The sequence below is a fragment of the Homo sapiens genome, chromosome 3 (genome assembly GCF_000001405.40).
Source record: "Homo sapiens chromosome 3, GRCh38.p14 Primary Assembly".
NCBI classification, from domain to species: Eukaryota; Metazoa; Chordata; class Mammalia; order Primates; family Hominidae; genus Homo; species Homo sapiens.
Genome location: NC_000003.12, coordinates 98,372,964 through 98,614,715, shown reverse-complemented (window position 1 = coordinate 98,614,715; position 241,752 = coordinate 98,372,964). Strand labels below are relative to the sequence as shown.

The 241,752-nt window shown below is 37.5% G+C and overlaps 6 protein-coding genes, 1 long non-coding RNA gene and 2 pseudogenes across 17 annotated transcripts, besides 19 other annotated features; 3 read left to right on the top strand and 6 right to left on the bottom strand.

Annotated features, from left to right (window-relative positions):
- Positions 1,137–1,286: an enhancer, noted in NCBI's record as "active region_20144". NCBI's record gives its function as "activates an Ori minimal core promoter by ATAC-STARR-seq in GM12878 lymphoblastoid cells {active_cell/tissue: GM12878}" and the evidence as "EXISTENCE:reporter gene assay evidence [ECO:0000049][PMID:35858748]".
- Positions 1,597–1,666: an enhancer, noted in NCBI's record as "active region_20143". NCBI's record gives its function as "activates an Ori minimal core promoter by ATAC-STARR-seq in GM12878 lymphoblastoid cells {active_cell/tissue: GM12878}" and the evidence as "EXISTENCE:reporter gene assay evidence [ECO:0000049][PMID:35858748]".
- Positions 20,567–20,616: an enhancer, noted in NCBI's record as "active region_20142". NCBI's record gives its function as "activates an Ori minimal core promoter by ATAC-STARR-seq in GM12878 lymphoblastoid cells {active_cell/tissue: GM12878}" and the evidence as "EXISTENCE:reporter gene assay evidence [ECO:0000049][PMID:35858748]".
- On the top strand, positions 21,105–44,228 carry CPOX (coproporphyrinogen oxidase). 6 transcript variants are annotated; one of them, XR_001740025.3, is made up of 7 exons: positions 21,105–21,767; positions 23,561–23,704; positions 23,974–24,084; positions 25,862–26,003; positions 29,057–29,275; positions 36,446–36,649; positions 41,146–44,228. XR_001740025.3 is itself a non-coding variant. In NM_000097.7 (7 exons), the coding sequence occupies exons 1-7, from the start codon at positions 21,212–21,214 to the stop codon at positions 34,031–34,033; spliced, it is 1,365 nt and encodes a 454-aa protein (NP_000088.3). In that variant the 5' UTR covers positions 21,105–21,211; the 3' UTR covers positions 34,034–35,270. The 6 variants fall into 6 exon arrangements, 5 of the variants coding, with proteins under 5 accessions (NP_000088.3, XP_005247182.1, XP_047303429.1 ...); NM_000097.7 differs by lacking the exons at positions 36,446–36,649; positions 41,146–44,228 and adding exons at positions 33,205–33,309; positions 33,946–35,270; XM_005247125.5 differs by lacking the exon at positions 41,146–44,228 and having other exon boundaries at positions 36,446–38,544.
- Positions 21,117–21,566: a silencer, noted in NCBI's record as "silent region_14560". NCBI's record gives its function as "represses an Ori minimal core promoter by ATAC-STARR-seq in GM12878 lymphoblastoid cells {active_cell/tissue: GM12878}" and the evidence as "EXISTENCE:reporter gene assay evidence [ECO:0000049][PMID:35858748]".
- Positions 51,281–51,340: a silencer, noted in NCBI's record as "silent region_14559". NCBI's record gives its function as "represses an Ori minimal core promoter by ATAC-STARR-seq in GM12878 lymphoblastoid cells {active_cell/tissue: GM12878}" and the evidence as "EXISTENCE:reporter gene assay evidence [ECO:0000049][PMID:35858748]".
- Positions 52,395–52,444: an enhancer, noted in NCBI's record as "active region_20141". NCBI's record gives its function as "activates an Ori minimal core promoter by ATAC-STARR-seq in GM12878 lymphoblastoid cells {active_cell/tissue: GM12878}" and the evidence as "EXISTENCE:reporter gene assay evidence [ECO:0000049][PMID:35858748]".
- Positions 57,734–58,933: an enhancer, noted in NCBI's record as "P300/CBP strongly-dependent group 1 enhancer chr3:98274627-98275826 (GRCh37/hg19 assembly coordinates)". NCBI's record gives its function as "activates an origin of replication core promoter dependent on BRD2, BRD4, P300/CBP, MED14 and CDK7 cofactors, with strong dependence on P300/CBP, by STARR-seq in HCT116 cells {active_cell/tissue: HCT116}" and the evidence as "EXISTENCE:reporter gene assay evidence [ECO:0000049][PMID:35650434]".
- Positions 58,153–58,232: an enhancer, noted in NCBI's record as "active region_20140". NCBI's record gives its function as "activates an Ori minimal core promoter by ATAC-STARR-seq in GM12878 lymphoblastoid cells {active_cell/tissue: GM12878}" and the evidence as "EXISTENCE:reporter gene assay evidence [ECO:0000049][PMID:35858748]".
- Positions 58,363–58,682: an enhancer, noted in NCBI's record as "active region_20139". NCBI's record gives its function as "activates an Ori minimal core promoter by ATAC-STARR-seq in GM12878 lymphoblastoid cells {active_cell/tissue: GM12878}" and the evidence as "EXISTENCE:reporter gene assay evidence [ECO:0000049][PMID:35858748]".
- Positions 62,561–62,610: an enhancer, noted in NCBI's record as "active region_20138". NCBI's record gives its function as "activates an Ori minimal core promoter by ATAC-STARR-seq in GM12878 lymphoblastoid cells {active_cell/tissue: GM12878}" and the evidence as "EXISTENCE:reporter gene assay evidence [ECO:0000049][PMID:35858748]".
- Positions 68,493–68,542: a silencer, noted in NCBI's record as "silent region_14558". NCBI's record gives its function as "represses an Ori minimal core promoter by ATAC-STARR-seq in GM12878 lymphoblastoid cells {active_cell/tissue: GM12878}" and the evidence as "EXISTENCE:reporter gene assay evidence [ECO:0000049][PMID:35858748]".
- Positions 80,035–82,738, bottom strand: GPR15 (G protein-coupled receptor 15). The gene has a single exon (NM_005290.4). The coding sequence runs from the start codon at positions 82,680–82,682 to the stop codon at positions 81,600–81,602; it is 1,083 nt and encodes a 360-aa protein (NP_005281.1). The 5' UTR covers positions 82,683–82,738; the 3' UTR covers positions 80,035–81,599.
- Positions 82,718–82,877: a silencer, noted in NCBI's record as "silent region_14557". NCBI's record gives its function as "represses an Ori minimal core promoter by ATAC-STARR-seq in GM12878 lymphoblastoid cells {active_cell/tissue: GM12878}" and the evidence as "EXISTENCE:reporter gene assay evidence [ECO:0000049][PMID:35858748]".
- Positions 85,808–86,351: an enhancer, noted in NCBI's record as "NANOG hESC enhancer chr3:98247209-98247752 (GRCh37/hg19 assembly coordinates)". NCBI's record gives its function as "activates a minimal SCP1, AML or CMV promoter by ChIP-STARR-seq in naive H9 embryonic stem cells {active_cell/tissue: H9 hESC(naive)}" and the evidence as "EXISTENCE:reporter gene assay evidence [ECO:0000049][PMID:30033119]".
- Positions 88,829–92,146, bottom strand: CLDND1-AS1 (CLDND1 antisense RNA 1). The gene is made up of 2 exons (NR_198998.1): positions 91,883–92,146; positions 88,829–89,505 (listed from the first exon to the last, which is right to left on the bottom strand). It is a non-coding gene; the product is annotated as a CLDND1 antisense RNA 1 (long non-coding RNA).
- On the top strand, positions 89,368–89,688 carry RPL38P4 (RPL38 pseudogene 4; annotated as a pseudogene).
- Positions 90,236–90,365: an enhancer, noted in NCBI's record as "active region_20137". NCBI's record gives its function as "activates an Ori minimal core promoter by ATAC-STARR-seq in GM12878 lymphoblastoid cells {active_cell/tissue: GM12878}" and the evidence as "EXISTENCE:reporter gene assay evidence [ECO:0000049][PMID:35858748]".
- Positions 91,568–92,207: a silencer, noted in NCBI's record as "silent region_14556". NCBI's record gives its function as "represses an Ori minimal core promoter by ATAC-STARR-seq in GM12878 lymphoblastoid cells {active_cell/tissue: GM12878}" and the evidence as "EXISTENCE:reporter gene assay evidence [ECO:0000049][PMID:35858748]".
- Positions 91,814–99,233, top strand: CLDND1 (claudin domain containing 1). 6 transcript variants are annotated; one of them, NM_001040182.2, is made up of 6 exons: positions 91,814–91,867; positions 93,020–93,063; positions 93,274–93,583; positions 95,721–95,831; positions 97,527–97,664; positions 97,837–99,233. In NM_001040182.2, the coding sequence occupies exons 1-6, from the start codon at positions 91,861–91,863 to the stop codon at positions 98,055–98,057; spliced, it is 831 nt and encodes a 276-aa protein (NP_001035272.1). In that variant the 5' UTR covers positions 91,814–91,860; the 3' UTR covers positions 98,058–99,233. The 6 variants fall into 6 exon arrangements, with proteins under 6 accessions (NP_001035272.1, NP_063948.1, NP_001035273.1 ...); NM_019895.3 differs by having other exon boundaries at positions 93,013–93,063; NM_001040183.2 differs by lacking the exon at positions 93,020–93,063 and having other exon boundaries at positions 93,279–93,583.
- Positions 92,258–92,367: a silencer, noted in NCBI's record as "silent region_14555". NCBI's record gives its function as "represses an Ori minimal core promoter by ATAC-STARR-seq in GM12878 lymphoblastoid cells {active_cell/tissue: GM12878}" and the evidence as "EXISTENCE:reporter gene assay evidence [ECO:0000049][PMID:35858748]".
- A 16,851-nt stretch (positions 99,234–116,084) lies between the features above and the next one.
- On the bottom strand, positions 116,085–117,035 carry OR5K2 (olfactory receptor family 5 subfamily K member 2). The gene has a single exon (NM_001004737.1). It carries the CDS (start codon positions 117,033–117,035, stop codon positions 116,085–116,087), a length of 951 nt encoding a protein of 316 aa, NP_001004737.1.
- A 24,756-nt stretch (positions 117,036–141,791) lies between these two features.
- On the bottom strand, positions 141,792–151,515 carry OR5K1 (olfactory receptor family 5 subfamily K member 1). Its single transcript, NM_001004736.4, has 2 exons — positions 151,409–151,515; positions 141,792–145,150 (listed from the first exon to the last, which is right to left on the bottom strand). Exon 2 carries the CDS (start codon positions 145,137–145,139, stop codon positions 144,213–144,215), a length of 927 nt encoding a protein of 308 aa, NP_001004736.2. The 5' UTR covers positions 145,140–145,150; positions 151,409–151,515; the 3' UTR covers positions 141,792–144,212.
- Positions 168,076–169,275: an enhancer, noted in NCBI's record as "P300/CBP strongly-dependent group 1 enhancer chr3:98164285-98165484 (GRCh37/hg19 assembly coordinates)". NCBI's record gives its function as "activates an origin of replication core promoter dependent on BRD2, BRD4, P300/CBP, MED14 and CDK7 cofactors, with strong dependence on P300/CBP, by STARR-seq in HCT116 cells {active_cell/tissue: HCT116}" and the evidence as "EXISTENCE:reporter gene assay evidence [ECO:0000049][PMID:35650434]".
- Positions 168,658–168,797: an enhancer, noted in NCBI's record as "active region_20136". NCBI's record gives its function as "activates an Ori minimal core promoter by ATAC-STARR-seq in GM12878 lymphoblastoid cells {active_cell/tissue: GM12878}" and the evidence as "EXISTENCE:reporter gene assay evidence [ECO:0000049][PMID:35858748]".
- On the bottom strand, positions 179,672–180,743 carry UBFD1P1 (ubiquitin family domain containing 1 pseudogene 1; annotated as a pseudogene).
- Positions 217,592–218,194: an enhancer, noted in NCBI's record as "OCT4-NANOG-H3K27ac hESC enhancer chr3:98115366-98115968 (GRCh37/hg19 assembly coordinates)". NCBI's record gives its function as "activates a minimal SCP1, AML or CMV promoter by ChIP-STARR-seq in naive H9 embryonic stem cells {active_cell/tissue: H9 hESC(naive)}" and the evidence as "EXISTENCE:reporter gene assay evidence [ECO:0000049][PMID:30033119]".
- OR5K3 (olfactory receptor family 5 subfamily K member 3) lies at positions 223,085–224,050 on the bottom strand. Its single transcript, NM_001005516.1, has one exon. It carries the CDS (start codon positions 224,048–224,050, stop codon positions 223,085–223,087), a length of 966 nt encoding a protein of 321 aa, NP_001005516.1.
- Between the last annotated feature and the right edge of the window lie 17,702 nt (positions 224,051–241,752).

Below are 241,752 nucleotides of genomic sequence, written 5' to 3'. Positions count from 1 at the left end.
TATTTGCTTTGTACACACACATACAAATGTATTTATAACAAAAATGAGCAAATATGACAATTATAGTTCTGATTTTGGTAACTGGTCATGTGGTCATAGCTGGTATTTGTAACTACCTACCTTCTTCCACTCTACCTCCAATATTCCCTTTGCCTCAGCAAGTCCCTCAGTTGGCTGTGGTTCTTTACCTGGTGAGGTGACATGAACCTTTGAAGGATTTAATGTTATTTGATTAGATTGAAAATGACATATTCAAATTTTTTTCTAGCATATAGAATTTATTTTTATGTATTGACTCTGCATCCAATATCTTAGCAAATGCATCTATTAATTAAAAAATTATCTCTCCTTTTTTTGGAAGTTTTACATGTATAGCCATGTTATCTGTGAATACTGACAGTTTTAATTCTTCTTTTCCTGATCTTATAATTTTTATGTCATTATCTTGCTTTATTGCACTAGCTAGAACTTCTAATAGAGTGCTGGATAAAAGTGGTGAGAACAGGTACTTGTCTTGTTCATGATATTGAAGAAAAACTTTTAATATTTTCACATGAAGTATAATGTTTGTTGTATGTATTTAGAACTATTTTTTTAAATCAAATTTGGAAGTTCTAACCTATCCCTACTTTGCTAGGAGTTTTTTAAATTGTATTTTATTTTAACATAATTGTGATTAACATGTAGTTGTAAGAAATAATGCAGAGAAATCCTATGTTTTCTTTACCAGTTCCTTTCAATTATAATATATTTAAAAATGATGGTACCAAAAAAATGGCAGATAGGAGGCAGGACTAACTTGCAGTTCCCACTTGGATGGACAGAGCAGCATGTGGAGACTCACACTGCGAACTTTTGCTCTAAGAACTACCACAGGAATGTATCAGGAGTGCCGAGAGAATCCACAGACTCTGTAAAGGAAGTGGATTGGCGCTGCAGGTTCCGTGAGACAGCTGAAAAACTGTGAGTGCCCAAAGTGTGAAAGTGTGAAAGGGGGATCATCTGCTCTGCCCCCAAACACACATCCTCACTGGGGAACCTGAAGGCCCAAATCATGGGAGAAGTATTTGACCTTACCTGGAGCTGAGACAAATTTAGAGAGCCAGTGAAATACAGGGGTCTCTACTTCTAAGCAACAGGAAGAGCACTGTGGGCACTCTCGGTCCCCAGGAAAGCCATTTCTGACTTTGCTCACAGGGGTCCTTAGGGAGGGCTGCCTGTGAAATTGGGGAAAGACCACAGGGAGAAGGAAACTTTCAGCTGAGCTTTGTAACAATTTCAACCCAATGTGAAGTTTTTGGGACGGAACCCGGAGAAAGGGAGGAACTGAGAGTGCGGACTCAGCACAGAAGCTGTGGCAGGCGGGGAGGCATGAAACCTGAAAGCCCTGCTTTCGTTCTCAGTGGAGGGGCTTGCAGCCTGGGACAAGTTCTCAGCCCTGCTCACTGGCCGCCTGGCTATAAACTTGGTGCTGTTGTGGGGGCAGGGTGGGAGTGAGACTGGCCTTTCTGGCTGTGTGGGAACTTGGTAAGGCCTGTAACCACTAGCTTTCCCCCACTTCCCTGGTGAACTGCATGACACAGCACAGACAGCCATAATTGCCCTGGGAACATAACTCCATTGGACTGAGAACCACACCCTCATCCCCTACAGCAGCTGCAGCAAGCCCTGCCCAAGGAGAGTCTGAGCTCAGACACCCCTAACCCTGCCCCAACCTGATGGTCTTTCTCAACCCACCCTGGTAGCCAGAGATAAAGAACATAATCTGTCCGGAGCTCTACGGCCCCACCCACCACCTGAGAAACCCAAATTCTTATCCAGGTGTCACTAGGGAAAGCCTGTATCCTCCTTCCCTATACTACCTACAGCTGATGCTCTCTTGTAAGCGCCACCTCCTGGCTGGAGGCCAACCAACACAAAACTTATCCAGACAACCCTAGGGCAAACTTGTATCCTCCCTATACTATTGCTGTTGAAAGACCTGAAGACAGATCACATCACAGCACCCTTTGCCAACACTCCCTAGTACCAGCCCAGAACTCGGAAGCTCCACTAGGTGGCCAGACCCAGAAGAGAAATAACAATCACTGCCGTTAAGCTCTCAGGAAGCCCCATCCCTAGGGGAAGGGGGAACAGCACCACATCAAGGGAACACCCTGTGGGACAAAAGAATCTTAAAGCAGCCCTTGAGCCCCAGATCTACCCTCTGACATAGTCTACCCAAATAAGAAAGAACCAGAAAAACAATTCTGGTAACATGACAAAACAAGGTTTTTTTTTTTTTTTTTTTTTTTTTTTTTTTTAAATCACCCCCAGAAGATCATACCAGCTCACCAGCAATGGATCCAAACCAAGAAGAAATCTCTGAATTGCCAGGAAAAGAATTCAGAAGGTCGATTTATTTTATTATTTTATTTTATTTTATTGAGACAGTGTCTCACTGTGTCCCCCAGGATGGAGTGCAGTGGTGCAATCTTGGTTCACTTCAACCTTTGCCTCCCGGCTTCAAGTGATTATCCTGCCTCAGCCTCCTGAGTAGCTGGGACTACAGGCACACGCAACAACACCCGGCTAATTATTGTATTTTTATTAGAGATAGGGTTTTGCCATGTTGGCCAGGCTGGTCTCAAACTCCTGACCTCAGATGATCTGCCCGCCTTGGCCTCCCAAAGTGCTGGGATTACAGGCATGAGCAACCATGCCTGGCCCAGAAGGTCGATTATTAAGCTACTTAAGGAGGCACCAGAGAAAGGTGAATATCAACTTAAAGAAATCTTAAAAATGTTACAGGACATGGATGGAAAAATTTCCAGAGAAGTAGATGGCATAAATAAAAAAAATCTCAACTTCTGGAAATGAAGAACACACTTAGAAAAATGCAAAATACACTGGAAATTCTCAGCAATAAAATTGAACAAGTAGAAGAAAACAGTTCAGAGCTGGAAGACAAGGCTCTTGAATCAACCCACTCCAACAAAGACAAAGAAAAAATAATTTAAAAAATGAACAAAGCATCCAAGAAGTTTGAGATTATGTTAAATGAACAAACCTGAGAATAATTGGTGTTCCCAAAAAAGGAGAGATATCTAAAAGTTTGGAAAACTTATTTTAGGGAATATTTGAGGAAAACTTCCCTGGCCTTGCTAGAGATCTAGACATCCAAATACAAGAAGCTCAAAGAACACCTGGGAAATTCATTGCAAAAAGATCATCACCTAGGCACATAGTCATCAGGTTATCTAAAATCAAGACAAAGAAAATAATCTTAAGAGCTGTCAGGCAAAACCAGTAGGTAGCCTATAAAGGAAAACCTGTCAGCTTAATGGCTAATTTCTTTGCAGAAACCCTACAAATTAGAAGGGATTGGGGTCCTATTTTTAGCCTCCTTAAACAAAACAATTATCAGCCAAGAATTTTGTATCCAGAAAAACTAATCTTTATAAATGAATAAACAAATGCTGAGAGAATTCATCACTACCAAGCCAGCACTACAAGAACTGCTAAAAGGAGCTCTAAATCTTGAAACAAATCCTTGAAATACACCAAAATAGAACCTCCTTAAAGCATAAATCTTACAGGACCTATAAAACAAAAACACAATAAAACAACAACAGCAGCAACAAGTTATTCAGGCAACAGATAACACAATGAATAGAATAGTACCTCACATCTCATTACTAACGTTGAACGTATTAATAAATGGCCTAAATGCTCCACTTGAAAGATACAGAATGGCAGAATGGGTAAGAATTCACCAACCAAGTATCTGCCATCTTCAAGAGGCTTATCTAACACATAAGGACTCACATAAACTTAAGGTAAAGGGATGGAAAAAGACATTCCATGCAAATGGACACCAAAAGCAAGCAGGAGTAGCCATTCTTACATCAGACAAAACAAACTTTTAAGCAACAGCAGTCAAAAAAGACAAAGAAGGACATTATATAATGATAAAAGGACTAGTCCAACAGGAAAATATCACAATCCTAAATATATATGCACCAAACACTGGAGCTCCCAAATTTATAAAACAATTACTACTAGACCTAAGAAATGAGATAGCAACACAATAATAGTGGGGGGCTCCAATACTCCATTGACAGCACCAGACAGGTCATCAAGACAGAAAGTCAACAAAGAAACGATGGACTTAAACTATACCATAAAACAAATGGACTTAACAGATATTTAGATATTTTAAATGGGTGAATTGTGTAGTACGTGAATTACATCTTCATAAAATTATTAATAAATCTGTTATGTGTAAAAATCAAAAGTAACTTATAAACTGCATTAATTGTAAGTACAAAAGGAGTTCAAAGAAAGTGAGACTTGTAGTGTCAAAAAAAAAGCAAACATTCATGCTGTTTTTAGTAATCCCTTTCTTCTTTTGATGAAAATGAGTTGTTTTTCATATTTGCATCTATCCTTTTTGTGTTTTTAGAGAAAAGCATAACATTTAGATGATTTCATATTTTGAACATTGAGTCATATGATTATAAGGTTTTAAAAATCAGACTCTCAAGAGCAAATTAAATTTCAAGGAAAATTATTTGCTTTATTTTTTTAAATGGAATTAGAAAATGACTTCTTGATACTCCTCTGATCAGAAGCCTGATAATGAACATTGATAGAGTTATTGGCTGCTTCTGTGGCAGAATTTTTGAAAAATGTAATGGAACTAGACACTGAGTAAAAGGATATTTGAGTGTGAGTGAAACGAATACTAATTTTCTGGTTTTAGTTCTGGGTATTCTGATTTTCTCACATTGTATAACATTTGGTTATGACTTTAGAGTTAGTTTTTCATCTTAGTAAGCTTTAAGGAGGATCAATTCATTCTAAAAATTTCTATGTAGTCAATAGCAAATTCATTTCTTTTGATTTTTAAAATATGGCATGAAAATTAAGGGACTAAAAAAGAACTTCTACTGATAAAACATTCAATAGATCTATACCTAGGTTATCGAGGCTACAAATAAAAACATTACTTTTTCCAAAGTGTTTATTTACAAACTACTTCTCTAGGGAGCACTTGCTAGAACAATCAATAATAATAATAGAGTGAGTTCACTTACTCTTGGACCAAAATTAGCAAGTTTTATCTCATCATCTGAAGAATCATTATGGACACTAAAATACTGATAAACTTTTGAATAAGACTGTTTCTAGGAACTTCCATGCTAATTCAAGTAAATACTATTATCCTAAGTATAATCATCTGTTTCCTGATTCCCAGATTTGAACACATGTCTGACAACTAAGCACATACTTATAGGATTTGTTCTGGAATTTTGGTCACAGTAAACATTAGCATCATCACACCTGAAATTGAGATCATCATATACACCAGTCATGCTGTCACTTCCCACTCCCATACAATACCCATGGCTGACATTAAAGCAACTATGTCTAATTGGAATTGGCCCTCATCAATAAGAAACCTCTTTGCTATCTGATTTAGATGTAGCTTATGGTGACCTCTTGATCAGTTGGGACTATGTGGAAATGATTAGATCAATGAATGGGTCAGGAGGCAAAAAAATTATTTGAAATATGACAAGAAATTGTAAAATTGCTTGAACCTACTCTTGGCTACTTATGGTTTTTTATCCAAATAGGAGCAAACAAGACTTCTAGAAGACCCTTAAATTGAATTGCTAGTGAATTTGAAGGTCTGCATAGTTTTCATCTCTTCTTCTATTTTACCACAGTACTAATCCTCGAGGAACTTTAGTAGGAGGAAAAAAATAATAAACAAATACTTATCATGCAAGGTATAATGTAAAAAAAATTTGTGAGAATGATAAGGGATTCAGAAAAGGGAGTGTTCCATTCTACTATTTGAAATGATTGAGAAGGGTCATCTTGCTATTTGATTTCTGTTTCTTCCATGTCTTTACTCCTCTATTCCTTCTTTTGAATTAATCAAATTGTTTTTGGTATTCTATCTTCATTTATCTACTATGTATTTAGCCGTTTGTTTTCTAAAGTGATTGTTCTAGTGATTACAGTATTAATCCTTAAATTATCATAATCTACTTAGAATTAGTATTGTGTTACATTATATACAGTTATATACTGTATATACAGTTATATACCATATATACTGTACATACTATATACTTTATATATACTGTATATATAAAGTATATACAGTATATATAGTATATATAAAGTATAGATACTGTATCGATACAGTATCGATACAGTATCAATACTGTATCCAGATACAGTATCGATACTGTATCGATACAGTATCGATACAGTATCGATACAGTATCGATACTGTATCGATACAGTATCGATACAGTATCTATACTGTATCTATACAGTATACATACAGTATGTATACAGTATACATAAAGTATAGATACTGTATATATAGGATACAGTATATAATATAGGATAATAGTATTTACTTGAATACAAAGTATATACCAGGTATATGCTGTATATACTGTATATACCTTGTATATATACCAGGTATATGCTGTATATACTGTATATAACTTGTATATATACCAGGTATATACTGTATATACTTTGTACATACTGTATATATACAGTATATGCTGTATATACTGTATATACTTTGTATATACAGTATATACTTTGTATTCAAGTAAATACTATTATCCTAAGTATAATCATCTGTTATATATACAGTATATACTGTATATATACAGTATATATACAGTATATACTGTATATATACAGTTACTTTATATACAGTTAAGAACTTTACAACAGAATAATCCAGTATGCCTCCTCCCTCATCCTTTGTGCTATTGTTGTCATTATATATATGTATATATATATATACATACACACATATGTTATGAAATCAGTCACACATTTTTGTTGTTTTAGCTTTAATCATTTGGTTGTTTTTTCAAAAATATTATGAAAAAAAGTCATTTTTTATAGTCTGAAAGTGACTAATTCCTTCCACTTTTTTAAATCTGAAAAAAAGTCTTCATTTTACCCTAATTTTTGAGGAATATTTTCACTGGATATAGAATTCTGGGTTGATTGATTTGTTTTTCTCTTAGGACTCTGGGTGTGTCATTCCATTGTCTTCTGGCCTCCATCAGAAGTCAACCATTGTTCATCTTATTTTTCTTTTTGTATGAATGTGTCCTTCATGTTTGGTTGCTTCCAAGCTTTTCTCTTTATCTTTGGTGGTCATGAGGTTGACTATAATATTCCAAAGTGTGATTTTCTTTGTATTTATACTTCTTGGTGTTTGTTGAGCTTCTTATATTTGTAAACTGATGTTTTCCACCAAATTTGGAGGGATTAGAGCCATCATGTCTTCAAATATTTTCTCTGCCCCATTTCCCCATTTCTGTCTCTCTCTCTGTGACTACAAGGATATATAGATCTCTTGATATTGTCCCACACGTCATTGAGGCTCTGTCCATTCTTATCTCAATCTTTTTTTCTTCTCTATTATATTGATTAGATAATTTCTATTGATTTGTCCTCAATCTCAAGAACCTCAATCTCCAGACTTCTGAAATCTTGAATCTGTTGTTAAGTGCGTCTTCAAACTTTTCATTTCAGATATTGAATTTTTCAGTTCTAGAATTTCCACTTGAATAACATGGGTAAAGTTTTGCTCATCTGAATTGACCATAAGTTTATCTTCAGAGATACTTACCCTTGGTCAAAGCTATAGAATTTATTAACTAAAGATAAAAGATGTTTTCTAACCACCTAAAGATGAAAGAAGCATTAGAAATGTGAATGTTGGCTGGGCACGATGCTCACACCTGTAATCCCAGCACTTTGGGAGGCCGAGCCTGGCAAACTCCTAAGGTTAGGAGTTCAAGACCACCCTGGTCAACATGGAGAAACACCATCTCTACTAAAACTACAAAATTAGCTGGGTGTGGTGGTGGGCACCTATAATGCCACTTACTCAGGAGGCTGAGGCAGAAGAATCAATTGAACCTGGGAGGCGGAGGTTGCAGTAAGCCAAGATTGCACCACTGCACTCCAGCCTGTGCAACAGAGTAACACCCTGTCCCCCCCCCCCAAAAAAAAAAAAAAGAAAAGAAAAGAAAAAGAAAAAGAAATGTGAATGTTTTAGGAAAAGAAATTCTAAAAGCTTTGTAACTAAAGATAAACTACAGTGTTGAATATGGGTATCAACTTTAGTCTCCACTTTCTTTATATCATCAGTTAACATTGTTGTTATTATTCCAGAATAAAAGAAAAAAGGGAGGAATGGATGAAACAAAAAGTAACAGGGCCTAGAAATTAGAGTGGATTCTAAAAGAAAAGATGGGAAGATAAAGAGAAATTTGATCTTTTTGTAATTCTTTGCAGATCCATAGTTTAGACAGACAGCAACATGGCGATTTTCTGACGACTCATGGGAGGAACATTAGCCAGTTCCAGACTTTTTCTGTTTCCCCTCTGTGTTGAAAATTAAACTCAAAACTTAACAGGTCAGGAAATGTCTACCCACCTGATTCCACTTGCTGCTGTAGCAACTTTTATTCTTAATTTACTTTGCTGAACCTCTGTTATGCACCGGTAAGATAGGAATAATAAGAAAATTTATTATTTTGATAGAATATTTGACTGAGTCAGCCAGGCGCGGTGGCTTACGCCTGTAATTCCAGCACTGTGAGAGGCCGAGGCAGGCGTATCACAAGGTCAAGAAATCAAGACCATCCTGGCCAACATGGTGAAACTCCGTATCTACTAAAAATACAAAAATTAGCTGGGTGTGGTGGCACATGCCTGTAGTCCCAGCTACTCGGGAGGCTGAGGCAGGAGAATCTCTTGAACCTGGGAGGCAGAGGTTGCAGTGAGCCAAGATTGCGCCACTGCACTCCAGCCTGGGCGACAGAGCGAGACGCTGTCAAAAAAAAAAAAAAATTGACTGAGTCAAATTAATAAGTCATCAGTGATTCACATCAGAGGAGAAACTAAAAGTTTTTAGATAATTGCTAAGTGTCAGGCACTGTGCTAAACAGCTAAGATAGGTTGTTTCGTTTTTTTCATACAAAAACAGTGAGAAATTTTCTTATTGCTATCTTATGGGTGAGGAACAGAGGTTCAACAAAGTAAATTAAGAATAAAAGTTGCTACAATGGCAAGCAGAGTCACGTGGGTAGACATTTCCTGAACCAAGTGAGTTTTGAGTTTAATTTTCAACACAGAGTGGAAAGAGAAAAAGTTTGGAACTGGGTAATATTCCTCCCATAAGTCATCAGAAAATCACCATGTTGTTGTCTGTCTAAACTATGGATCTGCAAAAACTGTGTCCAGAAAGAAAAGCGCCTTTGTGTCTAACTTGTAAAGACCTTTAATGGATGTTTGATAATGCCAAAGATGATGGTGACTAACAGCTGTTTGATAGTCTCCACCTGAATATAAGGCTGTAATTAAAACTAGTTTTCATTCTCTCTAGACAGATATGCAGCTTTGCTACATTGAACAGATTCCAGGTCAGTGATTTCCAAGTTGCAAAGTTTTGTATCCATTTCTATTGGAAATCCTTCTCTAGATCTAAATTAAACCTTCTTCTTGGCCAGGCGTGGTGGCTCATGCCTGTAATCCCAGCACTGTGGGAGGCCGAGGTGGGTGGATCACCTGGGGTCAGGGGTTTGAGACCAGCCTAACCAACATGGAGAAAACCCATCTCTACTAAAAATACAAAATTAGCCGTGCTTGGTGGTGCATGCCTATAATCCCAGCTACTCAGGAGGCTGTGGCAGGAGAATCGCTTGAACCTGGGAGGTGGAGGATACGGTGAGCCTAGATCCTAAATATCTCTAATCTCTATTCTCTACCATTAATTTGAACCAGTGACCTTCAGCTTATTTCTATGCACCCTCCCTAAGGGTCTCTCACTCTACTTCACTCTACTAAATTAATTGTTAACCCTCTGGGACTCATTTTTGTCCTTTGTAAAATGGAGGAATTCATTTAATCATGACTTTCAGACTTAGCTCTTCTTGGTCCTAGAGGTTCAAAGAAGTGATTCAGATAATCCTGTGTTAGAGGCTGACAAACAGGAGAGTCATTGCCCAGCCAGAACACTCCTGCAACAAAAGCAGCTCTGCTTTCTGTTCACATAGGAATTGGACTTCTTCATAAGATTTTATTTAAAGAGATCTCATACTAAATCAAGTCTGAGAACCACTGGAGTAGGTTCCTTTTAGCTCTAAACAGTCTAAGACAATATCCCATGATTCTGCAATCTCAAAAACTCTAACAGAAGGAAGAGCTGTTTCACTGTTTACATTTTGTATGTTTTCAGCTGAAAGATTAGAAATGTGGGTGATACCCGTGGAATACTATGCAGCCATAAAAAATGATGAGTTCATGTCCTTTGTAGGGACATGGATGAAATTGGAAATCATCATTCTCAGCAAACTATCACAAGAACAAAAAACCAAACACCGCATATTCTCACTCATAGGTGGGAATTGAACAATGGGAACACATGGACACAGGAGGGGGAACATCACACTCTGGGGACTGTTGTGGGGTGGGGGGAGGGGGGAGGGATAGCATTGGGAGATATACCTAATGCTAGATGACGAGTTAGTGGGTGCAGCGCACCAGCATGTCACATGTATACATATGTAATTAACCTGCACGTTGTGCACATGTACCCTAAAACTTAAAGTATAAAAAAAAAAAAAAAGAAATGCGGGTGATACATAAAACTTGGCTGAGTACATAAGTAGGAACTGCTCCTGGCAGAGGGACCCCCAGGAATGAATTCCTTTCTTATGCAATCATTCATACTCACTCCTCAGGTACTAGAGAAAATACTCATATTGTTATTTTCCCTGGTGCTGATAATTTAATGGTATCAGAATGGCATCAGAATTCTAGGCAGAGTCAAGGAGAGCAGAACCCTAGATAAGAACCCTAGATCACCTCTCCTCCTCTGGCCTCTCCCACCCCTGTGGCAGCTCCTCCCATTCTAGCCACTGGCATGATAAGCAGAACTGAAGTTTATTTCAGTATTTCTTAGGTCAAACACTTCAAAGCTGCCACAGTTCCTGAAAATCTACCCCAACATCTACAGGATCACCAGGTGAGATGCTGGATGTACCCCCTTCTCAGCTTCTGGTGCTACAGAGAACAGTCCAGTTTTTCTCTGGTGACTGCATAGTTCACAGGAGTTCTCCTTGCAGGATCTGCTGCTCAAAACCTAGGGAGGATGCCTGCCAGGTACTCTATCCTATATGTTTGTATAAAACAGCGGGGTGTGGTTGAGGCAGAGTACTTTATTACAAGCTTGAGCTCTGGTTTGAACTCCAAAGAAGGAAGGATTTATAATGTTCAAATTATTGTGAGTCACTGTTGTGGATAATCCTAAAGTTTTCTGGAAACCCTTTCTTGGTTGGAAAAGGAGCAGCATTACATCTACCTGACCTCCCCGATATACTGCCTCCACTCTCTTCCCTTGCCTCCCACCCCCCCATTTCACTTCCAGAATAATCTATCTCAGATATAAACCTCATTAAGCCATCTTCTGCTTTAATGCCTTTTGATGGATTTCTATGGACTTATGAATAATGTACAAGTTCTTTAACAGAGCATAAAAAGACCAGCCTCATTTCGCTCCATTTTCTATTCTGCAATTTTTGTTGCTGCCATTCCATTATCACTGTAGCTAAGAGTCGGAACATGAGGTCTTTGCCTGACTGGGTACTCACTATTAAGAGGATCCTTCTTTATTGATTGATTGATTGATTGAGTCAGAGTCTCTGTCACTCAGGCTGGAGTGCAGTGGAGCAATCATAGCTCAATGCAGCCTTGAACTCCTGGACACGAGCGATCCTCCTGCTTCAGCCTCCTGAAGCTGGGACTACAGGCGTACACCACCACATCTGACTACTTTATTTATTTAATTTTTAGTAGAGTTGAGGTCTTTCTACGTTGCTCACAGGGTTCTCGAACTCTAGGCCTCAAGCAAAACTCCTACCTTGGCCTCCCAAAGTGCTAGGAATACAGGGTGAGCCACTGTGCCTGGCCCCTTTTTAAATTTTTAAAATAGTTCTGTATTTCTCAAGAGTGACTCTAAGGTCCCCTGCTATACAATCAATAAATATGATTATTAAAAATAATACTTATAATAATAGAGCTAATATATATTGCTAGGCACTAGGTTGTGTTCTAAGTTAACTTATCTAATCATCACAACTACCCTAAGAGGGAAATGTTATTTCTAACTTCATCCAGTGGATGAGGAAATCCAGGCACAGGGAGGTTACCTAATTGCCTAAGTTCACAAATGGCAAAGCCAGTTTTCAAACCCTGGCCATCAGACTCCATGAGCCATTCCCTTAACTATGCTCTTAGAGAGTATCCCATTAAAAAGCAGGTTCACAGGCTCCTCTACAGCCTCGAAACATACACTTTTAACAAGATCCCAAGCTCTAGATGCTGGTTTGCAAATTAGTAGGTGAGTGCCCTCTAGTGTACACACGAGTGTCACACATTTGTTGATGTATCATGTTTTCTAATGTGCTCTGTAAAAAAGAGCCAAATTTCATTATGCACGTATTTCAGTGGTTGTAGTTGGATAAATTATATTCATGTCGATGACTAAACTGGTTTGTACCACCTTAAATTTATTTTTGACACAAATTCTATAAACACAGTATTGCCATAAACGCTGTCTCTCTGGTTAGACCCCAGCAGCTCCTAGAAATTCAATTTAAATATTGGAGGCCCCCCTTCCCAATACAGCTTGTTGTTAAGAATGGAGGTTCATAGCCTTAGTGCACAACAAATGCTAAGTGGAAAACATCACATCCACTCTGCAAGAGTCAGGTTTTATCCATCCTCTCTATGTTGGTTGCACTAGACCATTAATTGTCTTCAGTAGGCCGCGCTCAGCTTATTCCCTCATAAGGGGATGCCATTACATTTGAGGCCCTCAGTCTTTCTTCCTGTCATCTTTAAGTGAAAGTTAGAATAGAGATAATCCATCCACTATTTAGTGTGATGTGCATAAACTCCCTATGTTACTACGTTAGGCTACTGGTTATTCTCAGAAAGGATTCCATTCACGTATTTATTAGGTTATAATTTAGTGTTTATAACAAAAGACCCCAAAATTCAGTGGCTAAAACAAAAGTGAAGTTCATTCTGTCTGATTGAACTTTCCAGAGTCATAGTCCAAAATGCATAGTGTTGCTCTGTCATCCTCACTCAACACACAGATTTTATTTCTGGGTTCAAAGTGGCTGTTCCACTTCATGCCTTCACAGCTGTATCCTAGCCAGTAGCGAAAAGGCCAGAGGAAGCACATTTATTCCTTTTAAGAATAAACTCAGAAGTGACACACAATAGTTTTATTCACATCCTACTGGCCAGGATTTGATCATAAGCTTCAAGAGGGGATATGAGTGTAGTGGAAGCATTCTGCTCTACTATAGCTGCTAGCTGAAGCTGCTATATGCTCCACGAAACCTGGAGAATGATTATTAAAGTAAGAAGAGAAAAATGGATTTTTGTTGGACAACTAGTTGTCTCTGCCACAAACCATTTCTTCTGTTTGTATATTTTTATGTGATTCTACAAGTGTCAATTATTCACTGAAAATAGGCAGAAAAATAAGTCTCCATTATTTTAAGAATTCAAGTTAAGAAAATACTAGAATTTTTATGGAGACGCTGCTGATTCTGTTGAGAACCTTGTTTTCTTTGGTACATGGTCCTTCATGGTAGGTAGAGACTTCTTTATTATGAACCTAGGCCATCAGTTCAAAAGTAAATATAGGCAGTCATGGCATTGCATGATTCCAAGAGGCACAAATTACATTTCGTTATCATGATTTGGTTAAATATCACCAGCTCCCCAATGGAGTTCAAATTTCAGTTACCACATTAGATAACTGTGGGTAATTGTGTAAAGTTGTGTAAAGTACAAATCTGGTGCTAGCTCTTCAGTCCACAAATCACTACATAAATAACATAAATGCATCATGTTCACGACCAATCATGCTACTTTTTTTCAAAGTCTGTTGGTGATTGGTCAGTGCCCATCTGTTATTCAGTTTATGCACAATTTATGCAAAGTGTGTAGCTATGTTGTTTCTTTGTTGCCCCATGATAAACGCATGTGACATTTTACAAAAATGGATCATTGAAAGAAGGAATTGGTCAACAAAGATGAAAGTGCAGCAAAGAAACAGAAAGCAACAAAACTGGAAGTGAAATTCTAGTTGAACCTAAATGGAATTACTGAATAAATAGCTAACCAGGGCAATGTTAACATTGTTGCCTTTTGAGGCACTTAGATATGCACCCAGAAGAACGGGATTAGTCAAGGTTCTCCAGAGAAACAGAACCAACAGAATGTATATGTGTTTACATATATGGAGACAGAGAGGAATTAGTTGATTGATTTTAAGGATTATGGAGGCTGGAAAGTCCAAAATCTGCAGGGTGGGCCAGAATAAATCCAGGGAGTAACTGATGTAGCAGTTCAGGTCCGAAGGCCAACTGGCGACAGAATTTGCAAAATTCCTTCTTGCTCAGGGGAAGTCAGTCTATTGTTGTATTCAGACCTTCAACTGATTGGATGAGGCCCACTTACATTTTGGAGGACAATCTGCTTCACTTCAAGTCTACTAACCTAAATGTTAATTTCCTCACAAAAACATCTGGAATAGTGTTTGACCAAATATCTGGGCACTATAGCCCAGTACATTTGACCCATAAAATTAACCATCACAGGAACTTAGTGAAGGCAAACTTACTGACATATGTGAAGAAAGTGTTTGTGTTGGATGAAGATATTTCAGAGGAAGTGATGCTGGAAAAAAAAAAAAAAGAAAAAACCCATTTCACGTTAAAGAAACTATTAGAATATTTCGCAACACTGAAGGCACAAAGGATCAAATGTTGAAAGCTGATCCAGACTTAGAAAGTCTGACAGTTCACTGAGGCATAGAAAAGATACTTGTTTCATATCTTCAGTTATACAATAAGAAAAAGAAGGGAGGCACTGTTCAAACTACTTTATAGAAGTGTGAAAAAATAAAACACATTAATTCTCAATGTTTCTAATGTTTTAAATTACAATGCACCAACAAAAGTAGTTTTACTGTTTTTCATCTACAACCTACAGTAACTGAGTTTTTAATGTTTCTATTAAAAATTAAATTAAAGATCACGGCTGGGTGTGGTGGCTTATGCCTGTAATCCTAGCACTTTGGGAGGCTGAGGCAGGTGGATTGCCTGAATTCAGGAGTTCGAGACCAGCCTGGGCAACACGGTGAAACCCCGTCTCTACTAAAATACAAAAATTAGCCAGGCTTGACAGCGTGTGCCTGTAATCCCAGCTACTTGGGAAGCTGAGACAGGAGAATTGCTTGAACCTGGGAGCAGAAGTTGCAGTGAGCTGAGATCGTGCCACTGCACTCCATCCTGGGCAACAGAGCGAGACTCCGTCTCAAAAAGTATGTATATATTAAAGATCACATAACAATCCTAATTTCTTCCTATTGATTATTAAGAATGATATGTCTGGCTTCTGCTTGCAAGGTCACTGTCATGGTCCCACAACTATTACAAATGCCTATGTAATAGTTCATTTGAAGAGATTATTTGGTGGCTCAAATGGAATCCTTTTTTCCTAGGAGGATGGGAAAGGCTGGCAGCTCCTCTGTGTGTCCTGAAGTTCCTAGTAAGGTGCAGGTGTTTAGTAAATGTTATTGACATTGTATTAGCACACAATGACTCTGGGTCAGATGAAGAGCAATGTTGTAACATTAATAGAGCCTTAGAGACAAGGTCTAGACTTGGTCTATCACTAAACCCATCTAAGCCTCAGTTTTCTAATCTATCATGTGAGTAGTGACAATAGTGGTCCTGTCTACCTTATGGGGTTGATTGGAACCTAACACATAGAAGGTGCTAAGTAAATGTCTATAGAAAGAATAAACGATTCAGGACTCAGTTTGACCAACAAAGTTGGTCAGTTACCCTACAAAGTTCTCATAACCCTTCAGTTATAGTTGAGTTCCTGTTTTACACAGGAAGGCTGCCTGAGTGCTGGTTAGAATGAAGGTGAGGACAAATATTTGGAGAAAGCAAGCCAGATCCGTTGAAGGTACATATATTAGAACCCCAAATGGCTATTCCTTTGCTCAATCCTCTTTCTCATTCCCCTTGACCTTTATACTCCTTGAATGCAGCCTGAATGGTGCAATTTGGGAAGAGAAGAAAGTAAAACAAACCTTGAGCCTGACCATGAGGTCTCTGAGTGGCACATATTCTTGTATTTTTAGTTCTCTCTGCTGCCTCACTTCCTTAAGCAAAAACAAACAGAACCATGCTCTAGTCTTCCACTCCAAATAAAAGATCAACATCACAACTTCCCACCCTGAGCTACTGTTGTTCTATATGTTCTTTCATTTCAGCTGCCACCCCAACAGGTTTTCCGAAACTCTTGTTTCAAAGGCAGCCAATGACTTCATTATTTCCCATAGCCTCTACTCGGTACTTCTGTTCTCTGGATGATCAGAGAGTAAAGCTTTCTGCCTGCTGACCCCACTCTCCTCTTTGGTGCTGTCTCCCTCCATGTTTCTGTGACATCACACTCAAGGCCCCAAGACTTCTTGCTTTTTGTCCCTAATGTGACTGTTGTCCCATGTTCTGACATCAAGCCCTTTATCTTTTAGTTGTAAGAGTTCTTCTGAATGAGCTCATCATCCCAGCACTATGGGTATCTCAAAAATCTCTCTCTCCAGCCCTCATCCCTTTCTGGCCTCATGTTTCCATTTATATAGCTACTAATGTCTCAAGTTCAACATGTCTGCAGTAAGTCTGCAGTAAGAGAATATTTCAAATGTGCTTTTCCCTCCTCCTGCATTCATTCAACCTCATTAATTCTAGAAATAGGTCCTGGCCCAGGCTAAAGAGTTAGACATGGGGGAAAAGATCACTCTAGATAGATGCAGAGAACAAAGGGAATTGATTTTTGACTCCTAAGTTTACATGGATATTGATATGGGTCTAAAGTAAAAGGTCTTAAATGTGTATTTTTCAAGAGAGTATTCCAGTCCACCAGAGGAGATGAACTCTCAATGACATGAATGGAAGTAGCTTTATGTTTCTTGAGCAAGTACTACTGGTTGCAAGTGCCCTGAAAGCATCATGGAGGCAGGTACAGGAACAATATTAAATATCTTTCTTATTGCTGCCTGATGAGGACCATTAAACATGTACCCAATACCCATTGTTCTTTGATTGCCTCACAGGAGGAACACCTATATATATCCCAACACTTTGTCATCAGCATCTTCTCAAATGACCCACCTTTTTGGTTGGCCCATAACATTTTTAAGACTCTGAGAATGGATGGTAAGAGCATTTTATACTGAAGGGATGGAGTGGCCAGGAAGCTCCTGTATCTGGGCAAATGGAACAGCCAGAGAGCTTTAGCTAAACTGGTGGGAATACTTCTATTAAGAATTGTCTCTATCAAACTGATTATCTCCTGTCCTCCCTATAAACTCCTGCTCTGTACCTGCTAGTTCTTCTTTCTAAGTTCCCTATTTTTGTTAATCTTAGATATGTAGGCTCAAAACCCTAGAATCATATTCAAAAATTTCTCCCTCTGGTGGGCATTTATGGTACTTTCTGCTCATCACATTTCCCTTTGTCTAGAAATGATACCCCACATGATATCTCCAACTTCCCTACCCCAAAACACTAACGGGAGAGTCCATGTTCTTACATGATCCCATTTTTTCACTCATGGCTATTTTTTATTGGTTGGTCCCATGGTAGGTATTTGAACCAAGGTGGGAAACAGTCTATATCAGAAAGGCTTAAGCTGCAACAAAACACCTGGCAGACAGTTCTTTAAATTATTTTTTCTCATATAACAAGAAGTTCAAAGGTTAGTGGCCCAGTGCTGGTGCATTTGCTCATGGATGTCATCAGGACCAAGGTTCCTTCTTTCTGACTGCTCTGCAAACTTTTACATGGGACTTTCAGAGTCTTAGTCACAAAATGGTTGCTGCAACTCCAGACATTACATCAATATTACTATAGGGAAGAATTAGGGAGAAGCCACAGGGACTGAAAGGATAGGTACCATGAGTTAGTCCCTTTCATAAAACCTCCCTGAAATGGTATCTATACCTTTGTGAAAAAATAATTTCAAAATTACACCAGTTAAAGAAAAAGCAAGTTGACAACACTAAATTGCATTGGATATTTAGACTATAAATATAAACAGCTTTAAGAACCAATTATTTTAATAATCTATGTAAGCATTTGCTACTATAGACCTAAAAGTTTAAAATACAAATTCTAGGAGAAAAAAATGAATTAACATTTTAAAAATTCTACTTCCTTGGTAATCCTACCACCCCCCTCCCATCACCCCACCAAAATTTCTGATGAGTTGGGCAGAAGGATGCCAAGGCAAACACAGATTTTCAGCAATATTTTGTTACTAATTAGCCTGAGTTTCTGTATCTATCTGAAAGCAACAGAACTGAGTGAATTTGGTAATACATTTCTTAACTTTGGCTTTCAGAATTTTATAATTGTTGAAAATAGTATAGTTTAGTAAAAATAGTGAGAATTCTAGGTGTGTGTGTGTGTGTGTGTGTGTGTGTTGTTAGAAGGCAGTAAAGCTACCAGAGGGATAAACATTAGAACTCTCTCTAACATGCACCAGCAGGCCTAAAATAAGTTATGTTCAACAGGGCTTTAGGAAAAAGTTCGTAAGGATTCTGAGAAGCATGTGGAGTTTGAAAAATGATGTTTATGTACTAATACCTATAAGGCTAGGCAGAATCATCTTTGCAATAGGGTCACATAAAAAATAGTTGGAAAGCAATGCAAGAAACTAAGCTAAAAAACAGACAAGAACTTCTACTTTACACTTTACTTTCTACAACTTATTAGAAACTTTTTATTTGTCCCAACTAGTTTTCTGATGTAAGAAATTACTTAGATAGGTGATGTCTTTTTTTCTTCCCCCATACCGACAAATACAACTTAAATATAAGTATCCCACTTGGGAACAATTTGAACCTCCAGAAAGGTGATTTAAACTCACACTAACAAAGTTATTGAAGCCTTTCTTAAGCATTGAATAACAGTTTGCCAGTAGGGAGGGTGCTAGGAACCAGAGGAAGAAAGGAGTGAGGCCCTTCGTATAGAGAGGCTAAGGATGAGAGGGATGGAAACCTGGAATCTAGTATGCAATTTGCTCAGGATCAGCCTTTGTGACCGGGCAAATGTTCAAAACAGTCTGTTCTTACTTAGCTTTAACTAACTTTATGGGCTTTACTAACTTTATGGGTATTTTTAGCAGAATTAGAGCAATAATGAGGGGGTTTCTTACAAATAAACGTACCAGGGAGGTTCCTTTTCATTTGATGAGGTTCATTTATCATCACCAGGCCCAGCCCAACCCCATCACAGGCATCCAGTAGAGGCCATCAACCCTTCCTACAATGACAATTCTTATTTCCCTTCCTCCACTTCTAACTTGGCCTCCTGGCAGGTTGCACTATGACCAAAAGCTAATTGTTTTTCTTCCCTAAAAGTCGCTTAGTCACTTCTCAATCCAAGCCTTTACTTTTCACAGATTCTCAGTGGTGAGGCTTCGGCAAGCACACCCACCTTGCTAACATCATGTCCCAGTGAGAGCTGCCAGGTACAGTTGTGTGTGGACAAGATGCCAATTGATCTGACTCAAAAGCCATTGAAGTTCCATCAGTGCATCCTGCCACAAAGAAAACACTTGTGGGAAAAGCTACCAGTGGCTTAAATTATTATCTACTACTAGAAATTAAAATCATCCCGGAGACTTATGGGACAAATTAGCCCATGACAATAGTTCTCACACTTTTACGTCCAGGAACCATGGAGCTGTGGTATGGTTACAGGGGAGACAAAGACCTGCCTGTCAAATCTATTAGCTTCTTTCCTCATTTCTTTAAAGGGTGGGGGAAGGGAGACAGAGTAGGAGGAAGTGTGGATATTTGCCTTGCCTAGTTTGTAGCAGTTGTTGTAAGTATTAAACGTGAGCAATATTTGGGAGCACCCTACAGTAGTAGAATAACTATTTTTTAAATTCTTATTTGTTAATCACCAAAACACACCAAGTCAGGAATTTTCTACTGGTTAACCAAAACAGTCACGTTGCTTTTCCTTTTTCTAAAATAATCAAGTAGGCACTATAGAAGCAAGGCCTGGGGAAACCTTTTTTTTTTTTTTTTTTTTCTGAGACAGAGTCTCACTCTGTCACCCAGGCTGGAGTGCAGTGGTGCGATCTCGGCTCACTACAACCTCTGCCTCCCGGGTTCAAGCGATTCTCCTGCCTCAGCCTCCCGAGTAGCTGAGCCTACAGGTGCACGCCGCCACGCCCGGCTATTTTTTTGTAGTTTTAGTAGAGACAGGGTTTCACCATGTTGGCTGGTCTCGAACTCCTGACCTCATGTGATCCAACCGCCTCGGCTTTCCAAAATGCTAGCATTACAGGCTTGAGCCACCGCGCCCGGCCCCAGCCTGGGGAAATCTTAAGGACAGAACTGTGATGTGGACTCGATCACAGAAAGTCTTCTCCTCGACTCTCTTCCGAGTCCATTACTAGCTTCTCCCACTCTCTTTAGAAAACCATCCTTCAGCAAAGAGTTTCCCAGCCTGCCCATCCCCTCTAAAAACTCTAGAGGACCAGGACCCAGGGCGAAGGGCGGGTCTATACAGATCCTGAGCCAGGCTCTGTATTCGCAAATCCTGTTTGAAAATGTAAGCGGGACTGGGATCTCTGCCACATTTCCGCCCCAGTCCGCCCTCAGCCTCCCAGCCCTACTCTATCTTCTCTCCTTGGCTGAGTAAACAGCCGACCCGAGGTTGTACGTGACAAGAAAGCCTCTTTTATCTCTCCCGTCCCTTCCACAGCACCGTCCCCGCCCCACTCTCTTCCCTTCGGACCAGCCCTTCTGGGCGCGTCGGATTCTTATCTCCCGCCCCGCGCAGGGACGCCGCAGGCGGCGATAGGATCCGGACTACAGCTCCCAGCGCGCCCCAGTTCCCGCCCCCGCCTCCGGAGCCCGACGCTGCAGCGGCTCTTCTCGAAAGGTTCTTTCCGCCTGTGCAGCTCGCCGGCTCAATACTCCGGGGGTCTGGGTGGGGGGCTCAAACGCAGGGCTCTGGGACGCAGGCACTGCTCCAGGTGATAGTGCGGGAACATGGCCTTGCAGCTGGGCAGGCTGAGCTCGGGCCCCTGCTGGCTCGTGGCGCGGGGCGGCTGCGGAGGGCCCCGCGCCTGGTCCCAGTGCGGCGGCGGAGGGCTCCGAGCCTGGTCCCAGCGCAGCGCAGCCGGACGCGTCTGCCGGCCCCCTGGCCCGGCTGGCACGGAGCAGAGCCGCGGGCTGGGGCACGGCTCGACGTCGAGAGGCGGCCCCTGGGTGGGGACAGGGCTGGCCGCGGCGCTGGCGGGGTTGGTGGGGCTGGCCACCGCCGCCTTCGGGCATGTGCAGCGGGCGGAGATGTTGCCTAAGACCTCGGGGACGCGGGCCACTTCGCTGGGGAGGCCGGAGGAGGAGGAGGATGAGCTGGCCCACCGCTGCAGCAGCTTCATGGCCCCGCCTGTGACCGACCTGGGCGAGCTGCGAAGGAGGCCGGGCGACATGAAGACCAAGATGGAGCTGCTGATTCTGGAGACCCAGGCCCAGGTGTGCCAGGCTCTGGCACAGGTAGACGGGGGCGCCAACTTTTCTGTGGACCGGTGGGAGAGGAAGGAAGGTAAGGAGGCCGGCCCCTGGCGGGAGTTGGAGACAGGGAAAAAGGGTCAGGTTCCAGGTTGCAGACAGAAAATATAATAGTTCACAATATGGGATGGGGTAGGTAGGGGGTACCCACAGAGAGGCCGCTTGGTTAGAGGCCGCTGATAAAAAGATGGACACGAAAGGGTCACTAGCCCTCTGCTTGCAGGTATGGACCCGGATCAGCTGTCACTGTAGTACTGCATTTCAAAATCTTTGCAATTCCGTAGCAGCATTTTTTTGTAGAACTCTTAAGGGGTATTTGCAGCTAACAAGCTTAGATGTCCAAAGTTCGTTACTGAACATAAATTTCAATAGATTATGGAACACATTTTCTCTCCTTCTCTGGGTGAATTTGCCCTTTTTCCTCTTTAGGAGATGGAAAGAACTCATCTCCTGTGCGCTAAGTGTCGGCTAAACTCCTCCAGCCAGGATGTCATTGTGTCAGAATCTTCCCACTTCTTTTTACTGTTACACAAGATATATTTGATTCGTTTCTCAGTAGCACTACCAAATGCACGCATCAGATTTCCTGCTAGGAAAATCTTCTCTTCCAATATCAAAATACTTGAGCATCAAAACCCAGTTCTCGTAGAGGCGTACATTCATGACCATGTTGTTGCCCATACAGTGAAACCCCACATCTTGAGTGGAAACTTGAAAGATTCCTGACTTTTCCTAGCTGGAAATACAACAGCAGCTTCTCACCGGCAGATTTTGAGCTGTGATACTGACACATCTATATTAAATGAAGTTCAGTCTAGTTTTCCATCTTATGTTTTCAAGCAAAGACCACTGAACCAGGACACAACCTCAAGTACTAGACCAGCTGTGTGATCCTCAGAAGTTACTTTTTTATGGCTGTTTTCCCATCTATGAAATATATATGTATTTCATCTCTTTTAATCCTCATACTACATATATATATATATATATCCATATACATATATATATATATATATGGATGGAATATATGTGAAGTGCTTAGAATATTGTCTGAAGCATAGACAGCATTTAGACAAATTGTTGCAGCCACTTGTCAGCAGTTTGATCTTGGATAAGATGTTTTGCCCCTCTGGTCCTCAGTTTTCTCATTTGGAATATATGAGGGTTGTACTGGATCATCTTATGTCCCATCCAGCTCTAAATGTTCTTAGAAATAAAACAAGCCAAACATGAACTTTCATGAAACATTGCCCTTGCAGTGACCCTAATACCTTAAGAAAAAAAATTAGTAAGGCTGATACACGTGAATACTAATGTGCGTCTCACTCACTCTAAGGTTCTGAATCCCTTCAGAATTTGATTACCTACTGTTTCTTAATTGCTTGTAAATTAAAAGGCAAGCAGCCCACTGAGAAAGAAATTTTTGAAACAATATAGATCTCTTAAATTCAGTAATAATAGAACACCCTTCAAGTCTACCCATTCCTATTTTTAACCTTAGCTTTCTCTCATATATCATAACTGATAGATGCCATTCTGAACAGTAGAATCTGAAGGGAGAATATTCCAGTGATTTATTTTAGATGATGGCAGGAGAATGTTGAAGAAATATTCAGTTTAGTGATATGAGAAGGTCTAGTATTTGCCCAATATTAATAGCATATGTCATAAAGCTAAGCTAGTTATCTAATTGTATTGTACATAAAATGATAAATACACTGATATAAAAGATTTGGGAAACGGGAAAATAACCATCTTCATGCAAGTGTTGCTTTCAGTTTTGCACATACTCTTACATTCTCTCCTTTTTTACATTTCTATACACAGGAGGTGGCGGCATCAGCTGTGTACTTCAAGATGGGTGTGTTTTCGAAAAGGCTGGGGTGAGCATTTCTGTTGTTCATGGAAATCTTTCAGAGGAAGCTGCAAAACAAATGAGAAGCAGAGGAAAAGTTCTGAAGACTAAAGATGGTAAATCAGACAGTCTTGATAGTCTCTAATAGTCCCTGCAAACCTTATTTTGCCCACAAGTTTTATTTATAAAATAAATATTGCTTCTGAAAAAAGCCATTCGGGTTCATATGCCGCACGTTGACAAATACTTTTTTAAAATTATGTTTTTAAGTGACAAATTAAAAAGCAGCTTTTGAAAATTGACTTGGAAATCATATTAGAGTGAAATTGTATCAAGGCATTCAAGGTAACTGAATATAGCTCATGACTCATATTTTACTTTCCAGGTAAATTGCCATTTTGTGCTATGGGCGTGAGCTCTGTTATCCACCCCAAGAATCCTCATGCTCCTACTATCCATTTCAACTACAGATACTTTGAAGTAGAAGAAGCTGATGGTAAGGGTCTCAGGAGCTACGGAAAGTACTGTCGTGCAAAATGTGCATTTTAAAACAGATAAGAGGGCATAACATCTAAAAGCGAGAAAGAATAGTCTTAATTAGGTCTTTCAGGAGGCAATGTAAAGGCAATTTCTTGGCAAGTGCAATGGATTATGCCTGAGACATGACAAGTAAGAATGGGGCCAGGCTTGGTGGCTCATACCTGTAATCCCAGCACTTTGGGAGGCTGAGGTGGGCAGATCACCTGAGGTTAGGAGTTTGAGACCAGCCTGGCCAACATGGTGAAATCTCCTCTCTACTAAAAATACAAAAACTTAGCTGGGCGTGCTGGCACGCACCTGTAGTCCCAGCTATTCGGGCAGCTGAGGTGGAAGAATCACTTGAACCTGGGAGGCGGAGGTTGCAGTGAGCGGAGATTGTGCCACTGCACTCCAGCCTGGGTGACAGAGCGAGACTCCGTCTCAAAAAAACAAAACAAAACAAAACAAAAAGAATGGTATTGACTGACTCTAACCTTCCCATATTTCCTCCAACATAGAAGGAATGAACCTGAACTTTAGTGTGCACCCAGAGTTCTTTGCAAACATAAATTCATTACATCTGAAGGAATACCTTATGTACGAGGTTAAATTGAAATTGAGAACTTGCTTTTGGAAAATATTTTACATATGCATAGCTTTGCTAGTCACCAGGGCATTAGCAGTGGGTTTAAAATGGGATGCAGTTGATCATGCCTCCTGTGCACATAGTTCCAGCCTGTCTTTTATCTGATACTAGATGTCAGAGTACATGTGCAGTGCCACACCTATTCTTATTGGTGTCTCTGTAGGTGATGGCATTTAAAGTCACTGCTTTAACTTTTCATTTTGAAGCCATTCAGCTTGGTTCAACCTTTTATGTTTAAAGTTGGTAACTGGTATTGACAACTCATGGACCTGTGAGCACATGAAACAGTTATTCTCAAGTGGTAAGTTACCTCAGCAAGTGTTTTTACTCTTTCTAGGAAAGGGGAGGGGTTGGCAATGGTTCTTAATACAAGGAGTGTCAGAATCTCCTGGGGAGTTTTATAAACTACAGATTCCTGGGCCAGAGATGTGTGTGTGTGTGTGTGTGTTTATTGTGATCTAGAAGAGCTATTTTAAGCTCGTCATGTGATTCTTATATACAGCCAGAGTTGCAATCCACTTCCTGATCCACCAGTGTACTGTTTTATCATTCACTGCCCTGCATATCATTCCTTGCAAGTTCCACTGTCTTTCTTTCTTTCTTCTTTTTTCTTGTTGTTTTGTTTTGTTTTATTTTGTTTTTTGAGATGGAGTCTCACTCTTGTTGCCCAGGCTGGAGTGCAGTGGCGCTATCTCAGCTCACTGCAACCTCCACCTCCTGGGTTCAAGTGATTCTCCTGCCTCAGCCTCCCGAGTAGCTGGGATTATAGGTGACCACCACACCCGGCTATGTTTTGTATTTTTAGTAGCAACGAGGTTTCACCATATATTGGCCAGGCTGGTCTCGAACTCCTGACCTCAGGCGATCTGCCTGCCTGGGCCTCCCAAAGTGCTGGGATTACAGGCATGAGCCACCTCGCCTGGCCGCTTTTACCTCTTTTTTTCTGCCTAGGCCTTACTGGTCTTCAGAGCTAAAATCAGTTAAAATTTTTTTTATTGTCATCCATTTTATGCTGAAAAAATTAAGCTGCTAAATTAAGTGTCCTAATATAGCCAGTAATGCTGAATCTCAAAAGTCCACATTAGAATCCCATGTCTTGATTTGGTAGGCAACAAGCAGTGGTGGTTTGGTGGTGGATGTGACCTCACTCCAACATACTTGAATCAAGAAGACGCTGTCCATTTTCACAGAACTCTGAAGGAGGCTTGTGACCAGCATGGTCCAGATCTCTACCCCAAATTTAAAAAATGGTAGGTAAAGTTACTGAACTTTCATGACCCCAAAATTACATTCTGTTCCTTCTGAAGGCAACTATTATGTCACTAAATACCCTCTTCTGCTTATGAAAATGGAACTAGTTTTCTTACTTTGCTCATCAGAAGAATTAGAATACTGGTTTTAAGTGGTTGTATTAAATTATTTACTTAGAAATATTTAATATAAATTGAGTAGTAATATCTTTTTATTCCAAATGATTTAGAATGGTAGACTATAAACTATAAGGTCATCTATGCTTGAGAATGAGAGGCTTTTTAATCTGGAGTGGGTTGTTAAATTCTTATTCCAGATGAGAATTATTATTCCTGATGTTGACTTGGGAATGTCTAAGGGCATTGGAAGGGTTGGAGAACCACTAGAGGGAGATGCCAACATACCAGAGATTTTGGCCAAGGGGAAAGAAGAATTGGAGAATTTGTTAAAGAAATTCTAATGATAAAATAAGAAAACAAACAAAAGTTGGGAGAAGACCCAGAATATTTGTTATCATCAAATGGAATCTTGGCACAAATTGTTTGGAATATGAGTAAAGTACTCAATTCTGCTTAGAGCCAATTGGCATTCTTGAAAAAGGAAGGACAAAGAATTTTTGTCTTTTTGCTTTGTTTTTAGAGCTAATAGTTGTGGAATGTTAATATTTATGCAAGAGTATGGAGTTCAGCTTTAAAATCGTCAGGAAAGATGAAACATTTGAATATTCTCTTGATTTAATATTACTACTGAAAACTACACAGCCATGGATGCATGCAGATACTGGTTTTTTGTTTGTTTTTTCCTCTCTCTCAGAACTTAGCATCCTTCCAGGAGGACTAATAGAGTAGACAGTTCTCTTTTTTGGTTCCTTTTTCTAGCTATTACTGAGATGACTTTAAGCAGTGTTAGGTAATAAAATATCTAGGATGGTAGCTAGTTAAAAAGAAGTTTTTAGTATAAATGCTTTGGTTTGAATATTTGTTCCCTCCAAAACTCATGTCGAAATTTAACCCCCAATCTGGCAGTATTAAGAGCTGGGGCCTTTAAGAGGTGATTGGGCAGAGCCCTGATGGATGGATTAATCCATTCATGCATTAATGGGTTAAATTCATGGGAGTGGGACTGGTGGCTTTATAAGAAGAGACCTAAGCTAGCACGTTCAGCCCCCCACCATGTGATGTTGTGCACTGCCTCAGGACTCTGCAGAGACCCCACCGGCAAGAACACTCATACTAGATGAAGCCCCTCAACCTTGGACTTCTCAGCTTCCATAACTTAAGAAATAAGTTCCTTTTATTTATAAATTATGCAGTTTCAGCTATTCTGTTGTAAGCAGCAGAACACTGACTAGGAAATAAGTAGATCACTTAATTTTGTAATGTTTTAAAGAGAGATTTTGAAATAGTATGATTTGGGTTAAAAACTGACTTTACAACTTTACTCAGGATATACTTTTTTAGACTATGTTAATAAAATGTGCATATAAAGAAGGCCAACAAGTCACGATTAAGGTGAATTCTACCTATGCGTCAGTTCTAGGGATTTGCATCTGTTGTTTTTTGTTGTTGTTGTTTAAGCAATTGAAGCTGTATTTAAGGTAACCTTTTAAATAGCTTTTAGTTTTTGTTTGAGCATGTTTTTCTATTTAAGGACCCTTATGCAGAGATTATCAAAAGAACTACTTTTAGGATATAAACTATTTTACAAGTTTAACAGTTAGGAAATGGCTTCTTTTTTGTTTGTTTGTTTGTTTGTTTGTTTGTTTTTTGAGATGGAGTCTCACTCTGTCGCCCAGGCTGGAGTGCAGTGGTGCGATCTCGGCTCACTGCAAGCTCTGCCTTCCGGGTTCACGCCATTCTCCTGCCTCAGCCTCCCGAGTAGCTGGGACTACAGGTGCCCACCACCACGCCTGGCTAATTTTTTGTATTTTTAGTGGAGACGGGGTTTCACCGTGTTAGCCAGGATGGTCTCGATCTCCTGACCTCGTGATCCGCCTGCCTCGGCCTCCCAAAGTGCTGGGATTACAGGCGTCAGCCACCGCGTCCGGCCCAGGAAATGGCTTCTTAGGAAACCTGTTCTAGTAGTCATAGAGGGGAAAAGACTCAAGAACAGATTAATAGTTTTATGTGCTGCCTCACAGGGTAAACTTTCATATGTCTGATATGACATATGAAATAATAAAAGATATCATCTGAACCTTTTTTTCCACCAACTTTTCCCTGTCTTTCATGCTATAGAACCATCAAATTTTATTTCTGAAAGAGACCTGAGAGATTGTTTATAGTACCTTCCTTTGGTGAATAAAGAACTCACTCAAGAGAGCTTGGATTTGCACCATGGTTGGTGTCATTGTTAGTGGAAGATTCCTGTCCTCCTGCCTCCTACAAAAGCAGCAGTGCTTCCGAAGGCAGCAGCTTATTCCAAGAAATACACTATCGATATTGGACTGTTTCTCTTTTCACTAAAGTTCTTAGAGTTTCACATCCTTTACAGAGACTTGTGTGAAATTGCCTGTTCGCCTTGAAAATAAGAGGATAAGCAGCCAGGCATGGTGGCTCACGCCTGTAATCCCAGCACTTTGGGAGGCCGAGGCAGGCAGATCACGAGGTCAGGAGATCGAGACCACCCTGGTTAACACAGTGAAACCCCGTCTCTACTATAAATACAAAAAATTAGCCAGGTATGGTGGTGGGCACCTGTAGTCCCAGCTACTTGGGACGCTGAGGCAGGAGAATGGCGTGAACCCGGGAGGCGGAGCTTGCAGTGATTCAAGATCGCACCACTGCACTCCAGCGTGGGGGACAGAGCAAGAGTCCGTCTCAAAAAAAAAAAGAAAAGAAAAGAAAAAGAGGATAAGCATTTTCTACCTTGGTGATATCTGCAAAAAATCTATCTGTCTAAAGTCCTCATTTCATTTTCATAGTTGGACAGCAAGTAAGGACACCATCCTGACATTAGTTGAGGATAGTGCTGTAACCTGAAAGGCTCACATTGATTTTCATGTCTGTTTTTTTCCATTTGATCCCTGGTTTGGCGCCGCTGTGTTTTCCAGGTGTGATGATTACTTCTTTATAGCCCATCGTGGAGAACGGCGGGGCATTGGTGGTATCTTTTTTGATGATCTTGACTCTCCGTCCAAGGAGGAGGTGTTTCGCTTTGTACAGAGCTGTGCCAGGGCTGTAGTTCCTTCTTACATTCCCCTTGTGAAAAAGCACTGTGATGACTCATTCACCCCCCAGGAGAAGCTGTGGCAGCAGCTCAGAAGAGGACGGTAAGTGACTGGAAAACGAATTCTTTCATGGCTAAGTGGGGGAGGTGGAGCAGCTCTTAATAATAGCGGGTGTTGTGTTGTCAGATACTTTGTAATAGTTGTGTTAATTTCTTTTCATAGATGAATATTAAGTGAATTAAAAGACATTGTGTAAAGTAATATTATAATTATAGCAAAGTTTATTTAATTCATCTATACATTAGAGACTCATAGTAGGCATGTAGTAAGTACTTCCTGAATTTAATTCTGCTGATTTCTCTTAGTCTTCTTGTAATACCCTCCAGCCTTATGTCAAGATGTAGACTTCATTTAATGTCTTTGCTGCTTTGTAAATTTGGAATCACACCTTTTTTCATTCATCTTAAAGATTTCACGGAAGTTATTTTAATGGAAATAATTTCAGAAATTTTGCTGGCCTCTACATTAGGCATTTTGTATCTGATGTTTTTCAACAAACCTGTAAGATAGGTGTAATCATCTTTTTTCAGAAAGTTAAGTCTGTTGCCCAAGAGACACAGCTGGTAAATTTAAGATCTCAGATGTGGAACTGGGTCAAAATGACCTCAAAACTTATAGTCTGTGTAGTGCCTAAAGTTAAGCAGCTGAAGCAGGTTTGTGCTTCTTACCATGATACTCACTTTAACCACCCTGTTCTGTGCAGTGAGCCTGGTGAGCTCAGTGGGGTGTCCAGTCTGAGGCTGTCTCCAGCCACGGTGTACTTGTAAATCCACTCCAAGTTATACAGCCTGCTGGCCCCAATCAGTTTCTCATTGCCACCTTAAATGCCTGTATACTACTGAAACATGGCTATAAAATGGATTTTCTCATTGACGTTAATTCTGTGTTAGGCAAAAGAAGCTTTGGGTACTAAAGAGGTAAAGCTTTTGCCTTAAAGAGGTCAACTTAAATAATGTTTCCAGTCTAAAGATAAACATTTGTGTATATCCTTTCTTATGACTGCCTGTGCTATCTGGTTCCCATTTATTAACTTGAAAAACATGAGAGTAAATTTTTAGAAATTTCTTAAAGAATGCATGTATTTTGGAACATGTTTTTTGTTTGCTTCCATAATTTCTTAAATATACCTTTACCACTCTTTCCTCCTTTCACTTGATACTTATTTTGGGGCCCCTGTGATGAGGCACTATCTTGGCTACCCGGTGGCTGTAACATGGACCTGCCAAAAAGAACCTCATAGTTTAGTGGGGAAGACATACCCAAGAGGACAATTTAGAACTCTGTGCAAAGTAAAGTATTCTAGTTTTGCACAAGATTTCGAAGGCAAAACTTGGCAGATTTTGTCAATACTAATTAGGTGAATCCTTTAAAACTTCATAGACAGGAGTAATGGTTTGTTTTGCGGTTTTGTTTTGTTTTTTATACATCGTTTGATGGCAGATCATTCTGAAAGTCGTTGTTGTGTATCATTGCATGTCTGGTGTCATGAGATAGGCAGAACTGTGGGGTAGTAGATTAATTTTCTATGGTATGGTGTGTGACTGTTCTTCAAAGACAGCTTCTTTCTGCCTCCCTTATCTCTGGTCCTTAAGATGGCAATAAACTCTGGGGCCTAAGATAACTCCAGTTCTTCTCTGGGGCTATCAACACTGTCTTTGGTTTCTAATACTGCAGTCATGACCAGTTTTCTGTATCCTTTTCACTTACTGTTACCCACTTTGCCTCGTCTTCACCCTGTCCAAACACCGGTCTCCCTTTCAGCAGTCAGTCTCATTCCCTTTTGACTTTACAGTCTCTTATTTGGCAATCTCATCCAGTTTCTTGCCCACAGTTACTGCTATCCTCCCCCAGACCTTGAACATCAGTCTTACAGTTATCCTTTTCATAGGAAAACAGAAATTAAAGACTTTTAACTTACTTGTTCGTTGTATTCTGGGAAAGGGAAACAGGATAAAATTTAGGCATTAGTTAAATTGAAGGGATTGGTTAAAGTCCCTAACTTATAGGCACCCCAGAGAGGACAGATGTATGGAAAGGATCAGAAAAGATTAAATAATATTATTTAAAAACAAATATGAAAATGCTGCAACTCAACACTACTTTTATTATGATTGCTGTTAATCTGCAGAGAGACTGAATTATATGACTGCTTATTAATGCAATTAACTACTTTAAGAAAGAAGAATATATAGAATATCAGATCTATACCAGGAATAGGAGATGGAAATTTTTTATTAAAAAAGAAAAATCAGATCTAAGTGCAACTTGGTGGGAGGTAGAGAGGCCAATGTAGAGAAAGGGGCATCCTTCACGCAATAAAGGAAAGGATCCAACAGAAAATTCATTAAGGAATCTTTACAAGGGTCTCTGCGATAGGTCTTCAAATACATCAATATAAACTAGAGAACCATACCCATCCCCTAGAGAGATGTTTCAGAAAGATAATATCAGGTGAAAAAGGTAGCCAAAAGATGAAATTATTTTCCATGGTCTTAGAAAAGGATTCAGAAGATTCACTTAAATTATTTTTTGAAACAGACATAAGAAGGTATTAAATAGTTTTTTGTACGTAAAAGTCAATGATAAATGGTGAGAGTTAGAAAGGGAGCATAGATAAAATTCTTTACACTTTTGCAGGGCTTTTGACAAGTTCCACATACAAAAGGTGCTTTTAAAAAATTAAAGTATTGTGGGCCGGGCGTGGTGGCTCACGCCTGTAATCCTAGCACTTTGGGAGGCCGAGGCGGGCAGATCACGAGGTCAGGAGATCAAGACCATCCTGGCTAACACTATGAGACCTCGTCTCTACTAAAAATACAAAAAATTAGCCAGTCATGGTGGCGGGTGCCTATAGTCCCAGCTACTCGGGAGACTGAGGCAGGAAAATGGGTGAACCCCGGAGGCGGAGCTTGCAGTGAGCTGAGATTGCGCCACTGCACTCCAGCCTGGGCAACAGAGTAAGATTCCATCTCAAAAAAAAAAAAGAAAAGAAAAAAAAATTATTGTGGGAATCTAGAGGATATTTTGCTATAGATGGGCATCAAGACAGTAACCAATAGGTAAATAAGAATATGTGAGTGAAGTTTAGACCAAGGGAGTAATTTCTGAATAAGATAAGAAATGATCTGAAAGGGGCACTGTTTATTGAACTTTTCAGATTATGAATCAGTCTAAATTCTTTTGAGTAGTAGAAATTATCCTTTTGAAATGGGAGAGGGAGACCCGTTTACATCCTATGTTAAAGGCAGATGCAGGGTTTTAAACTGGAAGGAGTCCAGATCTGACTAGGGGAGTTAACATATTGAACCAAGTTTTAGTTGATGCTAAGGGTATTTAAAAAAAAAATGAAAACACTGCAACTCAACACTACCTTTTATTATGATTGCTATTAATCTGCAGAGAGACTGAATTATATGACTGCTTATTAATGCAATTAACTACTTTAGGAAAGAGGAATATATAGAATATCATAGTCCATTATTAATAGATTATTGTTAGCTGTAGTTGGCCTTTCAGGTCAGAAGTTTTACACCATCTTAGTAGTAGTAGTTGTGGGTTACAGGCAGTGAAATGAAATCTTTGAGTCCAAAACATTCCAGATTATGAGGAAGGCCAGAAAGAGCTGGGTTATCCTGAGAAGGGATGCATTTCTTTTTCTTAATTGTTGTTCTGCTTTAAACTTCTCAGCTTTGTGTCAATTCTGTTTACTTATGGGAAAACATAACCTTGTATTGTGACTGCTCTATGTTGGGGCAGAATCTATATTCTATTGTTTGGTGGGTAGAATACCCTTTTATTTCTGCCTGTCCAGATGGAGAGCTCTCAATGGGCTGTAGGCTGGTGTCCTCTGTGCCAGTTCCAGCTGATGGGAACTGGGGGGAAGAACCCACCCCTTTTTAAGTATTTGTTATGGGTTAGTCTTAAGATTTTATTGAGCTGGCCCTTAATGTTATTTGATGTATTTATGGCAGGTATGTAGAATTTAATCTGCTGTATGATCGGGGCACAAAGTTTGGCCTCTTCACTCCAGGATCCAGAATTGAAAGTATCTTGATGTCTTTACCTCTAACTGCCCGGTAAGGAGATAACTCATTTTAGTAGTTATCCCTACACTCCCAATTCCCAAACACCCACAAAATATGAAAGTTAACACTGCAGATGTTGTGCCTAGGTCTTTGTTAGTTTTGACTTTGCTGATTTTATAAGAAAATCACAGTCAAATAAGGCAAATCAAATTGGGTATTTTAAGCGGTGACATGGTGAATCCCACAGCTCTATGAGGGCAAGGAGAGACTAGAGGGAGAGAGAACACAGGCTGAGTCATGGTGGCTAGGAGGTGAGATGGACCTTCTCTGCCTATTTGTTTTTCTGAGAAGAGGTATGCATAAGTATTAAGCTAAAGAAGGTTTGCCCATGGATCACCTGAGTTTCTACACTATATGAAACCCTGGTTTATATTAAAGGTGTATTTTGGCTCTGGGATATTAATACTAGCCAAAGCATACCCAAGAGTTGTTAAGAAACTATTTGTTTGGCAAATAGTTTTTTTAAAGGTCAAGTTGGTACAAGGCACATCAGGCACAGTAGAGACAAAGAAGTATAAGGCTTTTTTTTTTTTTATTCTTAGGATTTTATTTTTCATTTATTTTAAGTAAAGAGGTATGTGTGTCATTTTTTATGACGTTTTTTGCTTTTGTTTTGGACATGCATAGATGGGAGTACATGCATTCACCCTCAGAGAATTCCAAAGAAGCTGAAATTCTGGAAGTTCTACGCCATCCAAGGGACTGGGTGCGTTGATGCAGGCAGAATGGCTGTGCAGGGGTTTGGAGGGCACACGATGTGTGCTCCCCATGCCACTGGTCGGCACTTTGCCACTGTGTGGCAGTTACCCGTGCCTTAGTCTTCTCCACTCTGCACCCTACCTCGTGGGCAGATGATAACATGTTTTGGATGCTGTCAGTGATGAATGGTGAGATGGCAGATTGTCAGAGTCAATTGATTAAACCTCATTTATACTTCTAGTGTCATTTTATATGACTAGTTTACAAAATAGGACATTGAGTTTCCAAGTATTGAGATAAGGGAATATAAATAGTATTATATGTATCAGGAAATCTCTCATCTTGTTTTTGTTTCATGTATTTTTTAAAGTTTTCATTTGTGCCACAAAAATCTGTCGTGGAATATATTTTATTTTCATTAATTCAGTGAAGTTGAGACTTCATAGTAATTTTAGAATGCAACTTGAAGGTAAAAATTTTACTTTGTCAATACTGAAGTCTCTGCTGTAATCCTTATATATCTTTCTCCAGAGAACATAATATTGTCAAATAGATACACATTTTTCTAATAGGTATTTAGAAGCACTTGAAATAATCTCTGCATGTGTTACAATTCAGTTATTTCTGTAGTTTGTAAACTCTAAAGTGACATTACTATTATTTTAGAGATGTCTAAGTTGTAATTTTGATTTTTGTGGAACCATTGTTTGTTAATGTTGGGATTCTCTGCACTTTTGAATGTGAAAGCTTATATCCCTGAATTCTGATACTTAAGAGTTTTCTATTTCAGACATCTCTGTGTGGAAGTTGAGACTAAGAATAATCCTAGGGATGTCATGAATTTAGGCAATGTTTCTCATTTGGAAAATGAAATGAGAAATAATTTCCTTCTTTAAAGCAAGTATATATAGTATGAGAAACTTGGAGGCATTTCATACACACGTTTCTTAGGAAAATGGACACATTGAAAATGTCCTCTTTTTTATATTAGAGATTCTGCAGCTCTTTGCTCTTAAGAGCAAATCACAACAGGATTCTTAATGTATGATTTCTTTGTTCATATATTATGAATGTATTATTTTATTTGCTTCGTAATAAAGTTTATAAGGAAGAGCATCTCATACATATCATTATCGTGGAACACGTTGAATGTTTGTGATTCTGTGTGGCCTTTTTGGGGCTGGAAAATGTATGAATTCTTCAACTGTCTTACAAGAGATCTGCTAATAAATTTTATTATTAAATAAGACTAAGAAATATTTATATTTTTTGTTGCCAGGATAATATAGGAAAACGCATATATTTCTTAGTACAGTTGATCCTTGAACAACATTAGGGCTAGGGGCCCCAACTCCTCCTTACTGCATGCAGTTTCAAATCCTTGTATAACTTTTGACTCTCCCAAAACTTAATCACTAATAGCCTCCTGTTGACTGGTAGCCTGACCAATAACATAGTCAATTCGCACATGTTTTATGTTATATGTATTATATACTCTTCTTACAAGCTAAAGAAATGAAAATGTTATTAAGGAAATCGTAAGAAAGAAGATATATTTGCTATTCATTAGGTGGAAGTGAATCATCGTAAAGGTCTTCATCCTCATTGTTTTCATGTTGGGTAGGCTTAGTGGGAGTAGTAAGAGGAAGAGTAGGTCTTGCTCTCTCAAGGGTGGCAGAGGTGGAAGAAAATCTGCGAAGAAGCAAAACTCTTCAAACCTGTGTTGTTCAAGGCTCAGCTATGCTAATGCCATAGTTCCTCATTCCTAGGTATTTTACTCAAGAAAAATACAAGTTTTGTACTCAATTTTCATAGCAGCTTTATTCAATAGTTGAAAATTAGAAACAACCCAAATGGCTAACAGCAGGTGAGCAGATAAACAACTTGTGATATATGCGTATATTAAAATACTAAGCAATGAAAAGGAATAACTATTGCTAATGACAGTAACATGGGTGAACATCAGAAACATTATGCCAAGTGAAAGCCACACATAAAAGTACTTACTATATGACTACATTATAGGAAAACCTAGAAAAAGCAAAGCTTTAATGACAGAAAGCAGATCAATGGATGGCAGGGGTTAGGGGATGCAGATTTGTGAAAGGGGACAAAAGAGTATTTTGAGGTGATTTAAATGTTTTACATCTTGATTGTGATGGTTACTAGACTGTATATACATTTATCAAAATTCACTGAACTTAAAATGGAATTTTATTGTATATGTGAATAATACTTCAATAAATCTAATACTAGGAAAAATATAGGCATATAGGAACAAATGTTCAGATCAACCTCAGTTTAGCTTTTAAAAAATAGAAAATCACTACATAGTGATGATATAATGCTAAAATGCTAGCCTATTTAGTTGTGTTTAAAGCTGTGGCGGGTAAATGAAGATAAAATTTTTCTGTGCATTTGTTTTCAGTTCTTCAATAACCACGTATTTCTACTATGGATTAGACTATGTCTGAAAAGAATTGCATAACTACTGGAAAACAGATTATCCTACTGTTATTCAAAGTGAATTTCTCTTTCAATTTCTTACTGGTGTTAATTCAGTCTACCTGAAGACCACAGTGCACCTCCAGATGGCCTGAACACCTAACTGTCTTATGCATGCAGGTTCATGGTAATAAAGGGTGTCTGGAGGGGAGAAATGTCAATTCTCTGGAGCAAATTTTTAACCACTATTTTCTGTTCATCACTGTACTCTGCTGACCCTCCTAGTCAGCAGAGTATTTGAGATAAGTGCTTCTGCACGCTAAGGAGTACAAGATTTGAAAAGCCAAATGTTTCTTTATGACTTATCCTTCCATGTGTCTTTTGCTGTTACAATATTTAGAGACAGGAATCTTCTGCAGGTTTTTGACTTGCATGTCTGTACATAGGTGAGGATGACTCAAAGGCTCAGCTCATCTTGGACTGCAGGCTGCATTGCCTATGGGTGGCTCAGAGCACGAATTCCATGGAAAAAGGCAAAGGCAGTATGGTGGTTTTCTGTTCTAACCACTGAGGTTATGTAGTGTCACTTTCTTCACATTCCACTGGACTCCTGACAAGTCTGTCATTAAGGACAGTTCCAGATTCGAGTGGTAGGGAATTAGATCCCAGTCATCTTCAAAACCTCCACACAGCCTTCCACACTCAAAACCACGAAATAGATTGGACTCAACCCTCCACATTGCCCTAATTAGTTCCTGTTGAGTCCCCCTTTGAAATGGCTCCTGGTTTCCTTCCTCTGCCCTTTGCCACCACCCTACTTTAGTCTCACATACTTTCTCATCTGAACTTTTGCAATGCTCTCCCTGCCTCTGGGCACTCTGACCTTTCCCTCTCTTCAGAATTATTTTCCTAGGTCCCATTATCACCACCCTGCTGAAATAGTCAAAGAATCTCCTCTCCAGACAGAATTCTAAAGTCAGTCTGACATTCAAGCAATCCACCATTTAACTCCTACCTCGTGTTTCAGGCTTATCTTCTACATTTCTCTGTGCACTTCAGTCTCAGACCATATACTCACCACTCACCACTTTTCCTGAACTTCCCCCAAATTATATCCCCTCTGGCCTTTTCTCAGGCTGCTGCTATCTCTGCTTGGAATGTCTTATGTGCCCGCTCATCCTTCCATGCCCATTTTAAATCTTCTTCAAGAAACCTTCCTTGGAGTCAATCTCTTCTACCCTTTCAACACATTTTACTTTTAGTATTGCTGTCAACATATTCCATTTACAGTCATTCAATCCACATCCCACTTATTACAAAATATTGAAGGTGGATCTTTCCTTATTTATAGTACCTGCTACCTAATGAATGATGTGTTAACCTTTGTTTTCCAACACTGTTTTGCAATATATCGTAGTATCAAGCTTAGTGTTGTTTAGTTGTCTGTATAACTGTCTTATTCCTAGTCTGTGAAAACAGAAGTTCCCAGTATCTCTAAAAGCCCATTTAGAAATTGTTTTCAAGGATGTATTGTATTATCCCTGCCACAAGTATGAATTATGTATTTGAAATCTCACATTTTAAAATTTCATCTTTCTTCCCAAAGAAACACATAACAATCCAATTTCATAATAAACCTAAATTAGCACATTTAAGTTAGTGACGCTTAGACATTTGTAAATGGCTTGACTAAATTCCCTTGTATTGTTACCTGAAATCAAGTCATAAGTTGTACAACATAAAACCTCACTGATATGGTTAGGGTTTGTGTCCCCACCCAAATCTCACCTGGAATTGTAATCCCCCAAATCCCCAGGTGTCAAGGGAGAGACCAGGTGGAGGTAATTGAGTCATGAGGGTAAACCATCCCCGTGCTGTTCTCGTGGTAGTGAGTGAGTTCTCACAGGATCTGATAATTTTATAAGGTGCTCTTCCCTTCTTTGCTCAGCACTTCTCCTTCCTGCTGCCTTGTGAAGAAGGTGCCTTGCTTCCCTTTTGCCTTCTGCCATGATTGTAAGTTTCCTGAGGCCTCCCAGCCATGCTGAACTATGAGTCAATTAAACCTCTTTCCTTTATAAATTATTCAGTCTCGGGCAGTTCTTTATAGCAGTATGAAAACAGAATAATGCACTCACAGACCTGTTTCTACAAGTTGCTTTTTTTTTTTTTTTTTTTTTTTTTGAGGCAGAGTTTCACTCTTGTTGCCCAGGCTGGAGTGCAATGGTGCGATCCTGGCTCACCACAACCTCTGCCTCCTGGGTTCAAGCCATTCTCTTGCCTCAGCCTCCCGAGTAGCTGGGATTACAGGCATGTGCCAGCACGCCCGGCTAATTTTTTTGTATTTATTTAGTAGAGACAAGGTTTCACCATGTTGGCCAGGCTGGTCTTGAAATCCTGACCTCAGGTGGTCCACCTGCCTCGGCCTCCCAAAGTGCTGGGATTACAGGCATGAGCCAGCACACCCGGCTAATTTTTTGTATTTTTTTAGTAGAGACAAGGTTTCACCATGTTGGCCAGGCTGGTCTTGAAATCCTGACCTCAGGTGATCCACCCACCTCAGCCTCCCAAAGTGCTGGGATTACAGGCATGAGCCAGCACACCCGGCTAATTTTTTGTATTTTTTTAGTAGAGACAAGGTTTCACTATGTTGGCCAGGCTGGTCTTGAAATCCTGCCTCAGGTAATCCACCTGCCTCGGCCTCCCAAAGTGCTGGGATTACAGGCATGAGCCACGGTGCCCGGCCTACAAGTGGTTTTATACTGGATATTCACTAACATATACCAGCAGAGCAAGGTAGTTGAACTGCATTTCCTCTTCCGATCAGTGTAGCCAGCTCTATTCTAGATCTTAAGCTCATTCAAACAGTATTTTCAATAATTCTTTTACTGTTAATCCCTTCATATTTCAAAATGCGTTTGAACATAAAACTTGTCATAATCCAAGCCATCATGGTTTCAATAGGTTGATGCAAATACAGCCACTTAGGAAAGTAAATTGACTTTGCAGTCATTTAGAGTTGCAACACTGACTCTGTCATGGATGTGTTTTCTTATGAGATGGTTGAGAGGTATCAAAGTTCACAAAGCTGTACTGGCTGAATGCCTCTTATGTAATAGCAAGTGAATAATGCTTTCATAAATAAAAGTCTTTATAGCAATTTATCTATGCTCAGATCGGTTCAAGATTGCTTCCATTTTCTGACTTGATGAGGGAGACAGGCTTTTAGAATCTGTTCCACACCTGCTGCTTGACATTCTTCTAACCATTAGTATAATATACAAATCCACAATTTCTTGTAGTTCAAACTGTAGTTTATTAAAAATAACTAGTTCAGATGTCCTCAAAGACCATTTAAATTAATACTACCTGAATACAGGCTGGGCACGGTGGTTCATGCCTCTAATCCCAGCACTTTGGGAGGCCGAGGTGGGTGGATCACCTGAGGTCAGCAGTTCAAGACCAGCCTGGCCAACATGGTGAAACCCCATCTCTACTAAAAATACAAAAATTAGCCAGGCGTGGTGATGGGCGCCTGTAATCCCAGCTCAGGAGGCTGAGGCAGGAGAATCGCTTGAACCTGGGAGGCAGGGGGTGCAGTGAGCCAAGATCGTGCCACTGCACTCCAGCCTGCGCGACGGCGCGAAACTCTGTCTCAAAAAAAACCAAAAACCAAAAAACTACCTTAATACAAATTCTGCTGAAAGTACTTTTTGTTTTTTAATGTGTACTTGATCTTATGTGCTATTCAACGTGAGTGTGGTGCTTAAAAATAATGTATTCCTAAGAAGCAAAAATAAGGACCTACTTTCATCTTTACCTCTCTGCCACCCACCCCGACTCTTCATCTTAGTAATGTGTGGGAGATATGGTATCTCCCCAAACAGCAAGAGGCAGTCTTCAGCTGACGTGCCCTCGTGTGTGGAACAAAGACAAGCCATCGTTGCTGTGCCCTATCAGAATCCCTGACTCACAGAATCTGTGAATGTGATAAAATGGTTGCTGTTTATATGTCATTAAGCTTGGAGTGGTTTGCTAAACAGTAATAGATAATTGAAGCAGATTAAATGTCATTAACAAAAACGAGAAGAGCAGTTTTGAGGTGCTTGAAATGCTTGCAAGCTACCTGTACCAGTATTTAGAGATGTGAACTCAGGAGAGCTCAGTCTAGAAACACAAGTCTACCAATTTTGTAAAAGTGATAATTGAAGAAGTGGAAGAAGGTAAGCCACCCAAGGAAGTGCATGCAGTGTAATAAAAGAGCATCACAGACCGAACTGGGGGCAGAGAAATGAACACGGGATGAGGTATCAGGAAAGACAGCTAGAAGCAGCTATCTGAACAAATAGAATAGGAGGAAGGAAATTTAAAGAGACAAGTGGGATGTGATTGTAATAAAGGCTCAAATATTACAATGGTTGTTTCCAAATAGAAGATGTTAACATGATCTATACTCTATGTTAATATGTTTAATAAATTGGGATTTAAGTTAACACTTAAAAATGATCCTAGTTTATACATTATCAAGGTCTTCTCAGATACTAAAATTTAGATGATAAAATTATCTCCATTAACATACCAGGTTGTGTCTTCAGTTTCTCAAGAATATGAAATTCTTGAAAGAACCAGTAGGTGGAGCAGAAAATCTAATCTGCAGGGGGTTTTTTGTTTGTTTTTTTTTGGCAGGGAGTGGAGGAGGAGAAAGTAAAGAAAAGCAAGGAAGGAGGGAGAATGAAAAAGTGCTGGGAGGAAGAAGGAGAAACGAGAGAGAAGAGGTGGAGAACAGGACAGAAAAAGAGGAGAGGCAAAGAAGGAGGGAAATGAGAAAATTATTTGAAATCTGACTCTTGTTGAACTATGCTGTTGTTGGACAGATTATCTAAAGGAGTTATTACATATTTAATCAAGCATGGCTAATTTGACTATGCTGTTTATGTCTTGTCAAATGTCTCCACTGTGTTTCATGTCTCACTTTATGATTGGGAGATTCTGAAGTTGGCAATGTCTACAATTCCAGTAATGTTGAATGTCTAAATGCTTAGCATCTGAGTTCCTTGGCCATCTCTGAACTGCGAGTTGCCTGAGAAAATGTGAACATTTTTGTCTGAGAATGAATAATGTTAATTTGACTCTCAGAGGAAACATAATTCTAAAAAGATTGAGGACTATTCATCTAAATGTGTGTATTCAATTTAGAGTTTATACCCCAGGGGGTGTGTGTGATTCAGTGAAGACAGGTAGGAAAACATTTTTATCATTTCAAAAGCTCTGTTTGTGTGTAATTTTATTATGTCTACAATACATTAATTTAATTATGTGGGTATTTCACAAATACACACATTTTGGGTGTAAAAAAATCAGCAGCTTGTAATTGAAAAATTGCTTATTCAAATAGTGTATACGTTTTTACAATTTGATGGACTAAAAATGAAAGTGGAGAAGAAAGCAGAATGTCTTGATAAACCAAAGAAAGAATATAATGACCATAAAGCTTGGCTTCTTACCTCTGGCCGGAGTTACAGGGCAGGAAGTGAAAGGATGCTAATTTCCCATTGGTTTTAGAGAAAACTAATGGACACTGTCTAAAGAAATGGAGAATGAAGATGTTAAATACAGTATAGTAAAGGTAATCAGTAGACTAGAAATATAAACCAAACTTAAGTGAGAGACTTTAAACTACAAATTTAGAAAATAACAAGAACCATATGATAAAGCTATAGCAAACATACCCATCCTATCAATCAATAAAAAATGGCATACATATCAATAAATAAAAGTTTCATAACATACTGTTAAAATATTTCAAGTGGGACCATAAAGAAATAGATGCTATAAAAAACAGATACCTTTAAGACAAAATACTTCAGAAAGTAAAAAATGATAGCTATACCAGGCAAGTACAAACTTAAAAAAATGAAGGAGTTATGATACTCATATCAGCCATTATGGAATTCACATCTAAAAGCATAACATAAGAAAAAGAAGAGTACTTAAAATGTGAATGTAAAACGCTATAAATATCAATGGACCAAAGTACATAACTATATTCACAAGGAGAAAAAAATCCAGGAGCTAGACTGATGCACACTTGTAGTTGTTGAATTATTTCACTCAGTCCCTGACAGAGCAAGTCAGGGGAAGCACATTAAAGATGTAGAAGATGTAAATTACATGAGTAACAAAGTGTCTCTAACTTATATATATTTTGAACTCTGAACCCTGAAAATAGAGACAACCCTTCCAAGTACCTAGGGACATTCATAAAAATTGACAAAATTCTTTTCTAAATTACAAACTCCATAAGAAATTTTAAAAAACAGAAACTATACTGACAATATTCTCTATAATACAACAAGACAAAAATGAACAAGCAAATAAAAAACTAAAAACTCCAACATCTTGTAAATTACAACAGCTTTTTTTCTTAGCCCAGTCTTGGATCAAAGAGGAAATATAAACCAAAATTACTCATATCTAGGAAATACTGATAATATAAACAATACCTACTACACCCTATGAGACATAACTAATACAGCGTTTTCTTTTTTTTCTTTTTTCTTTTTTTTTTTGAGACGGAGTCTCGCTCTGTCGCCCAGGCTGGAGTGCAGTGGCGGGATCTCGGCTCACTGCAAGCTCCGCCTCCCGGGTTCACGCCATTCTCCTGCCTCAGCCTCCCAAGTAGCTGGGACTACAGGCGCCCGCCACTACGCCCGGCTAATTTTTTGTATTTTTAGTAGAGACGGGGTTTCACCGTTTTAGCCGGGATGGTCTCGATCTCCTGACCTCGTGATCCGCCCGCCTCGGCCTCCCAAAGTGCTGGGATTACAGGCGTGAGCCACCGCGCCCGGCCACAGCGTTTTCTTAAAGCCTTAAATATTTATATTGATAAAGAAGGAAAAATGAAAATAAACTATTTCTCAATCAAGAAATTTTACAAGACAACCAAGCAAACTGAAGAAAAGGAAAAAGAGAAATTAGCAGGCAGAAACAAGATAAGGATCTTCAGTATCACTACTATTATTCAATATTGTATTAGAGATGCTAAGCTAATAAGTTTAGACAAGAGAAAGAATTAGAAATACAAAGATTAGAAAAGAAGAGGTAAAATTGTAATGATAAAATCTAGAAGCAACCCAAGTTTAATAAATGGAAGAATAGATAAATAAATTCTGGTATATTAATAAAATGAAATGCCCTAGACTCATGTTATGTGTATATAAATTATAGAACTGGGAAAATTAATATGGATGAATATCACAGACATTGAGTGAAGATAAAATAACCTGCAGAACAATACATGCAATGTGGTTCCATTTGTACAAAATTCAAAAGATGCAAAGCTAGGCCATAGGCTATTTAAAGATACACATAAGTGATAAAACTAATGAAAAGCTAATGACAAATACCAAATTCAGGTGAATGGAGAATGGAACTGAGGCAGGATTCACAGATGGCTTCAAAGTTCTTAGTAGTGTTCTACAGCTGGATTCTGATATACAAGTGGCCATTTCAACATTTCAATATATTAATAGGATATTTCTTAGTATCCTCATATTTTATAAATATTAATGTGTATATCAAGTATTTAATTAAAATCTTTTAAGCTATGATCAGAAAAACTCTTACTCTGATACTAACATTCACTTCTGTGGGTTTTCTTGTTGGCATCCTGATACATGTTTCTTTAAAAATCAAGTATTTTTCCCACGTATTTAAATTAGTGTGTATGCTTTGTGGAAATCTTGGAAAATAAACAATGGTATTAAGGATATAATTACATTTGATTCCACCACTCAGAAGTCACCATAAATACTCAAAATTTTGGTATATTTCTTTCTAGGTATTTTATGCATATTTTAATGTAGTTAAATCATATTGCATATATAATTTTGAATACTCACTGTTTTCTTTTTTATGCCTTAAGCATCTCCCCCTGTTATTTAAACCTTTCAAAGGCAGATAATCGACCGGGGCTGAAAATAAGGGGTTTCTTGAAAGTGAGCAAGTGAGCTACTGACTGAGGGCTCTAGCCCATCGGCTGCCCCGTTTCTTTATGGGAACTTGGTCTCCAGCTGGGCAGGAGATTCAAGGGCTTTTTTTTTTTTCCAAATAAATAATGAATAGTTCTAGAGAAAAAAAAAATACTGCTGTAGGCTTTGACATTTTCACTACAAAATGATTAACTCTTTTCTTTGCCCCTACTTTACAAAGTAGAATTTACAAAGAACTTAAAAAAATTTACAAGAAGAAAACAACCCCATCAAAAAGTGGGCAAAGGATATGAACAGACACTTCTCAAAAGAAGACACTTATGCAGCCAACAGACATATGAAAACATGCTCATCATCACTGGTCATCAGAGAATTGCAAATCAAAACCATAATGAGATACCATCTCACGCCAGTTAGAATGGCAATCATTAAAAAGTCAGGAAACAATAGATGCTGGAGAGGATGTGGAGAAATAGGAATGCTTTTACACTGTTGGTGGGAGTGTAAATTAGTTCAACCATTGTGGAAGACAGTGTGGCGATTCCTCAAGGATCTAGAACTAGAAATACCATTTGACCCAGCAATCTCATTACTGGGTATATACCCAAAGGATTATAAATCATGCTACTATAAAGACACATGCACATGTATGTTTATTGTGGCACTATTCACAATAGCAAAGACTTGGAACCAACCCAAATGTCCCTCAATGATAGAATGGATAAAGAAAATGTGGCACATACACACCATGGAATACTATGCAGCCATAAAAAAGAATGAGTTCATGTCCTTTACAGGGACATGGATGAAGCTGGAAACCATCATTCTCAGCAAAACATCACAAGGACAGAAAACCAAACACTGCATGTTCTCACTCATAGGTGGGAGTTGAACAATGAGAACACCTGGACACAGGGAGGGGAACGTCACGCACCGGGGCCTGTTGGGAGGTAGTGGGCTGGGGGAGGGATAGCATTAGGAGAAATACCTAATGTAAATTATAAGTTGATGGGTGCAGCAAAACCAACACGGCGCATGTATACCTATGTAATAAACCTGCACGTTGTGCACATGTACCCTAGAACTTATAATAAAAATAAGAGCAAACAAAATTACTTGAATCAATGAGAAAACATTAGAAAGAATAATAGATAGCCAGGGTCATCAGATATTTGAGGAAAATATAAGAGAAAGAGAAAAAATAAGTAAAGAGACCACAGATAGGCAGGCTTCTAATGAATATATAATAGAACAGATAAGAGATTAAACTTAGAAATACAGAGGTAAATAGACAGATCAAAAAGATTTAAAAGTTGTTGCTTTTGGGCAGCAGGGCTGAGGTGAATAGAAATGGAAAGGGAATTGCTGGGTTTTGTCATAACCTTTTACTACTATTTGATTGTTTAACTGATTTTATTTATTAGATTAATAAAAATATTAAAGAGTAAAGGCCATGGATTTTTAAGCCCTCAAAACATTTTAATTGTGCATATTTTTATCATATAGATGCTTCTTATTAGAAAAAACTTTCCATTCTGTTACATTAATTTTTATCATGTGTTGCCATTACATTACCGCTGTTCTTAAAGACCTCTTCCTGTTTTTGACCTCACTGTTGAGCTGAATTAAATACACGTTATCATCTAACTAGTTTTAACTTTAAGAAGTAAGATATGTTCTGAGAAAAGTATTCTTTAACAGGTTCCAATCGTTCTTAAAGATTCATAGAACTTTATACATGGTGCCCAAATGTCTTTTCTGTCTATGTTAATAATAAGTAAAACTATTGTTTATAAAATGCAAACTAAGTCACAGATTTTGTACACCTCAAGGTACAGGGGAAGGTATTTTATAAAGTGGGTGCTGGACAATGGTCCAGATGTGTGACCTTTTTCAAGTTTTTGCTTGAGAGTTTAGAAGTTACATTTAAATCAATGATCACTGTGTCTAGGGTTATGTTTTCTAAACACAGCAGCCCTCTGGCTCAATCATGAAGATATCTCGTGAGTTCCAGAGGAACTTGGGTATATTTCTGTTTGTATAGAAAGACACTAAAAGAAAAGCATATTCTGGTTTTTACAGGTCTACCTTATTTTCTTCAAATTATATTTTAGTGACAACTTGAAGGAAATGCTATCAATGCTTCAAAACTCCAACACAGTTTTTTTGTGCTGCCACCACAGCATCATCTCTTCATGGTCTGATTGGTGTAAATACCACAGGGATAAGCAAAAGCATGAGACTGAAGACACTTTCTGTTTAGGAAAAATGGGTAACAAGTTGAAGAATGCTTCTCCCTGAAAAATCTTTGGGCTTCCTCTCAATGTTGTTCCTATTGTGTGGGTAGCTCCACCCCAGATACCCACACAAGAACTTGGCCAGGGTAAAAATCAAACCCTGTGTCTCAGGCCACAACAGAGTTTGATTTTACCCTGGCCCGGTTCTTGTGTGGGTAGCTGGGGTGGAGTCCTCTCATTCTTACTCTGCTTTTGTGGTGTGAAAGTCTAAGTTAACTGCTGATTGTTCTTCAACTTATTAGTGCTTTGCTATAATCTTAGGTAAAGTCAGAAATCCCATCAACTCATCTTATTGACATAGGGCAAAAGTACACCTGAATTTTTATTAGTTCAGAATTTTTTTAGAGTAAGAAGTCTTACTCTATAGTCTTTGTATATACGTACAAAGAGAACACAGCATTATGTTTTCATGACCTCGTACATCTTCATTCTTGAACCTTTTAATTTTCTCCCATCAGAAAATATTTTAATTATATAATGTTCAAAAAATTTAGGTGGGCATACTAACACAAAATCCATTTTCTCTGATTTGTAAACCTTTTTTTTTTAAATGAAGAGTTTTTGCTGCTTGCTTATATCTCTGTGGTTTGATGTTTTAGCCTCTTGATTAATCTCAATACTTTCTATCCTATGACTAAACTACTTTCCCTTGCATACACCCTTGGATTTCTACTGCACATCTTTTAAATTTTATGTCATTTATCATCTATATCTCTTCATCATTTTTTCTTAGATTTGTGTAATTCATGTCTCTTCTTTATTTGTAGAGAATCTAAATCTAGTCTTACATAATTGCTCCAGATGATAATAATCTATTTATTTATACTTCTAATTTGTCCCAGAAAGGACTTAAGGTGACATATATAATAATGCATAAAATATAGTGAGATGAATTCAATTGAAAATAAGAAAAGTTGACAAAGGGAAACTAATGGTGGGAAATTAAGATGAGGCCAAGAGCAAGGTCAGTGTTCAAATGCCTGCCTAATAGAGCCGCAGTTTGGCTTCCTGCTATATCCCTGTTTTTTGTTCACCAGCTTCATATCCCTCCCTATGTAGCTTGATGACCACAGCCTGCTTGTGATAGTTAGGGTTTTCCAGAGAAACAGAACCAATAGGATGCATGTGTGTATGTCTGTATATAGCTTTATTTAAGGAATTGGTGAATATAGAGACTGGCAAGTCCCAAATCTGCAGTTCATGCCTGCTGCCAGAATTCTCTCTTGCTCAGGAAGGTCAGTCTTTTGTTCTATTTAGAACATCCACTGACTGGATGAGGCCCACCCACTTTATAAAGGGCAAACTGCTTTCCTCAAAGTCCACTTATTTAAATGTTAGTCTCACCCAAAACACTCTTACAGAAACATCCAGAATAACGTTTGACCACATATCTGGGCACTATGGCCCCACCATGTTGACATAAAATTAATCACCATGCCACTAAAACCTGCAACTTGCCTTTAACCTCCACCTTGTCTTTCTTTTCCTTCCTACATGCACCCTTTCCATTTTCTCTAATTCCTGAAGCTTCAGTTATACTTCACTTTACTCCTTTTTTCTCACGCCTTCCGCTAAAGACACAGGATTCCCAAGGGGTCGTTAGGCCACGGGTTCCTATTTCCTGGGTTGGGTGAAATTCTTCTCCCTTCTGGTTGTTAACTACCGCTTTCAAATAAGTTCCTGGTCCATCTTGAGTGTCCCGCTTACATCTCCCCTAATGGCCCTTCCCCACCCTCTCCCTGTGCCCTACCCCTGGCTCTTTGTAAAAACTCCTTACATTGTTACAGGCCCATCGTGAACCATTTCTGCTAAAGGACTTTACGGTAGGAATTACCTTTGCTACATTAGGCCACGTTTTCTGGGTGCTGATGCAGCTGTATACAGGGTTACGTGAGTGCTTGTTTGAGTGTGTGTTATTGTCGTGAGAGTGGAGCAATAAAGACAGTCCCTGGGAAAAGTTTCCCAGGACCCAGTGGTCCAGTGTGTCTCTGCTACTAGAGGAAGAATGTGGTCCGCCACTCTACTTCTTGTTCCCTGAAGCCCAGACCACAGAGAGGGGTTGTGGGAATCAGTCTCTGCCTGGCAGGTTTTTGAAGCTTGTGAGGGGAAATAACTCTCTAGCTTTCTTTCAGATAGAAGAAAAAAAAAAAAAACAAAAATGAAATAAAAGTAAGACAAGTGGCTGTAACACAAAAAAACTTTATAGACAGAGATTCAAATATAAATCTGAATTGTTCACCCTTTTACTTTATAACCAGGCACCAGAGGACCCGTGAATGCATAATGATCATTTCTGAAATCTTTGGTAGTATTCCCATACAACCTGAGCCCATATTTCAGACCGGTCATAGCTGTGTGATTTAGGGGACGTCACACAGACTCTACTCTTAACTCCTCTGTAAAAGAGAATGAGTAATGTGTACCTCCAAAAATTACTGTGGGAAGTCAATAAAATAACATATGGGAAAGAGTTTTACAAGCTTTTAAGTGTTATGTGGACATTAGGTATTCAGGAAATCAGTTAAAGCCGCACTGAAGACATTAAAACAAACAATCAGATATTTGATACATAGAAAGCTGGGCAAATGACTGTTCAGCACTTTAAAGGTAGGAAGAAGAGGAGACTAGATCAGTCAGAGAGAAAGAGTTTAGTCATTTTCATATCATGATTCTTCCCTTCCCAGTGGAAAGTATATATGAGCATGTATGTTTATGTAATATAGATAGATGTGGCAGTAAATTGCCTTTCACTTTCTCTAGTCAAAATCAAAAATAATAATTTTTAAGCTAGGAAAATTCAGTAATTTGATGAGGGAATTTGGCTGGAAAAGTGAAAAACAATTCAAGGATAGGTATTTATAAATATATCAGAATATTATACATGTATTTTTGTATGCACATGTGTTTTATTTAGGAAGGAAATAACATGTTAACTTTTGCGTATCTTAATTTTTTATTCAGCATTGACTTCCCACCTGTTGTTTAACTTTTTCATTCTTTGTTTTTTTTTTTTTTTTTCCGTTGTGGTCAAGTGCGTATCGAAGACCACCTTAGCTTAGCTGAGAACGTTGTACTTGTGAAGCATTTGAATGTGGGCCACATCAAAGGTGAACAAAATAATTCATTTCCTGGCCCTGCTCAAGTATCCTCACCCTGAGAGTCTGCCCCTGTGGGCCACAACACTGCCACCCATAACAGTCACACCTCTCTTTAAACCCAGGTATATTTGGTATCTGTAACTCTCACCTGACTCTCACATAACAGTCAAATTATTTATCTCTTTGTAAACTTAAATTTACATTTATATGCTCCATCTCTCTTCACACCAGCTAGTGCTAATACCCAACACTGAGGGTGCCAGACAGTGTTCTAACATTACTTAAGTTAACTTAGTCAATATCTGAAATAACCCCGAGGAAGTTATTCTCATTGCATGCCTGAGAAAATTGAGGTGTGGAGGGTTGAAGTTTTTGCTCACCCCCACAGAGCCAAGTGCTGAGCAAAAGGTAGTCTGGGCTGGGTGCCGTGGCTCACACCTGCAATCCCAACACTTTGGGAGGCCAAGGCAGGCAGATCACTTGCGACCAGGAGTTTGAGACCAGCCTGGCCAACATGGTGAAACCCTGTTTAGTCTCTGCTAAAAATACAAAAGTTAGCCAGGTGTGGTGGCATGTGCCTGTAATCCCAGCTACTTGGGAGGCTGAGGCACGAGAATCACTTGAGCCTGGGAGGTGGAGGTTGCAGTGAGCTGAGATCACACAACTGCACTCCAGCCCGGGCGACAGAGAGGGACCCTGCCACAAAAAAAAAAAAAAAAAAAAAAAAAAAATAGTCTGGCCTCTGACATCACTCTCACCCAGAATTATGAAAGCTCAATAGGAATCAATACCTTGTCTCACAGTTTAGGTGCCTCCAGCCCCTAACCATTATTTGCATTCAAGAAAGGAACTGTAAATGTCTTATGGTTGTTACTCTTTGAAAACAAATCCTATAGTTATGGAAACAAACAAATAAAAAATGCTAGAGAACTTGTATTCTCCTAATACCATCTTTGATTAAGCTTTTACTGAGTTCAGAATTAAGGAATGTTAATGATACGAAAGCTTTTATAGCACTGATTTTTTTCAAAGTACCAACCTGTGGTTTGGTGACACAACTATAGAAACATGGATAGAAACTCCCTATTATGCAACAAACCACTTCCTGCATCTGTTTATTCATTTATTTGCAGTGTTTTAGCTAAACTCTTATCCACTTGTAGGGTCATATACTTGCAACTGTATCACTATATGTAGCATAAATATCACAAACTGCTGAAGAACATGGACTTGGTAGCTAGATTTTGAGGTTAGAATTCAATGTAATTCTGTATAAATAATACATACCTCAATAGGACAGTAGAAAAGATGACCTATGTTAACAAATGTAAAGCAATTAAAACAGTGCCAAGCACATAGTAAGTGCTTTATACATGTTTACTATTACTATTAAAACTCCAAAATTTCAGGAAATATACTTAGTTCAGCCTTCTGTAATCAGAAGTTTTGACTCAATTTAACCTGAGAGATAACAAAGTGAATGCCAGGCACGGTGGCTCACACCTGTAATCCCAGCACTTTGGGAGGCCGAGGCAGATGGATCATCTGAGGTCAGGAGTTTGAGACCAGGCTGGCCAACATGGTGAAACCCCATCTCTGCTAAAAATACAAAAATTAGCTGCGCTTGGTGGCACATGCCTGTCCCAGCTACTCAGGAGGCTGAGGCAAGAGAATCACTTGAACCTGGGAGGCAGAAGTTGCAGTGAGCAAAGATTGTGCCACTGCACTCCAGCCTGGGCGACAGAGCGAGACTCCACCTCAAGAAAAAAAAAAAGAAAGAAAGAAAAGAAGGAGGGAAAGAAAGAAAGAAAAAGAAGGAAAGAAAGAAAGAAAAGTGAAGCCTCTTTTCAGAGAACATCAGATCTTAGTTTTGGAAGGAAATCCAATTGTATGCTGCTCACACTTCTAATATACCTAAGAGGTAATAATAGTGATTCTGCTTGAACATTTCCAGTGATGGAGAACTTAACTACCCCTCAGAAAATTTCATTTTATAATTGGATAATTTAGTTATGAATAAACTTATATTTTATATTGAACAGAAATCTACCTTTCCGTAAATTCCACCTACTGGTTCCAGTGGTTAAATAGCAAAGCAGTGGTTTTTAAATTGTCTTGTGCAGAAATGTTTCAGAAGTTCTTAAAATGTTTGATCAAAATTTCATTTTTTTAAAAAGACATTTTTGAATCATTTGTTAAAACTGAAAAATTTAAAGGATGTGTAATATCCTTGGGAAGATTGCCTAACTTCTCCAATTCTCATCTTTTTCATCTACAAAATGAGTATAATTAGTAGATGAAAAATAAGTCTTCAATAAATGTTAACTGCATCTGTATAATTCTTATATTATTTGCATTTTGATACCAGCTATTAGAAGGCTTCCTTTAAAGCTCTGTGACTCAGAGGTCTTGTGGTTTCTCGCTGCAGACAATTCTCAGCTATCCTTTTCCTCAACTCAGTGGAGGATTTCTTTTGAGGGTTCAAACCCCCAACTTGGCCTTGTAATCAACTGAGCACAGGCTGACCTGGGTCTCCATCACTTCAAGGTAATCCACCAAGAGTGCTCACTCAACTCCCAGCCGCTACAGTTCCTGAAAATCTTCTAAGACAGGTGTTCAGATGCCCTGGCCTTGCTGTAATAGTAGTGGATGCTTTGGAAATCCACTGGAGCTGAGTTTTGCTAACACCAAGGTGCTGAGAGGTTTTCCACTGTGGTGTGATCCTGTGTAACTGCTGCCGACTGCATACCCTGCCATCCCTGCAGATTCTCAGCTTCCTGATTCTCTGATGGACCCTATGGCTTCAGAATAGGGAGAAATATGCCACAATAGAATTCTACTTTTGGGATAATTACCATCTTGTTAATCCAGCTTTGCAAAGGCTGAAGACTAGAGATTGGGTAGCTCTCAGTTCTCTATTCAGAAAACCAACGTATGTTTCTCCTGCCTACATACTCAGCTCCTCTGAGCAGGAGATAGTCAGGGAGAAGTCTGTCTGAGCTTGGCTCAAATGATATTCCCCTTTGGCTATGTGTCCTGTAGAGCTCTGTGGAGCATAATTTTGCTAGTTTTAAATATTATAAATGTAATACATTTTCATTGTAAGTTTTTTTTCAAACATTACTAGTATAAGTATACGGCATAAAATAAAAAGTTACATATCCCTACCACTATCTCACCCCCAGGTTTCACCACCCACTGATAGATCCTTATACATCTTTGAGGAAATTTCTCACTCTTATGCATATAACTATGCATAAATGTCTATTTTTATAAAAATATTGAAGGAGTCTTATAATAAATATATAAATATGTGCTTTATATACTTTAGTGTATTTTGGGCATTTTTCCATAGCAACACATTTAGGCTGCTTCCTTCTTTTTAATAAACACCTTATAATTTTATATTACATATTAAATATATATTAAAAGCTCTATAACATTTAATTAATATATTAAATGCTCTATAACATTTAATTAAGTTTAAAAATTTATTTACCCAGTACTTTATCAATGGATATTAAGATACTTTTCCTTTCTTTGTTTTTTTCATCCTTCCAAACTGTGGCAGGCAGTCTCAAAAGATGGCCCCCAATGAGCATTATCTCCTTGTGTATTCCCTTCCCTCATTGAATTAGTCTGTCCTGTGTAACAAGAAGACATTGTGCGAATGGCAACATATGACTTCCACGACTAGGTTATAAAAAGCATAGTGGCTTCTGCCTTGTACTTTCTTGAATTACTCATTCTGGGAGATGCCAGTTAACTTATCATGAAGATCCTCCAACAGTTATATTGGGAGGCAAGGGGTGAGGAGCTTGGCCCTCTTGCAACTTGTCAGCCCACAGGTCAAATTGGAATTGGATCTTCCAGCCCCAGTCAGACTTTGAGATGACTGCAGTCTCTGTCAACACATTGACTACAACCCCATGAAACAGCCACTCAACTAAATTGCTCTCCAATAACTGAGACACAGAAACTCTATGAGATAATGATGTCTATTATGACTTTAAACTTTAAAGTTTTGGGGTAATTTTTAAGCACAGGAGTAGATAACTAATAGACAAACAATGTCACAATGATCATCCACGTCTACTTATTTTTGTGAGAATATAAAAAGTCTGTAAAACAAATTCTTAGGAATAGAATTGAAAATAGTTGAAAAGAGTGTGAATTTTAAATTTCACTTAATAATATGCAATTTAATTTAACAGTGTCCCACAGTGAATGAGTGGGCTTCTCCATACCTACCCTCAACATTGAAGCTCACACTATAATTTTGCCATTTTATAACTTTTAAAAAAGTTTTTTTTTTTCCAACTTGGACTTAGTTATGCAGGAGGTTGAGCATTTATAAAATATTCATTGACAATTTATATTTATATTTCTGTTAACTGCCAATTTATATCTTAACTCGCTTTATATTGAATTGATCTTTTTGCTATTAGAGCTTTTTGTATAATAAGAAAATTAGCCCTTTTTTATAAGTATGCATGTTTTTCCCCATTTTGAAATTTTTATTGTAACATAGTTTATACATCTTTTTAGGGCAGAAAATGTTTACTTTTTGTAGTAAAATGTATCTTTTATTTTTTCATCAATTTTTATTTTAAGTTCTGGGGTACATGTGCAGGATATACAGGTTTGTTACATAGGTAAATGCGTGCCATGGTGGTTTGCTGCACAGATCAACCTATCACCTAAGTGTTAAGCCCAACATCTATTAGTTATTATTCCTGATGCTCTCCCTCCCCCTGCTCCCATGACACACCCCAACATGTGTTGTTGCCCACCGTGTGTCCATGTGTCCTCATCATTTGGCTCCCACTTATAAGTGAGAACATGCAGTGCCTGGTTTTCTGTTCCTGCATTAGTTTGCTGAGGATAACAGCTTCCAGCTCCATCCATGTCCCTGCAAATGATATGATCTTGTTCCTTTTTATGGCTGCGTAGTATTCCATGGTGTATATGTATCACATTTTCTTTATCCAGTCTATCATTGATGGGCATTTGGGTTAATTCCATGTCTTTGCTATTGGGAATACTGCTGCAATAAACACATGCATGCATGTATCTTTAAAATAGAATGATTTATTTTCCTTTGGGTATATACCCAGTAGTGGGATTGCTGGGTCAAATGGTATTTCTGCTTCTAGATGTTTGAGGAATTGCCACACTGTCTTCCACATGGTTGAAATAATTTACATTCCCACTGACAGTGTAAAAGTGTTCCCTTTTCTCAGCAACCTCACCAGCATCTGTTGTTTCTTGATGTTGTAGTAATTGCTATTCTGACTTGCATGAAATTGTGTCTCATTATGGTTTTGATTTGCATTTCTCTAATATAGGTGATATTGAGCTTTTATTCATATGTTTGTTGGCTGCATGAATGTCTTCTTTTGAGAAGTGTCTATTCGTGTCCTTTGCCCACCTTTAAAAGGAGTTGTTTTTTTCTTATAAATTTGTTTAAGTTCCTTGTTGACTCTGGATATTAGACCTTTGCCCATCAGATAGATTGCAAAAATTTTCTCCCATTCTGTAGGTTGTCTGTTCACTCTAATGATAATTTCTTTTGCTGTGCAGAAGCTCTTTAGTTCAATTAGATCCCATTTGTCAATTTTTGCTTTTGTTGCAATTGCTTTTGGTGTTTTCATCATGAAATCTTTGCCTGTGCTTATGTCCTGAATGGTATTGCCTAGATTTTCTTCTAAGGTTTTTATTGTTTTGGGTTTTACATTTGAGTCTTTAATCCATCTTGAGTTTTAGTTTTGTAGAAGGTACAAGGAAGGGATCCAGTTTCAATTTTCTGCATATGGCTAGCCAGTTCTCCCAGCACCATTTATTAAATAGAGACCCTTTTCCCATTGCTTGTCTTTGTCAGGTTTGTCGACGATCAGATGGTTGTAGGTGTGCAGTCTTATTTCTGAGTTCTCTATTCTGTTCCATTGGTCTATGTGTTTGTGTAAAATGTATCTTTTAGAAAAAGATTTTAGGTTTTATAAAGCTTTCCCTACCACACTGGGAATTGTTCAAAGGAAAACTCCCATATTATCTTCTGAGTTAATAAGATACTAGTTTTTTCCTACCAGTAGCAATGACTACAAAATTGGCTCTCAAAACAACAACAAAAAGCTCTGAATTGTAGTATTTGCCAATTTCCAAAGTGTAAATACTCCCATCATGTCCAATTTCAAGCTGCCCATGTGACTTCGCTGAACACAGAGTTAGGAAAAGATGTGCACAGTTGGCTCTTGCCAGCTGATATATGCCAACTCTAGCACATCACTGCACCAGAAATGTATTTTGACATAAGGGTTGAGAGAGATCCAGCTTCTTATTTTGTTCTTTTTTTCCAAACAGCTGAAGTGAATGCTGAAGTACATATAGGACTATAAATCTGATTAAAATAGCTATGCTTTTATTCCAACACAAATTTATGTCAATTATGTTCTTACCTAATATGTGATGTATATATATGTAAGCTTTGACTTCAAGGTAGGGTTTTTGAACACATGTACACAAGGAGGGGAACAACACACACTGGGGCCTGTCAGAGTCGGGGGAGGGAGAGCATCAGGATAAATAACTAACGTAGGCTGGGCTTAATACCTAGGTGATGGGTTGATAGATGCAGCAAACCACTGTGGCACACGTTTACCTGTGTAACAAACCTGCACATCCTGCACGTGTATCCCAGAACTTAAAATAAAATAAAATTAAATTTAAAAAAATGTTTGCAAACCACTGAGCTGAGTCTTTATCAAGACGGGAGGATGGGTGGGGAAGAGAAAGATGTGTCTCTAATTCACTTACAAAGTTGCAGTTTCTCCTTAGATCTTCAATTCTCCCACCCACATAATCCCACATATTTTAAGTACTAAATGCCCTCATCTTCTGTATTTCTGTTTGTTCAAATTTTCTTTTTTTTTCCTACCGTTAAAAACTCATCTCAGAGTAAAAAAATGAGTGGTTGTGGGGAGTAGGGGGGATTAATAGGTGGCACACAAAGGATTTTTAGGGCAGTGAAACTACTCTGTATGATACTGTAATGGTGGATGTATGTCATTACGCATTTGTCCCAATCCATAGAATATACAACACCAGGAGTGAGCCCTAATGTAAACTAACAACTTTGGGTTATTACAATGTGTCACAAAAAAACCTCATCTCATATCCTTTGTCATATTAAGGTGCAAATAACTGATGAAAAATTCAAGTGCTACAAGGAAGCTGTGTAGCTGACAGGCTAAAGCTCCAGTTCAGCTTGCAAGTGGGTGTGAGAGTCTACGGCAGCTCACAACCTTCCCATGAATCATAAGAGGATGGGAGTGGAGATGAGAGGTGAGAGGCAAAACTGAAAGAGGAGAGGATTTGATTTGAAGGCACAAGATTTGGGTTCTGGTGGTGGCTCTATCACTTCCTGGATGAGTGATCTTGAGAATTCCCTGAAACTCGTTTTTCTCACCTGAGTAACAAGCTTAAGAATAGCACATTCTATCTGTGCTTTAATGAGGATAAATTGAGATAATATATGAGGACATGCTTCACTAATTGTAGTTATACAAAAATGCTGGTTATTGGTCACAAAAAAGGCAGATGTGCTTTTGAAACATTCAGACTACGGTTTGACAATGGGGCCAGTCTGCCTGTATTCCATCATTTTTACTCTCCTTTTCTATTAACTCCATGTGTCCACTTTCTCATCCTAAAATTGGAATAAAAATATTTACTCTCCTGGTTGCTTAAAGGATTGAAATAGAAATGCATGTAAAGTAGAAAAGTATCTGTCTCTCCCCGTCTCTACTCCAGTAAGTGATCAACCAAAGTTGTTGCAATTTCCTTCCAAAATCCACAGGCAATGACATTAATCTGTGTTATGCTCAATCAAAAGGCATGCCCCAGTGACCCAGAAAAGAAGAAACCTGTGACATTCCCATTATTTCCCACAGGGCACTGATCACTTTCTACTTCTCCTAGCTCACCGTGTCCATCACTCATTCCTCAACCCTTTGGGTGGGAATGAGGCATTTGCCCCTACCAGTCTATTAAAATTGCACCTAAATTTACCTTAGAGGAAGTAAATTATAAAGAGCTCTTTGGACTGTTAAAAGTGAAGTGATGTATTTAGAAAGCGAGAGAATTTAAAAATACAGAACCATGATCAATTCTGTTTTAACTTGCAGTATATAGTTGAGAGCATGGTGTACAGGTGGGAACTGGAAAAACTGATTATTTGTTACAGTTGTTATATTTCTGAAAAAGGTGTTTATTCTTGTTTTCTTCACATCTGTTTCCAGTTGCCACTTGTCTTCTTGGGTGGAAATAACTTCTTTTCTATGAACTGGCAGAGTTTCTCTGGGTGTGGGGAGGTTCTGAACTTTGCGTGAGAGTGCTCTCCTTAGTTCAGTAATGAGATCAGTCACCAAGTCACCCCTTTGCTCTCTGGTGATGGCTGCCACCTCTTGCTTTCATGAGAAATGATAAAGCAAATGAGTCAGTGCCTAGGACCCTTCAAGAATGGCACGCGATGCTCAGCTAACCTCAAACCTTAGCTCTAGCTAAGGAGGTTTCAAAAAAAAGCCTTTGAGAAACTCTCCTTCCAGAAATACAGGCATGCATCTGGCTTCCTTCTCTTTTTCTCTATTGGCCTTTTATTTGGCGTTCTGGATTTCATTTAACTTTTTAAAAACACTGAAGTATGATTTTTAGTTTGAATAAAAAAGCAGTGATGTAGTAACCTGTGATCTTCCCCTTTAAGGTAAGATTCTGCAAAATTTTATGAAAAGACAATGTAGTTTTGCATAGTAGATGAGGGCAGAAATGTTTACTTTCCTAATTACCAGTTACCTCCTGGTCAACAAGTACAATCTGAGATCTTTTTGCTTACGTAGCGCTGTCAATTTCCTTTTTTCACCTGAGATAATCTTTTGTTTCGATAACTGTTTTCATAACCCATGCCGTGTTTTTTCCTCTGTTGTTTTTCTTTTTCTTTTTCTTTCTTTTTTTTTTTTTCAGACGGAGTTTCGCTTTTGTTGCCCAGGCTGGAGTGCAATGGCGCCATCTCGGCTCACCGCAACCTCCGCCTCCTGGGTTCAAGCGATTCCCCTGCCTCAGCCTCCCGAGTAGCTGGGGTTACAGGCATGTGCCGCCATGCCCTGCTAATTTTGTATTTTTAGTAGAGACGGGGTTTCTCCATGTTTGTCAGGCTGATCTCAAACTCTCGACCTTAGGTGATCCGCCCGCTTCAGCCTCCCAAAGTGCTGGGATTACAGGCGTGAGTCACCACGCCTGGCCCCGTTTTTCTATTTTTTAAACTACAGTAATTCTCTTTGATTTAAATATTTGTAAAGATATGTACAATAAAACTATTCTTAAATCATAGGGGAAAACAAAATATGGAGCAATAGAGCAATTCTAAATGAAATGCAAGCCTAAACTACTTTTTTAACAAGCTTTGTAAATAATCACTTGTTTGCAAAGGAGGTGGTGATTCATGTGAGAGGAGTAGAAAGAAAGATTTTGGTCCCTTTGAAATTTTATTATTGTTCTTCTAAGTACATCGTCTAGAAAGAAAGCAAACCAATAGCGTTTTGGAATTGTTTAGTCACTAATTGTATTCCATGAGCATTCTTTCTGGTTCACTGGAATTCAGTGTATAAGTCTGGGGACAAAGTGAAGCTCTGAAGTTATGAGCTTTGGACAGCAGGATGGCGAATTAAGGTGGTGGAAAAGGAAACTTTGATGTTGGAGAAACTGGTGTAGCTCAGAACGTAGAACAGAAAAAGCCAACTATTTGGCCAAAGTATCCATCTTTTAAAGAGATACAGTTTTAATCAAGTGAACAGGTAGGACTTCAGTCTGGGTGTTTATTTTTGTCTATTTATACAAATTCTTTATCACTCAGATCAAAGAGTTTGCATTAGGTAGTATTATGTTTCTATATTTTCTTAAATCAATATACACAATGAATTGTTATTAGATCATAAGAAATGCCAAACTGGATCAGATTTACAATTCATCCACCCAAATCCTACCTGTTTTAGACCAATCCAGGGATATTATGTATGGCGACCTGGTGGTTACTCTCCAGACAATTTTTAAAGTCTAGGATGAGCCTATATACAATGCCTAAAACAGTATCTGGCAAGTGTTTGGCTTGGTAATGGTTGATGTTTGTTGAACAAATGAGTGAAAGATAAAAATCTACCATCATGCAATTATCTACATTCTCCTGAAGCTAATCTTTTGTGTTATGTATCGTGTATGACAAGTCTTTTGTTCTAAGTGTATTACATTGTCTTTTTTCCCTTTTTTCTTTCCTTTCGTTAAAGTGTATTTACATTGTCTTAAAAATTACTTATCTTAAGCATCAAGAGAGTTCTTTTCCAACTTTAGTGTTACAGAATTTGATTTGATTAGTCTTAAAGCATTAGACAAGGAGGGAATGATGTACCCCCTCATTTGATGTGCTCCCCACCCCAGTTGAACCCCAGTCTTACTTGGAAGTGGAAGGATTCTGGCTCAGGTTGTAAACAGTAAACCATAAGAAGACAAACTGTTTTGCAGAGTATTTTTAGTAAGTAGCCTGGCCTACCTAAAGGATAAATGTTAATTAGTTATGATTTCTACTTAACATATGGAATGTTACAAGATTAACAGGAGCAGATAAGAAAGAGAAGCATAATTGATTAGTAATGCTGGTAAAAGGTTAATTACAGGGAATGATCTATTTCTATGAGGTAATGATTTATTACATAGATCCTAACAAAGCTTTTATAGTATATATTAATAGCACTTTGAAAGGCCTGAAGGGACTAAAAGAGGAAGGACACAGAAGCTACTTCCTTTGGCCAACAGAGAATTTGTTGACAGAGAAACTCACTACCATATTTTACAATTTCCAGGAACTGGAAGCAGTTGATTAGCCACATCTGTTGTGAGTATGGGTGTGAAGTGAGGAAGTACTTTGCCATATATTCGCTAGTCCAGTACTTTGCCATATACATATATTTCCTAAACCTTGCAGGAATTTGGCTTATTCTTTTGGGTAAAAATGCAATTAAGAGAAAAGATCTAACTGAAGTTTTTAAATGAAGAAATATACTGGACAGCGCAGGACACACGAGAAGGTCCTCAGATGAAACAACTCTATGCTAAGGCTATGAAAGTTTGACTCCAGTGGCCTTCTGAAACAATGCTGGGAATTTAAGATAGGGCTCTAGAGCTTACTTCCTTCCAGTTTAAATCTAGGAATTTGGTCCATGAGTTAATTTTATTCACACTGAGTGTATCCAAAGAAAAATAAGTTTTTCCTGTATTTCATTAGAAAGAATAACAAGTAGCAAACTTTCAGAACGTTTTTTTCCCCAGTACCTTAATCTCAGGTAGAGGAGCATATTTAAGGAGTCATTTTAGATTAAGATTGTACTCACACCTAACCCACATCAGAAAGTCAGTGTTGTTTTGCATGTGCATTGCCGGAAGAATTTTCTGCCTCTGGCTTCTCCTCAGTGAGGATACACTTTCAACGAACTGTAAGCATTAAGAGAATTGCTTTGGAAAGTACTTCAACTAGCAAGAACTGGGATGACTTCAAAATGTCTTTTACTGGCTTCACGGGTACTTATTTTGGCACTTTCCCTGTGGGGCCGCTTCAAGTTGGAAGCCTTCTCTAGAGAAATGTGGAGAGGGCAGCACACTGTCTTCTTTCAGGGGCTTAGAACAGCTCTTTCTTCTTCTTTTTGGACATAGATAAAAGTTTTGTTGTTACAAACCCCAGGCTACCGCACTATGCCTTGTGATCCCCTTTGGAAAGCACCCTTTGATTAATTTTGGCAAGCTGTCTGTTTCCTCCTGGGATCCTGATACATCACCTAATACCACGAAAGAATATGAGGCACTTTTAGTGTAATCTAAGAGTTTTGTACAATTAGAGAGAGAGAGAGCGAGAGAGAGAGAGATTCCATTTCCATTAATGGATTACCTGACTTGAGATAGGCTTTGGACTCAAACTTGGTGAAACTCACCCAATAGTTTCATAGACAGTTATTTTGGATAAACAGAAATTGTCCCTTCTCTTCTTAAAGCTTGAAACTTACATTTGTTTTATCTGTGTTTCTTTCTGAGGATAGGACCCCTAGCCCTCTCAAAAAGTATGAAAGAACTGAAACTCACCAGATCATAGCATCCAGACACTGAGACTCAGGGCCCCTCATTCATCATGATTGCACCCTTATCCCTCCCAGGTTCCTGTTTTTCCGTACATAGTTACACTTCTTTCCTGCTATATAAAGTCCTAATTTTAGTCAGTCAGGGAGATGAATATGAGACTGACCTCCCATCTCCTAGGCTATAGCACTTGATTAAAATCTTCTTCCTTGGCAATAACCATTATCTCAGTGATTGACTTTCTGTGCTGTGAGCAGCAGGACCTAGACCAAACCCTTGGTGTTTCAGTAACACTGGCAGAGCATGGACTATGGAAAGTGGCCCAGGTACAGTGAGAGACGCCAAGGTCTCTGCTTGCCCAGTGAGATCCACTGCCTGGGAATGGCTTGGTCTGTTGTAGTTACAAATCTTACTTCTCTATTTCCAAGTAGGATCATTTAATTCTGCCACATTTTCCTTAGGAAGCTACCACGAAAACTTTCTACCTTCGTCAGTGTCACTCTCCTTTCAGTGAAGGTTCTTTTAATTCTTAGAATTAACCTAAGGTATAAGACTGTTGCAGCATCCATGTCCTACTCCCTGAAGAATTTAGAATCAAAGTCATCTGTTTTTCAGGTTGGAGGGGTCATTTGAAACTACGTAGTTCAACTTCCTCCTTTCACACCTAAGAAACTGAGGTCTTTGTAGCCGGATGAGGAAGCCTCTCACCTAAACTTCATAGTTAGAGGTTATTATAGGTCCCAGATCCCATGAAAGCCATACTCCTGTTTTACCCAGTCTAATCTTTCTATTCAGGGACCTTGGACTTGACACGTGGCACTACTTAGATAAGAAGCCTGAGGAGCAAAGGCCTCTGTGGAGGAGTTTTGTAGAATGAGATGGGAGATTAGAAGAATACAATAAAGGGAAATGTTTTTAACTCCTGCAGGAATTTTTTCAAGGTATGGTTTGAGGACTGTGGTTTCACCAGGAATCTTACAATAATCCAGTCCCCTAAAATTCCTGCCATTATTTTGTTATAGGGAGGATATTTTCGGCAAATAGGAGTAGAGGTCATGCATGAGACAGCCAGTCTAGGAAGGCAGTTCAGCTCTCCTTCAGGTTTGCTTTAGTCATGCTATATTAAAAGTTGTGAGAATTTTCCCAGAAAAGAAAGCTATATAACAGAATGTTAAAATTGAAATTTCAACAAGGCATAAAGATAAAATAAATGCAAAAATCTCAAGTAAGTTGTTGCTAAGTCACTATATGCAGATGGTACAAGCATAATATCTGGGAATGGATTCCAAACTCTTGGATCCCGTCAGAGAATAAAGAGAGGGTTTTTGTGAGCTTTCCTTAAAAGTGACTAGTAGCTGTGCTATGGGGCCTCAGCTTTTTCCACTTGGGAAAGTTACTGTCTCCTACACCAAGCCCAGCAAGCTGGGAGGGGCTTCCGTGGGACTACTCTTAAAGAGCTTAAGTGTGTTTGCAGTATGCCAGAGCACTCTAGACAAGTTGATTCTCTCCTGAAAAGTCTAAATACAAAAGTTGGTTCATTAGGACTTTGATGGTCAGGCCAGGAATTCGCTGTTGCGTGGGGACAAAGATGCTTTGGCAATGTTGCATGGGGGCAAAGATGATCAGGCCAGGAATCCACTTTGCATGGGGGCAAAGATGCTTCATTGTTGCCTGTGAACCAAGGGTTGGTGATGGGGGGTAGTAACTGGTGTATAGTCCCTCTGCTGGTGGACCAGAGGCTAAAGAGGGGTGGGCATCCTGGGGAATGAGGAGTATCACTTAAGTCTTGAGAGTTGATGTTGGAGATGTCTCCTATGATGGGATGTTCAAAGAACCCATAAAATTGGCTCAACTGCATAACCTTCGCTATCTGCCATGCCCAAAGAACAGGAAGTTGCTCAACAAACCAAATCCCCCTACCTTTCCTCTCTGCCTCACCTAAGGTTATCAGAAAGAATATAAGGCTCAGTTAGATTTGAATTTCAGATGGACAAATAATCTTTGGGACATACTTATACTAAAAAATCATTTACTATTCATTTAAATTCAAATTTAACTAGGCATCTTGTATTTCTATTGACTAAATCTGGTAACCTTACCCCCACTCCACCTTTCTTTGAGCAGCTGGTGAGTAGGTGAATAGTGAGAGGAAGGAAAGAACGAAATTGACACTGTGTTTTATGCTTCAAAGCTCTTCCCAAAGAGTAAGAAGAAAAGTCAATGGACCTGCCAAATTCTTCAGGCAAGGGCAGAAGAAGAGTGCCCTAATGAATAAATTTTAAAAGGTTAGAATGGGAATAATAAATAAAAATTATGTTTTGCGTATACCACAAATCTTTGTTAAATAATCCAGGTCTGTCTGTCTAACTCTGTTTATTGAGCTGTTCCTCTTCAGGACCATAATTATTAATTTCTCTTGGAATTAGTACTTTTCAGAACATATTTAGGGAAATTTTACCTTATCATATAACTAAAGGATTGTATTAGAGAATCTTGGCAAAGCTTTGGTGGGGAACTAGTTTATAAGGTAAGTCCTTTAGGATTTCAGGTAAAAGAAAATTCAACTCAAACAGGCTTAAATAACAAAAGAAGTGTACAGGTTCAGTTACTTGGAAGGCTCAGGTGTAGGCTGGTTAATCTAGAAGCTCAGTCATGCCAACAAGGACTCCATTTTTATGTTTTGTTTTGTTTCATTTTGCTTAGTTTTGACTTTGTCTTTTCTTTTTACAGTCAACCATGTAAACTTTATTCTAAGTCTGGCTCTCTTGTTTCATAGGGTGGCTTCAATAGGGCACAGAGAAAGAGAGAGCAATGCTGTCTTGGCATTCCAAACAGCCTGGTTGGTTGGTCACATGCCCACCTTATAGTGAAGTCTATCAAGGCTTTGCCAGGAGGCTAAGAGTGGGTTCAACTTTTACAAAAACACAAGAGCTGCATGAGAAAGACCAGATAGATGACTGCCTAGGCATAAGAGTCCTGAATTATTTTGAGAAAAATGAAAGCATGAGAATGGATGCTGGGTCAACTGTCAAGTTTCCACCACCGTTGATTATTTAAATTTCTGCCATTGACTGCATGCAGGGGAGATACCAAAAACTATTTATCTGTCTGCATGTTTATGCAATCAACCAATCTGAAAGGACCTGGCTTTCAGTGGAGAAGCCTGGCTCCCAAGGGTCTCTTGTTTGCAAGGTGTTAACTCCTTAGTTGCTATATTGAAGTGTCCAAAAGCTACTAGGGAAGGTGACAGAAGACCATGATAGAGTGGGGCACTCAGAGGACACAGGGCAGTGGCAATTTACCAACTGAAGCAGAAATATATCAATATATTTTAACAACCTTTATACTTGTACCCATGTGTGCCAGCTGAATTTTTTTTTAAAACCACAATGTGATTTTGCTTCTGAATAGACTCTCCATTTCTCTTAGTTTTCTCATTTTAAAAATGAGTGGATTGGATTAGATGATTTTAAGAATTCCTCTGAAAACAATGTTTGTGTTGTAGTCTATAACAATTTATATAAATGACCCTTTAATTCTATCATGTACATTGTGATATGTTTCAAATAGAATATCGTAAGCAGTTGTTACACATTTTAAAATGCAGAGAACCAAATTTCCATTTGAAATTTGGCACGTTAAATTTAACTGAATTTAAATTTAACTGGATCTGCATGCTGAAATTTTCAAATAGATTGTTTTTAAGACCATGAGGGATTTCTTGTTGTTTCTCATTTTCTGTGTTTTGCTTGTAAAATGTGAGAAAAAGACAACCAACTTAACACCTTAAAAACCACTAATGTTGTTTTGACCTTAACGAGAACTCAGGAGGCACAAAAACAGAATTGGCTAAAGGAAAATTAGAGTTAAGATGGAAGCCATTCATTCGCCTAAGGATGGTTCAGTGGCTGAAGTCATTCATTTCCGGCAGCTGCCGTTGGCCAGGTTACCCAAGGATGGAGAGAGAGGAAGGGAGTAGTAGACACAGGTCATTCCCACTTCCCCACCCCGACAGGTTCAAATGCCCTCACAGGTATGGGTTTTTCTCCAGGGTTTCACCTGCTACTATAACACTTCCTGAGAAGTCTACCCAATCTCTTAGGTTTTTACCTGGCTTGTCATCTTAGATACAAAAACCTCAGAGGACAAATTTTTTTACTAAAATAAATGGGAAATCAGCGACAATGATGATGCTGTTTCCTCCCTCCCTCCCCTTTCTTTGTCCTCCTTTACCCATCTCGCCCAAATCAGTTGATCGTCCCAGAGGGCAGGGTTGCAGGCACTAAAATTATAGGCAAGAGGAAAGAGTAATATAGATTATCTTTTTCTGCAGAGACGTGAGTGTTTGTAGTATTCTGAATTTTTGGTCTGTCCGATGGAGCATTTCAAGCATTTGCAGATCTAGACTTGTGGATTTTTCTGAACAAGTTGCCAGAGCTATCAAAATTAAGAAAAGCTCTTGACCTTTGAAGAGAGAACTTCTTGTCTAAAGCTAGCATTTTCTCCTATCTTCAGAGCAAAACCGGTGGCTAAGTAGATCCCTAAGTCCCCCTCCTTCTCTTTATATATAATTTTTGATATAGTTGTATGTATATACACATCTACATTAATCAACTCAGATGAAAAACTTTACTAAGAGAAACTTCTAAGGGAAAAGAGCCACAGGTATAGGGATGAATGATCTTATCTTTCTAAATGTGTTTTCTCTTATAGCACTGGATATAGATAAAATGCGTTCATAATGCTTTTTACAAAAATAGTTCTGAAATATAATTTATAAAGTTTGTTGCCCAGAGGCTAAAATAAATTTATTAGTCACAGATGAGTGCTGTGGTTCTAATAGGTCTGCATATGTGGGTAAGTATATATCATGCCTAATGTATGTTATATAGAGTTTATATACATTCCTCCAACAACAGCTTGATAAACATTGTCTCCGCAATTAAATTAAATTATCTTTAAATCAAAATTCATTTTTGAATATTTATAGATCTGTCTCAGTGCATACAGGGCCAAAAAAGAATATAAAATAAAAACAAACATTACTTGTAAGACCGACATAAGTCGCCTCACTTACTGAGTTTTCAATAACCCCAAGTTAAATAATGTTATTTTCATTTTACAGATAAGAAAACTGAAGGAGAAAAATGTTAATAACTTGTCGAAGGTCTCACAGACTTTGCTAGTGGTAGGCTGTTATGGTTTCAAACTCAGTTTTTCTAATTTTAAAGCCTTTATGTTTTCCACTCTATCACACTATCATATTGTATATTTTTTTACTTTACCCTCCTTTTTTTTTCTTAGTAAGGGGAACTAGCTATGTTGCCCAGGCTGATCTTGAACTCCTAGCTCATGCAATCCTCCTGCTTTCAGCCTCCCTAGTAACTGGGACTACAGACACGCCACTGTACCCAGCTCATTATTATTATTATTATCGTTATCATTATTATTATCGAGATGGAGTTTCACTCTTGTCGCCCAGGCTGCAATGCAATGGTGTGATCTTGGCTCACTGCAACCTCTGCCTCCCGGTTTCAAGCGATTCTCCTGCCTCAGCCTCCCTAGTAGCTGTGATTACAGGTGCCAGCCACCACACCTGGCTCATTTTTGTATTTTTTTTTTTTTTTATTAGAGACGGGGTTTCGCCATGTTGGCCAGGCTGGTCTCAAACTCCTGACCTCAGGTGATCCGCCTGCCTCAGCCTCCCAAAGTGCTGGGATTACAGGTGTGAGCCACCGTGGCCGGCCCCAGCTCATTATTTTTAAGGCATTCCTCATTGTAATTTTCCAGGGAAATAGGAAAAAAAGTTTGGAAATAGTGGAAAACTCAATAACTTTAAACTAGTGTTTATTTAAAAAATAAACACTAGTAATAGTAATGATATTAGTCATATTTATAGTATTAAAAATTACTACCTATACAGCCTAAGAAGTCATTGAGGATTATTTTATAAAGCCAGTTAACCAAGAGACACATTAGGGGCACATTTTTACAATTCTCTACTTTGCTTAATATATGACTTTAGTAGCATGAAAATGTAGAAAACACTTATCATTCCGTTGTATAGTATGCTATGTCTTTGCCATACTTGAAAGCATTTCTCAAAAAGATGTTTGAACCTTCAGAAAATTTATATTCTCTCAGAAAAAAAAATTGTTCTATATATGTTAGCTCAGGTTTGCACAGAAGACCCCAAAATGGGATTAGGCAAGAATTGGGGAAGGGAGCTAGAAGACATGGGAGAACCCTCAGACTGAGGTCTGATTTGCATGGGGAGAAAAAAGGAAAGGGAGGAGAACTGGGTACCCAGATTGTTTTTCACAAGTTGTTTTGTGAATTCAATTGAGATAATATATGTGAATGATTTAACAGTTCCCGGGTGCTAAATAAATACTCCATAAACATAGGTTTTGTTTTTAATTTCAATTTTTAGAAATCATTGCAATGAGAATTGTAGATACTCGGTGCAAGTCATCTGCCCTGTGCATTTTTCTTGTAACAAAGCTGTACCGTTATAATGGAAAATTGATGTCAGACTAGTGGTTCTCCTTCCTTGACTGCTTAGTGAGCAATCTTCAGACATCCTTGAAGCTAGAAAACTTTCTAGGTAAACCCGAGGGAAAGCGAAAGCACTCAGAGTCAACATTTTCTTCTTATGTCTGCTTAAATACAAATTTTATTCTAGAAATATTTTACTTTAAAAATCTTTGTAGTTTTATAAAATATCATGCTCTTTGCAAATATTTTAGAATAGAACATTTGGAAAAAACAGTAAAACTCAAAGTATTATTCTGTCCAACCAATTCTAATTTACACTTAATTTAAAAGTTGAAATATTTTAAAATAAAATAGAAGTTGTGTCTACATAAACAAATTAAATTGACCTTTGATTTAACAGACAAGTCAATTTAGTAAAAGTAAAATTGAAGCTTTGAATCAAAACAATGATTTGCTGTTTGATATGAGAACAAATATTATTTGATTGAGCTTTAATTTACATCATTTTTTCAGAACTTAAATTATATCAAAGTCATGGATGTTAAACTTAAAATTGGACATGACATTTAAAAATTCTTATTTTGACTTTGAAGGAAAAGGCAAAACTTGTACATATTATTGTAATATAATAAATATACAAAATAAATATTATATTTATATTTTATATAATAGATAAATATATAATAAAATAATATTTGTTTTATGTGATGCATGACATTTATTTCAGCATCCTTTATTTTAACATTTTAAAAAAGTACATACTCATTATAGAACATGTAAAATATTCAGAAAAATATGAAGAAAAACAAATTAAGGATAAAAATAAATTTGCCCTTGGTTCTACTACCTAGAACAGCCATTGTTAACATTTTAATATATTTCCTAAATAAAGTAAGCTGGGATAATTACTCCTTAATGTTAAAAATAAATGTTAGGATTAATACTCTGGTATCATGTTCTTTTATTCAAAATTATGTTTAATTTTTCTCTTTGGTTGTGGGTCAATGATTATTAACTCATTATTTTACCTCATAACATCCTTAACTTCTCTTAAAAGTGATACACAGAAAATGTTGTTTCTTACTTAAAGAAACTTTAAATCAAGTTTCTATGTTTGGGGCAGTTTATAATATACTACATAGAGAAACCCTTATCTCTTAAAACTACAATTGGGAGTTGCTATTAAAACGAGGAAATTATTAACACAAATGTGCCTTCCAAAAGTGTAAATGAAGTTCCCGAAAGACAAGGGCATTGTCTACCAAATTTCTTCTGCACGTGGCCCAAGGCAACTCATTGTCTTAACAAGTAACATTTAATAAAGAAGATGGTAAAAGTTTAAATTCCTAATGTCAGTTTAGGTTCCATATGTCACAGGCACAAAATCTAGAGCGTGAGATTTGGGATTACATTTACTTTTCTTTCTTTGTCGCCATAGATATATAAGAAATCTGTGACCAGAAAAATTTTAAGGGATAGAGAAAATGAGATAATAGAATTTAGTACATATCTACCATTTTTTTGGTTTTAATTTTTTTGAGACGGGCTGTTGCTCTGCTGCCCAGGCTGGAGTGCAGTGACACAATCTTGGCTAACTGCAGCCTTCGCCTCCCAGGTTCAAGCCATATCTACTCTTTCTAAAAAACATTTTCTGGTGAAGGACACTGTCATAGGTGTCATAGCATTTGTGCTTTAGTGTGGACTTGGGTGTTACATTGAGCAAAATAGATAACTGTCCATTTCCTATGTGCAACATACTTTTGAATCAATTACAGGCTTCAAGTGGCCATCAGTAGGATAGAAAATGCCATTTGTGATAGATCACAATTAAGAGATTATATAACAGAAAAGAAAACATGTTACAGTTTTTAGAAAAAGTTATATTTTTAATAAAATGGACTTCCTCTTCCCTCAAGAAACATCTTTTTTTAGTATTAATTGTGAATAGGCAAAGGATTTGTTTATTTGAGATATTTGCTTTGGAAAAAATAAGAAAAATAATTTGAGTGAAAATTATTGCAATTAGGCAAAGGTAGTGGGGAGAGAGAGAAAGAGAAAATCTGGGAATCAGGAAAGAATACAGTGAAGTGGAAAGGCCATGAGCTTTGCGATTACGTAGGTCTGAGCTTAACTGAAATTGGGGTTTCATTTCTGGTTCATTACATTAATAATTATGTGAAACGATTCCTCTGAGGGCTATTTTCTTCATCTATAAAATGGGAATGTTTCCTCAACTATCATTTATTAAACTCTTAGTATGTACCAGGTAATTTTCTGAATTCCTTACATTTTCATCTTAATTAATTAGAGGTACTACTGTTTTCTAAAGCAAGTATAATTGTTCCTATTTTATAGAGAGAAATCAGGCTCAGGAAAGTTATGAAACTTGCTCATCTTCCATAGCTAATAAATGGCAAATTCAGTTCTGTCAGTGTTCTTTAACCACAATGCTATCTTACCCTCCCAATGGTAACAGTTAAGTCATAACAAAAATTATAAATTGATGATTTAAACATTTTATATCATGATAGTTGAGATAACTCTGTTCTTTTTAGGAAGTGCCAGCAATGGAAAATTAGTCAGAATAGCATTTTGACATCTGTCTTATTTCATTTTCTGCTGCTATAACAGAATATCACAGATTAGGTAATTTATAAACCAAAGAAGTTTGTTTGGCTCATGGTTCTGGAAGCTGGGAAATCCAAGAGCATGGTGCTGGTATCTGCTGAGGGTCATCCCATGACTGAAGAGCAGAAGGTGGAAGGGCAAAAGAAAGGGAAACAGACAGCCAAAGTCCCATGATAACTAACCTATTCCCATAATAATGGCCTTAATTCATTCATAGGGTGGAGCCCCGACCCAATCACCTCCTAAAGGTCCCACCTCTCAACACTGTCACAGTGGCAATTAAATTTCAACATGAGTTTTGGCAGGGACACTTAAACCACAGCACTTCATCCCTGTTGCCCCAAAATTCATCTTATTCTTATGTGCAAAATACATTCATTCCATCTTGATAGCCCTCAAAGTCTTAACTCATTCTGGCATCAACTCAAAAGTCTCATCTAAATCAGACACTCAACCTACAATTTATCTTGAGGCTAATACTCTCCAGCTGTGAGCCTGTGAAATGAAAACAAGTAATCTACTTCCACGATACAATGGTGAGATCCGACACAATGGTGAGATAGGCATAGAATAGACATTTCCATTCCAAAAGAGAGAAGCAGGAAAGAAGGGGTAACTGGTCCCAAGCAAGTCCAAAACCCTTCAGGGAAAGCAACATTAAGTCTTAAATTTAGAGAATAGTCTCCTTTGGCTCCATGTCCTGCATCCGGGGCACACTGAGGTGGGAGTTGGGCTCCCAAGGCCTCTGACAGCCCTGTCCCTATGACTTTGCTGGGCTCAGTCCATGCTTTAGCTGTCCCAAGCTGGAGTTTCACACTGGTATCCTATAGTTCTGTAATCTTGGGGGTCACTACACTTCCACAGCTCCACCAGGCATTACACTTTGAAACCTAAATGGAGGCAGTCATGCCTCACAGCTCTTGCATTCTTCATGCTTACAGACTAAATACCACACGGGCATTGCCAAAGCTTATGGCGTGTACCTTCTGGAGCAGTGGGGCTGAGCCAAAACAGAGCAACAGCCTTTATAGAAGTTATCTTCTGATCAATTGTTTGACTTCATAATCCCACTCTCAGTCTCTCTCAAAAGTGCATAGTCACATAAGTTACTTATTATCTAATGTGGAATATAGGTTTGGAGTTTGTGGAAAGATTTATAATACCCTGGCAATAGCCGGTGGAACTCCTGACTATCACACAGTGATTAGAAATCACTATTTTTGGTCCAATACTAGGCATATTGGACCTGAATTCAGAAAAGTTTTCCATTTAAATAGAAAATCAATGTTACACCAAGAAAGGGCTGAAGTAAAGGATATTGCATCAGTTATTTCTCTACTCAAGTACAGCTGGAATGATCAAAAAAGTTAAAGGACAGTGGCAAGATTGCTCCTGATGACTGTAATAGACTCCCTGTCCCTCATAGTTACAGCATATCATAAACAAAAGACATTCAAGCAAAAGTATGAATATAAAAATTTAATATTTAACATTTTAAATGTTTTTCATTTTTATTTTAATCAATGGTGAGATTTTTCTAGCATGTTCAGTTTAGTTCAACAATGATGAGTGCTTGATATGGAAGAAGCCAAGCATATGGCTACAAAAAATGAAGATGTGGCTTCTTCTCTTCCCCCATCCCCAGGGTGGAGGGAGCTCTCTTCCTACCTGGTGGACAGACATGGCACCAGATGAGTCACTATGCAGGATGCAATAGTTGCTGTGCTAAGAGACATTATGGGAGAATAAAGGTCCTGCCTGCATGCTGAAATGTTCATCACCATTTTCAAATTTTAAATGCATAGCAGTTCTAAAACTGTTGCTTTTAAGGAATTGGGTACTTGTAAAGGAAACAGCGGGTCATCCTAGAAAGAAACAGATGATTACTAGGGGAGGTCTCAAGGCCAATGTAGGGATTATACTCACAGATCAGAAACACAGTAATTGAAAAACTAGAGGACCTACAACTCAGAAATGATGTTTTATAATAAATTTAGCTACTATTTTTATCTTGGGTACTTCATTGAAAGCCTAAACTAAATTTTAGCTTTTTTTATTACTACAAAATTAATGCATTTTTTTTTGGAAAATACAAGTAATAATAAATATAAAAATCACTTGTAACTTCACAAAGTTAACATTTTGCTGTATAGGGTTCCAGTATTTTTGCATTCATATATGAATAAAATAGTCACAAATAATGTGGTCATCCTATAGATATAGTTTTGTAGTCTGCTTTTTTCACTTAATTTCATTGGATTTATTATTAAGGTCTTTCCACTTCAGTATATGGTACAGTATTTTTAAAGGCTGCATAGTATTCCATTGTAAGAAAGTGCATGAATTTTAATTTACTCAGTCAATTTGGACATTTGGATTGTTTTCACTTTCCTGCTTTTATGAACAATGCTGCAATAAAAATACATGTGCATATGTCTTTTCACCTGGCCGTAATGATTTTTTAGGGCAAAATCTTGGAAGTGGAATTGCTTTTGATATAGGTTTCTAAATTTTTTCTACAAAGCTTAATCAATTTACACTCAATAAGCTTCCCTCACACCCGCAGACCCAATCCTGGTCAACCTTAGTATTTAATGTTTCACTCTTTGTCAGTTTAATAGGTAAAACCATATTTTGTTTTTTTTAATATTATGTATCATGCTAAATATAAATTTACAAACTTTTTGGCAGTATTCTTTTCTATGTTTGAATTATTATAGGAAAGACACATTGATTTGAAATCCTGAGGACTAAGTTATACAGTTCTGAATTGACTTTTACTCAATTCTTTACTGATTTTCCGATTTTTAAGCTATTTCTATTAACATACACAAGTCAGGTCTGAATTGCATAAACATCTTTTTTATTAGAAATAAGGTAGCCATTCTCATCTATCTTCAAGTGCTCTGAATCTGTATTTTTGCTTTAAACATGAAACCACAGGCCAAGTTTCGTTTCTCATTTACCACTTCTCCACCTGAGTTGTCAGTTTTGCTTTTGCTCTAACTCAAGGCCAAATGAAAGGGCATCTCATTAAATCACTGTGCTGGGCAAGGTTCATGTAAAGTTATCTACTTTGCTTTGCATACTTTTTTTTAGTTTGTCATTTGGAAATAAATTTAAACCTAATACTGTTCAAGATGTGTTCTTGTGTTTAAAATAATGAGTCTATACGTTTAAAGTCTTAAAGATTTTTAAGACTCGAGAGTCTTAACATCTATAAAGACAATGATAGCATTTTCATTTGAGGATGCTAATGTGAACACTTTAAGGAAATGTAACAATGTTTAGGAAATAACCATATCAAAATGACAATTACATAAGTGACTTGTATATGGACTAAGTATGGGCTTCTCCTAAACATTGGAAAAGACCAAGGAAAGTTATTTGACTTGTAATTTTCATTGCATATACCGGGCTCTTCTTGGGTGTCACTATTTCATTCTTTGATTAAAAAAAATAAACAACTATGTGGATTCTAAACTCCATGAAAAACAAGTTCTGCTTCTACCTTTTTAACTCCTATAGAGTCGAATAAAGTGATATACATATATCACTATATATATTTATTGTGAACAAATACAAATATATATATATATATATTTGTTCAACCTTTTTTTTTTTTTTGAGATGGAATTTCGCTCTTGTTGCCCAGGCTGGAGTGCGATGGTGTGATCTCAGCTCACTGCAACCTCCACCTCCCGGCTTCAAGCAATTCTCCTGCCTCAGCCTCCCGAGTAGCTGGGATTACAGGCATTTGGCACCATGCCCAGCTAATTTTGTATTTTTAGTAGAGACAGGGGGTTTCTCCTTGTTGGTCAGGCTGATCTGGAACTCGTGGCCTCAGGTGATCCACCTGCCTTGGCCTCCCAAAATGCTGGGATTATAGGCGTGAGCCATCACGCCCCGCCTCAACTTTTTTTTTTTTTTTTTTTACGTAGAGATGGGGTCTCACTATGTTGACCAGGCTGGTCTCAAACTCTTAGCCTCGAGTGATCCTCCCATCTCGGCCTCCCAAAGTACTGGGATTACAGGCCTGAGCCACTATGTCCAGCCATGTTCAACTCTTTAGTAGAAATTTCAATCCATTTATATGCTTTTTGTAATTGCTGATATATTTATGCATACATATGCCATTTTATTTTGTGTTCTTTATTTACTATGCTTTTTCTTTGCTTTATTTTCTCCTTTCTTGTATTCTGTATTTTGTTAGTGGATAAAATAGTTAAATTCATCTCAAGTACTTCAGTCTGAATATTAACAGCAACATTCAACAGATGCTTTTCAGCTGCAACTGTATACAGTATGTTTGTGTGTTTGTGTATGTGTATAAGAGAAAGAAAGAGGCTGGGTGCAGTGGCTCATGCCTGTAATCCCAGAACTTTGGGAGGCCAAGGTGGGCGGATCACTTGAGGTCAGGAGTTTGAGACCAGCCTGGCCAAAATGGTGAAACTCCATATCTGCTAAAAATACCAAAAAAAAAAAAAAAAAAAAAGGAGCCTAGCATAGTGGCGCATGCCTGTAATCCAGCTACTCGGGAGGCTGAGGCAGGAGAATCACTTGAATCCTGGAGGCGGAGGTTGCAGTGAGTCAAGATCGTGCCTCTGCACTCCAACCTGGATGACAGAATGAGTGAGACTCCATCTCAAAAAAAAAAAAAAAAAAAAAAAAAGAGAAAAAAGATATTTTGTGAATGTGTAACTGCAATATGCCTGTTTTAGAATCCACCAGTTACAATAAAAAGATTTAACAATTTTTATGGTTGTCATAGTGTATTGTGTACGATAGACATTTTGCATTCACAGTTTGATGTTTGAGATTTTGACTGAAACTCCACAGTTGTATGACATAAAAAGCAGACATTTAAACCACTGACCTATGAGGTGATGCGGAATGAGTCACTTAACTAGTGAGTCAGGCCAAACACTTAGGATAGATATCTCCTTTCAACTTTTCTTTTTATACATTTTGCAATAGCTCTGAAAACATTACATTTTATTCAATTTGTATGAAGTAGATTATATGCTATATTGGAGTTGGCAAATTTAGGGATTTGTGAAGGTTTTACAATGGATGGTTATGAAATACAAAGGGTCTATATATACTCTGTAAGGAAAAGAGCAGTATTGCTTGCTGAAGACTTTGCCACAGATTTTTTTAAATTAAAAATAAAGTCTCCAGTCATATGTAATTTTTGATGCATAAAATTTTAATTTCTGAATAAACATCACAATAGTAGTTTATATCTCCTGTTTTGTATATAATTAAGAGCAAACAAAAGAGTGCATTTATAGTATACAGGTCACAAATATGCTAGGCAGGAGCACTTTTTTGTTTTATTTTGAGCTAATAGAAACACAGAAATAAAATATTTTAAATCAGAATTGATAGGGCCGGGCGCGGTGGCTCAAGCCTGTAATCCCAGCACTTTGGGAGGCCGAGGCGGGCGGATCACAAGGTCAGGAGATTGAGATCATCCTGGCTAACACGGTGAAACCCCGTCTCTACTAAAAATACGAAAAAAAATTAGCCGGGCGTGGTGGCGGGCTCCTGTAGCCCCAGCTGCTCGGGAGGCTGAGGCAGGAGAATGGCGTGAACCTGGGAGGCGGAGCTTGCAGGGAGCCGAGATCGCGCCACTGCACTCCAGCCTGGGCGACAGAGCAAGACTCCGTCTCAAAAAAAAAAAAAAAAAAAAAAAAGAATTGATAGGACCTAGCAAGTAAAAATGCTAAATTTCCTATCAATGTTGACAAACATGAGATACTCATAGATGATGTTTAACTCTCTCTAACATGGAAGTGTTAGAAAACTAGTTAATTATTACATATATTTAATTAGCAAATAAGAAAAATCACCGAATAATATCAAATTGATGAACATCTTTTACTAGGTTGGCAGATAATTTTAATAATAATGTGAATATTTTATCGTAGATCCTTAAGCATATGCAGCTAACTCAGAAAGTTTCATTGTGATTTGAAAGTACCTTTGGATCTTAGAAATTTGGTGCTTATGTATATAAACCAGAAATTTTTTAGTTTAATAATGTCTGCTCAACTAGCAGAATACTTTCCCCCTACTTTTAGATGAACAATGAACATTTTATGTAAATTTACATTTCACTACCATTTACCTTGTCATAAGAACCTTTATGAATAGTTTGATACTTTGGATATTTAAAGTAGGGTTTTTTTTGTTTTGGATTTTGTTTTTAATGCTGTAGGTTTATCTTAGGATGCAATTTGCACTTGTCATATATGTTTAGGAAATATAGCTCTATTAAGGAAATGACAAAGATAGCAAGAACCAATGAGTGTAACTCGCCCTAGGGTGGATTTTTACATTTGCAATATAAAATCAAGTCAGTGGCACAGTTGTTTTTCCCTGTACACTTATACGTAAAGTCTAGTCGTAATCGTTTACTTCTAAAATTGATAAAAACAAAGAATATTGGCTCAAAAAAAAAAGCTTTAAATAATAACCGGCATTTGCAGGGGAAAATCCAATCAACATCAAACTCCGTGAAAGACAAAAGGAACTCGCAGTAGTCAGTAACTGTTCGCAAATATTTTGGTAGTTAAAATTACCCTCTTGCTTTTTCTCCTATGGCACCTCTTTCTCTAATGGGGCTGGAGCCATTATCTTGCTGGCAGGTTACACCAATGGTCTGGTTTTAGAAGCAAATTTGTAATTCTTTTAGTTTTGCTCAGCTTTTATGAATGAGCTCTGCAGGAAAACAGGTTCTTTGTGGCATGCACATATGACAAGTCATTTCTCTCTTCTGAGATCGCTAGGTAGAATAGAGAGTGATTTGAGGAGTCAAGATGAATCACAGAGGAAGATTTTTTTCCACTCACCTTACCACCATACTGTGCATTTATGCATCTATTTAAAAATTAACTTGTGACCCCTAGTAATGGTCGGTTCTCAGTCACGCACATAGCTTCCCTTTAAGACTGCTGTTAAAACTTTTCACTACAGAAGTGATTTTGACTTGTTAAGAGTGGACAGGTTAAGGGACTCCCAGGAATATCAGGTTAGTTTCAACCTTTCAATACAACCCAAATGGAGTAAATGTGTTTGGGACTATGTTTGCGACTATGCGTGTCTTGATTACATTTCTTTTAAAATTAATTATAAAGTATCAGACAACACATTACCTAGGATTTAATGGAGAGCTTTTCTGGGGTAAGTTTCAAAAAGCTATTTGAGAAATGCTTGAGAGGTCACTATCCTTTTATATTTGTCATTTACATCCTCCGAGTAACTTTGGACTACTTATGCAAATGACAACAAATAATGTTAATCTGTAGTGATTTCCTTGTGTATTACTCTGAATTGTAAAAATTTTATTTTGTTTTCCTAACTTTGGATATAACTGGCAAGGCATGATTGTGTTAGGATGAAAGAGTAATTTTCTGGAAATTCTTGGCAATGTATTGATTTGTTCTTTAATGACATTAAATTATCACAAACTAGCCTTTAGGCTAGTTTAATTCAGGTAATAAAAATAATGAAAAGGTATAAATATGAGTCTGTGATTCTATGTATATCTGAATGTATATGTATATGTAGAATATCTACGTAAGTATAGAAATAGAAATTGTTCAAATTAAAAATGAAGAAATTTTATTATTATTATTATTATTATTTTTGAGACAGAGTCTAGCACTGTCACCTGGGCTGGAGTGCAATGGTGCAATCTTGGCTCACTGCAACCTCCATTTCCTGGGTTCAAGCGATTCTCTTGCCTCAGCCTCCTGAGTAGCTGGGATTATAGGTGCCTGCCACCATGCCCTGCTAATTTTTTGTATTTTTAGTAGAGACGGGGTTTCACTATGTTGGTCAGGCTGGTCTTGAACTCCTGACCTTGTGATCCACCTGCCTCGGCCTCCCAAAGTGCTAGGATTACAGGCGTGAGCCACTGCACCCAGCCTATGATTTTAAAAATATGCAAAATGTCAGACAACTAATTTGTAATAAACTTTTTAATGCTATTATAATGTAAATTACATTTCATACCAGCAGAATCCATATATGACAAAATAACATGTGAACTTAATCAAGCTTTGAACTTTTTTCTATTAGAGTTGTACTACCTATAAAATTATATCTATTTTTTTCTTTCACAACTGGTACATTATGAATGTAAAATAAACTAAGATTTTATTAAAGCCTACAATTATTATATCTATTTAAAGTACTAAAAAACCAATAATACATATTTTTATTTGGTGTTATTTTAAATATTCTCAGCAAAATTAAAGTGAAGAAGTAGAAATAAAATCTCAATATTTTAAAAATGAGAATGATTAAGTATTATTTGATGTTAGTTTGAAAATTTGTAAGGAGTAGTCAATAATTAATAATAGAAATCAAATCACTTTATAAAGTAACTTTTTACTCCACATTTAAAACTTTATTTATATTTATTATTTTTACAGTATCCTTGATAATTCTATAGACATAGATATTACCAACTACATTTAAGTATGAAAGGTTAAAATGACCTTACTAGTATCACAACATTAAGGGTGAAGCTAAAATTAATAGCACAGGTTTTCTGCTTTCCCAACCAATAACTTAGCTGATTGATTCAGCTATTTTTTAAAGGCAGTATTTTTCAAAGGCAGTAAGTTTCATGATTAGTAACAGTGCTTTTGCCGATTTGTTTTAAAGAAATGTGTGTCTTCTACCTTCTGTATTTTGTTTTTGTTTAACTTTTGGAGATCTATTCAATTGCATTGAATTTAGTTTTGAAGTTTTCCAAGAATATTTATTTGTTATTATTTACATGGTCTTTTCTTCTATAACCATAATAATTTACTAAAAGTTTATTAGAATTAGTATTAATATTAATATGTTGTTAGAAATTAATACAGTCCAGAAGAATACTTATGTAAGGAAATTATATTTTTATTTAATAACAGTTTAAGAAAAATTAACAAGTTAGCCAATTTATAAAACCAAAAACTGTATTTTCAGCTTCTAATTAGGCTACAAGGAGATGTCCGATATTTGAGGTTTCTCTTCATGTGAAAGATACATGAGATGAAATTAAATTGGCTAGTCTTTGAAAGGATTCTAAGTTTTTTCTGATTTTCAAATCTAATATTTAGAAGTAAAATGGTAATTCATTCAAGTCAACAGTGGAGGTAAAAACATAACCCGCTTTCCCTTGAATCAAAAGATGTTTACAATAGCATGCTTGCTGCTGCAGAGTCTTTTGTGGTTGCCACTAATTACATGTTTTTCACATCAAAGTCTTCAAAAGGAATATAGGTACAAATTGACTCAATAAATATTTATTGGGTAAAGGAATTCAAGAAGGTTTCTGGGTATGGAAAAAATATATATAAAATACTAGTGAGATCTTTGTTAGAGATTTTCTACTTTGGCTGAATACAGAGCAGCCTGTCTCCCTATATTACTGGATCTTATCTTGAAATTATAGGCACCAAGCAAATGATACTATAGGGAATGTGTAGCACTAACATTTTAATTAAAATACAAAATGATAATCTGCATCGGGGTACAGCTAAGCATTTTATGAGTTCCAATTATATTAGTAATAACATTTTCATTTGATAACTAGATAACTGGGTAATTAAAAACATGTAATTAAAGCAAAGTCAAATCCTAATTTATAAAGCCAATGGAAACAAAAGAGCATAGTAAAACCCCATTAAAAAGTAGTTGCTACACCATTATGAATGAGATACATTTTTATCAATATCTTATAAAGCAAATAGATGTTGAATCCTGCCATATGCTTATGTATTAAAATACTAGAAGACCATATGATAAAGTAAGTCCCAAATCATAAACACAATACAAAATCCCCATGAGTTTTTTTTTGCCAGTCCAAAGCCATTGTGAATAGGCATAGGATGAAGCACAATGTTGGAAGATGATGAAGAATCACGATACAAAGCTTTAAAGATTGAGGTCAGAATCTAGCTTAGTAACTCAGAAACAATTAATTGCACAGTGCAGGTATATTATATTTTTGTTACCTGCATTGTTACTGCATTTCTCATCAGATGAAAGTAGGCAGAATCATTTAAATGTAGTCCAATTTAGAGCCCAGTATGAAGGGTGGTGGGGATGAAGGTACCATGGTTTTTGAGAGAGGAAAGGCCCAAATGTGCATTAACAATCATGAAGAAAGGGACTGGTTCAAGCAGGAGCCTTTATCCAGGAGTTCAAGGACAGATGGGAATTGGATTTTGTCTGGTGGACTTGATTGGCAAGGGTCGAAGAAGGCTGCTTAGCTGAGAAAACAGCACATGGCCTAATTATATCCACAACACAGGGATTTTTCAGTCCTCTCTTTAAAAATGAACTCTTCCTTGCATCTATGAAGCAATGTGAATCCTATCATTAACACTTCCTTCTTTGTTGCTGACAAAAATTAACTCCTAAACCCACCAACAGAGCTTGAAATGTCACAGTTCCCTTTAGAGTGACACAGACCTCTTCCTCCTCCTGGCAAAATCTTCTGCATGAATGAAGGTGGAGAGAGCCTTAGTGAGGTGACTATCTGATGTCTCAGTGCTACTCCCAAAGTCATAGTTTTTCAGGCAAGGGCACAAGCAGTGGACAATGGCCCGGCGGATGTAGCTGTCGAAGATATAGTAAATGAAAGGGTTGACACAGCTGTTGGCAAATGCCAAGGGTCCACTCACCTCCATACCAAGCTGAAGAATAGCTGAGGGTAAATAGTGTTCTTGCCGCAACCCAGAGACAATGGCCAGGAACTTGAAAGTATTGAAGGGCAGCCAGGAGACAAGAAAGGCTGCCACGACAATAAAGATGATCTTTATAGATTTCTTCAGCTTTTTGTTGTGCTTTCCTGATTGCTGGTAATGGGCACACAGCTTCCTTGCAATGCAACAGTAGCAGGTCACAATGCTCAACAAAGGGACAAAAAAGGTGAAAATTAAGGCCACCAGGGACCATATGAGTTTAATTGGAGTTGCCTTTTTCTCTGCACAGTATGGCTTATCATCAATCAGCGTGAGCTCCCTGGACAGAAGAGTAGGCAACCCCAGCAGGCAGGAGATAAACCAGATGCTGGCACAGACTACATATGCACAGTCTGTCCTTCTGAATTTCCTGGATACGACTGGCCACACAATGGCCAGGTAGCGGTCAACACTCATGCAAGTGAGCAGGAGGACACTGCAGTGCATATTGACGGAGATCATGTAGGAGCTCCCTTTGCACAGGAAGGAGCCCGTCCTCCACAGTCCTAGAGATGCTTCTTTATCCACCCAGAGAGGCAATGTGACAAGAAAAATGAAGTCAGAGGCAGCCAGATTGATGATAAAGATGTCGATCAGTCTTCGGCTGCCGGGTTTGAAATGCAACGCTCCCATGAGAACAAGGTTCCCCAGCACTCCAGTCAGGAACACAGCTGTGTAAAAGACTGGAAGGAAGACAGAGGTGTAAGGAACATGGGAGTGGGTCTCCCTGATGTCAGAGTTTGGGCTCGTAGCATAGTAATAATCCAAATAAACTGAAGTTTCTTCTGGGTCCATCACCAAAGAGCAGATGCCAAATCTGGTGAGTTTACTTACATATGATGTTTTTGTATAAATTTTAGAAACCTCAAGGAAGCTTCTTTTATACAGTGCCTGCCTCTCTCTCTCTTTTTTCCCCTCCCTTTAAAGATCTTGGACAAACATGAAAGCCGAGATTAAAAAATGCAGTTTCTACCAATCCTCAGAAAGGGCACACAAGGAGCACCACTCTGATTGGTGTTGGTTGGTTGTGGTTGTGGTTTTTTTAATTTGCATTTGCTCGTGAAACTGAGGTGCTTTTTGAGTTATTTTTTCAAGATATTCAATTTATTTCTTTAAGGCCAGTAATTAAGAAGTGAATTAACTTGATTTTTTCACTTCCTTTAAAGACCTCCTTTGCTTTTGACACTGAAATTTATTTTGATCTAGCCTTCTGTTTCACATAGAAGATATTGTTCTGCTTTTAGAATTGTAAGGCAATGATAATGTATTCTTTTTATTTACTTTGTTGGCGAACTAGGAAGAAAACTAGTCTTTCATTGTGTAAAGAGTGAATGAAAAGTTTCCCAAATCATACCAGTATACAACTAGGTCAAACAACATGATTCCATTTAGGGCATGAGAGTCTCCCCATCTATGTGGCTCTTTCATTTGACATGTAGTCAATCCTGTTTCATAAGTTTTTAAAAATCCCCCCCCAAAGACTGGGACCACGTTTTCTGCTCTTATTATTTTAAGTTTTCCACTACAACTTGCATAGCATCTTGCATATAGTTGGTGCTTTGGAAATTGTAGTTTATTAGGTTTGATTCAGAAAATTCTTTTTGTTATCCAGCATATCTAGTAGAAATGAATTCATTGGGGTCTAACTTCAGGTATTGTTGTTATTTATGTAACTTACAAACACAGGTTTAACAATCTCAAGTTGCTATTTTTACCCTCCTATCTGCTATTGTAATTCAACCAGTGAAGTTCTCTTTTGTTAAGAGTTAACATCATTGATTAGGAGATTTTCTCCCTATTAACCCTCAAATACGCTTCATCAGACTCTGGATCCCCTCTGATCTTCTCTTCATTATACCACACCTGTGTAGCACTGATTTTTTTAGCTTCTGAGCCATGGCCTTCTGGTACCTCCACACATGGGTGAACATCACTTTTGGAATTGCTGATTGCTGATCTGGCAACAGATATACCTATAAGTGACATCATGATGGAGGTGCCAGCATGGACACTATAAAAGGGAAGATTTTTTAGTACATTTAAAACACTTGGGGAACAGGCTAAAACAGAAAGAATTCTATCACATTTTTCTCTCATATGTTTCCTTTTATATTATGATGACCATAGTAAAATATAACACATTTTGAAACGGACTCCATTTATTTCAGCTCTTTACTGGTCAAAGTGACTCAAGGCTCTCTTGCACTATTCTTCTCTCCTATCTGATTTAATCTTCAGAATTCTAGTTTCAGGTTGATATTGCTATTCATAGAAAAATGTATGTTTGTAGATGAAAATATAGTCATTAAACATTTGAAGTCCTTTCTTAAGTTGTTTTTTCATTTGTTTGTTTGTTTAATTTTTGAGACAGGGTCTCACTAGGGTCTCACTTTGTCACCCAGGCTGGAGTGCAGTGTCTTGAACACAGCTCACTGCCAGGCCCATGCAATCCTCCCACCCCAGCCTCCTGACTAGCTAAGACTACAGGCATGCACCACCATGCCCGACTAATTTTTGTATTCTTTGTAGAGACGGGTTTTCGCCATGTTGCCCAGGCTGGTCAGGAACCCCTGAGCTCGAGCAATCTATCCGCCTTGGCTTCCCAGAATGCTGGGATTACAGGCATGGGCCACCAAGCCTGGCCCTACTGAATTGTTATTTCTTCAGTAATTAGTATATTAAAAAGAATCATCCTGCCGGTTGTACTTCCTCCTTCCCTCTTCCTCCTGATATGGTCTAGTGTCACCTGAGTCTTAGGCAAGTAAGCTGAGGTCAGGGAAGGATAAAGGCTCCTCTGACCTGGGACAGTCCCAGAAGTCACTCTGGAGTTGATTTGTGGGCCTGAGCCTGCCTTCTCCTGTGTCCCTGGCTGCTGTGCGCAATTCATTTAATTTCATGGAGGGCATATTCTTTACTAAATATAGACTACAGATCAGAGAAACTAATTAACCGCTTTGACATTTCTGGGACAGAAATCTTTCCCACTGGGTAAGCTTTAATTATTTAATAGAATAATTCATTTTGTCAAAAATTGAAGTAGGACAATATTTACTCAAAAAAGATTAATAGGGTAATATAGAATATTTAAACATATCATCTATATCTGTGTGCCTGTGTGTTAAAGTACTAATCATATATATTCTTTAAGTGTACTGAAATTTTAATATTAGAATTTTGTACCCTACAATCATAAGTTCTTTTGGCATTTGAGAAAATAAGGTTGATTCTGGGTCTACGGTTTTTCTTCTTTTTTTTAATCCTTTGATATGTCTCAAGAATTCAACATAAAGGTATTATAAAATGGAAAAAGAGTTCATGCTCATACTGTAGAGGAAAATATTTGGCTGCACATTCATTCTGTATCCCTTAAATTTTTTTTTTCAAATTTCAAAAGTTGCTGGACCGCTGATGTAAACTATCTCAAATCCAATTTCCTCAGCAAACTATTGAAGCAGTTGTAGATAAAATAGTTTGCTTTATCATTATGTGGCCACCTTGAAGTATGATATTTAATGGTAGAATGTTACAATGTGAGAATACCCACCTTGGATCAACAGCATCTTTGTACCCAAATCAGAAAACAAATTAAATGTTTTAAGCCAAAAACGTTCACATAGCATAGTGCCAGTCTTTTAGTACCTCAGAGTACAATGCTAGTACAAGACAGAATCCACAATAAAGCTGGCTAAAGTGGGGTTGTAAATAAGCTGGTGCAACGGTCAATTTTAGGACTTTGAGTTTTCTTTAAAATAAACATGAAGATACTAACAATAAAATAGAAACCTACACATAGATCAAAACTCAAAAGCAACACTGGGTTCCATAAACATATGAAAAGTCAATGTAAACAGAATGATGGCAAAAAAAAAAAGAATAATATATAAGTATTAGTAACTGAATTAGAGCATATATGCCACATCTTTGGAATTCTTTTTCTCAGAAAATAACACTCAACTTTCCTCCATGACTCCTGGCAGAAATAACTGCTTCTTCCTTTGTATTTCCTAAGAACTTTAAAAATACTGGTTACAAAGTACTTGTCTCTTTTCACACTGTTAGTTGTCTTTGTATCTGACCCCTGGAGCTGATAATGAGCAACCTGAAGACAGAGTCCATTCATTATCTCTGGACTGGCCTCTAGCATACAGAAGTTACCCAACTAAAGTTCTTTTAGGACTCTTAAAGCCATTGTTTTGAACCTGTGGATGCCAGATCGTTTTACCCAGATTAGAGTCATCAGGGACACCTGCTGAGCTGTAGATTGCCAGACCCTATTCTAGATGTCCTCAGTCAGAATCATTGGGGAAGAAGTCTAGGACTTTATATTTAACAAGCATTCGAGGTGATTCTTATACACACTAAAGTTTAGAATCACTGTTCTAATTTATATAAGTTAACCAACATTATATATTATGCTTTGTTATTATTTTGACTAATTTTTAAAAAAGGCTTAAAAGTTACCTCAGAATTTGAAATTTGTGGAAGTCTTTTAGTCTGAATATCACAAAATTTGAGGAATTAATTTAGATTTCTAGGCCCTGCTTATTCTATGTTCCAATTCCTGAGTTATGCTCAGAACTGGTTCAGGTGTTGAAGATGAAGACAGAGAAAGGTTTTCTCTACTGAAACATCTGCTTGAGTGAATCCATTATTATTTGCTGTGGCTTGCAGCCTCTGCTTCACAAGCAGGCTGAAGATTTAATAATAGAGCCACCCCTATTAGGCTTATTGAACTTATGATTATATTACTTCGGCCTCTTCCCTGTCAACCACCATATCAGGTGGAGACTCATCAGATTACATGCATATAGCACAGAAGAAAGAAATCCCTGGATACGAAGCCTTTGATTCACACATGCTCTGCTGATATGTCCCAGAATAAATGGCAAAGAGCATGAAGCAACTAATTATTTCTCATTAATCTCATCAGTCAAACGGTGTCATTATATATTCACTTGTTAGATACATTATCTTGTCCATTTCTTAAAGTGCAAAGTCAAATAGTTAAGTTTAAGAAAAACGATTATACTGTTTATACTCTAGGAGTTTATTTTTATTTTTAAATTCTCAGTTACTTGGAGAATTTAGTACTATATAATGTAATATCACATCATGCCAAACTAAGTGGCACGTATTCATTATTATGAGGGCCCCCCACTTAATTTACTGGCTTATTTCCATTGGTAACTAATATATAGATAGAAATGATGTTACTATTCTAGGAATATATACTTTAGATTTCTTCGAAATAGCAGATTTAATCTGAATTTAGGTTGTGCATAACAAAAATTATGTTTATTTATGTTGGTGTCCTTGGCATCCAGCAGAGTGTCTGGCAAGCAATAGATGGTCAATAAATGATTATAGATCTGGGATGAATCATGCTTGAATTTTGAGTTATTTCCGCAGAGTAGGGACTTTTCACAAACTTCTTAGACAGCTTCCATTTTCTATTCAGTCCTGGGATCTTTGTCACATCATAAACTAATATGAAGAGATGTTTCTAAGTTAATGCAGCACATTTTTTGTCAACTTATGCTTATGTTTTCACTTGGCACATCTTGTTGAATCAGAAGCAACTTGCAAACCAATAAATGTGAAAAATATCATTATCATGGCCTCATAATAAGTATGACGGATAGTGATGAGAAGAGGACTCTCTCAATGAAGACTCTTAAGTTTATTAATAATTAAATTAATTGATTATATTAGTTTCTTATCTGCAATAAGATTTTTTTTTGAAAAGTTATTTTTGGGAGGCCCACAATTCATACTCATAACTCTATACTAATAAGTGTCAATTAGAAGAAATCAGAAAAGTTTCCTTCCATAATTTTACCTTCATAATTACTGTTAATCTTTGAAATAGCAAGGGCTGTTTTTCGGTACCTTTTCTAATCAGAATGCATATAGTCTTCCTCCTTTTCCTTTGCAATCTACATTTGCCACTATCTCTGCTTCTAGTACATTGCCTAGGCTTGAGGTATAGGGTATATAAATTCTGCAATGAAACTCTAATGCTGTGGATCTATGAAAAACCGTATTTTGTAGTTGCATTATTCTTCTTCCAGTAGAATTATAAACTGTAAAATTTTAGAGCTTCAAGTGGTGTTAATGATCATTAGTACAACTGTTTTACTAAAGAGGACCCTAGGGTCCAGAAAGGGGTCATTAACCAAAGATCCATTGATAATTTTTAAATAAAGGATAATTTAAACTTAAACTTCTCATTTACATATGGGTCATTCACTGTCTTTCAGAAGCATGGGCATCTAAAAATTATAGTTTTTTACTATATGTGGCACTTTACAGGAATTACTAAAAAAAAAAAGGAGACATTTTAGGTGCACTTTTCTATTTGCCTTGATCTTGATTCTGTTATTGTTCTACAGTGAATGGGTGCAAGGAAATTCAAAGATAGGTACATTTTTAAAAATGGTTTTTGGTTGGAACCCAGAATTGTACATATTCCCATTTTTTTCCTTTCTGAACTCCAAAGTTCACAAGGGAAACAACCAGAAAAAAAATTACATGAAGAAACATAATGTAAATATATCTTATAATGTAGATATAACTTTTAGTTCCTAAAAATGTGCAATTAAAAATAAAATATTAAATGTATTGGGGAATTTAGTATTGATGGAAATTCTAGTGTGAAGGGTTGTTTCATAAGTACATAATAAAAACAAGTTACAACATCTGAGTATCTAGATTTTCAGTTATCGGTTTTATTTTAAATGTGCTATAACTATAATGCCTTCCGGTTGAAACTAGAACCATCTTTAACAAGTTAAGCTAGATGTCTCATTTAACTTCGCTTTTAAACCTAAATTCCATAATCTCTACATGGTTGCACAAAATCATCTTTCATATTTGTGAAAATATAAGGCTAGCTACCGTTTCTCAAACAGCAGAGTAAGAAGCAGAAGTAGAAATTTAGCTCCATTAATTAATTAAGGATTTATTTTACCTACTCATACAACAAGCAAGCATAAATAGAAATTAGGAAACACCAAAGATGCAGAGATAAACCAGAAATACGGTTGTGTGGTTGGTGAAACTGGGTGTGAAGAGGCCGTTCAGGTCCTCTCTCAGGATGATCAAAACCACAAACACGTAGAGACACCTCCAGGTTCACACTAGGTTGGTCAGTGAAATGCGTCCTGAGTGTTTTCTAGGCATTCTGAAGACTTGAAGGGTGCAAGTGTCATCCTCCTTTGCAGGTCTTCCCAGAAACATCCACCTCCTGAGTCATGGCGACTTGTGTATGATACGATCCCAGGCCTGGGAATCTCCTGAGAAGGGTTAAACAGGGATGCCCAAAATACTAGCCCTGGCAAATTTTTCCTAGTCATTTGGTGGTTAGTCCAGAGCTTCTCAAACCTGCTGAAGCGAGCAGGAACACCTCTCTGTATAAATGGCTTATCTCCATTTAGGGGTAGCCTCTAGGGTTAATCCAGGAGCTTTAAAAGCTGTCTGTCTTTTTCTGTCCTGTTTTTCCCGGTCGCCGCACGCTGTCCCGGTCCGCGCCTGCTCCCTGCGTGCCTTGTCGCCATGCCTCCGAAAATTGAGGAAATCAAGGACTTTCTGTTCACAGCCCAATGAAAGGATGCTGAATCTGTCAAGATCAAGAAAAATAAGGACAATGTGAAGTTTAAAGTTCGATGCAGCAGATATCTTTATACCCTGGTCATCAGTGAAAAAGAGAAGGCAGAAAAACTGAAGCCAGTCCCTGCCTCCTAGTTTGGTAGTGAAGGAGTTGAAATGAACCAGCCACACTGATTTGAACTGTATTAGAATACAAAAAAAAAAAAAAAAAAAGACTGTTCTCACTAAGCTTACTCAAATATTATATTCAACAAATATTTGCAAATACTAATAACTTAATGATTCTTTCCTAAACCTCAGGTCCTGTGCTGGGCGTTTTATATGTTTTTCTCAATCTTCACAATGATCATGTGGGATAGATGCTACTGTCAACATCCATATTTTGGAGAAAAGACAACCGAGACTTAAAGAAGGTTAATTCTCCAAAGTCACAAAATGAGTATATTCAAGTGTGTTACCATGGTAGTCAGTTACTCTAATATCCAAGTTTGCTACCAAGTCAGTTACTCTCTCTAGTTCCTTTATCTGTAGACTGAAGTTGTTTCTTCTCTCTCCTTTAAACTTCTCTTTTGCCTGGTTTACTGACCACATGATCTCAGTGGAGAGGTAAATCTGAAAGTGGGGAATTTCTTTTTTTGAGGCAGAGTCTTGTTCTGTCGCCCAGGCTGGAGTGCAGTGGCGTGATCTTGGCTCACTGCAAGCTCCGCCTCCCGGGTTCATGCCATTCTCCTGCCTCAGCCTCCCAAGTAGCTGGGACCACAAGCGCCTACCAACACGCCTGGCTAATTTTTTTGTATTTTTAGTAGAGACGGGGTTTCACCGTGTTAGCCAGGATGGTCTCGATCTCCCGACCTCGTGATCTGCCGCCTCGGCCTCCCAAAGTGCTGGGATTACAGGCGTGAGCCACCATGCCCGGCGGAAAATAGGGGATTTCTAATGAAGGCCAATGGATGAAGACATTTCCTGGAGTATAAGGGCATTTATGTGTCTTACTACACATTGACAATTTGCCTGTGCCTCTCCATCACTTTCTCTAGTTGGTGCCTCTGACAAATTTTTTTTTGATTATATGCTGTATATGAAAATCCAGAGTCATGTTTGAATATATTTGGCTACTACCTTATTATGTGCTGCATATGAATATCAGTTTCACCCACTCAGGTCAAAGAAATGTAAGTACAGATAGAGAAACATATCATGCCTTTAATCTGTCAAAGTGGTAGAAATTTAATATCAACTTGCAGCTCCCATCTTTCTCCTATGCTAAATTACAAGGCATTAGGGGACAGAGTGGGGGTTTGAGAGCCCCTCTGGTCCTTGAGTCAGCTTTCTCTGTCGGTTACTGTTGAGAAATCCACCATTTGCTGGTCCCAGGCCACGTTAATAGTTCCACTCATGTTATTGTTAAGATGTCCCTGCTTCCTGTCCATGAATTTCTGTGTTAAACCTGAGGGTTCAGAATCATTGTTGCCCCTGTGCCACACATCATCTGCAATCTCCAATGCTGTCCATGACCTTATCTGCTTGAGTGATGTTCCCCAAATTTCAGTCTTTTTCCTACTATACCCACAATTTTTTATTCATTTTTTGACATATCTGGTATCCTCAGTATTATTAACTTAATAGTTTTTAAAATAAGTGAAAAGAATTTAAAAGGAACAACATTGCTGCAATAGAAAACTAGTATCACTTGTCATAAAAAGAAGGCAGCTACAAACACATTTTATGAAACCCAAATAATATCATTACATTCTTGATGGATACTGTCTGCCAGGTCACATACTTCTTAGCCTAAACTTATGCAATAAAACCAGAAGGATGCTCTGCTCCAATGGGAGGGATTCTGGGAGAGGGAAATAAAATGGGTCAACGTTTCACAAGTAGAATCCCATTTTTGTTCATTTATACTTAGATCTAGAGGCAGGGTGGTGTGATAGGGAAAGCACAGGCCTAAAAGTCAGATCTAAGTTATACAAGTCACGGTCATTGACTCGAGATGACCGGAAACAGGCCCGCTTTACTTTCTGGACCATTCTCCCTTCCTCCCTAAAATGCAAGAATCCAACAGCCTAGACTTCCCTTCTGCGTACCGGCTTGCCCTGAGGAGCTGAACTACATCTCCCACAATGCGCCGCGCGCGGCGCCAGGAATGCCTATCGCCGCCTCAGACAGCTTTCAGTCTGTCCCTCCTACAACTCCCACAAGGCCCCTCGGCCCCGGGCCGCGGCCCGGCCCGGAGTGGGGGCGGGCGGAGGCGCGGGAGTTATGGAGGGGGCGGGCTCTGCAGGGAAGTGCGTCAGAGGAGGCGCGGGGAGAGTAGGGTGCTGTGGTCTGAGCTAGAGGGTGAAGCTGGCGGAGCAGGAGGATGGGCGGTGAGTGAGCGGGACCTGCGTCGCCGGGCAGGGGTCGCGTCGCGGTTCCATGTTCCCGGCGGTTTGAAGAGGGGCCCCCTTCCCGGGCGTGGTCGGGCTGGGCGGGTTCCGAGCGGCGGATTTGTCCCAGGGCCGAGCCCTCTAGGGCGGGGCCTGGTCGGGTACCGGGGGACCCTGGCCCGGGGCCGAGCACGGCTGCCCCGCCCCAGCCCTGGCCTTCTCCGGCCCCGCCGTGAGGCCCAGGAGGTGGCTGCTGCAGGCGTCCGGCTTGGACGAACCGCCGTTCCCAGTGCTGGGACCCTTTAAGGTCATTTGAGAGCACCAGGATGAAGGGGGGATTTTTAAAAAATCAAAATACAAATCCAACTTTTTGAGTTTTCGTTGTCATTGCTCTTATCTTTCCTGAGTCACTTCCCATTTTCCAAACTCAGCAACCCCAGTTTGCGAGTCTGTTTTCATGAACCTTTGTAAGGTGTTTGGTGCGGTCACGGTGTATACTTGCCGTGTAGTATTTGACTCAGCGCGATCTGCCTTGAGTCATTTTACCGCGGCCATTTACTACTGCCGTTGAGCCCTGTCCACGCCTTGGGAGTGTTGATATGTTGAGAGTTTTCTGTCTGGCTGAGGAGGGATCATTTAGTTTTTGCGGACGTATGTTGCACTGAGGATTTAGGGAGAGAGCAAGATTTCTGTTGAGGAGGTTCAGAAGTATAAGGAATCGGGAGAGTAGATAGGAGTGAAGCATTTGGCAGCGTAAAGAAGCTTGGCTTAGCTTTAATGGATTAGGGAGAGATTGCTATCTAGCATTATTACATGTTATTGTTCTCTTTGCTATTTTATACACCTAGAACAACCTTTCCCTCGGGGTTAACAAACATCTTCAACTCTGTTTTCTGTATGGCTCCTGACTCTTACCTTTGTTTTAGGAGGCTTCCCTCTTCAGAGGAAACTGGGAGAAGCCAATTTCCACTGCTTCTTTTTCCTGTGCCTTTTTAACACTCAAACCCAGAACACTTAATCCTCTGCAGCTCGTGCAAAAATTCAGTCTGTAATTTAAAATGTGTGCACGGTACACTGCTGACCATGGGCATGTCTATTGTTTGTATCTGTAATGTGTATGTCCATTTCAGTGTTGTCTGTTTTAGTATGCAGGTGATAGACTAGAGAACAAGACCTCTGTCTCCGTAGCATCCTGGGTATGTGAGCATTCAATAAGTACTTTTATGAGAATGAGTTTTGTTTTAAGCTTAATTAAAAACATGCTTGCTTTCTAAAAAAAATTCTTAATGGTTATATGTACGAAGGGATGGGGAATTGGGTAAAGGGTGCATTTGGAATAATTCAAAATAATCTTTCTTATTTGTCCGTAAACTCTAACTTATCTTCTTTCTTCAACTTCTAAACAGAGCAGTCTGAATGCCAGAATGGATAACCGTTTTGCTACAGCATTTGTAATTGCTTGTGTGCTTAGCCTCATTTCCACCATCTACATGGCAGCCTCCATTGGCACAGACTTCTGGTATGAATATCGAAGTCCAGTTCAAGAAAATTCCAGTGATTTGAATAAAAGCATCTGGGATGAATTCATTAGTGATGAGGCAGATGAAAAGACTTATAATGATGCACTTTTTCGATACAATGGCACAGTGGGATTGTGGAGACGGTGTATCACCATACCCAAAAACATGCATTGGTATAGCCCACCAGAAAGGACAGGTATTTCTCTTATTTTAACTTCTGTCTTCTTCACCTGGTTAATAATAGACAAAACGACGTAATGATTGCCCAATTACATGTAAGCAGGTTTGTTGGTTCTCTCTCTCCTTAAAGAAATAAATCGTGTATCTTCTCTTTCTACTGCCTTCTCTCCCCAACTTCTTTGCATTACCATGGTACTCATCAATATTGGTTGGATGAGGAACTTTTCTTATCTTGGGAAAGCCTTAATGGCTTTTTTTTTTCTTATTTACTCACTCATTAAAATACTTTTCATTACTCTAACACATGTTATAAAGAAATAGTTGGAAAAGTACATCGAAAGACTTTTAAAAATATTTGGTAACTAGTAAAAGGACTACCATCGAAAATCAACTCAAAAAATTGTCCTTTTATGGGTTAGCTGTATTATAATACATATCTATCATTTGCCCCTGTGTCTTAGAGGATATAATTTGACCAGCTCTACATTTAATCTGTGTAATTATGAGACTGTTTTACAACAATCTTGATGCAGAGTTGGTAGGTTAAGAAATTTGTATTACAGAAGTTAAAAAAAAAAAACCAAAAACTAGATTTTTAGGTTTATTTTACAGGCATTCTTATTTAACACTTAAAGATTTTGATTTCCAGTTATTAAAATGGTAGCTTTAGAACTCTTTGTAAGGAACAACTTTACAGTTTATTTATGACTACTTCTGTTGGCCCCTTAGTGGGGAAGCATTGTATTCAAATCATAGCAGAACAGGCTTGAGTTATGATATATCAAAAGGATGATAATATGTCACTGTATCTGGAAAAAAAGATAATTTGGAAGGAAAGGAGAGAAAGTTGGTTAAAATTCATTGTAAAATGTTCAGTTTGACTTATGAGGTTACAGGAGCACTTGATATTGAAATTGGAGTTGGAATTGGAGTGTTACCATTTAGTCATTCATTAAACAAATAATTTATTGCATGTCTCCATGTTCCAGGGCCTCTTAGCTGGGAGAACATCAGGAAAGAACAAAATCCTTACTCCTGGGGAGCTAGCATTCTAATAAAGGATGACAGGCAGTGAACAGAATATAACAGTATAAACAGAATAAATAATTATTCAGTATGTTAAAAGATGACATGTGCTATGGCAAAATAGAACACAAAAGGGATTTGGAAATATGTGGGAAAAGGAATATTGGTGGCCATAGGTTATGATTTTCAATAGGATACTTAAAGTAGGTCTCATTGAGAAGACACCACTTGAGTAAAGAATGTAGTTAAAGACTAGACAAAAGAGTTGGCCATATGGGTAAATGGGGAGGAAGTCATTTAGGTTGGAAAGGACATCTACTGCAAAGGCTCTATGGCGGGAGCATGCCTGAAATATTCAAGGACCAGTAAGGAAGCCACTGGGCTGGAATGGAGGGAGAGACGGGAAGTTGGGTATGCTGTTAAAGACCTACTTTGGGAGTGGGACTGGGGCAAATCCTGGAGGACTCTAGGCAGAATGAGAACTTTGGTGTTGACTCCAGATACAGTGCTGAGCCCTGATCTGGTCACCCTGGCTGTTGTGAGAACAGAGGCAGCAGACAAAGGTGGAAACTAGAAGACTATGGTTAGGAGGTTATAGAAGTAATTCAGGTTAAGTGATGATTATGACTCACACCAGAATGGTAGCACTGAGCAGCAGCTGGATTCTGGACATAGTTTGAAGGAAGAATTCCTGGGATTTCCTGATGGAGTGTAAATGTACAAGAATTACTCTAAAGTTTCTGGTCTGAGGAACTGGAAGTGTGGATTTGGCATTCCCTGAGATGGGAATATGGTTGATAAAGCACGGTTGCATGAGAAGATCAACATTCCTATTTATTTCAGTCTTTGTTCCCTCCCCTTCTTCCTAGGCTTTCTACATAGCTATTCTGCCATTCATTTTACTGCTTCCACTTTATTTTTCTTCCTTGTGCCTATGTCTTCAGCCTGCCACTGAGAACCAGTGGCATCCATTGGACATCTATGAAACCTGTGTGTCAGTCAGGGCCAGAGAAGTTGCTGACCCCTCTGGAAACATCCTTTACTGTTTTACTTCAGAGAATAATTACTGAAAGAGATTTTTGTTAAATGTTTATAATTAAAACAACAGGCAATTGTTCTTGTTCCAGAGTCATTTGATGTGGTCACAAAATGTGTGAGTTTCACACTAACTGAGCAGTTCATGGAGAAATTTGTTGATCCCGGAAACCACAATAGCGGGATTGATCTCCTTAGGACCTGTGAGTACTTTGATTTCACCAGGACAGTTGGGGGAACAAAGATAATTTTATTTGTCTCTTTTTGGACTATGTTTTTGGAATAAGATGAGTTAGTAGATTGTGCCAACGTGAAATAAAATCTCTAACAGTATCCAGTGAACTCTATTCTGTTGATATTTTAGAAGGTAGATACATGCTTACCAAATTTCAAATGATTTGAAGTTGACAGGGCCAACTACTTCATTGGATGATGGGATCTAGACCTTCAAAAGATGTTATTAATGGGCCCATTTAGTAAAAGGAAATTTAGTTGAGATAACTTATACATTCCTATATTTGAATTAAACACTTTCCACTGCTTGAGTTCAGGTAAGTATATGTGAAAAAAGTTTACTGCAAGCTCTAAATGAGTCAGTGAGTTGTCAGGCCTGTCAAAAGTGTTTATCCAGTCTTAGGTGATAGTAACAAAAGGGTAGATGTCAAAAAAGATGAAAGTATTTATTAGGAACAACCTATTCCCTGATGGTCAGGCAGCCCATGAAATACTGTCTTCAGATTTGAGCCTCAGTTTTCAGGGCTATAGGGACTTGCCCAGAAGAATGACCATGTTGTAAGAGAAAAGGTTGAATAAGAGGTAGGTATTCAGTTTTATAAAGAGAATGTGTAGCAAGCAGTTTATTACTAGGAGAGTTTGAAAGAAAGTAAGTTAGAAAAACACATAAGAAGTTCCAGAAAGCAAAACCAGCACCAAAAGGTGTAAAGTTTAGTCAAGATTGATATGAATGCATTTCTAATAATGAATATTATTGGAAAATGGAATGGCATGTTTTGTGAGGTCATCAGGTTTTCTTCCCATGTTGATGAGAGATTTATGATAATTAAAACTACCTTTAGATTCTCTGCTTTGTGCTTTATATATATTCTTCAACAGCCCTATAAGACAGGTCATTTATAATTACCATTAATTTACTTGTTGTTACTGCCTTTAGATCATATAAAGACCTAGATATTGTTGGTAGGTAGAGTCAGACTGATTTTTGTATCAAATCCTGGCTCTACCACTTACTGTGTTATTTTTACAAGTTATTTATGACTCTTGCCTCAGTTTCCTTAATTACAAAATGGAATTAATAATAATACAGCTGTAGCTATGGGGGATTGGATTCAGGACCCCCTGCTAATTCCAAGGTTGCTAAAGTACCTTATATAAAATGGCATAATATTAGCATATAACCTACACAATCCTCCTGTATACTTTAAATCATCTTTAGATTGCTTATAATACCCAATACAATATAAATGCTATGTAAATAGTTGTTATACTATATATTTGTAAATTTGTATCATTTTTTTTTCTGAATATTTTTAACCCTTGGTTAGTTGAATCTGCGGATGTGAAACCTGCAGATATGGAGGGCTGACTGTACCTACTTTCTAGGGTTGTTGGGAGGATTAATACAGAAAATGTGTAGACAAACATAGCATGGAACATAGTGAACCCTCAGTAATTGCTACTACCTGTTAGTGTCCTTTTACTTTTATCAGGACAAGAGTAGCATCCTTTTGAATAATGTGCTTTAGAAAAGAGGCCTCAATGTTAAAATACTTTCACACTTTTTGAGAAAAGATCTAATTAGAATATGAAAGAAATTGCCATTGCGGGGAAAATGGTCTGAAATCACGGTAACATTTCTTTTCTCTCTTTTTAAAAATCAGATCTTTGGCGTTGCCAGTTCCTTTTACCTTTTGTGAGTTTAGGTTTGATGTGCTTTGGGGCTTTGATCGGACTTTGTGCTTGCATTTGCCGAAGCTTATATCCCACCATTGCCACGGGCATTCTCCATCTCCTTGCAGGTAGGTTTTGTCATCATACTTACCTTTTAGCTTCTTCCTGTCTCTTTAGGGACCAAAGAGTTATAAATCTGAAATGTTCACGTATTAACTGCCCTGTCACATTGCCTGAAAAGCTCTTTACTGTGCTTTTATCCAGCCATGTTTTGTTTTGTTTTCTAAATTTTCCCCCAAGGTCTGTGTACACTGGGCTCAGTAAGTTGTTATGTTGCTGGAATTGAACTACTCCACCAGAAACTAGAGCTCCCTGACAATGTATCCGGTGAATTTGGATGGTCCTTCTGCCTGGCTTGTGTCTCTGCTCCCTTACAGTTCATGGCTTCTGCTCTCTTCATCTGGGCTGCTCACACCAACCGGAAAGAGTACACCTTAATGAAGGCATATCGTGTGGCATGAGCAAGAAACTGCCTGCTTTACAATTGCCATTTTTATTTTTTTAAAATAATACTGATATTTTCCCCACCTCTCAATTGTTTTTAATTTTTATTTGTGGATATACCATTTTATTATGAAAATCTATTTTATTTATACACATTCACCACTAAATACACACTTAATACCACTAAAATTTATGTGGTTTACTTTAAGCGATGCCATCTTTCAAATAAACTAATCTAGGTCTAGACAGAAAGAAATGGATAGAGACTTGACACAAATTTATGAAAGAAAATTGGGAGTAGGAATGTGACCGAAAACAAGTTGTGCTAATGTCTGTTAGACTTTTCAGTAAAACTAAAGTAACTGTATCTGTTCAACTAAAAACTCTATATTAGTTTCTTTGGGAAACCTCTCATCGTCAAAACTTTATGTTCACTTTGCTGTTGTAGATAGCCAGTCAACCAGCAGTATTAGTGCTGTTTTCAAAGATTTAAGCTCTATAAAATTGGGAAATTATCTAAGATCATTTTCCCTAAGCATTGACACATAGCTTCATCTGAGGTGAGATATGGCAGCTGTTTGTATCTGCACTGTGTCTGTCTACAAAAAGTGAAAAATACAGTGTTTACTTGAAATTTTAACTTTGTAACTGCAAGAATTCCAGTTCAGCCGGGCGAGGATTAGTATTATTTTTAACTCTCCGTAAGATTTTCAGTACCACCAAATTGTTTTGGATTTTTTTTCTTTCCTCTTCACATACCAGGGTTATTAAAAGTGTGCTTTCTTTTTACATTATATTACAGTTACAAGGTAAAATTCCTCAACTGCTATTTATTTATTCCAGCCCAGTACTATAAAGAACGTTTCACCATAATGACCCTCCAGAGCTGGGAAACCTACCACAAGATCTAAAGTTCTGGCTGTCCATTAACCTCCAACTATGGTCTTTATTTCTTGTGGTAATATGATGTGCCTTTCCTTGCCTAAATCCCTTCCTGGTGTGTATCAACATTATTTAATGTCTTCTAATTCAGTCATTTTTTTATAAGTATGTCTATAAACATTGAACTTTAAAAAACTTATTTATTTATTCCACTACTGTAGCAATTGACAGATTAAAAAAATGTAACTTCATAATTTCTTACCATAACCTCAATGTCTTTTTTAAAAAATAAAATTAAAAATGAAAAGAGACTCAATTGTATATAGAGTGTCTGAATTGATTTAAATCTCAACACTTTAGGATAAAGAAGTGGAGGCAATCTCTGTGGTTGTCTGTGCAAAGTGCATCTTGCTGTACAGGGCTGTCGTTACATCCTGTGTTTGGGTCTCTTGTTTGATCTTCTGGGAAATGTAGGAACCCCTTCCCCCTATTAGAAATAAGAAAATCTTTATCTTTTATTTTTCAGAATTTTAAACCATGTTCTCAAAAGTAGTTTTGTTATCTCTACATGTCATACTTAATGTGGCTAGTTTTCAGTAAAGTCATTTAGTGGCTGTGGATGTTTGTGTTCTATAGTAAATAACCAAGTCAGCTTCTGACTTAGAACAAAGTCAGCATTACTCTGTAGCCAATTATTGCCTGTGAAATGACTGGTTACTCAGGTTTCTATCTAATCTTAATTCTTGAAGATTCATTACCCTTCAGCGCCTTCTGTGGAAGGTGGAAAAGAGAAAAGCTAAATGAACAAACAAAACACCTTTGGGAATGGGATAAGAAAATTTTTGGCAGCATGACATTTTTGTATTGGTCAGTTATTTTAAACAATGTCCCTGCCTCTTAATACCCCAGAGTTACATGGGAAGCTACTAGCACCATAACCCCTGGTGCTGCATTGTAGTTGGTATTTTTAGCATGTTGCAGGGTAGCTGAGGTTATCTTTCCTGCAAAGACTTTTTTTCTTTGGAATATATAGGGCTGTATTGTTCATTTAAATGTGAAACTGATTCTAATCAGGTTGAACCATATGAAACTGCAGATATTCAGCCATTTTTGATCAACCTAATAGATAAAATCAGTGGCAAGGCGAACCCTATTTAATCTTTGAAAGCAACCCCCAAAGTAAAAAATTAATTTTCAGATTTTTCAGAATGAATTTTTTTTTCTTTTGGGGTGGAGTTTCACTCTTGTTGCCCAGGCTGAGTGCAATGGTGCGATCTTGGCTCATCACAACCTTTGCCTCCTGGGTTCAAGCGATTCTCCTACCTCAGCCTCCCGAGTAGCTGGGATTACAGTCATGCACCACCATGCCCAGCTAATTTTGTATTTTTAGTAGAGATGGGGTTTCCCCATGTCGGCCAGGCTGGCCTTGAACTCTCGACCTCAGGCGATCCGCCCGCCTCGGCCTCTCAAAGTGCTGGGATTACAGGCATGGGCCACCATACCCGGCCTCAGAATGAATTTTGTGGCAGTTTAACAAATGTGTTTTAAGACTTTGATTTTATAGCTCCTAACTAAATGATGTGGGTAAATATCCTCTATGATTTTTAGCAAAAGACTCATTTCAAAATTTATTAAGTATAGCCATAAAACACAATTTGGCACAACAACAACAACAACAAAAAAGGAATTCTAGAATTTATTCAGATAACAGTGTGCCTTCTGTCTGCATCATATTACACTAGGATTTCAAATTTATAATCTAATGGGAATGTGTTAAAATTTTACCTGCTGTAGTTGTGTGTGTGCACATGCACACGTGCGTTAAGGGAGAGGATAGGGTTGACAATCACTCCTAGGTGAACTCATTTAGTCATATGATTTGAGAAGAATGAGATGACCACAAACCATATCAATTTAGTTTGTTTTTCCATTCCAGAAACATCACCAAATTGCAGACTAGCACAGTTAAAACCTATAGACCCTGTCATGTTCAATTGACTATAACATATATAGATCGGGCCATTTTAATACTTAGCCTTCATATAAACTTTCACCAAAAATGAAAACCTGTTAACCTAATTTTGCTGATTGAAAAACTTTCTTTTTTGTGAAATGGAGTCTCACTCCGTCACCCAGGTTGGAGTGCAGTGGCCCAATCTTGGCTCACTGCAACCTCCGCCTCCTGGGTTCAAGGGATTCTCCTGCCTCAGCCTACGGAGTAGCTGGGATTACAGGTGTGTGCCACCATGCCCAGCAACTTTTGTATTTTTAGTAGAGATGGGGTTTCACCATGTTGGCTAGGCTGGTCTCAAACTCCTGACCTCAAGTGACTCACCCACCTTGGCCTCCCAAAGTGCTGGGATGACAGGCGTGAGCCACTGCACACGGCCTGATTGCAAAACTTTCTGAAATTCTCTAGCAGCTAAAAGAGCAGTTAATGGGTGCAGCTCTGAAGATGCAAATTGTTATTTCACAAGCTTGATGCAGCTGTGTCCTGGCACAGATGGGTGGAGGCTTTTGTCCTCCTTTCAGCACTCTTCTCAAAGGGAACAGTGATTCATACCTTGAAAAGTGAGGAATAAACAAGGAAACGGATCTAAATTATTTTTCTACTGCTCATCAGGTGTTCTTATACTCCATCGTAATAAGATACATTTTTCCCTGGGGCCAAATTACATGCCATCATCCTGCAAATTCATGATGTGAAAATGCTCAATTGTAAAAAGAGTAACAATTATTTGCCCTATAGAAGAAGTTACCATAGAGTGATTACATTCTCTTCAGTGCCAGAATTTCTATTACTAGCATTACGTGTATACAAATATACATTATTTGACATATAAACATTTACATACTTTCAGCAAACTTCTATAAAAGCAAGATCCAATTTATATTACTTTGTATATTTGCAAAGGTTTAGAAATGTGAAATGAGAATTTTCTTTCTGCCGTACACCTTTTAAAATATCTGAGTTACTAAGTAATGTGTCATCTTTACTGGTCCAGTGTTAGTGTCTCAGTATGTGAGCTTTACCTCACCTGCCCTGCAGCCTTTCAGCCCCTCCCAGTCTTCCGCATTTTGTTCGTTTCTTTCCCCCCTTAGCTTGTATTGTCATTGTATGTTCACAAACATCTTTGGTTCTCTTGCTCCCATAATTTCCTATGACACCTCCCTTCGCAATCCTTAGCCCTATCTTCATAGACTGTGCTGTCCAGTTTTCTTAATCTTAAGATATCAAGGATGGCTGTTCAGAACTACTAAGTTGATTCTATAAAAAAGTATGCTGTTTGACTTCAACTGCTTTATAATTCTAAGCATCTCTAATTATTGATCTTTTAACACCCTGCCACACATTTTCCAAGTCTCTACAAATGTTAGTTGTTGGAAACCTTTATTCTTCCTGCTTAACTTCCATGGAAGGAGTTTATGCTCTCTTTTAGAAGGGAATACTGGAGTCAACTCTTGTAGTATCTCCCAGCCTTATTTGCTTCTCTATATAAAAGAAGAATGTATTATCTGGTTGGAGAGATTGCTGGAATCAGGGCATCCACAAGGAGCAGCATGGTATATGGTGGTTAAGTATTTAGCTTGGGAGACAGAATGCGAGCTTTGTAATCCCAGGTCTATCTTTTGTCTCTTAGCCTTTTTCCAAACACCGCTTTTCCCATCTGTGAAATGCTTTGATTATCATATGTCTCTTAGAGTTGTGATGAGGATTATGTAAATTGCTTAGCATAAAGTAGTCGCTCAAAAACTGCTAGTTATGACTGGCTGCATTGTGAGGGGTTGCCAAGCCTATAAAGTGGTGGCTCTTAGCCTAGGCTGCACATTGGAATTTCCTGGAGAACTTAAATGTTTTCATTCCAGAGAATCTGATTTAGTTGGCCTGGGCTATGGTCGGGTCATTGAAATTTTTAAAACCTTTCCAAGTGATTCCAATGGGCAGTTATATTTGAAAGCTATGTTTAAACGCAAGAAATAGGATTCTCTCTCTCCTAGGCAGATTATGAAAGAGTGGGCTGTGGAGTAAACAGACCTGGCTTGGTGTCTGCCTTCTAAAAGCCATTTCTCTACTGTGCTTTCCACACTCTTCTGTTGACTGGCTCTTTGTGACAGGTCCCAATCCATCCCACCTCTGATAGTTGGAGATGCGTATGAAGAGTCTGCTCTGCAGATCCAGTGCACCCCTGGTTCTCAGGTTCAGATTTGGCAGGATGTAATAGGAAGCCTTGTTTGTTTTGGCTTCAATTCCAAATTATTTTCTCTAATCCGGTACTTTCAGGGACCCTGTAATTTGAGGTCATTAGGCCTCTATAAAGAAAGTGAATATTCTTATCCCTGTCTGCTTATCAGTTCATTGTGTTCATACTCTTGGTTAGAACTAGGAAGGAAGGAGGCATGCATGAGTGATTGATGTTAACTTCTACCCAAGCTAGAAATTCTGAGGATGAACATATAATAGCATTATCTATAAAATGGGATATTATCTGCCTCAATAGGTTTTTGTGATGGTTAAATAAGAAGGTATACGTGCAAGTTTTTAGAACACCTTTGAAAACATAAGAGCTCAAAAAGTGTTTGGTACTATTATTTGGACATTAATGCAGTGCACGGGAAGGAGGCAGCCTTTGCTTGCCCTGTGTGGTCCAGCTCTAGGGCATGCGGGACTCTGAGCTGTTGGGGTTTACCACAAGGCTACACTCCAATGGGGATTAGAACTGGGGCTGGTGTTACATTATTGGGGAAGTCTTCTGTTTCCAGTAAAGGTTTGTTTCAAAACAGAAAGGGCTTCATTACATGGGCTTTTTAGCCATACAAGCCTCTCAAGGTGGAAGAATTTTTGCTTTTAAAACTCACATTTTAATCCTTTTTTTCAAGTAGGACAGCAGTGGGGTGGAACTTTTGGCCTTTCAATGATTGTGCTATTGGTAAATCGAGATAAATGCATCAAAAACCTTTCTATTAGTCCATTTGTGATTCTATAACAGAATACCTGAGACTGAGTAATTTATAAATAATAGAAATTTATTTTTAATGGTTCTGGAGGCTGAAAAGTCCAAGATGCCAGCAGATTTGGCAATTCTGATTCCAAGACAACACTTTGCATGCTTCATGCTTCAGAGGAGAGGAAAACTGTTCCTCACATGAGAGAAGAGTAGAAGGGCAAAGAGGGTGAGAGTGGGCCAAACTGTACCAATTCCACCCATGAGGGTGGAGCCCTCATGGCCTAATCACCTCTCAAAGGTCCCACCTCCTAATAGTGTTACAATGGCAATTGAATTTTGACATGTGTTTTGGAAGGGGCAAACTTTCAAAACATAGCACTGTCTTTATGTTGTTTAAAATTGGACTCAGGTCCATTGAGGGAAGTGGAAGAACTTGGATTCCTGCAGCTTGTTTGCAGGCTCCTGAAATCAGCCTCTACAACATGCAATCCAATTAGATTTGGATGGTTCATTTTAAGTTCTGAGGGTGGAAGTAGATTTCAGGGATCCACACCATGGTTCCACTGCTGAGTAATGGTGGATATTATTCATGAGCACTTAACAAGATGCCAAGTGGCACTTGTTACCATGGACTCAAAGGAGGATTCAAAGATATGAAAGATAAGACATTATCTAAAAAATTCTAGAGAGAGTTCCAACACTTGATGCTAAAACACCCTTGTAATGGTTAATATTAAGTGTCAACTTGATTGAATTGAAGGATGCAAAGTATTGTTCTTGGGTGTGTCTTTGAGGGTATTGCCAAAGGATATTAACATTGGAGCCAGTGGACTGGGAGAGGCACATCCACCCTCAGTCTGGGTGGGCACAATTGAATCAACTACCAGGACAGCCAGAATAAAAAGCAAGCAGAAGAATGTGGAAAGACTAGACTGACTGAGTCTTCTGGCTTCCCTCTTTCTCCTGTGTTGGGTGCTTCCTGCCCTTGAACATTGGACTCCAAGTTCTCCAGCTATGGGGCTCTTGGACCTTTGACCACCGACTGAAATCTGCACTGTTGGCTTCCCTACTTTTAAGGTTTTGGGACTTGGACTGCCTTCCTTGCTCCTCAGCTTGCAGACGGCCTATTGTGGGACCTCACCCTGTGATCATGTGGGTCAATACTTAAACTCTCCTTTATTTAAACATCTATCCTATTAGTTCTGTCCCTCTAGAATACCCTAATGCAGCCCTCAAGGACTAATTTAGAGCAGCAGTACCCAATTTGTCATCTTAACCATTTACCCCAGGCCTTGTACCCTCCACCTAAAACTCCCAAGCATTTGAAATAAGATACCTGGGGGAAGGAAAGGGAGGGAAAGGCCTTGAGCCTTTGAGTGGAGAGTGCTGTGGCCTCTCCCTCTTACTCCCTCCTATGCATTAGGCATTACTCTAGGTGAACAAGTAGAGCTACTCTGTAATTAATTCCTGACTTTAACATCCACAGAACTACTCTGGATTTAAACAGATCGATTTGCAATCCCAATTCTTTTTACTAGTTGAGAAACTTTGGGCAAGTTCTGTCATTCTTTAGGTCTCAGTAGGATAATAATGCCTATTTTTCACGTTCACTGTGAGGCTTATAAGGTAATATATGTAAAGTGCTTAGCATGGAGTTTGGTACAATTTAAGCTTTCAATCAACAATAACTGTTATTAATCTTCAGATGATTTCAAATCCCCAGCCCTGCCTTCTCCCTAAACTCCAAGTCCAAATTCCTAGGTGCCTTCAAGGCAGCTTCATTTGAATATTTTCATGATACCTAAAATGTAATATGTTTAAATTTATACTCATTTGTCTTCTCATAACTGCACCAATTCTCATTTGTTTTACATGTTTTCCCATCAACTAGACTTTTAATGTTGACATCATCTTTGACTCCTTCTTTTCCCTGGCCTTCTATATCCAATTAGTTATCAAGATTTTTTGATTCTATTTCAGTAATGCCTATGTCACTGAAACTCTCCTGTCTAGTCACCTTAGTTCCGGTTCCTTCCTGGATGATGACAGTAGACTCTCTGCTGGTCTCTTTGCCACTAACTAGCTTACCTGAAACCCATTTTACACATCCTGCCAGCCTAATTTGCTAAAGCATAGATAATATCGCATCAACCTTTTACCCCAAAACCATCAACAACTCTCTACTGCTTACAAAAGCAATCTAGAATAAAGTCTAGATTTTGTCTAACATCAAAGCTGTAACATTGTCTAGCTCTATCTTTGGATCATTTTCTCCTATTCCTCTCCTTTAGTCACAGTCATTGTTACGTTTGGACTTTCTTATATCTGTGATTCATCTTATATTGTCTTTATTTATGGAATGCTATTCTCCACATACTCAAATCTTGATCTATACCACTTCACTGCAATTCCAGTTTCAAAAATCATGACCACTTCTTTACCAATTGAAATAACTGAAGACTCATCTCGAATGTCTTGCTCTTCTGAATCCCTGTGGCATTCGGAGTAACCCCCTTCTTGCTGCTTTTGCCACTTTCTACTTTTTGTATAACAGTGATTGTTGTGCATATCAACCTTCCTACTAGAACTTATTGCCTATTTAATCTTTGTATCCCTCCAACATCTTCCACATTGCCTTGCAAAGAATAGTCCCTCAATAAATGAGAGAGTTGCTTCTGAGTTATAATCCTTGAAATTATTAGAAAGCTGCATTGTAAAATATATACATGAAAGTAGATTAACTGGGGAAAAATTAGAATTGATAGACTAGAGCTCAAATTGAACACCTTGGAGAGACTAGGCTATGTAATAGGTCCTTCAAGGTAATTTTGAGATTTACACCTCCCCCACTTCTTGCCCTGGAGCTGGAAGAAATGAGAGTTTGGTTGTTTGTCTATTGTGATATCACATCCACAATTTTACCCAATCACATAGGCTTTTGTGATTTTTGTTCACTTCATATAAAGTGCTGATACTAGAAAATGTTTAAAGACTTTTGTTGACATAGTTAGAAGATAAAAATTCAAAGCTGACCACTGTTGGCAAAGTTTGATGAAATAAATGTGTCCTAATCTGTATTTAAACTATGAAATAAAATTCTACAATGAAATCAGAGTATTGTTAGTTGTAAATTTAAGAGATGAGGCCAGGCGTGGTGGCTCACACCTGTAATCCCAGCACTTTGGGAGGTCGAGGTGGGCGGATCACGAGATCAGGAGATAGAGACCATCCTGGCTAACACGGTGAAACCCCGTCTATACTAAAAATACAAAAAATTAGCCGGGCGCGGTGGCAGGCACCTGTAGTCCCAGCTACTTGGGAGGCTGAGGCAGGAGAACGGCGTGAACCCGGGAGTTGGAGCTTGCAGTGAGCCGAGATAGCGCCATGGCAGTCCGGCCTGGGAGAAAGAGGAAGACTCCATCTCAAAAAAAAAAAAAAAAAAAGAGATGAATGGAGGGGAACATAAATACTTTAACAAACCTCAAAATGGAGATAGCTCTTATTTCAAATGCACATTCATCAAAAGGTAAATTTTCATGAAGAGGAAACTTTACCTTACATTTCCAATCTGGCCTGGCTACCCCCAAATCTGCCCAATACTATGCAATGTGTCTTGACTACTATAGTGGTGCTTGTCTTGATTAAAAGTAGATTCTTAACAAGCAATAATTTATTTCTTTCCATAGGAAATTACTCAGATTCTTGGCTCCATGAATAATTTTAATGATCTTCTACATTATCCTTGATAATTACTCATTTCTCAATAATCTTTTAATTTCATCCCATGACTCTGAGGATAGCTTCCAAGCTCTTTAAATGGCCTTACAAACTCATTGGCAAGTTCTATACTTCAGGCACACTGACCTTTTAGTTTTTCCAGTGGGCCATGCCTATGGTAGTTTAAAAACATGGCCTTAAAATCCTTCGATCAATCTTGCATTGAGATTCCCATCCCCTTGAATCTAGGCTGGCTTGTGATGGTTTTGACCAATAGAGTGTGCCTGAAATGACACTCTTCTCATGAGGTCCTAAAGATCATGTGTCCTTAAACCAGTTCTCTTGGAACACTCAGTCTTAGAACATTCCCTCTCCAAACCCAGATACCATGCTGTGAAGTCCAGGCCACATGGAGGTGTCCTGTGTAGATGCTCCAGCTGAAATCCCAAGCTAAGCTCCCAACTGACAGCCAACATCATTTCCAGCCATGTGTGGGAGCCATCCTGGATGTCCAGCCTTAACAAGCCTTCAGATGACTTCAGCCACAGCTATTATCTTACTACATCCTTGTGAGACTCTAATAAAGAACCAACTAGCTGAGCCCAATCAACCTATGGAACTGGTAGAAATAAAATGAATTGTTGTTTTGTGCCGCTATGTTTTGGGGTCATTTGTTATGCAGCCACAGTATCTGCAACAGTGCTGTTTCCTACCACAGGCTTTCTCATGGTTTTTTTCCCCCTTTTTCCAAATAGCTTTTTCTGACCTTTACGCTCCCGCATCCCACTCCTTTTACCCAGGTAACACTTATTTTTCAGATGAAAACTTAATATTTGCTTCTTCAGTCAAGTTTCCCTAATTATCTGTTTTAGGTTAGTTCTCTTACATTTCATCGCATTGTGAAGTTCTTGAATGTGGTAGTTATTGACTGCAGTAGACCGTTAGGTCCAAATATAAGAGTGATTCCACTTGCTACTACTCCTTTGAGACTCTGTAGATCCATTTTTTCTATACCTCCATAAGATCTAAAGTAGGTTTTTTAGTCATTTAATAGTTAATTAGCCAGGCACGGTGGTTCATGCCTATAATTCCAGTTCTTTGGGAGGCTGAGGTGAGAGGATGGCGTGAGGCCAGGAGTTTCAGACCAGCCTGGCCTTTGCCTCTACAAAAAATTACCAAAAAAAAAAAAAAAAAAAAATTAATGAACTAGTCCCTTTTGAGGTAGAGGAGCACTAAAAAGTCAGTCTAATAATCACACTCCAGTTCAATTAGGGAGGTATAAAAACTCACTATTCAGTGTTAAAACTCTTCTCTCTCTTAGCTTCGGTTTGCCTGTCGTTGGGAGGCCCACAGTGGGGGAGGAGGCTTTCTCAGCCTTTTCTCTCTGTCCTCAGTCACTGACTGTTTCTGACCTCTCTATGGTCAAACCAGTGGGAGAGTAGATTAGGGCAAAGTATATTTCGACTGTGGCTGGTACTGCTGTCATCTGAACCTGGAGCCATGGAGGGCCCATGCATAATGCAGGCTCTTTCTCTTTTTAGAGCCATTCTGTGAGTTTCTCAGAGACTTTCCCTCTGCAGATCTTCAGACTGCAGCTTTGCTAACATGTAAAATCAATATCTGTCCTTCATCGGGCTGACCCTCAATCCCATTCCTGGAAGGCTGGTTCCCCTCTGTTGGAACCACACTGAAGAATTCTCTTTGGGTCTGGGCGCAGTGGCTCATGTCTGTAATCCCAGCACTTTGGGAGGCTGAGGCAGGAGGATCACTTGAGGCCAGAAGTTTAAGACCAGCCTGAGCAACATGGCAAGACTTTGTCTCTATAAAAAATTTAAAAAATAGGCACGGTGGCACATGCCTGTTGTCCCTGCTACTGGGGAGGCTAAGGCAGGAGGATCGCTTGAGCCCAAAATTTGAGGTTGCAGTGAGCTATGATCTTAGCCTGGGTGACAGAGTGAGATTTTGTCTCTAAAAACTTTTTTAAAAAGAAAGAGTTCTCTTTTATTAGGGCCCCAGGCCAGCTCCTTCTCTTAGGAAGGCTTTTAACCCACAAGAATCATGAAGGATTAATGGATAGCTGGACAGAGGGAATGCAGGTCTCTCTCAGCTCACCTTGGGGTCTCAGTATTTCAGCGCTGTCTAATCAAGCCCTTTCACCTTTTGGACCCCTCAACGGGGAGTCATATATTCTTCTATAGGTTTCCCAAACTCCAGGGGACATGTATCAAACTCTCTGAGTAAAGACCCTCTCAACTGGGTAAGTAGAGTGAGCGGGGCCAAGCCTCCTCATTGCAACGGGTGGGACTACAGGAAAACCCGTTAAGTCTTTCTAGAGAATGTCTGTGTCTGAATTCTCCAAATTCTGATTCATTCCCAAGACTCATAAATAGTTGCGGGGGATAATGAGTCAAAGGTCACAAGATAAGTTTTTAAACCACTCTCTGAAAATCCTGCACAGGAGTCTGGTGTCTTAATTTGGAATGTGGAGCTTCTGATAAAACTAAATTGAGATGTCAGGAGAAATTGCACATAAATCTTAAACATTTATTAAATTGTAATGATTTTAGTTTAACATCTTCCCCCCAGGACTTCTGTAAGACCCATGAGAGAAGAAATCTTGGCTGGCTTTACTCGTAGTGTGTGGTGTATTTTAAAAATGCTCAGTAAGTATTTATTGAATGATGGATGAATAAATAAATATATTTAGATTATGCCACTGGCATTTCATTGTCTATGAGCTAATTATTAGTTGGTTATCCATAATACACATTTTTCAAATGTAAAAGTACATAGTCATACTCATAATTATTACATTTTGAGCTTCATTGTTTTCTATCAGTCCTTAAACAAGTTACTTTCTTGGTGTATATTTTCTGAGGGAGAGTAATAAATCTTTCTATCTCAAAAACAGTAATTTCCCTTTAAATAAAGGTTATGTATTTAAATATGAAGTTAAATAGAAGAAAAAATTGAGAAGGGAAGTATTGTGAAGGATAAAGTTCTATTAGGTTTACTATAAGTCAATTATATTAATGTGCTATAAATATCCTATACCATTTTACTTTCTTTTTTAATAGCCTGATTACATACATTTCTAAGAAGCAGGGATTGTGCCTATGTAATTATTTTTACTGTGTGTGTAGCCCTTCATCATTACTCATGTGATATGGTTTGGCTGTTTCTCCACTCAAATCTCATCTTGAATTGTAACTCCCACAATTCCCAGGTGTTGTGGGAACCCGGTGGCAGGTGATTGAATTATGGGGGCAGGTCTTTCCTGCACTGCTCTCGTGATAGTGAGTGAGTCTCACAAGATCTGATGGTTTTAAAAATGGGAGCTTCCCTGCACAGACTCTGTCTCTCGTGCCGCTGCCATGGCCATGTAAGAAGTGCCTTTCACCTTCCCCCGTGATTGTGAGGCCTCCCCAGCCATGTGGTACTGTAAGTCCATTAAACCTCTTTCTTTTGTGAATTTCCCAGTCTCGAGTATGTCTTTATCAGCAGCGTGAAAACGGACTAACACACCATGTTAAGAGGAACTAACTCAATACATAGTTTGCTGGGATGAAAGAAGACATGCTTTACAGGAGGGGATGAAGAGGCAAGGAAGAGCAGCAGCAAAGGAGAACAGCTGTCAGATTACTGAGGAAATTATACCAGATTTCATCTCTTTGGTGCTCATTGCCTGCCTCTCTGCAAGAATTCTCATCATGATACATTTCAGTCTTACTTTTTGTGTATGTGTGTGTGACAGTGTGAGACTGAGAGTGCTCAGGTAATGGGGTTTTTGGAGAGTCACACTCCTAGTTCACCCAACATTAAACTAAGAATAGAGCTTGTATGAGGGTCCTCCTCCCACCCACTTTTAGAACTACGTCTTCCTGTGAACCCAGCTGCCCCTGGTCTTCCAGGAACCTCAGTTTGGGACATTATCTGGTCTTGATCTCTGAGAATTAATGGCTTCCTTGATATGTGCCTCATTCATCTGGGCTGTGTCTTGTTGAAGAGCAAGCAATATAGATTAATTGATTTGTGCTACTGAGACAATGAGTTTCACCTCCCAAAGTTTTTGCCATTTTGACACTTGGACTTTCAAGACCTTAATCTTAATATTTTGCTTCTTGTCTTTCATGCTTCTTACCTGCTTGCCTTTCTTTCTTAATACAGTTTTTGAGTACTTCAGCTCAAATGCCATGCATTTAATAGACCCTGAGACACAGACTGCCTCCCTCCCCTCACAAACAACGTGGAATATGTGCTGCCATGTTTGTTTTAAAAATAAATAATTTTTAAAAAATATGGAAGCATAACACATTTCATTTCTGAGTCCAATCAATCATCCTCTTACTCATTTGGCAGGAAAGATAAAATCTACTCATCATGTTTGCCTCAATTTAGTATTCTAATAGTGGAATATGTACTTGCTATAGAGTTGGAGAAATCTTTTGAATAGAATAGTTTAGGTGCCCCTCATATTGCATTACTTGACCTACACATTGAGTTAGTCTATACATATTTGCCTTCCAGGCATGAGTAAATCAATTTTCCCTGCCCTGTTATCCCTACTTGTGGTAACCTAGAGTAACTCATTTAGTCTATATTCAGATTGATTGCAAACATTCAAAACATGTCTCCTCCCCACCCCTGACTGCCCATCTTAAATGGTATACCAGTAAGCTCCGACGCCTGCATTCAGGTTAGAATGTCCTAACATGCCCATTAGGGCATCATAGCCAAAAGGCTGTTGTTTACTTCTCATGTTAATTCTCTGGTTTTATGAAGAACTAGTTCCCCATAGATGCATATCTCTGTATAAAGTCATGTTTAAAAAAATCCCCAGTAAGTTATTCTCCCAGTAGAAATTTTGTGGTTTTTATCTCAGTCAGTTTTCCTTTATTTTGTATGTATTATTTTATCCTTATCTTCTAAAGGGAGCGTCAAACAAAATAGACCTGTAAGTCATATCGGCATATGACTCATTTCTCCAAAGTTATCATACTAATTTGATAATACATACTTTCCTACATTAGTATTTGGCTTTCTTTCCTTTATGAAAAGGGAGCTACCTTTATTGTTAACACCTTAAACAGGACTAACTGGTATCTGTTCTCTCTGTTCCCTGGGATTGATGTTGATTCATCACCATAAGCAAAACATAAAATTATAATGCAGCGATGAAGCTAATTCAAACCAAATAAAATAGCAAGTTTATAGTTAACAAAAAGGGTTGGTCAATAAGCATATTTAGTAAAATATATTTGCTTAAAATGAATTATACTGATTATTGTTCTACCATATTTCTATCAAGTTCATACCTATATCTCCTGCCCAGTAAAACTGAATAATTTTTTTATAAAGAATGTACAGCTCAACAGTTAACTGTTTACTGTATAAGATTTTCTTTTTAAAATAATGTATTTGGCTTATTTTTTTCTTTTAAGGTTTTCTTAAGGTTTAAAGGAACAATTAATATTTTATCTCTTTTTTTGTTAACTTCGGTACAAAAATGCAGTTGATGACTTGACAAAAGGGCTGCATCTATGGCTTGAAGGTGCAGCCCTTTCATCAAGTCATCAACTGTATTTTTGTACTGTTGAATTTCTCCAACAGTGACAAAGGAGAGCATGCTTCCAGCTGGAGCTGAGTCCAAGCACACAGCCACTCCTGCACACGCATGCGTGCAAACAGGGAAGCCCAAGTAGGAGAAGAGGAAAGAGGTTGTAGGGATTTGGGAAGAACCTTGATTATTCCCTGGAGGAAAAGACAAATCTACTTCCCTGAAATCACCCTCGAATCTACTTCCACCCTCAGAACTTAAAATGAACTGCATCCTTTTTTTCATCTTCTTTTCTTCTCCAGTGAATATGATCTCCAAACCCTTATTTTTTCTTTGAACTGTAAAATTTCCACTCATGGACGATGCAACCAACAGATGCAATCTCTGAGAAGATGAAAATTGGGACCTCTTATTATAAAATTGACCTAGCTGGACTCAGGAAACCAGGGAAGAAGTCAATGCAGGCATTTAAAATGTAAAGTTTTTTCTGGTTAAATCTATTTATTTTTCTTGTAGGTTGAGTATTTCTTCCCAGTTTTTCTGCTCTGGTGTATAACAAACAGGTCAAAATTTCCCATCTTTCCTCCTGATAGTAGTTGAATCCTACCTTGCATACTTAATGCATAGTGAAATGGCATCTAGCAGAAATACACACCCCCAAAACACACCACCATTTCATTAGGTGCCCAAAAAATTCTGTATTTAGCTTATTTATTTATTGTTATTTTTGCTTTTTCTTAACCCACTATATATTGACTGCAAACGAATTAATAAATTATCCCTTCTGGAACTTTTTGGTCTTTTCTTTTTTTTAATGTTTTCACTATAAAAGGTAAGCTGAAACATTGAGAAATTGTTCAAATCAGCATATTTTATAATTCACAACTACAACTTGGTAAATATTTTTACTGTAAGTAAGCACTGAAATAATGAAGTATGATGAGAGGCAGTAGTTTTTAATGCAAAGATGCAAAGTTATAAATTTAAATGTTCAGAGGGGCCAGGGAGGTGACATAAGAATTGTTGCCACTTTTTCAAGAAAAGTCAATTTTTGCTTTTATAAAAATTTTTAATAAAAATTTTAAATAAAAATTCTCCTGATATTTAAATTTCTTAAAATTAATTTTCCAAAGAACACTATGCTGTTCTGCATTGCGTGGGATAAACGATTCTGTGCAATCTCTGGGTGACCTTTTGTGATTTCTTATGTAATAATTGAGAATGTAGTTTTTGTAGTCAGGCAGCCTGGGGTTCAGGTCATGCAGACTCCTGTGGGTCACTGAACAAGTGACTCAACCATACTGTGCTTCATATTCTCACCTGTCACAAGGGATAATAATTGCAATTCTTTCACAGGATTTATGAGGGTTGGATGAGGTAATGTGTATACACAGCTTAGCACATGGACGCATAGTAAGTATCCAAGTACATTTGGTGATGCTGATGGACGTGCATTAGGCAAAAACTCAACTGATGGGGTTTAAATTTGAAACAGGCAAGGAAATACTGAAATGTCTGAGTATAATTGGAATGAACTAGGTTAGGTTTTCTTGGAGGTTACAAATATACACTATATTTTTATAGTTTTTCATTCATGATTTAGGGAATTATATCTAGAAATATATCTGTTTTCTACTCCCTTTTCTATATAGACTCAGCATGCTGATTTTCCATGTGATGCCAGCCTCTGGTGGCTGGCTAGCTTGAGGCCCACTGCAATCTGACAACTGCCTTCTGGAAATTTAGATGTGACCACAGAGCATCAAGAGAGGAGGTGGAAGGGAGAATTTTTCTGTTACTTGTTATGGGTCCTCCTTGTTCCAGAAGTTAGTAATTAAAATAATGGCAATGTTCTATTATTTAAGAAGATGAAAAGAGTGGTGTCTTGGTCATTAATATGTCTCAGCATCTAGAACAGTGCTTGCACATAGCAGAATCTCAATAAATATATGTAGAGTGAATAATTGGAAAGTATCTCTTTAATGATGTCACATAAGATTATTAGGTTCTATCCATATTAAACGACTTTAAGTTTTGCAATGGTGAAGGAATAAAAGAAAATATTTGAGATAAGCCCTGTCCACAGTCCCACAATCACACTTTTTTACATGTCTGTATATAATATACCCAAAGGTTGTGTCTCCATTGTTTAACCCCTTCCTCACCTCTCAGGAATGGGCACAGAGAAGTTTAGCCTAACTCACTGACAATGAAGGCTCTTCAGATCTACATGAAGTTTGAAATGTTTGTCTAGAACTTTATGATATGGTATCTTTATGCATGTAGGTTTTGGAGTAAATAAAACTTAATGTAACCTATCTTGAAATTTGACATTCTGATTTTAATTATTTAAATGTTTAAATCATTTAACAACAACTTCTATTTGGAAATATAATATTCACTTTTATTGGCACAATCACTTCCTGACTACCTCATTCTAACTACAATAATGTCCCCCACATGCTATTACATTTTCTTCCTCAAAATTCACTTGCCATTTTTGTTGCTCATGGATATAAGTGAGTTCGTTGGTTGACTGTTCACATGATCTTAAACACTTAACTGTAATGCACATGTTGTAAGCTATAGAGTGGGCTGGTTATCAAAGCCCGCTTTGTAAATGGTATGGCTTTTTATATTTGTAACTGGTAGTTTTGCTGTTGTTTTGGGTGTTGATCATCATTGATACTAACACAGTCTATAGGCATGGTGGCTTTCTACATTGCTGCTTGAGTGAATTCAATGTCTGCATGTGCTTTTAAATTCTGAGTAAATATTTAGCACAGTTCACTCCTTTCCATGAATTTTCCCTGTCACATATTTCTGCTTAATTTGATTGTATTTTGATATGTTTTAATATTTTGTATACAATTAGTACACTTCCTCTGTGTAATTTTATTTAGAAGTTTTTTGAGCATTAAACCATTAAGCTAGGATAGATGTCATTTGTTCACACTTCCTTGAGATTTTATTTTCAGCAGAATTTTTCTTAAGACACTTATTACTTCCTTGTTTCTCAGACTATAAATGAAAGGATTTAGTAAGGGAACTACTATTGTAAATAAAATAGCAGCTGGTATATCATTACCTCCTTCTTCAAGCAAATTTGGTCTAATGTATAGGAAAAAAATAGATCCATAGAATAATGAAACTGATGAAAAGTGGGATGCACAAGTAGAAAAGGCTTTGGCCCTTCCCTCCTTGGATTTCATTCTGAAAATAGTAAGAAGAATATAGAGATAAGATATTAAGACACTACCTATGGTAAAGACTTGAACTGAACCTGAGAAGATGAATAGAACCAGTTCATTGATGAAAGGGTCAACACAGGAGAGTCTATACAAGGGAAGAGTATCACAGTAAAAGTGGTTGATGTGATTCAATCCACAGAAAACTAACCTAAATACAAGCCCTACATGAATCATGGAATGCAGATTTCCAGCTATGAAGGCGCCTGTGGTCATCTGAATGCAGAGTTTCTTGGACATCATGATGTGGTACTGCAGTGGGTTGCAGATGGCCACATAGCGGTCATAGGCCACTGCTGCCAGAAGAAAGCAGTCTGCAGTTTCCACAGTGCAAAGAAAATAAAACTGTACTGCACATTCATAGAGGGAAATCCTTTTGCCCTCAGAAAAGAAGTTCTCTAACATTTTGGGGGTAATAGCACAGGCACAGCAAGAATCCACAAGAGCCAGATTTCCCAGAAAGATGTACATTGGTGTGTGAAGCCGACAGTGTGTAAATATCAGTGCCACCAAACTAATATTCCCCACCACGGTGATCAGATAGATGGCAAAGAACACCACAAACAGCAGAGTCTTCAGCTCAGGGTGATCTGTAAATCCTGTGAGGATAAACTCATTTTTCATGGTATGATTTTCTTCAACCATTCCTGACCTCTCTGAAAAAAATTGTAGAGGAATAAGGCACTAATTAATAATATGCCACAATTATTGACGTCTCTTTGGCTTAAAAGAAGGAGAGCATCTTCCACAATGTCTCCTCATCTTGCCTGGAATTTGGTGCATGCCCAATTCACTGCGAGAATGAGTCTCCTGAGGCTACTACTTTTGTGGCTATTGGTTGAACATGTTTCTATCATATTTTGAAAAAATATCTGATTGGGTGCACAAGGATGACTTTTGAGGTCTTGAGAGAAATATTGAGAGCACAGAACTTCTCCATATAGTATAGGTAAAGCTGATTCGTAATTTAAGTGTCAGTAATTGGTACCAGTGTTCCCGATTTCAATGTTTGTATATGTAGTGGTTAACAATGTGTTTAAAAGACTATTTTTGTATGCTAATGTTAACAGCAGCATTACCTTCAATAACCAAAACGTAAAAACAACCCAAATGTTCATGGACAGGTGAATGGATAAATAAATTGTGGTGGAATATTACTCAGTCTTAAAAAGGATTGAAATTCTCATACATGTTACAACATGGATTAACCTTGAGGACATAAGGCTGATTGAAATAAGCCAGACACAAAAGGACAAATATTGTATGATTCCAATTACATGAGAAAGCTAGAGTAGTCGAACTTACAGAGACAGAAAGTTGAATGGTAGTTGCCAGGGGAAGGGGTCTACTGGGAGCTATTGTTTAATGGGTACAGTGTTTCTGTTTAGGAAGATGAAAATGTTCTAGAGATAAATGATGGTGATCATTCCACAACAATATTAATGCACTTAATGCTACTGAACTGTACACTTAAATATGACTAAAATGATAAAAGTTATGTTGTGTATAATTTACCCCAATAAAAATATTTTTAAAATACTATTTTCATCTGCCTATTTCAGCAAATTACTATCTCCAATACTAGTGGAATATACACTTAAAAATAAGATGCTCTGGGGGAAAAGGGAATATTTATAAGATATTTATATTCCTGGGAGTTGGGGAGTAAAAGTGTTATGGATGGAAGCTGGGAGAAAAAACAAAACACTGCATTTAAAAAGTCTGGTGAGCACAGTGGCTTATGCCTGTAATCCCAGCACTTCAGGAGGCTGAGGAGGGAGCATCACTTGAATCCAGGAGTTCCAGACCAGCCTGGGCAACATAATGAGGCCCTGTCTCTTAAAAAAAAAAATAAAGTATATAAAATTACCAGGGCATTGTGACATGCTCCTGTAGTGCCAGCTACTGGGGAGGCTGAGGTGAGAGGATTCATTGAGCCTGAGAGATGGGGGCTGCAGTGAGCCATAATAGCATCACTGCACTCCAGCCTGGGTGACACAGCGAGACCCTGTCTCAAAAAAACCAAACCAAAACCAAAAAGCCTCCTATGTTACTAGTGATACTATGAGTAAAACTACTTATGTGCATAAAGAAATTAATGTTATTAAAAGCAATTGGAGAAATCCTGAGTTAAAAATATATTCGGTTGTCTAACTACGTATCAAAAAATTATGAATAAAATGTCAAACTGGGAGATTATCTGCAGTAAATTTGATAAAGTTTCTGTACCTTTGCTATAAGATCTCATACAAATGAGTAGGAATAATTACTAGAAAATAGGTAAAGCCCAGGAATAGAAAAATCTCAAAGAAAAAAACATTTTTAAGTAAATTAAAAATGTTTGATTTTATTACTAATCAGAGAAACACCATTCAGAAACACCTATGAAGCTATATTTATTTTGTATATGAAAATAAGATTAAAAAACTGATAATATTGAGCGTTATCTAGAATATAGTAAAATGGCAACCTAATTGCATTCCTGGTAAATGTATAAATTGGTGTAATCATTAGAAAATAATTTGGTAATAGATTAAAGAAACTCTTAAGGTTCATACCTTTTGATCAGTAAAAATAAATGCATCAAAAAGAAATAACTAAAACTTCAGAAAATATGTACATATAATGATGTTCATTATAATCTCACTCATAATAGTGAAAAATTTAAACACCTAAATGGTAACCAGTTAGTTAACCAGTATGATTAAATAAATGTGAACCATCCATATGAATGTATACTGACAAATATTTTAAATGGTGTTTAGCTATAATATCTATTATAATAAAACCGACATAAAAATATTGCATAAAAACAAAATAAAAAGTTTTACATGCAGTATAACCGGAATTACCAAATAAATATTTACATGTAAATGTAATAGAAGGTAGTACAGAAGCACATCAAAATGTTTTTACTAGTTTTTGCTATGTAATAAAAATTATTGGTCATTTTTTCCTCTTTATATTTTTCTCTATTTTAAATTTTCTATAATAACTGTTCCTCATATTCAGAAAACAATCTTAATTTTAAGTAAAGTGATGTACTCTTACATCTGCTATGTTTTATACTTTGATAAGTCCATAAAAATCATTGGGGATTCAACTAACGTTTTCTGCACTTTACAAATCTACAGTGGAGAACATCACAATGCACTTACTGAACAAGTGCCTGCTTCATTCTCATGGTGATGACATTGGTAGTTACAATAATTGTTTGCTGACAGTCTTGCACGTATCTCAAAACATTAAGGGATATGTTTGCATCTTGTGGTAATGCATTCTTACAGTCCTTTACCTATGAAAGCAGTATCACCTTAGTGTCAACTTCTACTCTTTTGAACATCATGATTCTATGGTATTCCTAGATTCTATGATGATCACATTTTTTAAAATTTGAGAATATTTTTAAAACTTCTGTTACTAACCCCTTAGGTATGTCCTTAAACATGGAGTTCTAACCTGCTGGAGCATGTTTTATTTTGATCTACCTTCATTTATTATAGCTACATTTGGAAGCATATATGCATTGTCCTGATATTGGATGCCTGTTTCATCCAATTACTTTCATCCTGTTACTTTCTTTAAAAGGTAGTTGAGACTGTTCTAGATATTTACAGATTGATAATTTTCTGGATAGTTACCGACCACAAGTACACTCCAAATTTCAGGAACAGAGAAAATGTTTTGGAGAGACATAGAAAGACCTCTTCTATTTTAGTTTCCTGAAAATATTGCTGACTTTTAAATATCAGATTATTTGGGGGATGATATCTTTAGAAACAATATTTTAAAATGAACTTTGAAATGTATATAAATATACTTTGAATACTTTTTCATTAACTGGTTACTCTTGCCAGTTTAAAGTCACATAACATAAGATTCCCTTCAGTTTTCTCAGTTGATTATAGTAAATTAAACAGAAATAAGGTTTATATTGGTATTTGATTTCTCTAAGAATCAAAAGAGAAACAAGAACACTCCCTAAAATTATATTGGGGGTTTAAAAGATTGGTTTGAAATTATAGTCCTTGCTCATATAATTTTTTTAATACATAGGGAATGCCCAATACAAACATTTTCAACACTATTTCATTGTAGAGGTTACCACGTTATTTAAAGAAGTTTAAAAATCTTCCCTAATGTATTCTGTTATTACTACAAAAGTATGCTCTTATTTATTTTTGGATCAGTGTAGGCTCCTCTTGAATTCATAAGTGATACAAATGAATGATAGTAAATTGTCTAGAGTTTACACAATAGACTTTAGATTTAGAAAAAGAATATAAGAATCCGAAAAAATTGAAAAGTTGGAAACATAAGGAAAAAGAAAACCATAAATAACTAAAAGAAAACATGTTTCAGGATATCAATTTTTCTAGTTTCTAATTTAATAATGTGTTAAATTCTCACCTCGATATTCCTGATAAGAGTTATATAGAGACCAGTTGGTTGCCTGGTATTAGTTTTTAAATTAGATGCAGCAATTAAACTATCTTCTTGATCATTTAGGAGAATATATGCACAATGAGATCAATGTTAATATTTATGTTGTTGCAGAGAATGACCCAACTATTCAAAATAATTCTAAGAGGATTTATTTGGCATTGACATCAAAGTATAGCCTAAGAGACTTAATCTTCTGAACATTACAAACATACTAAATTGGATTAATTAGCATATCCTTTGAGACCTGGAGAATAAGCCAAAAGCTGATTAATAAACAAATTTTAAGGGCCATATTTTGATTTCCATTCATTTGAGCTTATGCCACTTATCCTTATCATCAATCTGAATATAAAATCCTTAGTGGGAAAAAATATTCATACTGGAGAGGTCAGCAAAGGCTTCATGGAGGAATTGGAAACCAGGATTTGTTGCCTTAGAGGGGAGATTGCTTTTTGTGAGCAGAGGTTGGAAATTAACACATTCTCCATATTTTTTTCTTTGGTTAGTGATAGTATTTTATTTCAGGAGCTCTGGCCTTACTGTAATTTTTAAAATGTATTTTTTAATCGGCTCATAAAAATTGCATATCCTTATGGCATACAACATGATGGGTTAATATATGTATATATTGTGGAATGGCTAAATCAGGCTCATTAACATGTATTGCCTAAACACTTATTATTTTTGTGTGAGTGATAACATTTAAAATTTATATTCAAATATTTTCAAGAAATCAATACATTGTTTTAACTATAATCACCATATTGTACAAAAGTCTCCGGAACTAATTCCTTCAGTCTAACTAAAAGTTTGAATCATTTGAGCAATATCTACCCACTTCACTGTCCAACCGTTCATAACCACTCCACTGTACTCTGCTCTATGAGTTTGACTATTTTTAGATTCCACATATAATCAGATTATATGGTACTTGTCTTTCTGTGTCTGGCTTATTTCCCATAACCTAATGTCCTCCAGGTTCATCCATGTTGTTGCAAATGACAGAATTTTCTTCTGTTTTAAGCAGAATAGTATTCCACTGGGTATATTTATGATGTTTTCCTTATTAACTCGTTTGTTTATGAACACTTAGGTTGATTCCATATCTTGGCTATTATAGATAATGCTACATGGTTATAGGAGTGTAGTTTTTTTTGACATATGGATTTTATTTCCTTTGAATATATACCCAGTAATGAGATTGCTGGTTAATATGGAAGTTCTATTTTTAATTGTTTGGATTTGCCTCTATATGTTTTTCACAATGGCTGTATTAATTTTAATTACCATTAACAGTGTGCAAGGATTCCATTTTCTCCATATCCTCACCAAACCTTGCTATCTTCTGTCTCTTCAATGATAGTCATTCTGATAGATGGAAGGTCATATCTCTTGGTTTTAACTTGCGTGTATCTGATGATAGTGATGTTGAGCAATTTTTTATATATCCATTATTCATTCCTTTGAGAAATGTCTATTCAGGTCCTTTGTCCACTTGTAAAATCAAGTTGTTTTCTTACTGTTGAGTTATTTGGGTTCCTTATGTATTTTGGATATTAATCCCTTATCAGATGTGTGGTTTGCAAATATTTTCTCCCATTTTGTGGGTTTCCCTTCATTGTATGCATGCTTCCTTTGCTGTGCAGCAGCTTTTTAGTTTAATGTAGTCCTATCTGTCTATTTTTGCTTTTGTTGTCTGTGAGTTAAAGGTTATATCCAAAAAATTATCATCTAGACCAATGTCAAGAAGCTTTTTTCCTATATTTTCTCCTAATAACTTTATGGTTTCAGGTTCTACATTTAAGTAATAACATTTTGAGTTGATTTTTGAATATAGTGTGAAATAATGGTTTAACTTTATTTTTCTTCATGTGGGTATTTACGTTTCCCAACACATTGAATAGAGGACTGTCCTTTCCCCATTTTATGTTCTTTGCAATTTCATTAAACAGCAATTGATCTTAAATGCATGGATTTATTTCTGGGCTTTCTATGCTATCCTACTGGCTTACATATGGAATGTCAGTACTATGCTGTTTTGATTTGTAGTAAATTTTGAAATGGGGCCAGTTTTGATCTTTTTGCTTTAGACTGCTTTTGTCATTTGAAATTTTTTATGTTTCCCTTGTAATTTAATAATGTTTTCTATTTCTGTGAAAAATGTTATTAAAATTTTAATATTTCGTTGAATCTGCAGATAGTTTTGAGTTGTATGGACATTTTCACAATATTAATTCTTCCAATACATAAACATGGGATGCCTTTTGTTTTATTTGTGTCTTCAATCTCTTTTATCAATGTTTAATAGCTTTCAGTGTACAGATTTTTTGCCTCACTGGTTAAATTTATTCTTAAGTATTCTATTTTCATTTAATGTTATTTTAAATGAGATTATTTTCTTGGTTTCTTTTTCAGATACTTTGTTGTTACTATTATATAGAAATAGTAATTTTTGTATGTTGATTTTGTATCCTGCAAATTTTTGGAATAATTTATTAATTCTAGTGGTTTTTTGGTGGAGTCATTAAAGTTTTCAATACTTAAGACTATGTCACCTTCAAATACAGAAAATTTTACTTCTTCCTTTCCAATATAAATACATTTTATTGGTTTTCTTGCCTAATGTCTCTGGCTAGGACTTCCAGTTCTATTTTGCATACAGGTAGTGAGGGTGGACATTCTTGTCTTGTTTTTTTATCTTTCAGAAAAAGCTTTTAGTTTTTCATGCTGAGTATGATGTTACCTCTGGGTTTGTTCTATATGGCCTTTATTATTTTTAGGTACATTTCATCTATATCTAATCTCTTGAGAGTTTTTATCATATGAAAGCATGTTGAATTTTGTCAAATGCTTTTCTGCATATATTGAGATGATTTTTTTAAACTCTCTCATTCTGTTAATGTGGTATATCATATTTGTTGATTAGTATGTCAATCTTCTTTGCATCCCAGGGGAAAATCACACTTAATCATGGTGTGTGACCCTTTTAATATGCTGTGTGGTATTCAGTTTGCTAGTATTTTGTGGAGGACTTTTGTGTCTATGTTCGTCTGGGAGAGTAGCCTTGTAATTTTTTTTCCCTGAAAAGTCCCAATCTTGCTTTTACCAGTATAATGCTGGGCTCATAAACTGTGTTTGGAATATTTCCCTCTCTTTAATTTTTTTGAAAAGTTTGAGAAAAATTAGCATTAATCGTTCTTTAAATTTTTTCCTAGAACTCACCAATGAAGCTATCAATTTGTGGACTTTTTTCATTGTAAGTTTTCTGATTACTGATTCAATCTCTTTACTTGTTATTGATCTGTTGAGATTATTTCTTTATGATTCAGGCTTGGTAAGTGTTATGCTCCTAAGACTTATATATCCATTTCTTCTAGGTTAACCAATTTATTTATATATATATATATATAATCATTCATAACGGTCTCTTTTGATGCTTTGTATTTTTATGATACCAGTTGTAATGTCTCCTCTTTTATTTATAATTTTATTTTTGTGAGTCTTCTTTTTATTTTTCTTAGTCTAGCTAAAGGTTTCTTGATTTATCTTTTCAAAAACAACTCAGTTTCATTAATATTTAATATTTTTTTCTAGTTTTTGTTTTATTTATTGATGATCTGATATCTATTATTTTGTTCTATTTCCTCGAGATGTAAACTTATGATTTTTATTTGAGATCTTTACTCTGTGTTAATATTGGCATTTATTGCTATAAACTTCTCTTAAGAACTGCTTTTGCTGCATCCTATATGTTTAGGTATGTAGTTTCCATTTTCATTTGTCTCCAGATATGTTTTTATTTCTCTTTTGATTTTCTATTTGCCCTATTGGATGCTTAGGAGTGTGTAATCTAATTCCTACGTGTTTGTGTGGATTTTCCAATTTTCTTCCTGTTATTGTTTTCTGGATGCATACCATTGTTGTTGGAAACGACACTTGATATTATTTCAATTTTCTTGAATTTTTAGACTTGTTTGGTGGCCTAACATATAATCTATCCTGGAAAATATTTCATGTGCACTTAAAAAAATAATACTGCTCAAGTATACTGCTGCTGTTGGTTGAAATATTCTGTATATGTCTGCTAGGTTCCTGTGGTCTATAGCGTTGTTAATGTCTACTGTTTCTTTATTGATTTTTTGTCTTAATTATCTGTCCATTGTTGAAAGTGGGGTATCGAAGTCCCTGACTGTTATTATATTGCTATCTATTTCTTCATTCAGTTCTGTTACATTTGCGTTATGTATATTTAAGTGTGTCGTGATTGGTGTATATATATTTATAGTTGTTCCATCATTTTGTTGAAGTGACTTCTTTATCATTATATAATGACCTTCTTTGTGTTTTATATCAGTTTTTGACTTAAAGTCTAATTTGTCTGATAAAAGTTTAGCCACTCTTGCTCTCTTTAAGGTCAATAATTAAGTAATTATTGATAGGTAAGGACCTATTACTATGATTTTTTAGTTGTCTTCTAATTATATTATAATTCCTTCATTTCATTCCTCTTCTTTTGTCATCTTCCTTTGTAATTTAATGATTTTTTTTGTGGTGGTATGCTTTAATTTCTTCTCTTTATCGTTTGTGTAATCTGCTGCAGGGCTACAGTTGTTGTTGTTTTGTGTGTGTGGGTGTGTGTGTGTATACTTACCATGAGGTGTACATAAAATATCTTATAGCTGATGAGTTTAAGCTGATGACAACTTAGCTTTGACTGCATACAAAAACTATACATTATATTTACTTCTACCCTCACATTTTATGTTGTCAATGTTACAATTTACTTACTTTATATTTTGTGTATCCAAACCTAAATTATAGTAGCTATAGTTATATTTATCCTTTTATCTTTTAACTTCATACTATAGTTAAACGTGATTTGTGTATCACCTTTACAGAATGAGAGTATTCCAGATTTGATTATATTCTTACCTTCACAGTGAGCTTTATATGTTCATATATTTTCATGTTGTTAGGTAGCATTCATTTGTTTCAAGTTGAAAAACTCCCTTTAGCAATTGGGCTTTATTTTTTTTTGTCTGAAAAAGTTATTATCTCATCTTTATTTCTGAAGGATATCTTGCTGAGCATAGTATTCTTTGTTGGTGGTTTTATCCTTTCAGCACTTTGAATGTATCACTCACTCTCTTCTAGCCTGAAATAATACCGCTGAGATATCTACTGATAGTCTAATTGGGCTTCTCTTGCATATAACAAATTGCTTTCCTCTTGCTCCCATCAAAATTCTGGGTTTGTCTTTGACTTTTTGAGCATTTTAATATAACGTGTCTTAGTGCAGATTTCCATATACTTAATGTATTTAGGGTTCTTTGGGATTCATGGATTTGGATGTTTATTCCCTTCTTCAGATTTGAGAATTTTTTTCATCATTATTTTTCTAAATAAGCTTTCTGTCTCATTCTTTTTTGCTGACACTTCTGGATCTTCCATAATGTATATATTGGTTCACTTAATGATGTCCCATAATTTTCATAGACTTTATTCCCTCTTTTTCATTCTTTTTGCCTTCTGTTTCTCTGATTGGGTGATCTCCAATGCAATGACTTTTCTTCAAGCTCACTAATTCATTGTTTTACTTGATTGAGCCTGCTGTTGAACTCTTTGTGGAATTTTTCATGAAGTCATCTAAAGCTCCATAATTCCTGTTTGGCTCTTTTTAATGGTTTCTATTTCTTTAAGTTTCTAATTTTATTTATTGATTTCATTATTACATTTATTTGTTTATCTGTGTTCTCTTGCATCTTACTAAACTTCTTTGTTATTTTCATTTTTTTTAGGCAGTTCATAAGTATCCATTTCTTTAGCGTCCAGTTATTGGTGCTTTATTTTGTTCCTTGGTTAGTCTCATTTCCCTGATTGTTCATGTTCCTTGTGGCTGTGTACTAGTGTCTGTACGTTTGAAGAAGTAGGCACCTATTTCAGTGTTCACAGACTGGCTTCAGCAGGAGATGCCCTTCAGAAGTCAACCAGTCTAGAGATTCTTGTTAGGCCATTTGGTGGCGTTCATGGGTGGGTGGACTTACTGTTGGAGTTCTTGGCAGGTTGGCTTGGAGCTAGCATTCACTGGGATGGGTCAGGATTTTGGATCCATGGGGGGAATTGCCTACATTGTTGGGCTGCAGGGTTTTGCCTGGATGTTGGGTTGTTCTGGGGTGTCCTGGGGCTCTGGATGCCAGCTTAGTCCATGGAGCTGCAGGTGTTATCCTGGAACTGGGTTGGGCATGGAACCTGGGTCTGTAGGAGGTTGGGCTGGAGTCATGGGTTTTGCAAACAGGTCTGTCACAGGGGTTGGCTTGAAGCTTGGGGCCGCAGGAGCTGGCCTTCTGATGTGGTGGGCCTGCAGTCTAGGGCTTCAGGGTTGGCCTGATACCTGGGTCCCTGCATACTTACCTGGAGCCTGAAGTTGCAGGGGCCAACCTGGCATGGATGTCAGCCTGAAGTGCGGGACTACAGATAGGGGCATGGCACAGGGATGAGCCTGAATTCATGGGCTGTGGGTGCTGGTCTCATCTGGGTCTGCAAGGGCTGGCCTGGTTCTAGGGTAGGTCTGAGACCTTGGAATGAGAAGCAATAAGTAAATGAGGCCAGCCTGGAGGCTCAGCTCCTGTGTACTGGATGGGAGTCTGAGGTCATAGGGGATGGCCAGGCCCTTGCATCCATAGTAAATTTGGGTAATTATTTCAATCTCCTTTCCCCAAGCAGAGTCTACCTCTCTCATAGCTGTGCATATCATGCAGGCATAGGTATGTGTTGGGAGGGCGTGACGTGAGACATATGAAATTGTTCTTTTTACTCTCTTTAATCTGTCTTATTTCTGTTTTATGCCCATGTTCTGTAACCTTCAACCTGGTTTCCTTAGTTCTTGTGAAGGTATTTTCATGCATGGATAGTTGTTCTAATAGATGTTTCTCCTAGGAGACAAACACTAAAAAGTCTTATTTCATCATTTTGGTCTACCTTCAAGCTTTATCTTCTAATTCTTAATTTTTTTTTAAAAAAATCTGCTTTTTATAATTTAACATTTCAAATTTTTTAATATTAAGTTTCACTTCTATATTGCTTCTATTCTTGTATTTTGAATGCTACAAATTTTTAATTTGTTTGTGATATGATTACTTTTGGAAATTTTATTTTGTTGTCTGATTTGCCTCTTTTTCTCAAAGTATTTTTCTTTCTTTCCTTTTTGTTTTAAAAAAAAGTTTGCTTGTTTTCCCATGAGATCTATGAAGCCCTTCTATGTCCAGGACTCCTGTGGGGTTGATTCAGGCTGTCAAGTGTCTATTGTATTGAATTCCTCTAGCTACCAAATCCTTTTTCTTTCATCCCTTCCATAAGAATTGACTCCAAGAGCATTCCCTATTAAACATCCACACACTAAACTCTATATAACATCTTATTGCTCTTGAAATCCAATCACTGACAATTAGTTTTGAGAGAGATTGTTTTGGCATAAGAAGGAGAATATATTTTTCATTTCTGGTATGGCCCCTACTTGATTAAGCCCCTCTAGAGAGAGATGTGAGGCAGAACTTAAAGTCTGCATGAAGGATCTGCTGAAACTGTCAGCAAAGGCTGAGGGCCAATCTGCTTATGGAATATCTCAAAGATATTTTAATGAGATTATAGTTTTAAGAAAAGTTTGATGATCATGCCTCATATTGGAATTATTTGTGAAAAAATATATTTTGACGAGCCATCAAGTTGCCAGTATTATACCATTTTTTTGGTTAACAAAAAGGTTTCATATGGGTTAGTCTAAAACATTTTAGCTTCTTGAGTACAAGTTTTACTCTTTCAAGTTGACACCAGGTCTTATTTAATTTTTGTTTTAACTCAGCACCTACCTTAATGCTTCACATATTGCAAACCTCAGAAGTGGGTTGGCTGAATAAAGGAATAGATCTTGCACATATGGAAAAAATAAAAATAAAAGAAAAAGTCTTCTGAATTGATTAAATTAATGGAAAAACAGTAAACAGGGAAATAGTCAGATAGCATAATAAGAAAGGAGTGATGTTTTACATCAGTCTTAGGTGAAAATTGGAATTGCCATTTATATGTTATCTCCAGGGAAGGTGAGCAGAGGCCATGTGGAAAAATATTTGTACCATATAATACTCTGAACTTACCCAACTTAGCACTGTAAGAAGTATAGACAGGAAAAGAGCAGCAGAAACCAGAAGCTTAGCGTAAGATAAATTTTGAAGAAATAAAAATGACTGATCTTTGCTACTACCTAGGAAACTACAAAGTTCTTGGTTAGGCAGAGCCAACATGGAAAGATTCAGGTATAAGTTGCAGGCTGTATGTTTAATGTTTAATAGAATGAATAATTAGTAAATGTTTCTTTAAGAAATATTAAAAAACAAATTGTCATTATAGAGTCTTAAGGTTTTTATAATTATTTTAAAAATTACCTTTAAAATTCAGTTTTCTGAAGTTTTGAAAGTGGGTTATTCATTAACTACCAAGGACCAAGGAGGATGAATACATTTTGATAGTATCGGGACAATATAAATGTTTGTAGGAAAATGTAACCTCTTCTACTTGTGACTCAAGAGCTACAGAAAATGGAACTAAGTTATGAATATATGTATTATGTATATGCACATGAGATATCTTTTGAATACAGGTAGTTAATTTATTGTATATTTTTGTTGTTTTTGTATCACCCCATACATTTTTTCTTGCTATAATTTAGTACGTATCTTTTGAAGAAAGGAATAAGTTCAGCCCACTAACAAGGCTATTCCCTTTGAAAAAGAAATAGAAAATTATATTTTCAAATAGTTAAAATTTTATTATTTATTTTAAATTTTATTTAAATAAACACATTTATGAGATTTCAAATGATAGAAGTAATTCATCATAATATCAGTTTTAAATCTTTGAAAGACAGGCAAGACTGACACATCAAAAGGTAGAATAAGGTCTTTTATTTGCTCTGATACAGAAACAATTTCCTAGTATTACATATAACTTTTTTCTCCTCCTGTACATAATCTTAATACAGTCCCATCTTAATATATTACAATTACTACCTGAGAGTTATATTAAACTGAAAAATTAATATTTCAACAGTTAGTATGACTCTAGAGTTGAATGGGCTATAGCTATTACATTCTACTTCTCAAATGTTTAATCAGCATCACTTATGACCCAACATTTAAAATTGTGTTAGCTGGGCATGGTGGCTCGCACCTGTAATCCCAGCACTTTGGGAGGCTGATGCAGGTGGATCACTTGAGGTCAGGAGTTTGAGACCAGCCTGGCAAAAATGGTGAAACCTTGTCTCTCCTAAAAATACAAAAATTAGTCTGGTGTGGTGGCAGGCCCTTGTAATCCCAGCTACTTGGGAGGCTGAGGCAGGATAATTATTTGAACCCAGGAGGCAGAGTTTGCAGTGAGCCAAGATCACACCACTGTACTCCAGCCTGGGCAATGGAGTGAGACTCAGTCTCAAAATAAATAAATAAATAATAAAATAAAATTAAATTAAATGTTGAAATAGGCTTGCTGATAAAGCATACTTGTACAAATAAACAGGGCCAACTCTAGAGCACTTTTCCTGAGCTGGAAATGTGTAGGAATTGAAGACTAATATGATCTGAAGGGGCATGATCTGTGGAAGGGAGATATATGGTGTCCCCAGAGATGAATGTATAAAATAAATATTCTCGAGTCTACCAAACTTTGGATACTCAGTTAGTTGGCAATTCATCCTGGATGACAGGAAATGGCATATTAAGATTTAGGTAATACCTCAATAATTAAAATGTAAAAAGAAAGTGTTAGCAACATTAAACATTTCTACAAATTAGTTTTTCTTTTTTGAAAATAATGGCAGACAGGAGGCAGGACTAACTTGCAGCTCCCTCTCTGATGGACAGAACAGCATATGGAGACTCACATAGTGAGTCCAAGAACTCCAAGAACTAGCACAGGAACATACGAGGAAAACTGAAAGAATCCACAGACCTTTTGAAAGAAGTAGCTTGCTGATGCAAACTTTGTGAAACAGCTGAAAAAGTGTGAGTGCCCAAAGTGTGAGTGGGGAAGGTCCACCTCCTAACACACATCCTCACATCCTCACCGGGGAACCTGAAAACCCAGATCATGGGAGAAGAATTTAACCTTACCTAGAGCTGAAAAGAATTTAGAGAGCTGAACAAAATATAAAAGTAGAAGAAGTACTGAAAAAGCCCTGTAGGTATTCCTGGTTCGCAGGGAAGCCATTTCTGACTTTATCTCACTGAAGTCACTGGGTAGGACTGCCAGTGGAATTGGGGAAGGACAGGTAGAAGAAAACTTTCAGCTGAACTTTGTAATAATTTTGACCAAGTGCAAATTTTCCTGGGCAGAATCCTGGGTGGAGGGAATGGGAAGTACAGACAGGAGCACAGAAGCTGTGGCAGGTAAGGAGGGGTGGGGCCTGAAAGCCCTGCTTGCTTTCTCAGCTAGAAAACATGCAGCCTGGGGCAATATCCCAGCACTGTTCGTTGGCTGCCTGGATATAAACTAGGTGCTATTGGTGGGGTATGGTGGGATTGAGACTGTCCTTGCTGGCTGCATAGGAGACGAGTGAGGCTTGTCATTGCCAGCTTTCTCCACTTCCCTGAGAACCTGTATGATGCAACAGAGGCAGACATTATGCCCCTGGGAACATAGGTCCATTGGCCTGAGAACCACACCCCCATCACCCACAGCAGCTGCAGCAAGTCCCACACAAAGAGAGTCTGAGCTCAGACACCACTAACCTGCCCCTACTTGATGGTCTTTCTCTACCCACTCTGATAGCCAAAGAAAAAAGATACTATCTTTTGGAAGCTCTGTGGCCCTGCCCATCACTTGAGAAACCCAAATATTTATCCAAGTGACATTAGAGCAAGCTTGTATCTCCCCTATACTACTGCAGTTGATGCTGTCTTGAAACTGCCATCTCCTGGCTGGAGGCCAACACACTCAAGTGATTATATCAACTCATAAAAGAAAAGTCCTGCTCCAGGAAATGAGAAAACAACAGCTAATTCCACCACCGAAACATCCTGGCTAACCAGAGGTCCTGAGTCTGTCCAGGTACAACTTCACTGCTAGCACAACCAACATTCAAGAAAATCAGCACACTAAAAACTACAACCATGGACCCTCAAAGAGTCTACTTCATATCCCTGCTACCACCACTGGCCCAGGTGCTGGTATCCACAGCTGAGAGACTTGAAGATGGATCACATGACAGGACTCCTTGCAGACACTCTTCAGTACCAGCCCAGAGCTCAGTAGCGCTGCTGGGTGGCTAGACCCAGAAAAGCAGTGACATCCACTGCAGTCAGAATCTCAGGAAGCCCCATTCCTAAGGGAAGGGGGAGAGCACACATCAAGGGATCACCCTGTGGGACAAAAGAATCTGAATATCAGCTCTTGAGCCCCAGATCTTTCATTTGATATAGTCTACTCAGATAAGAAGAAACCAGAAAAACAATTCTGGTAATATGACAAAGCAAGGTTCTTTAGCACCCCCAAAAGATCACACTAGCTCACCAGCAATGGATCCAAACCCAGAAGAAATCTCTGAATTGCCAGAAAAAGAATTCAGAAGGTCGATTATTAAGCTATTCAAGGAGGCACCAGAGTAAGGTGAAAACCAACTTAAAGAAATGAAAAAATAACACAGGATATGGATGAAAAATCTCCAGAGATATAGGTAGCATAAATCAAAAACAATCACAACTTATAGAAATGAAAGACACACTTAGAGAAGTGCAAAATACACTGCTAACTTTCAAAAATAGAATTAAACAAGTCAAAGAAAGAACTTCAGAGCTTGAAGACAAGGCTTTTGAATTGCCTTTGAACAAGGCTTTGAATCTGACAAAAGAAAAGGAATAAATGAAAAATGACCAAAGCCTCCAAGAAGTTTGTGATTATGTTAAGCAATGGAACCTAAGAATAATTGCTGCCCCTGAGGAAGAAGATAAATCTAAAAGTTTGGAAAACTTATTTGAGGGAATAATCAAGAAAAATTTCCCTGGCTTTGCTAGAGATCTAAACATTCAAATACAAGAAGCTAAAAGAACACCCTGGAAGTTCATCACAAAAACATTTCATCACCTAGGCACACATTCATTGAGATATTTAAAGTTAAGATGAAGGAAAGAATATTAAGAGCTATGAGGCAATACATCAGGTAATCTATACAGGAAAATCTATCAGATTAACAGATTTGTCAGCAGAAATCCTTCATGCTAGAAGGGATTGGAGTCCTATCTTTAGCTTCCTTAAAGCACTTATCAGCCAAGAATTTTATATCCAGCAAAAGTAATCTTCATAAATGAAGGAAAGATACTGTCTTGAAAATTAATAAGGATATTCAAGACTTGATCTCAGCTCTGGACCAAGCGGACCTAATAGACATCTACAGAATTCTCCACCCCAAATCAAGAGAATATACATTCTTTTCAGCACCACATAGCACTTATTCTAAAATTGACTACATAATTGGAAGTAAAACACTCCTTAGCAAATGCAAAAGAATGGAAATCACTCACTCAAAACCACATGACTAAATGGAAACTGAACAACCTGCCCCTGAATGACTACTGGGTAAATAATGAAATTAATATGAATTAAAATGAAGAAATAAATAAGTTCTTTGAAACCAATGAGAACAAAGACAAAATGTACCAGAATCTCTGAGACACAGCTAAAGCAGTGTTTAGAGGGAAATTTATAGCACTAAATGCACACAGGAGAAAGTGGGAAAGATCTAAAGTCAACATCCTAACATTACAATTAAAATAACTAGAGAAGCAAGAGCAAACAAATTCAAAAGCTAGCAGAAGACAAGAAATAACTAAGATCAGAGGAGAACTGAAGGAGATAGAGACACGAAAAACCCTTAAAAAATGAATGAATCCAAAAGCTGGTTTTTTGAAAAGATTAACAAAATAGGTAGACCACCAGCCAGACTAATAAAGAAGAAATAGAGAAGAATAAAATAGACACAATAAAAAATGATAAAGGGGATATCACCACTGATCCCACAGAAATAAAAACTATCATCAGAGAACACTAAAAACATCTCTATGCAAATAAACTAGAAAATCTAGAAGAAATGGATAAATTCCTAGACACATACACCCTCCCAAAACTAAACCAGCACAAAGTTGTATCCCTGAATAGACCAATAACAAGTTCTGAAATTGAGGCAGTAATTAATAGCCTACCAACCAAAAGAAGCCCAGGACCAGATGGATTCACAGCCTAATTCTACCAGAGGTACAAAGAGGCCCTAGTACCATTCCTTCTGAAACTATTCTAAACAATAGAAAAAGAGGGACTCCTCCCTAATTCATTTTATGAGGCCAGCATCCTCTTGATACCAAAACCTGGCAGAGATACAAGAAAAAAAATAAATAAAATTTTAGGCCAATATCCCTGATGAACCTCGATGTGAAAATCCTCAAAAAAATACTGGCAAACCAAATCCAGCAGCACATCAAAAAGCTTATCCAACACGATCAAGTCGGCTTCATCCCTGGGATGCAAGGCTGGTTCAACATATGCATATCAATAAATGTAATCCATCACATAAACAGAACCAATGACAAAAACCACATGATTATCTCAATAGATGCAGAAAAGGCCTTTGACAAAATTCAACACCTCTTCATTCTAAAAACTCTCAATAAATTAGGTATTGATGGAACATATCTCAAAATAATAAGAGCTATTTTTGACAAACCTGCAGCCAATATCATATTGACTGGGCAAAAGCTGGAAGCATTCCCTTTGAAAACCAGCACAAGACAAGGATGGCCTCTCTCACCACTCCTATTCAACATAGTATTGGAAGTTCTGGCCAGGGCAATCAGGCAAGAGAAAGAAATAAAGGGTATTCAAATAGGAAGAGAGGAAGTCAAATTGTCTCTGTTTTGAGATGACATGATTGTATATTTAGAAAACCCCATCATCTTAGCCCCAAATCTCCTTAAGCTGATATGCAACTTCAGCAAAGTCTCAGGATACAAAATCAATGTGCAAAAATCACAAGCATTCCTATACACCAATAACAGACAAACAGAGAGCCAAATCATGAGTGAACTCCCATTTACAATGGCTGCAAAGAGAATAAAATACCTAGGAATACAACTTACAAGGGATGTAAAGGACCTCTTCAAGGAGAACTACAAACCACTGCTCAAGGAAGTAAGAGAGAACACAAACAAATGGAAAAACATTGCATGCTCATGGATAGGAAGAATCAATATCGTGAAAATGGCCATAATGCCCAAAGTAATTTCTAGATTTAGTGCAGTCCCCATCAAGCTACCAATGACTCCTCACAGAATTAGAAAAAACTACATTACATTTCATATGGAACCAAAAAAGAGCCTGTATAGCCAAGACAATCCTAAGCAAAAAGAACAAAGCTGGAGGCATCACATGACCTGACTTGAAACTATACTATAAGGCTACAGTAACCAAAACAGCATGGTACTGGTACCAAAACAGTTATGTAGACCAATGGAACAGAATAGAAGCATCAGAAATAATGCCACACATCTACAACCATATGACCTTTGGCAAACTTGACAAAAACAAGCAAGGAGGAAAGGGTTCCCTATTTAATAAATGGTGTTGGGAAAACTGACTAGCCATATGCAGAAAACTTAAACTGGACCCCTTCCTTACACCTTATACAAAAATTAACTCAAGATGGATTAAAGTCATAAACATAAGACCTAAAACCATAAAATGATACCTAGAAGAATACCTAGGCAATACCATTCAGGACATAGGCATGGGCAAAGACTTCATGACTAAAATACCAAAAGCAATGGCAACAAACACCAAATTGACAAATGAGATGTAATTAAACTAAAGAGCTTCTGCACAGCAAAAGAAACTATCACCAGAATGGGCAGGCAACCTACAGAATGGGAGAAAATTTGTGCAATCTATCCATCTGACAAAGGGCTAATATCCAGAACCTACAAGGAACTTAAACAAATTTACAAGAAAAAGAATAAACAACCCTATCAAAAAGTGGGTGAAGGATATGAACAGATACTTCTCAAAAAGAAGACATTTATGTGGCCAACAAACATGAAAAAAGTTCATCATTACTGGTCATTAGAGAAATCCAAATCAAAACCACAATGAGATACCATCTCATGCCAGTTAGAATGGTGGTCATTAAAATGTCAGGAAACAACAAGTGCTGGAGAGGATGTGGAGAAATAGGAACACTTTTACACTGTTGGTGGGAGTGTAAATTAGTTCAACCATTGTGGAAGCAGTGTGGCAATTCCTCAAGGATCTAGAACCAGAAATGCCATTTGACCCAGCAATCCTATTACTGGGAATATACCCAAAGGATTATAAATTATTCTAGTATAAAGACACATGCACACACATGCATATATCTATTGCAGTACTATTCACAATAGCAAAGACTTGGAACCAACCCAAATGCCCATCAATGATAGAGTGGATAAAGAAAATGTGGCAAATAGACACCATGGAATATTATGCAGCCATAAAAAAGGTGAGTTCATGTCCTTTGCCAGGACATGGATGAAGCTGGAAACCATCATTCTCAGCAAACTAACACAGGAACAGTAAACCAAACACTACATGTTCTCCCTCACAAGTGGGAGTTCAAAAATGAGAACACATGGACACAGGGAGGGGAACAGCACACAGTGAGGCCTGTCAGGGGGTTGGGGGGCTAGGGGAGGGATAGCATTAGGAGAACTACCTAATGTAGTTGACAGGTTGATGGGTGCAGCAAACCACCATGGCACATGTATATCTATGCACCACACCTGCACATTCTGCACATGCATTCCCGAAGTTAAAGTGTAATAATAATAATAATAAAAGGAATGGGAAAAAAAGATACTGTCTTTTTTAGACAAACAAATGCTGAGGGAATTTGCCACTTCCATGCCAGCACTACAAGAACTGCTAAAAGGAGTTCTAAATCTTGACATAAAACCTAAAATACATCAAAATAGAACCTCCTTAAAGCATAACTCTCTCAGGGGCTAGAAAACAATAACACAATGAAGGAAACCCCAAGGAATTCAGACAACAACTAGCACTTTGAATAGAATAGTACCTCACATCTCAATAATAACGTGGAATATAAATGGCATAAATGCTGCATTTAAAAGATACAGAATGGTAGAATGGATAAGAATTCACCAACCAAATATCTGCTGCCTTCAAGAGATTCACCTAACACATAAGGACTCACATAAACTTAAGGTAAAGGAGTGGAAAAATATATTCCATGCAAAAGGACATGAAAACCAAGCAGGAATAGGTATTCTTATATCAGACAAAATAGACTTTAAAGCCACAACAGTTAAAAAAGACAAGGAGGGACATTATATAATGATAAAAGGACTAGTCCAACAGGAAAATATCACAATCCAGATGTTTATGCACCTAATACTGGAGCTCCAAAATTTATAAAACAATTACTACTATACCTAAGAAATGAGATAGATGACAACATAATAATAGTGGGGGACTTCAATACTCTACTGGCAGCACTGGACAGGTCATCAAGGCAGAGAGTTGACAAAGAAAAAATGGACTTAAATATACCCTAGAACAAATGGACTTCACAGATATTTACAAGCATTCCACTCAACAACTGCAGGATATACATTCTATTCATTGGCACATGAAATATTCTCCAAGATAGACCATATGATAGGCCACAACACAAGTCTCAATAAATTTAAGAAAATTGAGATTGTATCAAGTACTCTCTCAGACCACAGTGGAATAAAATAGGAAATCAACTCCAAAAGGTACCCTTAAAACCATGCAAGTACATGGAAGGTAAATAACCTGCTACTGAATGATTATTGGGTTAACAAGGAAATGAAGATGGAAATTAAAAAATTATTTGAACTGAACAATAATAGTGACACAACCTATCAAAACTTCTGAGATTCAGCAAAAGCATCCTAAGAGGACTGATCATAGCATTAAATACCTACATCAAAAAGTCTGAAAGAGCACACATAGACAATTTAAGGTCACACGTCAAGGAACTAGAGAAACAAGAACAAACAAAGCCCAAACCCAGAAGAAGAAAGGAAATAACCAAGATGAGAGCAGAAATAAATGAAATTGAAACAATAACAAAAAATACAAAAGATAAATGAAACAAAAAGCTGGTTCTTTGAAAAGACAAATGAAATTGATTGACTGTTAGTGAGATTAACCAAGAAGAGAGATCGAAATAAGCTAATTAGAAATTAAATGGGAGATATTACAACCAATACCACAGAAATACAAAACATCATTCAAGGGTACTATGAACATCTTCACACGCACAAACTAGAAAACCTAGAGGTGATAGATAAATTCCTGGAAATATATAACCCTCTTAAATAAAACTAGGAGGACATAGAAACTCCAAAGAGACCAATGAGAATCAGTGTTATTAAAATGGTAATTAAAAAATTGCCAATAACAAAAAGTCCAGGACCAGATGAATTCACAGCTGAATTTCATCAGACATTCAAAGAAGAATTGCCTCCAATCTTATTGGAACTGTTCCAAAAGATAAAGAAAGAAGGAATCCTCCCTAAATCATTCTATGGAGCCACTGTCATCCTAATACCCAAACCAGGAAAGGACATAACAAAAAAAAAAGAAAAAGAAAATTACAGACCAATATCCGTGATGAACATAGATGCAAAAATCCTCAACAAAATACTAGCTAACCAAATCCAACAGCATATCAAAAAGATAATCCACCATAATCAAGTGGGTTTTATACCAGTGATACAGAAATTGTTTGACATATGCAAGTCAATTAATGATACATCACATAAACAAAATTAAAAACATAAATTCATGATCATCTCAATAGGTGCAGAAAAAGCATTTGACAAAATCCAGCATCCTTTTATTATTAAAACCCTCAGCAAAATCGGCATAGAAGAGACATGCCTTAAGGTAATAAAAGCCATCTATAACAAACCCAGAGCCAACATTATACTGAATGAGGAAAAGTTGAAAGCATTCCCCTGAGAGCTGGAACAAGACAAGGTTGCCCACTTTCACCACTTCTATTCAACATAGTACTAGAAGTTCTAGCCAGAGCAATAAGATAAGATAAATAAATAATGGACATCCAAATCAGTAAAGAGGAAGTCAAACTGCTGCTGTTCACTGATGATGTGATCATATGCCTACAAAACCCTAAAGACTCCTCCAAAAAGTACCTAGATCTGATAAATGAATTCAGTAATATTTCAGGATACAGAATTAAGGTACACAAATCAGTAGCACTGCTATACACTGACAGCGATGAAGATGAAACTCAAATCAAGAACTCAACCTCTTTTATAATAGCAGAAAGAAAAACAAAACAAAACAAACAAACAAACACTTAGGAATATACTTAACAAGGAGGCGAAAGACCTCTACAAAACTGCTAAACACTGCTGAAAGAAATCATAGATGACACAAATAAATGGAAACACATCCTGTCTTCATGGATGGATAGAATCAATATTGTGAAAATGACCATACTGCCAAAAGCAGTCTACAAATTCAATGCAATTCCTGTCAAAATACCACCATCATTCTTCACAAAATTAGAAAAAAAAATGCTAAAATTCATATGGAGCCAAGAAAGAGCTGGCATAACCAAAGCAAGACTAAGCAAAAGGAACAAACTTGGAGGCATCACATTACCTGACTTCAAGGCTATAGTCACCAAAACAGAATGGTACTGGTATGAAAATAAACACATAGACCAATGGAACAAAATGGAGAACCCAGAAATAATGCCAAATACTTACAGCCAACTGATCTTCGACAAAACAAAGAAAAACATAAAGTGTGGAAAGACACCCTATTCAACAAATGGTGTTGGGTTAATTGGCAAGCCACATGTAGAAGATTGAAACTGGATCCTCATCTCTTGCCTTATACGAAAATCAAGTCAAGATGCATCAAAGACTTAAATCTAAGATCTGAAACTCTAAAAATTCGATTCTAGAAGATAACATCAGAAAAATCCTTCTAGATATTGGTTTAGGCAAAGACTTCGTGACCAAGAACCCAAAGCAAATGCAACAAAAATACAGATAAATAGATGGGACTTAATTAAACTAAAAATCTTCTGCACAGCAAAAGAAATAATCAGTAGCCTAAACAGACAACCCACAGAGTGGGAGAAAATTTTAACAACTTTGCATCCAACAAAGGACTGATATCCAAAATCTACAAAGAACTCAAACGAATCAGCAAGAAAAAAACAAATAATACCATTAAAGTGGGCTAAGGAATAGATAATTCTCAAAAGAAGATATAAAAATGGCCAACAAACATATGAAAAAATGCTTGACATCACTAATTACCAGGCAAATGCAAATTAAAACCACACTGGGATACCACCTTACTCCTGCAAGACTGCTCATAATTTAAAAATAAAAAAAATTAGATGTTGGCATAGATGTGGTGAAAAGGGAACACTTATGCACTGCTGGTGGGATTGTAAACTAGTACAACCACTATGGAAAGCAGTATGGAGATTCCTTAAAAAACTAAAAGTAGATCTACCATTTGATCTAGCAATCCCCCTACTGTGTATCCACCCAGAGGAAAAGAAGTCATTACATAAAAAAGACACTTGCACACACATTTATAGCGGCACAATTCACAATTGCAAAAATATGGAAACAGCCCAAATGTCCATCAATCAATGAATAAAGAAAATGTATACTATTGAATACTACTGAGCCATAAAAAGGAAACAAATAATGGCACTCACAACAACCTAAATGGAGTTGAAGACCATTATTCTAAGTGAAGTAACTCAGGAATGGAAAACCAAGCATTGTATGTTCTCACTTATAAGTGGGAGCTAAGCTATGAGGACGCAAAGGCATACGTATGATACAATGGACTTAAGGGGCTCAGGTGGAAGGGTGGGAGGGGAGTGAAGGATAAAAGACTACAAATTGGGTACAGTGTACACTGCTCCAGTGATGGGTGCATCAAAATCTCAGAAATCACCACTAAAGAACTTATCAATGTAACAAAATACCTCCTGTTCCCCCAATACCTATTGAAATAAAAATAAAATAGAAATACCTACAAATTAACCCAAGTGTTAATATTTGTATACATAATGAGGTAAAATTATGATATTAACTGATGAGTCAACAAGGAGATTCACGTTATCATGTCATTCAATATGTCAGTTCCTGAAGTGACAATGCTGTCTAGGCAAGTAAGAATTGTCAGAACACAAATATTCCTAAGTGAACCAACCACTTCTAGAATTACTTTCCCCTTAACCATTTCTCCATGCTTCACTCTAGTGTCTATCTTCAGCCATTGTTCCAATATCTCACCCACTGATTTTCTGATACAGTAAACATGCTTGAACTTTAGTGTGAAATGATCTTGAGAAAGATGTGATCGATTTCATGAAGTGGATGAAAATTGTGTTGGATTGCCACTTGAATGAAATGTAAAGCCCTATTGACAAGTAGGTCCTTGCAGACATAAAACAATTAAAATGTGAAAAAAGAACAAATGAGAAAAATATAAACAAATTCAAAAGAGAAAAATCTGTACAATAAAGAAGTGATGCCCCTGTAGTGTCACCGTTTTTTTAAAAAATCAATTATTATTATTATTATTATTATTATTATTATTATTACTATTATTCCTTGAAGTAAAAAGTTAAATAAAGGTTGTTTTGAATTTTCATACTTTAATTTTCTGAAAAATAATACCAAGGAAAATCCTTTATATTTGATTCACTCTTTTTAAAATTTTTAAAAAATTATGTACACATTTGTGATTATAAGTAAACTTTGATTAAGGATGAGATAAAATATTTATAATTTTTAATTTTATTTTTCAAAATATTGTTTTAAACATGTCTGTTTTCCTCTGCATACCATAAAATGAGTCGAGATTTTAAAAATATTCATTTTATCAGATATTTTTCTCCCATAACCAGTAATTCTCAGATAAAGCCTGCCTGTAATTCTGTCTTACCCAATAACTATGCCTGCCGTTTCAGACAGTAACCAGGGCAGTTCACATTTTTTGATATAAGAAAAGGAGGCCAGAGCCATACAACAGTGTTATCCCTCACTTTTTTTTTATTTCTGAGCATACCTTTGATATTCCAGACAGAGAGAATAGACTAAGACAGAGTCTCATTTTTGAGTCCAATTTTACTCCATAAAAGTACATTTGGGAAACATTTGTAATGATGTGAAAACTAAGTATCATCCTAGAATTAAGGATTCAGTCAGTTGGGAAAAAAAGCAACATCAAGAAGGGAAGAGTTCGTGTTGCCTGGAAAAGGTTCTGTGGTTTCAATTCCCAGGGGGTGTCCTGGCATGGGAGTGGGGTGACAATTGCTCAGGGAGGTTTGGTGACCTATGTGCAAAAGGGACCTTCAAAAGGGACCCATGTAAGCTTTCAAAATCCTACATTGTACTGGTATTGTGTAGCATCGGAAGTGCAAAAATGATGCATTTCAACATTTCCTGGACCCACTGGGAAGAGGTCAAGAGAATTTACTCAGAAATTAGCAGATGAAGAGTAAGAGAGAGAGAGCCAGCCAACCCAAAGCCTTGTGGGTTGGATAAATAGACATTTTAGCTGAAAATCAATGCAGCCTGAGGAGTAGACATGGACGTAGATACCTGAAGTGATGGTGGCATGAAGAAATAACCAACGGGTCAAATAGGCTCAAACATCTCACAGAATCATAGCTTGGACAGAGCTCATATATAATCTGGCACCTGTGCTCAGTGCCATGATACCAGGCAAGGACCTATATGTGATGAAGGAAGGATGTAGGTAGTGTTGGGTAAATCCTAAATTGATGGAATTTAATTTGAAACAAACAAGATCTTCACATGTCCAAGTATAATTGGAATGAACTAGGTTAGATTTTCTTGGAGGTTACAAAGAAAAACTAGGTGGTTATATTTTTGCATTGATGAGTTAGGGAATTGGAAATTCATCTGCTCTCCTATTACTTTTTCTGTACAGACTCAGCATATTGATTTTTCCTGTGATGCCAGCCTCTGGTGGCTGGCTAACCTGGAGCACTTGACAATTGCTTTCTGGGAATTTAGACAGGTCCTCAGAGCAAGAGGTGGAAGGGAGATGTTTTTCTATTATGTGACATAGGTCCTTCTTAATCCAGAAGTTAGTAATAAAAATTGTGGCAATATTCTATTCTTCGAGAAGATGGAAAAACTGGCATTTTTTGTAACTGATATGGCCCAACACCCAGAACAATGCCTACCTATAGCAGGATTTCAATAAATATATGTTGAGTGAATAATTGGAAAGTAATTTTTAAAATGATATCACATTAAGATCATTACTCTACCCACAATACCAACTTCAGGTTTTGCAATAGTGAAAAGAAAAAAAAATTAGATAAACTCTACCTACAGTTTAACAACACTATGTTTTACATTTCTATATATAATATACCCAGGGTAGTGGTCTCTATTGTTGAAACCTTTCCTCACCTCTCAAGTAGGAGCACAGAGACATTGCACCTAACTCACTAACAAAGAAGCTCTTCAAATCCTACATGAGGTTTGAACTGCTTTTCTGGAAGTTTGTGTTATGGTATATTTATGCAGGTAGATATGGGAGTAGATAAAACTCTCTTAATGTAGCTTGACTTGAAAATTGACATTCTGTGTTTAATATTTAACTCAGTAATAATTTAAATTTGGAAATCTGATATTCACTATTATTTGACACCTTCGTTTTCCTAATACTTCCTTTCTAACTACAGTAATGTCCCCATAATGCTATTAAAATTGATTTCTCAAAATTCGCTTGTCACAATTTTGTTGCTCATGGATGTAAGTGATTTTACTGGTTGACCATCATATGATCTTAAACTCTTTCAGTTTAACCATAATGCTCATGCTCTAAGCTATTAAAATAACTTATCTGGTTATCAATGCTTAATGGAATGGTCCTTTGAACTTGTAACTTCCAGTTTTGCTGTGTTCTTTTGGATGCTTATCATCCCTGATGCCAACACAGACCAAGAGCTTGACAACATACTACATTGTTACTTGAATGAGTTCAAAATTAGAATTTCATTTTTGTTATTTTGAATTAAGATTTACCACAGTTTACTCTTTTTTGTATATTCTACCCTTACCTCTTGCCACTTAATTTGAATGTATTCTTATATATTAAAATTTTACTTATAATTTATGCATTTCCCCTGTGTAATTTCACATGGAAGTTTTTGCTGCATTTAAATCATTAAGCTATAGTAGATGTCACTTGTTTCCATCTTTCTTGAGATTATTTCTTCATCAGAATTTTTCTTAAGACACTTATTACTTCCCTATTTCTCAGGCTATAAATGAAAGGATTTAGTAAGGGAACTACTATTGTAAATAAAATTGCAGCTGGTATATCTTTATCCCCTTCTTCAAGCAAATTTGGTCTAACGTACATGAAGAAAAGAGATCCATAGAATAATGAAACTGACAAAAAGTGGGATGCACAGGTAGAAAAAGCTTTGGCCCTTCCCTCTTTGGATTTCATTTTGAAAATAGTAAGAAGAATATAGAGATAAGATATTAAGACACTACCTATGGTAAAGACTTGAACTGAACCTGAGAAGATGAATAGAACCAGTTCATTGATATAAGGATCAACACAAGAGAGTCTATACAAGGGAAGAATATCACAGTAAAAGTGGTTGATGTGATTCGATCCACAGAAAACTAACCTAAATACAAGCCCTACATGAATCATGGAATGCAGGTTTCCAGCTATGAAGGCCCCTGTGGTCATCTGAATGCAGAGTTTCTTGGACATCATGATGTGGTACTGCAGTGGGTTGCATATGGCCACATAGCGGTCATAGGCCATTGCTGCCAGAAGAAAGCAGTCTGCAGTTTCCACAGTGCAAAGAAAATAAAACTGTACTGCACATTCATAGAGGGAAATCCTTTTGTTCTCAGAAAAGAAGTTCTCTAACATTTTGGGGGTAATAGCACAGGCACAGCAAGAATCCACAAGAGCCAGATTTCCCAGAAAGATGTACATTGGTGTGTGAAGCCGACGGTGTGTAAATATCAGTGCCACCAAACTAATATTCCCCACCACGGTGATCAGATAGATGGCAAAGAACACCACAAACAGCAGAGTCTTCAGCTCAGGGTGATCTGTAAATCCTGTGAGGATAAACTCATTTTTCATGGTATGATTTTCTTCAGCCATTCCTGACTTGTCTGAAAAAAAATTGTGGAGAAAGAAGGCACTAATTTATAATATGCCACAGTTATTTAGGTCTCTTTGGCTTAAAGGAAGGAGAGCATCTTCCACAATGTTTCCTCATGTTGCCTGGACTTTGGTGCATGCCCCATTCATGGGGAGAATGAATTTCCATAAAGGAATTACCTCTTTGGCTAGTGATGAAACATATTTTCAGTACCTTTTAAAATCATTTTTAAACCATTTTAATAGTACCTAATAGTAGTTTTTCAGTCTCTCTGTCCTTCCACCCTCCACTGTCAAGTAGGCCCCACTGTCTGTCGTTCCATTCTTTCTGTACATGTGTACTCAGTGTTTAGCTCTCACTCATAAGTGAGAACATGCAATACCTGGTTTTCTGTTCCTTCATTAGTTTGCTTAGGATAATGGCCTCCAGCTCTGTCCATGTTGCTACAAAGGACATGATCTCATTCTTTCTTATGGCTGCATAGTATTCCATGCTGTGTATGTACCACATTTTCTTTATCCAGTCAATTGTTGATGGGCATTTAGGTTGATTCCATGTCTCTGCTATTGTGAATATTTCCAGCACATTTTGAGGAAGAAATACATCAGATTATCTTCACAAAGATGGGTTTTGAGGTCTTGACAGAAAGATCCAGAGAACAACACTTCTCTATATGGGTTAAGTAAAGCTGATTCATAATTTAAATGTCAGCAATTAGTATCAACATTCCCCAAAATTTCAATGAATATATATGTACTGATTAACAATGTTGTTTAAAAGAGTATTTTTATATGCCAATGTTAATAGCAGCATTATTCATAATAGTCAAAAGGTGGAAGCAAACCAAATGTCCAAGGATGATGAATAAATAAATGGTGGTATATACATATAATGGAACATTATTCAACCCTAAAAAGGGAAGAAATTCTGACATGTTACAACATGGATCAACCTTGGAGACATAATGCTAATTGAAGTAAGCCAGTCAAAAAAGGACAAAGATTCTGTTATTCCATTTACAGGTACCTAGAGTAGTCAAATTTATAAAGACAGAATATAGAGTGGTGGTTGTTAGTGGGAGGTGGGCACAGGGAGCTATTTCTTAATGGTTACAGAGTTTCAGTTTGGGAAGATAAAGTTCTGGATGAGTAGTGGTGATGGCTGTATTAATACAACATTGCAAATGTATTTAATTCTATTGAACTACACTCTTAAATATGGCTAAGATGATAAATTTTATGTATTTTCTATCACAATAAAAAATTTAAATGCCTATTTTCAGTTGTATATTCTTAGTAATTAACTATCTCCAATACTGCTGGAGTGTACACTTAAACATAACATGCTTTGGAAGCAGGCTATTTTTAAGGTATTTTTACCCCTCTGGGGTGGGGAGGAAAAGGAATGTGGACGGAAGTGGGGAGGAGACAGAGAGATTAGGGGAAATGAGAAAAAATGCCTATACTAGAAACCATCCAGGTTATTTATAATACAATTTATGCATACAATTAAGAATTATTCATGTGTGCATGAAATTTAAATGCTATCAAAAATTCAAGAAAAAGGTTAAAAACTGGAAGCATTCCCTTTGAAAACTGGCACAAGATAGGGATGCCCTCTCTCACCGCTCCTATTCAACATAGTGTTGGAAGTTCTGGCCAGGGCAATCAGGCAGGAGAAGGAAATAAAGGGTATTCAATTAGGAAAAGAGGAAGTCAAATTGTCCCTGTTTGCAGACGACATGATTGTTTATCTAGAAAACCCCATCGTCTCAGCCCAAAATCTCCTTAAGCTGATAAGCAACTTCAGCAAAGTCTCAGGATACAAAATCAATGTAAAAAAATCACAAGCATTCTTATACACCAACAACAGACAAACAGAGAGCCAAATCATGAGTGAACTCCCATTCACAATTGCTTCAAAGAGAATAAAATACCTAGGAATCCAACTTACAAGGGATGTGAAGGACCTCTTCAAGGAGAACTACAAACCACTGCTCAAGGAAATAAAAGAGGACACAAACAAATGGAAGAACATTCCATGCCCATGGGTAGGAAGAATCAATATCGTGAAAATGGCCATACTGCCCAAGGTAATTTACAGATTCAATGCCATCCCCATCAAGCTACCAATGACTTTCTTCACAGAATTGGAAAAAACTACTTTAAAGTTCATATGGAACCAAAAAAGAGCCCGCATCGCCAAGTCAATCCTAAGCCAAAAGAACAAAGCTGGAGGCATCACACTACCTGACTTCAAACTATACTACAAGGCTACAGTAACCAAAACAGCATGGTACTGGTACCAAAACAGAGATATAGATCAATGGAACAGAACAGAGCCCTCAGAAATAATGCTGCATATCTACAACTATCTGATCTTTGACAAACCTGAGAAAAACAAGCAATGGGGAAAGGATTCCCTATTTAATAAATGGTGCTGGGAAAACTGGATAGCCATAGGTAGAAAGCTGAAACTGGATCCCTTCCTTACAGCTTATACAAAAATCAATTCAAGATGGATTAAAGATTTAAACGTTAGACCTAAAACCATAAAAACCCTAGAAGAAAACCTAGGCATTACCTTTCAGGACATAGGCGTGGGCAAGGACTTCATGTCCAAAACACCAAAAGCAATGGCAACAAAAGCCAAAATTGACAAATGGGATCTAATTAAACTAAAGAGCTTCTGCACAGCAAAAGAAACTACCATCAGAGTGAACAGGCAACCTACAAAATGGGAGAAAATTTTCGCAACCTACACATCTGACAAACGGCTAATATCCAGAATCTACAATGAACTCAAACAAATTTACAAGAAAAAAACAAACAACCCCATCAAAAAGTGGGCGAAGGACATGAACAGACACTTCTCAAAAGAAGACATTTATGCAGCCAAAAAACACATGAAAAAATGCTCATCATCACTGGCCATCACAGAAATGCAAATCAAAACCACTATGAGATATCATCTCACACCAGTTAGAATGGCAATCATTAAAAAGTCAGGAAACAACAGGTGCTGGAGAGGATGTGGAGAAATAGGAACACTTTTACACTGTTGGTGGGACTGTAAACTAGTTCAACCATTGTGGAAGTCAGTGTGGCGATTCCTCAGGGATCTAGAACTAGAAATACCATTTGACCCAGCCATCCCATTACTGGGTATATACCCAAATGACTATAAATCATGCTGCTATAAAGACACATGCACACGTATGTTTACTGCGGCATTATTCACAGTAGCAAAGACTTGGAACCAACCCAAATGTCCAACAATGATAGACTGGATTAAGAAAATGTGGCACATATACACCATGGAATACTATGCAGCCATAAAAAATGATGAGTTCATGTCCTTTGTAGGGACATGGATGAAATTGGAAACCATCATTCTCAGTAAACTATCGCAAGAACAAAAAACCAAACACTGCATATTCTCACTCATAGGTGGGAATTGAACAATGAGATCACATGGACACAGGAAGGGGAATATCACACTCTGGGGACTGTGGTGGGGTCGGGGGACCGGGGAGGGATAGCATTGGGAGATATACCTAATGCTAGATGACACGTTAGTGGGTGCAGCGCACCAGCATGGCACATGTATACATATGTAACTAACCTGCACAATGTGCACATGTACCCTAAAACTTAAAGTATAATAAAAAAAAATTAAAAAAAAAAGACAAATTTATTTATATAAGTCAAAAATCATGAATAAAAATTAAGCATCAAACAAAAACTGGGAGACTGGAATAAATAGGATATTGTTTCTCTAGTTGTGTTTTAGGAAGGAAGCAGTACAAATAATCACTAGAAAATAGGTCAATGGCAGAACAGAAAAATATGAAGGAAATATAATTTTTTACAAATTAAAAATTTATAACCTCATTACTAATCAGAGAAACATAATTTAAAATAGCTATGAGGCTATATTTATTTTGCCTATTAAAATGGCAAGATGTTTTTAAAAAGAAATGATAATATATAGTGTTATCTAAAATTTGTGCAATTACTGGAAAATAATTTGTAATAAATTAAAGAAACTCTTAAACATTCACATCCTTTGGCCAATAATAATGAATTGACCAGAAAGAAATAATTAGACTCTTCTACAAAGATTGACATAAAATGATGTCCATTGTAATTTCATTCATAATCATAAAAATTCAAAACATCTAAAAGTGGTGGTATAACCATTTAGTAAGTTATGATGAAATAAATGTGAATCATTCACACGATGGCATATCGTACAATCATTAAAAATGCTGTTTACCTTGAAGATTATTGTAATGATAAAATAGATAGAAATACGTTATGTAAAAAACAAAATAGAAAGTTTTATAAACAAAATAATTGCAATTTCCAAATAAATGCTTACATATGAAGGTTAAAAAAAGTAGCATGACAATACATCAAAATATTACTAGTTTTTTCTATGCAATAAAAATTAGAGGTCAATTATTTTTCGGCTTTATATTTTCCTCCATTTCTTTCAAATTGTCTGCAATGGCTATTGCTTCAATAATCAGGATAGAAATTTTTTATTAAGTAAATAAAATGGCATGCTCTTAGGTCTGCAGTGTTTTATAACTTGATTAAGTGCACAATAATCATGGGAATTTAACTAATGTTTTCTGCACTTCACAATTCTACTGTGAATAATGTTACAATGGATTCATTGAGCAAATGCCTACTCCACTTTTATGATAATGGCATCACCAGTTATAAATAATAGGAATTTGCTGGCAATCCTGCATCTCAAACTATTCAGGCATATGTCCACATCATGTGGTAATGCAATCTTAAGGTCACCTCCTCTATGGAAGCAATATCTCTTTGGTGTCAACTTTTACTCTTTCAAATGTCATGTGTTTTCACTGTATTCCTAGATTCTAGGGTGTTCACATTTATTAAAATTTTGGGATATTTTAAAAACTTTCATTATCTACTCATTATATGTACTTATAGACAAAGAGTTCTTACCTATCGGGGAGCATTTTGTTTCAATCTACCTTATTTATCTTTGTTACTTTGGGAATCATGTATTAATTGAACTGATAGTCATTGGATGCCTGCTTTATGCTACCTACTTGCTTTGAAAGGTTGACTGACCCTCCTAGATATTTCTAGATAGACAGTTTTCTGGATATTCATTGACCACAACTATACTCCGAAGTTTGGGAACAGAGGAAAACCATTTTGGAAAGATATAAGAAGATCTCTCCTTTTTGGTTTCTGAAGGTATTACTAACTTTCAAATCTCAGATTACTTGAAGTTGGTGTGTATATATATATTTTTTTAAAGTTTATTTTTTGAAACAGGGTCTTACTGTGTCGCCCAGGCTGGAGTGCAGAGGTACAGTCTTGGCTCACTGCAACCTCCACCTCCCAGGTTCAAGGGATTCTCCTGCCTCTGCCTACCAAGTATGAAATTACAGGCATGCGCCACCTGCTTGGCTATTTATTTTTTGTATTTTTAGCAGAGGTGGGGTTTCACCATGTTGGCTAGGCTGGTCTCAAACTCCTGACCTCAAGTGATCCTCCTGCCTCAGCCTCCCAAAGTGCTGAGATTACAGGCATGAGCCACTGCACCTGGCTGATGTACCTTTAAGATCAATATTTTTAAAATAACGTTTGAAACTTATGTAATTTGAATAACTTTTTCATTAACTGCCTTGCCCTTGCCAGCTTGAAGTTATATAATATAAAATTTCCTTCAGTTCACCCAGTTGTCCATTGGTCAGATAGAAATAAATTTTACATTGATATTTTATTTCTCTAAGAATAAAAAAGAAACTAGAACATTCCTCAAAATTATATTGGGATTTGAAAGACTGGTTTGAAATTATAGTCCTTACTTATATAATTTGTTTAATACATAGGAATGCCCAACACAAAAATTTTAAACTCTATTTCATTGTAGAGGTTAATAATTCATTTCATCAAGTTTATAAGTAATAGGACAAACTACATTATTCAAATAAGTTTCAAAGTCTTCATTAATGTATTCTGTTATTACTATAAAAGTGTGCTTTTATCTCTTGATATAAATTTAGACTTCTGTTGAATTCAGAAGTGATACAAATGAATGATAGTCATTTGTCTAAAGCTTACACAATAGACTTTAGATTTAAAAATAATTTAACCAGCTTAAAACATTGAAAAATTAGAGTTTTAAGAAAAAAACCTTAAATAACTTAGAGAAATAAACGTTTCATGTCATTAATATTTCTAGCAAAAATAAGTTTTAAATTCTTTCTCACCTGAATTTTCCCTGGTAAGAGTTTTAAAGGGGCCAGTAGGTTGCCTGATAACAGTTTTTAAAGTAGATCTCACAATTAAGCTCTATCTTCTTGATCATTTAGGAGAATAGTTTTACAAAGAGGTTGATGCCAATATTTATGTCACTGGTAGAGAATGGTTCAGATGTTCGAAATAATTCTAAAGGGATTTAGTTGGCATTGACTTCAGAGCACAGCCTGAGAGACCTAATCCTTTGAACATCAGAGACCTACTAAATTGTAAGAGCACAGTCTGAGAGATGCAATCCTCTGAACATCACAGACCTTACTCCTTTGAGACCTAAAGAGTAAGGCAAATTCCAATTTCTAAACAAATTTTAAGAGCCATGTTTTGGGCACACATTTACCTATGTAACAAACCTGCACATCCTACACATGTTTCCTGGAGCTTAAAATAAGATTTAAAGAAAACAGAAATGTTTTAATTTTTATTCATTTGAGTTTATACTATTTATCCTTACCACCAATCTGAACATAAGATCCTTAGTGGGAAGAAAAAATTCCCACTGCAGTGGTCAGCCAAGGCTTCATGGAGAAAGTGGGAACTGAGCTAGGATTGAGGGCCTCGGAGAGGCGATTGCTTGCTGTGATAAGAAGATGAAAGCGGCACGTTTCCCACCTCTTTTTAATGGCAATATTTAATTTGTAGAATCTTCCTTTGACATTTTATTCATAATGTTGCTAACTTTATACCTTAGTTACTAAAATAAACTTTAGAAAATTTCTTCCAAATCCAGAAGCAGCTGCATGAAAGCCTTCTTTCTTCATAATACCATCCCTCTTTCAGGACTCTCCTATCATTTTGATGTGTTTTTTTGTTTGTATGTTTGTTTCTTTCTTTTTTTTTTTTGATGGAGTTTCACTCTTGTTGCCCAGGCTAGAGTGCAATGGCAGATCTTGGCTCACTCCAACGTCTGCCTCCCAGGTTCAAGCGACTCTCCTGCCTCAGCTTCCCGAGTAGCTGGGATTACAGGCATGCACCACCATGCCTGGCTAATTTTGTATTTTTAGTAGAGACGGGGGTTTCTCCATGTTGATCAGGCTGGTCTTGAACTCCTGACTTCAAGTGATCTGCCCTCCTTGGCCTCCCAAAGTGCTGGGATTACAGGCATGAGCCACCACGCCCAGCCCACTTATGGTGCTATGACACCTACTGATTAACTGATTGCCCACCAATTTCAAGTGTCCATTTGTTTAGGAGAGCTCATCAGGATTTACTGGGGGAAAGCCTCCACCAAAGGAACAATGGAAGAATGACGAATATTGCTCCTACCCAGGAAACTATGTAGGGTCAGTGGAAAGATTCATAGGAGTCAGTGAAAAGAATCATGTAACTCATTTCTTGTTACTCTGATTTTCCTACAAATTTATGAAAATTTTTATGCTTTCTTTGAAATTATGTAAAGTCCTCATATTCAGAACTACAAATCAGCTTCCACTTATTGTATCATTTATTCACGAATTCATGTAGTAAATACTATACGGTGCCTACTTGTTACTGTCATAATTATAGATTCTGTTCTCATGGAACTTACATTCTAATCGAGGGGAGCAGGCAAGCATATATAAATAAATACATGAAGAAGAAAAAAGCAGAAATTACTAAGTGCTATGCTGGAGGTAAGATAGGGTGGATGTGATAAAGAATGCCTAGGAGTTACTTTAGATACAATGATTAGAAAACATGTATAGGAAAAGGTGAGCAGTCAAGCTGAGACATGAGTAGGAAGAAGTCAGCCATGGCAGATGGACACGGTAGGTTATGGAGGAGAGGCAGTGAAAATTCCTCAAGGCAGAAATCACCTATGCATATTTGAGGAACCCATAAAAGACAGACCACAGCTGTTGGTGATGGGATTGGAGACTTGATCTCTTTGGGTTTGTAACATAGATTATGAAATTTGTATTTTATTTTTAGAACAAATGAGAAGACTTGGGAGAGGGAGAGTATATTGGGAGAATATATTAGTTTCTTATTGCTGCCCTAACAAATTATCACAAACTCAGTAGTTTAAAACAACAAAAATTTATTACTTCACAGTTCTGGGGATTAGAAGTCTGAAATATGTCTCACTGAACTAAAACCAAGATGTTAGCAGGGCTGAGTTCTGTTTTGGAAGCTCTGGTGAGAAATTTACATTCTTATCTTTTCCTAGATTCTAGAGTCACTCTTATTCCTTAGCTCATGGGCCCCCTTCCATCTTCAAACCCTGAAATGATTGGTTAAATTTTTTTCACATTTTCCAGCCAAAGTGAATGGCTTAAGTAAAAAAAAAAAAAAAAAAATTCTCACACTGTATCACTTTGATTTAAACTCTTCTGCTTCTGTCTTCAACATATAAAGTATTATTTTGGACCCATCTGGATAATTTTTTTGTTTTAAAGTTAGCTGATTAGCCACTTAATTCCATCTGCAACACATTGCAGTTTCCCGGGATTAGAATGAGGTTATCTTTGGGTGGCCATTATTCTGCCTGCCAAATGAGAGATTTTTAAAGCAGAGAAATGGCACACTCATTACATTTTAAAAAGGAACATTGTGTCAATTTTTAAGAAAGTGGGTCAAGAAGCATTTATTGAGTTGAAGGAGATTGGAAGAGGAATAATCTTTTTGGGGAAGTGGGGAAGTAAAAATATGAGTTCTACTTTATCCATATTGTGTTTGAGATACCTATCAGTTACCTGAGTGGGGATGCCAAATAGGCAATTGAATATAAAAGACAAGGCTGCAGATCAGAGGTTATCAGCACATATAAAGTGCTAGAACTGAATGAGATCATCTAGGTGCAGTAAGAAAGTAGAAAAGAGAAGGGTGACTGGCCCAGAGCCCTCTGGGTCTCTATGGTTTAGACTAGACCACAATGTCTAGCAATGGCCTGGTGGGAGGAAAATTCAGTGGTATAGAAGTTACAGGAAGTACCCTAAAGCAGATGAAGCCAGAATGCAAAGTTACAGAGCTTGACATTTCTTTAGTTGGTCTTGAATAAATTTGTCAAGGTTCTGACTCCATTAAATCTGAGTTTCAGGAAAACAACTTTGTGTTTGACTCATTGCTTTATTCTTCATGCTACATTTTGCATGTTAACATGACATAGATGAGAAATCAATCAACAAATATTATATTGAGTGCCTTCTATGTACCACAAAAGATTAAAACTATGAAATAAAAGTAGCTTTAAACTGAGATTGTTATAAAACAACAAGAACTCAAATTGAATGTAATGAATATTGGTTTTCTTTTCTGATCATGTTCGCCCAAAAGCTCTTTAAGCTGATACCTTCAGTAAAGTCTCAGGATACAAAATCAATGTGCTAAAATCACTAACACTTCTATACACCAACAGTCAAGCCAAGAACCAAATCCCATTCACAACTGCCACAAAAAGAATAACATATCTAGGAATACATCTAACCAGGAAGGTGAAAGAGCTCCACAAAGAGAACTACAAAACACTGCTCAAAGAAATCAAAGATGACACAAACAAACAAAAAAAATCCATTTTCATGGATAGGAAGAATTAATATTGTTAAAATGTCCATACTGTCCAAAGCAATTTATAGATTCAATGCTATTCCCATTAAACTGCCATTGATATTCTTCACAGAACTAGAAAAAAACCATTTTAAAATTCACACGGAACCAAAAAAGAGCCTAATTAGACAAGGCAATCCTAAGCAAAAATAACAAAGCTGGAGGCATCACGCTATCTGACTTCAAATTATACTATAGGACTACAGTGACCAAAACAGCATGGTACTGGTACAAAAACAGACATAGAGACCAATGGAACAGAATAAAGAACCCAGAAATAAGGCCACACCTACAACTATCTGATCTTGAACAAAACTGACCAAAACAAGGAATGGGGAAAGGACTCCTTGTTCAATATATGGTGCTGGGAAAACTGGCTAGCCATATGCAGAAGATTGAAGCTGGACACCTTCCTTAAACCATATACAAAAATCAACTCAAGGTGGATTAAAGACTTAAATGTAAAACCCAAAACTATAAAAATCCTGAAAGACAATCTGGGCAATACAATTCTGGACATAGGAACAGGCAAAGATTTCATGACAAAGGTGCTAAAAGCAAAAGCAAAAATTGACAAATGGGATCTAATTAAACTAAAGGGCTTCTGCATAGCAAAAGAAACCATCAATAGAGTGAACAGAAAACCTACAGAATGGGAGAAAATATTTGCAAACTATGCATCTGACAAAGGTCTAATATCCAACTTCTATAAGGAACTTAAACAAATTTATGAGAGAAAAACAAACCCATTAAAAAGTGGGCAAAGGACATGAGCAGACACTTTTCAAGAGAAGATATACATGAGGTCAACAAGCATATGAAAATAAGCTAAACATCACTGATCATCAGAGAAATGCAAATCAAAACCACAATGACATACCATCTCACACCAGTCAGAATGGTTGTTATTAAAAAGTCAAAAAACAAGGATGCTGGAGAGGTTGTGGAGAAAAAGGAACACTTTTACATTGTTCGTGGGAGTGTAAATTAGTTCAACCATTGTGGAAGACAGTGTGAAAATTCCTCAAAGACTAAGAGACAGAAACACCATTTGATCCAGCAGTCCCATTACTGGGTATATACCTGAGCTAATATAAATTTTTCTATCATTAACCTGCACACGTATGTTCATTGTAGCACTATTAACAATAGTAAAAACATGGAATTAACCTAAATTCCCGTGAATGGTAGACTGGATAAGGGAAATGTGGTACATATATGCCATGGAATACTATGCAGCCATAAAAAATGAGATCATTCCTTTGCAGAGACATGGATGGACCTGGAGGCCATTATCCTTAGCAAACTAAATGTAGGAACAGAAAACCAAATACCACATGTTCTCACTTATAAGTGGGAGCTAAAGGATGAGAACACATGGACATGTATAGGGGAACAACACACATTGGGGTCTATTGGAGGGTGAAGGATGGAGGGTAGGAGGTGGAAAAGGATCAGAAAAAATAAGCAATGGGTACTAGGTTTATACCTGGGTGATGAAATAATCTGTACAACAAACCCCCATAACACAAGTTTACCTATATAACAAACCTGTACATGTACCCCTGAACTTAAAAATTAAATAAAAAGAAATATTTGCTGGTTCTTATTCCAATGCCAAGCATAGTGACCATAAGAAATAGTAATTCAAGGCAGTGTGAGGCCCAATCCCTGCTTGCTGTGACTTCTCAATGTACTGGGGAAGTGTTCATGTAAACAAGTAATTAGAATGCAAAGTGATAAAATCTATACTATCACACATTCCTAACTATGGGAGGACAGATGGGGTATGACTTAACTTGCCAGGGGGAGTTAAGAAAATCTTTCTGTAAAAATAATTTCATTTTCCATAATAACACTTTTAATTTTGCAGTAGAGAGCAAATCTCCATGTGAAAGGAGTCATGGGCCTTATAACCCCCAAACCTTTTCCCAGATACTTGTTTTCCCCTTGGGGAAGTAGTCACAACTGCTGCCCAAACCATGGTGACCACAAGAAGGCACTGCTCTTCCATTCACATTCACTCTGGCCCGGATGATCCCCTGTAGCAGAGAAGAGTAGGAAGGATTATTTACTAGATCTAAGAGATAACCACTGGAAACAAAATTCAGTAATATACAACTAGAAGAGCAGTTCTTCTTCTTCTTTTATTATTTATTATTATTATTTACTATTATTATTATTTTGAGACGGAGTCTCTCTCTGTCACCCAGGCTGGAGTGCAGTGGCACGATCTCGGCTCACTGCAAGCTCCGCCTCCTGGGTTCACGCCATTCTCCTCCCTCAGCCTCCCGAGTAGCTGGGACTACAGGCACCCACCACCACTGGCTACAGCCTGCCATCACCGGCTAATTTTTTGTATTTTTTTTTTTTTAGTAGAGAAGGGGTTTCACCGTGTTGGCCAGGATGGTCTTGATCTGACCTCGTGATCTGTCCGCCTCAGCCTCCCAATGTGCTGGGATTACAGGCATGAGCCACCGCGCCCGGCCTAGAACAGTTCTTACTTAATCCTTTCACCCTACTTAGAAAGCTGGCAAGCTGGCAGGTGACATGACTTTATGACATACTCCCATGTGCCCCCCAGGTTTTGAACAATCGCCCGTTAGCTAGCTAGCTAGCTAGCTGGCTCTGATTCTTCTTCATTTTCTCCCAAAGAGAGCATATTGTTTTGCAGAGCAGTGAGGAAGTTATCATTGAAGTAATCTGGAATCCACTCTACTTACTTTTTTTCCTCCTGGAGATGGAGTCTCGCTCTGTCGCCAGGCTGGTGTGCAGTGGTGCTATCTCAGCTCACTGCAACCTCCTTTTCCCGGGTTCAAGCAGTTCTCCTGCCTCAGCCTACCGAGTAGCTGGGACTACAGGCGTGCACCACCACACCTGGCTAATTTTTGTATTTTTTGGTAGAGACAGGGTTTCACCAGATTGGACAGGATGGTCTTGATCTCCTGACGTCGTGATCCACCCGCCTCGGGCTCCCTAAGAGCTGGGATTACAGGTGTGAGCCACCACGCTTGGCCCACTCTACTTACTTTTTAAAAAGTTAGTCATATTTCAACTATGGAACTTTATTATTAGTAACACTTTAGTTGTGATACATCTCATAACCAATTGTGACAGGTCAGGGTGTTGAAATATTAATAGTATGAAAGCTGCTGATCGTGATAATCTGATTTATATGACTGAGTTGCTCATCTTGTGCTTATGGTTCACTATAGTGAGACCTCCTTACCCATCTCCACATCTACCTCTGAAAGACAGATGCTGCCTTTTCCTAGTCATCTGGCATAGCTCAGCTCCAGAGATCCATTTCCAAGAGTCTGAGGGACAGATGAGCAGGCAGGAGACTCACTCCTTTTTGTTGTTTAGGGCTTAGCTCTTCCCCTGTGTAATTGACACTAGGAATGGCCAACTCTTCAGGGGAGAGTCCAACCTTAATAACAAGATTGTAGCCATATCTTTAATAGTATAATCACATCAAAATATCCTACAATTAAGCTTAGCATCTGTGTAAGACTGGGAGATGACATTTAATCTTGACCTTGAAAGATACATAGACATTTTCTCAGCAAAGAAGGGTTGGAAATGGAATAACAAGCAATATACCAGAGGCATAAAAGCCCATGAAGTTTTAGAGGAATGAAAAGTAGTCTCCAGTCTTGCTGGATGTAGGATGTATTAGAGAACTTGGTATTCATAATTATGTGATGGGTAAATTACTCAATGGTGATACAATTTTGATATTTTCTGCCTGAAATAAATATTAAATGAATCAGCTATTCATAATCAAGTAATTGCTCAGGAGAAGTTCTAAACTCATTAGGTACATACCAGAAAGGATGTCTGATTTTATTATAGGCAGAGTAAAAGTCAGATTTCCTAAGGTAAATGTAGGAACCAAGATAGAATGTGGTAGACCAAGCTGTGCTCAGTAGAGAAATTCATAACTAGAGACATGGAACCCACTTTCTTTCACTTTTTTCTTTCCTTCTTTCCCTTCGTTCTTTCTTCTTTCATATACGCATACATTTATTTTGTATCCTTTCCCCCAAATATATTACATGTCTACTTTATGCCAGCCACAATTCTAGGCACCATGATTAAGCAATAAACAAAGGTAGATGTGGTATCTGCACCTCCCCTTAAAGAATTTGGGGCAAGGTATAAGAGAAAGACATTAACCAGTCACCCAAATGCTGTGGAATTACACCTTCTCTATTATGAAGATCCCTGGAGATCTAAAACTTGTAATAAAGAGGTGTAGCCTAGTCTGAAAAGATCATATAATGTAGCAGTTAACCCCATGAACTCTGGAATCAGGATGCCTAATTTTGAATCTTAGCTCTATCACTTTCTAGCTGCTCTTGGGAAAATTACTTAACCTGTCTGAGCTTTAATTTTCTCATAGAATAATGTATATTATAATGAATTGTGTTCCAAAAATGGAGACTAAAAAAGATAGTTTTAAAAATTTACTACATTATTATGTGTAAAGCACTAGAAAAGAGCCTATTACATACTAAGTGCTTGATAAATGCTAAATGTTCTCACCATCACCATTATTACTTATGGTGAGTCACAGTTGGGTTGCGGGGGGTGCTTAACAGAAAGATTTCCTTGAAGAAGTGATAACTGAGCTGAAATCTGGAGACTGAAGAGAAGTTACCAGGGAAGGGTAGAGTGAGTGAGTTGTGAGGAGAACCTATATAATAAAGGCTTTATTTCTGGAGGGAACATGGCAAGTTCAAGGTACTGCAAGAGGGTCAGTTAGGCAAAGAGAGTTGGGGAAAATTGTGCAAGAGAGGTGAACAGGGAAGAGATAATACATGGTATTGTAAACAATATTAATAATTTGGGTCTTTATTCTAAGAGCAATGAGAACCCATGGAAGGTTTTGATAAAGAAGGCTGACATAATTAGATTCTCATTTTGTAAAAAATCTGGGCCAGGCGCAGTGGCTCAGCCTGTAATCCCAGCACTTTGGGAGGCCGAGGTGGGCAGATTGTCTGAGCTCAGGAGTTCAAAGAAGGGTCTAAAATTCTGGCTTATGCAAGAGGCTGTTGATGACACTCACATAGACTGGACCATGGAACAGGATTAGGTTTGAAGAAAGAGGACAGCAGGAAGTAAGTTTGATTTCACACATGCTGAGTATGAGGTACATTTTTTTTTTTTTTTCCAGAGACAGTGTTTTGTTCTGTCGCCCAGGCTGGATTGCAGAGGTATGATAATAGCTCACTTTTACCTTCAACTCCTGGGCTTAAGCAATCCTCCCACCTCAGCCTCCCAAGTAGCTAGGTGCACATCACCATGCTCAGCTAATTATAAAAAATATTTTTTAAGAAACTGGATCTCACTATGTTGCCCAGGCTGATCTGGAACTTCTGGCCCCAAGTGATCCTCCCACCTCAGCCTCCCAAAGCCCTGGGATTACAGGTGTGAGCCACATTGCCTGTTCCTGAGACTTCTAAAAGAAGATGTCTAGAAGGTTTGAGGCATAGCAATGATGTCTGAATGTGTTTCATGTGAAGATATGTATTTGCATATCAATTATTTAGAGGTGGTGTCTGAAGCCTAGGGAGAATGTATAGATAAGAAAATCTAGAGCAGTGCTGTCCAATAGAACTACAATGTAAGCTACATATGTAATTTACTATGTTCTAGTAACCTAATTAAAAAATAATAAAAATGTGAAATTAATTTTAATAATATTTATTTAATTTAATATATCAAAAATATTGTCATTTCAACATGTAATAATGTAAAAAATTAATAGGATATTTTACTTTATCTCACCTAGCTTTAGAAATCTGGTGGGTTCATCACACTTAGAGCACATTGTAATTCAGACTATATACATTTTAGGCACTCAGTAGCTACATGGCTAGTGCTACCAGTTGGACAGCACTTACTTGTCTTGGAAAGGAGTGGAAAGGGAGGATAAAAGAAAGAGAAGAAAGAGGGAAAATGGGAGAAGAGGAGAGATAGTGTAGTGTGGTAAAAATCAAGGAGATAGTATATCCTAGAAGAAGTGAGTGGTCAAAAAGTTCAACTGACTTCAGCCTTCGCCGCTGTAATAGGTATTTTTTCCCCTGAAACTGCGTAGTTCTGCCATATTTTGGAAAACCTTAATTGACTGAACTGTCAATTCTTTAGTTCATGACTCATTTCTCTCAATTTTTAACATTAAACTTCTTAAAAAAGAGTCTATACATGCTGCTCTTATTAACAATCTGCAACCCAACTTTTGTTCCCATCATTTTGCAAAAACTGGACCCTGTAGTGACCTATTCATCAAGTCAAATGATCCTTCCAGAACTTTTTATCTTTTCCTCTCTAAAATACTGAACAGCTTAAACATTCTTTCATTATTAAAATGGTTTCTTTCCATCTCAACATGGGCATTTGTTTTATCTCTGACCATCTCTTCTCTGTTAGAAAACATTAACTCATAGCTGGATGCAGCTGGTTCTCAAATCTTCATTTGCAGTCCTAATCATGTTGGATATGTGGGATAGTCCCATAATATCTAATTATTGCCTCAAATTCACCATGCTTGAAAGGGAAATTACTTTGTCCAATAAAAGAAATTTTCTTCCTGACTAGTCTGTCACAGAATATAAGAGATGAGTCAGAAAGGGCATCCCTGAGGATGCTCACATAAGGTGAAGCTGGGGTGTACTTTGTAGTGAACCAGATAGCAAGGAAAGCAGAGAGAGAAACAGCATTCCAGGTTGTAGAATCTGTTTATTCAACAAAGAGCATCAGCTGCTTGCTACGTGCCATGCATTGTGCTACTCTCTTGGGATAGGCAGTGAGCAGGTCAAGCATGGACTCTTCCCTCATTGGGCTTATCATCTCGTGGGGGAGAGAGACACATTAAATAAATCATGACAACTGGATTAAATAGTGTGAAGATAGCATTTGGAGGCTTTGAGTTGGGAAGTAGCTTAGTGCGTTCTGGGAACTGAGAAGTCAGTGTGAATTATGGGAACAGTAGCAGCAAATGGGGCTAGAACAGGAGTCAGGGTCAGCTATCATAGGGTTTTATAGTCAAGGCTCAAGACTCCCAAGTGTATACTAAGACCAATGGGAAGACATTCAACTTCTCCAGGCTCCATACTATCATCTATGGCACTGCCATTATCCTCACTCCCTGTATCCAACTTATTATCAAGTTGTCATCAAGTTCCATGGATTCTTCCCTAATAAACGTCTCTCATTCTAGTCACTTGTGTTGTTGTTCAGGTCTGTATCCTGTGATTCTCATCTCATGTAATTCAGGGCTGTAAAATACCATAACAAACATTGTTCAGTACCATAACATTGAACTGGTACCAAAAATATTAAAATTCTGTCTCATAAATACATAAGAGAGCTTGGTCATATCAGTGAGCAGTTCTGTTAAGACAGAAACAGTATGAGGGACAACAAAGAAAAGATTTCATTAATCATGGATACTTTTATAGACATTATAAAATGTTATACTATAGTAGTAATTTTGTTGGAATTATTGATGTCTTATTTAATGCTCTTGTGTCTTCGTGTTTTAGATAATGGTGCTAAAATAGCTAATATTTAAAGTGTATTATAAAAAACACAAACATGTTTGAGAATCATTTCTTTTCTTTTTTTTTTTTTTTTTTTTTTTTGAGACGGAGTCTCGCTCTGTCGCCAAGGCTGGAGTGCAGTGGTGCGATCTCGGCTCACTGCAAGCTCCGCCTCCCGGGTTCAGGTCATTCTCCTGCCTCAGCCTCCCCAGTAGCTGGGACTACAGGCGCCCGCCACCACGCCCGGCTAATTTTTTTTTGTATTTTTTTAGTAGAGACGGGGTTTCACCATGTTAGCCAGGATGGTCTCGATCTCCTGACCTCGTGATCCGCCCGCTTCGGCCTCCCAAAGTGCTGGGATTACAGGCGTGAGCCACTGCGCCCGGCCGAGAATCATTTCTTTATTGTCTCATTACTGCACTATTACAATACTGCCGCATGTGATGGTTCTTTGTCTTGCTTACATCCATTTTATACATAGGTATATCACATTTTATTGCATTTCACTTTATTATACTTCGCAGATATTGTTTTTTTTACAAATTGAAGATTTGTGACAACCCTGTGTCAAACAAGTCTATCCATACCATCTTTCCAACAACATGTGCTCACTTTCTGTCTCTATATCATGGTTTTGTAAGTGTCACAATATTGCAAAACTTTTCATTATTATTCACTCTGTTATGATAGTCTGTGATCAGTGATCTTTGATGTTACTATTGTAATTGTTTTGGATGCTACAAACTGCACTCTTATAAGACAACAGACAATTAATAAATGTTGTGTGTGTTCTGACTATTCCACTGATCAGCTGTTCTCTCATTTCTCTCTCTCTTTTCTTGGGCCTCTCTATTCCCTGAGCCAAAAAAATATTGAAATTAGGCCAACTAATAACCCCATGATGGACTCTTAAGTGATCAAGTAAAAGAGTCACACATCTCTCACTTTAAATTGTAAACTAGAAATGATTAAGCTTACTGAGGAAGTCATGTCAAAAGCTGAGATAGGAAGAAGGCTACGCCTCTTGTGTCAGTTAGCCAAGCTGCAAATGCAAAAGAAATTAAAAGTTTTTCTCTAGTGAACACACAAATGATGAGCAAAACAGCCTTACTGCTTATATGGAGAAATAAAACAACAAAACTGAGGTGACAGCACACCTATTTACAGCATGGTTTACTCAATATTGTAAGCCCATTGTTGAGACCTATTGCTCAAAAAAAAACACCCAATTTATTTCGAAATATTATTGCTCATTGACAATATGCCTGTTCACCCTAGATCTTTGATAGAGATGTATAAGGAGATTAATGTTGTTTTCATATCTGGTAACACAACATCCATTCTGCAGCCTGTGAATCAAGTAGTAATTTTGACTTTCTAGTCTTATTATATAAGAAATATATTTCATAAGGTAATAGGTGCCATAATTAGTGATTCTTTGGATGGATCTGAGAAAATTAAATTAAACTTTCTGGAAAGAATTTATAATTCTAAATGCCATTAGGAACATATGATTGGTGGGAGGAGGGCAAAATATCAAAAATAACAGGAGTTCGGAAGAAGCAGATTCCATGGATGATTTTGAAAAGCTTCGTACTTCAGTGGATTAAGAAACTGCAAACGTGGCAGAAATAATGAAATAACGAGACCTAAAATTAGAAGTGGAGCTTGAAGATGTGACTGCATTGCTGCAATACTGTGGTAAAACTTGAACAGAAGAGCTGTTTCTTATGAATGAGTAAAGAAATTGTTTTTTGAGATAAAATCTACTCCTGGTGAAGATGCTGTGAACATTGTTGAAATGACAACAAAGGATTTAGAATATTACATAAACTAAGTTGTTAAAGCAGCGGCAGGGTTTGAGAGGTTTGATTCTAATTTTGAAAGGAGTTCTACTGTGGGTAAAATGCTCTCAAACAGTATCACATGCTACAGAGAAACCTTTTGTGAAAGGAGGGTTCAGTCAATGTGGCAGGCTTTATTTTTGTCTTTTTAAAAGAAATTGCCACAGCCACTCCAGCCTTCAGCAAACACCATCCTGATCAGTTGATGGCCGAAGCCGTCAACATGAAGGCAAAACCCTCCACCAACAAAAGATCACTATTCGCTGGTCTCAGATGATGGTTAGCATTTTTTAGCAATAAATTATTCTTTAAGATATATACATTATTTTTTGACATAATGTTATTGCACAATCAGTAGACTATAGTACAGTGTAAACATAACTTTTATACGTACTAGGAAACCAAAATATTTTATATATTCATACCTTCTGAAGATATCTGCCTATATGGGCCCCTTGTTTATAGACACTTTTCTACAACAGCCAAACTTGTGAGCTACCCAACTAGGCCACAGGCTTTCCTGCTTCCTCTTCTTGCCTTTGCCAACCTACCTAGCCTGTTTGTTACTCATTTCCTTCTAGAATCTGCCTGATGTCAAATTGATCTTTAGTGTTTTTCTCGGTTATCTGGGTTAGAATTTTGTGCCACTTTTTAGGTCCTATGATAGACACAGTTGCCCTGCCCTTTGCCCCGGACCTACTCTGTGGGTCACACGCACACTGTTCCTGTACAAATTGACTAAGGCTTTTCGTGCCTTTTTTTTTTTTAAAGTTCCAGGCAGAACTTGCAGGTACATTTGTGCCCTGGTGGTTTGCTGCACCTGGTAACCCATCATCTAGGTTCCCTCACCTCATCCCCCACCCCCCACTCCCTAACAGGCCCCAGTGTGTGTTGTTCCCCTCCCTGTGACCATGTGTTCTCATTGTTCAACTCCCACTTATGAGTGAGAACATGCAGTGTTTGGTTTTCTGTTCCTGTGTTAGTTTGCTGAGGATGATGGCTTCCAGCTTCATCCATGTCCGTGCAAAGGACATGGTCTTGTTCCTTTTTATGGCTGCATAGTATTCCATGGTGTATATGTACCACATTTTCTTTATCCAGTCTATTATTGATGGACATTTGGGTTGGTTTCCATGTCTTTGCTATTGTGAATAGTGCTGCAATAAACATACATGTGAATGTGTCTTTATAGTAGAATGATTTATATTTCTTTGGTTATATACCCAGTAACGGGATTGCTGGGTCAAATGGTATTTCTGGTTCTATATCCTTAAGGAATTGCCACACAGTCTTCCACAATGGTTGAACTAATTTACATTCCCACCAACAGAGTAAAAGCGGTTCTATTTCTCCACAGCCTCACTAGCATCTAATGTTTCTTGACTTTTTAATAATCCCTATTCTGACTGGTGGGAGATGGTATCTATTATGGTTTTGATGTCCATTTCTCTAATGATCAGTGGTGTTGAGCTTTTTTCATATGTTTTTTGGCTGCATAAATGTCTTATTTTGGGAAGTGTCTGTTCAATCTTTTGCCTACTTTTTGATGGGGTTGTTTGTTTTTTCTTGTAAATTTGTTTAAGTTCCTTGTAGATTTTGGATATTAGCCCTTTGTCAGATGGGTAGATTGCAAAAATTTTCTCCCGTTCTGTAGGGTGTCTGTTCACTCATGTTAGTTTCTTTTGCCATGCAGAAGCTCTTTAGTTTACTCTGGCCATGCAATTTCACTTCGCTTTGGAAAGGGCCAGGATGACATCATCAGAAATTTAACACTGAGGGAATGACCCTCAACCAATAAAAATGGGGGCTGGGGCTGGGCGCAGTGGCTCACACCTGTAATCCCAGCACTTTGGGAGGCTGAGGCAGGGGGAATACCCGAGGTCAGGAGTTTCAGAACAGCCTGGCCAACACAGCAGAACCCCGTCTCTACTAAAAATACACAAAACTAGTCTGGCCTGGTGGCGCACATCTGTGGTCCCAGGTACTCAGGAGGCTGAGGCAGGGGAATCGCATGAACCCGGGAGGTGCAGGTTGCAGTGAGCCAAGATTACAGCCACTGCACTCCAGCCTGGGCAACAGAGTGAGACTCTGTTCCAAAAAAAAGGGGAGGCGGGGGTGGTCAGTGGATATGTACTTTGACTTTGACTTTCTCACTGCATGGTGAAAAATGTTGATGTGTGTTTTTAAGTCTTTCAGAAGGTCCCTGATTTCTTATAGATATAACCTACTTATTAATGCATTAATGGGCTTTCCTCCTTCCTCTATCTCACTTCTTCATGCTCATTATGCATCTTGAATTACTAACCACATAAACTACTTGCACCCCTATCCTTTTCTCAAAGTCTGCTTTTGGAGAAACTCAAAGTAAGATTGGACTGGACAACACACTCACCAGCACTGTTTTTTTATATTTTCTTATTCAACCCTTACTTACTCAACTGTCATGTTATCTCTTTGAAAGTGAAACTTTGGGGTTTTGTTGTGGGAGTTTTATTAAATGAGATTTGTAAAAATCTTAAGTTCTCTGTAAGAGGAGCCATTATGGTTGTTACTGAGTGCTTTTGTAGTTGAAAGCCCTCACAACATTATATAAGAGAAGAAGAGCAAGGAATAGTTATTGACTAAATTATTACAGTGTGATGGTGCTAAAAGGAATTCAGGCCAAAACCAATTCAAGGTCCTTCACTAAAGGGGCTATACCATTTTAACGCTGAAGAGTGTAGAGATACTTTACGAAATAAACATTTGATATAGATTACGTTGGAGACAGGGCACTAGGGTGATTTGTCTGAGGTTAGATTGTTGTAGGGTTTTTTTTTAAAATAAAATAAATTATTTTAAAAAAATCAGCTTTCTGGAGAGATTTTCTAGGGTTCTCTGTTTCATATAATAAAAATGTGATCCTCAAAGAGTAAACTTCAGCTCTGCTGGCTAATGATGTCTCTGGCCCAAAGGGATGACTCAATTCAAATGCTCTTCTCATTCTGTCTCACTAATGTATCTTTACCAGAAATCCCTGTCTAGTTCCTAATTACATCCATTGTGCATTGCTTACAAATGAAACACAACCTCCTTACAGTTATGGAACTTGTCCAATTTCCAATCTCTGAGGGGCCAAACTTTTAATAAAGTCTCCAGTGAGGACATTCAGGTTTACTAAAACTTTCACTGAATATTATTAATTTAGGCAAATCTCCCCAGCTAACCAGTTAAAGTTAAAATTAACCAAGTCATACACAGATTTAATAATTCTCAGTGAGCTTAATTTCTTTTCCAAGAGCAGTACCCAAGAAAATCTTCAATTTTTTTTCTAGTCTGGAGTAAAAATAAAAAACAAAAACAGAAAGAAGCACCTATAAACTGGGCTGTTTAATGTATTTTGGTACTCTGTATTAGAATCTTTTATTTATATTTATATCGATATAAAATAGCAATATCAATATATTATATTAATATACAAATATAAATATAAAGTTATTTATATTCATAAACTTGATGGTGATGATAACATCCAACCCTGAGGTGAAAGACTGAAAAGGGATTTCCATGTGATATTGTTTTTGGAAGAAGCCATAGTTTTTCTTTTCTTTTTTTTTGTTTTCTTATTTATTTGTTTTTTTATTTATTTGTTTTTACTTTGCTTCCAATTAGCAGGAATGGATTCTCTCTGACTCAACTCTTTAATTACCAAGGCATTTTCAGCCATCATACCCTGAGTTTACAGCTGAGGCTTTATGTATTTTTAAAAATTAAGATATAATACACTTGGGATATAGTATAAAAATCTTCTGTGTATCGATGAATTGTTATTTATCCACCTGTGTAATATAATCACCTTAGTTGTTGATATCCTCTAATGTACAGCACTTTTCTTCATTTTATATATCCTTTTCTTCTGCCTCACCTTCTTTTCCATTTTCCCTCTTCCCATCTCTATGTTTATCCCTACTACCTCCCATTTCTCCACCTTCTCTACATCCCTCTCTACTTACAGCTGCTCTCCACTTCTATTCTCCCTTTTGTTCTCCTACCTAGTCTCACTTCCTCTTGTGTAGGTGTATCTGGAAGTTCCTGTGCTGGTTATAACCTGTTGCTTGATTTTATTACTCACCGCTGTAGAGTCTTGCTGAAGCTCTAATTGAGCCCAGGATCAAAGCACATCTATAGAGGATAAAGTGGGACGGCTATGATTGGCCATTTCGTACCCACGGTGTTTGGGAGAAACAGTCCAGCCCCTCTTTTAAGAAATGAGCAAGACACTGATTCCATCACATTGACTCAAGCTGGCTTTCAAACCAGAGGACTGGATGCTGAATCAAGCTGCCTGATCTGTCTGGACATGTCACTCTGACACTGGCATTCAAAACAGTAGGTGAAGGTAGCTTTACGGACAGAAGAAAGAAAGCCAGTATTTACCAGTTCCTTATGTATTTACATTTTTTCAAAATGAAAAGTTTTTATCATAAAATTGTAACTTTTATACACCATGCATAGGAAAAATGAAACAAAAGAAAACACAGCCAGAAATATATTAAAAAAAACTTAAAAATCTATGAAATATACACACTTGGTGGCTAACTAAAAATAAGTATTATTGACATTTTAATTGATATCTTTTCAGAATTATTTCTCCTATTGCTTTAGAAACTTGGAATCATATTGGAAAGAGTGTTTTAACTTAACATATTAGAGAAATCTGTCCTTATCAGCAAGCAAAAATTATATAATTAAGCATAATCAATATGTACCACTATTTTAAATTCATTCCCTTTTAATGGGTATGTGGCTTAATTCAATTTTTCTATTATAAATAAGCTACTAATTAATATCCATTAAATATATCCTGAATCTCTAGTCTAATAGAAATGAAATATTTGCATCAAAGGGTATGAACATTGTAAAGGCTTTTGATCTACTTTGCTCAAGTGCTCTCCAGAAAGATTGAGTTAATCTGGGAAAAGTCTCTGCTCTATTACACCACCAACAAACTGACTAACATCATCCTTTTTAGTTTTTGCCACACTGATATTTCTTCTTTTTCCTTGCTTCAGGAAATTAAAATAGATAGAACCCCAAAACTTGTTTGCCATTTGTATTTCTTCTTTGATAAATGTCTATTGATCTTTCCTTTTATTCAAATGTTTGCCTTTTTCATCATGATGTGTTAAGAGCCTCTTATACATCAAAGGTGTTAATATTTCCCTTTCTCCCATAAATGTCCTGAATATTTTTCTTATAATATTATTTGTCTAACTGTTTTTTTTGTTTGTTTGTTTGTTTGTTTTTACATATAGAAGTTTTAAAGTTTTACATTGTCACTGTATCAGGGTATACTCAGGAAAACGGAGCCCTTGCCAACGATTTAAATAGAGAAAATGCAATTCAGGAAATAATTACAAAGGGTGTGAAAAGTAAAAATTCAAACAAGGTAACCTGTGATAAGCTCCTACTGGAAGGACTGGTGTTAACAGAACTCAGAATTCTGTCCATAGGAGAGGTTATTCTGCAGAAGCTGGAATCTCTCTGGGGATACAGCTAAGTGCTAGAGACACTGCCTATAGCAGACAAAGAGTGAAGAAATATTGTGGCTTATATCCTCCACTCTCCAATTTCTTATTAGTGTCTGCCACTGGGAAAATCTAGCCAGAAGTCATTTGAAAGAAATTCTGGGAAATATAGCATACAAAGGCAATTTGATTGCGATACAAAACTGACCGGGGGAAGCCGAGAAATAGAAGGGGAAGCTGAGAAATAGATTGAGGGTAAACAGCGAGTGTTTAAGAGAATCATATACATTAATTATTTCTATTTATGACTTCTGGCTCTGGCATTAATAAAGTCCTCTTTTTCCCTAAGATTATTTCTTTGATTTGTATTTAATTTTGAGTCTTACATTTTTAGTTTACATAAAATATATGTTGGTGTAAAATGTGAGTATGTTCCCTGACAGAGGAAGGTCCAGCTGCTTGTTCTCGAGCTCTAATAAGAAGACGCAGACAAACTAGGAAAGATGGGAGTTTATTTCTGCAACCAGTTACAGGGAGAAGGTCAGAGTAACTCACCAGACCATCTCAAAGTTACAAGTTTTTTTCTGATACTTACATACATTTTAAGCTCCATGCTATGTGCAGGATTGCACCTACAAGCAGAAGAGTTTCATTCAATCTATGTCTAATCTTTAACTAGGGGGTCTGGGGTCTGGAAAGCTTTCTTTAGAGTCTTAGTTTCTTAATCTTAAGACAGAACCAGGTGTATGTGTAGGAATGCTATTACTATTCAATCACACTTTAGGGTCTGAGAAAACCCAGGTGGGATCTTAATGGGTTTGTTTTCATATTCCCATCCTCATACTCAGGCACCAGTTTCTCCAGTTCTTTATTTAACTTATCCACTCATCAAAATTATAGTAAAGGGTAATGGAAACTAACCGCCTGGTTGCTAATGGAAACCTGACCTGCCACAAGTAAGGATCTAACTATATTGTTTAATGACAGCCTAGTTGGCCCAACACCATCATTTGAATTAGATCTTTACCATATTGATAATTTTTAAAGAAGTTTGGGTTTATTTTTGTACTTTTTACTTAGTTCCATATATCTCTTTGTATGTGTTACAGAAGCTAAATTTCAGGTAAGTGTGAGCAAAAGTTTGGGGAATTCCTTCTGCTACCCATTCATAGGGTAGAAGCTATACCTTAGGCATGGCATGACATCAATGCAGAAACAACAATCACTTTTGCCCCCCCTCATTGGTAAGGCAGAGGTTCCACACTGGGAAGCCAAGCTTAGAAAATAAGAGGCTATGGTCCACACCCAATGCCTACTCCTAAAGCAGGGATGTCACTCACAGAGAAGGAGGCCACTGTTCCCACCGCCAAGCTTGGGAGTGTAGTCTCAGAAATTTTCCCAGGAGAAAATATGGTTATTCACATACAAAAGAATGGAATTGAACCCCTATTTCACAACATACACAAAAATTAGCTCAAATGGCTCAAATACCTAAATGTAATAGATAAAACTATAAGCTCTAATAAAAATAAGTATAAATATTGTGACATTGTGTTATGCCACAGTTTCTTAAATATGACACCAAAAGCACAGGCAAAATATCAAAAATAAGTGAGATTTCATCAAAATTAGGAGTATTTTTGCTTCAGAGGATACCAGCAAGAAAGCAAAGGACAGAACTAGATTTGGAGAAGATATATGAAAATCACATTTATGAGAAGAGAGTTTTATCTAGAATATATAAAGAACTTTTATCACTCAATAATCAAACCTCAAATTACCCTGTTTAAAAATTGGCAAAGGATCTGAATAATTATTTCTCCAAAGAAGTTATACAAATTTCAAATAGTACATGGAAGATGCTCAGCATTATTAAACATCAAGGAAATGCAAATCAAAACCCAGTGTGACACCACTTCACATGAAATATAATAACTATAATAAAAAGACAGAAAATAGCAAGTCTTGGCGAGGATGTGGCAAAATTGGAACCCTCATGCATTACTCTTGGGAATGTAAAATGGTTCAGCTACTTTGAAACACAGTCAAGTTATTCCTCAAAAAGCTAAACACAGAGTTACCATAAAACCCAGCAATAACACTCCTACCTTAATACCTAAGAGAAATGAAAAGATATGTCCATATGCAAAGTTGTATGCAAATATTCAGAGCAGCATTATTCATAATTGACAAACTAATGCTAAAGCTTATAATGAAAGATAAAAGACAGGTATAGCCGGCCGGGCGCGGTGGCTCACGCGTGTAATCCCAGCACTTTGGGAGGCCGAGGCGGGTGGATCACGAGGTCAGGAGATGGAGACCACGGTGAAACCCCAATCTTTACTAAAAATACAAAAAATTAGCCGGGCTTGGTGGCGGGCGCCTGTAGTCCCAGCTACTCGGAGAGGCTGAGGCAGGAGAATGGCGTGAACCCGGGAGGTGGAGCTTGCAGTGAGCCGAGATCGGGCCACTGCACTCCAGCCTGGGCGACAGAGCGAGATTCCGTCTCAAAAAAAAAAAAAAAAAAAAAAAAAAAGGCAAGTATAGCCAACACAACACTGAAGAAGAACAAAGTTGAAGGAAATCACACTACTGATTTCAAGATTCACTATGTAGCGGCAGTGATCAAGATAACATAGTATTTCTGAAAGAATAAACACAGAATTCAAGGGAACAGCATAGACAGCTCAGAATTGACTCACACAAATGTTGTCAGTTGATCTCTGACAGAGGAGCAAAGGCAATCTATTGAATAAAGATGGCTTTCAACAAATGGTGCTGGAACAATTGGACATCCATATACAAAAACTATAAAGCTAGATATACATCATACGTAATTCACAAACATTAAGTCAAAATGGATCATAGATCTAAATGTAAAACTAAAACTATAAGCTTCCAGAAGAAAGATAGGAGAAAATTTAGGTAATCTTTGGTGTGATTATGAGTTTTAGATACAATGCCAAAAGCATAATCTATAAAAGAAAACATTGATGTTTGTTATAGTAAAATAAAAACTTCTGCTATGAGAAAGACACTTTGAAGAGTATGAAAAGACAAGCTGCAGACTTAGAGATGACATTTGCAATACACATTTTTGATGAAGAGCTTGTATTCAATATATACAAATAATGACTAAAACTCAACAATAAGCAAATAAATAATCCAAATTTAAAAGGACCAAAATATAGGAATAGGCATCTAACAAAATAAGATACACAGATGGGAAACAAGCATATAAAAAGACACTAGACAAAATCCAATAATACTTAAAATACAAAACGCTAATGAGGATGTGAAGCAAGAGACACACACATACATATCTTCAGTCTGCCAGCTGAGAGGGCCTAGAAACAATGATACAGAAGAAGCAATGAACACACCTGTTACCCAGATCTTGGTTTCTAATACCATTCTTCAATAAAAGGAACTAGAGTTCGTTGGCTGATTCTAGCAATGGAGCAAGAAATATACAGTATGAGTCTGGAGCATCTGGCAATGACCAAATAAAAAGGTGCTAAAAAACCCCAACCCTATAAATAGAACTTGGGAGAAGGATTTTAATCCATATTTCAATAAGAATGCAGTAAAAAAAATGGAGCAAGACAGGGTAGGGGCACATGTACATAAATGAACAAAATACGTACAGCTAGAACTAGAGTCTGATAAACTTTTTTTGCCCTGAAGACAGTCATCCCATTGAAGACAGAATTCCTGGGAAAAACATACCAGATGACCAGGACCAAGCACAGAGACAAATCAGACACAGTGATTTTGAAGAAAACATGTTGTCCTTTTGTTACCAGTATAACTGGACTTATTTTTTTATCCTATGTTAAGTGACTGAACTTCAGTTTTTACCTGACAAAAGTAAAGAGAGCCTTTTTTAAGAAAAGCCCAAAGCAAACAAACAAACAAAAATACAACCCAATATATACACAATGACGTGTATATGGACAGGGATGCAGGAACCAATGGAAACAGCTTCCAGTAGCCAAAGATTACATGATTTGATCAACAAAATTAAGGAAGTAATATTTGGATATGCTCAAGTTATAGAATAAATATTGTGCATCAATACTAATGTCAATAAATGATTGAATAAGTAAACAAATAGGTTGAATAAACAAATATTCTGTACAAGAATTTCAACTGATTTATGTAAATATTTTGCCTTCAAAGAGTTGATGTATAAACTCTCCATTCCTTAAGTGTGTTTTGTTTGTAGTGACTTCATTCCAAAAAGTACAAGTTGGAAAGGGGAGAATCAGTTGAGTTTATGGTAGAGAAAACTGGCAAATACTGCCTTAGCCAGGTGGTCATAGTCAACATCAAGAGTTATGAGTCATGACAATAATATTTACCATTGATACAATATGATAAGAATGGCAGTTTGTTCATAGTCTTTATCCCCTAAACCCATAACTCTAGTCTAACTATGAGAAAAATATCAGAGAAATTCCAGTTAAGTGACATTCTATAAAATGCCTGACTAGTACTCCTCAGAACTTGCAAGGTGATCAAAAATGAGGAGTGGCAGAGAAACTGTCACAGCCAAGAGAGGCTAAAAAGACACATGAATAAATATAATGTGGATCTTAGATAGGATCCTGGAACAGAAGAACAACATTAGGTGTAAACTATGGAAATCTGAGCAATAAAACATGGACTTTAGTTCATAACAATGGATCAATGTTGGTTCATGAACTATAAAACATATACCATACTAATTAAGATGCTAATAAAATGGGTAACAGCTGTGTGATATATGGGAACTCTGTATTATCTTTGTAATTTTCTATAAATCTGAGGCTGTTTATTTATTGAAAAAGGCTTGGAGATAAAGTTCTACTTTTTAGAATGAATCCAGATAGCAACTGGAAACATTTCTCAATTTTTATATCCTCAAAGGTAATATTTTGATTCATGCAAGAATTTTCAATGGGTGCTAACATCATTTATAAAAAATTATTGAGAACAGTAAATTCACACAATATCAATGCATCAAACCCTACAAATTAGATTTTAATTAGTAAGGAAATAAGTTATCTTTTCATGAAAAGATCTGATGGACACTGCCTTGACCAAAGTTATCAAACTTAGCATCCAGTAAGAAGAAAAACTGATGTTATGAATCTCCTGTGATGCAAAAGGGAAAATACAGCATGCCTATATAGCCATAATTATTTAACTTGAATGAATCAAATTATGAGGAAACATCAGAAAAATATACATTGCAGGATATTTTATAATATATCTGACCAAAATACTTGAAAACTTAAATGCCATTGAAGGGAAAAAATAGGTAAGATAATTCTCTAGATCGAAGGGGACTAAAATATTATAATAACTAAAAGCAAATAGTGACCAGTAATTGAATGTTTAATTAAAAGATAAACTGCTATAGGGAACAATTTTGGGATTATTGGGGAAAATTCAAATGTAAAATACATATTAGTGATGTTACATTTCTTTGGGATAATACTGATATGATGACTATGTAGAAAATGTCTTTGTTCTTTTGAGATATACATTATTTATTGATAAAGTGTCCTGATATTAACTATATATGTATTACGTGTACATATATATGTATACATGTATTATATGTATGTACATACATATTTGTAGATAGGCAAATGTGGTGAGTTGTTAAAAGTGTCCAGCTGTTAACAACTATTTAACAATTGTTTAAATGTTTAGTTGGTTGAAAAACCAAAAATGGGTATTAATTGTATAATTCTCTGGGCTTTTCAGTAGGTTTTAATTTTTTCTAAATAAATTCAAGGGAAAATGTTATTGATCCATCTCTCTCTTGAATTTCTGTGCTATCTGCCTGCCCATTTCACAGGTTAACTTCTGGAAAAGTTTTCTTCTCATGCTACACTTTTTAATGTTATGTATACTGTGACTTAGTGGTTAAGCATCAAAATTCTGGAGGCAAGCAGCCTGGGTTTGATTCCTGAGCTCCACCTTTGTATTTCTGCGGACAAATTGTAAAATCTTTCTGTACCTTAATTTTTAAAAGTGTTTTTTTAGAAATTAAAATGTAGTTGAGTAAAAAGCTTAATAGATATGCTAAATAGTAAAATAGATGCCTCTGATAAGTCACTAAATGTTTCAAAGTATGAGACTTTTATTGAGGAAAAGCATAAAAAATAATGCCTAGCTAATTGGTAGGTAATATATACGGAAAGTCCAGTGACAAAGACTCTTTGGTTGGCCAAACTTTAGGCCACTTCTAAGCCTTCTTCTAGGCCCATCTGTGCACTTTTTTGTAAAATCCAGTTATAGAAAATAATGCTGCTAAGACAGTTCACAAGAATCCCCCACTCTCAATACCTGATCACCTTTGATATCTGATCAAATTGTTTCACTCCTTACCCCTGATATCTGATCACCTTGGCCTGCCCTCAGCAGGAATCCTGGTAGGTTGGTTTATTCAGCCAGAATTATCCATATACTTGATATGTCTTCTTAGTAATTTTCCATCCATGAAACCCCCTGTTCCTTGGCTACAAATCCCCACTTGTCCTTGCCATATTGGAGCCCAGTTCTATACTAGGGTCTCTCTCTCCCTACTGTAATAGTCCCGAATAAAATTTGTCTTCACCACTTTACTTGCCTGGCTGCTTTTCTTTGACAGTTTTTGGTGCTGAGATGCAGATCTGGATCAGAACTACCACTGGATTCTCAGATGTAGCAACAGGACCTCTCAGCACACAGCAGGACCCTTGTCTCCAGACTGTCTGCTTACTCATTCAGGTACTCGATGGTGAGCCCAACTCCAAAATCCATTGCTCCAGATAAATGTCCACTGATGCATGGTGAGGACAAATTTCAATTATTAAGATTTTGAGTATACTCTCTGAAGCTGGGTTAGAGTCTCGGGCTTCTTTTGAAAGGTGCCTCCTAGTCTGGAAGGGCTTCCTGCCTCCTTGTTCAGAGTGGGAATTATTATTCCCTGCTTTCCTAGGCTGAATGTCTTTCTTCCTGGCTCTCTGTGAGGCCTCTCTAGTCTTTCTCTTTTCTCTATTGGATCCTGCTTCTCCCATGAGAACTACTCGGTCAGCTGAAAACCCCTCGTTTAAAACCTCTGCTGACTATATAGTCAGCCACTATGGTCTAAATACTGTTTGCTTTCTTTCCCGTGGACAAAACTTTACTGAAAACTTTCCTGAGCAACAGTGGCTCTTTTGGTGCTCCTGAGATCTCTTCAAATTAGTCCACCTGAAAGGGAGTCCTAGAGCAAAACAAAACACAAATTTCAGATGCACATTGGCCTACTTATTTTGCCTGGTATGAAGAAGGCAAAAAATGGCTAAATCATTCAAATCTTACTCAAACTACTGAAGTTATTAGACAACGTCTCCAGAAAAAAATTTCCAAGCTGATAAACTTCCTAGAGCCTCCACAACTCTTCCACCCTCCCCCTTCAGCTTTCTTTTGTATCAATTTCTCCCAGAATGTCCCTCACCAGCTGCATCGCCAGCCCCTGAATTCTCTGTAATCATAAGGTTCACTGGGCTTCCATCTCTTGCTGATAATAAGGGTGAGGCTGGTACACATTCTCAAGCAAGGTTAACAGAAGAAATTACATTTAAACATAGGTCTTGATTCAAATTATATGCCATCGCTAAGGACTTTCTGACCCCAGAAGGAAAGGGAAAGATTTATTAAACAATTTAGAATATTTCTCAGGGGACACTCTCTAAGATTCCTTCACTTATCACAACTTATCTACCTACTGGTTGGACCTGGAGATGCCTCCCTTTGGTTTGAAAAAGCCAAATGGACCACCATCTCTGAAGACCTTCAAGGATATTGGACTATCACTGATTTTCATCAGAGAATGAGGCAAATAAGAGAAAAATTACTAGGAGCCATCTCTCAAGTCTATCCCACCAAAATTGATTGCTTACATATCCAAAATTGTAAGCAACTAAAGGATGAAACTTGCTATCGTCATCAACTATAGATAACATGGGAAGAACACTTAAAGCTGGAACTGACTTACTTGACAGTTACTGCTCTGCCCACCAGCTTTGTAAATGGTCTCAGACTGGAGATCCATGATGCATTAAAGAAAAATTATATTAACCGGCAAAATTAAAACATAACTGAGTTCCACACATTAGTCTAGCATTAGGTAAATAGTATTTCAGAAAGATTGGAAACCACACGCCACAAGCTTATGGCATCGCAAATGAAACAGTTAAAACAACCTGAGAATTTAAACTCACAGGAAGCTCCAAAATCACTGGCTCCTATTGATTTAGACACTTGCTGATATTATATGGAAAACAATATCTGTGCCTGGGATCCTGCAGACCTCAAGAAAAAAACAACAACAACTGAGTACCCTCCACATCAAAGATTGTTCCCTCTCTTCCAGGGAAGTAAATGTCCAGTGCCTTCGGCTACCACTAAACCACAAGGAGAAATACCATCTTTAGGCTTTAGCAAAACAAAGGTCAAAAAGTGGCTAGAGAAAAAATTCAATTATGCTCACTGTTTTTGTTTTATATTTTGTAATATATATATACACATATATATATAAATATATATGTATATAAATATATATGTGTATATACATATAGTTTGTTTCTTTTTTGAGACAAAGTCTTATTTTGTCACCCAGGCTGGAGTGCAGTGGCATGATCTCGGCTCATTGCAACCTCTGCCTCCCTGGTTCAAGTGATTCTCCTGCCTCAGCCTCCCTAGAAGGTGGAACTACAGGTACGCACCACCATGCCCGCCTAATTTTTTGTATTTTTAGTAGCGACAGGGTTTTGCCATGTTTGTCAGGCTGGTCTCAAACTCCTGACATCAAACAATCTGCCCGTCCCAGCGTCCCAAAATGCTGGGATTACAGGCATGAGTCACCGTGCCTGTGTGTTAAATATCCAGGTCATGATATTTCATCTTCAAGTAAAATCATCAGGCTGAGTCTCTCCTGCTAATCACTTTTATCTCCCTGAAACAAAATGACGATAGAAAATGTTGGGGGGTCTTGTGGCATATTGTAAAGTAAATACCTAATTTCTGTATGACTGCCTCACTCTTTATGACTAGTGATGAGGGATTTATCCCCAAACCCAGTAGCCTGGGACCCTGTAATCAGATTCTTTGGAAAACTTTAAGGACTCTACTTTCACCTCTCACTCTTAGACTTCCCAATTACTCCCTGCCCTTTTACTTGTTTTTGCATGAATGGGAAGAACATGTCCTTTGAGCGTTACCTCAAAAGCATAATGGACACCAGAGATATCTAGGGTATTATAGTCTAGCCTTAGACCCATTAGCTAAGGTATATCCTTGTTGCCTGCAAGCCATGGCCACAACCACCAAATTTGTCCAAGATCCTATTATTAATAAAGCACAACACTTTTCTGCATCTCTACTGATCTCTTATGAAACTTTAAAATTCTCCCCCTCCCACATCACTGTACATCACTTTTAAAACCTTAACCTTGCCACTTGCTTCCTTTACCAACTGATGAGAAACCTCACAATTATGTCACTAACCCTAGATCATTACCTTATTCTAGGCTAAGTTTATCAGAAAGCCCCCTTGTTCAAGTTTGTGTTGATGGCTCCTACCTCAGAAGGCACGATGGGACTTGCCAGGCCCTATAAGCCGTCACTGATCAATATATCTCTTGAATATCACGCTTCGTCAAACTTAATTTATATTTAAACTTTTTCTCAGAATTCAGATTTATTGATTTCTGTTATGTTGACTTTTAAAATGGTATTAAGCAGTCAGATTGGCAGTCAGCAAGAAAGGGAACTGGTGATTTCAAGATAAAATTAAGCTGATGGTGTAAGTACATCACCACTGGCTGCAGTCATCACATCATCTTAGATTGAATATGGATATTTTTTTTTGAACAAAGTTCCAGAGCTCTGATATCCAGGGACGCTGCAGATGTTTTCTGGCAATATCCTTCACTTTGGTCAGTCTCCTGAGCCAGCAGTGAAAGTGTTTTCAAAAACACTGTCATTTTCCCAGCACAGTGTTTTTGATTGCATCAACATGTTGAGTTGGAATCCAGCAGTAAGAGCCTCCTGTGGGACCCTACTGAAATATCACCATGTTGTAGTATTCATGACCCTAGTTTCGCTGACCACATTTTTAATGAAGCCCGTGGGCACTTTCTCAATCTGCCCTTGAACTCTGAATACCTACAGTGCTGGCCAGAAACCGGTGAATTAGGCGTGTTTGCTTCTGTCCAGGAATCTTTAGTGCTGATCTGGCCTTGTTCTAGCTTAAGTGAAGTCTCACTTTTCCCCCAGACTAATTGTACTTGCCAGACAGGGGTAGTGTTGGAAGGGTTCCTGGGCACACCTAACAGATCATATCTTCAGGTTCTCCTTTATTTAACACTTATCTGTGTTGTTTCTGCCTGCAGAGAGGCTCCTTCTCGTTCTTTTTGGCATTTGCATCCTGCTGTGTAGTATCTTTGGGTGGGTTTACTGCTTAAACACTGCATTGTGGAGCCAACCACCATGATCTTGGCCCTACGGGTCACTTTTATTTCTCTCAATGGGTCTTATACTCAATGTTCTATTCTCAATATCTTGTACTTGGGGACCAGTCCCTTACACATGACTTTCTGCATGGCAGGTGGAAGACCTGTAATCAAGTGAATTTTCTCTTTTAGCTTGGAGCTTGTGCTGTCCGAAGGGAACTTCATGTTGTGTTTGGTTTTGTTCCAGAGGACCTTCAGGTGGTCCACCAACTCCCTGTCTGTGCTGCTTCCCATATCCTCGCTTTTGCTGACCAAGGCCTGGGCCAGGGGACTGGGCTGAGGCCAGTAGCAGGCTGCTTCAAGTGGCTCAGGAGTCCTTGGCCACTTCCCCTTTTGCCTTCTGACATGATTGAAAGTTTCTTGAGGCCTCCCCAGCCATGCTACCTGTACAGCCTGCAGAACTGTCAGCAATTAAATCTCTTCTTCATAAATTACCAAGTCTCAGGTAGTTCTTTATAGCAATGCAAGAATGGACTAATACTGGAAGCCTGCACTTGAGTCCCCCATTGGCAGTTACAAGTACTGGCCCTGATAGTGATTGGGAGACAGTCCTCAGGCTTCCTGAAGAAATGTCTAGGCAAAGAGCAGAGTGACTGCTACTGCACTGATGTGTCACATGGGGGATGGAGATCCTGGCACCACATCCTAACAAGTAGGAATTGGACCTACTTGCCTCTCTTGCCGCAGACCCTTCAAGGTTTAATCCCCTGCTACAACCATGGCAGCAAGTTGGGACATTTAGTCATGGGAGTTTGCTTTCACTCTGCAAAGCTGCTCTGGGCCACAGAACTCACTGCCTGGGTTAAGACCATGCCTCCCCAGCAAGTTCCTCCTGCTTCAATTCTGTGAAAAGGGGATACTGGTTCTCACACAAGCAGCTGATGTCCATACTACACTCATTTCTCAGTTCTAGCTGTGGGAGCCCCTCCCACCTCAAGTCCTAGCTCTCTAATCTTTGACCCAAGTCTCTCTCATGCCAATGGCTACCACCATTGTTAGCCTGAAGAATCCTGCACAACTTGCTATGAGCTGGGATCAAGAAGGGCATCCAACAATCAGCCCTCAGACCTGGAAAAGTGAGTGAGACACTTCCCTGGAGTTGTTCTTTCTCAGTCTGTTGGCTGCTTTCTACGTTAGATCCAAGGCTTGGGAGGATCAAGATGCTCTCTTGTGAACTGAATTGCATGATTCCCTGGTTGGAAGTTGGATCACAGAGAGACATTCATCCTCCCTCCCCCATAATGGGCATTCACCATTTTCAGCCAGACCTGGCTGCACAAGCTATCTGCTCATCTTCTCTATACCAGTCTCAGAAGTTTTATTTTGCTCTTCTGTGTTTCTTCCTGGATAAAAGTTCAAAGTGCAGATCTCTACAAAGGGTTTTGCTTCTTCTAAATGAGTGAGGCATGTTGGAAAAACTTCTAGTCTACCATCTCCAGAAAAAAACCTCCAAAACCTATTTTCTTTATAAATCACTCAGCCACAGATATTCCTGCATATCAATGCAAATGGACTGAGACAGAAAGCAATATGTACTCACTCTAGCCTGCATGTGTTTTAAATAGCTAAACATTTTTCTTGCTAAAATGCCCCAGGAACATCAGTTGCCAAAGTTTTTCTGTAATAAGTCTTCCCAACTTTAGGTATACTCTCTACCAATTCTACCAACTCTAAGCTAACATTTTATTGGTAGAATTATATAGGAAATAGAAAACACAACACACAGTACTCAAAGACTCCACTGCCCCTACCATGCTCAGTCATCAGGAGACACAGAAAGATCCAATGGGATTCTCAAGACCAAACAGACTAAACTAGCTAAGGAATTGGACTTACCATAAACATGAATCATAAGATCGTCACTTTTGGAATTATCATGGGAAATCCCATGAGGATTATTTATCTTGGCTAGTGGAGGACTTTAACCTAACTCTATCTGACATTTTTAGATGCTGTCAAGGGTTAATAAAATATGCTAAATTCTATAATCAACAAGTCAGAACTGTCTTCATTTTAGAGCTTCCTCATCAACAATTACTCAATTTACAAGCAAGCAATCTGGTATTCTGGAAATGCCACTTTAGGAAAACTATTCTTGAGTTCAGAAGAAAAGGACGTTATGCTGTTTTATTTGGGCTAACGCAGGTACCAAATTACAGGGTGTTTAACCTTAGATTTATGCTTAAAAACTAAAGAAATACAAGAGCAATTCAAACTGGAAAAATATTCGAACTGGAAACCTCCACTGAGGCTCTGCTGGGAGTTTTCCAAAGCAGACAAAGGCTACAGAAAGACAGATACTTTAACAACCTCAGAACAAGTAGATATCTTTACAAGGTAATCAGTTTCTGCCCAAGACCATGGAACAAGACCCACCTGGATGCCCCCATCTCTTTATTTCTTTAAAAAAATCATTGATACATAATAATCATACATATTTTATGGGGTACATGTGATATTTTGATACATGAATGCAATGTATAATGATAAAATAAAGATAATTAGTATATAAATCACCTCAAACATTTATGACTTGTGTTAGAAAAATTTCAAATCTTTTCTTCTAGCTATTTTGAAATATTCAATAAATTATTGTTAACTATAGTCACCTTATTGTGCTATTGAACACTAGTACTTATTCTTTCTATTTAACTGTTTCTTTATAAGAGTAACCAACCTCTTTTGATTCTCCCAAAGACTTCCTATCTCCAGTACCATCATTCTACTCTCCACCTTCATGAGAACAACATTTTTAGCTCCCACATGTGAATGAAAATGTGATATTTGTCTTTCTCTGCCTGGCTTATGTCACTTACCACAATGACCTCCAATTACATTCATTTTGTTGTCAGTGATATAATTTCATTCTTTAAAAATTTTTAGTTTTTCATTTATTAATACATATATTATGCATATTTATGGGATTCATGTGAGTTTTTTTTTACATACACAGAATACATAATGATCAAGTAAGTGTATTTGTAATATCAATCATCTTAACTATTTATTATTTAGATGGGTCGATAACATTTCAAGTTCTCTATTCTAGCTATGTTGAAATATAAAAGGCATCATTGATAACTATAATCATCCTAGTTGCTGTCAAACAGTAAAACATATTTTTTTATTTAACGATGTGTTTATACCCATTAATCAATCTCTCTTCATTGCCCCTTGCCACCCAAACACTTCTCCAGCCTCCAGTGTCTATCACTCTATTCTCTATCTTCATAAGATCAATTTTTTAGTTCCCACATATGAGTGAAAACATGTGGTATTGTTCTTTCTGTGCCTAGTTTATTTCACGTAACTTATTGACCTCCAGTTCCATTCATGTTGCTGCAATGACATGATTTTCTTGTTTTGTAAGGCTGAATAGTACTCCATTATGTACATATACACCATATTTTCTTTATCTATTCATCCATTTATGGACACTTAGGTTTATTCCATATCTTTGCTCTTGTGCATAGTGCATATGGATTTGATAACCTATCTTCTTTTGTCCCTTTACCTTCAATCTATGTGCGTCTTCCCTGGTAAGGGAAGTTTCTCATTTGCAGTATATGGTTAGATCATTTTTTAAAAATCCATTTAGTGAATTAATATTTTTACGTTGAAGGTTTAATCCATTTACATTCAAAGTTACTGACATGTGAGAGTTTATTCTTATCATGTAATTTTTGGTGGTTTTGTGTATTATTTCCTTATTTTTCTTTTATTGTTTCTTATCATAGTTTAATAGTCCTCTGTAGTGGTGACATTTTATTCTTTTCTCTTTCTTGTTCATGTGTTTGCTCTACCAGTGGTTTTTATGTTTCCTTGTGTTTTCATGATAGTAGGTACTATTCTTTTGCTTCCAGGTGTACAACTCCCTTTAACATTTCTTTTAGAATGGGTATAGTAGTGAAAAATTCCCTCAGCAATTTCTTATCTGGAAAACACTTTATTTCTTCTTCATTTATGAGGGATAATTTTGCTAGGTATAATAATCTTGGCTGGCAGTTTTTTTCTTTCAGCACTTTGAATATATTATTTCATTTTCTCTTAGCCTATAATGTTTCTGCTGAGAGGTTCACTGTTAGTCTAAAGGGAGTTTCTTTATAGATGACTAGACTAGATGCTTATCTCTTGCTGTCTTTAGTATTCTCTGTCTTTGACTTTAACTATACTGTGCCATGGAGAAGACCTTTTTGTATTGTATCTGGGGATCTTTGAGGCTCCTGTATCTTGTTAGACTTGGGAAGTTTTCATCTATTATCTGGTGAAATAGGTTTTCTAAACTTCTCATTTTCTCTTTGCCTTCTGGGACTTCAAAAATTCAAATATTTGGTGCCTTTATGGGGTGTCCCATGTGTCATGTAGGATTGGCTCATTCTTCTTCCATTTTTCTTTATTTTTGTCTATGTTATTTCAAAAGACTGTCTTCAAATTTTAAGATTTTCTTTTCTACTTGATATAGTCTATTGTTGAGACTTTCAAATGTGTTTTGTATTTCATTCAATGAATTCTTCAGTTCCAGAATTTCTGTTTGGTTTTCTGCTATGATATTTATCTCTTTGGTAAATTTCTCATTTATATCTTAAATTGGCTTTTTTATTTCTTTGTGTTGTTTTTCAGAATTATCTTGTATTTCATGGGCTTCTGAAAAATCAATATTTGAATTCTTTTTCTGGGATTTCTTAAATTTGCTTTTGGTTGAAATTTTTGGCTGGAGAATTATCATTTTTCCCTTTGGAGGTTTCATATTTTCTTGCTTGTTAATGTTTCCTGGGTCCTTATATTAATATCTGGGCATCTAATGTAACATTCACTTCTTCCAATTTTTAAATTTGCTTTCATTGTGGAGAACTTTTTCTTGAAGATTTATCTATGGCTTTGCTTCTGTATGCTTGCTTGCAGTAGTGTTGTCTTTGTATAATTTGTTTGTTGGTTTGTTTTTTGGCTGTAAACAGTATCAGTGATATATGTGATTTCCTTGGTGGTTTAGGTTGTGGTTATTAGTAGAGGCTGTGATAAAGGTTTGCTGGGTACTGGGACAACAGGTGGACTAATTTTCAAGCCCCAGTGTTGACAGCAGTGGGCCAAGTGTGCCTGTCCTTGGGCCCCAGGGTGACATGGGACACCAGTGTTAGTGGGTCCAGATGGCCCAGTACTTGGGTCCTCAGGTAGCTAGCTTGGATGTGGATAGTGATAGTGGTGAGCCAGTTAGTGGGTAAGTTTTTGGGCCCCTGAACAGTTGGTGTGGCATGGGTGATGGCAATAGCAGTGGCAAGACAAGCTGCTGGTTCCAGAGTGGTAAGCAGTTGTGTTGTCAGTGGTTGTGATGTGGTTGGTGAAATAATAATTAGGCCTGTGTGTGACATGAGTGGCAGGGTGATAGGCCCACCATGGGCCCCCAGGAAGAGTGCTCCAGTGTCAACATTGGTAGACTGGGCCGGGAAATCTCCAGGCCCCCAGATTGCATGCTGTGGCATAGGGGGAGTGAAGCTGAGCTCAGTGGGCTTGTCCTTGGGACCTCTATGATGTGGGACCTCTATGATGTATGTGCCAGCTATGGTAGTAAGGAATGGGGCTATCCCCAAACACCTGACAGTGCTCAGGTGAGAGGCAGCAGTGGCCTCACTGTGGTACTGCCACCCAGGAGGTGGCAGGAGGTGCCTTCATTGGTGGCTGTCCAGGCCAGAAGGTGTCACATTCATGCCTCAGCCAGAGACAGTAGCCCACAACTTGTTCATGCCTCAGTCCATACAGCAGTATCCCATGTCCATGCCTTGCTTATGCCTCAGCCCCAGCTATCTCAGCCCACATCTCACTTAAAGTTCAGTTCCAGTGGGAGCAGTCCATGCTTTGCTTGTGCCTCAGCCCTAGCACCTCTGGGCCCCAGAACAGTGTAAATGGAACCTTAGGTCTCAGGGAGTTTGTAGAACACAATATAAGCTCCCTCTCTGAAGCAGTGCCATTGCATAGTTTTCCAGCAGCTCCTTGTGTCAGCTTCAGGGTCTGCAAGGATCAAGGGATTCTCCTGTGGCTGGGCTTGCAGGAGTCCACAGCAGGAATGTGCACTACTGGAGGCCTCTCACTCAACATTTTCCCTGTGTCAGGAAGTCTCTTCTGGCTCTCAGCTGATTCCAGCTGAGCAGGCTGGCTTGCTTCACTCTTTTTCCTTTCTTTAGGTGTTTTCTGTCACTTTTCTCTTGAATTCTAATATTCTCTCTTGGACAATGTATTCAAAGTGTTATTATCTACTCACTATTTTGGTTCTTCTTAGTGAAGAAGGCATCTTGAAGCCCTGACAACCAATTTTATTCTTTTTTTAATGGCTGAATAGTATTCCATTGTGTATATATACCACATTTTTTTTGTTAATAAAGAGATTTTTACATTTGTGTCAGCCACTGCAAATAAGAATGAAATGTGATTTGCAAATTTACTATGCCATTTGCATTAGCAAATAGTAAAATATGCACTTTTTTTTCATTTCCACAGGTTATTGGGGAACAGGTGGTGTTTGGTTACATGAGTAAATTCTTTAGCAGTGATTTGTGAGATTTTGGTACACTCATCACCCAAGAGTATACACTGCACCCTTTTTTTACTCCTTTATCCCTCACCTCCTTCCCACTCTTTCCCCCTGAGTCCCCAAAGTCCATTGTGTCATTCTTATGCTTTTGTATCCTCATAGCTTAGCTCCCAATTATGAGTGAGAACATACAATATTTGGTTTTCCATTCCTGAGTTACTTCACTTAGAATAATAGTTTCCAAAGTCATCCAGGTCACTGTGAATGCCATGAATTCAGTCCTTTTTATGGCTAAATAGTATTCCTTTGTGTGTGTGTGTGTGTTTGTGTGCGTGTGTGTGCATATATATATATATATATATATATATATATATATGTATATATATATATATATCTCTCTCACACAGTTTCTCTATCCATTCCTTGATTGATGGGCATTTGGTTGGTTCCATGATTTTGGTTGGTTCCATGATTTTGCAGTTGTGAATTGTGCTGCTATAAACATGCGTGTGCAAGTATCTTTTTTGTATAATGGCTTCTTTTCCTCTGGTAGATACCCAATAGTAGGATTGCTGGTTCAAATGGTAGTTCTACTTTTAGTTCTTTAAGGAATCACCACACCATTTTCCATAGTGGTTGTACTAGTTTACATTCCCACCAGCAGTGTAGAAGTGTTTCCTGTTCACTGCATCCACACCAACATCTACTATTTTTTGCTTTTTGATTATGACCATTCTTGCAGGAGTAACGTGGTATCACATTGTGGTTTTCATTTGCATTTCCCTGATTATTAGTGATGTTGAGCATTTTTCATATTTTTTGGCCATTTGTATATCTTCTTTTGAGAATTGTTTATTCATGTCCTTAGCCCACTTTCTGATGGGATTTTTTGTTTGTTTTTTTCTTGCTGATTTGTTTGAGTTTGTTGTAGATTCTGGATATTAGTCCTTTGCCAAGGGTATAGATTGTGAAGATTTTCTCTCACTTTATGGGTTGTCTGTTTACTATCTTGACCGTTCCTTTTGCTGTGGAAAAGCTCTTTAGCTTAATTAGGTCCCATCTATTTATCTTTGGTTTTTATTGCATTTGCTGTTGGGTCCTTGGTCATGAAATCCTTGCCAAAGCCAACGTCTAGAAGTGTTTTTCCAGTGTTATCTAGCATTTTTATAGTTTCAGTCTTAGATTTAAGTCCTTAATCCATCTTGAGTTGATTTTTGTATAAGGTGAGAGATGAGGATTCAGACTCATTCTCCTACATGTGGCTAGCCAATTATCCCAGCACCATTTGTTGAATAGGGTGTCCTTTCCCCACTTTATGTTTTTCTTTGCTTTGTCGAAGATCAGTTGGCTGTAAGTATTTGGGTTTATTTCTGGATTCTCTATTCTGTTTCATTGGTTTGTGTACCTATTTTTATACCAGTACCATGCTGTTTTGGTGACTATGGTCTTATAATATAGTTTGAAATCAGGTAATGTGATGCCTCCAGATTTGTTCTTCTTGCTTAGTCTTGCTTTGGCTATGTGGGTTCTTTTTTGGTTTCATATGAATTTTAAAATTGCTTTTTTCTAATTCTGTGAAGCATGATGGTGGTATTTTGATGGTAATTGCGTTGAATTTGTAGATTGCTTTTGGCAGTGTGGTCATTTTCACAATATTGATTCTACCCATCCATAAGCATGTGATGTGTTTTCATTTGTTTGCGTTGTCTATGATTTCTTTCGACAGTGTTTTTGTAGTTTTCCTTGTAGAGGTCTTTCACCTCCTTGGTTAGGTAGATTCCAAAGTTTTTTTTTTTTTTTTTCAGCTATTGTAAGAAGAATTGAGTTCATAATTTGATTCTCAGCTTGGTTGCTGTTGGTGTGCAGAAGAGCTACTGATTTGTGTACATTAATTTTGTATCCAGAAACTTTGCTGAATTCTTTTATCAGTTCTAGAAGCTGAATTTTTTTTATCAGTTCTAGGAGGAGTCTTTAGGGTTTTCTAGACAAACAGTCATATAATCAGCAAACAGCAACAGTTTGACTTCCTCTTTACTGATTTGGATGCCCTTTATTTCTTTCTCTTTTTTGATTGCCATGGCTAGGACTTTCAGTACTAGGTTGGAGAGGAGTGGTGACAGTGGGCATTCTGGTCTTGTTCCAGTTCTCAGAGGGAATGCTTTCAAGTTATCCCCATTCAGTATTATGTTGACTGTGGCTTTGTCATAGATGGCTTTTATTACATTGAGGTATATCCCTTGTATGCCAAGTTTGCTGAGTTTTAATCATAAAGAGATGCTGGATTTTTTGAATGCTTTTTCTGCATCTATCAAGATGATTATATAATTTTTGTTTTTAATACTGTTAATGTGGTGTACCACATTTATTGACTTGCATATGTTAAACCATCCCTGCATCCCTGGTATAAAATCCACTTGCTTATGGTGGATTATCTTTTTGATATGTTGTTGGATTCTGTTAGCCAGTATTTTGTTAAGGATTTTAGCATCTGTATTCATCAAGGATATTGGTCTGTGGTTTTCATTCTTGTTTATATCCTTTCCTGGTTTTTGTATTAGGGTGATACTGGCTTCATAAAATGATCTAGGGAGGGTTCCCCCTTTCTCTATCTTGTGTAATAGTGTCAATAGATTGGTACCAATTTTTCACTGATTATCTGGTAGAATTCTGTTATGAATCTGTGTGGCTCTGGACCTTTTTTTTGTTGGTAATTTTTAAATTACCATTTCAAATTTGCTGCTTGTTATTGGTGTTTTCAGGGTATCAAATTCCTTTTTATTTAATCTAGGAGGGCTGTATCTTTCCAGGAATTTATCCATCTCTTCTAGGTTTTCTAGTTTGTGTGCAAAAAAAAGTACATAGTAGGTTTGAATGATCTTTTGTATTTCTGTGATGTCAGTTGTAATATCTCCTGTTTCATTTCTTATTGAACTTATTTGGATTTTCTCTCTTCTTTTCTTGGTTATTTTTGCTAATGGTCTATCAATTTTATTTATCTTTTCAAAGAACTAGCTTTCATTTCATTTAGCTTTTGTAATTTTTGTTGTTGCAATTTCATTTAGTTCTGCTCTTATCTTGGTTATTTCCTTTCTTCTGCTGGGTTTGGGTTTGGGTTTGGTTTGTTCTTGTTTCTCTAGTTCCTTGAAGTGTGGCCTTAGATTGTCTGTGCTCCTTCAGACACTTCAGTGTACGTGTTTAGGGCTATGAACTTTCCTCTTAGCACTGCCTTTGCTGTATCCCAGAGGTGTTGATAGGTTGTGTCACTATTGTCATTCAGTTCAAATAATTTTTAAGTTTCCATCTTGATTTCACTTTTGACCCAATGATCATTCAGGAGCAGGTTATTTAATTTCCATGCATTTGCCTGGTTTTGAAGGTTGCTTTTGGAGTTGAGTTCCAGTTTTATTCCACTCTGGTCTGAGAGAGTGCTTGATGTAATTTCAACTTTTTAAAATTTATTGAGGCTCATTTTGTGGCCTATCATATGGTCTATCTTGAAGAAAGTTCCATTGACTGTTGAATAGAATGTATATTCTGTGGTTGTTGGATGGAATGTTCTGTTTGTATCCATTAAGTCCATTTTTTCCAGGGTATAGTTTAAATCTATTGTTTCTTTGTTGACTTTCTGTCTTGATGACCTGTCTAGTGTGGTCAGTGGAGTATTGAAGTGCCCTATTATTACCAACACAATAATATTATTGTGTTGCTGTCTATCTCATTTCTTAGGTGTATTAGTAATTGTTTTATAAATTTGGGAGCTCCAGTATTAGGTGCATATATGTTTAGGATTGTGAAATTTTCCCGTTGGACAAGGATTGTGATATTTTCCTGTTGGACAAGGCCTTTCATCATTATATAATGTCCCTCTTTGTCTTTTTTTTTTTAACTGCTGTGGCTTTAAAGTTCGTTTTGTCTGATATAAGAATAGCTACTCCTGCTCACTTTTAGTGTCCATTTATATGAAATGTCTTCTTCCACCCCTTTACCTTAAGTTTATGTGAGTTATGTGAGTCCTTATATGCTAGGTGAGTCTTTTGAAGGCAACAGATAGTTGGGTTGGAGAATTCTTATCCATTCTGCAATTCTGTATCTTTTAAGTGGAGCATTTAGGCCATTTACATTCAATGTTAGCATTGAGATATGAGGTACCATTCCATTCATTGTGCTATTTGTTTTCTGTATACCTTGGTTTTTTGTTTTTTTAAATTGTATTTTTACAATTTTGTTTTTTAAATTGTATTTTTGTGTTATAGGTTCTGTGAGATTTATACTTAAAAAGGTTTGGTTTTGATGTGTTTCCAGGATTTGTTTCAAGATTTAGAGCTCCTTTTAGCAGTTCTTGTAGTGGTGGCTTGGTAGTGGTGAATTCTCTCAGCATTTGTTTGTCTGAAAATGACTGTATCTTTCCTTTATATATGAAAGTTTTTCTGGATACAAAATTCTTAGCTGATAATTGTTTTGTTTGAGGAGGCTAAAGATAGGGCCCCAATGTCCTCAAGCTTGTAGAGTTTCTTCTGAGAAACCGACTATTAATCTGATAGGTTTTCTTTTATAGGTTACCTGGTGCTTTCATCTCACAGCTCTTAAGTTTCTTTCCTTCATCTTAACTTTAGATAACCTGATGACAATTTACCTAGGTGATGATCTTTTTGCAATGAATTTGTGCTTCTTATATTTGGATGTCTAGGTCTCTAGCAAAGCTGGAGAAGTTTTCCTTTATTATTCCCCCAAATATATTTTCCAAACTCTTAGATTTCTATTCTTCCTCAGGAATACCAATTATTCTTAGGTTTTGTCATTTAACATAATTCCAGACTTCTTGGAGGCTTTGTTCATATTTTCTTATTCTTTTTTCTTTGTCTTTGTTGGATTGGGTTAATTCAAAGGCCTTTTCTTCGAACTCTGAATTTGCTTCTTCTACTTGTTTGATTATATTGCTGAGACTTTCCACAGCATTTTGCATTTCTATAAGTGTGTCAATTGTTTCCTAAAGTTTTGATTGTTTTTTATTTATGCTATCTACTTTGTTGAATATTTCTCTCTTCACTTCTGATATCTTTTTTTTTTCCCTTACATTGGCCTTCATCTTTTTCTGCTGTCTCCCTGATTAGCTTAATAACTAACTTCCTGAATTCTTTTTCAGGTAAATTAGGGATTTCTTCTTGGTTTGGATCCATTGACAGTGAGCTATTGCAATTTTTGGGGGGTGTTAAAGAACCTTGTTTTGTCATATTACCAGAGTTGGTTTTCTGGTTTCTTTTCCAGTTTCCTCTGGCTCTGTCAGAGGAAAGGTCTAGGGCTGAAGGCTGTGGTTCAGATTCTTTTGTCCCCTGGCATGTTCCCTTGATATAGTACTCTCCTCCTTTTCCTATGGATGTGGCTTTCTGAGAGCTGAGCTGTAGTGATTGTTGTCTCTCTTCTGGATCTAGCCATCCAGCAAGTCTACCAGGCTCCAGGCTGGTACTGGGGGTTGTCTGCACAGTCCTTGATGTAAACTTTCTGTAGGTCTCTCAGCCATGGATACCAGAACCCATTCAAGTGGAGGTGGCATGGGGGTGAAATGAACTCTGTGAGAGTTCTTAGCTTTGGTGGTTTAATGCACTATTTTTGTGTTGGTTGGCTTCCTGCCAGGAAGTGGTACTGTCCAGAGACCATCAGCTGTAGTAGTATGGGGAGGAACAGATGGTAGGTGGGTCCCCAGAATTCCCAAAAGTATATGCCCTTTGTCTTCAGTTACCAGGGTGGGAAGGGAAGGACCATGGGTGGGAGCAGGGCTAGGCATGTCTGAGCTCAGATTCTCCTTGGGTGGGTCTTGCTGTGGCTGCTGTGGGGGATAGGGGTGAGGTTCCCCGGTCACTTGAGTTATGTTCCTGGGAGAATTATGGCTGTCTCTATGGTGTCATGCTGGTTGTCAGGGAAGTGGGGGAAAGCCATCAGTCACAGACCTCATCCAGTTCCCACACAATCCAAAGGGCCAGTCTCACTCCCTCTGTGCCCCCACCAACAGCACCAAGTCTGTTTCCAGGCAGTGAGTAAGCGGGGCTGAGAACTTGCTCCAGGCTACCTGCCCCCCAGCTGCAAAAGCAAGTATGGCTTACCTTCTTCCTCTGCCTGTGGAGTCTGCACACCAGATTCATGCCCTCCCCTGAGTTCTGGCCAGGAGACTTCTCGATCAGTACAAATTGTTCCAAAGTTCAGTGGAGATTTCCTTCTCCCAGTGGCCTTTTTCCAGTACCTCTGGCTGCCCTTCTGAAGGACCCCTGTGAGGCCAGGCAGAAATGGTTTGCTAGGTGACCCAGCAAGGTCACAGGGCTTTTCCTGCTGCTTCCTCTACCCCTGTATTTTGCTAAGCTCTCTAAATTGATTCAGTTCCAGTTAAGGTCAGAATCTCCTCCCATAATCTAGAACTTCGGTTTCCCCAGTGAGGGTGTGTGTTCTGGGGTGGACAATCTTCCTTTCCCACTTTTACAGTTTGGGCACTCACAGAATATGGGGTGTCTCCTGAGTCCTGCAGGAGCAATCTACTTCCTTCAGAGGGTCTGTGGGTCCTCTCAGATTTCCTGATTTATTCCTGCAAAAATTCATGATGCGAGCCTCCACACACTGCTCTGTCTGTCTGAGTCAGAGCTGCAATCTAGTCCTGCCTCCCATCCACCACGATCCTATGATCTCCCCACATTTTCTTTTTTCATCCATTGATGGGCACATAGGTTGATACAATAGCTTAGCTTTTGTGAATAGTACTGCAATAAACATACGAGTGCAAGATATTCTTTACAAAAATAGTACAGGCAATCCTAAAATGAGTATATACCTTTGATATACCCTTTTCTTTTCTTTTGGATAAATGTCCAGTAGTGAGATAGTTGGAACACATGGTAGTCAGATTTTTAGGTTTTGAGAAACCCTCGTACTGTTTTCTATAATGGCTATACTAATTTACATTTCCCCTAGCAATATGTAAGAGTTCCCACTTCTCCACATTTTTATCTTCATGTGTTATTTCTTGTCTTTTTGATAACAGCATTCTAACTGGGATTAGATGACATCTCATTGTAGTTTTGATTTGCTTTTCCCTGATAACTAGTGATATTGAGTATTTTTTCATATACCTGTTGGCCATTTGGATGTCTTCTTTTGATAAATGTTTATTCAAATCTTTTGCCCACTTTTTAATGAGATTATTGGTTTTTGATGTATTTTTGTTTGAGTTCTTTGTATATGCTAGATATTGGTCTTCTGATGGAAATATAGTTTGCAAATACTTCCTCCCATTCCACAGATGTCTCTTCACTTGGTAGATTATGTCCTTTCCTTTGCTGTGCAGAAGCTTTTCAGCTTTCCTGTCCCATTTCTTTATTTTTTTTTTAACTGTGTGTGCATTTGAGGTCCTAGCCATAAAATTTTTGCAAATATCCCAAAGTGTTTTCCCTATGTTTTCTTCTAGTTTTAAAAAATAGGTTTGAGTGTTACATTTTAGTTGTTACATATTTTGAGTGATTTTTGTATATGATGAAAATATGGGGTCTAGGTTTATTTTTCTGCATATAGATATCCAGTTTTCCTAGCAATATTTGTTAAAGAGGATATCTTTTCCCCAATGGATGTTCTTGGCACCTTTGTCAAATATCGGTTGATTGTCAATATGTGGACTTATTTTAAGTTCTTTATTCTGCTTCATTGGTTTATGTGTCTGCTTTTATACCAATGCCATGATGTCTTGATTAGTAAAGATTTGTAGTATATTTTAAAGTCAGGTAGTGTAATGCCTAAAGCTTTGTTCTTTTTAATCAAATTGCTTTGGCTATTCAAGTTATTTTGTGGTGCCATACAAATTTTAGGATTGCTTGTACTATTTTTGTAAAGAATATCTTTTGTATTTTGATAGGGATGGCATTGAATCTGTTGATTACTTTGGGTAGTTTGATCATGTCAACAATATTAATTTTTCCAACCCATGAACATGGATTGTCTTTCCATTTGTTTGTGTCCTCTTCAACTTTCATCAATGTTTTCTAGTTTTTCTTATAAAGAATTTTCACCTTCCTGTTTATATTTATTCTTACTTTTTGAAGCTATTGTAAATGGGATTTTTTTCTTGATTTCTCTTTCATCTAGTTAATTACCAATGATTAGACATGCTACTAATTTTTTCTATTAAATTTGTATCCTGAAACTTTACTGAATTTGTTCACAGTTCTAAGAGTTTTTTTGTGATGTTTTAGATTTTTCTGTATATAAAACCATGCCATATGCAGAGAGGAACAATTTGACTCCCAATTTCCGATTTAAATACCATTATTTCTTTCTCTTTTCTCATTGCTTTTGCTAGGACTTGCGGTACCATGTTGAATTAAAATGGGAAAAGTGGACATCCTTGTTTTTGTTCTTAGGGAATGGCTCCAGATTCTCCTCATTCAGTATGATGCTAGAAGTGGGTTTATCATATATAGCCTTTATTATGTTAAAGTATGTTCCTTCTATGTATAATTTGTAGAGAGTTTTAATTACAAAGGGAATTTTATTAAATGCGTTTTCTGAATCAAGTGAAATGATCAGTTGTTCTTTAGTTGTTGGTGTGATGCATCAGATTTATTGATTTGCCTATGTTGAATCATCCTTGTATCCCCGAGATAAATTCCACTTGATCATGGTGCATTATCTTTTTGATATGTTATTGGATTTAGTTTGGTGATTTTTTTTAAAAATGAATTTTGTACCTATGCTCAGCAGGGATATTGGCCTGTAGGGGCCTTTGTGTTTGGTTTGGCTTGTTTTGTTTCTGGTGGTGGTGTGTTCTTGTCTGTGTTGGTATTAGGATAATGCTTGATTCATAGAAAAATGTATAAAGAGTTCCCTGTCCTTCAAATTTTGGGGAACACTTTGAGAAGTTTGTACATGTTAGTTCTTCTATATATGTTTGGTAGAATTCAGAAGTAAAGCCATCTGTTCTTGGACTTTTTGGTGGGGGAGATTTTTATTATTGATTCGATCTCCTTACTCATTATTGATTTCTTCAGGTTTTCTATTTCTTCCTGATTCAATCCTTGTAGTTTGTATGTATCCTGTAATGTATCAATTTCCTCAAGAGTTTCTAATTTGTTAAGATATGTTTGTTTGAAATGGAAGAACATTCCATGCTCATGGATAGGAAGAATCAATATTGTGAAAATGGCCATACTGCCCAAGGTAATTTACAGACTCACTGCCATCCTCATCAAGCTACAAATGACTTTCTTCACAGAACTGGAAAAAACGACTTTAAAGTTCATATGGAACCAAAAAAGAGCCCGCATTGCCAAGACAATCCTAAACCAAAAGAACAAAGCTGGAGGCATCAGGTTACCTGACTTCAAACTATACTACAAGGCTACAGTAACCAAAACAGCATGGTACTGGGGCCAAAACAGAGATATAGGCCAATGGAACAGAATAGAGGCCTCAGAAATAACACCACACATTTACAACCATCAGATCTTTGACAAAACTGACAAAAACAAGCAATGGGTAAAGGATTCCCTATTTAATAAATGGTGCTGGGAAAACTGGCTAGCCATATGTAGAAAGTTGAAACTGGATCCCTTCCTTACACCTTATACAAAAATTAATTCAAGGTAGATTAAAAACTTAAATGTTAGACCTAAAACCATAAAAACCCTAGAAGAAAACCGAGGCAATAACATTCAGGACATACGCATGGGCAAGGACTTCATGACTAAAACATCAAAAGCAATGGCAACAAAAGCCAAAATTGACAAATGGGATCTAATTAAACTAAAGAGCTTCTGCACAGCAAAAGAAACTACCATCAGAGTGAACAGGTAACCTACAGAATGGGAGAAAATTTTTGCAATCTACTCATCTGACAAAGGGCTAATATCCAGAATCTACAAGAACTTAAACAAATTTACAAGACAAAATCAAACAACTCCATCAAAAAGTGGGCAAAGGATATGAACAGACACTTTTTAAAAGAAGACATTTATGAAGCCAACAGACACATGAAAAAATGCTTATCATCACTGGCCATCAGAGAAATACAAATCAAAACCACAGTGACATACCATCTCACACCAGTTAGAATGGAGATCATTAAAAAGTCAAGAAGCAACAGATGCTGGAGAGGATGTGGAGAAATAGGAACACTTTTACACTGTTGGTGGGAGTGTAAACTAGTTCAACCATTGTAGAAGATAGTGTGGTGATTCCTCAAGGATCTAGAACTACAAATGCCATTTGACCCAGTGATCCCATTACTGGGTATATACCCAAAGGACTATAAATCATGCTGCTATAAAGACACATGCACACATATGTTTATTGTGGCACTATTCACAATAGCAAAGACTTGGAACCAACCCAAATGTCCATCAATGATAGACTAGATTAAGAAAATGTGGCACATATACACCATGGAATACTATGCAGCCATAAAAAAGGATGAGTTCATGTCCTTTGCAGGGACGTGGATGAAGTTGGAAATCATCATTTGGAGCAAACTATCACAAGGACAGAAAACCAAACACTGCATGTTCTCACTCATAGGTGGGAATTGAACAATAACACTTGGACCCAGGGCAGGGGCATCACACACCGGGGTCTGTCATGGAGTAGGGGGATGGGGGAGGGATAGCATTAGGAGATATACCTAATGCTAAATGACGAGTTAATGGGTGCAGCAACCCAACACGGCACCTGTATACATATGTAGCAAACCTGCACGTTGTGCACATGTACCCTAGAACTTAAAGTATAAGAAAAAAGAAAAAAAAATTACAAACAAATATATATTTGTTTGTAATTTTCTCTAACAACCCTTTGTAGTTCTGTGATATAAGTTGTAATGTCACCTTTTTCACTTCTGATTTTATTTATTTGAGTCTTCTCTCTTTATTCTTGGTTAGTATAGCTAAAGTATATTAATTTTATCTTTTCCAAAAATATACTTTTCATTTTGTTTTCTATTTTGTTTAGTGTGCTTTGCTTTTTATTATTTCTTTTCTTCTATAATTTTGGTTTTGCTTTTCTAGCTCTTGAGGTGTGTTGTTGGGTTGTTTATTTGAAACATTTCAATTGTTTTAGTGTTGTAATTTACTGGTATAAACTTCCCTCAAAATTCTGCATTGATGGTATCCCTCTAGTTTCAATATATTGTGGTTTTTATTCAACTTTTATTATAGGTTCGGGGGCACATGTGCAGGTTTGTTACAAAGGTATATTGCTTGCATGATGCTGAAGTTTGGAGTAAGAATGAATCCATCTCCCAGGACCCAAGATGAAGTTTTTCAGCCCTTGTTCTCTCCCCGTCTCCTCCTCTCTTGTATTCCCCAGTGTTTATTGTTCTCATCTTTATGTCCATGTGTACTCAGTGTTTAGCTCCCACTTACAAGTGAGAATATGGGGTATTTTATTTTCTGTTTCTGCCTTTTCATTTGTATTTGTTGCTAACATTTTTTTGATTTCCTTTGTAATTTCTTCTTTGACTCAGTGGTCATTCAGGAACATGTTGTTTAATTTCTATGTATTTGCTCAGTTTCCAAAGTTCCTCTTGTTAATATTGAATTTTATTCTATTATATTCTCAAAGTTACTTGATATGATTTTTTTTAACAATTTTTGTTGAAGTTTTTTTTTGTGGCCTAACATATTGCCTAGCCTGAAAAGTGTTCCATGTGATGAGGAGAAAAATGTGTATTCTGTAGCTGTTGGGAGAAATATTCTATAAGTGTTTGTTAGGTTCATTTGGTCTAAAGTGAAGTTTAAATCCAATGTTTCTTTGTCAATTTTCTGTCTAGATGATCTGTCCAATATTGAAAGTTGGATGTTGAATTCTCCAACTATTATTTTATTGGGGTCTCTCTCAGTGGTTCTAATTATATTTGCTTTGTATATCTGGGTTCTGCAATTTTGGGTGCATATATATTTGAATTGTTACATATCTCTGGTGAATTCAATTTTTATCATAATATAGTGACCTCTTTGTCACTTTTTATGTTTTTCTGACTGAATTTCAATTTTGTCTGTTATAATTATAGCTTCTCTTGCATACTTTTTGTTTCCATTTGCATGAAATATTTTTCCCATCCCTTCACTTTCAGTCCTTGTATATCTTTGCAGGTGAAGTGAGTTTCTTAAAGGCAGGATATAATTTTTTCCCCATCTATATTAGTTCATTCTTGCACTGCTATAAAGAATACCTGAGACTGGGTAATTTAAAAGAAAAGAGGTTTAATTCACTCATGATTCTGAAGGCTGTACAGGAAGCATAATGCTAGCACCTGCTTCTGGGGAGGCCTCAGGAAGCTTGCAATCATGGCAGAAGGTGAAGGGGGAGCAGGCATCTCTCATGGTGGGAGCAGAAGGAAGAGAGCGAGTGGCGGAGATGCTACACACTTTTAAATGATCAGATTTCATGGGAACTCACTCACTGTCATGAGGACAGTACAAAGAGGGATGTTGATAAACCATTCATGAGAAAATTTCCCCCAAGATTCAACCACCCCCCACCAGAACCCACATTCAACATTGGGGGTGACATTTCCTCATGAGATTTAGGTGGGGACACACTTCCAAACAGTCACCATCCATTTGGCCAGACTATATCTTTTAATTTGGGAATATAAATTGTTCACATTCAAGGTTTTTGATGATAGAGGAGATCTTACTTCTGTCAATTTTGTTCATTGTTTTCTGATTATTTTGTATATTCTCTGTTCCTTTTTCTTTTTTATTGTTTACCTCTATAAAATGATGTTTATTTGTAGTGAAAACATTGCACAGAGGTACTTAGAAGGTGCTGGCAGGTATCTCTAATGGTGGTTAGGGTGGAACAATTCCCAGACCCTCAGACAACATGTGTAGGTGGCAGCAGCAGTGGCAAGCTGGGCAGGTCTGTCAGGACCCCAGATGGAACATGATGACATTAATGGCAGTGGCTGAGGTGGACCTGTCCTCAGGCACCTAGATGATATGCAGAGAGGCCCATACTCAGGCCTCCTAAAGGTGCGTGGAGGTGCAAGGCAGCTCTGCTGCTGGGGGTGGTGTTTTACTACAGCTGCTTGGTTTTGAGGGTTGTGTGAAATCTGTCATGAATGCACTGTCTGAAACAGTACTTGATAGTATTATTGGACTGCCATGGACTCCAGGAAGCTACTAATACTGGTCTCAGAGCCCATGAGGGCTGAGGAGTCGTATCATCAATGATAGACTGAATAAACAAAATGTGGTACATGTATACTATGGAATACTATACAGCCCCGGAATGAGATCTTGTTCTTTGCAGGAACATGGGTGGAGCTGGAGGCCATTAACCTTAGCAGGCTAATGCAGGAACAGAACACCAAATACCACATGTTCTCACTTACAAGAGGGAGCTAAAGGATGAGAACACATGGACACATGGGGGAAAAACATGCACACTGGGGCCTGTCAGAGGGTGGGAGGTAGGAGGAGGGAGAGGATCAGGAAGAATAGCTAGTGGATGCTAGGCTTAATAACTGGATGATGGGGATAATCTGGGCAGCAAACCACAATGACACATGTTTACCTATGTAACAAACCTGCACATCCTGCACATGTACCCCTAAACTTAAAATAAAAGTTGAACATTTAAAAAAAGAAGCATAAATAAACTACGAATTGTTTCAAATGAGTGAACGTTCCTATATTCTTCCACATAATCAGGAAAAGCTTCATGGGATGGGTAACATTTCACATGCATCTTGAAAAAAGATATCATTTCAGGAGTCTACAGTGGGAATGTGGACTGCTGGGGATCTCTCATTTATCTTTTCTCCACAATGGGGAATTCTCCCTGGCTCCAAGTGGAGCTCAGCTGGGCTGACTGCTTTGATTCCCTCTACTTTCTTCTATAATTGATGGAAATTTAGGTTGATTCCACATCTTTGCTATTGTGAACAGTGCTGCAGTGAACATACTTGTGCATGTTTTTAATAGAACAATTTATATCACTTTGGATATATACTCAGTATTGGGATTGCTGGATCAGATAGTATTTCTGCCTCTAGGTCTTTGATGAATTGTCACACTGTCTTCCACAATGGTTGAACTAATTTACACTCCCACCCACAGTGTCAAAGCATTCTTTTTTCTCCACAACCTTGCCAGCATCTGTTGGTTTTTGACTTTTTAGTAATAGCCATTCTGACCGGTGTGAGATGGTATCTCATTGAGGTTTTGATTTGTGTTTTTCTAATGACCAGTGATGGTGAGCCTTTTTTTCTATTATTTTTGGCCACATGTGTCTTCTTTTCAGAAGTGTCCATTTATGTCTTTTGCCCACTTTTTAATGTTTTTTTTTTTTGCAAATTTGTTTAAGTTCCTTATAGATGCTGTATATTAGACCTTTGTCAGATGCATAGATCACAAAAATTTTCTCCCATTTCATAGGTTGCCTATTTACTCTGTTGTTAGTTTCTTTTGCTGTGCAGAAGGTCTTTTAATTAGATCCCATTTGTCAATTTTTTGCTTTAGTTGCAATTGCTTTCAGTGTCTTCATCATGAAACCTTTGCTCATTCCTATATCCTGGATGGTATTGCCTAAGTTGTCTTCCAGAATTTTTATAGTTTTGGGTTTTACATTTAAGTTTTTAATCCATATTAATTTTTGTATGTGGTGTGAGGAAGGAGCCCAGGCTCAATTTTCTGTATATGATTACCCAGTTATCCCAGCACCATTTACTGAAAAAGTAATCCTTTACCTGTTGCCTGTTTTTGTCAGAACCGTCAAAGATCAGATGGTTGTAGGTGTGTGGTCTAATTCAGGCGTTCTTTATTCTGTTCCATTGGTATGTTTCTGGTCTTGTACCAGTACCATGCTGTTTTGGTTACTAGAGCCCTGTAGTATAGTTTGAAGTTGGGTAGTGTGATGTCTCCAGCTTTGTTATTTTTGATTAGAATTGCCTTTGCTAGTCAGGCTCTTTTGCAGTTCCCTATGAATTTTAAAATGTTTTCTTCTAGTTCTGTGAAGAATCAAATGATAAGAATAGCATTGAATCTATAAATTGCTTTGGGCCATATGACCATTTTTTTTAATTTTTTTATTATTATTACACTTTAAGTTTTAGGGTACATGTGCACAATGTGCAGGTTTGTTACATATGTACATGTGCCATGTTGGTGTGCTGCACCCATTAACTCATCATTTAACATTAGGTATATCTCCTAATGCTATCCCTCCCCCTTCCCTCCATCCCACAACAGGCCCCGGATTGTGATGTTCCCCTTCCTGTGTCCATGTGATCTCATTGTTCAATTCCCACCTATGAGTGAGAATATGCGGTGTTTGGTTTTTTGTCCTTGTGATAGTTTGCTGAGAATGGTGGTTTCCAGTTTCATCCATGTCCCTACAAAGGACATGAACTCATCATTTTTTATGGCTGCATAGTATTCCATGATGTATATGTGCCACATTTCTTAATCCAGTCTATCATTGTTGGACATTTGGGTTGGTTCCAAGTCTTTGCTATTGTGAATAGTGCCGCAATAAACATACGTGTGCATGTGTCTTTATAGCAGCATGATTTATAATCCTTTGGGTATATACCCAGTAATGGGATGGCTGGATCAAATGGCATTTCTAGTTCTAGATCCCTGAGGAATCGCCACACTGACTTCCACAATGGTTGAACTAGTTTACAGTCCCACCAACAGTGTAAAAGTGTTCCTATTTCTCCACACCCTCTCCAGCACCTGTTGTTTCCTGACTTTTTAATGATTGCCATTCTAACTGGTGTGAGATGGTATCGCATTGTGGTTTTGATTTCTCAGATGGCCAGCGATGATGACATTTTTTCATGTGTTTTCTGGCTGCATAAATGTCTTCTTTTGAGAAGTGTCTGTTCAAGTCCTTCGCCCACTTTTTGATGGGGTTGTTTTTTTCTTGTAAATTTGTTTGAGTTCATTGTAGATTCTGGATATTAGCCCTTTGTCAGATGAGTAGGTTGTGAAAATTTTCTCCCATTTTGTAGGTTGCCTGTTCACCCTGATGGTAGTTTCTTTTGCTGTGCAGAAGCTCTTTAGTTTAGTTAGATCCCATTTGTCAATTTTGGCTTTTGTTGCCATTGCTTTTGGTGCTTTAGACATGAAGTCCTTGGCCATGCCTATGTCCTGAATGGTACTGCCTAGGTTTTCTTCTAGGGTTATTATGGTTTTAGGTCTAACATGTAAGTCTTTAATCCATCTTGAATTAATTTTTGTATAAGGTGTAAGGAAGGGATCCAGTTTCAGCTTTCTACATATGGCTAGCCAGTTTTCCCAGCACCATTTATTAAATAGGGAATCCTTTACCCATTGCTTGTTTTTCTCAGGTTTGTCAAAGATCAGATGATTGTAGATAAGTGGCATTATTTCTGAGGGCTCTGTTTCTGTTCCATTGATCTATATATCTGTTTTGGTACCAGTACCATGCTGTTTTGGTTACTGTAGCCTTATAGTATAGTTTGAAGTCAGGTAGCGTGATGCCTCCGGCTTTGTTCTTTTGGCTTAGGATTGACTTGGCAATGTGGGCTCTTTTTTGGTTCCATATGAACTTTAAAGTAGTTTCTTCCAATTTTGTGAAGAAAGTCATTTGTAGCTTGATGGGGATGGCTTTGAATCTGTAAATTACCTTGGGCCGTATGGCCATTTTCACGATCTTGATTCTTCCTACCCATGAGCATGGAATGTTCTTCCACTTATTTGTATCCTCTTTTATTTCATTGAGGAGTGGTTTGTAGTTCTCCTTGAAGAGGTCCTTCACATCCCTTGTAAGTTGGATTCCCAGGTATTTTATTCTCTTTGAAGCAATTGTGAATGGGAGTTCACTCATGATTTGGTTCTCTGTTTGTCTGTTATGTGTGTATAAGAATGCTTGTGATTTTTGTACATTGATTTTGTATCCTGAGACTTTGCTGAAGTTGCTTATCAGCTTAAGGAGATTTTGGGCTGAGACAATGGGGTTTTCTAGATACACAATCATGCCATCTGCAAACAGGGACAATTTGACTTCCTCTTTTCCTTATTGAATACCCTTTATTTCCTTCTCCTGCCTAATTGCCCTGGCCAGAACTTCCAACACTATGTTGAATAGAAGCTGTGAGAGAGGGCCTCCCTGTCTTGTGCCAGTTTTCAAAGAGAATGCTTCCAGTTTTTGCCCATTCAGTATGATATTGGCTGTGGGTTTGTCATAGATAGCTCTCAATATTTTGAGATATGTCCCATCAATACCTAATTTATTGAGAGTTTTTAGCATGAAGCATTGTTGAATTTTGTCAAAGGCCTTTTCTGCATATATTGAGATAATCATGTGGTTTTTGTCTTTGGTTCTCTTTATATGCTGGATTACATTTATTGATTTGCGAATGTTGAACCAGCCTGCATCCCAGGGATGAAGCCCACTTGATCATGGTGGATAAGCTTTTTGATGTGCTGCTGGATATGGTTTGCAAGTATTTTATTGAGGATTTTTGCATTGATGTTCATCAAGGATATTGGTCTAAAAGTCTCTTTTTTGGTTGTGTCTCTGCCAGGCTTTGGTATCAGGATGATGCTGGCCTCATAAAATGAGTTAGGGAGGATTCCCTCTTTTTCTATTGATTGGAATATTTTCAGAAGGAAGGGTACCAGCTCCTCCTTGTACCTCTGGTAGAATTTGGCTGTGAATCCTTCTGGTCCCGGACTTTTTTTGATTGGTAAAATATTGATTATTGCCACAATTTCAGATCCTGTTATTGGTCTATTCAGAGATTCAACTTCTTCCTGGTTTAGTCTTGGGAGGTTGTATGTGTCGAGGAATTTATCCATTTCTTCTAGATTTTCTAGTTTATTTGCGTAGAGGTGTTTGTAGTATTCTCTGATGGTAGTTTATATTTCTGTGAGATCAGTGGTGACATCCCCTTTATCATTTTTTATTGCATCTATTTGATTGTTCTCTCTTTTCTTCTTTATTAGTCTTGCTAGCAGTCTATCAATTTTGTTGATCTTTTCTAAAAACCAGCTCCTGGATTCATTGATTTTTTGAAGGGTTTTATGTGTCTCTATTTCCTTCAGTTCTGCTCTGATCTTAGTTATTTCTTGCCTTCTGCTAGCTTTTGAATGTGTTTGCTCTTGTTTTTCTAGTTCTTTTAATTGTGATGTTAGGGTGTCAATTTTGGATCTTTCCTGCTTTCTCTTGTGGGCATTTAGTGCTATAAATTTCCCTCTACACACTGCTTTGAATGTGTCCCAGAGTTTCTGGTATGTTGTGTCTTTGTTCTCATTGGTTTCAAAGAACATCTTTATTTCTGCCTTCATTTCGTCATGTACCCAGTAGTCATTCAGGAGCAGGTTGTTCAGTTTCCATGTAGTTGAGCAGTTTTGAGTGAGTTTCTTAATCCTGAGTTCTTGTTTGATTACACTGTGGTCTGACAGACAGTTTGTTATAATTTCTGTTCTTTTACATTCGCTGAGGAGTGCTTTACTTCCAACTATGTGGTCAACTTTGGAATAGGTGTGGTGTGGTGCTGAAAAAAATGTACATTCTGTTGATTTGGGGTGGAGAGTTCTGTAGATGTCTATTAGGTCCGCTTGGTGCAGAGCTGAGTTCAATTCCTGGGTATCCTTGTTAACTTTCTGTCTCGTTGATCTGTCTAATGTTGACAGTGGGGTGTTAAAGTCTCCCATTATTATTGTGTGGGAGTCTAAGTCTCTTTGTAGGTCACTCAGGACTTGCTTTATGAATCTGGGTGCTCCTGTATTGGGTGCATATATATTTAGGATTGTTAGCTCTTCTTGTTGAATTGATCCCTTTACCATTATGTAATGGCCTTCTTTGTCTGTTTTGATCTTTGTTGGTTTAAAGTCTGTTTTATCAGAGACTAGGATAGCAACCCCTGCCTTTTTTTGTTTTCCATTTGCTTGGTAGATCTTCCTCCACCCCTTTAGTTTGAGCCTATGTGTGTCTCTGCAAGTGAGATGGGTTTCCTGAATACAGCACACTGATGGGTCTTGACTCTGTATCCAATTTGCCAGTCTGTGTCTTTTAATTGTAGTATTTAGCTCATTTACATTTAAAGTTAATATTGTTATGTGTGAATTTGGTCCTTTCATTATGATGTTAGCTGGTTATTTTGCTCATTAGTTGATGCAGTTTCTTTCTAGCCTTGATGGTCTTTACAATTTGGCATGTTTTTGCAGTGGCTGGTACCAGTTGTTCCTATCTATGTTTAGTGCTTCCTTCAGGAGCTCTTTTAGGGCAGGCCTGGTGGTGACAAAATCTCTCAGCATTTGCTTGTCTGTAAAGTATTTTATTTCTCCTTCACTTATGAAGCTTAGTTTGGCTGGATATGAAATTCTGGGTTGAAAATGCTTTTCTTTAACAATGTTGAATATTGGTCCCCTCTCTCTTCTGGCTTGTAGAGTTTCTGCCAAGAGATCTGCTGTTAGTCTGATGGGCTTCCCTTTGTGGGTAACCTGACCTTTCTCTCTGGCTGCTGTTAACATTTTTTCCTTCATTTCAACTTTGGTGAATCTGACAATTATGGGTCTTGGAGTTGCTCTTCTCGAGGAGTATCTTTGTGGCGTTCTCTGTATTTACTGAATCTGAATGTTGGCCTGCCTTGCTAGATAGGGGAAGTTCTCCTGGATAATATCCTGGAGAGCGTTTTCCAACTTGGTTCCATTCTCCCCGTCACTTTCAGGTACACCAATCCGACATAGATTTGGTCTTTTCACATAGTCCCATATTTTTTGGAGGCTTTATTTGTTTCTTTTTATTCTTTTTTCTCTAAACTTCCCTTCTTCCTTCATTTCATTCATTTCATCTTCCATCACTAATATCCTTTCTTCCAGTTGATTGCATTGGCTCCTGAGGCTTCTGCATTTTTCATGCAATTCTCAAGCCTTGGCTTTCAGCTCCATCAACTCCTTTAAGGACTTCTCTGCATTGGTTATTCTAGTTATCTATTTGTCTAATTTTTTTTCAAGGTTTCTAACTTCTTTGCCATTGGATTGAATTTTCTCCTATAGCTTGGAGTTGTTTGATCATCTGAAGCCTTCTTCTCTCAACTCATCAAAGTCATTCTCCGTCCAGCTTTATTCTGTTGCTGGTGAGGAGCTGCGTTCCTTTGGAGGAGGAAAGGTGCTCTGCTTTTTAGAGTTTCCAGTTTTTCTGCTGTTTTTTCCCATCTTTGTGGTTTTATCTACTTTTGGTCTTTGATGATGGTGACGGACAGATGGGTTTTGGTGTAGATGTCCTTTCTGTTTGTTAGTTTTCCTTCTAACACACAGGACCCTCAGTTGCAGGTCTGTTGGAGTTTGCTAGAGGTCCACTCCAGACCCTTTTTGCCTGGGTGTCAGCAGCGATGGCTGCAGAACAGCGGTGGCTGTAGAACAGCGGAATTTGGTGACCCACAAATGCAGCTGCCTGATCGTTCCTCTGGAAGTTTTGTCTCAGAGGAGTACCCGGCCATGTGAGGTGTCAGTCTGCCCCTACTTGGGGGTGCCAACCCGTTAGGCTGATCGGGGTTCAGGGACCCACTTGAGGAGGCAGTCTGCCCATTCTCAGATCTCCAGCTGCGTGCTGGGCGAACCACTACTCTCTTCAAAGCTGTCAGACAGGGACATTTAAGTCTGCAGAAGTTACTGCTGTCTTTTTGTTTGTCTGTGCCCTGCCCGCAGAAGTGGAGCCTACAGAGGCAGGCAGGCCTCCTTGAGCTGTGGTGGGCTCCACCCAGTTCAAACTTCTCAGCTGCTTTATTTACCTAATCAAGCCTGGGCAATGGCAGGCACCCCTCCCCCAGCCTCACTGCAGCCTTGCAGTTTGATCTCAGACTGCTGTGCTAGCAATCAGTGAAACTCCATGGGCGTAGGACCCTCCAAGCCAGGTGCAGGATATAATCTCCTGGTGTGCCGTTTTTTAAGCCCGTTGGAAAAGCACAGTATTGGGGTGCAAGTGATGTGATTTTCCATGTGCCGTCTGTCACCCCTTTCTTTGACTAGGAAAGGGAACTCCCTGACCCCTTGCACTTCCCGAGTGAGGCAGTGCCTTGCCCTGCTTCTCGGCTCGTGCACGGTGCACTGCACCCACTGTCTGGCACTCCCTAGTGAGATGAACCTGGTACCTCAGGTGGAAATGCAGAAATCACCCGTTTTCTGCGTTGCTCACACTGGGAGCTGTAGACTGGAGCTGTTCCTATTTGGCCATCTTGGCTCCACCTCATGACCATTTTCATGATATTGATTCTTCCTATCTATGAGCATGGAATGCCTTTCCATTCATTTGTGTCATCTCTGATTTCTTTGAGCAGTGTTTTTTAGTTCTTGTAGAGATCTTTTACCTCCCTGGTTAGCTTCATTTCTAGGTATTGTGTTCTTTTTGTGGCAATTTTGAATGAGATTGCATTCCTCATTTGGCACTTGAATTGACTGTCATTAGTGTATAGGAATGCTTGTGATTTTTGTACATTGATTTTTTATCCTGAGGCTTTGCTGAAGTTGTTTATCAGCTAAAGAAGCTTTTGGGCTTAGACTCTGGGGCTTTCTTGATATAGAAACATGTAGTCTGCAAATATGATAGTTTCACTTCCTCTCTTCCTATTTGGATGTGTTTTATTTCTTTCTCTTTTCTGATTGTTCTGTCCAGGACTCCTAATACTATGTTGAATAGTAGTGGTGAGAGTGGGCATCTTTGTCTGGTGCCAATTTTCAAGGGGAATGCTTCTAGCATTTTCCCTTTCAGTACGATATTTTCTGTGGGCTTTTCGTAGATGGCTCTTATTATTTTGTGGTACGTTTGTTCAATATCCAGTTTCTTGAAAGTTTTTTTTTTAACACAAAAAAGTGTTGAATTTTATCAAAAACCTTTTTCTGCATCTATTGAGATAATCGTGCATTTTTTGTCTTTAGTTCTGTTTATGTAATGAACCACATTTATTGATTTGTGTATGTTGAACCAGACTTGTGTCCCAGGGATGAAGCCTACCTGATAAGCTTTTTGATGTGCTGCTGTATTTGGTTTGCCAGCATTTTGTTGAGGATTTTTGCATCAATGTTCATCAAGAATATTAGCCTGAAGTTTTCTTTTTTTCTTTTTTTTTTTTTGTATCTCTACCAAGTTTTGTCATCAGGTTGATGCTGGCCTCATAGAATGAGTTAGGGAGTAGTCCCTCCTCCTTGATTTTTTGCACTGGTTTCAGCAGGAATGACACCAGCTCTTCTTTGTACATCTGGTAGAATTCAGCTGTGAATCTGTCTGGTCCCAGTCTTTTTTTGATTGGTAGACTATTTATTACTGACTCAATTTTTGACCTTGTTATTGGTCTGTTCAGAGATTCAATTTCTTGCTGGGTCGTTCTTGAGAGGGTGTATGTGTCCAGGAATTTATCCATTTCTTCTATAGTTTCTAGTTTATGTGCATAGAGGTGTTCATAATATTCACTGATGTTTGTTTGTATTTCTGTGGTGTCAGTAGTATATCCCTCTTGTCATTTCTCATTGTGTTTATTTGAGTCTTCTCTTTTTTCCTTTATTAATCTAGCTAGCAGTCTATCTATTTTATTAATTTTTTTTCAAAAAATCACCTCCTGGATTCATTGGTTTTTTGGAATGGCTTTTTTGTGTGTGTCTAAATTTCCTTCTGTTCAGCTCTGATTTTGTTTATTTCTTATCTTCTGCTAGCTTTGGGATTTGTTTACTCTTGGTTCTCTAGTTCTTTTAGTTGTAATGACAGGTTGTTAACTTGAGATCTTTCTAACTTTTGATATGGTCATTTAGTGCTATAAATTTATCTCTTAACACTGCCTTAGTGGTGTTCCAGAGATTTGGTACATTGTCTCTTTGTTCTCATTAGTTTTGAATAACTTTTGGACTTCTGCCTTAATTTCTTGTCGCAAAAGTACTTCAAGAGCAGATTATTCAACTTCCATGTAACTGTATCATTTTGAGTGAATTTCTTAGTCTTGATTTCTAATTTGATTGCACTGTGGTCCAAGAAATTGTTTGTTATGATTTTAGTTCTTTTGTATTTGCTGAGGAGTTTTTAAGTTCTGATTATGTTATCAATTTTAGAGTACATGTCATGTGGTGATGAGAAAAATGTATATTCTGTTATTTTTGGGTGAAGAATTCTGTATATATATATCATGTCCATTTGATTTAGTGCTGAGTTGATGTCCTAAATATTTTTGTTAATTTTCTGTCTTGATGATTTTTAATTTTCTGTCTCTATGATCTGTATAATATTGTCAATGGGATGTTAAAGTCTCCCACTATTATCGTGTGAGAGTCTAAGTCTCTTTGAAGGCCTCGAAGCACTTGCTTTATAAATCTGTGCTCCTGTGTTGGGTCCATATATATTTAAGTTAGTTAGGTTGTCTTGTTGGATTGAACCCTTTACCATTGTGTAATGCCCTTTTTTGTCTTTTTTGATCTTTATTGGCTTATTGTCTGTTTTGTCAGAAACTAGGATTGTAACCCCTCCTTTTTTTCTGTTTTCCATTGGCTTGGTAGATTTTCCTCCATTTATTTTGAGCCTATGTGTATTATTCCACATAACACTGGTCTCTTGAAGACAGCATAACAATGGATCTTGGTTCTTTATCCAGCTTGCCATTGTGTGTCTTTTAATTGGGGCATTTCACCCATTTACATTCAAGGTTAGTATTGATATGTGTGGATTAGATCTTACCATCATGATGTTAGAGGATTATTTTGCAGACTTGTTAATGTTATTGCTTTATAGTGTCACTGATTTCTGTACTTCAGTGTGTTTTTCTAGTAGGTGGTAATGGTCTTTCCTTTCCATATTTAGTGCTTCTTTCAGGAGCTCTTGTAAGGCAGGTCTAGTGGTAAACAATTCCATCAGAATTTGTTTATCTGAAAAGGATCTTATTTTTTCTTCTCTTATGAAGCTTAGTTTGGCTGGATATGAAACTCTGAATTGGAATTTCCTTTTTTACAGAATATTGATATTGGCCTCCAATCTCTTCTAGCTTGTAGGGTTTCAACTGAGAGGTCCACTGTTATTCTGAAGGGCTTCCCTTTTTAGGTGACCTGACCTTTGTCTCCAGTTGTCTTTAATATATTTTCTTTCATTTTGACCTTAGAGATGATTATGTGTCTTTGGGATGATCTTATTGTAAAGTATTTTACTGGGGTTGTCTGCATTTCCTGATTTTGAATATTGGCCTCTCTAGCTGGATTGGAGAATTTCTCATGGATGATATCCTGGAATATGTTTTGCAGGTTGCATCCATTCTCCCCATCTCTTTTAGGAACATCAATGAGGTATTCTTTTTTCTCTATTCTTGTCTGACTTTCTTATTTCAGAAAGCTAGTCTTCAATTTCTAAGATTCTTTCCTCTGCTTTGTCTATTCTGCTAATAACATCTGTGATTGTATTATGAAATTCTTGTAGATGTGTTTTTCACCTCTATCAGGCCAGGTACATTTTTTCTATACTATCTATTTTGTCTGTCACCTCCTGCATTGTTTGCCATGACTTTTTAGCTTCCTTGCATTGGGTTTTAATGTACTCCTGTAGCTCAAGGATCTTGTTTCCTATCCATATTCTGAATTATATTTCTGTCATTTCAGCCATCTCAGGCTGGTTCAGAACTCTTGCTGGAGAGGTGATGTGATCATTTGGAGAAAAGAAGGTACTCTGGCTTTTTGAATTTTGAGCATTTTTGTGCTGATTCATTTTCATCTTTGTGGGCTTATCTACTTTTAATCTTTGAAATTGCTGGCCTTTGGATGTTTGTTTTTCCTTTTATCCTATTTGATAACCTTGAGGGTTGGATTGTGGTATAAGGTGGATTCAGCCAACTGGCTTCATTTCTGGGTGATTTTAGGGGGCCAATACTCAGCTCCCAACTCCTGAACTGTGCGCTGTAACTCTGGAGGACTAGTATTTGGCCCCAACTTTCACTCTTCAGGGTTTGGATCCACTGCAGTTGGTGGGGGGTTGCTGAGGTGCAGCTGTGACAGAGTGATAGTGGGTGCTGGGGTTCCTGCTTTCCTGCAGGTACTTACCACAGTGGTAGAGGAAATGCAGCTGCGGGGAGGATGGGGAGCCTCCCCCTAACTTTATGGTGTGTGTGATTGCATTGAAGGTGGTGTTGGCTTGGGGGCAGGGTGCTTGTGGGTGCAGGTCTGGGTACTTTCTCTGTGCCTCAAAAGCAAGAGTGATCTTTCAGGTTGGGGGAGGATCTGCTGTTCTCTTTGCAGTGTTAGTACAAGTGCAGGGTGCTGACAGGGCAATGGTTGCTGCCTCTGGGCCTGCCAAGGCTCCATCTTCAATGGTGGTTGGTAGCAGAGAGGCAAACTGCACTTCCATTTGCTGGTGAGGCAATGAAGTAAAACCCACCTGTGCAGACGTGTGCCAACAAAGTGATGTGGGGAGTCACTGTGGACCTGGAGGAAGCTGCAGTATGGGAAAGGAGTGGGCAGACTAATGCATGGCTGTAGTGGCCACTTCACTGGGGCTTGCCACTGGTCATGCACAGTCTACAAGCAGAGAAGCTCTAATGTAGGCCCCCAGTGTACCCAAGACTGTCCTGCAAGCAGACATGGCCAGGCTGTGGCCCTGGGAGAGGCCAGCAGACCAAGGGGTGCTCAGGTCAGACCAGTCTCATCTGATGGGCAAGACTGCCCTGTGGATATCAGGTCTGAAAATTCCCCTAGGTCTAAAGTCTTCTATGGGAGCAAGTCTAGCCTAGGGGGATGGACTTCCCTGACTATGCTCTGCTACAGATGCTACCAAACCAAACCCTCTGGGCTTCACCTCAGCTGGCTTGCTGCCCCTGCTACTTTTTAAGGGGTCTCCTCCTGCTGGGGCTCCAGAAGCCCATGGTGAGAGCTGCTGTGGTCCAATAATGCAGTCCTCATTTTGGCAATGAGTATTTGTCTCTACATTTATCTAGTTGTCACTAAGTCCAATATAAAGCCTCGAAGCCACTATAGATTCCCAGGATATCCATAATGTAAATGGAAATGTTCTCATTCCCCCTCCCAGCCTAATTTCCCTGACCCAAGCCAGCTGCATGTAGACCACATCCAATAAGCCCTTTCTACACCCTCAAAATTTGCATCCTATTGTCACCTTAAGATATCAGATAATTATTTTTATGAACATTTGTTAGCTCCTGATGTTTCTTATTTTGTCTGTGGAACCTATGCTTGTCTTTTACTGACCTACTGAACCAGATCTTCTTTTCTTACCAATTTTACTAATCCCTTTATGTTGCTTGATTTTCTACAATTTTCTTCTTTTATTGAACTATCACCCACCTTCTCCAGTTTACCTAATTCTCACTATTGGAAAAATAAGGTTTTCAGAAACTCAGAGGTATTTTTGTAGCTGATCTCAGTTCCTAAGGAGATAATTTAGGAAAAACAGCTATAGAACAAGTTCCTTTCATGATCTCATTACATTTTCAGAAAGGTTTGCCACCTTTGGGTACCATTCCTAGGAATCTACCACCTGGCTGAAAAAGTTAGACTCAACAAAATAGAATCATTTAGTCATTACTTATACAATTCATCATGGCCATGGACAACATCACAGCTGCTCTCAAATCAATGGCTCACCAATTTTGAGGTAAGTCCCTTCTACTAGGTTGGTTCAAAAGTAAATTGTGTTTTTTTGCTATTACTTTTAATGGCAAAACAGCAATTACCTTTTGCAGCAACCTGATATAACTACTTTATTGAGGGTTTTTATCATAAAGTGATGCTGGATCTGATAGAATGCTATTTCTGCATCTATTGAGATGATCACATGACTTTTGTTTTTAATTGTGTTTACGTGATGTATCACATTTATTGACTTCTGTATGTTAAACCATCTCTTCACCCCAGGATGAAGCCCGTGTGATCATGAGGTATTATCTTTTTGCTGTGCTGTTGGATTCAGATATTTAGTATTTTGTTGAGGATTTTTGCATCTATCTTCATCTGGGATATTGGTCTGTAGTTTTGTTGTTGTTGTTGTTGTTGTTGTTATGTCCTTTTCTGCTTTGGGTATTAGGGTAATACTGGCTTCATAGAATGATTTAGGGAGGATTCCCTCTTTCTCAATCTTTTGGAGTAGTTTCAGTAGGATTGGTACCAACCATTCTTTGATTGGTTGGTAGAATTCAGCTGTGAATCCATCCAGTTCTTGAATTTTTTTTATTAGCATTTTTTTTTGGTACTGAGTCAATCTTGCTGCTTGTTGTTGATCTGTTCAGGGTTTCTATTTCTTCCTAATTCAATTAAGAAGGTTGTATGTTTCCAGGAATTTATTCATTTCCTCTAGATTTTCTAGTTTGTGCACATAAAGGCATTCATAGTAGGCTTAAATGATCTTTCATATTTCTGTGGTACTGGTTGCAATGTTTCTAGTTTCATTTCTAACTGAGTTTATTTGGATCTTCTCTCTTCTTGGTTAATCTGGCAAATTGTCTATCTATAAATTTTTGTTGCCTTTTTAAAGAATCAGTTTTTTGTTTCATTTATCTTTTATACTTTTTGGTTTCAATTTCATCTTGTTCTGCTCTGAACTTTGTTAGTTTCTTCTGTTGCCTTTGGGTTTACTTTGTATTTACTTCCTTAAGATGTGACATTAGGTTGTCAATTTATGCTCTTCAAGACTTTTTTGAGGTAGGCATTTAATGCTATGAACTTTCCTCTTAGCACTGCTTTTGCTGTATCCCAGAGATTTTGATAACTTTTTCACTATTATTATTTCGTTTGAATAATCTAAAATTTCCATCTTGATTTTATTGTTGATCCAAAAATCATTCAGGAGAAAATTATTTAGTTTCCAAATATTTGTACAGTTTTGACTATTCCTTTTGGAGTTGGTTTCTAGTTTTATTTCCCTGTAATCTGAGAAGATACTTAATATAATTTCAATTCTCTTATATGTATTAGACTTGTTTTGTGCCTATTGTATGATCTCTTTTGGAGAATGTTCCATGTGCTTATGAGAAGAATATATACTCTGCAGTTGTTGGGTAGAATGTTCTGTAAATATCTGTTAAGCCCACCTCTTCTAGAGTGTAGTTGAAGTCCATTGTTTCTTTTTTCTTTTTTTTCGAGATGGAGTCTCACTCTGTCTCCCAGGTTGGAGTGCAGTGGCACGATCTCTGCTCACTACAACCTCTACCTTTCAGGTTCAAGTGATTCTCCTGCTCAGTCTCCCGAATAGCTGGGATTACAGGTACCCACTACCATGTCCAGTGAATTTTTGTATTATTAGTAGAGACAGAGTTTCACCATGTTGCCCAGGCTGATCTCCAACTCCTGACCTCAGGTGATCTGCCCCTGTCAGCCTCCGAAAGTGCTGGGATTACAGGTGTGAGCCACCATGCCCAGACTAAATCCATTATTTCTTTGTTGACTTTCTATCTCAATAATATGTCTAGTGCTGTCAGTGGAATAGTAAAGTCCCACACTATTATTTTGTTGCTGCCAATCTCATGTCTTAGGTCTAGTAGCAATTGTTTTATACATCTGGGAGCTCCAGTGTTAGGTGCATGTAAATTTGTAATTTGATATTGATTGTAATATCTTCTTGTTGGATTGACCCTTTTACCATTACACTCTCTTTTGGTTTTTATTTGCATGGAATATCTTTTTCCACCCCTTTACCTTGAGTTTATATGAATCCTTATGTGTTAGGTGAGCCTCTTGAAGACAGCAGATATTTGGTTTGTGATTTTGTATACATTCTGCCATTCTGTATCTTTTAAGTGGAGCTTTTAGGCCATTTACATTTAATGTTAATATTGAGATGTTAGGTACTGATCTATTCATCATGTTCATTGTTACCTACATACTTTTTTTTCTGAGTTTTATGCTTTCAAGAGGTTCTATTTTGGTGCATATCAAGGTTTTGTTTCAAGATTTAAAACTCCTTTTAGCATTTATTGTAGTGCTGGTTTGGTAATAGCAAATTACCTCAGCATTTGTTTGAAAAATAACTTTTTCTTTCATTTATGAAAGTAACTTATTTTGCTGGATTCAAAAATTCTTGACTGACAGTTATTCTGTTTAAGGAGACTAAAGATAGAACCCCAATACCTTTTAGCTTTAATGGTTTCTGCTGAGAAGTCTGCTGTTAGTCTGATAGATTTTCCTCTATAAGTTACCTGATGCTTTTTTCTCCCAGCTCTTAGTATACTTTCCTTCATGTTGACTTTAGATAGCACAATGACTATGTGCCTTGGTGATAATCTTTTTGCAATAAATTTCCCAGGAGTTCTTTGAGTTTGTTGTATTTGGATTTCTAAACCTCCAGCAAGGCCAGGGAAGTTTTCCTCAATGATTCCCTCAAGTAAGTTTTCTAAATTTTAAGCGTTCTCTTTTCCCTCAGGGACACCGTTTATTGTTAGGGTTAGCTGTTTTACATAATCTCATATTTCTTTGAGACTTTGTTAATTTCTTTTGTTTCATTTTTCCTTATATTTGTCTGATTGGGTTAATTAAAAATCTTTGCCTTTCAGTTTTGAGATTCTTTCTTCTACTTGTTCTAGTCTATAGTTGAAACTTTCCACTGCATTTTGTAATTCCCTAAATGAGTTTTTCATTTTTGGAACTTCTGATTGGTTTTTCTTTATGATACCTATTTGTCTAGAATTTTTTAATTTGTATCCTGAATTTTTTAAAATTTTCTTTATGTTGGTCTTCACCTTTCTGTAGTATCTCCTTGAGTAGCTTAATAATTGACCTTCTGAATTCTTTATCTGGTATTTCAACAATTTCATTTTGGTTTGGATTCATTACTGGGGGAATCTTTTCAGAATGTTATAGAACCTTGTTTTGTTATATTTATTACCAGAATTACTCCTCTCGTTCTTTCTTATTTGGGTAGACTATTTCTTCTAAGTGTTCTTGAATTTATTTTTGATTTGACTTTTTCTAAAATTTCATTTTTTCTCCCTTAAGGATGCGACTTTAATGTTTATAGTTTTCTTTTTACCCTAATTTTGTTCTTGATGGTGCTTTTAGGGGTGAAGACTCTGTTTGAGGAAGACTCTGTTTGAGTTCCTTGATTATAGTCTTTGTATGACGGCTTCCTCAGATATTTGTTGTAGTAGCAATGTACTCAGTGTGTGGGCAAGTTCACTATCTCCTATAGAATTGGAATGGCAGAGGTCTGTTGAAGTTTATCTCATTCCCCCATGGTATGTACTTTTTAATTTATTTAATTTACCTCCAGTATTTTATTTACTGAGTTGATGGTTCAGGCTTCAGGCCAGTAGGGGAGGTGTCCCTGGGTAGGAACAGGTTGTAGCTAAAGCATATGGATAAATGCAATACCCAATGGTGTGCAAAGGTCCTAGCCTTGATGAAGGTGGCTGGAGGAGCTCTCAATTAGGCACACTGAGGTCTTATCAGGGAGAAGGATGGGAGCCAATTCAGTTCTTCCACCAGGCCAGCAGTAAAGCTATCCACCTCCAAGACTCACTCGTGTCCCAAGAGAGGCACCTCTTTTCATCTGTAAGGATGCTGATATTCCAAATAGAGAGAAATTGTGACTCTGCCTCTCATGCAAACCTGAATCTTGGGAGTGCTCCTTCTGTGGGAATGCAGTACTCTGAAGTGTTCCAGGAAGACTCTCTTTCATGTGCGTCCATGTGAAGAGACCAAACAGGCTTTGTGTGAGCAACATGGCTGTTTATTTCACCTGGGTGCAGGCGGGCTGAGTCCGAAAAGAGAGTCAGCAAAGGGAGATAAGGGTGGGGCCATTTTATAGGATTTGGGTAGGTAAAGGAAAATTACAGTCAAAGGGGGTTTGTTCTCTGGCGGGCAGGAGTGGGGGTTGCAAGGTGCTCAGTGGGGGTGCTTTTTGAGCCAGGATGAGCCAGGAAAAGGACTTTCACAAGGTAATGTCATCACTTAAGGCAAGGACCGGCCATTTACACTTCTTTTGTGGTGGAATGTCATCAGTTAAGGTGGGGCAGGGCATATTCACTTCTTTTGTGATTCTTCAGTTACTTCAGGCCATCTGGGCGTATACGTGCAAGTCACAGGGGATGCGATGGCTTGGCTTGGGCTCAGAGGCCTGACACTCTCTATAGGTGCACCCATGCTGAGCTCCCATGGGAGAAGCCCCAGCTGTGTCTGCAGTGGCGGACAAGGAAGGAAAGAATTCCCCTTCTGTAAGATCTTTCATGAGCACCAAGGCTGCCTGACTGTTAAAGTAGAGCTGCAAAATTTCCCTCCTGAGCCCAGCACTGCAATTGTGTCTCTGCTGAAAGAAACTTCCCACCAGTGGAAAAATCTGGGATTTAAGGCTTGCCATCCAGATTCTTTTGTCCCAGGTATTTTAATAACTCAAGTTAAGGAAACAATAGAATTTTTATAGAGATGCTCCTGATTCTGTTGAGAATTTTGTCTTCTTTGCTTCAGGGTCCTTCATGGTAGGTAGAGACTTCTTTATTAGGAACCTAGACAATCAGTTCAAAAGTAAGTGTAGGCAGTCTTGGCATTGCGTGGTTCCAATATGCACAGATTTCATACTAGTTGAACATATATGGAATTACAGAAAAAAAATAGCTGACCAGGGAAATGTTGACATGGTTGCATTTTGAGACAGATATTCACCCAGAAGAACTGGATTGTTTTGTCCCATGGGGTGTTCCATTGATGAGGTGCTCTCTCCCATACTCTAGGAGTATGAGTTCCTGAGAGCCAGACTATAGTGATTGTTCTTCTGGGTCTAACCACCCGGTGGGGCTGCTATACTCCAGGCTGGTGCTGGGGAAAGTCTGTGAGGGTTCTAGTGATGTTACCTTTCCTCAAAACCACAGCAGTTGGTACCAGTACTGGCTGTGATGGGAGTGGCAGGGGAGTGATGTAGACTTTGTGAGAATCCTTGATTATAGATAGCCTTAGTGTGTTGTTTTTCTTGAATGTTGATTATGATGGTAGTGAACTCGGCATGTGGACAGACTCAGACCTCCTGGTTAGCCAGTGTGTTGCAGGCAGTGGTGGTAGCTGAGGTCAGATACCAGTTTTCTTATTTCTGGGCACACTCTTATTCTATCTAGAGATGCTGTAGTGGACTGTGTTGGCTGGCCTCCAGCCAGGAGGTAGCACTTGCCAAAGAGTACCTGCTCCTGTAATAGTAGCAGGATTTGAGCTTTCCCTGCTTTGCCCAGAGGAGATATTCTGGTTTCTCAGGTGATGGGCAGGGCCATAAAGCTCCTAAATGTTTCTGTCATTTGTGTTACACTACCAGGGAGGGTGGAGGGGCACAGCCAGGTTGGGGCTGTGCTCTGACTCTCCACATGAGTGGCAAGCTGCAGCTTCTCTGAGGGTCAGAGGGCATTTATCAGGCTGCTGGGGTAATGCTCCAGAGGGGAGTGTAACTGCCTCTGTTGCACAGAAGAGAGTTTGCACAGGGAGTAAAGAGTAGCAGGTGGCAGTAAGCCTCACCCAGATCCCACACAGTTGGCAAAGTTGTTCTCACTCCTGAAGTGTTCTGCTAGCAGCACTGAGCTAAGCTCCAGGCAGCCTTGGCAGCCTGGCTCCTGCACTCATGGCTGCAGTGTACTTCCCACTTGCCCCTGGGTTCTGGCCAAGGGAGTTTGCTCCCACTCAATATTATATCCCAAAATTCAACTGGAGGCTTCTTTCAAACTGTGACCACTGTCTGAGCTACTTGGCTGACTTCCCTGAGTCCCTGTGAGGTATAATAAGGAATGAATGGTTTCCCTCAGTCCATGCTAGAGATTGGGAATGCCTGCAAGGTGCTTTCCACTACTGCCTCTACTTTTATATTTCTCACTATTCCCTAAATCAGTCCCAGCTCTGGGTAGGGTAAAGGCCTTCCCCCATGGCCTGGATTTCACGTTCCCTGATGGGGATGTGTATCCTGGATGCAGTCTGTCCCCTTCTCACACTTTGGGGACTTAGAGTTTTTTGGCTGTTTCACAGTGTAGGCTGTAGCCTGCCACTTCTTTCAAACAGCCTGTGCTTCTTTCAGTTTTCTTGTTAAGTTCCTGTGTTGCTTCTTGAAAAAAGTTCACAGCATAAATCTCTACATGCTATTCTGTCCTTTCAAGTGGGAGAGGTGTGCTAACACTGCTTCTAAGCTTCCTTCTTGGAAGAAAAAAAACCCAGCAGAGCAGCCTCTAATATTTATCATTCTGTTTTTCTTTATGGGTATCCCTCTCATTAAATGTCTCATTGATCTCACAATACAATTAGCAACCTGCACCAGGTACAAGCAGATGGTTTTGCTAGTCATAAATGAGCAAACTGGAGGAGAAATAAACTTAAGGGAAGAATGCCTCTTTTTCCCTTGAACAAACTACGGTCAGGCTTCTGAACCTTCTCTTTGGCTGACTTGTGTACTTTCTTGTAAAATCTAGTTCTAGTAAATAATGCAGAAAGACAATCTAGCAAGAATCCTCCCATCCTCAATACCTGATGACCTTCTATATCTGATCAAAATTCTTCCCTTCCCATTCTTGGTATCTGAATACTCTGGCTTGCCTTCAGCAAAAATCCTGTTAGGATTCAGGTGCTATGGATTCAGTGGGCTATGATCATACCACTGCACTCCAGCATGGGTGACAATGTGATTTATTTATCTCAAATATAAATAAATAAAAGAATAAATAAATCCTTTTCGATTGGTTCAACCAGAATTCCCCCTAGATTTGATGTCTCTTCTTAATAATTTTTCATTCGCTGGCCACCCCCTGCTTCTTTGGCTACAAGACCTCCCTTTTCCCTGCTGCATTTGAAATGAAGCTCTACACTGGGGTTTTTCTGCCCCTATGGCAATAGTCCTGAATCAACTTTGTATTTAGCACTTTAACTTTTGTCCTGCTCTGGTTTTCTTTGACACTAGCTTAGTGCATAGCAAGATAGCAATTTCTCAGTAAATTTTTTTCATATTTGTGTATTTAATAAATAAATATTGTTTAGATGCTTGGAATCCCTATTTTCTGCATCATTTATGCCTAACAGCATCTTAATGTTCTGTTATTGCTGTGAGCCCATCAGTAATTTACAATTAAAGTAGTTCAGGTTGGTGGAACTGCTAATAACAAGCCAGTGCCCTATTTAGATGTTTTGATTATTAAAAAATGTATCTATGTATATAGGTATTAACTGTATGTATACATGTATTGTAAGTATATATTTATGTGTATATGTGTCATTTGTATAATATCCATATGGACATGTAATATATATGTACATTTGTACTGCATTAATGTATATATATATTATAAGTATGTATATAGGTATTATATACCTATATACACATTTGGTGATAGGCAAGTATTGTAAAATGTTAATAATTGTTCAATAATTGTTAACAATTGTTTGATTGCTTAATTGGCTAAAAGAAGTATATGAATGTTAATCATATACTTTTTTCAACTTTTCTGTAGGTTTGAAATTTTTCAAAATAAATTTGGAGGTAAATGTCTTTGATCCATATCTCTTTTGAATCTCTGCCCTATTTCTCTGCCCACTTCACAGCTGAGATTGTTAAAATGTTTCCTCTCCTGCTTTTAGTTTGTGCTATGTACAGTATGACTTAGTGGTTAAGACCATGGATTCTGGAGCCAGATAGCCTGGGTTTGGTTCCTGAGCTCTACCACTGTATTTCTGTAGACAAGAAATTTCTCTGTCCCTCATTTTTTTTAAAGTAAGGTTATTAGAAATTAAAATAGTAATAAGAGTAAAAAACCTAATTAATTTGCTGTACAGTAAAATGGATACCACTGAAAAGTTATTTGAAAACTAAAAGATCACCTGAGGATTAATTTAAAATAGAATATAAAGAGACAAATACGAGTGATAGTCAAGAAGCAGGAATGTATCCGTTAGTATTTATTCAGTCATGAATAAAACATCTCTGCCAAATAAGCTTAAAAGATAAGAAGGTCTATTGGATTATACAGTCAGAAGAGATGGTTTACTCCAGAGATTTTGGGTCTATTTCTGTGTGATTTCTTCAGCTATGCCCTCATTTGAGTATTGACTACAACTCCAGGCTGGTTTTCCTCTTGATGGTGAAAGGGAATTGGCTCTGCTGGGTTTCATATCCGCATACCGTAACACTCAGAGAGAGAAAGACTATTTTTTGTGGATCTCTTTTAAAATAAGAAAACTCATTTTTCAGGAAAAAATCACCTTTTCTGTCTCACTGGCTCCATATAAGTCACAAACTCTTCCCTGAATAGATGTCTGGGATTCAGTGTTACTAAGAGTTGAGAGTGAATGACACAGAAACACACTTTTTATTTATTTCTATATATTTTTTGAGGCAGAGTCTCACTCTGACACCAAAGCTAGAGTGCAGTGGCCTGATCTCAGCTCACTGCAACATCCACCTCCAGGGTTCAAGCGATCCTCCTGCTTCAGTCTCCTAGGTAGTCGAGATTATAAGGATGCACCATGCCTGGCTAATTTTAAAAATATTTTTAGTAGAGATGGGGTTTCACTATGTTGGCCAGGCTAGTTTCAAACTCCTGACCTCAGGTGATCTACCTGCCTTGGCCTCTGGAAGTGCTAGGATTACAGGCATAAGCCCAGATTACTGTGCCAAGCCCAGAAATACATTTTTAAAATTATGGCATTATAGAAAGGGAAAAGCAATCAATACAGGTACTCTGTTTCATAGAACTTGAGAATGTAAAATGACTAATGACTAACACTAAATATGAAAATATTATTGATTAGAGAATACATATTCTGCATGAATAATTTTTCAAGCAATCTCTTGAAAGAACTCAAAAAAAGTTAGAATCAAATTCAGACAGACAATTTACTTCTCACAGATGATTCTGGTTAAAAAGGGACTAATGTTTGAGAACTTGGAATGTGCCTGAGTTCGTAAAATTATGCTTTAAGATTCCAGAAATTTGCCAACAATAGTAAATGCACACTACCGTTATATGTACTGACATTTATTCCTAGTATTTGTTGGATTTGCTGAAAATTGTAACTAATTACACTCTGACACAATCTGAGACTTCATGAATAATTTAGTTCACTTTTGATGAACACTAGTAGCTTAGATTTTGAAGTATATTTTACAGGAATTTCTCCTTTCTGAACATTTTGAACTCCTATATCATTATTTTTAAATAATTTAATATTTTATATTCAAAGTGGCCTTGTAAACTGCCTCACTATCCCTTGATTTAAAATAAAGTATTATCAAGTTGCCAGAGGGGATGACATTTGTTTCAGAATGTGACAAAATTTTCTCTTCTTCATAATTTTTTTCATAATATTTATTACTTCCTTATTTCTTAGGCTATAAATAAAAGGATTTAATAAAGGAATAACTAAAGTATAAAATATAGCAACAGGTATATCTTTATCCCCTTCATTAACTGCACCTGGTCGAGCATACATGAAGAGAAGGGAATCACAGAATATTGACACAGAGAGAAAGTGAGATGCACAAGTAGATAAAGCTTTGCCTCTTCCCTCCTTGGATTTCATTGTAAATATTGTGAAAAGGATGTAGAAATAAGAAACTAAGACTATAGTAAAGATTTGAATTGATCCTGCCAAGATAAATAACACCAATTCATTGATATAAGGGTTAATACAAGAAAGTCTATATAATGGAAGAACATCACAGAAAAAATGATTGATTTGATGAGACCCACAGAAAGTTAACCTCAACAGAAACTCTACTTCAATCATGGGATGCAGGTTGCCAGCTAGGTAGGCTCCTGCAGTCATCTGAATGCAGAGTGTCTTGGACATCATGGTGTGGTACTGCAGTGGGTTGCATATGGCCACATAGCAGTCATAGGCCATTGCCGCCAGAAGAAAGCAGTCTGTAGTTTCAGCAAGACAGAGAAAATAAAATTGTGCCATACATTCATACAGGGTAATCCTTTTGTCCTCAGAAAAGAAGTTCTCTAACATCTTGGGAGTAATAGCAGAGGAACAGCAGGAATCCATCAGAACTAGGTTGCCTAAAAATATGTACATTGGTGTGTGAAGACGTTGCTCTATATAAATCAATGCCACCAAACCAATGTTCCCCACCATGGTGATCAGATAGATGGCAAAGAACACCACAAACAGAACAGTCTTCAGCTTTGGATGATATGTAAATCCTGTGAGGATGAACTCAGCTATCAAGGAGTGATTCTCCTTATTCATCTCCACCTTGTCTGTTGAGAGATGAATGAGGGGTTATAATATTGTAATTGATTGTAATTGAGAGCATATTATTGTTCCTTCAATTTTTTTCCTTTTTACAACAAGTAGAGGAATTTCTTTGTCATATTTCCCCTGCTGTTTCTAAATACATCCTCACATACTTCTAGGGGACATTTGTTCTCCTAAAGTGTCAGTGTCTGTGACCTCAAGCTCTGACCCTTAGGATTCACAAGGATATTTTGATAATTCCAGGGAAGATGTTTAAAGTGGAAATGGTTCATCTTTATAAATTTATGCAAGGATAGCATAAAAAACTAGGGGACCCCTATCTGGTTCATTGTTCTCAAATAATTTCACTGTCAGTTTTGTATTGAAGATCCTCCTTAAAACAAATTTATAATATATATATATATGTCATATAATATAGAATATATATATTATATGGGGCTATATATATATATATACACACACACACACGCACACACATCTCTCTCCAAGAAAATAATTTCTATATATTCTTCCAGTAGATTGAATGTTTTAAAAAAGCATATAACAGATATGTTAAATTTATATCTTAGGAACTGTATGAAATTCACCAAGAACTGAGGAGGAAAATATTTATCTTTAAAGAAAATTATCTTGGAGATTTAAAGAAATAAACATCCGTAGATTATCACTTGTCTCATCCCTTTCCCCAGTGTCACACCCATTTCATAAACATTGACTCTATCCATTCTATTATTCCTGTTGATTTTCTCTTACATGCCTAAATCCTTCCTCCTTTTGATAAGGAATACTTTTTATATAATGCTACTTAAAGTTTTAACTAATTGCCCCAGTCCACACAGATTTCCATTTTCCGAACGGTAGATGCTCTCTTATATACTCCACACAATTCAGAATTTCTTGCCTATATATACATTGCTTTTTAAAAATGTCAGTCTATTCAATTTTCTTATATTGTAAGCATTTTGAGGTTAGTTGTGATTTATACTTCTGTGAAAAGAGCTGTAAAATACTATGGGGGAAAAGGCAGTATTAATTTCAGTATTAGCTCCACCCTGATGACCTGGAATGAGTAAAGTTGCTTTATGAATTCTACTAATGATCCTTAATGATTCTTTGGTTTCTGCAGACTATTAGCTTTAAAGGAAAGTCTACAAAGAAATATATAAAATCATTACATAAAATTTTAGGTGTCTTTCTTTTATCTAAATTGACTCTTTTCTACCATTTTTCTGTTTCTTCAGAAAATTATATAAGATTTTCTGAAGTATACTATAGCAGATTAAAAGCTACTAAGTAAAAGCAAGCTCACCTTTATACTATAGCCTTCTAACACTTAGGAAAAAGGAGAAAATCCTTTATATCTTAATAGGATTTTTGAAGTCAAATTTTGTTTTGCTTTAAAAGGCTATTTCCTTTCCCTGCATAGTGATTCATTAGGACATACTGACTGATAATTCAAATCATATAAGTTCTATGGTCAAAATAGACATGTTTTTATATTCAAAATATTAAAACAAAAACATGGGCTGACTATTTTATTAATTCGTTTTAAAATAATAAATGTAAGCCATGTAGTCAGTTAAGTTAGCAATAACTTTCTATGTACATGCCTAAATTATTTAACAGAATTTCTTTGTAACTTTACTTATGTGTTTTGAAATTCTGTTACAATCAGAAAGTCAGACAAATTGCAGTATTGTGTCTCATCCTAGTTCTTCATAGCATTCAATTTTGAAAAGTGCTAGAAAGATTAGAAAAAAGCTGAAATTTAAGAACAATAAAAGATACTAAATAATTCAGAGGTACTAAATAATTCAGAGCTTTATGGTTGCTAAAATTAGAAGTAAAAATAAGTTAGCACGCTTCTCTTACCTAGATTTTACTGAGAAGAGCTTTGTAACAGCTTTATGATGTGGTTTTCATAAAATTAAAGAATATAAACCTTGGCCTCTAAAACATTTGGGATTAAAAGAATGAAAATCTAGGAGACTACTAGTAGGTCAGTGTTGATAATTATATCTGTAACACTGCAAAGTTAAAGCTTTCCACCAAATCCTAAAGGGATTTCTCTGCACTGACATCAGTGTAATTCTGTGGACTCAGTCCTAAAAATATATAAACCACTTGAAATTAATTAAAGATGTCTTGTGAGATAATGAGGTAAAAACAAATGACCTTCACTAAAGTCTGTTTGATGATCATCTTGCTGATTCATATGAAACCGATCTCATTTTTACAATTTTATTCACTATTCTGAACATACAAGATAAAACAGGCAGAAAATAGTCTCAGGCTGGTTTGACCTGTTACTGGGGGAAGTGTGACTAATATGCTTTGTAGAAAATAATTAGTATTTAAAGAGGATCCAAGAAAGTGTAGAAAGTGCGGCCAAGGTCATCAACTTCTTCACTCTGTGAGGTGAATTTGTTCCCACATCCTACAATGCCCTCAGGGAAACTTTGATATTATTATTATCTGGCTCCCCATATGAATTATTGAGATTGCTATACCGTCTTTTCTGCTCATACCAGCTGTCCTTTACCCTGTTGTTTCCTTCTTCACACTTCACTCCTCGATATACTATATATTTGTTAGGACATCTAAAATCGGTCACTCCTGTCCCATCACTATCATTAGCATATAGGCTTAAAGGGAAGGGGTTTCTTTGACACATTCAATCCTGCATTTCAAATATCTTGAACAGTGTCTGGCACTCTTTTTTTTTTTTTTCTTTTTTGAGACGGAGTCTCACTCTGTTGCCCAGGCTGGAGTGCAGAGGCACGATCTCGGCTCACTGCCAGCTCCTCCTCCCAGGTTCATGCCATTCTCCTGCCTCAGCCTCCCGAGTAGCTGGGACTGCAGGCACCCTCCACCATGCCCGGCTAATTTTTTGTATAGTTAGTAGAGACGGGGTTTCACCATGTTAGCCAGGATGGTCTCGATCTCCTGACCTCGTGATCTGCCTGCCTCGGCCTCCCAAAGTGTTGGGATTACAGGCGTGAGCCACCACGCCTGGCCGTGTCTGGCACTCTTTAGTGCTAATTGAGGACTTGCTGAATGAAAGGGGGAAAAAATAATACTGCACTGCTCAAGAATTTATAAAATTCCCATTACTTTTCAAACCAAATCAATTTTTCTTATTTTGGTGTTCTAGATATCCCATTGTTTTCTGTATCTTATCATCAACTTGTTTTCTCCTCCTTATCTCAGCAAACTCGGCCATGTGCTCCCTTCCTTGTTCCTTGTGCATTTGCTTCAATTAATTTGCTAGTAATGTTTCTCTTATCTAAAACAGCTTCTCCCTCTTTTCCATCTCAATAGTTGAGTTCAAAGAAGATCTTGCAGCCTTTCTTAATCTTTGAAATCAAATTGATTTTTCTTCTTCTTGAAATACACAATACTTGCCTGCTCTATAATATACTTATCACTTAATAAGGTGTGAGTAGTATATCCCATGATTGTGTAAATCTTGATTAAATATCGTCAAGTCACAGACCAATTCATAAATCTTTTGGGCACTTTGTAGCAAACTGAGCTAGATCCTCAGACCCTCAATCCATACTTACTACACTGATTGCTAAAATTTCAGTTTTATTTTCCCTTTATTAAGTACTTACAACATACAGGGCAGTGGAAAAAAGAAAATTGGCATAGGGGTACTGGGGTATGAACAGGGTGAGGATAAGAACTTCTTAGATAAAAATGGCTCCTGACAAGAAGCTCATAATCTAGTTGGGAAGAAAGACACATAGATTGCTAACTAGAGTATAATTCAGGCTGTGATATAAAAAAGGGTAAATAAGTTTTTTTGTTTTTGTTTTTATTTTTATTTTTTTTGAGACGGAGCCTCGCTCTGTCTCCCAGGCTGGATTGCAGTGGTGTCATCTCAGCTCACTGCAACCTCTGCCTCCTGGGTTCAAGCAATTATCTTGCCTCAGCCTCCCAAATAGCTGGGACTACAGGCATATGCCACCACACCCAGCTAATTTTTTTTATTTTTAGTAGAGACGGGGTTTCACCATGTTGGCCAGGCTGTTCTCGAACTCTTGACCTCAAATGATCCACTTGCCTCAGCCTCCCAAAGTGCTGGGATTACGGGTGTGTAATCCCAGCACCTGGCCAAAAAAAGGGTAAGTAAGGTTTATAAAAATATAAAGAAGAAAGTGCATAGTGACCCGAGGAACAAAGAAAGATTTCTCAATGGAAGTGTCAGTTGAGATAAACTTTGCAAAATAAGTAGGATTATAATAGGCAGAGAGAATGAAGAAGAGGAAGAGGTGAGGGAATCATATCACAAAAGTCTGGAATTTTGAAAGCACAAGAGCTAATCAAAAAATGGTTTGTAAACTAGGGTGGCTGCATCTTACAAGAACTCATAAGCAATATAAGGGGAATGGGCAGTTAGATTACAAATTGTTCTACTTAGATCCCTCAAATTTATGGTTTCTGCCCTCACCATTTCACTGAAACTTTTCTCTGAGTAAGATCGCAATGAACTCTAAATGTCACCTTCAAAGAACATCTACCTATCTTCCTAACCAAGCTGTAGTGTTTGGTGCTATTGAAAGTCCCTTCACCTCTGGCTTCTGTGATAATACTCACTGGTTCTATCTTCCTCACTTTCTCACCTCAGTCTTTGATGCTGGGCCATGTTTCTCTCTTTTCCCTTAATGATGCTTCTATTCCCCTCTGTTGTATTCTTGGCCTACTTCTTTTATTCTAGAATTCTCCGTAGATTGTCTCATTTACTCTTATGTTTTAACTGTTGTATACTCTTGTGGCTTCACTAGAGGGGGGATTTACAACCATTTTTATTGTACATTCATATCAGTAAAATCATTTGGAGTACATCTTAAATATATATACATTCTTATGTAAATATTAAATAGATGTCACTGTACTAAATTATTATGTATAGTACAACATCAAAAGTAAAAATTTAGAAAGTACAAGATTAAATAAAATAATTAAATTTTAAAATTTTATTTAGTAATGATACAAAATATTGTTTAACAAGCACTATTATTAAAGTAATAATAATTTTATATTCAGCAAAATAAGTGTGATGATATGTGGCTTATTACTCTTAAAATCTTAGTCCAGCAGTGTAATGCAGTAATTTAAGGACTTATTTTAAAATTTTCCAAAACTTTTCTTAATGTCTGACACAGTTGTAAAAATCCTACTCATAGACACATCTGTCTAAATGGGAGAATAATGACAGTTTTGAGTGGGTTCCAGGACAGAAAAGGGCTCTCCACGGTTCAAGCTGTGGCTTAAGCAGTCCTGACATTTGGGCAATATGACTTAGCAGACCTATGATAATAGAGATATATGACGTTGGAAGAGAAGTGGAATTAATGGAAAACTTAAAAAACTTAAATTGAGTCACATTAGTCCTTTTGAGGCTATTTGAACAAATTGCAATTTATGAATCTGGCATTATCCAACCAAGGATTGTGGTTGGGGGTCTACTGGGGATGCTCAAAAGAAAAGCTTTATAGGATGAATAGAGAAGGAAAGTCAAAAAAAAAAAAAAGATCAGTTTGTTACAGTAATATAATTGCCTTATTTGAATTACCTATGTGGACAATCCCTAGTTATGTAATTAGAGGTTATTTGATGGTTTCTGATTGGTTGAACTTAAGTTTTACTTTCTCTAAGTTAGTCACTTAATGACAAACACATTCACGTTAGATTTTGGTTTGCTTCCATGGGAACCTAGGTCTCAGGGTCCACCTTAGGCTAAAGGCATCCTATTAAATTATTTTAATAAGTCCTCCCTTCTGATCAGCCTCTTATTTATTAATGATTGGCCAAAACTTGGGTGTGTGTGTGTGACTGTCACAATCGTGGCTGGTTGGCCTTTGTTTCAGCATGGAATTCATAAGTCATGATGTCAGGTTCATTGAGTAAACTTTTCTTGTGTTGTTTATCTTTTTCCTTGTTCTCACTGCAACAAGATAATCTGGTGTATTGTTGATGGTTATGAGCATGCATTTAAGGTTCTTGAGAGGACACAGCATACCAGGGAGATTAGAATGGTTACTATTAAGAGAATAATACAAAGAAACTAAAGTATGCTTCTTAGCCAAGCCCCCAAAGAACCAACCCAACTACAATCAAATAAATCAAAGAATGAACTAGAGGAGAATTTAACCTGTCTTAACTAGATGGCTTGCTTATTAATTTTTTTTGTAATTGAATTTTTACAACACCAGATGTGTTTATCCAGGTATAACAAGAAATATTAGCCATTGCAGACACCTCCTTGTTTAGCCAACAAATAATCTAAAGCAATTAAAACAACTTGAGCTGGAGAATCTAGAGATTTTTATTTGTCAGCTATAGCCTTAGTTGTGGAATCAGTTATACTAGCTAATGTGAATGACAAATTTTATTTATACTAGTTGAAGCCATGGAAACACCCAGCGGGATTGATACCTGCTGATAAGTTCCTTTTTTATCTATAGTTTAAGTTTAGAGGAGAGGACCAATGCTTATTTTCTGATTTGTTATGAAGTGACAGTGGCACTAGTCTGCATTAGTTTTTCATTCTCCGTTTGTTAAGCCATGGAGTGACCCATGCATATGATTGCTTGTTAAAACTTCCACAGATAAAAATGTGTACCCTGACAGTGCTACTAAGAATTATTTATGGAGCCATTTGTTGGAATAAAGACATTGGCAATTTCTAACCAAGGACTGATACTGAGTTGTTACTTACTGAGAGGCTATCAAAATGTAGCTCAATAGGCATTCTTGCAAAGAGTTTTATTTAAGCTTTCCTTTCTGTTGCATATCTCCCTTAGACTACTGTCAGAGGATCTGGTATTTCAATTCTGGCTTAAGTTATGACAAGAAGAGTTCCTCTGGTACCAAAAACAGACAGACACTATAAAAAAGTAGAAACGAATACCCCTGATGAAGATAGATTCAAAAATCCTCAAGAAAATACTAGCATGCTAAGTCCAAGAATACATCAAAAATATAATATACCATGATTAGGTGGGATATAGCCCAGCGATGCAAAGATGTTTAACATATGCACATCATGGAACATGATACATCATATCAACAGAATAAAAGACAAAAAACATGATCATTTTAATAGATGCCAAAAAGCATCTGATAAAACTCAACATCTTCTCGAGATAAAAACTCTCAGACAAACGAGGGACATTACGTCAACCTAAAGGCCATATATGACAAACTCACAGTTAATACACTGAATGGGAGAAAGCTGAAATTCTTTCTTGTAACATCTGGAACAAGACAAGGATGCCCACTGACACCACCCTTATTCAAATGTTGGCAAGGATGCAGAGAAAAGGGAACTCTTTTACACTGTTGCTAGAATGTAACTTAGTACATTCACATGAAATGTATGTGAAAAACAGTAGAAAGACTTCTCAGAAAACTAAAAATAGAACTATTATACGATCCAGCATTCCCATTATTGGATATTTCTTTAAAGGAAAAGAAATCAGTATATCAAAGGGATACTTGCACCCCCGTGTTTATTGCAGCACTATTCATGATAGCCAAGATATGGATTCAACCTAAATGTCCATAAGGGATGAACGGATAAAGCAAATGTGGTACATATACACAATGGAATACTATTCAGCCACTGAAAAGAAAGAAATCCCATTTTTTGCAGCAACATGGATGGAATCAGAGGTCATTATGTTAAGTGAAATAATCCAGGTGCAGAAAGACAAATATCACATGTTCTCATTGATATGTAGAAGTTAAAAAAGTTGATTTTCATGAAAGTAGAGAGCAGAATGATAGCCACCAGAGGCTGGGAAGAGTGGGCTGGAGGAAAAAGAGAGGTTGGTTAATAGATACCAACATGCAGTTAGACAGAAAAAAATGTTCTAGTGTTTGTTAGCACAATAGGGTGACTATAGTTAACAATAATTTATTATATATTTTAAAATAGCTAGAAGAAAAGATTTGACATGTTTTGACACAAAGAAATGATAAACGCTCAAGGTGTTGGGCACCCAAATACCCTGGATTGATCATCATACCGTCTATGTGTGTAGCAAAATATCACATTTACCCCATAAATATGTACAATTATTATGTATCAATTAAGAAAGTTTTAAAAAGAACTAATGTGTCTTGAACTCTAACTTCATAACGTAGATCAGTAATGCAATCTAAACAGATGGTCAAATTTGGGATTCTGGTAAAATCAGTTAAGAATGGGCTAGAACATTCTTTTCCTCATGTATTGATTTGGATTTGGCATGGCAAACACAACATTCAGTTAAAATCTCTGCTGAAACTACAAACTATAAAATTTCAATTATAGCATTATTTTGCAATGCACACATGGAAAGAAAAAGTGAGAACCAAAAGAGAAAAGAAGATTGGAGTTCCATGAGAGGCCAGGGAAGAGGTTTATGATCCATGATCTTTAAAAATCTGTTCACCTCAAGGATACCATCTTCTTTTGGTGGGAGAGATCTCCCTGGTCAGTTTTACTTCGAGATCTCCAGGTTGCATACAGTTCCAACAATCTCGAGGAACCCTTTTGAGCTGAGAGACTGGAACCCAAGTCTTGAAGTCCTGAAGCTTTATGAGTGATGATAAGAACTTGTTATGGTTCATTCCAATGAGACTCAAGAGAAGTATTTATTTGGTGTCATTTCTAAAAGACCCAATCTTCAGATTCTATATTATGGAAGGCTGGTCATCAGTCAGTGGGTCACAGAAAGCTTCCTTTACTTGGTGGAAATATTCTTCACCATAATGCATCAAGATGTTGCAATACCTAGTCATACAGAATTTAGAAGTATAAGAGATAAATGAGGTTCTATAATTAAGGTCATAGGTCTTCCTGTTACTATTGTATAAGCTGTTAGCATGTGCTTTTCAGCACAGATCTGATTGCAACTAAGGCCAGTGGTAAAAGTTTTGGCCAAGGCAATCCAGATTATTTTGTTAGTTTAGGCAACTTAGATTTAAGATATAATTTTTCATTCAATTTTTCCAGAAGACTAGGGATGATAAGGACAATGGTAGTGCCATCGTACTTGTAAAACTTTATTTCATTGTTTAATAATTTTTCCAGTAAAAGGAGTTCCCTTACTGCTGGAAATTTCTCCAGGTATTCTCCATAAAGGCTATGTATGCCCCATAGTAATTTAATTTGCTACTGTTATGGAGCTGGTCTTTATGCATGGAAAGGCTGCAATTCATCCTGAGAACAAAATACGATTACAAGACTATATTGGTAAGCCATTGAGAGTGGCAACTGCACGAAATCCATGTGTAGATGCTCCACTGGTCTAGTGGGTGGCAGAGACGTTCCATCTGTAACTGGACTTTGGTTATAAACCAATTTTTCAATCCAAGAGCTATTATCACCTCACCAATACTCTTTTCAAAATTTGGACCATTTTCTCTACACTATGAAGAGTTAAGGAGTATAGATAGGGTTTTTAATAGCAGTAGTTTTAAAGTCTTTGAAACCAACAAGAACAAAGACACAACATACCAGAATCTCTGGGACACATTCAAAGCAGTGTGTAGAGGGAAATTTATAGCACTAAATGCCCACAAGAGAAAGCAGGAAAGATCCAAAATTGACACCCTAACATCACAATTAAAAGAACTAGAAAAGCAAGAGCAAACACATTCAAAAGCTAGCAGAAGGCAAAAAATAACTAAAATCAGAGCAGAACTGAAGGAAATAGAGACACAAAAAACCCTTCAAAAAATTAATGAATCTAGGAGCTGGTTTTTTGAAAGGCTCAACAAAATTGATAGACTGCTAGCAAGACTAATAAAGAAGAAAAGAGAGAACAATCAAATAGATGCAATAAAAAAATCATAAAGGGGATATCACCACTGATCCCACAGAAATACAAACCACCATCAGAGAATACTACAAACACCTCTACGCAAATAAACTAGAAAATCTAGAAGAAATGGATAAATTCCTCAACACATACACCCTCCCAAGACTAAACCAGGAAGAAGTTGAATCTCTGAATAGGCCAATAACAGGTTCTGAAACTGTGGCAATAATCAATAGCTTACCAACCAAAAAGAGTCCAGGACCAGATGGATACACAGCCGAATTCTACCAGAGGTACAAGGAGGAACTGGTACCATTCCTTCTGAAACTATTCCAATCAATAGAAAAAGAGGGAATCCTCCCTAACTCATTTTATGAGGCCAGCATAATCCTGATACCAAAGCCGGGCAGAGACACAACCAAAACAGAAGAATTTTAGACCAATATCCTTGATGAACATTGATGCAAAAATCCTCAATAAAACACTGGCAAACCGAATCCACCAGCACATCAAAAAGCTTATCCACCATGATCAAGTGGGCTTCATCCCTGGGATGCAAGGCTGGTTCAATATATGCAAATCAATACATGTAATCTAGCATATAAACAGAACCAAAGACAAAAACCACATGATTATCTCAATATATGCAGAAAAGGCCTTTGACAAAATTCAACAACCCTTCATGCTAAAAACTCTCAATAAATTAGGTATTGATGGGACATATCTCAAAATATTAAGAGCTATCTATGACAAACCCACAGCCAATATCATACTGAATCGGCAAAAACTGGAAGCATTCCCTTTGAAAACTGGCACAAGACAGGGATGCCCTCTCTCACCACTCCTATTCAATATAGTGTTGGAAGTTCTGGCCAGGGCACTTAGGCAGGAGAAGGGAATAAAGGGTATTCAATTAGGAAAAGAGGAAGTCAAATTGTCCCTGTTTGCAGATGACATGATTGTATATCTAGAAAACCCCATTGTCTCAGCCCAAAATCTCCTTAAGCTGATAAGCAACTTCAGCAAAGTCTCAGGATACAAAATCAATGTAGAAAAATGACAAGCATTCTTATACACCAATAACAGACAAACAGAGAACCAAATCATGAGTGAACTCCCATTCACAATTGCTTCAAAGAGAATAAAATACCTAGGAATCCAACTTACAAGGCAGGTGAAAGACCTCTTCAAGGAGAACTACAAACCACTGCTCAATGAAATAAAAGAGGATACAAACAAATGGAAGAACATTCCATGCTCATGGGTTAGAAGAATCAATAACGTGAAAATGGCCATACTGCCCAAGGTAATTTATAGATTCAGTGCCATCCCCATCAAGCTACCAATGACTTTCTTCACAGAATTGGAAGAAACTACTTTAAATTTCATATGGAACCAAAAAAGAGCCCGCATTGCCAAGTCAATCCTAAGCCAAAAGAACAAAGCTGGAGGCATCAAGCTACCTGACTTCAAACTATACTACAAGGCTACAGTAACCAAATCAGCATGGTACTGGTACCAAAACAGATATATAGATCAATGGAACAGAACAGAGCCCTCAGAAATAACACCGCATACCTACAACTATCTGATCTTTGACAAACCTGAGAAAAACAAGCAATGGGGAAAGGATTCCCTATTTAATAAATGGTGCTGGGAAGACTGGCTAGCCATATGTAGAAAGCTGAAACTGGATCCCTTCCTTACACCTTATACAAAAATTAATTCAAGATGGATTAAAGACTTAAACGTTAGACCTAAAACCATAAAAACCCTAGAAGAAAACCTAGGCAATACCATTCAGGACATAGGCATGGGCAAGGACTTCATGTCTAAAACACCAAAAGCAATGGCAACAAAAGACAAAATAGACAAATGGGATCTAATTAAGCTAAAGAGCTTCTGCACAGCAAAAGAAACTACCATCAGAGTGAACAGGCAACCTACAAAATGGGAGAAAATTTTTGCAACCTACTCATCTGACAAAGGGCTAATATCCAGAATCTACAATGAACTCAAACAAATTTACAAGAAAAAAACAAACAACCCCATCAAAAAGTGGGCGAAGGACTTGAACAGACACTTCTCAAAAGAAGACATTTATGCAGCCAAAAAACACATGAAAAAATGCTCACCATCACTGGCCATCAGAGAAATGCAAATCAAAACCACAATGAGATACCATCTCACACCAGTTAGAATGGCAATCATTAAAAAGTCAGGAAGCAACAGGTGCTGGAGAGGATGTGGAGAAATAGGAACACTTTTACACTGTTGGTGGGACTGTAAACTAGTTCAACCATTGTGGAAGTCAGTGTGGCGATTCCTCGGGGATCTAGATCTAGAAATACCATTTGACCCAGCCATTCCGTTACTGGGTATATACCCAAAGGACTATAAATCATGCTGCTATAAAGACACATGCACACGTATGTTTATTGCAGCAGTATTCACAATAGCAAAGACTTGGAAGCAACCCAAATGTCCAACAATGATAGACTGGATTAAGAAAAGTGGCACATATACACCATGGAATACTATGCAGCCATAAAAAATGATGAGTTCATGTCCTTTGCAGGGACATGGATGAAATTGGAAATCATCATTCTCAGTAAACTATCGCAAGGACGTAAAACCAAACACCGCATGTTCTCACTCATAGGTGGTAATTGAACAATGAGAACACATGGACACAGGAAGGGGAACATCACACTCTGGGGACTGTTGTGGGGTGGGGGGAGGGGGGAGGGATAGCATTAGCAGATATACCTAATGCGAAATGACGAGTTAATGGGTGCAGCACACCAGCATGGCACATGTATACATATGTAACTAACCTGCACATTGTGCACATGTACCCTAAAACTTAAAGTATAATAATAATAAAATAAAATTAAATTTTAAAAAAAGACTTTGGGAGAATGAAGCAGTGGTTCAGGCTCTCAGTCAGTTCCTATTTAATATTAAATTTCATTCTTTTAAGAGCCAATTTTGTTTGTTTTGCTGATTCAGGTTCATAGCATTCTTTATTAAACAAATTATCATAGATTTGGATCAATTTTGTGGAGTTCATTCAAAGTGTTTTTCTTTCAAACATCTCAGTGGTATCACTACTAGTTTATTTAGCATGAACGACTTCTAGGGTATTTTCTCGGTATTCAGGTTCAGTTTTATGGGTGTGGCCTTCCATTTTAATAGCCATTTATGAAGGCAGCAAAACAGCAGAAAGACACTCATCTACTTGGGGCGCATTTTTGATGGGGGTTCCACCAAAGGTGAGGAACCCTCTTTCTTTTCATAGTATACCAAACTTATAAACTACGCGAAAATATATCTACTATCTGTAGAAATGTTGACTGATTTGCCCTTAGATATCTGACAGATCCAAGTGAGAACTTATAGCTCTGCCTTTTGGGCTGACTTAAATTGGGGAAAGAGTTACATTTTCTGTTAGTTCACATTGAGTTGTCACAGCATATCCTGCTTTGTATTTTCCTTTTGCATTTTTGGCATAAGATCCATAAACAAAAAGCATTAACTCAGGATTGTTTAATAAAATGTCTTGTAAATCAATGCAAGGGGTCAACAACAGCATTACCATATTTAACAATTATGGTCTTCATCACTGTCAGGAAAGGGTAACAAGGTAACAGGGTTAAATTGATTACAGCACTGAGACAGAGATTAGAAGATGATGGGAGCAAGTTTCTTAAGATGTTAGTCTGCTCACAGAAAAATGTTGCAAGAGTGTTAGCAGCTAGCAGTTGTCAACTGAGTCCCTTGCTAGGAAATGGCCTGAGCTGAAGAGAGCTGTCTTATCAAAGTTGTATCTCTTCCTTGGGGACAGCTTGCAACCAATGACTATTCATGGGAGGTGTAAATTCCTGAACACCTACACCTAATGCAATTCAGTCTCTGAAGGGACATCCAAAATCCTCACTTCCCCGCAGTAGTGGCTAAGGCTTTTGTTGTGACTACATTCAGCTATTCTTTCCTTAATAAATATAGGCCTGAGGATATTCCTCAACAAGTTTTTACATGTACATCTCCATCTCAGAGTCTGTTTCCTAGAGACTGTAGATTAAACAATTTGCTACACCCAAAATAGAAAATTACAAGATCAGAAGATGCAATTTATAACCGTCATAGATAAGCCATATATTAAAATATATCAAGTCACTGTACCAGCAAAAGATAGTGTCCCAAACTAATGGCTTTCAAAATACATTATTCCCTTATCCCTGATAGAATAAGCTATCATTATGATCCTAAGAAAAAAGGCGTTTCAAAACAAACAGAAAAATAATAGACTACATCCACATGAAAATAATATTAAAGGAAGATAGAAAATCAAAGCATTCCATTTGACAAAAAGTTTTTTAAAGAATCTAACCATAGAGAGAAAAACTGACACAATGCCACAACGTGAATTCATTATATTTAAGCATGTACTTCCTGATAGGTAAAATCATCTTTTATGTAAAGTAAAAAATTAGAACAGAGATGGACAAGAAGAAATATATAAAATGGGAACTGGCTAAATGTAAAAGATAAATTGGAGAAACAGATGTAATTATTTAAAAAAACTAATACTAAATTTTAAGATTTTCAAGGAGTAAGAGATTCTATCATTTATATAAGGGCTGTTGAAGAGAGAAAATAAAACTACTAGGGGAATAAAAATAAACACCAAAAGTAATAAAAAGAATTAAAGTCAACCTGATCAGCCTATGAGATTAGCAAGGGCAATACACAACACATAAAATTGGAATTTCCAAAAAAGAAGAAAATGGAGAAGAAATAATATTTTAAATGATAATCTAAGAAACTTTGGGAAATAACAGAAGACCTGAATCTGCCTATTGAAACACACTTGTCATAAATCATCCAGAATAGTGAGCTCAAATATACATCCTAATAAAAGTGTTAGACTTTAAGATAAAGAAAAATCATATGCACCTTCACATGAAAATACAAACTCACTTCCAAGGAAAGAAAATCAAACTGGTATCTGACTTCCTAACAGTAACATGCAAAGTAAGATAACTGTGGATCAATATTTTCAATAAACTCATACACAATGTGTGTGCCAAGAATTTTACACCTAGCAAAGCTATACTTTCCAATTTATACATATGGAAAGAATCAGAGAAATAGAAAATAGCATTAGAGCATCACAGTTATAATTATTGAAAACAAGGTCAGCCAGTGGATAAAACTTTGAGAAACAGGATATCTGTATAGTTTCAATGTATCTCCCCAATATGTTCATTCAATATTGGGATGCTGTTATAATGTTTTCACAAATTATTTGATAGTTCTGTTTCTAGGTAATAGAGCATAGTTCCTATCCCCTTGAGTGCAGCCTGGAATTAGTGTCATGTATGTAATGAATGAAGTAGCAGACCCTTCTTTAGCCAAGTGATACAGGCTAACAAAACCGGTAGTAAATCATGTTGATATCATGTACCCTCAGATATGATACAATGACAAAGACTCTTCCATTCTGTGATATTCTTCCCTTAAATCCCTAACAAAAGCCTAATCATGAACAAATATCAGACAAACTAAAACTAAAGGACATTGTATGAAATATGTAGCCAGTACTCTTCAAAAGTGTCAAAGGCATGAATGGCAAGAAAAGACAGAGGAACCTGTCATAGATTGGAGGAATCCAAGAAGAGTTGACAACTTTGGCTTCCTAATAGGATCTCAAAACAGGAAAATGACATTAGTGGAAAAATCTCAAGTTCAACATAAAGCCTATATTTTAGTTAATGGTACTACAACAATATTAACATCTTAGTTTTGATAAGTGTGTCACGATTATGTACGATGTTCAAATTAGGGAACTTGGATGAAGTCTGCATAAAACCTCTCCATACCATCTTTGTGACTCCTCTGTAAATCTTAAATCTCTGTAAGTAAGGCATCATCATTATTATGATGAATGCATCATAATAAAAAAGTAAATGAAAAGTAAAAACAAAATAAGTAGAGGTAAAGAGAGAAAGCTAAAATAGAACAATCTCACTGATTGTAATATAAGTACTAGTGGTAGTCAAAAAATATTATTTAAAGCAGAGAAACCAAAAATAGCATTATAAGTGCAGACACAGAAGAGTGAGTATGTAATAAAGGTGTTAATGTAAAGATAACTAAAACAAAAATGCAAACTGTCTGAAATACCAGGAGAAATAAAAATTATATAAAACAAGATATAAATAAACAGTAAATACAACACCATTGATAAATATTAAATGAAATAATATGATAGAATTTGGACTAAACATGTCAGTCATTGAAGTTAATAAAAATGAATTCAACTAAACTATTACAAGAAAGATATTTTCGGACTTGCTTCAAAAGAAAAAATCTAGCTCTATGCTTTGTACAAGAGATGTAGCTAAAACAAAGGAGAGTCAAAAAGTTACAAATAAAGTGATGATTGAGATGTATCAGATAAAGTATTGGAAAGAAACTCTGTATCTATAGATATAAAAACAGTTAATTAAATGCACAGTGGAGTACTATGTGAGTGTTAAAAAGGAAAATATTAATACCTACTGATATGTAACAATTTACAGGTTATTTTGTAAAGTAAAAAAAAATAAAAATGAAGAGCAAAAGCCAAAATCAAGGCAAAATATGTGTTTGGACACACACACACACACACACACACACACACACACACACGGTCTTATGAGTAAGAAAGAAGGGGAAATAAGAGTGTGTATATTTGTGTTTGGAAAGTTTGTTTCTTTTTTAAAAAAAGAAAGAAATTAGAAACCAGAAAACTGTGAAAATTATTACCTATTGGCCTCTGGAAAAATATCTAATATCCCATTGTGAGGCAGAAAAAAAATACACATGAGTAGCCTAGACATTTTTTCTTTTTTTTTGAGACAAAGTCTCACTTTGTCAGCCTTGACATCTGTACCAGACAACAAGAAATCTGTCAGAGACTACTAAGGTCATATCCGAAGGACTGAGAAACCAATATGGTATTTTTGATTTGAGCTCCTATCGGTCAAAGAATAATAATTATAATTTATTAAGTTGATAACATGTTAAAATCTATGAATTCATAGTGATAATTTTGAAAATAATAATCTTCATAGGCTATTAGACAACACTTATTATTCTGAAAACTGACAGGTTTATTTATTCTGCTTTTTAATGTGGATTGTATCTATTTGGAGCTCTCAGGTTTGTATTCACTGAGAAAATAAAACTGAATTTGTAAAGAGTAAGAGAGAAAGAAAGTCCGGGCGCGGTGGCTCACGCCTGTAATCCCAGCACTTTGGGAGGCCGAGGCGGGCGGATCACGAAGTCAGGAGATCGAGACCATCCTGGCCAACACGGTGAAACCCTGTCTCTACTAAAAATACAAAAAATTAGTTGGGCGTGGTGGCGGGTGCCTGTAGTCCCAGCTGCTCGGGAGGCTGAGGCAGGAGAATGGCGTGAACCCCGGGGGGCGGAGCCTGCAGTGAGCGGAGATCGCGCCACTGCACTCCAGCCTGGGAGAGAGCGAGACTCCGTCTCAAAAAAAAAAAAAAAAAAAAATAGAGAGAGAGAAAGACAGGAGAAAAAGAGGAAAAGAAAAGTAAAGACATGGGAAAGGAAAAAAAGAGTAAAAAAAGTAAAGACAAAACAGGAAAAAATAGAGCTAGGCAGGGAAGGAGGACAGATGCAAGGAATCCAACACTATCTAGAAAAATTAATTTTTTAAATGCCAAAAATATTCATTCTGAGATGCCATTAAGCCTGGGATAAAGAAAATCTCCTTAATGTTTCCAGAGAGATAATCAAGAAATGGGAATGAGAATAACATGCAATTTCTCAAAAGCAACACAGCATGCTAGACTATAAAAG

Coding starts and splice junctions, on each gene's coding strand:
- CPOX (NM_000097.7), top strand. CDS start 21,212: ATGGCCTTGCAGCTGGGCAGGCTGAGCTCGGGCCCCTGCTGGCTCGTG. Junction 21,768..23,560: donor CCGGTGGGAGAGGAAGGAAG/GTAAGGAGGCCG, acceptor TTCTATACACAG/GAGGTGGCGGCATCAGCTGT. Junction 24,085..25,861: donor TGAAGTAGAAGAAGCTGATG/GTAAGGGTCTCA, acceptor TTGATTTGGTAG/GCAACAAGCAGTGGTGGTTT.
- GPR15 (NM_005290.4), bottom strand. CDS start 82,682: ATGGACCCAGAAGAAACTTCAGTTTATTTGGATTATTACTATGCTACG.
- CLDND1 (NM_001040182.2), top strand. Junction 93,584..95,720: donor TAGCCCACCAGAAAGGACAG/GTATTTCTCTTA, acceptor TTCTTGTTCCAG/AGTCATTTGATGTGGTCACA. Junction 97,665..97,836: donor CATTCTCCATCTCCTTGCAG/GTAGGTTTTGTC, acceptor TTTTCCCCCAAG/GTCTGTGTACACTGGGCTCA.
- OR5K2 (NM_001004737.1), bottom strand. CDS start 117,035: ATGGTTGAAGAAAATCATACCATGAAAAATGAGTTTATCCTCACAGGA.
- OR5K1 (NM_001004736.4), bottom strand. CDS start 145,139: ATGGCTGAAGAAAATCATACCATGAAAAATGAGTTTATCCTCACAGGA.
- OR5K3 (NM_001005516.1), bottom strand. CDS start 224,050: ATGAATAAGGAGAATCACTCCTTGATAGCTGAGTTCATCCTCACAGGA.